Here is a 252,093-nt window from a genome sequence, read left to right as displayed (position 1 = left end):
AGCTACCAAAAAACAGCTGAGGCCTACCAAAAAACAGAGCTGAGGCGGCACAGCCTCAAGAGCTTCGCCATCCTGGTCAAAATCTCACCCCCACCCCCACCGTGCGTACACACACACACACACACACACACACACACACACACACACACACGACAGGAGGCGCTGCAGGGGACACAGGAAAGTCTGGCCGCCGTCTGTGCACCCCTAGAGGCCGCTGTGGCACCCACATGTCTGCACGCAAGCCACCTTTGAGGCACGACCCTGTGCTCCCCCAGGGGGCAGGGTCGCGGCGTTGCAGGGGGGCCGGCCTGAGAAGCCGAGGGAGGGCGGCTGCACGAGGCCACTCCCCCACCCGCCGTCTGGGGCCCCCGGAGAGCAGCATCGCCCCCCGCCAGGCCTGTCAGAGCGTCCCAGCGCACCATCCTCCTCACGGACACAGGTGAGCAGGGCGCCCGTGCCCCGGCCGCACCAGGTCTGGGAGTCTCCCCACGCCGGCCTTGGGGGACAGTCCCCCAAATGCCAAGCCTTCAGGCGAGCGGCTTCTCACGCATGTCGGCGCTGGGCTGGAAGCGGGGCCGCCTCACCCGGAGTCGGGATGGGTCTTGACAGGTCGCCTAGGCTACGCTGCTCACACCGAGCCCGAAGTGGAGTCCTGGTTTCAGGGACCCCTCTGCACTCTGAGTTTTGCACCTCACCCGGCCTCGTCCGGGAAAGCGCGACCTGATGAGGCCAACCTGACCCCGGGTCCCGACCCCTCAGCGCGCCGGCCTGGGTGAGCTGGGCAAACCCCCGTAACCTGGTCCCGGCGGCTCCGAGCACGCGGCCACCGGGACCTGCCAGAGGCTCCAATGCCACTTGAAAGGACCAAGAGGAGCCCGGACCCCCGGCTGGTCCCCTCGGCACGCGCCTCTGCGCCTCGCGGCTCCTCCCTGAGAGCGGGCTGTGGGGACCGGGGCTGTGGTCTCCCCACGCGTCGCGGGGACTGGGCGAGTGTGGCCCCGACCCGCCGGGAACCTGGGGTGGAAGCTTCGCTTGGCCGCTTGGTCCGGTCCGGGGTTCCCCTTCCTCACCGTTGGTAACGGTGAGGCAGCCTCAAACCCGCCTCTGCCTCCTGACCCATCCCTAAAGATGGCCGGGCACTGGCCAGGCGCGGTGGTTCACGCCTGTAATCCTAGCACTTTGGGAGGCTGAGGTGGGCAGATCACCAGCCTGACCAACATGGTAAAGCCCCATCTCTATTAAAAATACAAAAATTATCCAGGCATGGTGGTGCGAGCCTGTAGTCCCAGCTACTTGGGAGGCTGAGGCAGGAGAATCGCTTAAACCCGGGAGGCAGAGGTTGCTGTGAGCCGAGATCGCGCCGTTGCACTCCAGCCTGGGTAACAGAGCGAGCGAGACTCCGTCTCAAAAAAAAAAAAAAAAAAAAAAAAAAAAAGATGGCCGACACTCCTACGGGACCCCCAGAAGCCTAACTCTCCCTCCACGTGCGCCGCCGCCTCGCCCCTCCCCCAGTCCTCCAGGTCTTCTTCCTGTCGCCAACCGTCGGGGACCCCCAAAGCTCCGTCCTCCGCTTCCTGCTCTCCTCATCCCGTCCCCACCCCTCCTTCTGGGCCAGCGCCGCCAGTGACTATTCCCAGGGATACCTTAGAGCTTGAGGACGCCTCAGCCGCATCCCTATTTAGGTCCTTACCCCCACCCGACCTCCGGATGTCCAACTCCACCAAACCTCGAAACCACCATCTGCCCCCAAACTGCCGCTGCTCTAGGCTTTCGGAGGGGAGACGTGGCAACAGCCATTGGGATGCACTAAGCGGAGCACTTTCTGAGCCCTAGGACACCGGGGTGCATTCACTGAGTGAATGGGGATGTGCTACTAATAACTAACACTAATTGACCACCAGCTGTGTGCCCATCCTCTTCAAGCATGCAACTTCCTTGTTCCTTACCTTGTTATTGTCTCTTTCTCTCTGCCAGAATGTAATCCTCACAAGGGCAGGGTCTGGAGTCTGTTTTGTTTTTTGTTTACTGCCATAGCACAATGCCTGGCACGAAAGAATATTCTTTTTTTTTTTTGAGACGGAGTTTCGCTCTTGTTACCCAGGCTGGAGTGCAATGGCGCGATCTCGGCTCACCGCAACCTCCGCCTCCTGGGTTCAGGCAATTCTCCTGCCTCAGCCTCCTGAGTAGCTGGGATTACAGGCACGCGCCACCATGCCCAGCTTATTTTTTGTATTTTTAGTAGAGACGGGGTTTCACCATGTTGACCAGGATGGTCTCGATCTCTTGACCTCGTGATCCACCCTCCTCGGCCTCCCAAAGTGCTGGGATTACAGGCGTGAGCCACCGCGCCCGGCCCCGAAAGAAGATTCTTGAATTAATGAATGAAGGTTAAATTATAATTTAAGGGCCGGGCGCAGTGGGTCAGGCTTATAATCCCAGCACTTTGGGAGGCGGGTGGATCACTAGGTCAAGAGATCGAGACCATCCTGGTCAACATGGTGAAACCCCGTCTCTACTAAAAATACAAAAATTAGCTGGGCATGGTGGCACGCACCTGTGGTTCCAACTACTCGGGAGGCTAAGGCAGGAGAATTGCTTGAACCCAGGAGGCGGAGGTTGCGGTAAGCCGAGATTGCGCCATTGCACTCCAGCCTGGGTAACAAGAGAAAAACTCCATCTCAAAAAAAAAAAAAAAAAAGTATAATTTAAAAGCCTGGCATGAAATGAGCACCTTCTGCATGCTTATCACCCACTACTAACATATAGTTCACTTTTTTTTTCTTTCTTTTCTTTTTTTGAGACGGAGTTTCACTCTTGTCACCCAGGCTGGAGTGAAGTGGTGCGATCTCAGCTCACTGCAACCTCTGCCTCCTGGGTTCAAGCCTCTCCTGCCTCAGCCTCCTGAGTAGCTGGGATTACAGGCGCCCACCACCACATCCGGCCAATTTTTGTATTTTTAGTAGAGATGGGGTTTTGCCATGTTGGGCAGGCTGGTCTCGAACTCCTGACCTCAGGTGATCTGCCCACCTCGGCCTCCCAAAGTGTTGGGATTACAGGGATGAGCCACCGTGCCCGGCCCACTTTTTAATCTAGTTTGTTATCTCACACCCCAACCAGAATATAACCTTCATGGGGGCTACAGTTTGTTGTTTATTGCCCACCTCCGTGTCCTTGCCACATAGTAGGTTCCCAATAAATATATGTTGAATAATTAATAAATAAAGACTACATTCTAATGATAATGGCTAACAGACTGCATGATTTACATTTTTATTTGGTTTTTTGTATTATCTGCCTCTGCCTTTTAGAACATAAACCTTCTAGGGGTGGCAATGTTGAGTCCCTACTGTCTGGCAGGCACTGTGCTGGGCTGGGATTCAAAGGTGACCAAAACCGGCAAAATCCTGCCCTCCCTCTGCCATGGGGAGGAACTGTTAATGGGCATGGGGATTCTCTTTGAGGTGAGGAAAACGTTCTAAAATTTAGTTATGGTGATAGTTGCACAACTTAGTGAATGTGCTAAAACCCGTTAAATTGGACACTTTAGCTGGCTGAACTTGATGGGATGTAAATTACATCTCAATAAAGCTGTTTGAGAAATCCAGCCTTCACAATTGTCTGTTTGAGTGAGAAGCGAAGGAGAGACCGGGAGGTGGGGTGGGGTGGAGCGGAAGAGAAAACAGCATAAATCATGTATACATAGCATGCAAATTGGAAGGTGATCAGCACACAATAGGCACTCAATAAATGTCGAAATAATGACACCTCACTGTCTCCTTTCCCTCAGATGGTCTCCCCTAAGGTTTCCCATTGTCTTGCTTCTTCTCTTCCCACTTGCAGAAACTGCTGCCCACACCTCTACCCTGAGCTGCCTGCTGGGGGCATGGAGCTGCCAACAAAGTCTGGCACTTTCGACCTGGGCCTGGCCACATGGAGTCCTACCTTCCAGGGGGAAAACCACCGGGCTCAGGCACGCCGCAGGGATGTTCGCGGGCAGCTGCCTGAGTACAAGGCAGTGGTGGTGGGCGCGAGTGGCGTGGGCAAGAGTGCGCTGACCATCCAGCTGAACCACCAGTGCTTCGTGGAGGACCACGACCCCACCATCCAGGATTCCTACTGGAAGGAGTTGGCCCTGGACAGCGGGAACTGCATTCTGAACGTGCTGGATACAGCAGGGCAGACCATCCATAGGGCCCTGCGTGACCAGTGCCTGGCTGTCGGTGATGGTGTGCTGGGCGTCTTTGCTCTTGATGACCCCTCGTCTCTGATCCAGCTACAGCAGATATGGGCCGCCTGGGGCCCTCACCCTGCCCAGCCTCTTGTCCTCGTGGGCAACAAGTGTGACCTTGTGACCACCGCTGGAGATGCTCATGCTGCTGCCGCAGCCCTCGCGCACAGCTGGGGTGCCCACTTTGTGGAGACCTCAGCCAAAACACGGCAAGGTGTGGAGGAGGCCTTTTCCCTGCTGGTCCATGAGATCCAGAGAGTCAAGGAGGCCATGGCAAAAGAGGACAGGGCGAAGTCCTGTGTGGAGAAGGCCCGGCACCAGAAGGCCACCTGCCACTGTGGCTGCATTGTAGCCTGAAGGTCTTGGCCAAGAAATGTAGACCCTCCCCAGGCCAGGGTGATTGTTTGCTTGACTTGAGACCCCTGAAGCAACTAGCTTTGAGGGACACATTCCATATACTAGGGAAAGATGGACACTTCTCTTGTTGTCACTTGGTGAGGGGCTTTTTGGTAACACAGGAGTGCCTAGTGTTGCTTTTGTTATGTCAAGTTGAGAGATTTTGTGCAAAATTAAATAAATGGTGTTTCGGGTTTCAAAGCTGCCTCCGTTCCAAGTGTTATGTGGGTGGGAGTGAGACTGAGTAGAATGTTACTTGAGTTGAGAATTCTTTCATTCAAGAAATTCAGGGGGAGCCCACTGTGTGACAGGCTCCGCTTTGGATACAAAAGAGACACTTAAAAACCTGACCTTACAGATATGACATCATGCCAGACAGTGATAGAGGCTACATATTAAAGGCAGGGGAAGGAATAGGGTGACAGGTCAAGAAAAGCCTTCTTGAGAGTAGATAACATCTGGACAAAAACTTGGAGATATCCAGGGGCAGAGGGACTGGCCAGTGCAAAGCCCATGGCCATAAATCAGCTGCCACCATAGCAACCCTCAGTATCTCTAGGGCCTAGGGCAAGAGTACAGGTAGGCCTCTATACTATATAACTAAATATGTGAACATTTAGACATTACTAATCAAGTTTTACAAAGTAAATGAAATACACCCTATCCTCCCACTTTGGCAAATACACTGTTAGTGACCTGGATGCTCAGGCTCCAATTTCTCAGCCTTCTCAGAGTTCCCCACCAGAATGTGCCTGTCTGCCAGAGTGTGTCTGTATGGGGACCTCCCGACCCCCCAGTGCTCAGCCCCCTTCCTTTCTCTCCCCTGCATCAGGAGGTGCTCATGTGTGCCTGCGACATCTCAGTCAGCACCTCAAGCTCTACTCATGTGACACACAAAGTCACCCCTTGGCCCTCAGGAGGATGGACCCTTGGAAGATGATGGTGCACACCCTGAAAGTGGCCTCAAAGCCTGGGATCCCCATACCCAAGTGAGGTCTAAAAGGGGGACACAAGATCTGCGTGGGCACTGCCGTTGTCCATGTGGATGCCTTCCCCTCCACCCCTAGGAGAGGCAAAGACTGAGCAGGTGATGGTTCTAAAGTGCAGGACCCAGGGTAGGGGCTCCTCTCCCCTAGTCAAAGGGCCACCACCACCGCAGGCACCACCGGCCCCTAGAAACTGCCACTAACACAGACAAGCACAGAGCTGCTTCAGATCATGTTTATTGTGGGGCCAGGGGGTAGGGATCCTCGGGTGGGAGGGCTGGCTGGCCGGGGAAAGTTGCTCTGAACGTGCTGGCGGGGAGCAGTGCGCGTGGCGGGATGGCGGGGGCACTCCTGGGTCCCACGGTGGACGGGATCCGGGCTGTTCTCAAGGTGGCAAGAGGCGGCGTGCAGGCATCTGGGGCGCTGGGGTCTCTAGGCGTTTCACGCGCAGCAGCGCCCCCAGAACGCCCTCAGGGGGCACCTCGGAACCCACATCCTGGTCAGCAGCGCGGCGAAAGCGGCGCGGGGCTGCCACCCCGTCGGAGTCCGCGCTACCTGCAAGAATCCGTCCCAGCAAGTACCTGCAGGGCCGAGCGCAATGCAGTGAGGCTGTGTCCGCTGTGGGGCGTTCCCCGTCCCCTCCCCCGGGGCCAGGCATCCTTGCCCCTACTCCATGGAGCCAGGACCTCACTCCTAGGGCCCCAGGAATTAGGGGTTCGCACTCCACGAGGGATGCAGACGTCCCAGTTCCTCGCCCTCGTCCTCCTCGGACGCAGGCGCCCGATCCTTCCCCAACCCCTGCCGGGCACCTCAGCAGCTCAGGGTCCACGTCGGGTGTCTCGTCGCCGGCGTCCTCGGCATCCGGGCCCGCGGGGCCGTCGTCGTAGACCGGGGGACGGGATCGGAGCGCCGCGGCGGGGACGGGCGCCGGGACAAGCTGGGCTGCGAGGGCCGCAGGGTCAAGGCGGGCGCGGAGCAGGGCGCGGGCGAGCTGCGCTGCCGGCGCGTCGGGGTCGTCGTCCAGGCCCAGAGTCGGGTCAGAGTTGCGGGGGGCGCCCCAGACGCGCAGCATCTGCGCCAGCACGCGCGCCTGCTGATCCTCAGCCTCCTGCGCCTCGGCCCGCGCCCGCTCTTGCCGTTCGGCCTCCAGTAGATGAGCCAGCGCCCTCGCAAGCTCCTGCACCGCCCCCGCCGCCTCGCCTCGGGGCACTGACCGCCGGAAGCGGCGGGGAGCGCCAGTCTCAGCCAGGGGCGGCGACGCTGCGCTTAGGCCGCGGGGCTCCTGCTGGGAAAATGAGGTGGGGGAAAAGAGGTTGTCAGCGTCGGTTGAGCCAGGGACTCCCAGCCCGGGAATCTCCGTGGACCTCAAACATCCCAGATGCCTCCAAAAGCGGACACCCCTAAGGCCACTGGAAACCCCCAAATATCTCCAGACACACTTAAGACCACCAGAGATCCCCAGACACCCCCCCACCCTCACACCACAGCGCGCCAGTGATCCCTTGGTGAGGCTCATAATTCCTCCCTCCCCATCCTCACTCCTGGAGACCGGGTTTCTTCATAGAAGTGGTGATGGTAGATATGACAGTTACAGATTTTTCCATATTAATATTGTGGACAATAGGAACTATATGAATAAAGTTATTCATATATCATTTAGCATGTGTACGAGTTCATCTGTAGAATAAATTATCCAATGACAAATTTTCAGTTCAAGCAGTTTTGAAACCATTTCCACAAGTTTAAAGACCTAAAAGAGGGTACCAATAATCTGAGCAAGGAATAAAAGATAAAAATGACCATGTGTGCCCTAAGTGCATACAAAAAAAGAGAAAAAGAAAAAAAAATGACAATGAAAAGAAACATACAGGCCACATAGAAATCTGTTTAAAAGGAGTGATGCCTGCAACACAAATAGTCAATAAAAGAGTAGTACACAGAAGATACAGAGAATTCCTAAAAAGTAGTAAGAGAAAAACAAACTCATACAGAAATAGAAAAAATACATGATCACCTATTTCACAAAAATGATTACTAAACATATGAAAAATTGTGCCAGGTGTAGTGGTTCATGCCTGTCATCCCAGCACTTTGGGAGGCCAACGCAGGAAGATCACTTGAGGCCAAGAGTTTGAGACCAGCCTAGTCAACATAGCAAGACCTATCTCTACAAAAAACAAAACAAAACAAAACAAAACAAAAATTAGTTGGGCACACGCCTATAGTCCCAGCTACTTGGAAAGATGAGGTGGGAGGATCCCCGACTCCAGGAACTCAAGGTCACAGTGAACTCAGATCACACCACTGCACTACAGCCTGCATGACAGAGGAAGACCCTGTCTCTATGAAACAGAAAATTAAATTAAAAACCTCATTAGTAATCAGGGAAAAGCAAATTAAAATGCCAGTGAGATACTATGCATAATATAATCAAAAGATTGACCCAAGTCAAAAAGTATGATAATATAAAGTGTTGATATGAATGCAGAAAAATGGGAACTCTCATACTATGCTGGTGAGAATTAAACTGGCAAAGTAATTTTGAAGAGCGGCTTAACAACATCTAAAAAGATGCATACATCTTATGACCCACTCCTGGGATGTTATGCCCCAGAGTAGTTTTGGCACATATACTACTGGTCACAAGTTCATGAAAGATGATGGCAGCACTGTTCATAATAGCTTAAAGTGGGGGAGGAGAAAAGCCTGGAAACAACCCGATGTCCACTGACAAACAGAATGCATATATAAATCACAAATCATGACATCCTCATAGGATATGATATCATGCAGCAACAAAAATAAATGGATTATAGCCACATGCATAGACTTGGATGAATCTCAGGACCAAAGTAGAGCCAAAAAAAAAAAAAAAAAAAAAAGGCAAGTTCCAGAATTTCACTGCAGACTGCTTGAGACTACCAGACACTCTGAGGACTTCCTAGTGACCCCTAGTGACTGCAAGGAACCAGTCACCCAGTATGATTCCATTTTGATGTTCAAAAGCAGGAAAAACTAAACAATGGATTGTTTTGAGAGCTACACATATGTGATAAGCTACAAACAAAAGTAAGGGATTAATGGACAGAAGATACAGAATAAGGACTATGGGGGCATAGGGGCTGCCATGGGGAGGGGCACACAAGGGCTTCTAACTCTCAGTCAGGCTCTATTTATTCTGCTTAGTGATTGTACATGGGGGAGTTATTTTGTCATCATTTACACTGTACATTTATATTAAACATATTCTTACACAGATGTAAGGTAACTATTTTTGTAAATTTCCCATCTTTGATACAGACAATATTGAAGAACCAGAGGAGGATGCCTCTGCAAGTGCCCTTGCTTGGTGCCCCCCACTCCTCAGTCACCCTGGGGTATCACACTCACCAGCAGTCACAGCTTCACACACACTCATGAAGACTGACAGACCTGGAGATGTCACAAATGCAACCCAACACTGCCACAGCCACATGCAAGGACCTGCACACATTCACATCCGCAGCTGCTCCTGCAGTTACACTCACCAAGCCACCCAGGTGCAAGGACATGCACCATCCTTAAAGACACAATGCAGCAGAGAGACATCATGGCTCCTCTCCTCAAGATGACACAGCTCCACAAAGAAACAGGGAGAAATAGCCTCAGGGACATCCATATGAAATCCCAGGCACTTGGTCCAACAGAACCACTATGGGAATGTGGACCTGGAGATGCGAAGACCACTCCTTCTCAAGCGAAATCGAAATCACACACAGACACACACACACACACAAACACAAACACACAGAAAGAGAGAGAGAGACAGAGAGAGAGAGGGAAGGGGAGAGACACGCCCATAGGACATGCCACCATACATATAAGGATTCACAAATATACACACGGTGTCACTGAGAAAACAGTCGGCCCCACAAAAGAATCGCGCCAAGAAGTATCCCGGTACCACACACACTACGTACCCAGACACACCACGGCACCTTTGTAGGACACTTGGAAGCGCTCAAACCAAAGAACACACACTTTCAAGGACACGACACCTCCACACCGCTGTCCTCACATCACACGCAAACACACCGATGCGCGCGCGCCCTTTCTTAAAGTGCCCTAGTGCCGTGGACAGCGCCACAGGCACGGGGCGCGGAGAGGTGGGCAGGGCACGGCTACCGGCGGCGCCCGGGACAACACCACCCGCACAGGCAGAAACCGAGCCGGGTCTCAGGTACGCCGTCGTGGCCTGGGCGCGGACCAGCGGCCGGAGCCCAGGCCATCCTCGCCGATCTCTCCGCACGTCCTGGGAACCGGCTCGGGTGAGGGTGAGGTAGCTCAGCCCCAACCCAACCCTCTTCGGTGGCATCCTCCCCCAACCCCCACCCCGCGCCGGACTGGGGTCGCACCTTTACCGGCCGCGCGCAGAGCGCGGGGGGCGGCCGAAACAGGCCCAGCAGCAGCAGTACCAAAAGGCCGACGCCCCCGGCCCGCGGCCCCCGGAGCAGCGGCGACCCCGCCATGCTGCCCCAGCGAGCCGGGCTCCGGACGGGCGGACTGGCTGGCAAATGCGCAGTGCCGGGGCGAGCTGGCTAGGCAGTGGCGCTCTGCGGCTGCGCACGCCCGAAATCAGGCCCCCCCTGCCTCGCCAACCCCTACCCGACGCAGGCTCATCCTCCGGGAGCTGCCAGCCCCTCCGGCCCGCCGTCGCCATGGAGATGCCCAAAGGGCAAGGTGGAGAGCTGGCGGTTGCCATGGCAGTCGGAGGGCAGTTGCTGGGGCAACAGACCTCACTGTTACCTTAGCAGACAGGAAAAATTGACTCAGTGGCGTGGAATGGGGGTCTGGTCCTCATCTCTCTTCCTTGGGGAGGAGCTGGACTTTTGTTTGTTCATTAGATAAACCGGGCCCGGCCCTCGCCAGGGAGATGGGTTCAATCTAGGTGATGTGATCATGGATAGCTCAGTTCACATTCTAAGGCTCAGGCTCTCAGTGTAATAAAGGGGTTACTACTGACAGCCTCCCTCAAAGTGACCTTGGAGGTTTCAGAATGACATTCAGTAGGAGCTCAGTAAATGCTCTTTTCCATCCTCTCCTTGTTTCTTTGCTTTTTTTTTTTTTTTTACCTGACAGGGTCTAGCCGTGTCCCCTAGGCTGGAGGGCAGTGGCCGGAACTCCGCTCACTGCAACTTCCACCTCCCTGGTTCAAGCAATTCTCACAGCTCGGCCTGCTGAGTAGCTGAGACTACAGGTGCCCACCACCATGCACCTGTCTAATTTTTGTAGAGTTGGAGTTTCGCCATGTTGGCCAGGTTGGTCTCCAACTTCTGAGATCAAGTAATCGGCCCTCCTCGGCCTCCCAAAGTACTGGGATCACCGGCGGTGAGCCACCGCACACTGCCCAGTGCTTTTTTTTTTTTTTTTTTTTTTTGAGACAGAGTCTCACTCTGTTGCCCAGGCTGGAGTGCAGTGGTGCGATTTTGGCTCACTGCAACCTCAATTCTCCTTGCTTCAGCCTCCCAAGTAGCTGGGATTACAGGCGCCCACCACTGTGCCTGGCTAATTTTTGTACTTTTTTTGTTTGTTTGTTTTGAGACAAAGTCTCGCTCTGTCGCCAGGCGCCAGGCTGGAGTGCAGTGGCGCGATCTCTGCTCACTGCAACCTCCGCCTCCTGGGTTCAAGCAATTCTCCTGCCTCAGCCTTCCCGAGTAGCTGGGACTACAGACGCGTGCCACCACGCCCAGCTAATTTTTTATATTTTAGTAGAGACGGGGTTTCACCATGTTGGCCAGGATGGTCTTGATTTCTTGACCTCGTGATCCGCCCGCCTCGACCTCCCAAAGTGCTGGGATTACAGGCATGAGCCACCGCGCCCGGCCCAATTTTTGTACTTTTTAAAAGAGACGGAGTTTTGGCATGTTGGCCAGGCTGATCTTGAACTCCTGACCTCAGGCGATCCGTCTGCCTCCACTTTTCAAAGTGCTGGGATTACAGGGGTGAAACACCGCACCTGGCCCCAGCCCAATACTTTCACCTCTCCATGGCTCTCTGTGTTTCTCTCTCTGTCCTTAGCTGCCCACAGCTCTCTCTGAGTCTTCCTCTCCCCATGTGTCTCTCCTTGTCTATGATTTTCTCTCCCTTCATCTCTACAACTCCTGTCTTGTCTCTGTCTTTATTTTACCGTCTATATCTACTTCTTTTCCATAGATAGATAGATACATACATAGATACATATATACATAGACTTTGGCCATGTATCGTTCCAGGAATAAGTTCAAGCCACTAAAATGACACATCAAAGGAATCAAGATTTTGATAAAAATGTATGTATTTGAGAGGGAATGCTAACAATGGTTATCTCTGGGGAGGTAACTAATGGTTTGTTATTTTCTTCTTTACACTTTTCTCTGTTGTCTGAAAAAAAAAAAATGTTACAATAGGCCGGGCTCCGTGGTTCATGCCTGTTATCCCAGCACTTTGGGAGGCCGAGGCGGGTGGATACCTGAGGTCAGGAGTCTGAGACCAGCCTGGCCAACATGATGAAACCCTGTTTCTACTAAAAATGCAAAAATTAGCCAGGCGTAGTGGTGAACGCCTGTAATCCCAGCTACTCGGAAGGCTGAGGCAGGAGAATCACTTGAACCTGGGAGGCTGAAGTTGCAGTGAACCAAGATTGCACCACTGCACTCCAGCCTGAGTGAAAAGAGTGAGACTCCATCTCAAAAAAAAGTTACAATAAGTATGTATCACTGTTAAAATCAAATAAAAAAGAGTACAGATATATTATCCTTTTGGAATTAAAACAAAATATGAAAACATGCATAAATTTTAAATGGATGAAAAGAAAGATCCATTCGTGGTGCTGTGGATGTATCTGTCTAACCCATTGACTCTAACTGCCTTCATCTTGCTAGCTTTACAAACAACTTTACAATGAAAATCTTTGTATACATCCCTTTGTGGACCTGAAGATCATACGAACAGGAATGGTGTCATCAAAACACACTCAACATGGCCCCCATGATCCCTGCCACCTGGTGTTCACATCCTTGCATATCCCCGTCCTTGAGTTTGTGTATGACCAAGAGTGACTGACTGTATGCCATTACATGTACGTAATTATATTAAAAATAAGCTTGAGGCTAGGCACGGTGGCTCATGCCTGTAATTCCAGCACTTTGGCAGGCCGAGGTGGGCGGATCACATGAGGCCGGAAGTTCGAGACCAGCCTGGCCAACATCATGAAACCACACCTCTACTAAAAATACAAAAATTAGCCAGTTGTGGTAGCAGACACCTCTAATTCCAGCTACTCAGAAGACTGAGACATGAGAATTGCTTGAACCCAGGAGGCAGATGTTGTAGTGAGCCAAGATTTCGCCACTGCACTCCAGCCTGAGCTAGAGAGCAAGACCCTGTATCAAAAAACAAATAAATAGGGTCTGGCGCGGTGGCTCACACCTGTAATCCCAGCACTTTGGGAGGCCAAGGTGAGCGAATCACGAGGTCAGGAGTTTGAGACCAACCTGACCAACATAGCGAAACCCCATCTGTACTACAAATACAAAAATTAGCTGGGCATGGTGGTGCGTGCCTGTAATCCCAGCTACTCAGGAGGCTGATGCAGGAGAATTGCTTGAACTTGGGAGGCAGAGGTTGCAGTGAGACAGGATCGCACCACTATACTCCAGCCTGGGCCACAGAGCGAGACTCTGTCTCAATAAATAAATAAATAAATAAGGTTGAAACAACTATTGTGAGAAGGCTCTCACTACCTTGTTGGCTTATTCAAGCAAGTGGCCACATTGAGGAAACTTAAACTCTAGGAAATGAGGATGACTTCCAGTTGACATCCAAGAAGAAACTGGAGCCCTCAGTTTTATAACTGCAAGAAACAGAATACTGCCAAGAACTCTAGTGAGTTTAAAATTGGATCTTTCCCCAAGGAAGCCTCAAACGAGACAGCAGCCCTAGTGGACACCTTGATTTTCAACTTCTGAGACCATAAGCAGAAAATCCAGCTAACTAAGCCACACCCTGACATCTGACTCTCAGAAACCATGAGATAATTTTGCATGTATATCATTAAAAAGCTGGGAACTTCGTGGTAATATTCTTATACAGCAATAAAAAACTAGTCTAAATAGGATAAATAAGATCTCTATGGAGAAAAAGGTTAAAACTCCATTAAAAGGTATAAAAGAGACCGGGCGCGGTGGCTCACGCCTGTAATGCCAGCACTTTGGGAGGCCAAGGCAAGCAGATCACCTGAGGTCAGGAGTTCAAGACCCGCCTGGCCAACATGGTGAAATCCCATCTCTACTAAAAATACAAAAATTAGCCAGGTATGGTGGTGTGCACCTGTAATCCCAGCTATTCAGGAGGCTGAGACAGGAGAATTGCTTGAACCCAGGAGGCAGAGGTTGCAGTGAGCCGAGATTGAGCCACTGCACTCCAGCCCGGAAGACAGAGCAAGACTCCATCTCGAAAAAAAGATCATTTGAATAAATGAAGACACAATTCACGTTCTTGGATGAGGTGATTTCATTTTATAAAGATGGCAAGTTTCTCCAAACTAATGTATAATTTCTATGTAATTTCAATTAAAATCTCAGCTGAATATTTTAAAGAAAATCAATTAAAATTATTTTATTTTATTTTGTTTTTTCTTTAATCCTACTCCTTCTGTAATAAAATGTATTGTTTTATTTGTGTAGGGTTTTTTTTTTTTTTTCAGATGGAGTCTCGCTGTGTCACCCAGGCTGGAGTGCAGTGGCGTGATCTCAGCTCACTGCAAACTCCGCCTCTCGGTTTCAAGCAATTCCCTTGCCTCAGCCTCCCAAGTAGCTGGGATTACAGGCGTTCACCACCACGCCCAGCTAATTTTTGTATTTTTATTAGAGATGGGGTTTCTCCATGTTGGCCAGGCTGGTCTAAAACTCCTGACCTCATGTGATACACCCACCTCAGCCTCCAAAAGTGCTGGGATTACAGGCACGAGCCACCACACCTGGCCATATTTTTAAACGTATATAAGAATTCATGCAAAAATGTGTACACAAATGTTCAGAGCAGCATTATTTATAATAGCAAAAAGTGGAAACAACCCAAATGTTCATCAATAAATGAAGAGATAAGTAAAATGAGGTTTCTCCATATGGTTGAATATTATTCAGTCATAAAAAGGAACGAAGTGACGCCGGGCGCGGTGGCTCATGCCTGTAATCCCAGAACTTTGGGAGGCTGAGGTGGGCGGATTACTTGAGGCCAGAATTTCAAGACCAGTTGGCGAAACCTCATCTCTACTAAAGATATAAAGATTAGCTGGGCGTGGTTGTGCACACCTTTAATCCCAGCTACTTGGGAGGCTAAGGCAGGAGAATCGCTTGAACCTGGGAGGTGTGGATTGCAGTGAGCAGAGATGTGCCACTGCACTCCAGCCGGGGCTCTGTCTCAAAAAAAACACAAAAACCAACAATGGAATGAAGTGCTGATACATGTTACAACATGAATTAATTATGTGCAAGGAAGATGATGTATTGATGAGACTGCACATCACAATTTACAGCTTCTGCTTAATGGAAGACCCCATATGAAAGTAAATGATATTTGCTCTGTCTGAAATAACAAGAGGTTAAACAAACAGAATAGACAAGACTTTGAGAAATCAAAAGGAAAAAGACAGGAGCCAATTGATGAAAGATAAAACAGGGCAAATTGATGAAAGATAAAACAGGCGGGGCATGGTGTCTGTAATCCCAGCAGTCTGGGAGGCTGAGGAGGGCAGATCACTTGAGGTCAGAAGTTCAAGACCAGCCTGGAGAACATGGTGAATCTACGTCTCTACTAAAAATACAAAAATTAGCCGGGCATGGTGGTGCACACCTGTAATCCTAACTATTCAGGAGGCTGAGACAGGAGAATCACTTGAACCCAGGAGGCAGAGGTTGCAGTGAGCTGAGATCGTGCCACTGCACTCCAGCCTGGACAACAAGAGTGAAACTCCATCTCAAATAAAGAAAGAAAAACCACCTAAGTGAACTTTTTCCTCAGTCTTGCCTTTGTGTCCCTAGGAATTGCTTTTTGTTGTTGTTGTTTCTTCTGACCAGAATCAGGAGGATTTTTTGTTGTTTTGTTTTTTCGGTTTTTTTCCTAGCCCATAATCAGTGGTGATTGGCCTTTGGTCAAAATATGAAGACATGAAGTTACACAAGCACCCGCGTTCTGGAACCTTGCAATTCACATGTAATCTTCTCAGTCTGAGGCAGTGCCTCTTCCAGAACAGCACCTGCATCTAATGGCAACGCATATGTTCATCTTTCTAAATGACACAATTTCACCAGGGGAATTTGCGAATTGCAGCAACCACTTTGGGAAACTTTTGACAAACAAGATTGTTCATTTGAAATGTGCTTTAGAACAAAATGAGAAGAAATCCACATGAAGAGAGTGTTTGTCTTATCTGTCTCAAAGAGAGAAATCATTTTGTTTAACACAGGAGAGACCCTCCTTGTCATTTGTGTATTTGGCGATGCAGCAGTGCTGACTTTTTAATAGTATGACTTGATAACATTGCGAAAGGCTTGAATTATTGTTTAAACTAGCTGTGTTGGCCAGCACGGTGGCACACGCTGTAATCCCAGCACATTGGGAGGCCGAGGTTGGCGGATCACTTGAGCTCAGGAGGTTGAGGCTGCACTGAGCTGTAATAGCACCACCGCAGTCTAGCCTGGATTGCAGAGTGAGACCTTGTCTCAAAAATATCATAATAAGCTGGGCACTGTGGCTCACGCCTGTAATTGCAGGTCTTAGGGAGGCAGAGGCAGAAGGATAGCTTGAGCCCAGGAGTTTGAGAGCTGCCTGGGTGATATAGCAAGACCTCGTCCTCCACAAAAAGGAAAAAAACAACAAAAAAAATCATAATAAATACAATAAAATAGAGCAAATGTAATAACTCTTTTGTGCATGTTTATGTCAAAGTGGGTTTTCCTGCAACCAAAATTTCTCCTCTGTCTTTTCAGAGGGAACCTAACAAGCCTTTAATAATAATAATTCTTTTTGGCCAGGTGCGGTGGCTCAAGCCTATAATCCCAGCACTTTGGGAGGCCGAGGCGGGTGGATCATGAGGTCAAGAGATCGAGACCATCCTGGTCAACAAGGTGAAACCCCGTCTCTACTAAAAATACAAAAATTAGCTGGGCATGGTGGCACGCGCCTGTAGTCCCAGCTACTCGGGAGACTGAGGCGGAAGAATGGCTTGAACCCAGGAGGCGGAGGCTGCGGTGAGCCGAGATCGTGCCATTGCACTCCAGCCTGGGTAACAAGAGTGAAACTCCGTCTCAAAAAAATAGAAAATAAAATAATAATAATAATAGTTCTTTTTTTTTTTTTGAGGCGGAGTCTCCCTCTGTTGCCCAGGCTGGTGGGATTTCGGGTCACTGCAACCTCTGCCTCCCAGGTTCAAGAGATTCTCCAGCTTCAGCCTCCTGAGTAGCTCAGATTTCAGGCACCCATCCCAACGCCCAGCTAATTTTTATATTTTTAGTAGAGACAGGGTTTCACCATGTTGACCAGGCTGGTCTCAAACTCCTGACCTCAAGTGATCCACCCAGCTCAGCCTCCCAAAGTGCTGGGATTACAGACATGAGCCACCGTGCCCAGCCTAATAATGATAATTTTGTGTCCATTTGAAGCCAGCTCTTTCTCCCTCTTTTATTTCTAATTGTCTCCATCTCTTTTTTGCTCTCTTAGGAAACTTTAAATATTATCTGGTTAAAAAAGATAACACACACATTAGGCAGGGTGCACTGGCTCACGCCTGGAATCCTAGCACTTTAGGAGGCTGAGGCGGGAGGATCTTTTGAACCTGGGAGATCAAGGCTGCAGTAAGCTATGACTGCATCACTGCACTTCAGTCTGGGTGACAGAGCAAGATCTTGTCTCAAAAACAAACAAAAAACATTTCAGTCATATCTAGTCCAGAGAAACATCAACGACATCTAAGACAAAGAAAGAGGCCTGGTGCAGTGGCTCATACCTGTAATGCCAGCACTTTGGGAGGCTGAGGATTGCTTGAGCCCAGGAGTTCAAGACCAGCCTAGGCAACATGGCAAAACCCGGTCTGTACAAAAAAAATTAAAAATCAACTAGATGTGCTGGTGTGCACCTGTAGTACCAGCTACTCAGGACGTTGAGGTGGGAGGATCACTTGAGCCCCGGGAGGTGGAGGTTGCAGTGAGCCGAGATGGTGCCACTGCGCTCCAGTCTGGGTGATAGAATGACACTGTCTCAAAAAAAAAATTGTGAACCCTTGGAATTGTATTTATATGAAATCCTTCATTATGAGCATTATGAGATAAAAGAGGAAAGTCCTTAATACTAAGACAAAAGAAGACCTTTGACCCGAATTAATTTTTTTAATTAAAAAAACTTTGTGTGTGTGTGTGTGTTTGTGTGTTTTTCTAAAAACAACTTTTTTTTCGCTCTTGTTACCCAGACTGGAGTGCAATGGCGCGATCTCGGCTCACCGCAACCTCCGCCTCCTGGGTTCAGGCAATTCTCCTGCCTCAGCCTCCCGAGTAGCTGGGATTACAGGTACATGCCACCACGCCCAGCTAATTTTTTGTATTTTTACTAGAGACGGGGTTTCACCATGTTGACCGGGATGGTCTCGATCTCGTGACCTCGTGATCCACCCGCCTCGGCCTCCCAAAGTGCTGGGATTACAGGCATTATAGGCGTGAGCCACTGCACCCAGCCCAGAATTATGAAATTTTAGGATTGAAAAGATTACCCATATTCTTCATAATGGTCTCAGTTAGTCAAGGGGTGGATCCCTCAGGAGGACAGAGTCTTTGTGTAAAATTGAACAAAAAATTAGCTGGGCATGGTGGCGCGTGCCTGTAATCCCAGCTATTCAGGAGGCTGAGGCAGGATAATTGCCTGAACCCAGGAGGCGGAGGTTGCGGTGAGCCGAGATCGCGCCATTGCACTCCAGCCTGGGTAACAAGAGCGAAACTCCATCTCAAAAAAAAAAAAAAAAAAGAAAGAAATAATCCAGCCAGGCATGGTGGCTCACACCTGTAATTCCAGCACTTTGGGAGGCCGAGGTGAGTGGATCACCTGAAGTCAGGAGTTCAAGACCAGCCTGGTCAACATGCTGAAACCCTGTCTCTACTAAAAAGAATATAAAAATTAGCCAGGCGTGGTGGCAGGCGCCTGTAATCCCAGCTACTCAGGAGGTCGAGGCAGGAGAATCGCTTGAACCTGGGAAGCAGAGGTTGCAGTGAGCTGAGATCGTGGCATTGCACTTCAGCCTCGGCAACAAGAGTGAGACTCTGTCTCAAAAAAAAAAAAAAATCCTTGTGTGCCTAGACAAGCGATTCTCCTGCCTCAGTCCGCAGAGTAACTGAGAATACAGGTGTGCACCTCCATGCCCAGCTAATTTTTGTATTTTTAGTAGACAAGGGGTTTCAACCTGTTGGCCAGGATGGTCTTGATCTCCTGACCTCATGATCCACCCGCTTCAGCCTCCCAAAGTGCTGGGATTACAGGTGTGAGCCATCACACCCGACCAACATAGTTTTATCTTAATTTCTCAGAATGCTTATAAATTAACAAAATATGCAGACGCATTTGCATGCTATATATGTTATTTTTTATTTAAAATTGTAAAAAATATATGCAATGAGTGTTTGTGGGGGAAAAAAAGCTAAACAATTCTTGGTTTTCCTGTTGTTTAGCTTTCCTTTCTGCCTGGTGAAAAGAAAAATTGCTTACTTTGGTTTAAGGTACAATAAGCAGCTGGGCGAGGTGGCTCATGCTTGTAATCCCAGCACTTTAGAAGGCTGATGGGAGGGCAGATCACTTGAGCCTCAGGAGTTGGAGACCAGTCTGGGCAACATGGCAAGATCACATCTCTACTTATTTTTTATTTTTTTATTACTTTTTTTATTGAGGTGCTTTTGTGTAAAATATCCCATCTCTATTTAATTTTTTTTTAAAAGAGATAAAAATTTGTTGTATATTTATTTAATTTTTTTGAAACAGAGTCTTGCTCTGATGCCAGGCTGGAGTACAGTGGCAAAATCTTGACTCACTGCAACCTCTGCCTACTGGATTCCAGTGATTCTCCTGCCTCAGCCTCCCAAGTAGCTGGGATTACAGGGGCCTGCCACTACACCTGGCTAATTTTTATGATTTTTGAATTTTTAATAGAGACAGGGTTTCACCATGTTGGCCACCCTGGTCTCGAACTCCTGACCTCAAGTGATCGTCCTGCCTCGGCCTCTTAAAGTGTTAGGTTTACAGGCGTAAGCCATGGCTTCTGGCCTGTTGTATATTTAAAAGTAACTAAAAGAGTGGAATTGGAGTGTTCCTAACACAAATAAATGATAAATGATAAATGCTGAGGTGATGAATACCCCAGTCACCCTGATGTACTTATTTCCCATTGCACGCCTGTATCAAAATATCTCATGTACCCCATAAATATATATACCATGTACCCATAAAAATTAAAGATTAGAAACGTTTGAGATGCATGGTTGATTATCCTAGGTAAAAAGATTTACAGATAAATACAAATATGCTACATGAAAATGGATATGAGATTTGTTTATTTAAAAGTTATAGGGGTAGGAGCAAGGCAGCCTACAAAAATTAAAAAATAAAAATAAAAAGTTGTTACAGCATATTAGATGGTAATACTATAATACATACAAAATTCTATGTACCATACTAAGTTAATTGTATTTTGAAACTATGGAAGAATTTTAAATTTATTGCCTATGTGTACATTGATTTTGAGATGGAGTCTTGCTCTGTCACCCAGGCTGGAGTGCAGTGGTGTAATCTCGGCTCACTGCAACCTCCGCTTCTTGTGTTCAAGTTATTCTCATGCCTCAGCCTCCAGAGTAGCTGGGACTACAGGCACCCGCCACCACATCTGACTAATTTTTGTATTTTTTGTAGAGACAGGGTTTTTGTCATGTTGCCCAGGCTGGTCTGAAACTCCTGACCTCAAGTGATCTACCTCCTTCAGCCTCCCAAAATTCTGGGATTACAGGTGTGAGTCAGTGTGCCAGACCTGTATCTGTAGATTTATATTCCCATGTATAACTAACTACATACACTTATATTAATAAATTCTTTACTGGAAATTATATGAATAATGTGCAAAAGGTATAAAATTAGAAATTGTGTCCTTTTCCTATGATTAACTAAATATTGTTTTCCTAGTTTAGTAGAGGTTTCTTTTGTCACCAAAAATAATCTTTTCGACATATTCTTACATCTTTCTGGTTTTTTTTTTGAGACAGAGTTTCTCTCTGTTACCCAGGCTGGAGTGCAGTGGCACAATCTCAGCTCACTGCAACCTCTGCCTCCCGGATTCAAGTGATCCTCCTGCCTCAGCCTCCCGAGTATCTGGGGTTACAGTCATACCACCATGCCCAGCTAATTTTTGTTTTTTTAGTAGAGACGGGGTTTCACTGTATTGGCCAGGCTGGTCTCGAACTCCTGACCTCAAGCTATCTGCCCACCTCAGCTTCTCAAAGTGCTGGGATCATAGACATGAGACACCGAGTCCAACCACTTAAATGATTTTTTTAAAAGAGTCCTTCCTTACTTTTTTTTTTTTGAGACAGTTTCACTTTGTTGCCCAGGCTGGAGTGCAGTGGCTCGATCTTGGCTCACCACAACCTCCGCCTAATGGGTTCAAGCAAGTCTCCTGCCTCAGCCTCCCCAGTAGCTGGGATTACAGGCCTGAGCCACCACACCTGGCTAATTTTTGTATTTTTAGTGAAGATGGGGTTTCGTCATGTTGGCCAGGCTAGTCTCAAACTCCTGGGCTCAAGTGATCCACCGGCCTTAGCCTACCAAAGTGCTGAGATTATAGGCATGAGCCACCACGCCCAGTGAGTACTTATTTTTGAAAAAAGTTTCTAATAAATGTTGTTTACTGCTTTATTATTCTGCAGTAATTATAAATCTTTCTTGTGTTTATTTATGAAATATTTTGACTCTTCTAACAACTCTTTGTAATTTTGCTTTTCCCAAATTCAGAGTAAGATTGGTAAGATGTCTTTTCTATATAAATTATTTGGGGGCTTATTAAAATGATTATTAGGGCTGAGCATGGTGGCTCACACCTGTAATCTCACCACTCTGGGAGGCTAAGGTGGGAGTATTGTTTGGGCCCAGGAGGTCAAGGCTGCAGTGAGCCAGAATTATGCCACTGCACCCCAGCCTGGGAGACAGAGCAAGACTGTCTCTAAAACAAAATTAATTTAATTTAATTTAATGGTTATTAGGTAATCGAAAGATTCCTCCTTCGCCTTATAAAAGGAAGGGCAGCAGAAGTAATTAGGTTTATCTAGAATGCTTCACATTTTAATTAATTCAAAATTTTTATAAGTGCTGTTTGGCTTATTAAACTTAGATTTTTTTTTAAACTGACAAATCAAAAAGAGAACTTATCTTTCTAGGCTAATTCTACAAAAGTAAAATATGTTCTCATAAGTGTATTTTAATGTTTATAGACTTTTTGTGTTTAAAAGAAACATAATGAGGACACAAGCACAAATCCTGGTATAAGAACTGTCTACAAAAAGATGTGTTGGCTGGGAGCAGTGGCTCATGCCTGTAATCCCAGCACTTTGGGAGTCCCAGGCGGGCGGATCACAAGGTCAGGAGTTCAAGATCAGCCTGGTCAATATGGTTAAACCCCGTCTCTACTAAAAGTACAAAAAATTTAGCCGGGTGTGGTGACCGGCACCTGTGGTCCCAGCTACTCCGGAGGCCGAGGCAGGAGAATTGCTTGAACCAGGGAGGCAGAGGTTGCAGTGAGTGGAGATCATGCCACTGTACTCCAGCCTGGGTGACAGAGTGACTCAGTCTCAAAAAAAAAAAAAGTGTTTCCAGGATTCTAGATGCCAGCTTCCCTTTTTGTTGATGATATGTCTAAACAAGTATCAAGACTATTGCCTCAATAACCTGGGACTCCTCCGAGGCCGATTATTTACTTCAGTCTGATTAGATCCGCCAAGGTGTGGCCTATGAAACATGATTGCTTCCCCTTCACACTTCACTAGTCATTGCTGCAACACTCTGCTGTCCTGAATGACCTAGGTGATGAGAGTCCCATGTTGCTTACCTCTGCTAGGAAACTAGCCATACACTGTGCACACTTGCTAGAGACTCCTTCAGCTCTCCTCGATTTAATTGTGTTGTTGGCAATGCATACTCAAAAAAAAAAAAATACTAGTCAGGACTCGGTGGCTCATGTCTGTAATCCCAGCGTTTTGGAAAGCTGAAGCCAGAGGATCGCTTGAGGCCAGCAGTTTAAGATCAGCCTGGGCAACATGGTGAGACCCCATCTCTACAAAAAATAAAAGTAAAAACTAATATGAACTAAAGGAATTCCACTTTTTAAAAACGTTTATTATTACCATTATTATTATTATTAGTGAAATAAGGTCTGGCTATGCCACCCAGGCTGGAGTGCAGTGGTGATGATCTCCACTCACTGCAACTTCTGCCTCCAGGTTTTAAGCGATTCTCCTGCCTCAGCCTCCTGAGTATCTGAGGCCACAGGCGCGCGCCACTACACTCTACTAATTTTTGTATTTTTAGTGGAGATGGGGTTTTACCATGTTGCCCAGGCTAGTCTCAAATTCCTGAGCTCGAGCGATCCACCCGCTTTGGCCTCCCAAAGTGCTGGGATTACAGGCATCAGCCACCACACCCAACCCCTTTTGTTTCTTTTTTTTACTTTTTTATATCCTAGGAGTAGGGAGAATTTCACTTCCGAGTATACAGCCAAAAGAATTGAAAGCAGGAACATAAAGAGATATATATACACCTATGTTCAGAGTAGCATTATTCACAATGGCCAAAATGTAGAAGCAACTCATGTTCATTGATGGATGAGTGGATAAGCAAATGCAGTGTATACATACAATAAAAATTATTCAGTCTTAAAAAGGAAGGATATTGGCCGGGCGTGGTGGCTCATGCCTGTAATCCCGGCACTTTGGGAGGCCGAGGTGGGCAGATCACCTGAGGTCGGGAGTTCAAGACCAGCCTGACCAACATGGAGAAATCCCATCTCTAAAAAAAAAAAAAAAAAAAAAGGAAGGACATTTTGGAACGTGTCAATATGAACAAACCTTGAGGACATTATGCTAACTGAAATAAGCCAGTCACAAGACAAATGCTGTATGATACAACTTATACAAGGTACTTAGAGCAGTCAAATTCAGAGAGACAGAGAGTAGAATGGTGGTTTCTAGGGTTTCAGGGGGGGAATGGGGTTTATCATTTAATAGCTGTAGAGTTTCAGTTGTGGAAAATCAAAAGAGTTCTGGAGATGGACGTTGGTTGTACTTACACAATGCAAACATGCCGGGCACGGTGGCTCACGCCTGTAATCCCAGCATTTTGGGAGGCTGAGGCCAGCAGATCACTTGAGGTCAGGAGTTTGAGACCACCCTGGCCAACATGGCGAAATCCCATCTCCACTAAACATACAAAAAATAGCTTGGCATGGTGGCACATGCCTGTAGTCTTAGCTACTTGGGAGGCTGAGGCAGGAGAATCGCTTGATCTCGGGAGGTAGAGGTTACAGTGAGCCAAGATCACGCCACTGCACTCCAGCCTGAGCAACAGAGCAAGACTTCGTCTCAAAATATATAGATAGATAGATAGATAGATAGATAGTTATAAATATATAAATTAGTTCATATGCTAAATTAATTGCCCTTGTCTAGATTAGCCAGCTGACAAAATAGAAATTGCATATATTAATACTGATATAAAGATATATGATTTTGGGTCAGTCCACGACTTTGAAATGTTTTATGAACAAAAAGATTATCTGAGCACTACAGGAACCCTTATAAAAATGGACAATAAATTAAGAAAAATTTATTTTCCTTATTATTACTTGAGATAGTGAAAAAGTTCAGCAAAAATGCTTCATGAAATGAGCCAAGGCCAGGTGTGGTGGCTCACACCTGTAATCCCAGCACCAGCCCAGGCAGGCAGATCACCTGAGGTCAGGAGTTTGAGACCAGCCTGGTCAACATGGTGAAACCCCATTATCTACTTAAAAAAAACACAAAAATTGGCCTGGCGTGGTGGCTCACGCCTGTAATCTCAGCACTTTGGGAGGCCGAGGCGGGTGGATCACGAAGTCAAGAGATCGAGACCATCTTGGTCAACATGGTGAAACCCCGTCTCTACTAATAATACAAAAAATTAGCTGGGCATGGTGGCGCGTGCCTGTAATCCCAGCTACTCAGGAGGCTGAGGCAGGAGAATTGCCTGAACCCAGGAGGCGGAGGTTGCGGTGAGCTGAGATCGCGCCATTGCACTCCAGCCTGGGTAACAAGAGCGAAACTCCGTCCAAAAAAAAAATATATATATAAAAATTAGGCCAGGGCAGTGGCTCACACCTGTAATCCCAGCACTTTGGGAGGCCTAGGCAGGCAGATCATCTGAGGACAGAAGTTGGAGACCAGCCTGACCAATATGGTGAAACCCCGTCTCTACTAAAAATACAAAAATTAGCTGGGTGTGGTGGCACACACCTGTAGTCCCAGCTACGAGGGAGGTTGAGACAGGAGAATCGCTTGAACCCGGGAGGCAGAGGTTGCTGTGAGCCGAGATTGTGCCACTGCACTCCAGCCTAGACAACAGGGCCAAGCCCTGTCTCAAAAAAATAAATAAAAGGAAGAAAGAAAGAAAGAAAGAAAGAAATGAGCCATGATCAGAGAGCTAAATGGACCTTGATACTGAACCCACATTAATGGGGTCACTTTAAGGGTATTGCCAGGATGGTTCTTCCATGTCCTACTTCCAGTGACACAGTCCTGACAGTGACTATAAAGGTATGATATGGATAGAAACCAAAGATCTGAGGTCCTTTTGAGCACCTCGAAGTGGGCTATGAGTAAGTTCCGGTCCTTGGTTATTTTCAGAGTGAATTGAGCTGTTCTTGGCTGGAGAGCCATTGCTGTAATGGTAGTGGGGGGAATGTATTCTGACTTAGGGAATCCCAATTTATTTCTCCAGTAAAAGGGACACCAATTAAACTGGTACTGAGGACATCATGCTAAGTGAAATAAACCAGTCACAGAAAGACAAATACTACATGATTCTATGTATCTGAGGTGTCTAAAATAGTGAAATTCATAGACCCAAAGAGTGCCATGGGATCATTGCCAGGGGCCAGGAGGAAGGGGAAATGGGGAGGGTTTTTTTTCTTTTTTTGAGACAGTGTCTGGCTCTGTCACCCAGGCTGGAGTGCAGTGGCACGATATCGGCTGACAGCAACCTCCGCCTCCTGGGTTCAAGCAATTCTCCTTCCTCATCCTCCTGAGTAGCTGGGATTACAGGCACGCGCCACCACACCAGGCTACTTTTTGTATTTTTAGTAGAGACGGTATTTCACCATGTTGGCCAGGCTGGTCTCAAACTCACAACCTCAGGTGATCTGCCCAGCTTGGCCTCCCAAAGAGCTGGGATTACAAGGGTGAGCCACCGCACCTGGCCAAAACGGGGTTATTAATGGACAAGTATAAAGGTTAGTCAAGCAAGATGAATAAGCTCTGGAGTGTTGTTGTCCAACATTGCATCTAGAGTCAACAATACTGTATTGTACATCTAACATTTTGTTAAGAGGGTAGATCTCATATTGCATTCTACCATAATAAAATAAATTTTTTAATAAAATAATTGGTAGCGGGGGCGTGATGGCTCATGCCTATAATCCCAACACTCTGGGAGGCTGAGGTGGGCAGATCACCTGAGGTCTCGAGACCTGACTGACCAATATGGAGAAACCCTGTCTCTACTAAAGATACAAAATTAGCTGGGCATGGTGGCTCATGCCTGTAATCCCAGCTACTCGGGAGGCTGAGGCAGCAAGAATTGCTTGAACCCGGGAGTCAGAGGTTGTGGTGAGCCGAGATCGCGCCATTGCACTCCAGCCTGGACAACAAGAGCGAAACTCCGTCTCAAAAAAAAAAAATGCAGGATAACCCCCACAAAAAACTTATTAGCCAGAATTGTCATGAACAATCTCATAAGTATATGCTTTAGTAAACACTTCTTTCCTCGTTGTCAAGACAACATAAAGCAAATACTTTTGATGCACCTGTATAAACTCTGCAAACCAAGTAGAACAGTTTCTGATTAGGTTAAAAGAAAAAGTTGGCCAGGTGTAGTGACTCATGCCTGTAATCCTAGCACTTTGGGAGGCTGAGGCAGGAGGATTGCTTGAGCCTAGCAGTTCGAGACTAGCCTGGTCAACATAGCAAGACTGTCTCGAAAACAAAAAAGAAAAAGTTACTGGTTCTCTATAAGAGACCAACTGGGCTTTGGGACATGTTTCCCTGGTCTGGTTCGGCCATCTAGGACCCTGTCTTCAGAGCCTAGTTTGTTTGGTTGAGGTTTTTCTTGAGATAGGGTCTCACTCAGTCGGCCAAGCTGAAGTGCAGTGGTGCGATCACAGTTGACTGTAGCCTCGACCTCCCCAGCTCAAGCAATCCTCCAACCTCAGCTTCCTGAGTAGCTGGGACTACAGGTGCAGGCCATCACACCTGGCTAATTTTTTTGTATTTTTGTAGAGACAGAGATCTTGCCATGTTGCCTAGGCTGGTATCAAACTCCTGGGCTCAACTGATCCTCCCGCCTCAGCATCTGAAAGTGCTGGGATTACAGGCGTGATCCACAGGTCCCAGCCTTCAGGGTCTATTATAAAGACTAATCATCAGCTTGTTTCTGTGATTGCCTGTGTTGTATTTGGCCCATGTGTCCTGTCCAGAGTCTTTTTGTTTTGTTTTGTTTTGTTTGAGTTGGAGTCTTACTCTGTGGCCCAGGCTGGAGTGCAGTGACACGATCTCAGCTCACTGCAACCTCCACCTCCTGGGTTCAAGTGATTCTCCTGCCTCAGCCTCCTCAGTAGCTGGGACTACAGGCATGTGCCAACATGCCCAGCTAATTTTTTTGTATTTTTAGTAGAAACAGGGTTTCACTGTGTTAGCCAGGACGGTCTTCATCTCCCAACCTCGTCATCTGCCTCCCTCAGCCTCCCAGAACTGTAGAGCTATCAGCGAGCAACTGCAGCTTTGGCACCTGCAACCCCTGAGAGATTGCTGTGTGGGCTGAGCCCAGCGAGCTTGTGGGGCGAGGCTACCTGAAGCCTTGGTGGCCCAATCCCTACCCCAGTGTGCCCATGGAGTCAAAGATTATTGCAGAGATTTAAGACAATGTTGTTTGCCCTGCTTGGGAGGCTGAGGCAGGAGAATCGCCTGAACCTGGGAGACGGAGATTGCAGTGAGCCGAGATTGCCCCATTACACTCCAGCCTGGGCAACAGAGTGAGACTCTGTCTCAAAAAAACAAAACAAAACAAAAAAGACATTCATGCAATCTCAATGGACCCATAGTCTTAATTTGTTCCTAAATAATCTCTCTCAAGTTCGAAGTTCCACAGATCTCTAGGGCAGGGGTAAAAAGCCTCCAGTCTCTGCTAAAGCACAGCAAGAGCCACCTTTGCTCCAGTTACCAGCAAGTTCCTCATCTCCATCTGAGACCACATCAGCCTGGAATTTATTGCTCATATCACTATCAGCGTTTTGGTCAAAGCCATTCCACAAGTGTCTAGGAAGTTCCAAGCTTTCCCACATCTTCCTGGCTTCTTCAGAGCCGTCCAAACTGTTCCATCCTCTGCCTGTTACCCAGTTCCAAAGTTGTTTCCACATTTTTGGGTATCCTTATAGTAGCAACCCACTCCTGGTACCAATTTACTATATTAACCCATTTTCACGCTGCTGATAAAGACATACTAGAGACTGGGCAATTTACAAAAGAAAGAGATTTAATTAACTCACAGTTTCACGTAGCTGGGGAGGACTCACAATCATGGCAGAGGTGAAAGGCACGTCTCACATGGCAGCAGCCAAGGAAGGAGAGCTTGTGCAGGGCAACTCCCCTTTAAAAAACTATAAGATCTTGTGAGACTTATTCACTATCATGAAAACAGCATGGGAAACACCTGTCCTCATTATTCAATTAACTCCCACTGGGTCCCTCCCACAACATGTGGGTATTCAGGATGAGGTTTGAGTGGGGACACAGCCAAACTGTACCACCCGCGTTCTCTCTGTCTGTCTGTCTCTCTCTCTCTCACCCTCGCTTTGCCCCTCTGCCATGGGATGATGCAGCAAGTCTTGCCTAATTGCTGTTCTGTTGATCTTGGACTTTCCAGCCTCTGGAACCTTGAGTCAATGAATGTCTGTTCATTATGAATTACCCAGTCCGGCCAGGTGCAGTGGCTCATGCCTGTAATCCCAGAACTTTGGGAAGCTGAGATGCGTGGGTTACAAGGTCAGGAGTTTGAGACCAGCCTGGCTAACATGGTGAAACCCCGTCTCTACTAAAATATAAAAATTAGCCAGGTGTGGTGGCACATGCCTGTAATCTCAGCTACTCTGGAGGCTGAGGCAAGAAAATTGCTTGAACCCGGGGGGCGGAGGTTGTAGTGAACTGAGATCACGCCACTGCATTCCAGCCTGGCCGACAGAGCAAGACTCCATCTCAAAAAAAAAAAAATAACAAAAAATCACCCAGTCTGCGGTATTCTGTTATGGCAGCACAAAACAGACTAAGACAAACTGATCTTTGAGTAGAGTGTCAAGAATACATAATTGAAAAATTATATCTTCAACAAATGGTGTTGGAAAAACCAGATATCCACATGCAGAAGAATAAAATTCACCATACACAAAAAAATTCACCATACACAAAACTCAACTCAAAACAGCCAGGCGTGCTGGCTCATGCCTGTAATCCCAGCACTTTGTGAGGCCGAGGCGGGCACATTACCTGAGGTCAGGAGTTTGAGACCAGCATGGCCAACATGCTGAAACTCCATCTCTACTAAATTAGCTGGGCATGGTGGCACCGGCCCGTAGTCCCAGGTACTCGGGAGGCTGAAGCAGGAGGAGGATCACTTGAACCTGAGAGACAGAGGTTACAGTGAGCTGAGATTGTGCCACTGCACTCCAGCCTGGGTGACAGAGTGAGACTAAGTCTCAAAAAAATCAACTCAAAATGGATTAAAGACTTAAATGTAAAATCTGAAACTGTAAAACTCCTAGAAGAAAACACAGGAAGAAAGCTTCTTGGCATTGGTGTTGGCAGTGATTTATTGGTTATAGATACAAAAAGCACGGGCAACAAAAGCAAACATAGACAAGTGGGACTACGTCAAAGCAAAATCTTCTGCACAGCAAAGGAAAACAATCGATAGAGTGAAAAGTCAACATACAGAATGGAAAAAAGATTTGCAAACCATTTCTCTCTTAAGGGGTTGATATCCAAAGTATAGAAGAAACTCCAACAGCTCAATAGCAAATAACAACATGAAAAACAATTTTTTTCTGAGATGGAGTCTTGCTCTGTTACCTAGGCTGGAGTGCAGTGGCATGATCTTGGCTCACTGCAACCTCCGTCTCCCAGGTTCAAGCAATTCTCCTGCCTTAGCCTCCCAAGTGACTGGGATTACAGGCACCTGCCACCACACCCAGCTAATTTTTTGTATTTTTACTAGAGACCGGCTTTCGTCATGTTGGCCAAGCTGGTCTCAAACTCCTCACGTCAAGTGATCCACCTGCCTTGGCCTCCCAAAGTGCTGGGGTCACAGGTGTGAGCCACCACACCTGGCCAAAATACAAATAATTTCATTAAAAAGTAGACAAAGTACTTTTCCAAAGAAGACATACAAACGCCACCAGGGGCCGGGTATGGTGGCTCACATCTGTAATCCTATCACTTTGAGGGGCCAAGGTGGGAAGATTGGATGAGGCTAGGAGTTTGAGACCAGCCTGGGCAACATGGTGAAATCCCATCTCTATAAACACATACAAAAATTAGCCAGGCGTGGTGGTGCACACCTGTAGTCCCAGCTACTTGAAAGGCTCAGGCAGGAGGATCGCTCGATCCCAGGAAGTCGAGGTTGCAGTGAGCTGTGATGGAACCACTGCACTCCATCTCAAAACAAAACAAAACAAACATCATTTCCAGATCAGCTTGGGAACCAGCCCTACTATCTCTCAAAAGCCTCATTGTGTGAGTAATAAACTTTTCATACCTTTGGTGTATGTGTGGTATCATCAGGCTTGACATGTGAACCAAAGCTGCCATGTGTGTGTATTCATGGATCCATCCCACCTCTGCAGGGTGGTACAGAACTGACCTTGACAAAACGGGTACTGACAAAAAGAAATGCAGTCCTTGACGTCCAAGAACTGGCCTGGTTCATCACCTAACCATCGGTGTCTCCTGTTGATCATGAGCAATTCCACAAAATATCAACATCAGACGAAGCTGCTCTGCAGTCATGGTAGATCAAGACGAAAACAAGACCAGTCTGGAATCAAGTCTGAGACACAGACAAAAACATGGACGTTGTCGAAACCACAAAATGACCAATGATCCCTCCATCCTGGCTGATGTGAGCGGCTCCTGCTTCCTTACTAGTTACAGCTTTCGTCCACTTAATTCCTTTTGCCTTGTAGCTATAAATCAAGATATTACATCCTAGAATTACTCCTACTTTCTGACAGCAGCCAATCCAGATAAAAGTCCTGTTTCTTTAACCGTCTCTGAAATCACCTAACACAAACCCCAAGCCCCCCAAACCCTAACCCTGTAATACCTTTTCCTTTATTTTCTTCCCCCTGTCTCCACCCGCAGACAGAGTCTTGCTCTGTTGCCCAGAGCTGAAGTGCACTGGCACGATCTTGACTCACTGCAACCTCTGCCTCCAGGATTCAATCAATTCTCCCGCCTCAGCCTCCCAAGTAGCTGAGATTACAGGCTAACGCCGCCACACCCAGCTAATTTTTTTGTGTTTTTAGATGAGACAGGGTTTCATCATGTTGGCCAGGCTGGTCTCGAACTCCTGACCTCGTGATCCGCCCGCCTCAGCCTCCCAAAGTGCTGGGCTTACAGGTGTGAGCTACCCTGCCTGGCCGTCACTGGGGTTTAAATTTGTATATTTTATTGTTTTTTTTTTGTTTGTTCTCTTGGATTCTCATTCCTTTGTTTCTCTCACTTTGCCTTCCTTGGGGTACATGATCCTTTTTTAAAAATTCCATTTTGACTTATTAACATAATTTTTTCGCATATCACTGTTACGATTTGAATGTTCGTGTCCTGTCCAAAAATTCATGTCTAAACTTGATCCCCAATGCAGCAGTGTTGAGAGGTGGGGTCTTTTGGGAGGTGTTTAGGTCATGAGGACTCTGCCTTTATGAACAGATTAATACTGTTAGAAAAGGGCTTGATGGAGGGAATCGCTCCCTTTTTGCCCTTTCCCCTTTTTTGCCGTGTGAGGACACAGCGTTCCCCGACTCCAGAGGATGCAGCATTCAAGGCACCATCTTAGAAGCAGAGAGCAGGCTGAGGTGGGCAGATCATGAGGTCAGGAATTCAAGACCAGCCTGAAACATAGTGAAATCCGTCTCTACTAAAAATACAAAAATTAGGTGGGCATGGTGTCGCATACCTGTAGTCCCAACTACTCCAGAGGCCGAGGCAGGATAATCACTTGAACCCAGGAGGTGGAGGTTGCAGTGGGTTGAGATCGCACCACTGCACTCCAGTCTGGGCGACAGGAGGAGACTCCATCTCTAAAAGAAAAAAGCTTTCCTACCTGTAGACCCCTAGTTAAGAGGATTACATGGCAGGTGCGGTGGCTCACAGTTGTAATCCCAACACCTTGGGAGGTCGAGGTGGGTGGATCACTTGAGCCCAGGAGTTCGAGACCAGCCTGGGCAACATTGGGAGACCACATCTCTACAAAAAATTTAAAAATTAGCTGGGCGTGGTGTCACCAGCCTGTAGTCCCAGCTACTCCGGCGGCTGAGGTGGGAGGACTGCTTGAGCTGGGGAGGTCTAGACTGCAGTGAGCTGAGATCGAACCACTTCCCTCTAGCCTAGGCAACAGAGCAATACCCTGTTTCCAAAAAAAAAAAAAAAAGATTAAGAAACACTCCTGCATGTAGGCATAGAGTTTGAATTGTATACATAAGCTAACAAAACACCTGACTTTGAGGGGGTCTGGCGAGTTCCTCCCACCTTCTCCTTGTAGTCGGTTGCAGAAAAAACTCTCCTCTTTTCTAGTCTGTCTGCATCTTATTATTGGACCACAAGAATAAGCAGATCCATCTGGGAACAGAACCAGAAGTCTGGGTATTGGTGTTTATCAAATACTGGGATGAGCTGGGCGCAGTGGCTCATGCTTATAATCCCAGCACTTTGGGAGGTCAAGGTGGGTGGATCACTTGAAGTCAAGAGTTTGAGACCAGCCTGACCAAATGGTGAAACCCCGTCTCTACAAAAATTAGCCAGGTGTGGTGGCAGGCGCCTGTAATCCCAGCTACTTGGGAGGCTGAGGCAGGAGAATCGCCTGAACCCAGGAAGCAGAAGTTTCAGTGAGCCCAGATTACGCCACTGCAGTCCAGCCTGGGCCTCAGAGCCGAACTCTGTCTCAAAAAAAAAAAAAAAAAAAAAAAACAGATTTTTTTGTTTTTGCATCAATTGATCATATGATTTTTTTCTTTAACCTGTTGTGGTGGATGACATTGATGAGTATCAAAAACTGAACCAGCCTCTCATACCTGGAACAAATCCTACTTGGTCATGGGGTATAATTCCTTTAAAACATTGCTGGATTTGATTTCCTAATATTTTGTTTAGGATTTTTGTGCCTAAATTCACAAGAGATATCAGTTTGTAGTTTTCCTTTTGTATGTATGCTTTTTTCCCTGGTTTTGGTAGCAAGGTAACCCTGGTCTCATACAAGGAGATGGGAGGTGTTCCCTTTGCTTCTATTATCTGGAAGAGATTCTACAAAATTGGTATTAATTTCTCTTTAAGTGTTAGGTGGAATTCTCTAGTGAAAACATCTGGGCCTCAAGATTTCTTTTTTTGAGGGCTAAATAATAAAGTTAAATTTTTAATGGTTGTAGAACTATTCAGATCACCTATTTTATATTGCTTGAGTTTGGTCGTTTGTGGTTTTGGAGTAATTGGTCCATTTCTTCTAAGTTGTTGAATTTATGAGCATAGAGTTCTTCATAGAACTCTTAGTATCCTTTCAGTGACTGCAAAATCTGTAGTGACATCCCCTCTTTCATTCCTAATATTGGTGATTTGTACCTTCTCTCTTTTTATCTTTGCCAGTCTTGCTACAAGTTTTTCAATTGTATTGATCTTTTCAAAGATCCAAGTTTTTGTTTCATTGATTTTTTTCTCTGCTGGTTTTCTGTTTTCAATTGTATTGATTTCTGTTATTATCTTTATTATTTCCTGCCTCTGCTTCCTAGTTTGCTCTTCTTTTTCTAGTTTCTTGAAGTAAGAACACAGATTATTGATTTGAGACCCTTCCTCTTTTCTAATGTAAGTACCTAGTTCTATAAATTTCCCTCTCAACACTAAACTCATGCATTGCGCAATTTTGACAGGTGTATTTTCATTTTTTCCAGTTCTATGTATTTATAAAATTTCCTTTTGACTCCCTTTGTGACCTATGGGTTATTGAGAAGCATGTTTTTAAATAAGCGTTTAGAGATTTTCTTGTTGTCTTTCTGTTATGATTTCTAATTTGATTCCATATAATCAGAGGACATACTCTCTCTGATTTCAGTTTTTCTAAATTTGTTGAGGTTTGTTTTATGGCCCAAGTAATGTTCTATCTTGGTGAATGTTCCACAGGCACCCAAAAACAACGTGTATTCTGTTGTTGGGTCGAATGTTCTATAAATGGCATTTCGATACTGGTTTTTGGGTTTTTTTTTTAGACGGAGTCTTGCTCTGTCACCAGGCTGGAGTGCAGTGGTATGATCTTGGCTCACTGCAACCTCTACCTCCTGGTTTCAAGCTATTCTCCTGCCTCAGTCTCCCAAGTAGTTGAGACTACATGCATGTGCCACCACGCCCGGCTAATTTTTGTATTTTTAGTAAAGACAGGGTTTCGCCATGTTGGCCAGGCTGGTCTGGAACTCCTGACCTCAGGTGATCCACCTGCCTTGGCCTCTTAAAGTGCTGGGATTACAAGTGTGAGCCACCAACCCTAGCCTCGATACTATTGGTTGATAGCGTTGTTTAGTTCTTCTTTATCATTGCTTGAATTTCTCTCTAGTAATTCCACTTGTTGGTGGGGTGGGTGTTGATATCCTCAATTATAATTGTGAGTTTGCCCACTTCTCCTTTCAGCCTGTTCATTTTTTCTTCATGTAATTTGAAATGATCTTGTTTAGGGCATGCACATTTAGGATTGCTATATCTTTTTGGTGGATTTCTTTTTTTTTTTGAGATGAAGTCTCGCACTGTCTCCCAGGCTGGAGTGCAGTGGTGCAATCTCTGTTCACTGCAACCTCCACCTCCCAGGTTCAAGCGATTCTCCTACCTCAACCTCCCGAATAGCTGGGATTAGAGGCGCCTGCCATCACGCACAGCTAATTTTTTGTATTTTTAGTAGAGACAGGGTTTCACTATGTTGGCCAGGCTAGTCCTGAATTCCTGACCTTGTGATCTGCCTGCCTCACCCTCCCAAACTGCTGGGATTACAGATGTGAGCCACCGTGCCCAGCCGATTCTCCTGCCTGAGCCTCCTGAGTAGCTGGGATTACAGGGGCCTGCCACCACGCCTGGCTAATTTTTGTATTTTTAGAACAGACAGCGTTTCACCATGTTGGCTGGGCTGGTCTTAAACTCCTGACCTCAAGTAATCCTCCCTCCTTGGCCTCCCAAAGTGCTGGGATTACAGTCGTGAGCCACCACACCTGGCCCATTTTTAATTTTAAAAGAACATTCATACAGTTTTCCATAATGGTTGTACTAGTTTACATTCTCCCCAACAGTGTGTAAGGGTTCCCTGTTCTCCATATCCTCACCAACATTTGTTATCTTTCATCTTTTTAAAAATTGTATTTTATTTTTATTTTAGAGATAGGTGTCTCACTACGTTGCCCAGGCTGGCCTAAAACTCTTGGGCTCAAGTGATCCTCCAACTCAGCCTCCCTAGTAGCTGATACTAAAGGCATTCACTGCTGTGCCCAACTTTGTCTTTTTGTTTTATTTTCTTTATTTTATTTTATTTTTGAGACAGAGTCCTGCTCTGTCCCCCAGGCTGGAGCATAGTGGCGAGATCTTGGCTCACTGCAGCCTCCACCTCCTGGGTTCAAGCAATTCTCCTGCCTCAGTCTCCCAAGTAGCTGGGACTACAGGTGCATGCCACCATGCCTGGCTAATTTTTTGTATTTTTAGTTGAGATGGGATTTTGCCATGTTGGCCAGGCTGATCTCAAACTCCTGACCTCAAGTGATCTGCCTGCCTTGGCCTCCCAAAGGGCTGGGATTACAGGCGTTTGAGCCACCTTGCCCAGCCTCTTCGTCTTTTTGGTAATAGCCATTCTGACCGGTGTGAGGTGATATCTCATTGTGGGTTTTTGTTTTTTGTTTTTTTGGTTTTTTGAGACAGAGTTCCCCAGGCTGGAGTGTAATGGCACGATCTCGGCTCACTGCAACCTCTGCCTCCCGGGTTCAAGCGATTCTCCTGCCTCAGCCTCCTGAGTAGCTGCTCTACTAAAACCACAAAAAATTGCCGGGCGTGGTGGCACATGCCTGTAATCCCAGCTACTTGAAAAGCTGAGGCACGAGGTTCGCCTATATGCGGGAGGCGGAGTTTGCAGTGAGCCGAGATCTCACCACTGCACTCCAGCCTGGGTGACAGAATGAGACTCTGTCTCAAAAAAACAAAATTTACCTTGCCAAGGTTAAGGACGATGCCCCGGAGACACATCTGTGCCTGTGCCTTTCTCCAAACATGATTTTGAGGGCTTCAATATTTAAAGGGGAAAATCGGGCTGGAGGGGAAAGAGGGAGGGTGTGGTCATTCACAGGTTGCAAGAGGACAGGAGCAGGTAGGGGATTAATCAATTATGTATTCTGGCCCTGCGAGGCGGCTCATGTCTGTAATCCCAGCACTTTGGGAGACCGAGGCTGGCGGATCATTTGAAGTCAGGAGTTCGAGACCAGCCTGACCAACATGGTGAAACCCCGTCTCTACTAAAAATACAAAAATTAGCCGGGCATGGTGGCGGGTGTTGCTAATCCCAGCTACTCAGGAGGCTGAGGAACGAGAATCGCTTGAACCTGGGAGGCAGAGGTTGCAGTGAGCTGAGATCATGCCACTGCACTCCAGCCTGGGTGACAAAAGCAAAACTCCATGTCCATATATATATATGTAGGTATTATGAGTGTTTTGAGAAAACCAAAGTTTTAGCAGAAAAACACCTGGGAAAGCTTCACCAGGGAGTCTTCCTCCACCACAACAATGCTCCTGCCCACTCCTCTCATCAAACAAGGGCAATTGTCATCTCATTTTTCACACTTTTTGAAGTCCCCTTGTATTGTGGCTATTCATCCTTTGTCAACCATATGTGTTTGAAGCTATGTCTTTTTGGGTAGACATATGTGCATGCTGGTCTAGGCAGATGGGCTCCACAAAACCACTGAGCTCTTGTTATGCCTAGGAGGAGCAAGCATATATTTCCTATGGCTCTAGGGGATACAGATTTAACCGAGAGTTAGACCTGGAAATACCCAATAGTTAGTTTGAGGGATAAAGCACGAGCATCATACATGGGTCAACATCCAAGGACCTACATAGCACCTGGCACATCTCAGAAGATGCCTGTGTTGGCTGGGCACAGTGGCTCACACCTGCAATCCCAGCACTTTGGGAGGCCGAGGCAGGCAGATCATTTGAGCCCCAGAGTTCAAGACCAGCCTGGGCAACATGGCAAACCCCTATCTTTACAAAAAAATACAAAAATTAGCTGGATGTGGTGGCGCACGCCTGTATTCCCAGCTACTCAGGAAGCCGAGGCAGGAAAATCACTTGAGCCCAGGAGGTTGAGGCTGTAATGAACCAAGATGACACCTCTACACTTCAACCTGGGTGACAAAATGAGACTTTGCCTCAAAAAGAACGAAAGAAAGAAACAGTGTGAACTGAAAGGGGGCTAAGTTGGGGGCAGATCCTAATGGAATCCTTTGATTTTGTAGAAGGAAAACATAACATGCTCATCATTTCACTGAAATTTTTTAAAAATCCTCTTCGCCATTATCCTTTGTATTTTGAAATAAAAAGTTAGCTCCATAGGCCTAAATGTATTTTCTTTTTAATGTTCACCTAATTAAATTTCAGATCCAGACACCAGCCTTAATAATGATTGTCTTTATAATTAACTAAAAGAATGTCAGTTTCCTTTTGGCAGTTGGGGGGAGAGAGTCCAATCTCCATCATAAAGTTAGTTTACACCATCTGATTTGGTGATGTGTTTAATTGAGAAACTTTGACAAGAATGTCTGTCTTGAGCCCCTGTACAACTACAGAACCCTGTGAAATGCCCAGGATCATTGCCAACACCATCTTCATTAAGTCAAGGCCTGTCCATGGTAGGAAGAGCAAAAGGTTGGTTAACAAATACTAAAGTACAGCTATCGGCCAGGTGCAGCTGCTCCCGCCTATAATCCCAGCACTTTGGGAGAATCACTTGAGCCCAGGAATTCAAGAGCAGCCTGTGCAACATGGTGAGATCTTGTCTTTAATATAAACTAGGCTGGGCATGGTGGCTCACCCCTGTAATCCCAGAACTTTGGGAGGCTGAGACGGGCAGACCACCTGAGGTCAGGAGTTCAAGACCACCCTGGCCAACATGGCAGAACCTCCTCTCTACTAAAATCACAAAAATTAGCCAGGAGTGGTGGCAGGTGCCTGTAATCCCAGCTCTTCGGGAGACTGGGGCAGGGAAAATCTCTTGCACCCAGGAGGCAGAGGTAGCAGTAAGCCAAGATTGTGCCACTGCACTCCAGCCTGGGCGATAGAGTGAGACTCTGTTTCAAAAAAATAAAAATTAAAATAAAAAAATTACCCAGGCATTGTGGTGCATGCCTGTAGTACCAGCTACTTGGGAGGCTGAGGCGGGAGGATTGCTTGAACCCAGGAGGTTGAGGGTACAGTCAGCTATGATGGTGCCACTGCACTCCAGCCCAGGTGACAGAGTGAGATCCTGCCTTGAAAAGAAAAAAAATCACACTGTACCCCATAAATACTTACAATTATTATCTGTCTATTAAAAATAATAGGCTGTGGCCTGGTGCAGTGGCTCACACCTGTAATCTCAGCACTTTGGAAGGTCAAGGCGGGTGGATCACCTGAGGTCAGGAGTTCGAGACTAGTCTGGCCAACATGGTGAAACCCTATCTCTACTAAAAAAATACTAAAAATTAGCTAGGCATGGTGGTGTGTGCCTGTAATTCCAGCTACTCAGGAAACTAAGGCAGGAGAATTGCTTGACTCAGGAGGCAGAGGTTGCAGTGAGCTGAGATTGCACCACAGCACTCCAGCCCGAGCCGACAGAGTGAGACTCCATCTTGAAAAAAAAAATAATAGCCGGGCGTGGTGGCTCACGCCTGTAATCCCAGCACTTTGGGAGGCCGAGGCGGGTGGATCACGAGGTCATGAGATAGAGACCATCCTGGTCAACATGGTGAAACCCCGTCTCTACTAAAAAAATACAAAAAATTAGCTGGGCACGGTGGCGCGTGCCTGTAATCCCAGCTACTCAGGAGGCTGAGGCAGGAGAATTGCATGAACCCAGGAGGCGGAGGTTGCGGTGAGCCGAGATCGCGCCCTTGCACTCCAGCCTGGGTAACAAGAGTGAAACTCCGTCTCAAAAAAAAAAAAAAAAAAAATAATAATAATAATAATAATAGGCCGGGCGTGGTGGCTCATACCTGTAATCCCAGCACTTTGGGAGGCCAAGGCGGGTGGATCACTTGAGGTCATGAGTTCGAGACCAGCCTGGCCAACATAGTGAAACCCCGTCTCTACCAAAAATACAAAAATTAGTCGGGTGTGATGTGATGTGCCTGTAATCTCAGCTACGTGTGCAGCTGAGGCACAAGAATCACTTGTATCCAGGAGGCAGACGTTGCAGTGAGCAGAGATTGCACAACTGCATTCCGGCCTGGGTGACAGAGAGACAACCTGTCCAAAAAGATAAATGTTTGTCCTTGAAATTATTACTTTAGCAAAGAAGGCTTATAAAACCTTCAAATGACACCTGTAATTATAATTGAGAATATGTTGTCCCAGAAATTATGTTGTAAATTACATCTCTGAAACTCTAAGTGCTGTAAATAAGGATTTTGAACTATTGGCCTCAAGCGATCCTCCCGTCTTGGCCTCCGAAAGTGCTGGGATTACAGGCATGAGCCACCATGCTGGCCGTGGATTTCAGTCCCAACCTTGCCCCTCTGAGGCAGTGTAATCACAGGAAGTTGCTTTGCCTTTTTGTGTTTCAGTTTCCTCAAAAAGGCAGTTTTGTGTCACCTCAGACATGGTCCTAAATAGGCCCATTGGGATGGTTCCCATTTTTTAACATCAGAGCATTGATCTCTAAAGGTCTGTCCCTAGGTTAGGGTGGGGGGTGTCAGAGCTGCCCTGCCTGTCAGGCCCTGTTCTCCAGCTGCCACTAAGAGAACATTGGAAATAGGAACTCTGAGACCAGTAGCCCCAGACTCAAGGTGAAGTGCGTGCACCTCTCTTCTGTCTCCCTCTTGCTCTTCCTCCCTCTGTGTTGACTCCATCTCTTGCTCCTCTGTATCCATCTCACCATCTCGATCTTGTTCTCTCTGTTCCTGTTTTTCTTTTTTCCCTGTTATCTGTGTCTTTCTCAGTGTGTCTTTCTCCTTCTCACTTTTTTTTTTTTTTTTTTTGATGGAGTCTCGCTCTGGCTCTCAGCCTGGAGTGCAGTGGCGCAATCTCGGCTTACTGCAACCTCTACCTCCTGGGTTCAAGCAATTCTCCTGTCTCAGCCTCCCTAGTAGCTGGGACTACAGGTGCCCGCCACCATGCCCAGCTAATTTTTGTATTTTTAGTAGAGACGGGGTTTCACCTTGTTGGTCAGGCTGTCTGGAATTCCTGACCTCTGGTGATCCACCTGCCTCGGCCTCCCAAAATGTTGGGATTACTGGAGTGAGGCACTGCACCCAGCCTCTTGGTATCTTTCTCTGCATCTCTGTCTCTCCTTTGATCTCTCAGTAAACTCTGGCTTCTCTTTCTATCTATGTGTTTCTCCCTATTTTTCTTTCTGTCCCTCTGATTCCCCCATGTCTGTCTCTTTCTCCCTGATCTGTCAGGGTCTCTCCCTGAGGAAGTGAGTAAGGTGATCCAACACCTGTCAGGGCTGGATCCCCTTGCTCTTCCCTGATCCTGCCCACCTCCTTAACCCCCCTAGCCCACCAACTATTTCCCTTCTCCCCGTGCAGACAGATAGGTGGCAAACTCAAGGGCCACTGGGGTTACACTGTGAAAGCACCAGCCAGGGAGACCAAAGCAGAAAAATTGGGGAGGGGAGCTGAGAGATCAAGACAGATAGAAGGGCTAAGACTAAGGGCTAAGGGGCCGGGCGCGGTGGCTCACGCCTGTAATCCCAGTACTTTGGGAGGCCGAGGCGAGTGGATCACGAGGTCATGAGATCGAGACCATCCTGGTCAACATGGTGAAACCCCATCTCTACTAAAAATACAAAAAATTAGCTGGGCATGGTGGCGCGTGCCTGTAATCCCAGCTACTCAGGAGGATGAGGCAGGAGAATTGCCTGAACCCAGGAGGCGGAGGTTGCGGTGAGCCGAGATCGCGCCATTGTACTCCAGCCTGGGTAACAAGAGCGAAACTCTGTCTCAAAAAAAAAAAAAAAAAAAAGACTAAGGGCTAAGGCATGGAGGACGCGGGAAGAAACAGGAGGAGGAACCTGAAACAGAGCCACTGAAGTCCTTGCTGGAAGCAGATGGGATTAAATTAGAGATGAGACTGGGAGAGTGCCAGAGAGAGACACAAAGAGGATGCAGGTGAGGCATCTGTCGGCCTCCCTGAGGCCCCGCAGCTAGGGTGTAGGTCCAGAGGAGGCCTGGCCTGAAGCCAACTCACAGCTCTACTGGCTCCTTGCTTTGTCTCCCGCGTTTGCCTGCATCTGACGCGGTATTCCCCTCTACCTGCCTGCGTTTCTGACCCTCATGCAGCTTCTTCTATTTCTTAGTGTCTCTCCCCTCCTCTTTGTGTCTGTCTCATTGACCTCTTGCATGTCTCTGTCTGCCTCCATCTCTTTCCACCTGTCTCTACCTCCCTACATGCATGTCTGTTGCTATTTCTCTCTTAATCTTTCCATCTTCCGCCTTCCCTTGGTCTCTGTAGTCTCTTCTCGTGGAAACAACGAAGATCTCACGCTGCATTCCCTTCTTTTGGGTACAGAAGCCGCCGCCCCAGGACCTAGGTCGCTCAGAGGGCGGGGCCTCAGGGCTCGCCCCAGCCGCGCCCCAGCTCTCAAGCCCAGAACGACTCAGGGCGACCTAGCTCCAGCTCGACGCCGGTGAGACCGGGTGACTGCCGTTCACGCCTGGCCTCCACGGAGTCCCGCCTCCACCGGCACCGTCCCCAGCCGTCCTACGACTCTCACGCAAGGCCCCGAACCTCGCCGCGAGCTGTGCCGGGCCGAGGGCGCACAGAAGGACCGCTCCTATGCCCCGCGGGTGGGTCCGGTCGCCCCCGCCCTGGAGACAGCGCAACTGGCCCCACGCGCGGGAGAGGGGCGGGGCCTGGCAGTGGGAGGAGGTGGGGCCAGCGGCCGTCGAGGGCGGGAGTCTGCGGGTCTTGGGGAGCATGGAGGGGCACAGCCTTGGAGGGACCCTGGGGAAACCGCAGGGTCGGGGCCTCAGAGGAGCCGCGTGGATGTAGAAAGGAGGTGGAGCCCGCTGCGGCCTCAGGGGGCGGTGCTGAGCGATAGGACCAGGACCGAGCCGAGGGGCAGGGCCGGAGACCCCGGGCGCGTGGAGTCTCCAGTGGCCCCAGGACTCTCGGAAGGGAAAGGCCTCCAGGAGCTACTGGGGCGACGCTAGATTGACGCAGGTGGAGGCCTGCAGGGGGCAAGGCCGGCCCGAGGATCCAGAAGGGGCGGGACTAAAGGAGGTATTGGCCCTGAGACACAAGGAACACCCTGAGTCTGACAGGCGCTTCTGTCTCAAAGATGCATGCCTGGTGCTGCCGCCGCAGTGCTGCGGGGCTGCGCACTGCCCGGCACTGCGCACTGCCCGGCACTGAGTCGCTCAAACAGGTGTCTCAGCTGTCACCGCTGAAGACTCTGCATCCCCACGGACCAGTTTTGTAATGAAGAAAGGGTGTTTCCACCGCCTTGCAATGTCTTGCAAGAAAGGGACGGTTTTCACGTCTCTTGAGGTCATTCCCAACTAGAGCAGTTTGTGCAGAGGAAACCGGTGACTCCTCAGGAAGCTTCTGCGCCTCCCCGTGGCATCTGCGTCCCAGTGAAGGCAATGTTTGCCCTACCCATGTAGAGGTTTGTGCAGAAGTCACAGCTTTGGCGGGGGGAGCCCATGTCCACTCAGAAAAATGTCCTAGCTCCCTCATCCCAAAATGAAAACTCATTTCTGGTTATTTTGCGGTTACCCTTTAAAAACACTTGACCTGGCCGGGTGCGGTGGCTCACGCCTGTAATCCCAGCACTTTGGGAGGCCGAGGCGGGTGGATCACGAGGTCAAGAGATCAAGACCATCCTGGTCAACATGGTGAAACCCCATCTCTACTAAAAATACAAAAAATTAGCTGGGCATGGTGGCGCGTGCCTGTAATCCCAGCTACTCAGGAGGCTGAGGCAGGAGAATTGCCTGAACCCAGGAGGCGGAGGTTGCGGTGAGCTGAGATCGCGCCATTGCACTCCAGCCTGGGTAACAAGAGCGAAACTCCGTCTCAAAAAAAACAAAAACAAACAAACAAAAAAACACTTGACCTGGTCAAGGTGGTCTCCTGGCCCCCCTCTCACGCCTGTAATCCCAACACTTTGGGAGGCTGATGTAAGGTCTGTTTTCACCGAGGACGAAACGGAGAAACTGAGGCCAGCACGAAAATAATCCAATGCAAGGGAATTTATTCAGGCTCCCGGACGAGGTTCTGCGGTCCGGACAGGAAGGGCCGGAGAAGTCGCACGGACGCCTCTCAGGCACCGGGTTTTATAGGGAGTGGAGGCATCCGATTGGCTGTGGCCAAGGTGGGTGGGACAAAATGGAGGGGAGTGGGACCCGGATGGAAGGAGGCGTGTCTGAGCTCCCGGCGAGGGGAGGGGGCGTGTCCGAGCTCCAGGCGAGGGGAGGAGGCGTGTCCGAACTCTCCACGACGCGGCCAACCTTACAGCTGAGGCGGGCATATCACCTGAGGTCAGGAGTTCGAGACCAGCCTGGCCTACATGGTGACACCCTGTCTCTACTAAAAATACAAAAACTTAGCCGGGCTTGGTGGTGTACGCCTGTAATCCTAGCTACTTGGGATGCTGAGACAGGAGAATCACTTGAACCCAGGAGGTGGAAGTTGCAGTGAGCCCAGATCATGCCACTGCTACTCCATCCTGGGCAACAGAGGAACATCTCAAAACAACAACAACAAAACAAAGACCAGGCCACCTTGAGGGAGTTGGTCTCCTGGCCCCTCCTTCCATCCCAGATCCACCCTGAGGCCACACGGAGGGAGGGAAATCACCTTTACAAATGCTGTGCTGAGTGTCCAGAAAGAAAGGACTCCGGTGAGGCCACATTTCCCAGCCTCGGGGACGGGGGCTTGTGGAGCAGGGGTCAGGGGTACTGGGGTGTATGTATGGGGATGGGGTCAGGGGTGCAACATCCAGAACCACCCCCGCCCCCCCAGCAATCCTGGTGTTCACTCCCTTCTTTCCCAGGCTTGTTCCTCTGACAGCTAAGACCCATCACCTGGCCCCAGACAACTTTATTCATGTCCCTAATTCACATCTTCAATCTCCCTTCCTGCTCATTCATCCCATAGACATGTACTACAGCCCACTTGCTGTGGGTCTCCAAGTCTGGGGCTTCTGAGTCCCTTAAGCAAGCTCTGCTCCTTGTCCTATGGAGGGGCCCCATAGGCAGCTCAAGGAGTCCACACATAGGCATTTCAAAACGGGCTTTATTATTATTATTTTTTTTCAAAATGGGCTTTAAATACTTATCAGGGTGCCACACAAAGGAGCTAGGGTGAGAACTTGGTACATGTGAGTGTGGGGCTGGGGTGCCCTGAGAGAGAAAAAGGGGACCCATCTGTCAGGGCAGCTGGGGTGCCCCACCCCCACCCTGGGACTAGGGAGCAGAGTAGAAGCCCTCTCTGGAGGGTCCCAGGGCTAACTGGGAGCCAGCCCTCCCTTCGAGGTAGATCATCGGGGAGGGAACTGAGAAGCAGCTCCCATGGTGGCAGTGGCTTCCTCAGTGGTACTGCTGATAGCTGGGATAGCCTGGGGCTGGGGTGCCGTCCTTAGGGGGCAGCTGACTGGGGTCCTCCAGGAATGGGGGTGCTGGAGAGGGGAGAATCCGGTAAGGATGAGTGGAAGAGGCCAGGTGGAGCATTTCCCGCTCCCCTCACCACCATCTACCAGGTACTCACCATTTCGGAACTGCTGGGCCGTGTAGCGAGTGAGGAGGATGCCAACACCCTCAATGAGGGCCAACAGGATGCCCCCCATCATCGCTGAGCCCATCATGGCCAATGGACCACCTGGGGGAGTTGGCGGCAGAGAAACAGAGGTGAGGGCAGGCAGAACAGGGTGGAAGAGGCTGGGGTCAGGGCCAGGGCCGGGGGCACTCACTGCGGGCCGCCAGCACAGCCCCGGTCAATGCTCCACTGGTGATAGAGTTCCAGGGATCCTCCTTGCCCCGAAGCCGTACCAGGCCACAGTCGATGGTGGAGAACAGGCCCCCCCATACTGCAAAGCTACCTGTAGTGGGACCAAGGTCTAATTAGTTCCTGGGAAATCCCAAGAATTCACATCTCAGGGGGCTTCCAAGGCCTGAATGCCTTGGCCAAGAACAGGGAAAAAAAACCCAGACACAAAGGCAGATAGCAAATCCCCAGAGAGTATTTCCTATCTGTCCCCAGCCTGTGGTAGCTCCCACTTCAAGTCATCTATAATCACCATCAACATTCCCTTCACCTTTATGGGGAGCTGACAAATGTTTACAAGCAGATTTCTCTTCATATAGCCTTTAACAGAGCAACTTTGAGCTTCATAATCACCACACAAAGTTGGAATTCTGATTTGGGTTTCAGTGAGAAGAAAATAGGTTAGAAAAGCCAGTTAATATGACAGTTAAAATGTTTACTGAGGGCTTACTGTGTGCCAGGACCTGTTCGAGGTACTGTGTTATTTGACTTCTGCAATTTTAAATTAGTTAATGTTATTAAAGTGTTTAGCATAGCAACAAGCACTTAGTAGTATATGTAAATTACATAAACTACAAAACTACTGATAAGGTGGTTACTGTTATCACCACCCCCATGGGACAGGTGAGGTTCAGAGAGGTTAAGCCACTAGCCCAAGGTCACATGGCAGGGAAGAGTCAGGACCTAAATTTAAACTCCAGAACCCACTTTCTTCTCCTCCATATTCAATTGTTGGAAAACATCACACCCCTGGAAAGTCTCCGGCAGGGGCTAGAATCTGAACCCCCAACTTGCAGCCTAGACCTGAAGGATCAACCACTCCCATCTTTGCCAAGACATCTCCTATATCTATATCCCCAAGCCCCTCACCTCCAATCTGGGGGGCTCGGATCCTCACAGCGTTGGCACTACCTCTCAACCGGTGCCGAATTCCCTGGGGAAAGGAAGAAAGGGAGTCAGGACAGGGCTGAAGCCACTGGCAGATGGGTTTCCAGCTTTTAAGAGAGGGAAGAAGATGGGAGATCTGTTAGAGGTATCAGAGGTAGAGATGTGGAGAAGTGGCCAAGAACTAGGGGTGTGGAGGGTGCCCCAAAATGGATGTTCTCACAGCTGAGTTGACAAGTGCTAATTCATTCATATATTTGTTCATTCATTCATTCAGTAAATGATTAACAAGTACCAAGTACCGGCCGGGCACGGTGGCTCACGCCTGTAATCCCAGCACTTTGAGAGGCTGAGGCAGGCAGATCACGAGGTCAGGAGATAGAGACCATCCTGGCCAACATGGTGAAACCCCGTCTCTAAAAAAAAAACAACAACAACAACAAAAAAAAACAAGTACCTACTATATGTGCCAGGCACCATGCCATATACAGGGATACAGCCATGAACAAGGTAGATCTGCTCCCTGCCCTCTCAGAGCTCACATTAACAGTGGGAGACACAGATCCTGAGCAAGGGCAGGTAAACAAGGGAGCTTCAGACAGCAATCTGCACTTTAGCAGAAACACCATGAAGAAATATGATTGGGGCTGAGGAGTCAGGAAAGGCCTCTTGAAGGAGGGGGAATTCATGCTGAGACCTTGATGATGAGAAACTTGGCCAAAGATCCAGGGAGGAGAGTTCCAGGAATCTAGGGGAGGGATGGGGCTACATATGTAAATTGCAGAGACCTTGGCAAATAGATGGCATTAAAGCCACAGCATTTGCAATCTTCTGGGAAGGGAGGTGGTCAGAGAAAAAGAATTATGTTAAAAGAATTCTCTGAACTTTAAGGCTGTCTTCCCTCTGGCAATTAAATTCCTGTCATTTTCCTCTATCCAGGTTTCTGAGCCAGAATCTTCCTCTAGGCAAAATGTGTCTGGTCCTGGTGCAGTGGTTCATGCCTATAATCCCAGCACTCTGGGAGGCTGAGGCGGGTGGATCACTTGAGCTGAGGAGTTAGAGAGCATCCTAAGCAACATGTTGAAACCCCATCTCTACCAAAAAAAAAAAAATTTTAGCTGGGTGTGGTGGCACAGTCCAGTGGTCCCAGCTACGTGGGAGGATCACTTGAGCCTGGGAGGTGGAGGTTGTAGTGACTGTGATCACACCACTGCACTCCAGCCTGGGCAACAGGGCAAGATGCTGTCTCAAAAAAAAAAAAAAAAAAAAAAAAAAAAGGCTGGGTGTAGTGGCTCATGCCTATAATCCCAGCACTTTGGGAGGCCCACCAGGCAGGCAGATCACGAGGTCAGGAGTTCGAGATCAGCCTGATCAACATGGTAAAACCCTGTCTCTACTAAAAAACACAAAAATTAGGCGGACATGGTGGCAGGCTCCTGTAATCCCAGCTACTCAGGAGGCTGAGTCAGGAGGATTGCTTGAACCCAGGAGGCAGAGGCTGTAGTGAGCCAAGACTGTGCCACTGCACTCCAGCCCGGGCAACAGAACAAGACTTCATCTAAAAAAAAAACAAAAAAAAAAAAAACAACAAGGAAAAAACTTGGCTGGGTGCAGTGGCTCACACCTGTAATCCCAGCACTTGGGGAGGCAGAGGCAGGTGAATCACCTGAGGTCTGGAGTTCCGAGACCAGCCTGGACAACATAGTGAAACCCTGTCTCTACCAAACATACAAAAATTCGCCAGGTGTGGTAGCACATGCCTGTAGTCCCAGCTACTCAGGAGGCTTAAACAGGAGAATCACTTGAACCTGGGAGGCGGAGGTTGCAGTGAGCCAAGACTGTGCCTCTGCACTCTAGCCTAGGTGACACAGCATTTTTTTTTTTGCTCACCTTTAACTGTCTTGATCGAGTTATAGCGAGACTGTCTCAAAAAAAAAAATCTGTTTAGCTTTGCACACACATTTAAGATTTGATAATAACTCTTTGAACAACACAGCATTTCCACAGAGGAGCTTCAGTTGGATGGGGTGGAGGGTGAATGACAGAGGTGATGTTTGCAATCCCTACAAAATCCCAGATACAGGAGTCAGGCTTGGCACACAGTAGGTGAGTGGGCATCAGAATGAAAAAGTACACGTGACTGACAGCTCCGAGCAGTTTTCAGAGCAACATCCCTTGTGGGCAAGACAGCTGACCCCACACCAACGCAGGGAAGGCCTGGACTCACAACAGGGGCATTGCGGAAACCCTTGATGGCCTGGAAGACTCCACCACCGATGACACCCATAGTGAAGGCGCCTCCGCAATCATCCACAATTCGCCATGGGCTGCAAGCAGGAAGGGAAGGACGGGGTTAATGTGAGCCCTCCCCTAGGCCCTGTCACACGGATTCTTTTCTAACTGGGAGAAACCAAGTCACCAGAATGGGAAGTGCCTAAGTAGGAACAAACACTTCAGATAATAAGGAGCTAGTCCTGTCAGTTCCCCCTGCATTAAAGCGAGAAATATGTCAAAGGGGGAGAAATATTAGTCTTCGCCCTCTCTGCCAACCAAGTTCTGACAACTGCTTTACTGTGCTCAAAGGTTAAATGAATTGGCACACACACAGAGCTGACGTTTCAATAAGCGAAACAGGCGTGTTAACTAACCAAGACAGATCGTCAGCAAAGCAGGACCGCCTCACACCCCTTCTCCGACGGTGAGACCGTCCAATCAAGCCCCGCCCCTTTTCAATCTAGTACCACTGGGAAAAACCAAGAGCGAACGCGGGGAGGATCCACCGCCCCCTTCAATAGGCTCATCCGTGCCCCGCCCCCACTGACAAAGGCGACCTGGGAAAAACCACCCGCGGCAACTCTAGGGATTTCCGTTCAACCCCGTACCACCCCCAGCCGGGATGGATTCGACCAGGTGTTTTTTCGTTAACAAACAGGTACTAGGAGATTACGAAGTCAGGAAAACGTGGCGTGGTTCGGCCTCTGCCGCACCTTCTGCGGGGAGACGGTTGTGGCCCCTCATAATGGAGCCCGAGTGACAGGAACCAAGTTGGGGGAGTGGGAGATACGTTAAGAGTACCCCGAGTCTGGTACATGGTTCTGTGTGGCCGACGCCTCCCCCGCCCGACCCCCACGGCTGGCCTTGGCGTCGCAGCAACAGTCCCGATGCCAGTGCCCATCGCCGTACCAAGGCTCCCGAGCGTACTCCTCCATGGCGCTGCCGTCCGGCCGCGCAGTCAGGCCACACCCCCAGTGTTGACGCACACCGGCGTCCGAGCTTTCCGCTTATTACCGGACCGCGACTGGGTTGCTACGCAACACGTCACCCCAAGGACACACTCTCATTGGCCAATCGAGTTTGCGCCATTTGCTCACTGCCTCCTTAGCGTAGTCCAGTTACCTTCAAGCTCGGGGAGAGAAGACCTCATTCTGTGCTTTGGGAAGAGAGTCGTGTGGTCCCAGGTATCGTAGCGGCGACACGAGAGAGACGGCTGGCGTGACAGCCTTCCACTACCTGCACGACTGTATTGGTAACGTTGGGGTGGGTGCATTCTTTTGGAGCTGGAGGAAGTGCTGCCCTTTGCTCCCCCATCCTAGCGCTTTGGTTTCTCCCACCCGGCGATCTGTGAGGGGACGCTGGATGAGCCCATTTCTGGGGTGCGGGGTAGCCGCGCTTCTTAGGCGGTGGGCGGAACCCGGGCCTGGGAGAGGAACTGGGTCCTGGAGCACCCTGTTTCCGGACAGAGTTGGTAAGAGTTTTGGTGATATTGCCACCTATCTCTTACATTTTGTAGTGCGTATGTTCTGTCCACCCAACTACTGTTTCAGTTGAACAGATGGGAGTCAGATGTGTACATGTTGAGGGGAGGCCCTTGTTTACGGGATCCAGATATGAATCCTTATCTGAGCTGCTTGTCAGTTTGTCCTTCTGTTCTTAGGTCTGTCTGCTACCAGCTATGCCGCTGCCCGTTGCGCTGCAGACCCGCTTGGCCAAGAGAGGCATCCTCAAACATCTGGAGCCTGGTGAGACAGCTAAAAGCAGATGGTCCTACACGTTCCAGCCTCCACCGGCACTTTTGTTGTTGATACTGTTGCTTGATACCTAGCTTGGGCCAACTGAGCACCAAGCAATGGGGTGGCAGGCATTTTTCGTTGTTAACGATATGGATTCCTCACATCCATCCCTACCATATGTCAAGTGGAGGGGGTTGGGGGAATAGTCTTTTTTTTTTGAGACGGAGTCTCGCTCTGTGCCCAGGCTGGAGTGCAGTGGCATGATCTCTGCTCACTGCAACCTCTGCCTTCCAGGTTCAAGCGATTCTCCTGTCTTAGCCTCCAGAGTAGCTGGGACTATAGGCACGACCCACCACTCCTGGCGATTTTTTTTTTTTTTTTTTTTTTTTTTTTGGAGACGGAGTCTGGCTCTGTCGCTCAGGTTGGAGTGCAGTGGCGCGATCTAGGCTCACTGCAACCTCTGCCTCCCAGGTTTAAGTGATTCTCCTACCTCAGCTTCCGAAGTAGCTGGCATTATAGGCGTGTGCCACTACACCCAGCTGATTTTGTTTTTTTGAGACGGAGTCTCGCTCTGCGCCCAGGCTGGAATACAGTGGCACCATCTTGGCTCTCTGCAACCTCCCCTTCCGGGTTCAAGCGCGATTCTCCTGCCTTAGTCTCTCGAGTAGCTGGGACTACAGGCACACCACCATACCCGGCGATTTTCTTTTTTGAGGCGGAGGTTGCGGTGAGCCAAGATTGCGCCATTGCACTCCAGTCTGGGTAAGGAGCGAAACTCTGTCTTAAAAAAAAAAAAAAATCAGGGCTTATACTGGTACTCACTTCAGAATGGTGTTGTGAGGATTAAATGAATGAATTCATGTGCAGTACCCAGAACTGCACTGATACATAGTAAGCACTATGTAAATATTTGCTGACATTGTTGCTATTGATTCATTTGTATCAAGTCCCTCATCACAAAGATTACCTACGTCTTTTTTTTTCTTTTGAGACAGAGTTTCGCTGTTGTTACCCAGGCTGGAGTGCAATGGTACGATCTCGGCTCACTGCAACCTCCGCCTCCTGGGTTCAGGCAATTCTCCTGCCTCAGCCTGCTGAGTAGCTGGGATTACAGGCACGCGCCACCATGCCCAGCTTATTTTTTGTATTTTTAGTAGAGACGGGGTTTCACCATGTTGACCAGAATGGTCTCGATCTCTTGACCTCATGATCCACCCGCCTCGGCCTCCCAAAGTGCTGGGATTACAGGCGTGAGTTTTTTTTTTTTTTTTTTGAGACAGAGTCTTGCTCTGTCGCCCAGGCTGGAGTGCAGTGGCCCAATCTCGGCTCACTGCTACCTCTGCCTCCTGGGTTGAAGCAATTCTCCTGCCTCAGCCTCCTGAGTAGCTGGGACTATAGGCGTGCACCACTGTGCCTGGCTAGTTTTTGTATTTTTTAGTAGAGACAGGGTTTCACCATGTTGGCCAGGCTGGATTGATTTTCTTTTAAGCCTACTGAGTGACCCGTCCCTATGGTATGTATCTTATTTATTTATTTGAGACACGGTCTCACTCTTTTGCCCAGGCTGGAGTGCAGTGGCACGATAATAGCTCACTGCAAGCTCAAACTCCGGGGCTCAAATGATCCTTCTGCCTTAGCCTCCTAAGTAGTTTGGATTACATACATGTACCATTGTGCCCAGGTAATTTTTTTTGTAGAGACAGGGGTCTCGCTATGTTGACCAGGCTGGTCTCATGTTGAACTCCTGGCCTCAAGCGATCCTCCACCTTAGTCCAAAGTGCTGGGATCACAGGCATGAGCCACCATACCCAGCCTCTTATTAACAGTAGTGGTGATTATATAGCTGACATCTGTTTTGGTTCTGCTGTACGACAGCCACTGTGCTGTTGCTGGCATATGCATTTCATTATTTATTATATCCATAGCTGAAATCTGTTATAGGCCTACTGAGGGCCAGGCACTGAGCTAAGGGACACCTTTTTATTCTATGATATTGACTGACATCTGTTGCAGGCTTACTGTGTGTCAGGCCTCAGGAACTGAATGGATTCAGAGTAATGTTTGGATAAATCCATTGCCATCCAAACTCCTGATACCCAATATACGGGACTTACCCTGTAATCATGAAGCTTGCATGCTAAACAGATTGAACATATTGTCAGATTAATCCTTTACCATTCAAACCCATTTTATCTAAATAGATTTGGATAACACAGTTTCACATATCTGAACTCAGGAACTGAATAGAGAAGGGTAAATTTTGGCTGGGCGCGGTGGCTCACGCCTGTAATCCTAGCACTTTGGGAGGCCGAGGTGGGTGGATCACCTGAGGTCAGGAGTTCAAGACCAGCCTGGCCATCATGGTGAAACCCCATCTTAAAAATAAAATAAAATAAAATAAAATAAAAAGGAGAAAAAAAAGAGAGAAGGGTAAATTTTTTGATGAATCCCTATCAACTCTGAAACCAGATAGCTTTGGCCAACAATAGAACTCATCATCTGAACCCAGAAACAGAACAGAGTTAGGTAAACTTTTTTTTGTAACCCTCCTAATACAGAGAGTTGGATTTGGAATGTGAGGGATACTTCATATCCTTCCTGGCATACACACACACGTGTCTTTTACATGTGGCTTGTGTGAATGCGTGTGTGTGTCTCTAGGCTCTGTAGGATGAGGACTCCCCTGGTCCCTAACTGCTCTCCTCCTCCCCACCTTGATCTGCCAGAACCAGAGGAAGAGATCATTGCCGAGGACTATGACGATGATCCTGTGGACTACGAGGCCACCAGGTTGGAGGGCCTACCTCCAAGCTGGTACAAAGTGTTCGACCCTTCCTGGTGAGCCTGGATGAGGGGGAGCTGACTTCTGACTTCACCCTTCCTGTGCTGACCTTGATTGTGAAGTACAGGGGGACACAAGGGAGGGGCCCTGGGGTGGAGGGTGTTGGGTATCTGCAGGACCCAAGTTGCTGCATGCTGGGGCCTGGCTCCTCTGGGATTGGAAGACAGTCTTTTCAAGAGATGAGATTCTGGGGATCCTCCCTGTGGGGTCCTGACATGGGGCAAGTATAGTCAGAGACTGGGGAGACAAGAGTTGAGGATCTAAGGCGAGGACCTCTGTGCTGACACTCCTCTCCCCCTGCGGCCCCACAGTGGGCTCCCTTACTACTGGAATGCGGACACAGACCTCGTATCCTGGCTCTCCCCACATGACCCCAACTCTGTGGTCACTAAATCTGCCAAGAAGCTCAGAAACAGTAATGCAGGTGAGTTGGCAGGTACAAGGGGGCCTTGAGTGATCTTAGCAGTTTTCACTGAGAGGCCAAGTAGAATGATAATGGATCAGAGGGACAGGTGAGACCAGGTGGGCCCAGCCACAGGCAAGGGAGGTTGTTGAAGGCAGAGGCTGCTGGGTCCTGGGGTAGGAAGAGAAGGTCACTTCAAGACTCATATCCTCAGATGCTGAAGAGAAGTTGGACCGGAGCCATGACAAGTCGGACAGAGGCCACGACAAGTCAGACCGCGGCCATGAGAAACCAGACAGGGGCCATGACAAGTCAGACCGGGGCCACGACAAGTCTGACAGGGATCGAGAGCGTGGCTACGACAAGGTAGACAGAGAGAGAGAGCGAGACAGGGAACGGGATCGGGACCGCGGGTATGACAAGGCAGACCGAGAAGAGGGCAAAGAACGGCGCCACCATCGCCGGGAGGAGCTGGCTCCCTACCCCAAGAGCAAGAAGGGTAAGCTGGGCAGAATGGGGCTGGTGAAACCAGCAAGGCACAGGGCACACTGAGGAAGTCTTCTCTCAGAAAGGTGCGTGGACCTGGGGATTAGAGGAGGGTGCTGTGGTCCATGGCAGCCAGGGGCTCCATTTCTTCTTGGGGGGTGGGGCTCAGTGATCAGGGGCTCCTGGTGCCTCTATTGAAGATCCTGCCCTGCCACTTCCACAGCAGTAAGCCGAAAGGATGAAGAGTTAGACCCCATGGACCCTAGCTCATACTCAGATGCCCCCCGGTAAGTGACAGCCCCTCATGACTCAATATGTGGACACCATCCTCCTGCCTGATTCCTCTATTCCTCATTGGGACCAGGTAGGCTGTGTCCGCCACATCTCCCATCCCCATCCTCTGACTCTTTCATCGGCAGGGGCACATGGTCAACGGGACTCCCCAAGCGGAATGAGGCCAAGACCGGGGCTGACACAACAGCAGCCGGGCCTCTCTTCCAGCAGCGGCCGTATCCATCCCCAGGGGCTGTGCTCCGAGCCAATGCGGAGGCCTCCCGAACCAAGCAGCAGGATTGAAGCTTCAGCCTTCCCAGCCCTGGGTTAAAATAAAAGTTTTCTGGTGATGCTGCCCACCATGCCTGAGTGGTTCCTTCGAGGCTGCCCAACCCAAGTCGGCAAGATGTACAATGCATTTTATTTGCAAAAACTCAGCTAAGAGATAGATAGTGTGGGGCTGGCAGGGGCTGGAGTGGTGGGGACAGGGAGTCCGGTGTCTACCTCACCCTACCCCTAATACTGATCAGTTTGGTCCCAGCTGGGCCAGGGCAAGAAGAGAGAACGAGGCCAGGCCAACATCTTCAATCCCAGCGGCTAGGAACCCTTCACCTTGGTGAGCAACCTGTGGTGGGAATGGGAAGGAAAGAAAAACACAAAGCTGGGCTAGGCTGGCAGGTGGGTTTCCTGAGCAAGCAAGGGCGGCAGTGGTGAGGCTGGTAGTCCTGGGGGTTAGTAACGGTGCCCGCCTGGGTCAGAAAGCTACACGTGGACTAAATAAATACAACATCTTTATTTGGCATTGGGTATCCTGACGTTTGTTCATTACAGTTCCTTAAAAAACAAACCAAAAAAATCAGAACAAATTAATCAAAAATAAAGATCCAATGGCCCTATTTACATATAGCAAAGACAGCCCAGGCATCTTCCATGCACACACACACCCCGTGCCCCGATACAGTTAAGGGGTTAATAAGCTTTGGGGAGTGCAGGAGGCAGGTTCCACAGTTCATCAATCCCAAGACACCCTCATGAGGTAGGGGTGCCTCACACAGCCAGTGGGGTATCAAGAGTGTGATTGGCAGCTTTATTTTTCTTCTCTAGATGTCTCCATAAATAACCCTGCATCTGGCAACTGACAGTGTCTTAAATACAATGAGATTCAGCCACTTCAAGGACCTCCACTTTTCCCACGCCCTGGATCATTAATGATCTGATTACACCACAAATCCCAAGTCCACTGGAAAAAAAAATAGCCCCTACCGCCCGCCAGAAGGGCTGATGCAAAAATCTCAGCTCTTGTCCAGGACTCGCAAGAAGCCCATCCTTGAGGTGTCAGGGAAGCTGCCTCAAGGCCACACAAAAGACCGAACTGCTAACATGATCCAGAGCAGTGTGGTAAGGGAGGAGAGAAGGCCTCAAACTATGGGCAACCAAACCCCACAGGTAGGCATCAGTCATTCCTGAAGAGCTGTGGGAGTTTTGTCCAGTGTGTTTTCATGTTGGAGAGACTGCTGGGAGAGACTCTCCCAGACAAGACACCTCCAGCAGAGGGCACAGGGTGGGGGAGGGGGCAGACAAAAAAAAGGCCTTGAATGACAATAACCCCCAACCCTGCCTCCAAAGAGGTTAGAGCGGGCAGAGGAGGCAGCTCTAAAACCCCCTCCAGGGGAAGAGGATCAGCCTACCAGGAAGGGTTCATGTGACACCCAGCCCTAGTCTCACGCCCCTCCAGAAGTCTCAGTGACGTGGGAGAAAAGACCATCTCCCAAACCCAGAGGAGCCAGGCCCTGGAGGGCGGCGACTTGGGTCCTGCAGATGCCCAACACCCTCCACCCAGTCCCCCTCCCTTATGTCCCCCCATTGCTGCCAGCCCTCACTTCACCAGCACTGACTTTGGCAGAAAGGGCTCCGTGATGAGGTCTCCACGGTGGGAAGAAAGCTGTGGTGGCGGTGGCTGCCCGGGAGGCTGCTGGTGAATGCAGGGCCCGGAGGCAGAGGCAGAGGCAGAGGCTATGGCTTTGGCTGCACCTCGGGGAAGGCTGTAGAGGTAGACGGCACCAATGACGAGCCCAGCACCAAGGGCAAACAATGGGTCCACATGGAAGCCAAAGAGGCGAATGGAGGCAACAGTGGACAGCACAATGGACAGGGAGGTGGCAAAGCCCTTGAGGATGTTGTCAGCATACTTGACAACCACAGCCACCAGTAGCCCGCCGAAGGCCTGGTTGAGCACCACGCCCCAGACAGCAGGCGTGTACCCAAAAAAGAAACCGCGGCTGGCCACAGCAGTGCCCTCAGCCCACCAGAGCCCCACCAGGCCCAGGGCTGTACCAAAGAGACCCAGTTGCAGGTTGCGTAGCCACACAGAGCCTGAGCTGCCTTTGAGGATCTTCTCAAAGTAGACACCTGCGAAGCCGGAGGAGAGACAGGAGGCCACGACAGCTACCAGGCCTGCCCCAGGGTTCTGATCCAGTGGCCGTGGGCCTCCCCCACCGGCTTGCTGTGCCTGGACAATGGCGACGCCTGTGAAGAGGAGCAGCAGGGAGGCCCACTGCAGCCGGGAGAGGCTGCGGTTCAGCATAAGCACGGAGAACAGCGCTGTGGTCAGGATCTTCAGCTGGTACGTCACCTGTGAGTGGCACATGGAAGGCACTAAGGGCTGACCCCAGCCCCCAACAGGTGCGCGTTGGGGGCAGCACCCACTGTGGGCCCCCAGGCACAACAGAGGGACAGAGTGGCATGGATGACAATAAAAACAGCAAAAGTAGCCAGCCACTGGCCATTGGCTGAGCTGTAGCAAAACAGCCCTGAGGTCCCTCCCAGAAAGTGCACAAAAGGATGGCTGTGCCAGGAAGTCTACATCCCAATCCCATGTCCTGGCTGTGTGACCAGGGACAAAGCACTTGCCCTGTTTGAGCCCTGGCATCGTCTATAAAATATGGCTGAGGTGTAGAAGTAGGTAATCTCAGCTGGGCATGGTGGCTCACGCCTGTAATCCCAGCACTTTGGGAGGCTGAGGTGGGCGGATCACTAGAGGTCAGGAGTTCAAGACCAACCTGGCCAACATGGTGAAACCCCATCTCTTAAAAAAAAAAAAAAAAAAAAAGAGGGGCTGGGCGCAGTGGCTCACGCCTGTAATCCCAGCACTTTGGGAGGCCGAGGCGGGTGGCTCACGAGGTCAAGAGATCGAGACCATTCTGGTCAACATGGTGAAACCCCGTCTCTACTAAAAATACAAAAAATTAGCTGGGCATGGTGGCGCGTGCCTGTAACCCCAGCTACTCAGCAGGCTGAGGCAGGAGAATTGCCTGAACCCAGGAGGCGGAGGTTGCAGTGAGCCGAGATCGTACCATTGCACTCCAGCCTGGGTAACAACAGCGAAACTCTGTCTCAAAAGAAAAAAAAAGACGTAGGTAATCTTTGTGATGAGGGACTTGATACAAATGAATCAATAGCAACAATGTCAGCAAATATTTACATAGTGCTTACTATGTATCAGTGCAGTTCTGGGTACTGCACATGAATTCATTCATTTAATCCTCACAACACCATTCTGAAGTGAGTACCAGTATAAGCCCTGATTTTTTTTTTTTTAAAGACAGAGTTTCGCTCCTTACCCAGACTGGAGTGCAATGGCGCAATCTTGGCTCACCACAACCTCCACCTCCTGGGTTCAAGCAATTCTCCTCAGCCTCCCGAGTAGCTGGGACTACAGGCGTGCGCCACCATGCCCAGCTAATTTTTTTGTATTTTTAGTAGAGACGGGGTTTCACCATGTTGACCAGGATGGTCTCGATCTCTTGACCTCGTGATCCACCCGCCTCGGCCTCCCAAAGTGCTGGGATTATAGGCGTGAGCCACTGCACCCGGCCTGTTTTTGTTTTTAAGATGGAGTCTCACACTGTTGCCCGGGCTAGAGTGCAGTGGCACAATCTCAGCTCACTGCAACCTCCGCCTCCCAGGTTCACCCAATTCTCCTGCCTCAGCCTCCCGAGTAGCTGGGATTACAGGCGCAAACCACCACACCCAGCTAATTTTTTGTATTTTTAGTTGAGACGGGGTTTCACTATGTTGGCCAGACTAGTCTCAAACTCTTGACCTTGTGATCCACCCGCCTCGGCCTCCCAAAGTGCTGGGATTACAGGCATGAGCCACTATGCCTGGCCGTAAGCCCTGATTTAAAGATGAGAAAACTAAGGCATAGGGAGGTTAGGTGACAAGCCTCAAAATCACACAGCTGGAAAGTAGCAGAGCTAAGACTTGAACACAGGCAGCCTGGCCCTAGAACTCAGGCTCTTTAACCATTTCACAAAGCTGCCCACAAATAGCCTAAAGCTTATCTATTGCCCGCCAAGGGCTCTTCACAGATACTTCTTTTAAGTATCCTAGCATCTCAGTGAACAGGCATTACTATGTCCACCCCCAATTCTCACAGACAAGGAAAGGGAGGTTGAGGGCATTCTGAGGACATTCTGGAGGTAACACAGCCCCTGTCCTCTGCAGTACCCCCCACCACGCCATTCCCATACTCCAGTCCCCAACCCAGTTAGTTCCTCTGGGGCCATGCTGGGCTTGGGGCTCACCTGGAAAGTGGCAGCTGGTAGGTTAGAGATGGCAACATACTGGAGGTTATTCTGCAAGGTGTAGATGAGAGAGGGCACTGCGAGCTTGAGCGTGTCCACATACTGCACCAGGACAGCCTCGTGGAGGAAGAGAATCAGGTGCTTCACGTTACCTAGGTGGGAGGAGGAGAACCCTTTTTAGCACTGACAGCCATACATCAGGAACCCCTGAAGACTGGGACCAGGCCTGGCTCCCGTGACTCCCCTATCCACCCTGCTCTCCACTTCCTGGGGGCTGGAATGAAGTCTGTGATCTCTGTTTTCACTAGAGTGCAACCGTGTTTCCAGCAAGCCTTTCTGAGACACAGTTTAATAGCAGCAAAAGATTCAACCATCTGTGTCTGCTAATCACAGAGCATGTCACTCATCTCAGAGCCTACCTCCCTGGCAGAGAGCCACATTCAAGGCAAGTACTCAATACTCAATACGTGTGTACAATGAAATAACCATCATTAGGCCAGGCGTGGTGGCTCAGACCTGTAATCCCAGCACTTTGGAAGGCTGAGACAGGCAGCTCATGAGGTCAGGAGTTCAAGAACATCGTGGCCAACATAGTGAAACCCTGTCTACTAAAATACAAAAATTAGCTCGGTGTGGTGGCACGCGCCTGTAGTCCCAGCTACTTGGGAGGCTGAGGCAGGAGAATTGCTTGAACTTGGGAGGCGGAGGTTGCAGTGAGCCAATACCGCACCACTGCACTCCAGCCTGGGCAACAGAGTGAGACTCTGTCTCAAAAAAAAAAAAAAAAGAACCATTATTAACTCAGAGTTTATGAAGTAGAAGCCCTAGGAGCTGGGCTGGAGGGCTGTCTCCCACACAGAAGAGAAGTTTAGTCTAGACTTTTAGACTTCTCCTAGCTCCTCACTGGCCCATGTGCTGTCTGAGGACAGGGGCAATCTCCCCCTTGTCACATCTTTCTGTCAGCCCTAGACACACAGAGTTGCCTCTGCCACATGGATAAATGCAGGCCTGACCATTAAGCAGAAGTCTGCTTGGGACCTGCTCCAATGAAAACATGAGAATTGGGGTGGGCGCGGTGGCTCAAGCCTGTAATTCCAGCACTTTGGGGGGCCAAGGTGGGTGGATCACCTGAGGTCAGCAGTTCAAGACCAGCCTGGCCAACACGGTGAAACACCGTCTCTACTAAAAATACAAAAATTAGCTGGGCTTGGTGGTGGGCACCTGTAATCCCAGCTACTCGGGAGGCTTAGGCAGGAGAATCTCTTGACCCAGGAGGTGGAGGTTGCAGTGAGCTAAGATTACACCACTGCACTCCAGCTTGGGCAACAAGAGTGAAACTCTGTCTCAGAAAAAACAAAAAGAAAGAAAGAAAGAAAGGAAACGTGAGAATCATTTGCTATGTAACAAGGCCTTTGCAAAGCTTGCCCCACTTTTTGGCAGTTTATCTTTTAAGTCATAGCTGGGTGTCACTCCAGCAGGCAAAACTTCAACAGCCACTGAACAAGGTTGTCCCAGGAACTCCTAATGATGCTCATTCACCAAACCCTGTCCTTGCCCTTCATGCCACTAATCCCAGGAGTAATTACTGGTCTTCAAACTCTAATTCAGGGGAAAAAAATTTCAGGGGGTGAGAGAGGGAGAGGAGCTGAAATTGTGGCTGAGATGAAGGCCTGTGATTAAGACTGTTACTATCTGTTATTGCCATCTCCCATCAGCAATGAGGACAACCTGCTCCTCAGCATTGCTAACCCATCCAACCCCATGGCCTGAGGCAACTGTTCACATCTACACTGTCCACAGAGTCAATAAAGGTAAGAGCAAGTATCTTGTTAACCTGGAGTTAACAAGTGGGTGAGTGTTCTCTTCAATGTAAACAATGGGCAAAGGTGCATAATTCATCTCTATCCCTTTACTTATGCAAGACTTTTTTAGAGAAACAATTGGGCAACACTTCAAAGTACAAGGCCTTCAGGGAGATGTTGAAATTAGCAGATAAACCGAACTCCCAATTTACAAGAGATGTAGAAGACAGAAGAATATTTGTTAAATTTTTGAGAATATTTCCCTCAGGGAGGGAGTCAGTAAGATCCAGACTACCCAAAGCCTACAAGACAAATGACCTGTTTTCTCCAATAAATTAATTGCAAAGACAAAAAAAAAAAAAAAAAAAAAAAAACCCTAGAGTAACAGATTTAGAAGATACCAAACAGGCATCTGTTTGGTGGCTCACACCTGTAATCCCTGGATTTTGGGAGGCCGAGGCAGGTGGATCATGAGGTCAGGAGTTTGAGACCAGCCTAACCAACATAGTGAAACCTTGTCTCTACTAAAAATACAAAAATTAGCCAGGCATGGTGGTGCCCACCTGTAATCCCAGCTACTCAGGAGGCTGAGGCAGGAGAATCACTTGAACCTGGGAGATGAAGGCTGCAGTGAGCCGTCTCAAAAAAAAAAAAAAAAAAAGATACTAATTACAAAACATTGACTAAATACCAGTGAATTTTTAAAAAACTTTTATAACATTTAAGAAATCATTATAAATTTGAACACTGACTGGATTATTTGATTATTTGACTTTTATTTTTTTTTTTTTTAAGACGGAGTCTCACTCTCACCCAGGCTGGAGTGCAATGTCACGATTATTTGACTATTTTTTATTTAAATTTAAAAAAGGAGCCAGGTGCAGTGGCTCACGCCTGTAATCCCAATACTGTGGGAGGCCAAGGTGGGTGGATCACAAGGTCAAGATATCGAGACCATCCTGGCCAACATGGTGAAACCCCGTCTCTACCAAAAATACAAAAATTAGCTGGGCATGGTGGTGCACGCCTTTAGTCCCAGGCTACTCGGGAGGCTGAGGCATGAGAATCACTTGAACCTGGGAGGCAAAGGCTGCAGTGAGCCACTGTACTCCAGCCTGGTAACAGAGCAAGACTCTATCTAAAAAAAAAAAAAAAAACAAAAAAAAAACGGACGTGGTGGCTCACGCCTATAATCCCAGCATCTTGGGCAGCCAGATCACCTGAGGTCAGGAGTTCAAGACCAGCCTGGTTAACATGGCCAAACCCTGTCTCTACTAAAAATACAAAAATTAGCCAGGCATCATGGCAGGTGCCTGTAATCCCACCTACTCAGGAGGCTGAAGCAGGACAATCGCTTGAACCCAGGAGGTAGAGGTTGCTGTGAACAGAGATTGCACCCACTGCACTCCAGCCTGGGCGACAGAGTGAGACTGTGTCCAAAAAAAAAAAAAAAAGCCAAGTGCGGTGGCTCATGCCTGTAATCCCAGCACTTTGGGAGGCGGAGGCGGGTGGATCACCTGAGGTCAGGAGTTTGAGACCAGCCTGACCAACATGGTGAAACCCTGTGTCTAATAAAAAATTACAAAAATTTAGCCGGGTGTGGTGGTGAGTGCCTGTAATCCCGCTACTGGGGAGGCTGAGGCAGGAGAATTGCTTTAACCCGGGAGGGGGAGGTTGCAGTGAGCCGAAAACTGCTCGTACCACTGCACTCCAGCCTGGGTGACAGAGCAGGACTTGTTGTCAAAAAAAAAATCAGAAAAAGATGTAAGCCTGGGCAACATGGCAAAATCCTGTCTCTCCAAGAAGTACAAAAATTAGCGATGCCTGTGGTCCCAGCTAGTCAGAAGGATGAAGTGGGAAGATTGCTTGAACCCAGGAGGTCAAGGCTGCAGTGAGCCAAGATCACACCACTGCACTCCAGCCTGGGCAACAAAGTAAGACCCTGTCTCAAAAAACACACAAAACAAACAAACCGCATACATTTAGGGGGTACAACTGCAGTTTTGTTACATGGATATACTGCACACTGGTGAAGTCTGTGTTTTTAGTGTACCCATCACCCAAACAGTGTCCACTGTACCCAATAGAAAATTTCTCTCTCTTGACTTGCCTACCACCTTTTCATGTCTCCAAGGCCAATTATTCCACTATGTCCATGTCATTTTTTGAATTATTATTTTTTCAGGTGGAGTCTCACTCTGTCACCCAAGCTGGAGTGCACTGGCGTGCTCTGAGCTTACTGCAACCTCCACTGCCCGGGTTCAAGCAGTTCTCCTGCCTCAGCTTCCCAAGTAGCTGGGATTAACAGGCATGCATCACCTTGCCCAGCTAATTTTTGTATTTGTAGTAGAGACGGGGTTTTGCCATGTTGGTGAGGCTGGTCTTGAACTCCCGACCTCAAGTGATCCACCCACCTCCGCCTCCCAAAGTGCTGGAATTAAAGGTGTGAGCCACCATGCCCAGCTTTTTTTTTTTTTTTTTTTTTTTTGAGACAGGGTTTTGCTCTTGTTGCCCAGGCTGGAGTGCAATGGCACGATCTAGGCTCACGGGAACCTCTGTCTCCCAGGTTCAAGTGATTCTCCTGCCTCAGCCTCCCAAGTAGCTGGGATTACAGGCATGCGCCACCTAGTTCAGCTAATTTTGTATTTTTAGAAGAGACAGGGTTTCTCCATGTTGGTCAGGCTGTTCTTGAACTCCTGACCTCAGGTGATCCGCCCACCTCAGCCTCCCAAAGTGCTGGGATTACAGGCGTGAGCCACTACACTTGGCCCGTCCTATTTTTTAAATTAGTGTTAATTTTTTCATGTACGATTCCTAGGCATTGTATTTATTTTTATTTTATTTTTGAGATGGAGTCTCACTCTGTCACCCAGGCTGGAGTGCAGTGGTGTGATCTCCACTCACCACAACCTCCATTTCCTGGGTTTGAATGATTCTTGTGCCTCAGTCTCCTGAGTAGCGGGGATTACAGGTACCCACCACCACATACAGCTAATTTTTGTAATTTTAGGAGTTGGCCAGGCTGGTCTTAAACTCCTGACCTCAAATGATCCACCCACCTCAGCCTTCCAAAGTGCTGGGATTACAGGCGTGAGCCACCGTGCCAGGCCAGTACTGTATGTATGTATGTATTTATTTTTTTATTTCGAGACAGAGTTTCCCTCTTATTGCCCAGGCTGGAGTGCAATGGTGGGATCTTGGCTCACTGCAACCTCTACCTCCTGGGTTCAAGTGATTCTCCTGCCTCAGCCTCCTGAGTAGCTGGGATTACAGGTGCCCACCACCACACCCAGCTAATTTTTTAGTATTTTTAGTAGAGATGGGGTTTCATCATGTTGGCCAGGCTGGTCTTGAACTCCTGACCTCAGGTGATCCACCCACCTCGGCCTCCCAAGGTAGTGGGATTACAGGCATAAGCCACAGTGCCTGGCTATTTATTTTTTTGATACGGAGTTTCGCTCTTGTTGCCCAGGCTGGAGTGCAATGGCGAGATCTTGGCTCAATGCAACCTCCGCCTCCTGGGTTCAAGCGATTCTCCTGCCTCAGCCTCCCAGGTAGCTGGGATTACAGGCATGCACGACAACACCCAGCTCATTTTGTAATTTTAGTAGAGACGGGGTTTCATCATGTTGGCCAGGCTGGTCTCAAACTCCTGACCTCAGGTGATCTGCCGGCCTCAGCTTCCCAAAGTGCTGGGATTACAGGCATGAGCCACCGTGCCTGGCTATTTATTTTTTTGATGCGGAGTCTTGCTCTATCACCCAGGCTGGAGTGAAATGTCGAGATCTTGGCTCCCTGCAACCTCTGCCTCCTGAGTTCAAGTGATCCTCCTGCCTCAGCCTCCCGGGTAGCTGGGATTATGGGCATGCACGACAATGCCCACTCATTTTGTAATTTTAGTAGAGACAGGGTTTCACCATGTTGGTCAGTCTGGTCTTGAACTCTTGACCTCAGGTGATCTGCCCACCTGGGCCTCCCAAAGTGCTGGGATTATTATTTTAAAAAAACCAAAAAAAAAACGCACCAAAACATTTATTCAAGATAATATAGGGGAATTTACTTCCATACAATATTACTCCGTGTGGGATTAACTTCAAAATAGAACGGGATAAGGACGTAGGTAGACATATAGATTGGCAGTGAGTGGACAATCACTGATGTTGTTTAATGAGCAGCCAGGAGTTGCTAATTGCTGACTCTGGGGGATGGGTACATGGATATTTTACTATTTGATTATTCTCTCTAATTTTGCATGTATTTGGAATTCTCCATAATATGAAGCTAAAGATGACTAAATCACATGTGCCATCCCCCTGCTACTTTATAAGTATAGACAATCACTCCTACAGTCCACACAGGCCAGCTGCCCGCCTTTAGGGCTAGAAAAGTGTAAGATGCAGCTACGCATAGCTGGAGGGGTTCTCCAGGCAGGTTCAGATTTGGAGACAACTGAAGCAAACCCTCTGTGTGAACACACACACATACATGAGGAGTCCCACCCACCGACCCCAGTGCAGCCCCCTCCCTGGCTCGTACCCCTCTTCTGTGCGAAGAGCAGCAGCAGGCAGGTGAGACCTTTGAGCACTTCTGCCATGACCACAGCAGTGGTGGCAAAGAAGCGGTCCCCCGGCAACGTGCGGGCGTAGCGGATGCTGAGGATGAGGGAGGCATTCTGGACCACCAGCACGGCTAGGGATATGTACTTCAGGCGCCTGTGAGCTGTGGGGAACGGAAGGAGCAAGGGGTAACGGAGGGGTCAGAAGCCGCTGGGGCATAGCCACACCACCACCCACCCCCTCTCCTTTCTCACCCAGGACCCTCCTAGCCACCGCTACTTGCTCCCTTAGCCTGCGTGCCCTCACCCAATGAAAGTCTGATTCCTAACAGCTTACTGCCTCAGCCATGAGCAGGAAGAGCCAGAAGGGAGAAATGGGCCCCACCCCGTCCAGTCCATACCTGGAACCCTTACCAAGGTGTCAGGAAATGGCTGAGGCAAACCCTGGCCATGTGCCTCGGCTCCCTCCCAAGTGAGAAGCAACTCTTCCCCAGGCAGAATACTGACAACTACATTCTCCACGTTTATTGTTTATGTGTGCCTATCACTGGGTTAACAGATTTCTATGGATTACTTCAACAGACTCTCATATCCTTCTCATCTCTAAAATAACTGCAAGGATTCCCATTTTATGGATGAGCAAACAGGATTTATATGAAATGATGCTCCTATTTAACGAGGGACTGGCCCATGTAAAGAATAAATCAGTGCAGGGAATGACGCCACTGTATGAGGTATGTTCACCCTCTAAGGACCAGTCTTTCTCCCATCTAAGAAATTATTCGATTCCCTCACACACAGAATGGCCTATATCACATATGGAATGATCCTCCTCATACTCAGAATGGTCTCTCCAGCCTCTCCCTCCTGTGACAGCTGGTTCCTCCCGACCCGGAATAATCCACTGAATATAAGAATTGATTCCCCCATGCTCCCAGGGACTGAATCCTGTATCAGAAGTGGTTATCCCACTAAGAATGGTCTGGCTCCCTCAAACAGATGAGGAAATATTTCCCTGCACTCCAAAGGGACCGTCCTCCCACCACCGCACATCGACCCTCTAGCTAATGAACTTTTCCTTGCTCTACCCACACTCACAATTAGCTCTCTCTGCTGTAAGGAAGGACCCGGCACCCTCAGAATGTTCTTTCTCCACCATATAACGATGAGCCCTCCCACCCGAACGTACAATGATCTCTACCTCCATTAGGAAGGGAACCCCCAGAACGATCTTCTCTGCACATAATGAAGGACATCCCCATCCTCAAAATGGACCCTCTCTAGTCATATAAGGAAGGACTCGCCCCACCCTCAGAATAGTCTCTGTCCCTTTATAAGGAAGGAACCACCACTCTCAGAATACTCTCTCCCTTCAACGAAGAACTCCCACACCCGCAGAATGGTCTCTTCCACACGGAAGGACCCCACACATTCAGATTGTTTCAGTGGCCTTAGCCTCCCCAAAAAGAAATACCCTCCACACTGACAATGGTCTCTACTCTCCATATGCGGAGGGATCCCACAATCAACCTCACAATGTTCTCTTCCCCGCCCCCAACACACAAGGTACGCGCGCGCACACACACACACACACACACACACACACACACGTCGGACCACACGGGATGCTCCCTCTCACTTTAGTAAGAAACATTCCCGACTCCTAACAATCGCGACCTCCGCCTCCACGCGACTGCTCGGCCGCAGACTGTCTCACCGGCACTCGCGGTCCCCGGCTCCAATGCACCCGCGGAAACCGCCCCTGCCCCGGCCGCTGCGGTGGAACCACCAGCCCCAACCGCTGCCATGTTGGCATCTGCCCGGCCCGTCCCCTCGGCAACAGTAGGCTACTTCCGTGTTCGTCACTTCCGCTTCCGGGCCACCTGAGTGAAGGTGGGGTAAGAGCCGGGGTAGTCAGGGTGGTGGCTTTCCTCGTCCGCTCCTAAAAGCTCAATGTAAGAGTAGCCCCAGGACTTCCAAATTCTGTCGGATCGGGACGCAGGGTACACGGCCCGCTCGGCCTACCCACCGTCCCTACTCAGCTTCACCGGCCCATTCCTGTCACTAGACCCGCCTTGTCTTGGCGTTCGCGTCCGCTTCACTGGGCGCACTTTCCAGATCACCCGCAATCCCGTCTCCTAGTCTCATTGGCTCAGTCACACCTTTCATGTCGGCCTTTTATTGGCAGATTCTCTAGAAGGCACCGCCCCTTTCCGCATCAGAAACTCCCAGGTGCTTCCTGGTTGGACTGAAGTTCCGCTTTCCCGTTCCCTAGCGAGGTCCCTCTCTGGAGAGCACACGGGAATCTAGGGCCGAAGACACTTTGACCTGGCCGGGGCGGGTGAGGGCATACTGGCTGAAGCATCAGGTGAGAGTCAGGCATGTGAACTAGCAGATAATAGCAGAGCAGGTGAGGATAAACAAGTGAAAATGCAAAGCAAAGTTGACGCAGATAAGGGAAGACAAGTGAGACACCAGTGAGGATGGCAAAGGAGACAGGTGAAAGGCTCACAGGTTAGCTAGCATTTGGAGGCAGGGCAGGATACCGGGCCGGGGGCGATGGCTTACGTTTATAATCCCAGCACTTTGGGAGGCCGTCTGGCAGATCACCTGAGCTCAGGAGTTCCAGCCTATGGCGAAACCCCATCTCTACTAACAAAAATTAACCAGGCATAGTGGTGTGCACCTGTACCCAGCTACTTGGGAGGCTGAGGCAGGAGAATCGCTTGAGTCCCATCTCAAATTTTAAAAAATGAAAACAGAGCAAGAGGGGACAGCTGAGGTTAGAACAAGTGAAATCAAGAGGAACGGGGCAAGCCAGATAGTCAACTGTTAAGGAGAAATGGGAAGGATGAGTATGTAAGGGTTAAGATGGGGGAGAGGTTAAAGATAAGAGTAAAACCGGTGACTGCACCCTACACATCAGTAGACAAGAGCTACAAGATTATAGTCAACACCCAACTCCAGCCCTGCCCTCACTGGTACCCTGATAGGGCTTTTCTTCTCCAACAGGGAAAGGGCTTCTTCCCTCCCCAGGGGTGTCAGGGAAGGTAGTCGCCCAGGCTGGAGTGCTGTGGCGCTATACTGGCTCACTGCAGCCTTTGCCTCCTGAGTAGCTGGGACTACAGGGGTGCACCACCACGCTCGGCTAATTTTTGTATTTTTAGTAGAGAGGGGGTTTCACCACGTTGGCCAGGAGGGTCTCGATATTCTGACCTCATGATCCACCATACCCAGCTGGGGAGGTAGTTTTTTCTGCTACTGAGATGGCCATCTTGATTGGGGATGTGCCCTAAACACCTTCAATATGCACAGTATCTCCAACAGAGAGCCCTTCTGCATGTACTGGACACGGCATAAGATAATGGACAGGGGAAATCAAGTTTTTTGTGTGTGGTGCAGCTTCCAGAACCCTTAAAGCTCTTTAGGATGGCAAGACAAGGCTGTGGCTTCATGAGGACAAAGCAGACAGTCTGTCTCAGCGCACAGTAGATGCACCATAAAAGGCTTACCCCTAACAAATGGCCAGCCGCTTCTGATTCTATTACTTTTATTAAATAGTGGGTTTCCACACATGGCTTTTTAAATAATCCAGGCAGGGAGAGAAGAGAGGAGGGCACACTTGGAACTCCCCTCCCCACAATACGTGATTATTTACATTTTAGCAATTGGACAATCCCGGCTCAGGAGGTGGTTGCAAGAAATCTGCTAAAGTTGGAGGGGGCGCCCCAGGAGAACAAACAGCAAGCCTTATTTCCCCTAGCCCATCCCCCCAAAAACCATCCATCCCATCCTAGTGTCTGGTGGGGTCCGGTGGCGTCCATCTCCCATTCCTTCCCAAATTCGGAAGTAAGGTTCTTCTCACCAGAATAAGAGCACTTTGGATAACAGAGTAGGATCCCCTCACAAAAAAAAAAAAAAAAAAAAGCCTTGGAGTAACAACAGGGGATTACCTCCCCCAGAATAAGGAATCCTGGGCTGAGGCAGGTAAGCAGCTTGACCCAATATGGGACCCTAGGCCAGGGGAAAGGGTCCCTTTGCTAAAATAAAAGCTACTGGGGTATTAGAAGGAAAGCACCCTTGCCCAAGTAAGAGCATATGAAGGAAGTTTGTGTGATGGTAGGAGGAGGTGCCAATGTAGGGGTGACATGTCATCAGAATGAGTCCCAGGGCTCAGAATGGGAACAACTTCACCCGAACAAACATCGTTAGCAAAATTAGAAACAGGAAGTTCCCCCTCCAGAATCAGGGACCACAGGTTCTGGGAAGAAAGCTTCTTTGTAGGATTGGGAAGGGAACTGGGCAGACTTGGCTTATGTCTTCTAACCCCTGATCCTCAATCCCTTACCTTAGTAATACTGGACTTTAATGACCTGTAATGACCTGTAAAACCAAGTCAACAAATGTCCGTCTATCCCTGTGACATGGCCATGGGATGGCTCTTCCCACCATTGGGGGCCAGGCCAGGCTTAGGGTAGCAAGGACCAGGCCAAAGGGGTGGGCCCTCCTTTTGGGGGGTTGAGGGGTGCATCCTCGGCTGGTGTTTGCATCCAGGGGTCCAGCAGGATCTCCTCCAGTGAGGGTCGGGAAGAAGGTTTGGGGTCCAGGCACCGGCGGATTAGGGCACAGCAGTCTGTGGGCCAAGAAGCACAGGGAAGATTAGCAGTCAGTAGCAGGTTCCGGTCCCTGAGAGGGATGGTCTTCTGGGCCGGGATTAGTGAGGCCTCACCTGGGGAGACATGGGCAGGGAAGTGAAGCTCAGCTTCCAGAATTTCCTGGTCCCTCTCGAAGGGAATGTCCCCACACACCATGTCATAGAGGAGGATACCAAGTGACCAGACAGTGGCTGGGAGTGCATGGTACTGGTGTCGAGAGATCCACTCTGGGGGGCTGTACACCCTTGTCCCTGCACACAAGCCAGGGGTTAGACCACTCTCTCTCATGATGCCCTTCTCCAATCCCAAATTCCCCAGGACAGATGGCCTCATTACCACAATTAAGAGCACTCAATACAAAAGCAGAGTCCCCTCACTACATAAAGAGCAGCTAAAATAGCAGAGTCCCCTCAACAGAATAAAAGCACTGAAAAGTAACAGGATCCCCTTACCAGAGAAAAGAATACTCAGGATAGTAAAAGGATCCCTTCACCAGAATAAGAGTCCAGAACAAAGTTAGGGCACCATTAGAAGATGGACTTTATCAGAGGGCAAGGCTGAGAATCCCCAGTATTAGAAATTGATCATCTATCTTATATAGATGCAGTATGGGTCAAGGATTACAGGACACCCCACCACTGGAGGCCAAAAGTCACAAGGCCATCAAGTAAAAACAATCCCTCCAGTGAGATTTAGAGAAGCCTTACCATCAAAGTCAGTGTAGGGTTCATCATGAAGCAGGGCACCAGAACCAAAATCAATGAGTTTGGCACAGCCACGGCGTAGGTCTATCAGGATGTTCTCATCCTTGATGTCACGATGGACAACTCCACGGGCATGGCAGTGCTGGATGGCTGCCACTACTTGGCCAAAGAAGCAGCGGCTTGGGCCTTCACCCAGCGGGCCCTTCTCTGTGATATAGTCAAAGAGATCCTGGGCGGGCAAAGGCCGCTCGAGGACCAGCATGAAGCCCTCTTGTGTCTCAAACCAGTCAAGCAGGCGGATCACGCCAGGGTGCCCACCACCTGCACCCACTTTCCATAGCAGTGCCACTTCGAGTGGGCATGTGACTGAGTCTGACTGGGGGCACAGGTGGGGTGGGAAGCAGGGAGAGAAAAAAGACAGATGTCAGGTCAACAGCTCTGAGGCTGACTTTTTTCCTAAGGTCAAATCATGGCCTCTTGTTCTCCTGACAGTGTGTCCTTGAGCAATTCACTTCCCTTCGTGGGCTTCAGTTTCCCTAAAGACACAAACTCACACAGGGATTGGGAGGGTGAATCCAGCAAAGAGCCTGCACACATCTTGCATGTAGTAGATCAACACATTTGAATAAATGAAAATAGCCGGGCGCGGTGGCTCACGCCTGTAATCCTAGCACTTCGGGAGGCCGAGGCGGGCGGATCACGAGGTCAAGAGATCGAGACCATCCTGGCCAACATGGTGAAACCCCGTCTCTACTAAAAATACAAAAGTTAGCTGGGCGTGGTGGCACGCGCCTATGGTCCCAGCTACTCGGGAGGCTGAGGCAGAAGAATCACTTAAACCCAGGAGGCGGAGGTTGCAGTGAGCCGAGATTGCGCCACTGCACTCCAGCCTGGCGACAGAGCAAGACTCTGTCTCAAAAAAAAGTATTTCAGCCAGGCACAGTGGTTCATGCCTATAATCCCAGCACTTTGGGAGGCTGATGCAGATGGATCGCTTGAGCCCACCAGTTGAAGACCAATCAACCTGGGCAAAAGGGCAAGACCCCGTCTCTACACAAACACAAAAATTTGCCAGGCTTGGTGGCATGCACCTGTCCCAGCTACTTGGGAGACTGAGGTAGGAGGATCACTTGAGCCCAGAAAGCAAAGGTTGCAGTAAGCCAAGATCGCACCACTACACTCCAGTCTGGGTAACAGAGAAAGACTGTCTCAAAACAAACCAAAACAACAACAAACTGGTTATTAAACGAAAGGCCTTTAGCAGAAGCAGCACCATTATGTAGTGTTTTATGTTTTGTTCCCTGACATATCCCAGATTAGAATAGTACCTTACACAGTAGGTGCTCAATAAATGTTTGTTAAACAGATGAAAGAACTTGATAGCATAGACTCTGACAAGCAGTTAGCACTAAATAAACACTGTTAATGGTTTGTTTTGTTCACAGACAGACGTATCTGAAGCACTATAACAGTGCCTGCTAACAAAATAGGGCTGAATAAATATAAACAGGTAAAAACAATTAGTAAAAAAGGACCTAGCACAAAGTGAGCTCTCAAAAACTATTATGTAATAATTTGCTAAGTGTCTAGAATTATGTCTGTCATATAGTAGGTGGTCAATATACCTTTGTTAAACAGCTGAGTGATTAATTGGAAAGGACTTAGAGCACAAAAGGACTTAGTGTTGTTTTGTCAGCATCACCAAGCACCTAGAACCAGTCAATAAAAAGCATAAATGCAGCAGGGTGCGGTGGCTCACACCTGTAATCCCACCACTTCGGGAGGCCGAGGCAGGCAGATCACCTGGGGTCAGCAGTTCGAGACCAGCCTGGCCAGCATAGTGAAACCCTGTCTCTATTAAAAATACAAACATTAGCCGGGCGTGGTTGTGCGCTCCTACATCAAGGACCAACTACTCGGGAGGCTGAGGGAGGAGAATTGCTTGAACCCGGGAGACAGGTTGCAGTGAGCTGAGATCGCACCACTCTGTCTCAAAAAGAAAAAAAAGAAGGTATAAATGCTACTGGCCACAAAATCCGCTCCCCAAGCCCTAAGCAGGCACACTTCGAGCAGCAACCTTCTGGGCTGAGGTAGAGCCCTCTCCTGGCCAGGCTGCTGACTTGCACAGCAGCAGACTTTCTCACAGAGATGCAAAAAAAATTCTGATATTGCGCAGGCGCGGTTTCCCCTAGAGTCCGCCAGGGGGCGCTCCCAACTCTACAACTCGCCCAGACCCGCCCTGATGTCCGTTAGCGCTACAATGGCCGGAGAGAAGCAGCCACCATCACCATGGCAACCAGTGACCTCTGCCCCTCGTTCCCCACCAGCATGCTCTGCGGGCAGTCCTCCAGTAGTGTTTGGAGGGAGGATGGAAAAGGATTGTTGAAGGGGAGACTCCAGGGCTCTAGGGGAATTGGGGTGAATCAGAATTGTATATCACCCCAAGGGAGTAAACATGGGCTGGTAGGAGTGTTCTTACTGTTACAGGGCCCAGGGAGTCATACATCCGCTGGAAAAGCAAGGGGGTCAATTCATCATCTGTGATGGATAGGTCAGGAAGGGCTCCAAAAGTACTCACCAAGGGGGACCAGGCCAGCACACGATTCCGGGGAATCACTTTGATGGCCACCTGGATAAGAGGGCCGTGATAAGGAGGCCAGCAGGTGATCCCCAGACCCTTCCCCGTCTAGACCTTCTGCCCACCTCCAGTGCTCCTCCATCCACCAGCACTCTAATCTTTCTGGTCCCCAACCACACCACCCCATACAACCCATACCAGGGCGTCTCCCCTGCCCTCCAAGTCCCCGGAACCGAGTTCATCTCTCCCACCCTCCTCAGCCCTGGGCTCTCCGTTCTCAGACATCAGTACTCATCACTCCAAGTCCTGAGCTCTAGATTTCCTGATACCCTAGGCCCACAATCTTCCTATTTAGCTCTACGATACCCCAACTCTGTACCAGAGTCCTGGTCCGCATGACTCCACACTGGACATCTACCTCCAAAAATCCCATAAATCTCACATCTAGGTCCCCGCTTTCCCACACATACACAGCCTGGACCCTGGAGGTCGAGGACTTCCAGAAATCCTTGCCTTGAAGCCCTCTACCCTCCACACACAACCCCCTAGACCGACACACACACACACCCACCCCTGGTCCTCTATACACACTGCAGGCTCACTCCTCGGACACACACACACACATACACACACTCGGTCCTCTACACACTCTGCAGGCTTACTCCGTCAACCAGTATTCCATGCCCAGGACCCGCGACCCCGACACACGCACCTGACCCTCCCAAGACCCTCGTGACGGATACCTGGAGTCGATCTGTGACACGGTGTCCTGCGAAGACGGTGCCAAAGCCCCCCTTACCCAGGAGGGGGCCGAGTCGGTACTCGGCCTCGAACGCTTCCCGATCCTTGCCTCCTACGCAGGCGGAGGCAAGGAAGTCAGGGTGGCGGCGTGCTGAGCCCAGCCACGACTCCCTCCCCACCGCCCTGCAACCCATCATTCCAGCCCACCCCGTCTGGTTGCAGTAGGGGAGGATGCGTTCACCTGGCGGCGGCGTAGGGGTCACGGGGGGCGCGGGAGGCCCCTGCAGAGGCTTGGTCAACATGGAGGATGCACCGCGCAGATTGAGCCCGCTGAACCCGCTAAGCCCGCAGGGCGTGGACGCCCGGGGCAGCGCAGCTGGGGAGCCAGGGCTGGGGGGCGCCAGGGTGGAAGACGGAGAAACTGGTGGCCCGGAAGCGCCCGCAGACGGCGCAGCGTTAAGATTCGCCGCGCGCGCCAGCCCCAAAGCTACTGAGCCGGGGCACGCGCCTCCCGGGAGAGTCACCCTGGGCGACAGCCCCGCCCACCTGGCTTTGATCAATCCAGACGCGGCACCTGCTGTACCACAGCCAATCGGAGCCAGTTCTTATTTGCATACCACCCTCTTCGTTTCAAATGCCCCCTTATGCAAATACACGCTCGGTTCTTCCGAGGAGGCGGCGCCTGCATGTAAATGGAGGGCTCGAGGTGGGGCTCACACCAAGAGGAAACCGGTTCTGGGAATCCTTTTGCAGCAACCATGCTTGTTTTGGTTGTTGCGCGGGGTTGTTGTTGGTAGTGGTGGTGGTGTGTGTGTGTATTTACACTTAAAAAATAACTGCGCAGTATCCTTTCCTGGGAAGTTGGTTTGCCGCCGCTGCCTCGAAATTAGCACAGAGATAGCGCCAGCCGGGCTTCTAAGAATTCGAGCCTGTGGCTATCCAGTACCCCGTCTCGAAAGGTGCTTGTCATCCTTCACCGAAGTCCTCCAGGAGACTGGTGGCCTTCACTGGAAAGCTGAAACCAGGGCCCTAGAAAAATCTGGTAGCCAGGGAGGGGTAACCCCTGCCATCACCGCCACTGGTGTGCATTGGTCAAAGGCAACATTTCCCATGGCTTAAGGCTGCTGCCTGTGGACTGTTTATTGAAGTTTTAAACCCAGAGCCCTGAGCCCAGTCAGCAGGTCTAGAATCTAGAACAGCAGGGGGTGGTTCTTGGGGGATGGGGGTGAGCCCAGGGTGGTGGCGGCATTGGGCTGCACTTGGAGTTGAGAGAGGCAAGGACTGAGAGACATGATAGAGGCTGCTAGAGAAGTGGCAACTCTAGTACACAAATTTATGAAAAACAGCCAGAGAAGGCGCCACATCTCAGGAAGAAAAATGCATTCCTAAGACACATGAACGCCATGATATACACAAACACATACTGTCACATTCACGGAAACGACCTAGATACACATGCAGCCATGCACTATGATACAGAGACTGACATACACTTTCAGGCAGGCACACTGTTAGAAAAATAGTTACGTCCCAGAATGACACCCAGAGACAGTTATAGAAAGGCACTCATGCAGACCTACATTGGCCATGTGATGACACAGAAATGTCCCCTCACACTGACAGAACTTGTCACAAACACACTGGCACCATCAGACATGCACTGTCACAGCAAGACTTGTACTGTCCCAGAAATGAGACACAGAGTCTGTCACAGGAAGATACACAGATGCTCCCGAGACACACATGCACTGCTCTGAAGGCAGACATGTACTGATGTGACAGCCACATTTTGTGGCAGTGTCACAAAAACAGGCATGGATAGACCTGTTCAGACACAGACACACATACACCATCACACGTGCAGCTTATCAATGGAACAAACTGTCCAGAAATAGCTATCCAGAATCCGTTGCAGGAACACAAACGGACATCTACCCCATCAGACAGAAACAACAGATGCACTGTCACAGACAGACCCACGCAGGCATGCACGCATCTTGGATTTAGACACAAACTCTGAGAGTCCCACACTCAGTCACCATCTGACACACCTGGAAACAAGCCCTCATCACACACACAACTGGAGAAACTCTGAACTGCACATGAAGACTTGGATTCGCCAGTCACACACACAGACAACACCAAAAAAGCATACATGTACACTCCTTTGTTCACCCAACATTATTAGGGGTTTACTATAAGCCTGCCAAGCCTTGGTGGGGATGTTAATATTAGAGATGCACAAATAAGTCAGGCATCAATCCTGTGCCATGAAGTTTATCTGTAGTAGTTACTGGGGAAATTTTTAGATAGAAGTGAGAAATGTCCTGCCAGGCGTGGTGGCTCATGCCTGTAATCCCAGCACTTTGGGAGGCTGAGGTGGGTGAAACACTTGAGATCAGGAGTTCGAGACTAGCCTGGCCAACATGGTGAAACCCCATCTCTACTAAAAATACAAAAAAAATAGCTTGAACCTGGGAGGCGGAAGTTGCAGTGAGCTGAGATCCACACCACTGAACTCCAGCCTGGCAACAGACACTCAAAAAAAAAAAAAAAAGGAATGTGAATGGGCTTCTCAGCAGGTGACCCACTACCTGTCTTGAAAGACAAACGTTGGTGGCTCAGGACAGGGGAGGGCAAATTGCAGGCAAAGGCCAAGAAAACTGGACAAAGCGGCAAGAGATTGGCAGGGGCCAAATGGTACAGAAACTTCTACAAAAATAACACATTTGAGCCCTCCGAATGTGCCAGGCACTGTGCCCAGTAGTACATTACTTTCTTTGACCATGCCTATTTCCTCTCGATGATCACAAGCAGACAGTATGAGGGAGTAGTTATCACTTTTTTTTTTTTTTTTTTTGAGACAGAGTCTCTGTCACCCAGACTGGAGTGCAATGGTGCAATCTCGGCTCACTGCAACCTCCACCCCACAAGTTCAAGTGATTCTCAGGCCTCAGCCTCCCATGTGGCTGGGATTACATGTGGGCACAACCACACCTTGCTAATTTTTGTATTTTTAGTAGAGATGGGTTCCTCCATGTTGGCCAGGCTAGTCTCAAAACTCTTGATCTCAGGTGATTCACCCACCTCAGCCTCCCAAAGTGCTGGGATTATAGGCGTGAGTCATTGTGCCTGGCCTAATATACAGATGAGACACTTGAAACTCAGAGAAACTATGAAATGACCAAGGCCACACAGCTAGAAAATGCCAGGGAAGGTTTCAAAGCAACTCTACAACAAATAGATGCTTGGCCATTGGGTTCCAGAGATACTCTGCAGCCAGCCACTGCAGAACCAGTGGCTCAACTGCAGAACCAGACATACATCCTGCCAGAGGGTCTCCATAAAAGATGCTTGAGAAAACCTAGAGGCCAGCCAGCCCTCTCTACCTTCGATCTACCCCTAGGGAGAGCAGGGAAAGAGGTGTCAGAGGACTAGGGGACAGGAACAAAGAAGGATTTAGCCATCCTTCACCTTCTAGAACCCACTGGGGGAGGCCCCTCTGGTTACTTCCACTAAACTCATGTTGCCACAAATGATCAGTTGTGCTTTTCCAGGGCTTTTCTTCATCAGATCATGGGAAGGAAAGAGCAACATTCATGGCGAGAGGCAGGCAGAAGAAGCTGGAATTCAGGCAGGAAGTTCAAGCTCACAGTCCTCTGCTACCATCACACCCCAGGAAATAGGATAGGCAGGGGTGGGGTCAGCAGGCAATGATGCAGCTTTTCCAGTGGTAATAGGAGGTTTAATAAGCAGCAAATCAAATACAAACTCCAGGCCCCCAGACAGACCCTGCTGGAGAGGATTCACACCTCTGAGGTCAAGCCAAGGTCCGTGCCATTCCCTCCTCTGCCCAGAAGCCCGCCCAGCCCCTGCCCCACACAGAACAGAGCCGCTCAGGGAAACTGACATTTGGTTTTATTGTGCCAAGGACATTACAGATGGCGGATCTTGTCAACACCTGCAGGGCACGGGTGCCCCATCTGTCAAGGCTGCTCCCACACTCGCTACACTCAAATCCCGGGTGGCAGCCATGATCCCCAAAGATGCCCCCCACCCCAAGATTCCAAAGAGGCTAGTGGTGGTGGAAGCAAAAGGAATGCAGCAAGGTCAGGGTTTCATTGTCCAAGCTGGCCTGACATCTGCTGCCCTGCCCAGTGCACACCCTTGGCCTTGGGCCTGCCTCCATGCAGCTGGAGGCTAGAAGACAGCAACCCACATCTTTTCGCCCCCTCCATGCCCCATGACCTGCCTGGCCAGAAAGATGCCACCTTCACAGACCCAGTGCTGTCATCTATATCATTTTTGATTAGTTGATTTCGTAAGATAAAAGTACATTTTCATAAAGAAAAAAATTCAAGATTGAAGGCTCAGACATTCTTGGGGTACTGGAAAGGGAAATTTCCCACTTCTTCCTCCCACCTCCCTGGCATCAGTGTGGGGGGGGGGCAGCAACTTTTTCTCATCTTGGAAGGAATGAGGGGTAGGGAGACTTTCCTGTCTGAATGTCTCTCTCCTCTGGGGCTGCCTGGCTGCCAGTTGGTCTGTCTCTGTGTACCTCTCGTCTATCTTCGGCACCCTTGCCCGAGTCCCCTGTGGAATGCAGGGATGGTGCTATGCAGGGTGGGGGGCAACAGGGCACGTCAGCTGGCAGAGAGACAGGTGATAGTGGCGGCAGCAATGAGAGGGAGCGCAGGAGTGGGCTAGCCAGAGGGAAGTGAGGAGGAGGGAAAAGAGGGGAGAGCAGGAAGAACAGAAGGAGGCAAGAGGGAAGAAGCCAAAGAAGGTTGAGGCGGCACCAGAGGGCAGGAGTGCTGGGGTTGAGAGATGGTGTCCAATCCCTAGGTCTCCATCAACTCTTGTCTGGGGGCGGGTCTCTGTGCACTTTGTTTTTCTTCATACTGTCTAGGTATTCCTGTTGGGACACTGCCAGCACCGATGCTAGGATGTCATCATCATCCCAGTCATTCAGACCTGCTGGGCGAGAGGAAGAGAAAAAGGATGATGGAGTGCTCTCAGCCTGCCTTCTCCTCACCCTGTGCCGGTATCTAGGGCTCTGGAGAAATCCCATAGGGCCCTTCTCACTCCTTTCTTAAAACAGAAGGATCCGCTAGGCCTGTGAAACCCCACTTAGATCCCAGGCCCCTTCTGGGGAAAATTCCTTGGGCCTGAAAAATCCCCTCCAGCACCTCTCTCTTCTTTTCTCAGGGAGATGGCCAGAGGCTCCAGAAACCCCCTCTCAGGACTTGCCACTTCCTCTAGTCTCTCCCAGCTCCTAGTAGCCTCCATCCCCCCACACAAAGGAGGCTTACCAAAGGCAGAGGGGGACATCTGCTGAATGAGGGCCCGGCACTCCAAAGCAGGGTAAAGGGACACAAGGGGGGAAGTTGCCCGGTCGGCCCCTGCCGAGAACTGACTGCTTGTACCTGAAGCAGACGGACAGTCAAAGGTAGGGACCCAGGACCCAGGCAGTGCCTCCTAACCCCCAGCACATTCCCTGTGAGCAAGTCACTGACCTGGCGCACAGGGTGAAGGAGGTTTGGCAAGAGCTAAGACAGTGCCTGGGGAAGGGGGCTTGATGCCCAGCTCAGCATGCAGCTCAGGATGCTCAGGTGATGAGGCTGAACTCCGCTGCCGTGGGGACCTGCTAGTCCACTCCTCCAGGCCACTAGAGGCTGCTGCTGTGGCCGAACTGCATGTGGCACTGGCTTTCCGGGGCTGCAGTGGGGAAGGAAAATGCCGTAAGGATGACCAACAGCCATTACCCTCCTGTGACCCATCCCTGAATGCTGGCTCCCGTTCCAGGACCTTGGCTATGATATAGCTTCTACATAGGTCATCATCATCCCCACTCACACGGTGGACCACAAGGCTCCTCACAGGACAGATGTGGAGCTCCTTACCCTCTCTCTCACATCCCTACAGCCAATCTGACAGGAAACCCTGTTACCTCTATCTTCAAAATAGATCCAAATCCAACCCCTTCTCACCGTCTCCACTGCCAGCACCGGCACCAGTCACCTGGCCTACTGCAGCAGCCTCCTCCCTGCTGGCCCCTGCTTCTGCCCTCACCCGCCAGACTCCACTGGATGACTAGCAGGCAAGGCGATCTTGTTAAATCCCCAACCACATCCTGTCATTCCTCTGCTCACAATCCTCCCATGGCTTCTGCCTCACTAAGAGTAAAAGCCAAAGTCCTGGCCACAGCCCACAAGTCCCTACCCAATTGGACTCACCACCTCTCTGACTTCATCTACTACTACATTCTGTTCGGGCACACTGGCCTCCCTCTAGGCTGTGCCTGAGTCACACCAGGTGTGTGGACCTGCTGCCCTCCCCGGCATGTGCGTGTAGCTAACTCTCACCTTCTGCAAGGCTCAAATCTCACCTGCTCTGAGGCCTACCCTGATGGCACTATTTAATACTGTGAACTCACATCCCTGATCAGCCCCTTTATCCCGGCTCTACAGTTTCCATCCATAGCACTTCCCAACTAATTTATTCATTATGTTTATTGTTTATTTTGTGTCAAGCTGCAAACATGTGAGCATCACAAGGACAGGGATCTTGGCCTGCTGGGCTCACCTATGTATCCCCATACACTGAAAACAATGCCTAGCACAGACTGGCAATAAGTATTTGTGGAATAAGACTCAGCTCTTGCCAGCCAACATCTACAATCACTCCAAACTCCTTGATTTTACAAATCCTCAGATGCTTGTCTGCCCTGCCCCTCCCTAAAAATTCAACCTTCCTCTGTGTGACTAACTGGAGCCCCCACCTCCACTGATCTCCCAGCCAGGGTCAAGGACCCCACTAATGAGTTGTCTCCCTCAGCAGATGAGATCGTTGAGGGCAGAGCAGTCCAGATCTAATGTTACATCCTCAGTAGAAACCTGGCACACACGGGCAGTCAACAAAAGCTTGTGTCTCTGAAGCTATCCATCATTCTCTTGTGTCACCAGCAGCAGTGGCTGCCCTCCTCTCACTTCTTAAGTGCCTGTTCTGCACAAGTATTTAAAGTTCCAAGGTATAATGCCAAAACTAAGACACAAGATGAGTTACAGGTGCTGGATGCTTCCTTCCCTCCCAGATGTCAAAACTGCTTAATTTTTTCCTGCTCACTTGAGGGCAAAGCATGAGAATTAATGGGTTCCTGGCCAAGCCTGTGACAGAGTCCATGACCCACCTGGCTGGGGCCGCGGACCTGGCGAGCCTGTTTCTCCTGATCCCGCAACCACTGCAGGTAGGATTCCCGAGCCACCTGCTCCTCGATGGCCTCATTTGTGGCCTCCCAGTCTGTGGCCCGTTTCTTGTCTTCTAGCATCTGCTGTTCAATCCATGACTCCTCCGATGTTTTTATGGCATTCTTCATCAGAGACTGCTCTGCAAACTGCAAGGAGGGAGAGGAGCAAGGATGTGCAGTAACACTCTGAACCTGCCCAAGGGCCAGAAGAGGCTCAGTGGGGTAGGTCCACAGGCCCAGAAAAAAAGAAGACAGGAGAGCAGATGTTCCCACAGAGCAACCCTCTGCAGACTGCCTCTTGATCTGGGACTGGGGGAAAGCAGGCTTCGGGTGTGAGACCTGTCATTCCAACCTCCTTTGCTTGGAAAACCTGACTCCAACCCCCAACCACCTCAACTGAGGCACTGAGACTGAGGCAGTCAGGCGCCCTCCAGCCTGGGTCTTAATTTTTTTTTCTTTTGAGATGGATTCTCACTCTGTTGCCCAGGCTAGAGTACAGTGGTGCGATCTCAGCTCCCTGCAACTTCTGTCTCCCAGGTTCAAGTGATTCTCCTGCCTCAGCATCTTGAGTAGCTAAGATTACAGGCAGGCACCACCACCCTTGGCTAATTTTTTTTGTATTTTTAGTAGAGATGGGGTTTCACCATGTTAAGCCAAGCTGGTCTTGAACTCCTGGCCTCAGGTGATCCACCCACTTCAGCCTCCCAAAGTGCTGGGATTACAGGCGTGAGCCACTGCGCCTGGCCTGGGCCTTAATTTAAAGAAGCCCCATCCAGAGATGACTGTGTCACAATGCTGAGGCCTTCCTCACACATGAGCAGATGAGACAAATAGAAAAATCAGCTATGTGTGCACAGGGTAGAGGGAGTATTCAAGCATGTGACGGGTTGGGAGAAGCAGTGGGTGTGTGAGGGGATAAGAGGGCAGTATCAACATGGTGTGGGGTACTGTAAGTTACATGACACTACATGAGAGTACTGTTTTTCAGGCTGTGAGATCCAATAGTATTTTTTTTAAAAAGAGAAAGTATCAGAGTATATCCCAGGGAATAAGTGCAAATATTATTTCATGAAGCTTTAGTTAACATTTTTTTTCATTTTTTTAAATTTTTCTATCATCCAGCCCAAAATGTCATAGTTAACATTATTTTAATGCACATATATACGCTACACACAAATGCATATATGCTAAGTAATCATGTAAAATGTACTCTTTTCTTTTTCCTGCAGACCTTGCATTCAGATAAAATGTAATTTTTTACTGTGGATAACAGTAAAAAAATACATAAAACTATGTTAGAACAAGCCAATTAAAAAATAGTCAAAAAATCTAAACACACTCTGGCAGTGTTAAACACATTCCAAGTGTTTTTTCTACTTGCTCCATCAACAACAATCAACACAGGAGACTTCTGTAACCAAAGGTGTGGGCTGGGGGAGGGTGTTTTCCCACACAGCAAGCAGCGGACACCTGGTGTCCTCCAATGCAATTCAATACCTAGAGACAGCCTAAGATCCCACAGGTTGAGGGCTCAGTCCCACAAGACTCCCCCTACTCCCCTTTGGACACCAGTCAAAAGTCTGGGCCTCCACAATTTCTGACTGACCGGCTATAAATTGGGATTCCAACAGTATTTTTTGGGGGGGTTCAATTAACTTGCTAGAGCAGCTCACAAAACCCAGGAAACACGTTTGCCAGTTTACATAGAGGAAATTACAAAGGATACAGATGAAAAGATGCACAGGGTGAGGTATGGGGGAAGGGATATGGAGCTTCCATGCCCTCCCTGGGGTGCCACCCTCTAGAAACTTCCACGTTTTCAGCTAGCCAGAAGCTCCCAGAACCCAATCCTTTCAGGATTTCATGGAAGCTTCATTATGTAGGCATTATTGATTAAGCCATTGGACATTGGTGATCAACCTAATCTTCAGCCCTCCCCCCTCCCCAAAGGCTGGGGGATGGGCTTAAAGTCTCAAACCCCTAATCCTGCCTTGGTCTCTCTGGTCACCAGCCCCCATCGGGAAACTACCTACGGGCTGCCAGCCATCAGTCAACTCATTAGCATACAAAAAGGCATCGCTTTGGAGTTTCTAAGGATTTTAGGAATTGTATGCCAGGAAGTCACAAACACAATTCACCAAAGAAGATATACAGATGGCAAATAAGCATATGAAAAGATGCTCAACAGCATTTGCCATTAGGCAATTGCAAATTAAAATAATGAGATACCACTACATACCTAAGGGAATGGCTAAAATCCAACACAATGACAGTATTAATTGCTGGTAATAATGCTGAGCAACAGGAATTTCCAAATCATTACTGTGGGCATGCAAATAATACAGCCACTTTGGAAGACAGTTTCGAAGTTCCTCACAAATCAAAACATAATCTTACAACACAATCCAGCAATCTTGCTCTCAGGTATGCATACAACTGGTCTAAAAACTTATGTCCATGAAAAAACCTGCAAGCACGTTACAGAAGCTTTACTCATAATCATCAAAAACTGGAAGCAACCAAGAATGTCTTTTCTTTTTTTTTTTTGAGATGGAGTCTTACTCTTGTTGCCCAGGCTGGAGAGTGCAATGGCGTGATCTCGGCTCACTGCAACCTCCACCTCCTGGGTTCAAGTGATTCTCCTCCCTCAGCCTCCCAAGTAGGCCGAGGCGAGTGGATCACCTGAGGTCAGGAGTTCAAGACCAGCCTGACCAACATGGTGAAACCCCATCTCTACTAAAAATACAGAAATTAGCTGGGTGTGTTGGTGCATGCCTGTAATTCTCAGCTATTTGGAAGGTGAAGCAGGAGAATTGCTTGAACCAGGGAGGCGGAGGTTGCGGTGAGCCGCGATCTCGCCATTGCACTCCAGCCTGGGCAACAAAAGCGAAACTCCATCTCAAAAAAAAAAAAAGACCATATTGGTATGAATAAATGACTAGAAAAATTCATAAATTAAGGATGAGTTAAGGACAAGAGACAGAGCTCCCTTGAAGAGGAATTTCAAATAATCTTTGTAAATACTTACCCTCAAGGGGATGGGGCATAACCATTTCTTAGGTGTGGGCTGCACAGAGTGACTTCCTTCCAGACAGTACAGTATGGAAAAGGTGGAAAAGAGTAACCTTAAGTGGAGAAACCTAACAAACACTACTTCTGCCAGGTGATCAAGGATAACACCAATGGGCATAACTGACACTGATAGTATACACCCTTGAAATGATGTAATGAGAATGGCACTTAATCTCTGTGCTCTTCCCCTCTAAAACCCACAACCCTAGTTTAATCATGAGAAAAAGTCCAAAAGAGACGTTTCCTACAAAATATTTGATCAGTACTCCTTAAAACTGTCAAGGTCACTAAAACAAAACTGAGAAACTGTCACAGATAAGGAGGCCTAAGGAGGCATGCATACTTCAGTTAATAATAATGTATTAATATTTGGTTTGCATGTTGTAACAAATGTACCATAATCATCTGAGGTGTTAATAACAGCAGAACTGTGTTTGGGAGGAGGAGGATATGTGTGAATTCTGTACTATCTCCTCAATTGTTCTGTAAATCTAAAACTGCTCGAAACAATTAAGTCTATTAAATATAAAAACTTAAAACATTTTTTTTTCTGAGACAGAGTCTTGCTCTGTCGCCCAGGTTGGAGTGCAGGGGTACAATCTCAGCTTACTGCAACCTCCGCCTCCTAGGTTCAAGTGATTTTCCTGCCTAAGCCTCCCAAGTAGCTGGGATTACAAGCGTGTACTACCATGCCCGGCTACTTTTTTTGTATTTTTAGTAGAGACAGGGCTTTACCATGTTGGCCAGGCTGGTCTCAAACTCCTGCCCTTAGGTGATCCTCCCACCTTGGCCTCCCAAAGTGTTGAGATTACAGGCGTGAGCCACCATGCCCAGCCAAAACATTCACATTTTGGAAGAAAGAAAAAGAGGAAGCTGGGTGCAGTGGCTCATACCTGTAATTCCAGAACTTTGGGAGGCCAAGGCAGGAGGATCACTTGAGCCCAAGAGTTCAAGGCCAGCCTCGCCATTATAGTGAGACCTTGTCTCTACAAAAAATTTTTTAAAAAACACTGGCTGGGCATGGTGGCGAGCGCCTGTAGTCTCCCAGCTACTCGGGAGGCTGAAGTGAGAGGCTTGCTTAAACCTGGGAAGCATAGCCTAGCTACAGTGAGTCTAGATTGCCCCACTACACTCCAGCCTGGTTGACAGAGTAAGACCTTGTCTCCCCACCCACCCACCAAAAAAGAAAATGAGCCTTTAAACCAGGACAAATCACAGATGAATTTTAAATACATAGTGTTAAGTGAAAAAAGCCAGTCTGAAAAAGCTACATACTGTACATTTCCAATTATATGACATTCCAGAAAAGGCAAAACTAGACTCAGTAAACAGATTGAAAACAAAAACAAGAAAATTCTGAGAAAGTGTCACAGCCAAGAGGAGATAAAGGATAAACAACTACTAAACATAAAATGGCATCCTGGATGGGATCCTGGAACAGATAAATCATTAGGAAAAAATTAAGGTAATCTGAGTCAAGTATGGTCTTTAGTTAATAATATGTCGATATTGGTTCATCAACTATGACAAATGTACTATGCTAATACATTAATCATAGTGGGGCATGTCGGAATTCTGGAATATGTTTGCAATAATTTTTTTTTTTTTTTTGAGACAGAGTCTCGTTCTGTTGCCCAGTCTGGAGTGCAGTGGTGCAATCTCGGCTCACTGCAACCTCCACCTCCCAGGTTCAAGCGATTCTCCTGCCTCAGCCTCCCCAGTAGCTGGGATTACAGGCACCTGCTGCCATGCCCAGCCAATTTTTGTGTTTTTAGTAGAGACAGGGTTTCACCATGTTAGTCAGGCTGGTCTTGAACTTCTGACCTCAGGTGATCTGCCTGCCTCACCCTCACAAAGTGCTGGGATTACAGACGTGAGCCACCGTACCTGGCCTCTTTGCAATCTAAAGCTGCTCTAAAATTAAGTTTATTTAAAAACAAAACGAAAAAGAATCCTATGCTGGAGGGTGTGTTGGTGTTAGGGTATGTGTTTCCGAAAATGAAGCAGGAGTACTTTGTGTTTGTAGAAGTGAAACCTGAATAGAAGATATCAAAATCCCCAGCAGATGACTATGAGAGAGAGAGAGAGAGAGAGAGAAATGAATGAGAATCTATCAGTGTGTGCTGGGAAAATGCACTGCCACCTTCTGAACACCTAGTAGGTCCCAGGCCCAGTGGGAGGCGCTTTCTGTATCAGCCAAGCTGCCAGCCTGGAATACCTGTAGAATCTGCCTAGGTCACACAGCGAGTCAGTGGTGGGGCCAGGCTTGTACCCCTTGTCTCTGTGACCACAGCTATCTGTAACCACCATGATCCCAGGAGGAAGATCCATGCCAAGATGCCCCGACCAAGCCCTGGCTCACTGCTCCCAAATAGGACTCCATATCCTAAATGCCAGCCCTCGACAGGAACAAAAGATAGGTAAGCCAGCTCAGACAGGTAAACCAAGACCAAAGAATAAGCCCTGAGAGATCTCCTTGAGTAACTCCTTACTTTTTTATAAGGGTGAGACCTCAGGGAGATGCAGAGAGGAGACAGATTATTTTTGTGAGTTGGGGCAAAAGAGACTCCAAGAGAGGTTTCTGACCTCTATATCCAGCAGCCATTCTAGGCACAGGGACCCACTCACCCCTGGTTTGAATGATGGCAGGCCCAGCCCCACACCAATGGTGGCCTTGTTAGGATTCACCACTGAATTATAGTGGATATTCCGATGGTAGCTGACACGGATGGGTTCATCCTCATTTTGATGTATCCCATGGAATGTGTTGATGGGGTCTGCAGAGAAAGAGAAGGAGGGAGCATCCACAGCAGGCCAGGTAGGGCAGGCTCGAACGAGGTGCCATCAGTCCCTCACCTACCCACTGCAGAAGTACCTGTGCTGTACTGGTACACCTCCACAGGACGGTTGTACATCTCTGCCATGGCCTGCATCTCAATGTGGTTGCCATGGCAATTGTTTTTCCGCTTCCGGTTAATGTAGGTGGTAAAGTCCTCTGTGACATAGTTGGAGAAGTAGTCGGCATTCTTCATCTGCAGAATAGATTGGAAGGTCAAGGTCGGTGTGGAGAAGAAATCCTCCCACCCTGCCCTTGCCCCAAGGCCTCCCTAAGTTCTCACCAAATAGTCCATGCAATGCTTTCGTACAACCTCATGCATGTCCTGGTCTCCATACACCTGGTCAGCTGTGGGGACAGAAGAAAGCAGCACCTTGGGGTCAGAGATGCCAGAGAAGAGTTCTGAATCACAGAACATCCTTTGGGGAGGAGGAGCCGGGGAACCAGGGAAACTCCCTTTTCTACCCCAAGGCCTGGAGAGTTCTTGCCCTTGTAGGCTAGAACGGGGTCACAGATAAATAAGGCAGGCAGGGCCAGACTTGAAGAACAAGAGAGTGCAGGTGAGAGGAACACAGCCACAGGCCGTTTGGGCAGATGACTTTGTCTAGGGTACACGTGGCCACTCAGAGAAGTCAAGAACATTCTAAGTTCCATAGGTTGGCATCAAACGCTATTGATTCCCACAGCCCCCCTTCACTTTTCACATGAGGAAACTGAGGTTCAGGAGGAGTTTGTAGTTTGTCCAAGGTCACAAAGACTCAGTTTGTGAGAGAGTCAACTCTGGAATTCAGTTTTCCTGACTCCCACGAGTCAGCACGGCCTTTATAGGTTGAAAAAAAAAGGAACAAAGACAAAAAAAGGAAAGGAAAAAACAAAATGGGCTCTAAGCCCAGTTCTGCCAGATACTAGAGAGCTGAGTTGACTAGAGGCAAGTAACCCAAGTGTTCTGAGCCTCATATGCCTCATCTGTAAAATGGGAACAAGAGGGTTAACAGGCTGGGTGCAGTGGCTCACACCTTAATCCCAGCACTTTGGGAGGCCGAGACAGGCAGATCACTTGAGGTCAGGAGTCTGAGACCAGCCTGGCCAACATGGTGAAATCCCGTCTCTACTAAAAATACAAAAATTAGCCGAGCGTGGTGGTAGGCGCCTGTAATCCCAACTACTTGGGAGGCTGAGGCAGGAGAATCGCTTGAACCCAGGATGCAGAGGTTGCAGTGAGCTGAGACCGTGTCACTGCACTCCAGCCTGGGCGACAGAGTGAGTGAGACTCTGTCTCACAAAAAAAAAAAGAGAGGGATAACAACATGGTAGGCCTTTTGTGAGGATTAAATGAGATAATGGGTATAAAATGACTACCACTGGGCTTGGGACAGAGTAGCCACACAGTAAATCAGAATTCCTTCCTCCATAGGGAGGCCTGAATATGGGATACTGTGAAGGTGACAGAGGTGAGTAAAATCCTGCCCCTACCTTCGGGGAGCAAACAGTCTAGTAAAAGAGATAAGACACACATGCAACTAACTTTAGCTTAACTCAGGATGGGCAGCCTGTGGCCCGAATAGTCCAGGCGTCGTGAGATTTGGTCAAACTAAGGCGAGAAGGAAACACACTCCCTCTGCTTCGCTTGAGGATCTTCACACATGACGTTCCTTCTCTTCAGGACGCTCCTTCCATCCTCGTCAGCTGCCTACTTCTCAAACACCAATGTGTTCTTTATTTATCTATTTATTTGAGACAAGGTCTCGCTCTGTTGCCCAGGCTGGAGTGCAGTGGCAGGATCATAGTTCACTGCAGCCTCGACCGCCTGGGCTCAAGCGATCCTCTCACCTCAGACTCCCAAAGTGCCTGGATTATAGGTGTGAGCCACCGTGCCTGGCCCAATATGTTCTTTAATACAGTTTCCCACTACCCAGGACACCTCTATCACCAGATTTATCAAAGGTGTGCATAGACTTCTGCCCAACCACACTGGGCTCCCACTGAAGGCAAAGGGCAGTTCACACCAAAGTCCACCCCCAGCTCAGGGCCCGATACAGTAAAGGAAATCAGGAAAAGTTTATTGAGCAAATGGATAGGCTGGGTAAGCCCGGGAGCTCTTCTCCCTGTGAAATTAAAGTGGGCTTGAAGATCATGCAAGTCTGATTTCCACTGGTTTAGGGAATTTCCCTTTGTTTCCCCAGAGGACCACTGCTCTGATGGGATCTCCCTTAGGGCGCTGGGCTAGGATCAGGTCAGATGGGAACATTCCTGAGTTCTTCCCTGTCAGCCTACCTTTGTGAAGAACTGTCAGAAGAAGGCCTTTCCTGCCTTCCCCTTCCTACTCTGGAGGGCTCTGTGAGAAAGGCTGTTCTGAGATAGAAAATAGGGCCCACAATTGTCTCCAGTCCTCTGGGAGGCAAAGAGACCTGAAGGGTGAGGGGGTGTGGAGGTTGTGAAGGCGGGAAGGGGTAGCCCCTTCACCAATGTAAACAAGGATGTGGGTTCTGTGGCCACACTCTTCCCCGCCCCCTCAGCGGCATTTCCAGCAAGTCACATGTCCTGTGCACAGGCTGGGGGCCCCCTGCTGCTGCCTTTCTTAGAAGCCAGAACCACAGAGCCCGCACAGTGAGCTGCTTGAGGAGCTATTTCTGTAGGCTGAGCTTGGGGTGCTGGGAGGCAGTGCTGTCAGAAGCTGCAGTAAACAGGAACAAAGATGAGAATGAAGGGGTTAAATAGGGGTTGGCTAGCCAGGCTCAGAGAGATAGGCTGAGGTGTTGGAGAAAACCTATCTCCATGGAAAGGTCAACTGTCATTTCCAGGCCTGGGAGTTCTATCTTCAAGAGCTAGATGCCAGATGCAGGAAAATGGGGGAAAGAGAGGACACCGTGGAACAGGGAAGGGAGCTGGGGGAAAAACCCGAGGGTCCCATTTCTCTGCCACTGACCCCTTTGCCTGGCAGAAAGGCTCTGCTGCCTTCTAGCTGTGTGGCAATGGATAAGGCCTTTAACCTCTCTGAGCTGAAATGTCCTCAGGCATAAGGTGGAGACGGTAACTCCCCTTCCATTTGCTGGGTGTTGTCAAAACTACACAGGAGGTCTGCCAAGCACCTAAGGCACAGTAGGTGGTCAAGAAACAGGAGCACCATTTGTCATGAGGACAACGATTCCTTCATATTGCTAGTTGCCCACAAGTCAGCCAGAATGTTGCCAGAACCACTTATAAAGCCCTTCTCCTCATTTCTGTTGCAATTCCTCAGCCAGAGGAAAGCCCCAAATGCAGAGCTTAGGCTGCATGTCCTCTCCTGGCTCTCTATCTTTACTGAAACCAAAGGTCCACAAGTCTACCTCTGAGCCCTTAGTTCAAAACTTCAGCAGTCAAATTAGTATCAAATTAACAATACAGGCTTCATAAAACAGGGTCTTAAAGTATGGACAAGTTATGACACTTCTCTACTTATCTGTAAAATATAAAATATAAAATTCTCTCCTCAATCCTATGATGCCACTGTTAGGTGATATGGTATAACATGTATTTAATCACAGCTTTTGAGGGGGGAAAACGCACCACACTGATTATAAGGTATACCCTAAGTTTGGAATCATTAATGTAGAAGAAAATATGCATCTCCAAACCAAGGAAAACAGCAATAGTACCCCCCACAACAAGGAGAATAGAAGGTTTTCTCCAACAATATAAGGCAGGAAAAGCATCTAAGCACAGAGCTAAACACATAGGAAGTACTCAACAAGGATTCCTTTTTGGCCAGGTGTGGTGGCTCATGCCTGTAATCCCAGCACTTTGGGAGGCCAAGGCAGGTGGATAACCTGAGGTCAGGAGTTCGAGACCAGACTAGCCAACATGGTGAAATCCCATCTCTACTAAAAATACAAAAACTTAGCCAGGCATGGTGGCAGACACCTATAATCCCAGCTATTTGGGAGGCTGAGGCAGGAGAATCACTTGAACCTAGGAGGTGGAGGTTGCAGTGAGCCAAGATCGTGCCACTGCACTCCAGCCTGGGCTACAAGAGTGAAACTCTGTCTCAAAAAAAAAAAAAAAAGAGAATTCGTTTCTCTGACTTTCCTAGCTCCACCTCTGTCCTCCAGAAAGCCCTCCTCTTCCCAGAAGGCTGGCACACAGGGCTGGGGCCAGGCTAGACTTCCCTTTGGAGGGGTCTGAGGTTGGGGGGATGACCTGCAGAGGAAGGGGAATTCAGAGAACTTGTTTTGATAGAAACTGAAACTCCTCCTCTTGCTGACGCTGCACTTGCGGGCAATCTGCACCTGTTCTCCCCTCCCAGAGGCCAGCTGGAAGGGGGTCACCCACCATTCTACCTCTGTTCCCATCTCCAAAAGGGCTCAGAAATCCTCAGTACAATACTACAATTGGTTCCACCAAAGACTTTTCACACTCAAACTCATTCTACTCTTACCAAAACACACTGACTTTACACAGGGGACACAGAAATGTGGCAAAGCTGACCTGGAATCACACATCTACGGGGGTGAAGGTGAGGCCACGCTCTCAAAGGTAGCTGTTGGTCCCAGGTGATATTACCACCCTCACCCCAGTCTAGCTACCATCTTAGTCACCTTACTCCCTGGGGCAGGACCTGATCTTGTGTGCCTCAGTTTCCATACCAGTACAAGCAGGAATCAGCTAGAACCCAGGAAAGGCATGGGAATGGGCAGAGATTACAGATATCAGGGGCTGTAACTCTCCCTAGGGCCACAGAGGCCAACCTTACCCTCCCCATATACACCCCACTTCTTTCCTTTTTCTGGACACATAGACGATGTAGAAATGCACATGTGTATACACACCCAGCAGAGCCTGCCAAAGATGCTCCCTGAAGCTAAATGCTCACCCAACAAATCCCACAACCACAGAGAACTATCACATTCAATGAGCAGATGCCCTTGCCACCAACCAGGAAACAATGAAGATGTAAGGCTCTACAAACTGAGGAATCCCCTATCCCACCAACCTCTTTCCTAGCCTCTCGCAGGGTAGGTGAAGGGCAGGGGAAATAACCCTAGGAGCTCTAACAGACTAGCCTCAACCTCTCTCCTCTGCTGTCTGGGAGAAGTCCTTATGTAACCAATGTAATGTAACCAGTATGTACCCAGATTTATGTGAAGAAGCAAGACACGGGAGCCTGAATTATCTTCCTACAGGGTCCTACCATTTGCTTTAGAGACAGCTGAGAACTGCCTACTCCCCAAATAGCTGCTTATCTGCCAGAAGAGACATAGCAAGTTCTACTAAGGGCAAAAAAGGAACCTTGGTATCTACAGGGAACCTAAAAACAAACCACACAAGCGTGTACACACAGCCGCAGAGGGAGACAGGGACCTGGTCTGCTCCACACTACCCTCCTAGTCCAGTGGGAACCCTGGTCCCATTGAGAACAAATTTCCTGAGGATATGAGCCAGGACAAAGGTCTCACCTGCTTATCAAGCAGCTGTGGTGTGACCTGGTCTCTGGCCCCAACTACCACAACTGGCATACCCTCAGTGGGAGAGACAGGAGAACTCATCCCCCTGGATAGCCTGGTCCCTGAGATGTGTGCTCCTCTGCTTAAGGATTCTCACTGCAAGGATGAAAAAAACTGAAGGATACAGGGGAGAGTGAGGCTGAAAGAAACTGGTGTACAGGAAATGGCCCATGGGGATCTTCTTCCTTCTGTGGCCTGGTTCAACCTCAAATACCAATGTTCTGACACTGGTTGTATGACCTAGATAGGGTAGGGTCTTGGCTTTCTTGAGGCCTCAGTTTCCCCATTTATAAAAGTCAAAATTGATCTCAGATCCATCCCTCCTAGTGCTGATGGTCCATGTTCCAAGACCAAAAGGCCCAGAGGAGTGGGCCTAGCTAATGTTTCTGGGCCTCATCCTGGTAACATGCACAGACCTTGCTGCTCCCCCATGGCCCATGTAGAAACAACCATGTGGCCTCCACTTTGCCCACAGAAGCTAGCACCAGGACCCTGTCAGGGTTAGAGGTTTTTGCTGAGTCAAAGCCACATGGAGGGAGGGAGCAAAGGAGAGATGCAGAGTCACGTTTCCAAGAGGTTATCTGAGCACAGCAGGGACAGGGTGGGCCACTGAGGCTACCTCTGAGGCTCAGGTTCCTATGCTCATGAATCCCCAATAAGAGGAGGTGGGAGAGAACTGAGTGCAGCCAATGCATATTGGTTCACTCAGGGGAACCAATGGCAGACAGGCAGCTACCTGGGGAGTAGGCAGTTCTCAGATGTCTCTAAAGCAAATGGTAGGACCCTACAGGAAGATAATCCAGGGTACGGGCCGGGTGTGGTAGCTCATGCCTGTAATCCCAGCACTTTGGGAGGCCAAGGCAGGTGGATCATGAGGTCAGGAGTTTGAGACCAATCTAGCCAATATGATAAAACCCCATCTCTACTCTCTACTAAAAATACAAAAAAATTAGCCAGGCATGGTGGCACACACCTGTAATCCCAGCTACTCAGGAGGCTGAGGCAGAACTGCTTGAACCTGGCAGGCAGCGGCTGCAGTGAGCTGAGATCGTGCCACTGCACTCCAGCCTAGGTGACAGAGCAAGACTTTATCTCAAAAAAAAAAAAAAAAAAAAAAAGGAAGATAATCCAGGGGAACAGAAGGCAGAAAGTCACCTGCCTCAAGACTCCCAACAATAGAGGGCCACATACTCCTACTTGGAGGAGGTAAGGCCCAGAGAAGTCAAGGAACATAGCCAAGGTCATCTGCCAGTTGACAACCAAGCTAAGAAGCTAAGGATCCTAGGATCATAAAACGAATGTGTCCTGGCCAGGCACGGTGGCTCATGCCTGTAATCCCAGCACTTGGGGAAGCCAAGGTGGGTAGGTCATGAGGGTCAGGAGTTCGAGACCAGCCTAACCAACATGGTGAAACCCCTATCTCTACTAAAATACAAAAATTAGCCCGGTATGGTGGCACAAGACTGCAATCCCAACTACTCAGGAAACTAAGGCAGGAGAATCACTTGAACCTGGGAGGCAGAGGCTGCAGTGCGCCGAGATTGTACCACTGCACCCCAGCCTGGGCAACAAGAGTGAAACTCCATCTCAAAAAAAAAACAAACAACAACGACAAAAAAAAAATGTGTCCTTTGGACACCTCTGGGTTCCCAGGCCAGCTCTGGCTAATGGCTCTGAGCATGTCATTTCCCTTTCTATGCTTCAATCTTTTCACCTGTCTCATGGGATAATGATCCAAGTTTTGCAAGTGAGCCTGAAGCACCTAGCTGAATGCCTAGCACACAGCAGGGGTCAAGAAAACAGTGCCCTCTACATTTGCAACACCCACCCCCAACTTCAACTCTACTACACGTTCCTTCCACTATTCAACACAGGGCAGGAAGTCAGCCTGTAGGGCTTCACACTACAGCCTAAGCTGACTGCCATCTGTCCCTATCCAGGCTAGGCTGGAAACGGGGGGGGTGGGGAGGGGGGTGGGGGGTGGGCAGCAAAAAGCCTGGGGACAAAGTCCCCTTCCCAGGCACATGTACTATGCACTCTGTACCAGGGAAACCTCCAGATAAGGTCTAGAGACCAGGGGCCATGTACTTCTGGGGAGAGGCCACAGACTTCTGAGGTTTTACAGAGAAAAGCCAAAGGCAGTCCAGTCAGGGGAAATGTGTAGTCATAGTGCCGATAAGGAAAGGCCTTCAACCTGCCATGGTCAGCTCTTCCTTTAAGTGGAGGCCCCTTACTGAAGGCCCCAGTGGGAGGAAGGGTCGGGGGTATTTGGGGAGAACAGCTAGATACACACACACAGCTCTTGATATGAGTTACTACACAAGCCAGGTCCTCACTAGCCAGCCCCAAGGCCTACCCTCAATGACTGCCCAAGACTCAGATGCCTGCTGCATTCTCTGATCCTAACTCCACCAGCAGCCCTGCTTACCCCACATCCAGCCTGAGGTCTCGACACAGGGCCTAGCACCTAACAGGCCCCCATCTATTCTTTCTTTGTCTTCCTTTTGTCCAAGATGCCCCCAAACCCAGCTCTTCCTCTGGGAAACATCCCAGGGAGAACAGAGACTTGAGCCAGAGGTGTAGGAGGGGTGAGTTTTTTCCCAGTCCAACAGATCCCATTGCCTGGGCCTCTTCTGCTTGGCAGAATAGAGAGGAGATCACTCACTCCACCCTTTCAACAAACACATGTGACTCTGAGGCACCACTGAAAATGGCATCTAGGTTTTACAAATGCTACTGTTCCTTGAGGGTCTGCTATATGTGTCAGGCACTAAAGGGATTTACCAAAGCAACTTCATTAAATCGTTACAGCATGAGGGTCTTTTAGCCCCATTTTATAGATGAGGAAACAGGCTGAGAAAGAACGGCTGCTTGCCTAAGGTCATACTGAGAATCAGTGGCGCAGCCAGGGATGGAGCCTGAAACAGTCCAGCCCACCAGTAGACATGGGGGTACTCACAGACGGAGAGAACAGCAGACCAAGAAGGAACTCAAAGAGGCACTGAGAATCAACACCATTTCACAGACGGGAAAACCAAGGCCAAGTGTCACAGCAGTTATGAGTCAGGACCAGAACTAGAAGGTAGGTCTTCTGACTCCCAGCTCAAAGCTCCTATCAGACGGTACTTTTCCTTGGTAGATATCAGAGCATCAAAGGGAGGATCAGGTCACACTCCCAGCTTCCCCTTCACCCTAGCACAGGACCTCACAACTACCTATTGGGTCACAGATTCAGAGCCAAAATGGCCTCAAAGATACAGCTCAGACTGGATAACAATGGTATTAAGGCATTATTAATTCTGTTAGGTGCAGTAACGGCATTTTGATTATGTTAAAAAGAAGAAAGTCTGTATCTGTCAGAGAAACATACAGAAATATTTATGAATGAAATGATCCAATGTCAGGGTTTTGCTTTAAAATACTCGTTTCAGGGGAGTGAGAAAGAGTGGGTGGGATAGTGATGAAACAAGGCTGGCCATGTGTTGACTATTTTGAAGCTGGATGATGGGTACATGAGGGTTCATCCTTCTTCTTTCATATAAGTTGAAAAAAAATTATATAAGAAATTTGTAAAGATCTAGTTTCATAGCCCCCATATACACAGATTGAGGAACAGAGACTCACAACACACCAGAGATGGGATCTGGGTATAAACCTAGGGGTCCTACAGCCCAGGGTGACAGCAGTGTGCTATGGTTAAGAGCATGGGCCTTAGACTAATCTAACCCAGATACTGAATCCCAACTCTACTACTTATTTTACTCCAGAAAAGTCACCCCGCCATCTCTGAGCCACTTTTCTCTTCTGACAAATGGAAGCAACAATAGTCCCTACACTCACCTAGCTTAGTGGGGAATCAAAGAGGTTTCCTGTAGCACCTGACAGACCAATGTGTCCCAAAGGATGTTATTTTCTTTATCACTATTCTTGCTATTATTAGTATTAATCCTCCACCACTACAATGTCTCAAGACCCACAGCCAGAGGTCACATATCAACTTGAGGGTAGAGTCTAGAGTCCCTAAAAGATTAGCTAACTGCCTCAACCCTGTCTCAGGGGCTATTCCTGATAACTGGGACACTGCTTAGGGGCAGCCCTAGGCCCTTAAGGACTAAGGCAGAGACTCACCTACAGCCCGGAAGAGACAGGCGCCATCCTCCTTCATCTGCTTGATGATGAAGCCCTTCTTGTCCCGTAGGGCCTTTTCAAACCAGTGCTCCTGCTGGAGGGAAGAGGTGGGAGTCAGCAACAGGGAAGACCTGTACTCCCTCCCCAGGGCCCCAACCTTAAGCTCCTGAGAGGCCTAGACAGAGAGGATGCTGGGCAAAGTAAAGTTCTCAGCCCTGTTTGACCACTCCATGAATGTGAAGTAGGAGACTCTTTTAGGCAATCAGTTGCTGGGTGAACCTCAGACTTGCTTCCAAAAGGGTCCCAAGTAACCTGAGAACAGTGGCCCCATCTGCCTTCTGACCTCTGCTGATCCTGAAGGGCCTGGCCCAGGGAGCCACATTCCACCAGACAGCCAGAGACTCAGACCCAGCAAGTGTCTGAGTGGAGAATGTGGCTCTACCTCAAGGAGTTTCATCTAGGAAAGATGTTGAAGAGGAAGTGACTGGCAAGAGCCTAGATCCTGAATCTGACAAAGAGTTAGAGGATTCCAAGATATACTGTATAAGTCACAAGTCTGCAAACAATGCTCTCATCTGTAACTAAACACATTTAACAGATATATATACACACACATTTATACACATATATACTTATGTATGTATACGAACACATGTACACAAAATTGGGAAGACTAGACAGCAAAATATTATCCCTAAGTGCTGGTGTTATCAGCAATTTTATTTCACTTTCCCTTTTTTTTTGAGACAGTCTCACTCTGTCACCCAGGCTGGAGTGCAGTGGCGTGATCTTGGCTCACTGCAACCTCCACCTCCCAGGTTCAAGTGATTCTCCTGCCTCAGCCTCCCGAGTAGCTAGGACTACAGGTGCGTGCCACCATGCCCAGCTAATTTTTTGTATTTTTAGTAGAGATGGGGTTTCACCATGTTAGCCAAGATGGTCTTGATCTACTGACCTCATGATCTGCCCGCCACGGCCTCCCAAAATCCTGGGATTACAGGCACAAGCCACTGCACCTGGCCCATTTCCCTTTTTATAAAGGTATACTAAACCCAAAAAGCTTTGAAAATCAAAAGTTTTTATCTAACTCATTTGGCATCATAACCTGACCAGAACTGACAAGAATCTATCCCACTTGGGGTGAATATTCAAATATTTCAATGCAGAAAATATTCAGGGGTTTGATTATGAGGTACTGCCTCAGACCCTGCTGGAGGTGTTATATAATACAAAGTATATACACCAGGTGAGTGTTACAGATTCTGAATTTTTCCTAAATTTCAAAGCACATCTGGTACCGCAAAGGTTCAAGTTAAATGAACCTGTATAAATACATATTTTTGAATTTAAAAAAAATGACATTACCTCTTAAAACATAATTTTCATTTCAAAACAAAAACAAACCAGAAGCAGCAGACCAACCTTTCCTGGGTCCCTCACGCCCTCTGCTGGCTACCAGAAGCAGCCAGCCTGACCCAGCAACAGGGCTGCAAACTACAGGATCCCAAGCCTGCTCCCTGGGGACACGGCCCTACCCAGGGATTTATATGATCCAGGATAACAGAAATCAGACATAGGGGCCCACCTATCCATAAGGCTATTTTTCCCCAGCTCAGGCAAGAGGTGGAACCCATCCCCTAGGAAAGCCTGAGGAGAGGCATCTCTGGCAAAGTTGTAAGCACAAGGTTCGGAAGCAAAGAGCTTTGGGTTCCAACCCCAGCTTCCTCACATTGCTGCCCGATATCAGTCTCAGTTTCCTATGGAATGGGGTATATGTTGATCTACTGGACAGAGCTGTCAACAGGTTCAGAGGAGTTTCAGGACCTAAAGATTATTTTTAAATAACGTACCATACACTGGGAAAGGTTGTTGCCAATCACAGAAGGGGACGAGATCAGCACAGAGATTATGTACAACTGAGAAGCCCTCAGAAAGTCCTTCTGAGTAGCTGGACAGGAGGGCATGAAGAGGTGACAAGGGAATACCCAGTCAGCCCCATCATCAGGGCCCATACCCCAGGAAGATGTGGCTAGATTTCTAAAGATGACAAAGGCACCTGGAAGCCCTTAATGAGCTTCTATGGGCAGCACAAAGACTCCTGTTTGTACACAACATTCCAGTGGTCCAGGTGCCCCTCCTTGCCCCCAAGCCTGTGGATTAACACACTCCAGCCAGTTATCCCTAAGTCCATCCTGGCCCCACAGGGTTAGCCATCTCCCAGAGTCATGGGCCTGTCCCAGCCAGGGGTCTCCAGCAGGGATGCTGCAACCATAACTATAGTCTCAAACCTGATAGAAGAAAAGGTTCTTAAAAAAGAAGGGAACACAACAACTTCCTGCCTGTGGAGAAAAGGGAAAAAAGAGAGGAGAAAAGGAGATCAAACAGGAGAGGGGCTCCTATTATCCAGCCAAGAAAGACTTACCAGGTAGCTACTAAAATCGATCCTGGGCTGGGCAGTGAGGACAGTGAAATGAATCAGATTTAGTCTCTACTCTTGATAAGTTCACAAACTACTTAGCAGAGAGGTTGGGAAACTGGTAACCACCACAAGGTATGAATAGGGCTGTGAGAAAGGTGAATACCAGGTGTTGTGAAACAAAAAGAGGGGCCCGGTGCGGTGGCTCACGCCTGTAATCCCAGCACTTTGGGAGGTTGAGGCAGGTGGATCACTTGAGGTCAGGAGTTCAAGACCAGCCTGGCCAACATGGTGAAATACTGTTTCTACTAAAAAAATACAATAAAAAATTAGCTGGGTATGGTGGTGAACACCTGTAATCCCAGCTACTGAGGAGGCTGAGACAGAAGAATCGCTTGAACCTGGGAGGCTGAGGTTGCAATGAGCCAGGATCATGCCACTGCACTCTAGTCTGGGTGGGTGACAGAGTGAGACTGTCTCAAAAAAAGAAAAGAAAAGAAACAGAGACCTGACCCAGCCATTTAGGCGAGCACCTGAGAGGAGGTGCCACCTGAGCAAAGCATTAAAACACCAAGACCTCCAAAAATGCTTGTTAACTGGATGAGAAATGAAGTCACTTCTGCCACAAAGCACCAGGGATGCCCGGAGCCCAGCAATGAATTCAGTAGAGCTAAAGTTCTGGGTAGTACTAGGCAGGTAAGCAGGGAGGGCCAGGAAGATGAACTCATATTAGCTGAATACCTACCCCATGCCAGATGCAGAGTGACCTCATTTAATTGTCCTGACCACAGCCCAGGTGGCAGGAAACATTACCCACACTTTACAAAGGCAGAAAGGAGGCTGGGCATGATGGCTCATGCCTATAATCCCAGCACTTTGGGAGGCCAAGGTGGGTGGATCATCTGAGGTCAGGAGTTTGAGACCAGCCTGGCCAACATGGCGAAACCCCATCTCTACTAAAAATACAAAAAATCAGCTGGGCGTGGTGACGTGTGCCTATAATCCCAGTTCCTCGGGAGGCTGAGGCAAGAGAATCACTTGAACCTGGGAGGCGGAGGTTGCAGTGAGCTGAGATTGTGCCATTGCACTCCAGCCAGGCTAGGCAAAAGAGCAAGACTCCGTCTCAAAACAAACAAACAAACAAAACAAAAAACAAAGGCAGAAAGAGAAAGGAACTGGAGTTTGGGTACCAGCAAAGCCTAGTGTAGAGACAACCAGGGAAGGCTCCCACGAGCCACAGCACGGAGGACATACCTTGCAGTCCATTCATGAAATATCCTTGTTTGTCTCTAAAAATGAAAGAGACCTGAGTAGGCCCCTTGCACAGCAGGGTTTGGGTCCTGGGCCAGTCAAATTGGCATCCAGGCCTGGATCTAGAGGCTGGACTGCTAGCCACCCACTGGCTTTGGCATCAGCAGCCTGAAGAGTTTGGGCTCTGGCCTTTCTCTTTCTCCCTTTGGGGGTAAAACATTGCTTAGGAAGGGCTGGTAGGAGTTGGGGGTAGGGGATAGCTCAGCCATAGATAAGTTTAAGCTCCAACAGTGCCCTTGCCTGAGGAGGTCAAGTCCAGGCTGTGAACCTTGCAAACCCATTGCAGAGCCTGTGGGAAAGTCCCTCCCTATCTCTGAGCCTCCACAAAAAGGCTGAGTAAAGCTCTCTAACACCAGAGGATCCCAGGAGGTGAGGCAAGATTCTGTCACCTAGTGGTCTAAAGGCCCAAGAGAAGTTGGAGCAGGCTGTGGAACACAACTGACTTGGGTTCCAATCTAGCTCCACCAATTATTAGCCATGTGATGAACTGCTTTGAGCCACAGTTTTCCAATCTGTGAATGGGGACACCAAGCCTCCCAATAATAGGGATGCTGGGCAGACTCAAATATTAAGGGCTTCCCCTGTAATATTTGAAGGGAAGAGACCATGTAATGAGTTCCCTTCCCTTCCTTGGAAGGGAAAAAAGCCTCTGTAGTAGGCTGATTAATAGCCACGCAAAGATATCAAACCCTAACACTCCTGGAACATGTAAATGCTACCTTATAATGACAAACGTAGGGCTGGGTGTGGTGGTTCATGCCTGTAATCCCAGCACTTTGGGAGGCCAAGGCAGGCAGATTGCTTTGAGCTTAGGAGTTCAAGATCAGCCTGGGCAACATGGCGAAATCTCATCTCTAAAAAAATTCGGCCGGGCGCGGTGGCTCAAGCCTGTAATCCCAGCACTTTGGGAGGTCGAAGCGGGTGGATCATGAGGTCAAGAGATCAAGACCATCCTGGTCAACATGGTGAAACCCCGTCTCTAGTAAAAATACAAAAAATTAGCTGGGCATAGTGGTGCGTGCCTGTAATCCCAGCTACTCAGGAGGCTGAGGCAGGAGAATTGCCTGAACCCAGGAGGCGGAGGTTGCGGTGAGCCGAGATCGTGCCATTGCACTCCAGCCTGGGTAACAAGAGTGAAACTCCATCTCAAAAAAAAAAAAAAAAAAAAAAAAAATTTCAGGCCAGGCGCAGGGGCTCACGCCTACAATCCCAGCACTTTGGGAGGCTGAGGCAGGTGGATCATTTGTGGTCACGAGTTCGAGACCAGCCTGGCCAATATGGTGAAACCCCGTCTGTATTAATAATACAAAAATTAGCCAGGCGTGGTAGTAGACGCCTGTAATTCCAGATACTCAGGAGGCTGAGGCAGGAGAATTGCTGAAACCTGGGAGGTCGAGGTTGCAGTGAGCCAAGATCACACCATGGCACTCCAGCCGGGGTGACGGAGCAAGACCTCGTCTCAAAAACAAACAAAAATAAAAAATTAGCCGGGCATGGTGGCTTGCACCTGTGGTCCCAGCTACTTGGGAGGCTGAGGCTGGAGGATCACTTGAGTCCAGGAAGTGGAGGTTGCAGTGAGCCAAGACTGCGCCATTGCACTCCAGCCTGGGTGACAGAGTAAGACCCTGTCAGAAGAGGGGAAGGAAGGGGAAGAAGGGGAAGAAGGGGAAGGAGAGGTGTTTGCAGATGTAATTAACTTACATCTGGAGATGGGGGGTTATCTTGGAGTATGAGGTAGGACCTAAATGCAATTACAAGTGTCCTTATAAAAGAGAGACAGAGGGAAATTTAATAAGAACAGAAGAGGAAACCACACATACAGAGAAGGTGATGGTGAAGATGGAGGCAGAGATTGGAATGATGCAGCCATAACATAAACCAAGGAATGCTGGCAGCCATGAGAGGCTAGAAAAGGTCTGAATTCTCCTTGAGAGCTTCCAGGAGTATGGTCCTGCCAACATTTTGATTTGGATATAGTGAAACTAATTTTGGACTCCAGAACTGTGAGAGAATAAAATTCTGTTTTATTTTTTGTTTGTCTGTTTTTGAGATGGAGTCTCGCTCTGTTGCCCAGGCTGGAGTACAGTGGCAGGATCTTGGCTCACTGCAAACTCCGCTCCCGGGTTCAAGCAATTCTCTGCCTCAGCCTCCCAAGTAGCTGGGATTACAGGCGCTGTCACCACGCCTGGCTAATTTTTGTATTTTTAGTAGAAATGGGGGTTTCACCATCTTGGCCAGGCTGGTCTTGTACACCTGACTTCATGATCCACCTGCCTTGGCCTCCCAAAGTGCTGGAATTACAGGGGTGGGCCACCGTCCCCAGCCAACTTCTGTTGTTTTAAACCGCCTGGTCTGTGGTAATACCACAACAGCCACAGGAAACTAACACACCCCCATTGGTAGCACTCCTTGGTGTCTGAGCCCTAGGGCCTCACGGCTGTGAGACAACATGGCATGGATCCCACTCTTCAGGGTCCACCTACCTAGCATCCTCCAGGGTGAGAGGTTAGAATTAAGGCAGCAGGGCCCTGGAATCTCCCCTCTCAGCCTGGGAAACTACTGACTCTGCCTATGGATGGATGGGCTGCCACTGAAGTGGGGAGGGGACAAAAGATGGCAGCAGCAGTGGCAGCTCATGGACAGATGTCTTCCCAGAGCCCATGGCCAAGAGGTATTTAGTATTCTGGGATTCACAGTTCTGTCTCAGCAGCCCTGGTGCCAAGACCACCCCCTCCAGCAAAGCACCCAGGAACACTAGCCTGGCTCCATGGACAAAACACAGGCAACCCATCCAAAGAGAAACATAGACACACTGCGCTCTAAGGACCAACACAACCCCTCCAGGGCAGAAAGGAAGAAGAGCAAGGCCACTTTGGCTAGGCCACTGAGGGGAGGGGGATTAAAAACCCCCAAGATTGGCGGGGCATGGTGGCTCACACCTGTAATCCCAGCACTTGGGGAGGTCAAGGAGGGTGGATCACCTGAGGTCAGGAGTTCAAGACCAGCTTTGTTAACATGGTGAAACCCCATCTCTACTAAATATACAAAAATTAGCCGGGCATGATGTCAGAGGCCTGTAATCCCAGCTACTCGGGAGGCTCAGGCAGGAGAATCGCTTGAACCCGGGAGGCAGAGGTTGTAGTGAGCCGAGATCAAGCTGCTGCACTCCAGCCTGGGTGGCAAACCGAGACTCCGTCTCAAAAAAAAAAAAAAAAAAGCAAAACAAAAAACAAAAAACCAAGATCCTGCTATCCTGCTATTCAGCAGTAGAAAGGAATGAAGTACTGATACATGCTACAACGTGGATAAGCCTAGAACATGCTAACTGAAAAAAAACAAGTAACAAATAACTACATATTATTCCATTTACATGAAACATCCAGAATAGACAAATCAAACAAGCCATAAAGTAAATTAGTGGTTGCCAGAGGCAGGAAGGGGATAAGAAAATTGGAGGATGATAGCTAAGGAGTGCAGGATTTCTCTTTAAGGTGATGAAAATGTTCTAAAATTGACTGTAGTGATGGATGCACAGATTTGTGAATATACTAAAAGGCACTGAATTGTACACTTTAAATAGGCAAATGGTATGGTACATGAATTACATCTCATTAAAGTTGTTAAAAGAAATATATCCAAGGGCTCAGCACCAGCCAAGGAGGATGCTGAACACTGCTTGAAATGTTCTAGCACAACCCCCAAAGGTCAAGAGGTCCCATTTAAAACTTGCATGAAGGGTGACGGGAGTGGCAGCAGGGAATTAAAGAAAAGACTACAACTTACTTCAGAGCAGTGAGTCTAACCTCCCTCATCACCACTACCCATTTCATGGAGGGAGAAACCAAGACCCAGAAAAGGGAACTGCCTGAAGACCACAAAAAAACTTACTGCAGAAACAGGACTCATATCCACGTTGCCTGGGCAGCGACCCTTTCCTGCTTCCCTACCAGCTAGCTACCCAATTCCAGGTGGGGTAAGAAGAGCCCAAGAAATCAGCAGGTTCCTAGATGCCAAATGAAGGGCTTTTGCTACCAAAGATAGGTTACTAGGAGTGGACAAAGTATTCTAGGAAGAACCAAGATGACCCTGGGGCAAACTGCCCATTCTGGCCAAGACGAAGAACCCGTCAAGGTCCAAGGTGAGCAAGGTCACATACTCACACCTGGACATGAATGAACTTTTGCAAAAAAGGCAGCTGAGGGGGGAAGTAGTTTGCCTAAAGCTATAAAGCAGGTAAGGAGGAGACACTGAGGTCTGGAAGGTGATGAAAGAATTGAGGGATGATGGCTCAAAGCTTGCCTTGCTCCGAAGCCCAAACTCCACACACAACTCAGCCTCTCTACACCACTATCCAACAGGCCTCCGGACAGGAAATCCCAACGAGCTTGTTCACTACAACACGGCTGCCCACAAAAAATGGCTGTTCTTCAACCCTGAGCCTCATACAAAACAGGCTGCTTGTCCTGCCCACCAAGGTTGGATGGCTAAGAGGGAACAGAGGAGCCAGGAAGAGAGGGGAGAAACCCAGTTCCTCCTCAAAAGACATCCATCATTCTGTATCACCTCCAGGTCCAGAAAGCTTTGGACTGAGTTCCCTAAAATCCCAAAGCTAAACAACACCTCACCAGCATCTTGCCTGACCAGTAAGGAAACTGAGGCCCAGAGAGCATAGGTAGAACCTACCCTGGTTCACCCAGCAAAGCCCTGAAAGACCCAGAGTTGGAACCCAGGCAACAACTATGGTACCACGCCCAGCTTCTTCCACCACCTCAGTTCATATGCCCCTTCTCAAAGAGCTCTCTGTGGGGTCTCCAAACTCAGGATGCTTACAGGCCGACCTTTTCACAGAGCAGACTCTCAGCAAGGCAGCCATGCCTGGTAACCCTTGACATCACCACCCACCCAGCACCTGGACCCCAGGGTACCAAAAAAAAACTCTTAAAGGGAGTAGAGATACATTCAGAGAATCAGGACAATGAGGAAGCCCAAGTAGTCAGAACCAGGACCAGAATTGCCATCCAGACTCCCTCTCAACAACTCCCTCTCTTCCCAAGGGACGCAACTCACCTCCAGGCTACAAACAGCCCTAGTGACAGTTTAGGACCAATACTGCAGTGGTAGGAGGAATGTTCCCTCTTCTCATCCCCAAAACCTCTCCAGTTGGACCAGGTGAGGAAGGGAGAAGAGGATCATCTTTGTCCCAAGAAGTGCAGGGACAGAAAGCCTCTTCTCTGTCATTGGGAAGGGCAGGTTTCATGAGCCCATAGAATGTGATTTTTTTTTTTTTTTGTTTTGAGACGGAGTCTCACTCTGTCACCCAGGCTGGAGTGCAGTGGCATGATCTTGGTTCACTGCAACCTCCGCCTCCCAGGTTCAAGCGACTGTCCTGCCTCAGCCTCCCAAGTAGCTGGAACTACAGGCGCGTGCCACCACACCCAGCAAATTTTTGTATTTTTAGTAGAGACAGGGTTTCACTATGATGGCCAGGCTAGTTTTGAACTTCTGACCTCAGATTATCCGCTTGCCTCTCAAAGTGCTGGGATTACAGGCGTGAGTCACCACGCCCGACCCTTTATTTTTTTGTTTTTTTAAATAAAGATGAAGTCTCGCTATGTTGCCCAAGCAGGTCTTGAACTCCAAGGCCCAAGTGATCCTCTTGCTTCAGCCTCTCAAGTAACTGGGACTACAGGCACACAGCACTATGCCCAGCTTACTCCTATGTTCTTGTGAAGACAAGTATAAGGGAGGGACTGCAAGGGGCGTAAGGAGGTGTTTCTGAGTTACAATGGCAGCACAAGATGTTCTTTCTCTTTGTACTTAGAACCAGGGATGTATCTCTAGGGAGGGGGAGTAAGGAGGTGTTTTTGAGTTATCATGCCAGCACAGGATGTTCTTCCTCTGTCCCTGGGACCAGTGATGTATCGCTCCTTGCTTCTGTGGGAGGAGAGAAACTACCTGACCAGAGAGAGAATAAATAACTGGTCGTGACCCTTGAGTACATATGGCTTATCGTGCCAGAATGATGGGAGAAAGGGAACAAGAACAAGGAGCTCAAGACAAGGCTTGGGGCCCCTGTGAATTACAGAAAGATTTACCTGAGCCAAAGGGAAAAGGAATGTGGGAGGAGAGTTTCTCCAGAGTGATAATGTCCCAAACCCCTTTCCTGTCTCTGGGAAGAAAAAAGCTTGTCAAAAGCAGTTCAGAACTTATTACATGACCTAGATGTGAGAAGCAAGCATAGCTGGGTCAGGGAGAGACTTGGAATCACTCCTGGTTTCAGAGGGGAGGCTCCACACTCCATGTCCTGAGGACCTGACAATCTTCTCACAGAAAGTAGGAGGACCCTCTTGGCCCTGGCCACAAGGGGTTTCAGAAGGGGGTTCAGAATATGGGGTTCATATGATCCTGAAGAGCATCCAGGTCCATCTGTCCAATGGGAGAGGATGACCTCACATTCCTCTCCCTGGACAGAAAGGATTGCCTAGTGTGGTAGGAGGAGAGCCTCATGCCCAAGTGGGAGCCAGGCCTCAGTCCCTAAGGCAAAGGATCTCTTGTCCCAGAGCAAAAGCTCGGCCCCAGACTCTTTTCCTCAGAATCCTACCCTATTCATATCCCCAAGGGGAGTTGGAATTTGAGGCCCAAGTCCCCGAGGCAGGAAATCTTATGTCCCTAAATGACCCCTATGACTGGGGTGTATGTATGTTGTCTGAGGTGAGGTGACAGTACCCTCAGGGCAGTTTTAGAAATCAGCTCCTAAGGTGGGGAACAGGCCTTCACACACCTGAGGTAGGATTCAAACCCTTGGGGGTAGACTCAGGACCCTGTTCCACAGGGATCCTTTATCCATGCCCCAAGGAAAGGGTCTCAGGGGTCAGGTCTGGGGGAGTAATCCTGTTTCTCAGGGGTACATCTCAAGTTTCTTGAGAAGGAAGCTCAGACTTTACCTCTAGACACAGAAGTCACCAGGGTATGTATGAATCTCCTGACCCTGAAGGAAAGCTCAAGTGTCCTTGGTAGAGTGGCTCTCAGGCCCTTAAAGGTAGGCAGAGATCCATAGGGAGGCACCAGACACCATCTCTGGGATCCCATGTTGCCCATGTCCCCTGAGGAGTAGTCTCAGGCTCAAGTTCTCAAGACATGGGTCGTATGTCTCTGACAAGAAGCTTAGGCCCAAGGGGGAAGGGCCTCAAACCACTGTTACAGAGAGGAAGATGGGATATTGTATCCCCAAGGTGTTTCAGTCCCTTATAAATGGGGTAAAAGGGTCACATATCCTTGTGGAGTGGGGAGTCTAAGACCCCCAAAACCACTCAGATACCAGTCTCAAGAAGGGTCTCCTAAAGACTTCACCTTTGCAGCAGGACACCAGGCCCCTGAAGAGGCCTCAGACTCGGTCCCTAAAAACCTCAGTCCATAAGAAGGTAGATCTTAGGCCCCAGGATCCAACACTCTGAGTCTCATTCTCCTGAAGAAGCTTCAGGCCCTCAGTGGGAGGCGGGGGCGTTGAGGGCCCGTCTCTTCTTATAGGAAGCTTAATATTCTGAAGAGAGGTTCAGGTCCTTGTCTCCAAAGAGGTAGGTTGCAGACCACTGATAGAAAATGCAAACCTTTGTCACTCAGAAAGGGGATGAGTCTCATGTACTCAAGTAAAGCTGCTGGTCCTTGGATGTTGGTTTTGGCCCCTGTCTCCAAGGGCAAGGGAATCATATCTTCCTGCAAAAAGTCTTATATCCCTGGAAAAAGCTTAGAAGATCCCTCTCCTTAAAGAGGGCGTTATATGTTTATCAGGACCTTGATTCTAGAGGAGGGACTCTCAGGCCCCTGAAGACAGAGTTAGGACCCTTGAGGTCTCAGGTCTGGCTATCCAGTGGTCCTGTGTTCTATTACCCAGCAAAGCAGAGAGGGTTGTCCTATATGCAGAGTGTCTCAGACTCTTGAAGGGGCTTAGGCTCCTTGGGGATGTTCATACCCCATCTCTGAGGTCTCCACTTTATTTGATTTCCCTGGAGGGCTAATCTCAAACTTCTATCCCAGAGAAAAAGAGCTCTTAAGCCACTGAACACAGACCTAGGTCTCTTGGGAAAACTGAGATTCCTGTTCAAGAGGGGCGCGATCCTACCTGTGTCTCTTGGAGAATTCCCACCTATTGGCCCTACAAGATGAGGTCCCAGGAACTGGAATGACGACTACAGACACTAAAAGAGGCCTCGGATCCCACCTTTAAGTCTGCCACTTCATCGTAGGCCTCTAGCCCCAAATCCCTAGAGGGGAGGAAAGGTGTCTCACACACCCCTACTACGAAAGAAGACTGTCAGACCCAGTGAAAAGGCCTAGATCCCTTGGGGCGATCTCAAACAGCCTTCGAGTACCTCCACAGTGTGGGGGTCCTATCTACCGTAGCCGCCCACCCATCACCCCACAGCTCTTACCTGCTCGACAGTGGCAGGGTCCATAGCCTCGATGCGTGCTGCAGCAGCCTCATACTCGTCCTCACTGTTGTAGCCTGCGCCGACCTCCTCACGCTCGGGACTACCCCCGCCAACCGCGCCAACCCCGGGAGCTTGACGTCGCCGCTTGCTGTGCCCAGGCCCGGAGCAGCAGCCGCCCACGCCTACGGCACCACCCACACCCACCACCACGCCCGCGGCACCCACACCCGCCGCCGCTGCGCCCAGCGCGTCACCGGGCCCGCCGCCGGGCCCACCTGGGCCCCCGCAAGGAGGTGGAGAAGCCTGTTGTGGCCGGGGGCCCGCCACTGCACCAGGCGGCACGGCCAGCGCCCAGCGGTGAAGAGCGCCCGGTGGTCCTGGTAGCGGGCCTTGAGGCGGTGGCGAAGCTCGAGGACGGGCCCCCACCACGCCGGAGTCACGGTCGCGATCGCCGCCGCCCACGCCCGTGCCGCCGCCGCCCACGCCCACACCCCCGCCGCGCCGCGGCGCCGGGGGCAGCGGCCCGGGCGGCGGCGGCTCGTTGGCAGGGTCGGCGTCGGGAGGCGGCGGCTTCTTTTTGGGGAGTATAGTCATGGCTGCACCGCCGAGTACCCCCCTAGCAAACCCGGCGCAGAGCACGCCGGGAGAGAACCCGGATGAGGGGGGCTAGTATAGTGCGCGAAGCACGACGGGAACGGCGAGACCCGGATAAAGAGATCGCAGCACCGGTCCGAGAAGCGGCGGCGGCGGCGACGGCGACGGCGCCGGCGCGCGGGTCACGCCGGGAGGAGAACCCGGATGTGAAGTCCAAGATGAAGGCAGTGCAGCGAGTTTGTCGTAGCCTTCTCTCTAAGTCCAACAAGTTTATTGCTACGCTTGTTCCTGCCTTCTGCTTCAAAGGAAACAGAACCAAAACAAGCACCTCTTCACTCCGCCCCCTCGCAGGTTCTCGCACTACCGGGTGGGGCCCCGGGGCGCTGCGCACGCGCGCCAGGGCACAGCCCCGCCCCTCGCTCGGAAGTACGTGGGCAAAATCGTCGCCGCCGCCACAACAATTGCTAACACCAACCAATTGAGCAGCTGCGTGGATCCTCGACGACGCCCACGGGCCAATCAGAGGCGAGTGCTTGCCCTCTGGTGCCCTCCGTCTCAAATTTCAAAGTCGACACCCTCGTTCCCAGGCTTTCTCCCTGTCGGTCCCGTCTTGCTCTTTACTTTTCTCCCCGAAGCTCTGACTCGCAGGCGTCGTTACTGTGGACGGACAGCGTGGCCTGTTCCACGTACGAAAGGAAAACGCCTCCTCTCCAGGCTTCCAATTTGAACGCTGTCAGCAGGACTGACAGGAAAACATCAACAGTCCAGAGCAATGCATTCCTCTCCAGCGTCACTTCCGATCCCACCCACCTGCAAATACCCTTCCGGGGGAGGTGGACACCGCTTCACCCCGGCAACAGCTTAAGTTCTGCGGTGATTGGTTAAGAGACGCCGTCACTCCCGTCATACCGACCAACCTTGGAACCGACAGGCACCGTGGGGACAGTGGTTGTTTGGGAAACAGACACGCCTTCTCTGGCGACACAGCACTCTCGCCCTCGCGGTGACCTCCCCGCCCCTATGGCTAGTGCGCAGGCGCGGCCCAGCCTTTTTATTTTTTTTCTAATTGAGACGAGGGTCTCACTCTGTCGCCCAGGCTGGAATGCAGTGGAGCGATCATAGCTCACTGTAGACTCCAACTCCCAGGTTCAAGCGATTCTCCCGCCTCAGCCTCCCGAATAGCAGGGACCACAGGCGCACACCACCACCCCCGGCTAATTTTTTTTTTTCACTTTTTTTGTAGGGACAAAGTCTCGCTATGTTGCCAGGCTGATCTAGAGCTCCTGGGCTCAAAGGATCCTCCCGCCTCAGCTTCCCAGAGTGCTGGGATTACAGGCATGAGTCACCGTGCCTGGCCAAGCCTAGCCTTTTTCTAAAACTAAGTTTGCCTGAGTCAGTCGAGGTTTATGAACCACCTCTGTCACCAGTCAGCGTCTCGCAATGGGGTTGGCAAAATCCCTGCTATTGAGTGGCTGGAGAACTACACACTAATCCTAGCTCTGCCCTTCCTGTCTGAGTGATCTTTGGCAAGTCATTTGGCACCCACTCCGTCCTCAATTTTTGTTGTTGTTGTTTACCTTTTTTTTTTTTTTTTTTTTTTGAGATGGAGTCTTCCTCTGTCACCAGGCTGGAGTGCAGTGGTGCAATCTCAGCCCACTTCAACCTCCGCCTCCCGGGTTCAAGGGATACCCCTGCCCCAGCCTACTGAGTAGCTTGGACTACAGGTGCACACCACCACGCCCGACTAATTTTTTGTATTTTAGTAGAGACGGAGTTTCACCATGTTGGCCAGGATGGTCTCGATCTCCTGACCTCGTGATTCGTCCGCCTCTGCCTCCGTAAGTGCTGGGATTACAGTCATGAGCCACCACGCCCGGCCTGTTGTTTACTTTTTTAATGGAACGCTTCACGAATTCGTGTGTCATCCTTTCACATGGTGCCATGCTAATCTTCTCTGTATCGTTCTAATTTTAGTCTATGTGCTGGGAAGGGAGCACCCATCCTCAATTTCCACTCTATAATAAATTGGCAATGATAATTCCAATCTGAGGATGAGAGATTAATGCTTGTAAAGGGCCTGGTGCTGTGCCCACCACATAGGAAGTGTTCAATAAAGTAGTCTGCATGGTGGTGCAGTGGAAGGACCCCAGGCTTTGGAGCCAGAAAGACCTCAGTTCCAGGCACAGATGGACCATCACCAACTAAGACCTTGAGGAACTCATTGTGTTGCTTTGGGATTACCCATGTTTAAAACGGGAATGATAATGCCTGCCCATACTATCTCAGGGAATGGTTATGGGGTTCAGATGAGCTGATGAACCAAGAAGGTATTTAGAGTTTACTTCCAATCTTAGGAGACAAGCCATACAACAGGTTGACTGAAAGAGACCATGGGAAAGCTGTTTTGAATAGGGCTTTGATTCCCTTCAGATACTAACCCTAGTTGAAGTTCTTCCCTGAAAGGCATTAAGTAATAATTGGGCTCTAGTAGCGTTTTCTGCTCATGAGACTTTATGGGAGGAGGGGACTTTCATGTTTACCGGGCCTGTTGCTGTTGTGTTCAGGGCTCTGTGCCAAATACCTATGCACATTATCATATTGAATCTTCTCATGATCATCTCACTCCAGCCCCATATATTCCACTCACTACACATCTATAACTGAACTCATGATAGTAATCATGGCTACCTTTCACCAAGTACTTACTATGTACCTAGCACTGAGTGCTAACAGCTTTGATGTTCCCTTTACCAGGGAATAGTACTCCCATCCCAGCCACTGCTCAAGCCATAACCTGGGGGTCAACCTTGACTGCTCCCTCTTCCTCAACTCCCACATGCCTGTCAATCCCGAGTCCTGCCAATTCTACCTCCCAAATCTCTAGATTCTCCAATTCTACTGCCACTACTCTGGTCCAAGCCACTGTCACCTACCACCTGGACTACTATGAAAGCGTCCTCCCTACTTTTCTTCCTTCCAGGACTGTTTATATCCACTCTTCACAGACAGAATGATCCTTCTGAAACAAACTTCATTATGACTTTTCTGTTTAAAAGCCTTTAGAGGTCCCCACTATCCTTAGGATGAAGTTCAAAATTCGTGTCATAGCTTCCAGATCCTTTTGTTATCTGGCCTACCTCTCCATCCTTCCTCTCGTCACAGCCTCGCACTCTCCTCCCTAGCTGGACTGAACTACTTTCAGTTCCCCGAAGGCCTAAGCTCACTCTCTAACCTCCAGGTCATTGCACATGCTGTTCCCTTTGCCTAGAACATTGCATCCTTTCATTTGCTGCCTGGCTAACTCCAACTCATTCCTTGTGTGTTGGCCAGGTTAGGTTCTCCTGCCATCTGCATGCTTCTATAACACATGGATCTTAGTTCTGCCACACCATGTTGTAATGACTTAATTGTCTGCCTTCCATGCTCAACTCTGCATCAGAGACAATGTCTACTTTGCCCATCTTTGTATCCCTAGGGCTGGCACATGATGGAAGTTAACAAATATTTGGTGACTAAATAAATTATCCCTGTTTCACAGATTAGCAACCTGAGGCAACAGAAAGTAAATGATTCTCTCACCCAAGGATTGGAACCCAGGTCAACCTGAATCCATGATCTGTCTGCTCAGTGCTCTACAGAACTCAGCCACACACTAGCCTGGTATAGCCAGTAGCCCAGAAGAGAGAATGTAGGGAGTGCCCACAAGGAAGGGAAATTTACCAAACCAAGAGATGCTTTTATTAGGGTTAAATTCAGAGTTGTTTGCTGTCAGGAAGCCTGGGTTTAAGTCTCCTCTAACCAACTTATGTGCTTCTCTGGGTCTCAGTTTCCCCATCTGCAAATGAGGAGACTGGAGCAGATGATATCCAAGGACACTGACTGTAGATGGACTCTTCAAACCATGTTCTTTCATTACTCCTGGATCCCCATCTTCCAGAATATATCACCAACCATCCATCTCCCATACCTTGACCCGTACCAGCCCTTCTCCTAGCTAAAAGGGATCAAAATCAGAGTGTTTTCAACCCCTTCAGCCCAACCCAGCCCCCAAACCCACAGAGCCAGGAGATACTCAGTCCTCATCTCTCCTCTCAGGTTTTATTGACTGATGGAAACTACATCTTTGTCAGCCGCCAGCTCCATGGGGACAGTGCTGGGGACAGGGAACCTGAGATGATGCCAGATTTCAGCCTGAGAGCAGAGTTCTGGAAGGTGACTTGAGGGAGAAGAAAGAAGTATGTGAAAAGGAATTGTAAGGGAGGAGGAGGAGATCAAGAAGTTCCTCCTGTCTCCTATAACTCCCAAGTTCAGGAACATCCCAGGCCTTAGCCCCTGATGCTTCCGGACTCTTGCCCAAGAACATGGAATCAGCCCATGATCTCCAAACACCGCCCAGCTCTTGCTGGCTGCCAGGCTCTTATCTCAGCCAGTCCAGACTCCAGCCCAACCCAGGAAGGAAGCAAACCAGAGGAGAAGAGAGGAGGAAGAGTAGTTAGAGGTGGCCCCCTGATTAGGGCAGATGTAAATGCTGCAGCAAACTGGTCAGAGGCTTTGCATAATGACACGGCAGCAGCTGCTATTGCTAGAGTTTGCTGTGGGCCCAGCAGAGGATAGGGTTGTGGGGTCCCATTTCCAGCAGCCAGGGAAGGGGATGGTGAAGTTTGTGCTATCTGAGTGTGTGTTGGGAGAGGCAGCCTGACCCCTCAGGCAAGGCCTGGGGATGGCAGGTCACTGCAGAGGCCACAGCCTATGAAGCCTGTGTTTGCATTCCAAGCTTTGGAATCGGGGAATTGTTGGGCTAGATGGAGAGTGAGGACCTCGCTTAGAGGCCAGATCAGAGGTGAGGGTTCTCTTCTCTGAACCTCCAAAGCTCCATACCCCACCTGGAGGGAGAAGGAAATCTCAACTCTCCTTCTTAGGCCAGAGCTCAGATGTTGGATCAAAGCTTTACCTTCATCTGAGAGCCCGAGGGGAGGAGCATGCAGGAGTCCAGCTGGGAGAGAGGGGCCATTCCCAGTGTGCTAGGGCAAGGAGGCCAGGGGCCTGTGGAAGCCCAGTGCTTCAGCTCCCACCAGGAAAAATGTCTGGGATGGGGGGAAGTTTCCCATTCCCTGGCTACTTCCCCACCATGTGGACCATTTCACAAAACTCCATTGCATAGTTCTCAGTGGGGGGCAGAAGGGGTCCCCAAGCCTGCCCCTCTCTGCCTCCCAAAAATATGGCTTTGGAAAGGAGTCCCCAGAAATGAAGAGGGCCCTCTGAATGGGCAGGCCTACCCCTCACAGGGATGAGATCTTGACAGTTTCGGGGAAGAGGCAAGGGGTACCCAGGCTGGAGTTCCTGAGGGTGCTGCTGGCCCTGCCGCCACCACCACGGGAGGAAGGTTGGCTCTCATCTGGGGTGTTGGCAGGAGGGGTAGGGATACTGATAATGGCAGCCACGAAGTCCCGGCTGTCACAGTTCAGGTCAAGGCTGTCATGGGGCTTGGCATTGAGGCTTGAGCGGCTGTGGACAAGAGTGGAGAAGATGGAAGTCTCTTAAAAAGTTATCTTAGGCCGGGCATGATGGCTTATGCCTGTAATCCCAGCATTTTGGGAGGCCAAGGCGGGTGAATCACCTGAGATCAGGAGTTCAAGACCAGCCTGACCATCCTGACCAACATGGCAAAATCCCGTATCTACTAAAACAAAAAATTAGCCAGGCATGGTGGCACATGCCTGTAATCCTAGCTACTTGGGAGACTAAGGTGAGAGAATCGCTTGAACCCAGGAGGTGGAAGCTGCAGTGAGCTGAGATCACACCATTGCACTCCAGTCTGGGTGACAGTGAGACTCCATCTCAAAACAAAACAAAAAACATAGATGAAGAATGAGTTCCAGACAAGATAAACCCAAGCTCCCAGCATGGAGGGGTTTGGGTTCGAGCATAACTTGCTAGGCCTGGAATCATGAAATCTCAAAACCGCTGGTGCATGCTCTGAGCTTCCCCAGGTATGGCTAGCAGGTAGGAGGGCTGCTTACCTCTGAGGGGCAGGGCTCCTGTGCAGCCCTGCCAGCATGTCCAGCTCCTGCATGCTGCCACGGCTGACTGAGGCAGTGGAGTTGGCAAGGCGGATGGCACGGCGCTTGGCCCTGCGAGGGCAGCAAGAAGACAGCAGGCTGCCGGGCCCCGTTGGCTGGGAAGACACAGAGGTGCTGCGGCTGGTGCGGCCACCCAGCGAGACAGCTCCCAGGGCTTCACTGAAGGTAAGCTCGTCTGTGAACTCATGGCACTGTGGGCAGAAGGGAGGCAGAGTCGCGGGGTATCCCATGGGAGCTGATCTCACCCTCAAGCCTTTGCTCAGGCTGTTTTCTCCTTTCTGGAAATTGCTCTCTCTTCCCTTCCCTTGCCCATCCTTCAAGGCTTGGCTTTCCTGTAGCCTCTTCCAGGAAGCTCTGTGTGATTTCCACAATTTGTAGTGAGCCTCCCATGCAAGGGAGAGAGCTGGCATGGCCACGGAGGGACCCCCTATATTCTGCTATACCACCTCACATTAGGCCTTACCGTTGTCTTCTCCAGACAGTGCAGCAAGTGGTGATGTTGCTGTTCGAAGGCAGAATGGTTCCTGACACACAGAGCCTGTTCCTCGCCACTGCCGCTGTCCTGGAGTGGATGGAGCAGAGCTATAAGGGCAGCACCTTCCTCCTGCTGTCATGGCTCACCCTGACCCCAGTCCAGACCCCAACCCACCTCAAGGCCCCCATTCTGCTTGTACTGCAGGAAGGCATTAGTGGTACCACTCTTTGCCAATCGGATCCTTGCCAAGCGCACCTTCTGCAGAGAGAGGAGATAAAGGTTCAGGGGGTAAGCCCCAAAGTGGACTGGCTTGGGGTGTGGACAGTAGGAGGTGCTCAGATGGGAAATGTGGTTACCTGCTGTGCTCGGCGCTTGTCAGCCCGCTGGTTCTGGTGGTAGATGCGGCTAAAGTTGGACACAATGACTGGCACAGGCAGGGCAATGACCAAGACGCCACTGAGTGAGCAGATGGACCCGAAAATCTTGCCAGCAATGGTGCTGGGCACCATGTCTCCATAGCTGGAGCGAGGGGAGGTAGGTCAAGGTCAGGAAAAGTGCCCACCTACCTCTCAGTCCCCCACTCCATCCCATCTAACCCAGACTAGCTCTGTGACCCTGGTCAGGCACTCAAACCTTCTGAGTGCCTTGGTTTCTTGCTCTGTAAAATGTCGGGGAGCCAAATGAGAAATGGGCCTGGCACTCAGCCCCTATCATCTGCTGCCCCTGTCCAAGCTATATACCAAGCACCTGAGTCAGCTGGAAATCTATGAAAACCAAGCAGAGGGGAGCATGAAGAATTCACAGGCAGTGAACACAACCTCCTGGTGAGAGAGTCCCAGCACCACAGGCAAGCTGAAGGGCTTCAAGTCCTGGGATGAGTGTTCTGTTGGTTTTGGCTGCTTCTGTCTTACCTGGTCTAGGTAGGACCCCTTCTCATTCCCCTATAGGGGAATCCTTGATAACTGTCCACATATGACAAAACAGGGAGGAGCCTTGAAACCCCCCTGCCTTTCTCCATGCCACCCACCTCCCATAGAGATAGAGCAGAGTCAGCCTTACTAACTTGTTCACAGAGAGCTCCCCTGAAGATCAGGGAGGTTCTGTAACTGACTCGCCAAAGATCACACTGCATACTTTTGTTCTGATCGCAGAACCAATCAGAACTCCTCCACAGAAACACAGCCTCTGCAGTCTTCAGCCTCTAAGCCCTTTCTCAAGCTGTGCCCTAGGATGGCTGTTCCTTATTTCTGTATTTTGACTCATTTTAAGCATGCAGGACTCTGCTCAAAAGTCTCTCCAACTTGGCCATTGCTCGCTCTGTGATGTGTCATTTCAGACCGTGTCCTCAACTATGAGACATGGGCAGCCATCCACCCTCACAGAGTTGTTGTGAGGACCTGAATAGAGTAAAAGCCATCAAAATACTCAGTTCCAGCCCACTGTAAGCACTCAGTATTTGTCTGTCGGTCTGATCCTGGGCCTCCAACCAGAATTAATGTCTACTCTTTAGAAATCCCAAATCAATTTTTTTTTGTATTTCTATGAAGGCACTGAGCAAACCCAATTCATTCAGTCATTCCTTCAGTGAATACTGAGCACCAACTGTATACTCAATCCCAGTGATGGAAACTTAGAGAAGGATCACAGCATCTGCCCTAGACAATATCTTTAGAAAGCTCATGAGTTCGATGATTCCATTCGATAGTTTTATCCCAACTGTTTCTTCTGCAGGGATCGACAAAAAAAAAATGCTGAAAACATCTTGTTCTGGGAAACATCCAGGAATCACAAAGGCACAGAAGTAGTGCCCCACACAGCAGACAATTCTAGAAGGTTGGGAGACATGGGTCCCCAAAACAGAAAAAGAGGTGCTAGAAAGCCAACACCTATGTATCCTGCACCAGAAACATTCAGAGAACTTTCACGACTGTGATGCCATTGAATCCTCTCTAGATGATGAAGGGATCAGCATTTCCCATTTTATAGAGGGGAAAACTGAGGCCGTGAGAAAACGACATCAACAGAAAGACAGCAGCTAAGATAATCCTTGAACCCAAGTCTCCTGACCTAGAAAATTAAGGCATTGTCAGAGCTGGGAGGGATCTGAAGAATAAGTCAAGCTCCCTCAGTTTATACAGATGAGCAAACTGAAGCCCAAAAGGAGAAAGAGGCCAGGCACTGTGGCTCACCCCTGTAATCCCAGCACTTTGAGAGGCTAAGGTGAGTGGATCACCTGAGGTCAGGAGTTGGAGACCAGCCTGGCCAACATGGTGAAACCCCATCTCTACCAAAAATACAAAAATTTGCTGGACGTGGTGGCATGTACCTGTAATCCAAGCTACTTGGGAGTCTGAGGCAGGAGAATCACTTGAACCTGGGAGGCACAGGTTGCAGTGAGCTGAGATCGCGCCACTGCGCTCTGGCCTGGGTGATAAGAGTAAAACTCTGTCTCAAAAAAAAGAAAGAAAGAAAGAAAGAAAGAGATAATTCCTTTAAACTTCCTAATTTTGCAGAAAGGGTGAGTGTAATTGATTGGGCAGCCCCCAACACAGAGTCCGCACTCACCCAAGTGTGGTCATGGTGACAATGGTATACCAGAAGGCCGCAGGGATGCTTGTAAAGTTGGTCTTGTTTGTGCCCTTCTCGGCATAAAACATGACAGTGGCAAAGATGATGATGGCCATGGTTAGGGAAAAGAGGAGAAAGCCCAGCTCAGAGGCACAGCTCTTAAGTGTATAGCCCAGAATCCTCAAGCCCTGTGAGTGCCTGGAGAACTTGAAGATGCGGAACACTCGGAACACACGCAGGGTGACAAAGGCGCCTGAGACATCATCGTTCTTGGGCACCAAAAGTCCAATGTAGTAGGGCAGGATGGCCACCACGTCGATGAGGCTCATGACACTCCGCAGGAAGCGGCAACGGCTGGGGGCGGCAAACAGCCGCAGGAGGTATTCACCTGTGAATATGAGTACACAGGCTGTGTCCATGCAGAAAAAGGCCTGTGGGAAGCGTTCGCCACAGGGCTGCTCCCTTGAGGACCTGCGTGCAGAGCCGCGGCATGGGATGGTCTCCACCACATTGGCGATGACCGACACAGCGATGAAGAAGCCAGTCACATAGTAGAAAACGAGGGCCGCAGTGCTCGTGTGTGGATTCTCAAAGGCTCGCCACAGTCGCTGCCGCAGGGAGCTGCCCGCTGGCAGGGCTGGGCCATCCCCGGTCTGCTCAGCCTCCTCGTCCTCTGCCAGGCGCTCAGCGTTCTCCTTCTTTCGGTCCCGATACTCTTCAAGGCAGCAGTCACCGACTAACTCGGGGACCAGGCCATAGAAGGCCAGCTCTTCATCGAAGGCCTGGATGCACTCCTGTCGTGGGCAGTGGAGCCGTCCTGTTCGGTAAAAGTTCAGCACGTGGCGGAACATGTCCGGGTCGCGATCAAAGAAGTACTCGCCAGAGTCAGCATCATAGAAGAATTCCTTCTCTGAGCTGCCCAGCAAGGTATCTGGGTAGCGGTCCAGCGTATTCTTCCAGGTCTCAAAGCGCCGTCCACTCACATTCACCACCAGAACCTCATCTCCTCGAGATGCCTTCACCCCCGGGGCCGGGGGCAGGGGCTGCTGGGCCAGGGGCAGCCAGCCCACCGCCGCCGCCCGAGCAAAAGGCAGCCATGTGGCCAGGCCTGCCGCCATCATGCCACTCCCCAAGCCCAGTGAGACTTAGCGGGGGTGGCGTTTAGGAGAATGTGGCTGTCTCCAGGATGGTGGGGGATTGGAGATGCTTTGAGCCACCTGAATAAGGAAACTGGGGGTGTCTAGAGAGGCCAAGAGGAACCAGGAGGAAGAACTAGAGAGATGAGCAGGAGCTTGGGGGACATTTACAGGGCCTAGGAAGGGCCTGGGCAATATCTTGAGGGACTGAGAAGGGACTTGGGGATGTGGAGAAGAGCAGAAAAAGGCTGTGGGGATGGGGCCAAGAAGGAGCTGAGGGAGGTTTAGAGACACTTGAGATGATTCTAAAGGAGTCAGCCTGTGCCTAAGAGGTGTCTGGGGGCATCCAGAGGGGCCAAGACACACGTGGGGAGTTGTGTACACTCTCAAGAGTCTCAGGGAAGGCAGAAGGGCCAGGAACTCCTTTGTAGGACTGGAGAGGAGACTGGGGCATCCAGAGGGATAGAAATGGGACCTGATGTGCTTGAAAGAGGCTGAGAGTGTCTGGAAGTGGGGGTTCTAGAGGGGCTGAGACAGGTGAGGAGGGCTGTCCACACCCTCAAGACTTCTAGGGGAAGCATAAGACAGTTGGAGCCCCCTCATGGATCTGGAAAGGGAGCTGGTGCATCTCGAGGGGTGGGTGTGGAGCCAGGAGGTTGTAAAGAGGCTGAAAGGTGTCTTGGGAGTGCCTAGAGCTGCCAAGAATAGCCCGGGGGGGTGTCTGTACTCTACAGGAGTTCTGGGGAAGAAAGGAGAGGCGAGGACCTCCTAGTAGGGCTTGAGAGGGGAAGGCATTATCTAAAGGGTTAGACGGAGGCTGGGTTATTTTTTGAGAGGCCGAGAGTTATCTGGGGGAGGTGGGTATCTAGAGGGGCCAAGAAAGCCTGGTCGACACTCTCAGGAGTTCTACAGGGAGGAAAAAGGGGCCTGGGGAATTCCAAGGGACTAGGAATCAAATGTTAGGAAGTTGGGCACAGTCCCAGAGCACCCAGGGGATCTATAAAGACTAAATAAGAGGAAGCGGGTTACCCCAAAATGGGATTAAGAGGGGGGTGGGATGTTGTAAGGGAGTTGGGTGTGTCTCCAGGGAGGGGGTGCTCCTGGGCTTTGCAGGAAGCTGGCAGGGGAGGCTGGGAGAAGGCTGGGTCCCACTGTTGGGGGCAGGTCTGGGGAAACCACACCCCAAGGGGCTGGCGGTGCGTGCCGGGCAGTGGCAGTAGCAGCAGCGGCAGCAGAAGGAAGAGAAGCAACCACAGCCAGGCGTAGGAGAGAAGGTGGCATAGGCAGGGGGAGGGCTCGGGGTCCCCGGAAGGAGGCCTGGGAAGGACAAGGTCCAGCAGGACCCCTGGGGACTATCCCAGGATGGGCTAGGGTGTGGGGGCTGGACCAGGAAAGGATGAGGACAGCGCTAGTGGTGGTCCCCCTCCCCCGCCTCTCGGGCCGTCCTCACCTGTGTCCCTGCTGCAGCAGCAGCAACAGCGGTGGGGCTGGGGGTACCAAACACCCGAGCTCCTGGCACCCTCTGCAGAGCTGCCTGAGTTCTCCTCCTCCTCTGGCTGTCTCTCCCCGCCCCTCCAAGCTTGCCGGGAGATGAAGAGAGAGGCAGGGAGGGGCCTCGTGGCTCCCCGAGCCCCCTCCCCTAGGACAGCCAGAGAGGGACCCTGGGGAGACTCCGCCTCCTACAAAGCTGGTTGGGCCTCAGTCGCGTCATCTGGAAAATGGGGGTGGCAGGGAACTTTGCCAATTCTCCCCACCTCCTTCCTGGACTCCCCTTTCTTCCTGCCCAGTTCCTACCCGCTCTGCCCCCAGGGGCCCCCACCCCCACTCGCCTGAATCAGCAGCACTTAGCAGATACGATCGATGGGGAGGCGTCTGTTAATGGCCCCAGAGCGGAGTGCCACAGGGAATGATGCAGCGCTGTCCCGTCCCTGCCCCCCAGACTGTGGAAGGGCAGGAGAACCGGGGGTAATTGCTGGGGAGTTTCTCTAGATGGCCAAGTCTCCAAAGCTGCCCCTTGAGGGACGCAGCATAGGTTAGAGCCCCTGCTCTAAGATTTCGGCTGTGGGACTGGAGCACACAACTTCCTGTTTTTAGATATGAAATGAAGGTAAAGGGAATGTAGAGGGGGACAATCCAGGTCCCACGCCGCTACCAAGTCATCTCCCAGGCAGGCCCCACTCCGAGGGGGGTCTCCCTTATCTATCCACATCCAGTGGCCTCAAATCACACCTCCTCCGCTAGAGGGCTCTGCTTCTGGATGGCAGGAGCACTGATTATGGAGTGCCTCTGGCTGGCTATCAGTGGGTTCAAACTCCAGCTTTGCCACTGACTTGCTGCATCCTTGAGCAAGTGACTTGCATTGTTTCTTCAGTTGTAAGATGGAGAGTGTTATCCTAACTTGATAGCATCATTTGGAGCATTACACTATGTGAAAGGTGATGGCACAGGACACAGCACCAGGGATGCTTAACCTTAAAGGAGTGTGATGATGGGGGCATCGTATCACAGGGCCAGGCCTAGCCTTTCATCCAATTTGCGCACCCATGTAATCTTCCATTTGCCCACTTGGCACACTCCTGATTTGTCCATCTCTACATCCATCCCTCCACCCACCCATCCACCCGTTCTCCCACCCAACCAATTACTCTATTCATCCCTCCACCCACCCATCTGTCCACTTAATCCACCCACCCACTCATTCATCCATTTGTAAGTTCACCCCATCCACCTAACTATTCACCAACCTATCTGTATGTATCCATCTTCCACCCATCTCTGTCCACCCAGAACACACGCAGGGTGACATCCTCCACCCATCTCTGTTCATACATAGCTCCACTCATCATTTCTTCTCCCACTCTTTACCTTTCCCATTCATTAGCTCATCTACCCATCCATCCATTCCCCTATCCATTGGTCCATTTACTCCCAACCTGTCCATAAACCCATCCATTCACCTATCTACCTAATTCATCCACCATCCATTTGTCCACAGACCTATTATCTACCTGTGCATTTACATCTCCACTATCCATCCTTTATCCACCTACCAACCTATCTACCCATTTATTCATCCAACCACCCATACATACATACATACATACGTCTATCATTTATTTTTCAACCTATCCATCATCAGTCCATGCAACCGTCCACTTATTCATCCATCAGTCCATCTAATCACTTATCCATCCTCCCATCTGTCTACTCATCTACACCCACAATCCCATACATGTCTACCCATGTACATATCTGCAGGTATTTCAGCTCCACTCAGTTTGAGGGGTTGGTCAGCAGTAAATGGAGACAGGCTGGATGAGGGTAGGGAAGAGAGTAACGTTGCAGCCAGAGACCTCCCTCTCTATTCCAATGGTGTGAACCTCCCCGCCCCCAGCACATCCCTCCTTGTTGAAAAGAACAAGACCAGACAGTCAGTGGGTGGGCCTGTCTGGCCAGATGGTATTTTGGCTGCACAGCCTTTACATACACACACACACGTGTTGCTAAACGCTGAACATGGACCACACACCCACCCAACATCCCCAATCCCAAATGCAGAGTAGCCAGGCTCCAGACATAAATTAAAAAATAAAATAAAATAAAAAAAGAGTTGGTCTCTGGGAAGGAGAGCTCATGCAGAGATGAAGGCAGAAGCCCTTGGGAGCCAGGACCAAGGAGGAGGAGATCCCTGCCCCTTCCCTCAGGATCCCCACTTCCCAGTGGCTTCTGCCCTAAGACAGGATCATTAATACTAACCGTCAGGCCTCTAGCCCCTTTAATGTCCAGTCTCCTAACCTATTTGATTTTGGCTCCAGCCCTCATTTTCCCACCACAGCCCAAGGGAACAGCATCCTAGCGGGTAGGAAGGGGTGGGGGTGGGTACAGCCTGCAGGTCTTTAGCTGGTCTCTCCTGGCTCTAGGTCTGGGTCAGGAGACCCCACGCACTCCTTGCTGAGCCGCACAATTTCCTGGGAGAGAACTTCCATGTCCTAAGAAACAAATGAACCATCAGGGGCCAGGGAATGGGACAGGCTGCTCCCTTGCCAAACCTAGGGTATCATCTGTGATTTCCTTCACACCCCTTCATTAATCAATGTTCAGCTGTGTCTGGCCTGGGATGGGAAGGTACTTGGAGAATCTCACAGCGCCACCAGCAGTCGGCTGGGCTCAAAAGTCATGAAGATGGGTGGGGAGCTACAGATATGGGAGTGTGGCGCCTCCTGCGGCATGGTGCTGTTGCAGGATACACCACCACTCTGGCCACCTGCTCTTCTACTAAGTGTGCACTTACTTCTCAAAGGCAGGAGCTGGATCTGATTCCTTTCTGACTCTCAGAGATGGGGGAAGTCTTTGGGTGGCAGGTTGGGCAAAAAGATGGGTATGTGGACCCATGGGGGATCTATGGTAGGCAAATAGGTGAACAAATGAATTGTCCAGAGGACAGATGGAGATCAACAGGTAGGCAGGGAGGTCACTGGGTGGGTGAAAGGTAACATAAGGGGCAACTGATGAGTAGATAAGAGAATGATCTGTCAGGAAATGGGTGGCAGGACATGAGGTAGACAATGAGATGAATTAGTAGTAGGTTGGGTAGATGGACAGATGGGCAAATGGTTGGGTGAATGTAGATAAATGGATGAGCGGGTACATGGAAGGAACAAATGGGTAAGTTGATGAGAGGGTGGAAGATGAGAGCATGATGGGGTAGTTGAGTGGGTAGGAGGATAGCTGGGAGGACGGGCTGGGTGGGTGGGTGATGACCCAGGGGCTGTGTGGCTGGGTAGGCAGGCGGCTGGGTGAACAGATGGGTAGGCTGGCAGGCCACACTCGCCTTGTGCAAGTGCATATTCTTGGTGAGCTGTTCCTCCAGCATGTTCTGCAGCTTCTTGTTCATCTCCCGAAGGTTCTCGTCGCCTGGCTTCACTAGGTCTCTCAGGACGCTGCCCAGCCCGCTGCGGTCTGTGTGGCCTGCTGCCACAGACACATCTGCAAGGGCCCAGGCTGAAAACCAACCCCTCGGCAGAGCCAGAGGAGAGCCAGGCAGAGCCAGAGGAGAAAAGAGCGAGACGAATACCAGGGGAGAAGGGAGCAGGAAAAGCCACGCCATGTAGGACAGAGGCTTTGACATAGGAAACCTAGCTCTGTCACTCACTAGCTCTGCGGCCCTGAGAGATGAGGATAACTCATGGACTGGAAAGATGCACATGACTGCATGTGAAGCACAGAGCACACAGAAAGCCCTCGGCACATGTTGGTTGGTATGATTCTGATTAATAAAGAAAAATCTGTGAAGGAGAAGGTTTGAAAGAAAGAAGCACAAGCAATGAAGATACAGAGAAGGAAAATGTGTGGAGATAGAACAATATAGACAGCAAGACAAGATGAAGGAGGTGGGTGAAAAAGAAACAGGAAGACAGAAGGGAGAGAGAGGGGAGAGGAAGATGAGGCATAGAGAGAGGAAAGGAGAAAGCAGACAGAGAGACACACTGGAGAATGAGAGTGGAGAGATGACAGAGACAGAAGAGGGAGGAGGTGAGAGCAAGAGACAGCGCTTTCCTGTTCTCCCCTCCATAGGTCATGGTCTTGTCAGTAGCTTCTCTGAGTTCCAAGAGGAGAGGAGAGAAGCCGAGGCACAGAAGGGAGAGGGAATGCCAGGTGAAGGCTGGACCAGGGCTAAGGGCGGGGAGGGGGCACTGACCGATCCGGCTGTCCATGACGTAGGTCTCAATGATGGCACTCTTCCGGCAGAGGTCCTCTGCCATGGAGGCACTGCTCACCTCCAGGTGCTTCACCTGCAGGATGGCCCAGCCCACTTGAGACCTCTCTACTGTACATGTTCACACATGAGGCGGCCCTGGCCATATCCCACACCCCCGAGGGCACTCCAAGTGAGGATAGGCAGGCGGGCAGGCAGGCAGGCGGGCAGGCAGGCAGGCAGGCAGGCAGGCGGGCAGGCGGGCAGGCGGGCAGGCGGGCAGGCAGGCAGGCAGCACCTTCTCTTCCAGCATCCATTTCTCCTGCTGTGTCTCTGCCAGCCGCTGAAAGAGCTCAGCCACTTCCTCATCTGACAGCTCTGCTGGTCGAGGGGGCTGGGCCTGAGGGCTGCTGGATAAGGACTGCAGGAAAGAGAAGGGGAGAGGCCAGCCCCAGGCTTAGCACCACTCACCCCAGACAAGTGTCAGGTACTGGGGAGGAGAACCAGGCCAGAGGTAGGTGAGAGAACATAGACCCTGAAACTGGGACTGTAGGTCCATCTTGGTACCCTCAGACTGTTTTTCCCTCTGCCTAAACGGGTAGAGAGTAACAACATCAGAGCCTTATGGAGAGGATTAAAGGAAGATCCCAAAGCACATGAGATCTAACTTCCAGCTGACAGGTAAACTGGAAGAGAGAGGGACATGCTAAATCATACTATCAGGAAGCCAGCAGAAAAACCCAAAAGGTAGCATACTTCCTGTGCGGCAACTGGGCTGGCCTCTTCAACAAGTTGGTCTCAGGAAAAAAGGGATCACACTAAAGAGATTTAAGGGCCATAAAACAACCAGATGTAACATGTGCTCTGAATCTGAATGCTAGTTTTCATAAAACCAGCAAGAAAGGACATTCTGGGGCAAACTAGAGAAATCTGATTAAGGTCAAAGTATTAGATGACATGAATTATTTTTGTTTTTCGGAGACAGAGTTTTGTTCTTGTTGCCCAGACCACACAGTGCAGTGGTGCAATCTTGGCTCACTGCAACCTCCACTTCCCAGGTTCAAGTGATTCTCCTGCCTCAGCCTCCCGAGTAGCTGCAATTACAGGCGTGTGCCACTACGTCCAGCGAATTTTTGTATTTTTAGTACAGTCGGTGTTTCACCATGTTAGCTAGGCTAGTCTTGAACTCCTGACCTCAAGTGATCTGCCCACCTCCACCTCCCAAAGTGCTGGGATTACAGGCGTAAGCCACCATACCCAGCTGATGACTTGAAAATTTATCAAATTGGGAAGGTAGAGACAACAGTTGAATAAAAACAGGTTAATCTCATCTAGGTTTTAAAAAGAGAGAGAATTCTGGAAGAGTATAAACTAAGAATTTATTTATTTATTATTTATTTATTTTTTGAGACGAAGTCTCGCTGTCACCCAGGCTAGAGTGCAGTGGCACGATTTCAGCTCACTGCAACCCCTGCCTCCCAGGTTCAAGTGATTCTTCTGGCTCAGCCTCCAGAGTAGCTGGGACTACATGTGTGTGCCACCGCGCCCGGCTAATTTTTTTTTTTGTATTTTTAGTAGAGACGGAGTTTTTTCATGTTAGCCAGGATGGTCTCGATCTCCTGACCTTGTGATCCACCCACCTCGGCCTCCCAAAGTGCTGGGATTACAGGCGTGAGTCACGGCACCCAGCAAGAATTTATTTTATTTATTTATTTATTTAGAGATGGAGTCTCACTCTGTCGCCCAAGCTGGAGTGCAGTGGTGTGATCTTGGCTCATTGCAACCTCCACCTCCCGGGTTCAAGCGATTCCCTTGACTCAGCCTCCCGAGTAGCTGGGATTACAGGCACCTGACACCATGCCCGGCTAATTTTTGCATTTTAGTAGAGACAAGGTTTCCCCATGTTGGCCAGGCTGTTCTCAAACTCATGACCTAAAGTGATCTGCCTGCCTCAGCCTCCCAAAGTGCTGGGATTACAGGTGTGAGCCTGGTCCTGAACTAAGAATTTACAATGGTGACTTCTGGATGGTGAAATTTTTTTTTTTTACAGTAAGGTTTTTTTGGTTTTTGTTTTTATTATTTATTTATTTATTTATTAAGACGGGGTTTCACCATGTTGGTCAGGCTGGTCTTGAACTCCCGACCTCAGGTGATCCGCCTGCCTTGGCCTCCAAAGTGCTTGGATTACAGGCGTGAGCCACCACGCCCAGCAGTTTTTGTTTTTTTTTAGAGTTGGGTTTTCACCATGTTTCTCAGGCTGGTCTTGAACTCCTGAGCTCAAGTGATCCGCCCACCTTGACCTCCCAAAGTGCTAAGATTATAGGCATGAGCCACCACACCCAGTCAGACATTTAAGGTTTTAAAAAATCTTTGCTGGCTGGGCGCAGTGGTGTGTGCCTGTAGTCCCAGCTACTTGAGAGGCTGAGGTGGGAGGATTGCTTGAGCCCAGATGTTCTGGGCTGTAGTGCACTATGCCAATCGGGTGTCCGCACTAAGTTCGGCATCAATATGGTGACCTCCCGGGAGCGGGGGAACATCAGGTTGCCTAAGGAGGGGTGAACCGGCCCAGGTTGGAAACAGAGCATGTCAAAACTCCCATGCTGATCAGTAGTGGGATCGCGCCTGTGAATAGCCACTGCACTCCAGCCTGTGCCAACATAGCGAGACCCCGTCTCTTAAAAAAAAAAAATCTTTGCTCATTTGTGTGTGTGTTTGTGTGTGTGTTTTTTAAGATGGAGTTTCACTCTGTCGCCCAGGCTGGAGTGCAGTGGTGTGATCCTGGCTTACTTCAACCTCCACCTCCCGGGTTCAAGTGATTCTCCTGTCTCAGCCTCCTGACTAGCTCAGATTACAGGCCCCCACCACACCTGGCTAATTATTTTTGTATTTTTAGTAGAGATGGGGTTTTACCATGTTGGTCAGACTGGTCCCAAACTCCTGACCTCATGATACACCCGCCTCGGCCTCCCTAAGTGCTGGGATTACAGGTGTGAGCCACCATACCCGGCATCGTTTGTGGTTTTTAAAAAATGTACTACAGTGAAGGGGAAATTAGCCCACAGATGATGAAACAGAGAGTCAGTGAGAGAGAGAGAGAGAGAGAGAGAGAGAGAGAAAATGATTGGCTTATCCCCCATATAACAATCTGAATCCAAGTTGGTGGGCTTGGGGAGAAGCTGACAAGAAAATATGTGTGCTGCACCCCAAAGTAGGAGATGGTTTTAGGTAAGGAGAAAAGGAGAGGGGTTCTCAGATTTTTAGGTTGAGAGAAGCTGGGGCTGTAGGTTCTTCCTTGCTCCTTACCCTGGCTGGAACAGCCGTGCTCTCCTTTTCTCGCAAGATCTCCCGGTAGCTGAAGGAGGAGATGCTACTGCTGTCCCCAGTCTGAGTCCGGCTTGGTGAGTTCATCTCTGAGAGAACCAGCTCCTCAAGGCCTGGGTGGTGGAGGGAAGAGAAACTTGAGCCCCAATCCCCCTGAGTCCCAGGGTAGCAACCAGCAGGAAGAAGCAGAAATAGATTTGACAGAGATGGAAAGAGAGACACCTAGGCATGGGGAAAGGCAGAAGCGGATGGCAGGACAGGGAGAGACAGAGACAGAAAAAAGAGCTGAGGCCAGGCGCAGGGTAATCCCAGCACCTATAATCCCAGCACTTTGGGAGGCCAAGACGGGTTGATCACTGGAGGTCAGGAGTTCGAGAACAGCCTGGCCAACATGGTAAAAACCCGTCTCTACTAAACACAAAAATTAGCTGGGTGCAGTGGCGCACACCTGTAATCCCAGCTACTTGGGAGGCTGAGGCAGGAGAATCACTTGAACCCGGGAGGCAGAGGTTGCAGTGAGCTGAGATGACACCATTGCACTGTCTCAAAAAAAAAAAAGAAAAGAAAGAAAAGAAAAAAGGGCTGCCTTTTTGGAGAAACACATACAAAAGGAGAGAGAGAAAATGGAAGAGGCTGGAGAAACACAGCAATGTGGGTACACATGGGCCTCAAGTGGCAAACAGACACACTCGGACACAGGGTTCAGAGAAAGGAAGACAGCTAGAGAAGGCACAGGGCACAGCCACTTGCAGAGAGAAAATTCCAGAGATGGAAAGCCAGAGCAAATGACAGAAACTAACAGAGAGAGAGATCCTGGAGAAAGAAACGAGCCAGAGCAGAGACAGTGACAGAGAGACAAAAGATGCAGGCAGGCTCTCGTAACCATGCACCTAAATCTCGTAACCATGCACCTAATCTAATGGACACGGTGAATGTATGGTATACAATTGTAACCTTTCCCAAGATTTTTACATTCATCTGTAATAAAACAGAAACAGAACTCCTCCTTTATAAAGAAAGGTTACTTCAGGAGACAGTGCCTCAGAGAAAAATTGATTTGGTGAGAGATACATCTGTTTTGCCACGTCACTTAAAGCACAGGCACAGAGCTTGTGCGGCTGCTCATGTAGCTGCTTCTGGGTGTCAGGGAGGGGGATGACAACACGTCCTCAAGGATCTCCAGCAAGGGTGGGGTGGCTGAGTTGGGGATCCATAGGTATACCGAGTGGGGGAACAAGGGACCAAGTTTTCTCTGAGTCTGTGATCTCAGAGATGCACCAGAGCCATCACTGCATTTTACTTACTTAAATGTATTTATAGGCCATCCCTGTCTGAAAAAAGGCTGAAGCAACTCAAGTTGTGTGTGTGTGTGTCTTCTGCTTGAAGTGGCGGAAATAACAGATTGGATTAGCTGTATAATGAAAACACCACAGTGTTGCTGACTGTCTTAAGTCTGTCTCCCTAGCTCAACTGGGGGCTTCTGGAGGGCAGGGACTCAGGGAGTTTGATATCAGGGACCCTGGACTTGAGTGTGGAGATTTATAGAATGAGAGATTATATACAACAGACTTAGAAACACCAAGTGAGGTGTGGGAGTGTATATAGTACATACAGTGAGGAGACAGAGATATAAACAGACAAACAGAAGAAAGAAAGAAAAATGAGACAGAGATAGAACAGTAAGAAGAGATAAAGGAACAGAGAAAAGAAAGCAGGGAGGAGAAAAGGAGAAAACTAGAGAAAGAAAGTAAGGAGATAAAGGCAAATATAGAGGAAAGAGAAAGAACAAAATGAGAAAGAGGCAGAGACAGAAACAGAGAAGATATAGCAAAAAAGAGACAGAAAGAAATAAACAGAGAATGCAGAGAAAGAATCAGAGGAGAGACAAAGAAAAGGTAAAAGACAGAGGCAGGAAAGCACAGCCGAGGAAGGTGCAGGACTGACCTGCACCCTGCAGGCCCAGGCCCTGCCTCCCCCATGCCTCAGCCTCCTCTTCCTGTCCTGGTCCCTCACCTGAGCGGCTCTTGCTGTTAGTGAGGATGTCCTGCAGCCGCTCCTGCAGCTTGTCTGCCCGTTTCCGCTCCAGATGCAGCTGTCGCTTGAGGTCCTTGAGCTTTGGGGTAGGGGGTAAGATTAGGACTGAGGCCCAGTGGGCCTATAGGAGGAGGCTACTGGTAGGAGGGAGCCGTGCTTGGGCACCCCTCTGTCTTACCGCAGCACTGCCCTTCTTCTCCAGGATCCTCTGCCCATCCACTGTGTCCTTCACCTCCTGTGGGAGAAAGCAAGCATGGCTGGTGGGTGCTGGAAGGGTTCTCTGCAGCATGCTCCCTCCCTGCCCTGCTGCACACTGAGGATCAGGGGTGTGTCTGGGGCTGTGCAGGGTTTGCTGACCTGCTTCAGGCTGCTAATGGTCTTCAGGTGGCAGTCCCGCTCCTCCTGGGCCTGCTGGAGCTGATCCCGCACATCCTGTAGTTCCTCCTCCTTGCCCTGCAAAGCAGAAAGCAGCTCAGGCCTCGACTAGAGAAGCCTCTGTCCTCCCAAGGGGCCCGTCACTGTCTGGAGAGAGGAACACCATCATGCGAGAGGCACCTTCAGCTCGGCAGTGTGCTGCTCCCGACACTGCTTGAGGGCTTCCTCTTGTTCCTGCTGCTGCTGCTGCAGGGATTCCTACAAGACAAGTCCCAGGTCTCGCCACAGCCCCCCAGAAGACATCATCCCCAGTTAGGGGTATGAGGGACTGCAGTGGGGGTCCAGAGGTATGCAGAAATGACCCTTCCTGCAGGGAACCCCACATGCCCTTAGGCAGTACGTAGAAGTTCACATCTAGGTCTGCACCATTCACATGGTTGACCTAGATTTCCATTACCATTTTCTCTTATTTAACAAAACATAACACAGCACTTACTACGTGCCAAGAATGTTCAAAGGGTTTTACATATATTAACTCATTTTCTATAATTCTCCCACAATACCTAGATGGTAGATATTATTGTTATCTCCTTTCTACCATTGATGAAAACAGGCCACAGAGAGGTAAGATAACTTGTCCAAGGTCACACAGCTAGGAAACAGCCCAGCCAGGATTTACACCTAGACAAATAACTGGCTCCCGCCTGTGCTTTTCACTGCTACATGACAATGCCTTTCAATGTATTATAAGATTTCCAGAAAATGGACCGGGCGAGGTAGCTCACGCCTGTAATCCCAGCACTTTGGGAGGCCAAGACGGACGGATCACAAGGTCAGATCAAGACCATCCTGGCTAACACGGTAAAACCCCGTCTCTACTAAAAATACACAAAATTAGCTGGGCATGGTGACACGTGCCTGTAGTCCCAGCTACTCAGGAGGCTGAGGCAGGAGAATCACTTGAACCCGGGAGGCAGAGGTTGCAGTGAGCCGAGACGGCACCACTGCACTCCAGCCTGGATGACAGAGTGAGACTCTGTCTCAAAAAAAAAAAAAAAAAAGATTTCCAGAAAACGGCAACAAAGGTTCTTTTTCTGAGACAGAGTCTTACTCTGTCGCCCAGGCTGGAGTGCAGTGGCACGATCTCAGCTCATGTAACCTCTGCCTCCTGGGTTCAAGTGATTCTTCTGCTTCAGCCTCCTGAGTAGCTGGGATTACAGGTGCCAGCCATCACACCTGGCTAATTTTTGTATTTTTAGTAGAGATGGGGTTTCATCATGTTGGCCAGGCTGGTCTCCAACTCCTGACTTCAAGTGATCTGCCCACCTCGGCCTCCCAAAGTGCTGGGATTATGGGCGTGAGCCACCGCACCCAGCAGATTCTTGTTCAAATAACATCAGTGTATTGCATTAATTTCCTGACAGAAGTACAGTTTCAGGAGAAAGAAGTGCCTTTCCAGATTTGCACAAAGGCCGGGCAGCCCTGAACATGTGACAGTCTGTCCTATCTGATGGCCATCCCCTGATCCAGTCCAGAGGGCTGCTATTGAGCCAGAGGACTATGAGGATATCCCTAAGCTCAGAACATCTCAGAAAGTTCCAGGGCCTGACTACTCCTGCTTCTATGGTTTGACATGACGGCTCCAGTCATGGTGAGGACCAGGCATCACCAACTCACCTCGGCTTCCTTCAAGCGCCGTTCAAACCAGCCCTTGGCTCCATCCATGGAGTGTACCTGAGCTTGAAGTTCTTCCACTGTCTGCTGGAGAGTCTCTAGCTCCCGTGTCCGGGCCTGGGATGGGACAGACTGTCATGGGCCAGGCAGGCGGAGGAGTAGGCACCTCATACACGCCACACACTGGCCTATCAGCAAAGCTGTGGTTTCAGAGGAGGAAGGGCATTGTCATCTACCCACCCACCTTCTCCTCCCGGATCTGCCCACGGAGTTCCTCCTCCTGACGCTTCTTGTCTTCATGCAGCTCTCGGAGCTCACGTTCATAGCGGGCACGCACCCCCAGTACCTCCTTCTCATGCCGTAGACGGACTGCTCCCAGCTCTTCCTTGTGCTGGGACTTCTCTTGCAGCGTCTCCATTGCCAGCTCATCCAGCATGGCCTTCCGCTTCTCAGCACTCTGGGGGCCAGGAGGATGGCAGTCAACTTCCTTCCATAACACCAAAAAAAGGCCTCCCATCCTCTTCCCATGCCCAAGGAACTAGCCAAACTCCACTCCCTCCCATCCCCATTGAACTAGCTAAGGTACTCACCCACCCTTATGGAACTGGTCACTTCTTTCTTTCCCCTCCCACTCTCATGGATTTGGCCAAGAAACTGGTCAACCACAAACCAGTCAATTTTCCTTTCCCTCTTATCCCCACATATTTTGGCTATATCACCTCCCCCCATCCTCCCATGGCTCATCGACTGAGCCAATTCCTACCCCTCATCCTCCCCACTAAACCTTCATGTTACCCTACCTTCCGAGCCTCCTGTAGTTCCTGGGTCAACTGCTCCTTCGCCTGCCCTATTTCTTGAAGTTGTTCCAGCAGCCGACTATTGGCCCGTAATGACTCCTAATGCAGACACGAAGGGGATGAGTTTGATAAAGAGCACCCGGCAGGTGCTAGTCACACAGGACCATCTAATAGACCATCTCCCTTCTCCCTGGTAAAGTTGGTATTGTGATCTAAATTTCTGGATAGGAAATATAGCAGAGACTGCTACTTGCTCCCCAGTATTCATTTTCCCTTACTTCCTTAGCAATAAAATTTATAGTTGGGCATACAGTTGTCTAGCAGATATTTCCCCTCCTCCCTCACAGTTAGGTGTGGCCATGTGATTTATTCCTGTATACGGTGAGTGTAATTTAGGTTATGCTCTTAAAGGAAAGGGGCACGCTCTTCCCTGCCTCCTTTCCTCCTTCCTTCCCAATAGAATGCAAACATGATGGCTGGGGAGCTTCAGCAACCGTCTTAGATGCCAAGATAAAAGTCTTATGTTGAAGGTAGAGGAACAGCAATGGAGAAAGGACCTGGGTCACTGATAATTGGAAAGCCATCACTCCATCCCTGAACAACCTACCTGGACTTTTAACAAGAGAGAACTAAATTTCTATCTTATTTAATCCACTATTATTTTTGTTTCTATTATGGAATCAGAATGGATATCCTTTGGGAGGCTGAGGCAGGTGGATCACCTGAGGTCAGGAGTTCGAGATCAGCCTGACCAACAATGGTGAAACTCCATCTCTACTAAAAATACAAAATTAGCAGGGCATGGTGGCAGGCGCCTGTAATCCCAGCTACTTGGGAGGCTGAGCCAGGAAAATCACTCGAACCCGGGAGGTGGAGATTACAGTGAACTGAGATCACGCCACTGCACTCCAGCCTGGGCGACAGAGCAAGACTATGTCTTAAAAAAAAAAGAATGGATATCCTAACTAACTGAAGAGGCTCAGTTTCAGAGAAGTGAAATGACTTGTCCCAGGACACATAGGTACTAATAAGTTAAGGAGCCAGACTGTAACCTACATCCTCCTAATTCTAGCCTTCCTATTCCACCTTATTGAGGACTTCACTGGGCCATTACTTAGGGAGCTAGGAGGAGACAGGCCAGAGCCAAAGGTGTTACCTGGAGCTGGGAGTTGAGGTCATCTTTCTGTCCCATAAGGTCCTCGTACTCAGCCTGCCGCTGCTGCAACTCACCTGCCAGCCCAGTGGTCTGTTCCCGGAGCACATTCAGTTCTTGGGTCTTTGCTGTTTGGATCTGGAGAAAGCAGTGGTGATGAGAAGTAGAGTGAAAGGGACCCCAGGGGCCAGGCACAGGGTATGAGCCTCCCAGATCCAGGGAAACAGGGAGGGAGGTGGGAAGAGAACCAGGAAGAGAGAGGAAATTTCAAACAGAAAAACAATGAAGAGAATGGATAAATGTGGTATTCCATCCAATGGAATATCACACAACAATAAGAGAACAGACCTGTGCTGCACATGGATAAACTTACATAATGCTGCCAGAAAGAAGTCAGAGACAAAGAGCAGCTGATTCCATTTATATGAAGTTAAAGAACAAGCAAAATGAATCTTTGTTGCTAGAGATCAGAATAATAGTTACTTCTGGGGAAGCACTGACTGTGAAGGGGTAAAGGGGACTTTCTGGGGTACTAAAAGTGCTTTATTCCTTGATCCGGGTGTTGGCTATGGCAGCAGTGGGGAGAGAAAGAGAGAGAGTAAAGAGAGACAGCGACAGAGGGAGGGAGAGAGAGAGAGAAAGGAAGAGAGGAATCACTGGGTGTACACTTACGATTAATGCACGTCATGCACTTTACTAGAGAGAAGCTAGAATGCAAGAAAGGCAGATAGGCTGGGCACCGTGGCTCACGCCTGTAATCCTAGCACTTTGGGAGGCCAAGGTGGGAAGATAGCTTGGGTCTAGAAGTTTGAGCCAGTCTGAGCAACATAGTGAGACCCTGCCTCTACAAAATAATTTTTTTTTTTTCTTTTTGAGACAGAGTTTTGCTCTGTCGCCCAGGCTGGAATGCAGTGTGCCATCTCGGCTCACTGCAGCCTCCGCCTCCCAGGTTCAAGCGATTCTCCTACCTCAGCCTCCCAAGTAGCTTAGATTACAGGCACCACCACACTCAGCTAATTTTTGTATTTTTTTTGAGATGGACTCTCGCTCTGTCACCCAGGCTGGAGTGCAGTGGCTCAATCTCGGCTTACTGCAACCTCCACCTCCCAGGTTTAAGCAATTCTCCTGCCTCAGCCTCCCGAATAGCTGGGATTACAGGCATGCGCTACCATGCCTGGCTAATTTTTTTGTATTTTTAGTAGAGATGGGGTTTTACCATTTTGGCCAGGTTGGTCTCGAATTCCTGACCTTGTGATCTGCCCGCCTTGGCCTCCCAAAGTGCTAGGATTACATGCGTGAGCCACCGCGCCTGGCCTAACTTTTTCGCCATGTTGGCCAGGCTGGTCTCGAACTCCTGACCTCAGATGATCTGCCCATCTCCACCTCCCAAAGTGCTGGGATTATAGGCATGAACCACCATGCTTGGCCAATAAAATTTTTTAAAGTTAAAACAAAAAAGTAGGGATGGATGGCCAGAGAGAAAAGGGCTAGACGCCAACAAAAAGGAGCAACAGAAACAAAGACAGGAGAACAGCATGGGGCCAGACCACCCTACCCTCCTGTGGACCAGAAGCAGATGGAAATGGGGGAACCAGAGAGGGATCCAAAAGGGCCCCCAGGCATCCTTTACCTGCTCCAGGGCAGCCAGGCTAGTCCTCAAGGCATTGTTCTCGGCCAAAAGCCCTTCCACTTGTTCCTGTGCATCTGCACTCTGGATGGATACCTGGTCCCACGCCCAAAGCAGGTGAGAGCGGGTCCAAAACAGGGGGACAGGACCTACCCACGGCTAAGAAAGGACACACACACACACACACACACACACACACACACACACACACACGAAGGTTTGGGGGAAGCAGCACCCCTGGGACCTTGCCTGTCTATGTAGTACCCACTCAGGCTGCCCCATCCTGAACCCCATCTCCCTGAGCCCACCCAGTACAGCATACCTGATCTTGTAGGGCCCGCAAAGCTGCCGCATGTTCCAGGCGCTCCCCCTGCCGCTGATCTCTCAGCTCTGCCAAGCTCTGTGGAGACCAGGGGAGCCCATTTTACACGTCAGCCTCCCCTAGTGTACAAATAACCATACAGACTCCCTCTTTGACCACCCAACAGCATGTTCCCAGCACCTGTGGGTCTCAGACTACCCAGCCGGCAGGGATCTCAAGTTCACCCAGACTCCAGGTCACTACCCTCAGGGCCTCGGACAGAGTCAATCCCTCTATCCCAGCCTCCAAGATCTCAGACACACCTAGGCTCCTGGCCCTAGCTCCTGCACGGTTCAAACTCACTCAGCTCCCATCCATAAGAGATCTCATACTCACCCAGATTCAAGCTTGGGAGCCCCAGGATTCTGACACAGTCAGCCCCATGGATCTCAGATGTAGTCAGCACACAAGGATGACAGCTTCATCCAGTCTCCCAATCTCAACCACCAGGGGTTTCAGACACACTCATCTCCCACATCCCTACCTCCCAAGTGAGATCCACCCAAACTCACAGTCCCAGATCCTAGAGGTCTCAAACTCACAACCTCCTAGTTTCCAGGTCCTGGTGAACTCTCAGACTGACCCTTTCACCTGTCACTCTGCTCCCTAGTCTCTTGGGATCTTCAGACCCAGCTAACCACCAGTTCCTGGGGGTGGGGGTGGGTCTCAGCTTTATCCAGACTCCTGTCTCAGATCCCATGTTCCCAAATTCTAGGGACTTCAGAACCACAAGCCACCATATCCTCCATTCCAAGGAACCTCAGACTCACCTTTTCTAGAAGGAAATCCAGAGGCTTTAGTCATCCAGTCCCCAGTCCTCAGGAGCCTCAGACCCACCTAGACTTTTGCTCCAGCGCCTGGAGGTCTCAGACTGACCAGCTTTTTGTTCACAGCCCCCAAGAATCATAGGGCCACCTAGCCCATATGATCCCACTTCCTAGGTGGTCTTAGGCCCAAACCAGTGCCCAGATCCTGAGGGTCTCAAATGCACTCAGCCTTCAGCCCCAACTGTCTCACCCTTGAAAGTCATATATCTACCCAGCCATGTCCTCACCCCTTGGGAGTCCCAAATTTACTGACATTCCAGCCCCTAAAGGTCTCAAAGTCACCCAGCGCCTAGAGAGTTCTGACTTACCACAATGCCTGGTCCTAGGCCCCAGTGACCACAGATTTATCCAGACTGTGGTCTCAAACCTCCAGGAGTTTCAGATTTATACAAACTTATAGCACACAGCCCCCTGTCCTTAGCCCCCAGAGATCTTACATTCATGAATACTCCTATAACGATTCCTAGGTCTCTCCAGTTCCCATTTTCATAGCTCCTAGCCAGGGGGCCTAGCACCGATTTCTGACACAGGAAATCTCAGACTCCTCAACCAGCCTTCATGGACCTCAGACCTCTCCAGACTCCCAGTCCTGGCCCCTACCCCAGGGATCTCAGAACTCAGCCCCCATCACCTGATTGGCAGCTTCAAGTTCCTGCTGTAGCTTCTGAGTTCGAGCCAACTGAGCTTTGAGATCAGCTTCCTTCCGTTGTTGTAATTCCTCAATCTTGTTCCTAGGGATGATGGGGAGGGGGTGCGTTGGGCATGGCTTGAGGCCCAGTCTCCTAGCTCTGCCCCTGTAGTCTTCACTGGCCACTGTCCCCATTGTCCACCAATGCCCGCAAATCTGGCAGTTACCTGCTGTCATTAAATAGCGTCTCTTTTTCTGTCTGCAGACGGCAAAAACTAGGCACAGAAAGACAGATATAGATGGGTCGGTTCCATAAGTCAATTCCTCCCTTGGCCCTCAATACCCCTGGGAAAAAGAAATTTACCTTTCTTGTTTCTTTTTCAGTTTCTCCGAGAGCTGGGGAGAGGAGTACAGACAAGAGATAACACTGAGAACAATATAAAGACAAATATAAACTTAATAAATACAGACACTTCTTATTAAGTCCTTTTTGGAAACCAGGATTTACTTATGTTATCTTGTGGAATTCTCAAAGTAGCCATGAGAAGTGAGTAGTACCAGTTTTACAAATGAGGAAACTGAGTCTCAGAAAGATTAAGTAATTTGGTTGCCTAGCTGGTCAGCAACAACAATTATTATCTCCAGCCAGATCCTTCAGGCTCCAAAGCCTAGCATTTATGCTCCCAAAATAGTGGCCAATGGCCATGTTATAGAATGGCTAGGCTGGGAGGCCTGGAAAGTGGGATCATGACTGGCTGCCTCATCACTGGGTCTCCAGGTCCTAAGATAAGAGCCAGGAGTCTGTAAATGCTTGCATGAATGAATGAGTGAGTGAATGGGCAAAGTTGAGGGGAGATGGATGGGATGAAACCTGTCATGCACAAGATATAGTGGGACCACATTAGCCCATTCCATATTGAAAGTAACTTTGAGACATAGGTGTGAGTCTCTCCATTTCACAAATGATGAAACTGAGGCTTTGATGGGGTGCAATGCCCCTTCTGCCCTGTCAGATTGAGAGTGGAATGGGAGAGTCCAGCAGATTGGGAGTAGAATGGGAAAGAGCCAAGCAGCCCCACCTTAGCAAGTTCTTCCTGCAGCCTGGATGTTTCGGCTTGCTTTGAGCTCTGTAGGGAAGGATGAGGAATGGGAGGGTTGTTGTCAGCAAGGACAGGGGAGAGGTCTTCCCCTGCCCTTCTGCTTCCCTTACCCCATCAGCCCACAAGATGGCGATGTCACAGACATCTCTGTGGGACCATAGGCAGAGGTAGAACATCCACCCTGCCTCTGGCATCCCAGCTCCAACAGACCCAGATTCACCTCTAAGCCTTGTAGCTGCTCCCAGAGCAATCTCTTCTCCTCTTTCTCCATTTCCCATTTCAGCTCCACCTCTGCCAGTGGCATGGGGGCCGGGATGGTGGGGGCAGGGCCCCCTGGGGAGTCCCCCTGGCCCTCACTGACAGCTGAGGACTTCCCAGCTTCTTTCCCATAACGTTCCTGCAGGGCTGGTAAGTAGAATAGGAATACATGATGGATGAGGTGGTCTCTGAAGTTCCTTGCCATACCTCGAATAGAGGGAGAACTGGCATTCAACCCCTCAGGTGGCAGAGACCCTGTGCCAAGTGACCACATGCCTAAAAGACGAAGGTTCAGCCCTAGCTACACCTCTTATAATTTTTTTTTTTTTTGACAGAGACTTGCTCTGTCACCCAGGCTGGAGTGCAGTAGAGTGATCACGGTTCACTGTAGCCTTGACCTCCTGGGCTCAAGTGATTCTCCCACCTCACCCTCCCAAGTAGCTGGGACCACAGGTATGTGCCACCACGCTGGGCTAATTTTTTTATTGTTTTGTAGAGACAAGGTCTCGCTACATTGCTGAGGCTGGTCTTGAACTCCTGAGCTCAAGCAATCCTCCCACCTCAGTCTCCCCCAAAAAATCTTTTTCCCTAGACAGTCTTGCTCTATTGCCCAGGCTGGTGTGCAGTGGTGCAATCACAGCTCACTGCAGCCTCCAAGTCCTGGGCTCATGCGATCCTCCCATCTCAGCCTCCCAAGTAGCTGGGACTACAAGTGCACACCACCATGCCCAGCTGATTTTTAAATTTTACTATTTATTTATTTATTTATGAGACAGAGTCTCCCTCTGTCACCTAGGCTGCAGTACAGTGGTGCAAACTCTGCTCACTGCAACCTCTGCCTCCTGGGTTCAAGCAAGTCTCCTGCCTCAGCTTCCCAAGTAGCTGGAATCACAGGCATGTGCCACCACACCTGGCTAATTATTCTATTTTTAATAGAAACAGGGTTTCACCATGTTGGCTGGGCTGGTCTTGAACTCCTGACCTCAGGTGATCTGCCTACCTCAGCCTCTCAAATGCTAGGATTACAGGTATGAGCCACCACGCCTGGCCTAATTTTTAAAGTTTTATTATTTTTTTGAGACGGAGTTTTACTCTTGTTGCCCAGACGAGTGCAATGGCGTGATCTCGGCTCACTGCAACCTCTGCCTCCCAGGTTTAAGCGATTCTCCTGCCTCAGCCTCTAGAGTAGTTGGGATTACAGGCATGCGCCACCATGCCCGGGTACTTTTGTATTTTTAGTAGATACAGGGTTTCTCCATGTTGGTTAGGCTGGTCTCAAACAACCAACCTCAGGTGATCCAACCGCCTCAGCCTCCCAAAGTGCTGGGATTACAGGTGTGAGCCACTGGGCCCGGTCAATTTTTTTAATTTTTAGTACAGGTAAGGTCCTGCTATATTGCCTAGACTGGTCTTGAACTCCTAGCCTCGAGATCCTTCTGCCTCGGCCTCATAGAGTGCTGGGATTACAGGTATGAGCCACTGTGCCCAGCCTCTTACAAATCTTTTAAGCCCTACCAACCACTAAGATCCTGTTTACTATTAAATTAGCCCAAGCTAGATTCACAAACCCCATTCTCAATCCTTCAAGCCCCACCCATAATCTTTTAAGACCATGTCCACCATGTGCCACCCTCGACTTACAGCTGAATCCCTCTTAGAGCCTCCCAATTCCCACCCACATTCTATTAAGTCTCCCTCCTGGTCATGGAACCAGCTCCTACCACCAACGAAGTCCCAGCTGCTCTCAAAAGGTCCACACACCACATGCTCCCACACTCTATCAAGCTTTCTTACAGCTTTCATCCCAAACCCCACTTACAATCTGGCTCAGAATTTTCCCAACACTCCATTCACTTTCTCCACTTAGCAAATATCTCCTTTTTGACATTCAAGCTGCTAATCTGTAACATTTGCTAGGTAGTAGACACTGAACTAATGCAGAATGATACCACCTTTTATCTCTACTACAATCTTCTGGGTGACAAGACATCACTACGTGCACTGTGTAGATGACAAGACTTTGGCTCAGAGAGGCAAAATGGCTTGTTCAAAGCCACAAAGTGCATGGGCCAACCCTAACTCTGAAGCTCTTCTCCCTACCCTGAGAGGATGACAGCCTTCCTTGCCCTACTCAAGCCCCAGGGTCTCCACATCGCCAGGAGGGCCTCTATGTACCTGCCACATTCTTTTGCAAGGCTGTGTTTTCAGCCTGTAGCCTCAGCAGCTCCCCGTCCACGATGGGCCCAGCTTGGGCAACCCCTGCTCCTGCAGCCCCCTCCTTCAGTTGCTGGTTCTCTCGCTCCAGCTGTTCCATCTGGCTACAGAGCTGAACAGAGGAAGAAAAGGGGCAAAAAAGCAGAGAATCAGAACAGTATTTGCTGAAACCTACATAGCATTTGTCCATGCACTTTACAATTCACTTAATTCCCATCATGACCCTATGATGTAGGTGCCCTCTCACTTTACAAATAAGGACATTGGGGCACAGAGATGTTAAACAATTTCAAATTCACGCATCTTTTTTTGTTTTTTTTTTTTTTTGAGACGGAGTTTCGCTCGTTACCCAGGCTGGAGTGCAATGGCGCGATCTCGGCTCAACGCAACCTCCGCCTCCTGGGTTCAGGCAATTCTCCTGCCTCAGCCTCCTGAGTAGCTGGGATTACAGGCACGCACCACCATGCCCAGCTAATTTTTTGCATTAGTAGAGACGGGGTTTCACCATGTTGACCAGGGTGGTCTCGATCTCTTGACCTCGTGATCCACGCGCCTCGGCCTCCCAAAGTGCTGGGATTACAGGCTTGAGCCACCGCGCCCGGCCCTTTTTTTGTTTTTGAGACAGAGTCTTGCTCTGTCACCCAGGCTGGAGTGCAGTGGTGCCATCTTGGCTCCCTGCAACCTTTGCCTCCTGGGTTCAAGAGATTCTCCTGCCTCAGCCTCCCTAGTAGCTGGGACTACAGACCCTTGCCACCACACCTGGCTAATTTTTTGTATTTTTTTAGTAGATACGGGGTTTCACCATGTTAGCCAGGACAGTTTCAATCTCCTGACCTCATAATCTGCCCGCCTCAGCCTCCCAAAGTCTTGGGATTACAGGCGTGAGCCACCACGCCTAGTCCATACCCCTTTTAAGTGGCAGAGTCAGAGGATACCAAGAACATACCAAGCATAAGGACACCAAGAACAATTTTCCCCTTCCTACTTCCAACCTCAGAGATGCAATCCAAGACCTCAGGCTCCTCTGGAAGTTGTCAGTGCTACAGACAGCCTTACTGCCACCCCTCTTCTGTGGAGGGCTCTGTGTCCTAGATCCTAGGCCTAGAGACAGCTCCCTCTCATCCTAGGCACCACAAAGAACTTGCAGGGCATTTCCAGGGCCAACAACTGATGACAGCTCCTGCACTGCCAGCCATTAGCCTTGGAGAGGCATACAATGCCAATAAAACTAAGCCAGCCCCCTGCCCAACTCCTGCTAAAGTATACTTCTCAAAGCAGTCCTGAAAAAAATCCCTTGTCCCCCTTTCAGATGAGAATATCGAGGCCTACAGAGAATGTTTATTTTATTGTCTGCAATATTTTCTTTTTTTGAGATGGAGTCTCGCTCTGTCACCCAGGCCGGAGTACAGTGGTGTAATTTCAGCTCACTGCAACCTCCGCCTCCCGGGTTCAAGCAACTCTCCTGCCTCAGCCTCCTGAGTAGCTGGGACTAGAGGCATGTGCCAACATGTCTGGCTAATTTTTGTATTCTTAGTAGAGACGAGATTTCACCATGTTGGCCAAGCTGGTCTCAAACTCCTGACCTCAGATGATCCACCTGCCTTGGCCTCCCAAAGTGCTGGAATTATAGGCATGAGCCACTACATCCAGCCTGCGTGCAATATTTTCTACCCAGAACACCAATTCTTTTATCCAGTTATTCACATAACTGGGTTCTTTGCATCCTTCAGTGCTCTGCTCAGATGTTGCCTTTAAAGTAGTATCTCTCAACACAGAAAATTCCAATACTCTCTGTCACAGCACTCTGTTCATTTCTTTCTTACCTAGTACTAATCACAATTTTCTTTTGTAACATAGGGTTATAAGCACAGATTCTGAAACCAAACTGCTTGAATGTGAATCTCTACTCTGTCATTTACTAGCTGTGTGACAAATTACTTAATCTCCATGGAACTCAGTTTTCCTCATCTGTCAAATAGGGACACTAATAATATCTCATAGGCTTGTTTCAAAGATTAAATGAGTGAATCATGTAGAGTACTTCAAACAGGACTCGGCACACAGAACACCATATAAATGTCAGCTATCACTACTAGTATTATTTGTTTACTGTTATCTTTCTCCCCATCCCACCTCCAGAATGTAAGCTATCCAAGAGTGGAGATCATTCTGTGCTGCTTACAACTGGATTTCCAGAAAATAGAGCATGTGCTGGGTACTCAGTAACTATTTGTTGAAGGAACAATTGAGCTGAAATGTCGTGGTGAATAAGGGGTAGTGGCAGGTTTAACATAGGTCTCTCTGCAAGCACTTCCAGTTCCTGGGAGGAGTGAGAGGAGGAAGGGGAGTATGTAGGAAGTCCCTACAACTGCTCCAGTGCCAGCCCAGGACAGGTGCAGGGAAACAAGCTGGATTTATGGAAGAATGTCTGCCCCTGCCTCACTCTGCAAGAATCATGATACCATGGAGGCTGGAGGCAGGAAGCAATGAGGAGTCAGTTGGTGAGACCAGCAGTTATGTGAATACCAGGGGCTCTGAACTAGGGGCAGGACAGGGGGCACTGGAATGTATTATGTAAAGGAGTGATGTCATAAGATCTGCTGGTCAGAATAGCCTCTGTGGTGTGAACTAAGTAGAAGAAACTAGAAGTGAAGAGACCAGGGAGGCAGCTGTAGAAACAGCAGACAAGAGGTGGTAGAGGCTAAGGCAGAGGAGGGCCACAGGTTGGATATAAAACTTTTAAAAAGTATGCCAGGCGCGGTGGCTTACACCTGTAATCCCAGCACTTTGGGAGGCTGAGGCAGGCAGATCACCTGAGGTCAGGAGTTTGAGACCAGCCTGGCCAACATGGTGAAACCCTGTCTCTACTAAAATTATAAAAATTAGCTGGGCATGGTGGTATGTGCCTGTAATCCCAGCTACTCGGGAGGCTGAGGCAGGAGAATCACTTGAACCTGGGAGGCAGAGGTAGAGGTTGCAGTGAGCTGAGATCAGGCCATTGTACTCCAGCCTGGGTAACAGAGTGAGACTCTGTCTCATTTAAAAAAAAAAAAAAAAAGCATGGATAGGTGCAAAATATAAATCCTCTTTCGCAACCCAGAACTCATTGTTCAGTATGAGTTTTGATATATAAGAAGGGATATTGTTAAAAAAAAAAAAAAGCATGGACTGTGCCACACACCCAGTGATCCACCCAAAAACAAGGACTGCAGCCTAAATTTCAAATACCAGAGACTGAAATTTTCAGCCTTGCTAAGGGAACACCTTGATGTTTGAACCTATGTGTTTTGTACAGGGGATTCTCTGAACTAGTTTGTTGTGGTTATAAAACAATTAGCAAAATAGCCTACATTTGTGTTTACTTTCTATTCCATACTTCTGTACCACGTTGTTTTCTCTCAAAATCCATTCCTTTAAAAAATAAATGTTGCAGAAAAAAAAACTTTTAAAAAGTCAAATATTTTAGAGGGAAGATGAGTTAATAGAAGGATAATATTATAGCTAATGCTTCCATAGCTGATACTATATGCAAGGCTCTGTTCTAAGTGATTTACATACATTTATTCATTTAATCCTCACAAAATCCCTATAAAGAGGCAGGTACTGTTATTATCATGACTTCTATTTGACATTTGGGAACCAAGAACCAGGCAAGTTAAGTGTCTTGCTCAAGATTACAGTTAGTAAAACATAGAGCCAAGATTTTAATCTAGGCCTTCTGGTTCCAGAGTCCTGCTGGTAACCACTACTTGCTCAAATGTCTCTCCTGGTATTGTACCTGCTTAAAGGTTATTTTCAGGTTTTGCGTTTTTTTTTTTGAGACAGAGTCTTGCTCCATCGCCAGGCTGGAGTGTAGTGGCATGATCTCGGCTCACTGCAACCTCTGCCTCCTGGGTTCAAGCGATTCTCCTGCCTCAGCCTCCTGAGTAGTTGGGACTATAGGTGTGCGCCACCATGCCCAGCTAATTTTTGTATTTTTAATAGAGATAGGGTTTCACCATGTTGGCCAGGATGGTCTTGATCTCTTGACCTTGTGATCTGCCCGCCTCAGCCTCCCAGACTGCTGGGATTAATACAGGCATGAGCCACTACGCCCAGCCTCGGTTTTGTATTTTTAAGGTCATAGGCACTATATTCTCAGATGGAGCCTTAGAAATACCATGTTTGCTGCCATGAGACTTTTTTCCTTAAAACATACTAAAAACATAGACAATTTTTTTTTTAGATGAAGTCTCACTCTGTTCCCCAAGCTGGAGTGCAGTGGTGCTATCTCGGCTCACTGCAACCTCCACCTCCCAGGTTCATGCGATTCTCCTGCTTTAGCCTTCCGAGTAGCTGGGATTACAGGCACATGCCACCATGCCTGGAGAATTTTTATTTTTTTATTTTTTAGTAGAGATGGGGTTTCACTATGTTAGCCAGGCTGGTCTTGAACTCCTGACCTTGTGATTCGCCCGCCTCAGCCTCCCAAAGTACTGGGATTACAGGCATGAGCCACCACGCCTGGCCAACATAAACAATTAACTGTTTACAGAAGATAGATGAGGGAACAAAAGACAATGCCTACAACTGCCCAGTAGATTTAGAAACAGTCAGGACACTAAAATCAGTGGAGAGACATAATTAGTAGATCCAGGATGAATTATCTGGAAGAGGTAGAACCTCAGGCTTATGTCAGATGAAGAAAAGGAAGAGAAAAGGGAAGAAGCTCAAACACTTTTCCATTCTATATTAAGCATAAGAACTTTACCTAACCGCCCGCCCCCCCCCCCCGCCCGCCCCAATACCTTGGAGCTCCATAGCATCAACCCCACGTTATACACATGGAGACTTGAAGCTCAAATAAAAGGAGTGACTTAGCCAGGAACCAGCTGACCTCAGGGCTCAGAGCCTTCTAATCCCAGCACAGTGAGTGGCTCCATCTGTCAAATTACTGCCCCCCAGCAGCAATCCAGGACCTGTTTCAGCACCACGGACAGTGCTCCAGGGCCAGACCCTGTCCAATCACTCTGCTGATGTTAGGTTTCAGCCCAGATGGACCCTACCCCTCATTTCCCCTTTGACTATCCCAGACACCAGCACCTTGCTGAACTCGGCCATTAGCGTGCTGTTCTGCAAACGGAAGTCCTCCTCCTGGCTGTGCAGCTTTGCCTGCAGCATCTCATTTTCACTCAGCAGTACCTCAACTTCCTGCAGTGGCAGACAAGGGCCAGGACTCCAGCAAGGGCAGGAAGGATGGGGAGGTAGGGAAAAGAAACAGAGAGGGAGAAAATGACATGGGTGGGGGAGGACACAGCGTACAGAGAATGAGGTGAGATAGGAGAGAGAGAGACACAGGGAGGGATAAAATGAGAGACAGGGATGGAGAGAAAAAGACATGGGAAGGTAGAGAAAAGGGAGTACGGGGAGGAAGAGAGCAGAGGAAAAGACGAGAAGATAATGATAGGGGAGCGAGGAGGTAGAGATGGGGAAACGGGGGGAGAGAGAGAAAAGGGGAGAGGGATTGGGAGGGAGAGAGTGAAAAAGATAGAGAGAGGAACAAACAGAAATTAACAGGGAAAGAACAGAACAGGGAGAAGAGAAGGAGGGGTCAGGGAAATAAATGAGTTAGGAAGAGAGAGGAATGGTGGGGGAGAAACAAAGAGTCAGAGAGAGAAAGCAGAAAAAAGAGAAATCACAGAGACAGATGGGGGAGAGACAAAGAGAAGATTGGGAAGAGAAACGGGTCAGAGAGAGGAACAAGAAGACAGAGACAGAGACAGAAAGAGATGCAGAGAAAAGGATAGAGAGAGAAAGAGAGAAGGAAAGAGACACAGAGTTAGAGACAAATACAGGGAAACAAGGACAGATACAGCAACACATGGCAGTGAGGTAGTAGCAGACATAAGGGCACACAGAGAAAGAAAGGCCAGTACAAGAAAAGCTCAGCATACACAGATAGCCCACCAAGACACAGTCTTCCAGTCACACTCACCCACCAGGGATCCCCTTACCTGAGCTTTCTTGCTCTTGCTCAGTGCCTAAAGTGGGGGTGGGTGGGAAGAGAGCTAAAGTGAACAGAGACGGACCACTTTACTAGGGTATGGAGACAATCGTGCCAAGCGTTTTGGGAGGACAATGATGATAGAGGTTGCAGGATGGGAGCATCTTCAACCACAGAGCGTGTGTGACAATTTGGAGCCCAAAGGAATGATGGGATGAGTGCGCAAGTGAGTGAATGAATGCAAGTCCTGCCCTGGGGACCCAGCACACAGAAATCATCCTTTCTTGGAAGCTCTTGAGGCTGGTAGGGGGATGGCGGAGATGGTATTTAACCATTTGCGGGCTGGATCTCCAGGCTCAGAAACTGTGGCTTCATTGCTACATCTGTCCATACTTGTCTCTGTGGGTCTCTCCCACACAGTGTGGAAACTGTCACTCCCCTGCTAGGCAGCCAAGAGCATTGCCAGCTTAGGGGAATCAGCATCCTACCAAAGAGAAGCACAGCTTCCTGACTGCCAGATTTTCTGCATTCTGTATTCGTTCATTTAACAAATATTTATTGAGCACATATTATGTATTAATATTGTGCGAGGTATGGGGACAGAGCAGTGACAAAGGAGAACCTTGAATGTCTTGAGGGGCCACAATAGGTTATATTCTATCTCATCTCTCATCTTTAGAGGATCTGAGAGGTGAGTTTGCTGTCACTTTCCCAACTAGACCAGGACAGGGATGGGAAGTAGGAGCACAAGCCAGGAGTGTGAGTGGAGGACAGGAGGCAGATTCGAGGCAGATTTACTGATAGATTTGAATATTTAATTAAAAGTCAGTGAATGAGAATGAGTAACTGAAATTAGAAATGAATTAAAAGTAAATTAAAATTAATAAATTAAGCAGGATTAGATGAAATTAGCAAACTAAAGAGAATTCCATGAGAATTCTTTAAATGACTACATGAAAACAGCATGCAACATTAGATCTGGTTCACTGCAGCTGCTCACTGGAGGGATGAGTCAGATAGGTAGAGGCAAGGGTGGATGGGTAGGTGGATGAGTGGGTGGAGGGAGGTACCTTCTGAGCTTTGCTGAACTCCTTATCCAAGTAGGCGACCTTCTGTCGAAGACTGGCAAGTTCTGGTGTTGGGAAAGCAGGGCATCTCAGCCTCAGCCAGTGGCAAGGAACTGAAAGGGCTTCCTGCCAGGTCTCTGAGGGAAAACCTCAGACTCCATGCCCCAAAGCCACCCCCATCTAATAAGGCCCTCTTGGCTCACCAACACCATTCTTGCGTAGTTCATCTGAAAGCTGGTAGTTGTTTGTCCGGAGTTCCAGGAGCTGAGCCTTTGTGGGAAGCAGGAAGGGAAAAGACTTGGTCAGGAAAGCACCCCTACCCTCACCATGAGGGAACCAAGCTCCTAAGCCCCACAGACCTTATGCCCTCCATATGTCTCTTTAGCTACTCCTTAAGACCTGTATGTCCTGCACGCAAAGTGAGCTTCCAGGCCCTCAGACCCTGGCCCACCTTTTCCAGCTCCACTTATAACCCCAGCCAGGCTCCCACCTCCATCTCACACTACAATCCACACTGCACTCAGGCGATCCTAGAGCACTGCCCCAGTTAGGTTCTTGCTTGTGTGAGTTCCCTGGCTCTCCATGCCCACAGGATAAAGTTCCTGGCTGACCTCTCCACATACTGAACACACACTATCAGGGGGATTGTCCACCTTCCTGGCTAGACTTGGAAGTCCCTGAAGGCAGTGGATAGAGGCCTGTCTTCCTCCCTCTTTCCCAAGGGAAGAGGGTCTAGTATTCTCCTGTCCAACTTTCATTGACTCCGGGGACTTTCCAGGGTCCCTCCCCGGCCTCCAAGTCTCTCAAAATACATCCAGGCCCCCTTCAAGAATTAAGGGAGAGCTGGGTGCAGTGGCTCACGCCTGTAATCCCAGCACTTTGGGAGGCCAAGGTGGGTGGATCACGAGGTCAGGAGTTCAAGACCAGACTAGCCAATATGGTGAAACCCTATCTCTACTAAAAACATAAAAAATTAGCCAGGTGTGGTAGCACGCACCTGGAGTTACAGCTACTTGGGAGGCTGAGGCAGGAGAATCGCCTGAACCCAGGAGGCAGAGGTTGCAGTGAGCTGAGATTGCACCACTGCACTCCAGCCTGGGTAACAGAGTGAGACTCCATTTCAAAAAAAAAAAAAAAAAAAGAATTAAGGGAAAGTGCTGGGCACAGTGGCTCACACCTGTAATCTCAGCACTTTCGGAGGCCGAAGTGGGCAGACCACTTGAGGTCAGGAGTTCAAGACCATCCTGGCCAACATGGTGAAACCCTGTCTCTACTAAAAAATACAAATAAATTGGCCGGGCATGGTGATACGCGCCTGTAATCCCAGCTACTTGGGAGGCTGAGATAGTAGAATTGCTTGAATCTGGGAGGTGGAAGTTGCATTGAGCTGAGATTGTGCCACTGCACTCCAGCCTGGGTGACAAAGCGAGACTCCGTCTCAAAAAAAAAAAAAAAAATTAAGGGAAAGTGAAGTGTGGGCCATTCCAAACAGCATCCTCCTCCCTATCACCCCTGTAGGGCCCTGAGGCTGGTTCCTTCCCAGTAAGGAACTCACCATTCCTTCCCCTACCAGGATTTTTCCCTCCCTGCCACAGTACCAGCCTCCACTCCCTATCCTCTGGTAGTCTGCTCAAGGTCAGAGGGGTTGGCCTTCATAGAATCTTTTCTGCTCCTGTCCTCCCGAGGACCCAGTGATCTGTCTCTCCAAGTCCTGGTCCAATTGGAATATCCTTTGTATCCCTTGAGACTCCTTTCCCAACAAAGCCTAGTAGTTCTCCCTAATACATGGCCCAGTGCGATCAATGTTCCTCATTCAAGGGTACCCCTACTCCCCTCAAGAGCTCCCCAGTCATGATCCAACAGGAATGGCCCTACACCCTTCAGAGTACACCTCTACAAGGCCTTGGGTGGGCCAGTTGGATGACTCTTAGAATGACTTAGAATCCCCTTCAGATGACAGTGGTCTTCCCTATTCATGGGCCAATCAACTCACCCTTCCATTCTCAGTGTCCCTCACACAGGGACAGCCGGTTTCCCTCATTCAAGGACCAATGGGATTACCTGTCCTCCCTCAGAGTTCCTCCCCTCCCCACGCAGGACCCTGTTCAGAGTTCCCCAGTGAGGAACCCTCTTGACAAGGGCTCATTCATAGTGCAATGCTATGGCCTTTCATTGCATCTCAGAGTCACCTCAAAAGAATCAAGTGGAGGTACCTCCCCAAAGCCCAGTGATCTCCCCTCCTTGTAGTGCAAGGTATCACTCTTTTACCTCCTCTAGTCCTTCCCCCAATTAATGGGATTAATGGTATTACCCATTCATGGACTTCTTCACCCCAGGCCTAATGGGATCACCCTTAATCATCCAATGGTGCCGCCCCCTCTTAGGATGCACTACCAACCACCAATGGCATAGGATCTCCACCTCCCAGGAGCAATGACAACAACTGCCACCTCCCACCCACTAATGGTTCTGCCCTCTCAAGGGCTCCCCCCACCATGACGCAAACGACCCAACACCCGCTTCCTTCCTCTCCAGACAAAATGGTTTCGCCTTCTAAGGATCTCTTTCCTTCAAAGCCCATTATCATCACACGCCGACGGTGTCCCCTGCACGAGCCCAAAAGTCTCGTCCCCTCCAGGTCTGAATAAGGTACCGCCTACTCAAGGGCGCTCTCTCCCGCCCACAATGCTAACAGAGTCCAACCTTCAAAGCCCCAGAATATCTCGGAATCCAATAGTCTCACCACTCCGAGCCTCAGTTTACCTTCTCCAGACCCACCCCCTAAACCCAGAGTCCATCCCAACCAACCCCTTCTCAGAGCTGGTGGCGCGACCTCTCTCTACCCCGCCCCCGGTCGCCTAGCCGGGTGGTCTTTCCCACTGCGAGCGGCACCTGCATCCGCTGAAACTCCTCCTCAGACAGAGCTTGCGCCATGTTCCTCCCCCCACCCCCCCCCGCCAGCTTTCTGCGCAGACGCAGCTCGTGCCTCCTGTCAGTATTAAGGTCGGACCAAACCACTGGCTAGGAATGGAGGGGGTAGAACGTAATTCCGAAGGACAGCGTTTTGGAGACGCAGAGAAAAGAACGAAACCGACGGGTCAGGTGAATTGTAATATAACGTTATACCACAATGTAGGTCATCTAATTTGCTTTTGGACTCTTCTAGGCCACCCATTTTGGTACGACATTATGACATCCCCGTCTCATGAGTGGACTCGTCGCTAGGGAAGTCTTTGCCGACAGAAAATAACCCTTCCGCGTTACTCCTTTAATGAGAATGGGTAACTTAATAATCATAGAAATGAAAGCGGAAGCTTAGCTCTGGTGTTGTTCCCGCCCTCCTCCGGGCGACCCCAAAGGGGAATCCCACCTCTTGTAAAGGCTTTGGGTTTTTTTTTTTTTTTAAGATTCGACACTGATTTTGTTATCATGACGCTGTACGTCACATTAGGTAAAGGACTTAGCCACCAATAAATTAAAAATAGCGGAGTGGAAAGAATGACAGTGAATCAAACGAAAAAGCTTCATTAAAACAAAACAAAAACCAGGGTGGTGAAACATCAGGATCATTCAATTAAGTATTAGAATCCACTATAATCCTCACCGATCTGAGATAAGAAATGGTATCTCAGTGTAGCTAGCCAAGGCCGGGCGCGGTGGCTCACGTCTGTAATCCAAGCCCTTTAGAGTCCGAGACAGGCGGATCACTTTGAGATCTAGGAGTTCGAGATCAGCCTGGCCAACAAGGCGAAACCCTATCTCCACTAAAAATACAAAAATTAACTGGGCGTGGTGGCGGGCGCCTGTAATCCCAGCTACTCCGAAGGCTGAGACAGAATTGCTTGAACCTGCCAGGCGGAGGTTGCAGTGAAGTGAGATCGCGCCACTACACTCCAGCCAGGGGGTAGAGCGAGACTCTGTCTACACACACACGCACACAAAGAAACAGCCAGGACTCCTTTTTTCCTTTCTTGATTTAATTAACTTTATTAAAAAATAACACTATCAATCTGTCTATATGTATAAATGCACAAATTTTAAGGGTACAATTTAGTGAGCTTTGACTAACGTATACAACCTCGTAACCACCATCACAAGCAAGATAGGGAGCATTGGTTCCTTTGTACCCTATCCCAAACCCCACCCACTACCCCAGGTAACCAGTGATTGGCTTCCTCTTACCTGGATTATATTTGTCTTGCAGTTTCATGCAAATAGAATGAGAGAGGATGTATTCTTTTCTGTCTGGCTTTTTTTCACTCAGCATAATGCTTTTGAGATTCATCCAAGTTGTTTTGTGTGTAAGTATTTTTTTTTAATTTTTATCGATGAGTAAAATTCCATAGTATGAGCCAAGCAGGCTCAGTGGCTCACGCCTATAATCCCAGCACTTTAGGAGGCCGAGACTGGTGGATCACCTGAGGTCAGGAGTTCAAGACCAGCCTGGCCAGCATAGTGAAGCCACATCTCTACTAAAAATAAAAAAATTATTCAGGAGTGGTGGTACACGCCTGTAATCCCAGCTACTCAGGAGTCTGAGGCAGAAGAATCGCTTGAACTCCGACAGTGGAGGTTGCAGTGAGCCGAGATCTCCCCACTGCACTCCAGTCTGAGTGACAGAGGGAAAACTCTGTTTCAAAAACAAACCAAAACAAAACAAATTCAACGTATGAATAGACCACAATTTGTTTATCCATTCTCTTTTCTTTTTCTTTTTTTTTTTTTTTCTTTTTTTTGAGACGGAGTTTCACTCTTGCTGCCTAGGCTGGAGTGCAATAGCGCAATTTTGGCTCACTGCAACCTCCGCCTCCCACGTTCAAGCGATTCTTCTGCGTCTGCCTCCCGAGTAGCTGGGATTACAGATATGCATCACCACGCCTGGCTATTTTTGTATTTTTAGAAGAGACAGGGTTTCTCCATGTTGGTCAGGTTGGTCACAAACTCCTGATCTCAGGTGATTTGCCCGCCTCAGCTTCCCAAAGTGCTGGGATTATAGGCGTGAGCCACCGCGCCTGGCCTGTATTTTCTTTTGTATATATTGTTGGATTTTATTTACTAAAATGAGCTGGGCAAGGTGGCTTACACCTGTAATCCCAGCACTTTGGGAGGCCGAGGTGGACAGATCATGAGGTCAAGAGATCGAGACCATTCTAGCCAACAAGGTGAAACCCCGTCTCTACTAAAAATACAGAAATAAGCTGGGTGTGTTGGCACGAGCCTGTAGTCCTAGCTACTCGGGAGGCTGAGGCAGGAGAATGGCTTGAACCTGGGAGGCAGAGGTTGTAGTGAGCCAAGATCAAGCCACTGCACTCCAGCCTGGCCATAGAGTGAGACTCCTTCTCAGAAAAAAAAAAAAAAAAGCAACAACAAAACTCTTTTTTCTGTTTTTTTCTTCTTTTTTGCATGTCCTCGAATTAACTGCTTGCGACAACAAAATTTACTAAAATGTTAAGAACTTTTGCACCTGTGTTCATGAAGGATAGTTACATATAGTTTTCTTTTTTAAATGACTTTCTCTGGTTTTGTATCAGAGTAATTGCTAGTTTTATAAAAGAAGTTGGAAAGTATCCCCTCCTCTTTTCTGGAAGAGTTTGTGCAGAATTGATATTATTTATTTCATATATATATATATATATATATATATGGTAGAATTCCCCAAGAAAGCTATCTGGGCCTGGAATTTCCTTCATGGGAATATGTTTTACTACAAATTCAATTTATTTAATATATATATAGGGCTATTCAAGTTATCTATTTCTTCCTGAATGGGCATTGGTATTTGTGTTTTGCAAGGAATTTGTTGTGAGAATTATTGGCACAAATTTGTTTATATTATTATCCTTTATCCTTTATTAAAATTGTAGTAAAATTTGCATGACATAAAATTTATCATTTTTGCGATCTGTAAATGTACAACTCAGGAGCATTAAGTACATTCACAATGTTGTATAACAAGCACCACTGTCTATTTCCAGAACTTTTTCATCATCCCAGGCAGAAACTGTACCCATTAAGCAATAACTCCCCATTCTCCCTGACCCCCAAGACCCTGGTAATCTCTATTCCACTTTCTGTCTCTAGTAATTTGCCTATTCTAAATACCACATATAAGTGGAATCATTCAATATTTGTCCTGTGTCTGGCATATTTCACTTAGTGTATTTTCAGGGTTCATCCTGAGTTGGCCCTCTCCATCTCCAGGCAGTAAACTGGGCAACCATCATGCTTACCTTTGTTGTTTCCCATCTCTCAGGGATCACTGTCCTTCATTGTCTGATGTCCAATATCTTTTTTTTTTTTTTTTTTGAGACAGGGTCTCATTCTCATCCAGGCTGGAGTGCAGTGGTGCAATCATGGATCACTGCAGTCTTGACCTCCTGGGCTCAAGCAATCCTCCCATCTCAGCCTTCCAGATAGCTGAGGCTTCCAAATTATCCACCACACATGGCTAACCTGATGTCTACTATCTTGAGATATGTTGTTCCATTTTATTCGTCTGGATTTTTATTTGTTTGAGGCGGGAGGTTAAATTCTATCCCCATTGTTCCTTCTTGGTTGAAAGTTAGGCGGGGCATGGTGGCTCACACCTGTAATCCCAGCACTTTGGGAGGCCAAGGTGGGCAGATCACGAGGTCAGGAGTTCGAGACCAGCCTCGCCGACATGGTGAAACCCCGTCTCTACTAAAAATACAACAACAAAAAAAATTAGCCGGGCGTGGTGGCGCACACCTGTAATCCCAGCTACTCTGGAGGCTGAGGCTGGAGAATAGTTTGAAGCCAGGAGGCAGAGATTGTGGTGAGCGGAGATTGCGCCATTGCACTCCAGCCTGAGTTGACAGAGCAAGACTCAGTTTCAAGAAAAAAAGAAAAAAGAAAGAAAATAAAGTAGAAATCTCCAGAATGCTTTGTTTAGTAGTTCCATCAACTGCTGGGCACAGGATGTTAAAATCTCCAGTCATGATTGTAGACTTGTCTATTTCTCCCTATGTTTCTGTTGGGGTTTGTGTCATGTATTGTGAAATCCTGTTATTAGATGTCTTACACATTTATGATGTTATGCCTTCCTGATGAATTCATCTTTTTATTGTTATGACACGTCCCTTTATGTTTGGTAACATCACCATTTTTAAAGTCTATTTTGTCTGAGTATAGCCATTCCAGCTTTTTGTTTTTTGAGATAGTATCTTGCTTTGTTGCTCCACTGCCCAGGCTGGAGTGCAGTGGCACAAACATGGCTCACTAAAACTTCAATCTCCTGGATTCAGGTGATCCTCCCGCCTCAGCCTCCCGAGTGCTGGGACTGCATGTGCACGTGTCATATGTCATACTTTGTCTAAAGTATTTTTGAGATGGAGTCTTGCCCTGTCGCCCAGGCTGGAGTGAAATGGTGTGATCTCGGCTCATTGCAACCTCTGCCTCTGGATTCAAGCAATTCTTCTGCCTCAGCCTCCCAAGTAGCTAGGATTACAGGCGTCCACCACCACGCCCAGCTAATTTTTTGTATCTTTAGTACAGATGGGGTTTCACCATGTTGGCCAGGCTGGTCTCAAACTCCTGACCTCATGATCTACCAGCCTCAGGCTCCCAAAGTGCTAAGATTACAGGCGTGAACCACCGCGCCAAGCTCTAAACAGTTTTTAAGTATAAATTTGAAATATTTATTTTTCATTAATACAGTATTTAATTACAGTAAATAGAAGAGTAGATCCATATGGATTTTGACATGTAACAAGAAAATAGGTGTGTATAACAATTTACACAATCAAAAATTTAAAAATCAATAATTACAGGCCAGGTGCAGTGTCTCACACCAGTAATCCCAGCACTTTGGGAGGCAGAGGTGAGTGGATCGCTTGAAGTCAGGAGTTTCAGACCAGGCTGGCCAACATGGAGAAACCCCGTCTCTGCTAAAAATACAAAAACTAGGCCAGGCAAGGTGGCTCATGCCTGTAATCCCAGCACTTTGGGAGACTGAGACGGGTGGATCATCTGGGGTCAGGAGTTCGAGACTAACCTGACCAACATGGTGAAACCCAAAATCAATAATTATAAACAGTAGACAATTATGTGCCAGGTTTCCAGACAAATTTGGGGAAAGATAAGTAGTACAAAATCGGGGTTTTTTTTGAGATGAAGTTTTGATCTAGTCACCCAGGCTTGAGTGCAATGGCTGGATCTCTGCTCACTGAAACCTCCGGCTCCTAGGTTCAAGCAATTCTCCTGCCTCAGCCTCCCGAGTAGCTGGGATTACAGGCATGTGCCACCAAGCCCGGCTAATTTTGTATTTTCAGTAGAGACAGGGTTTCTCCATATTGGTCAGGTTAGTCTCCTGACTTCCTGACCCCAGGTGTCCGCCCTCCTCGGCCTCGCAAAGTGCTGATTACAGGTGTGAGCCACGGCTCCTGGCCACAAAATAGTTCTTTTAATAAAAAGAACATAGGCTTGGCCGGGCGCGGTGGCTCAAGCCTGTAATCCCAGCACTTTGGGAGGCCGAGGCGGGTGGATCACGAGGTCAAGAGATCGAGACCATCCTGGTCAACATGGTGAAACCCTGTCTCTACTAATACAAAAAATTAGCTGGGCATGGTGGCACGTGCCTGTAATCCCAGCTACTCAGGAGGCTGAGGCAGGAGAATTGCCTGAACCCAGGAGGCAGAGGTTGTGGTGAGCCGAGATCGCGCCATTGCACTCCAGTCTGGGTAACAAGAGCGAAACTCTGTCTCAAAAAAAAAAAAAAAAAAAAAGAACATAGGCTGGGCGTGGTGGCTCACGCCTGTAATCCAAGCACTTTGGAGGCCAAGGTGGGTGGATCACCTGAGGTCGGGAGTTCAAGAGCAGCCTGACCAACATGGTGAAACCATCTTAATTTTTTTTTTTAATTAAAAAATAAAAAGAAAAGGAAAGTAATAACGATGAACTATTTATCAGATATTTTTGTTGTTTGTTTGTTTAGAGACAGAGTTTCACTCTGTCACCCAGGCTGGAGTGGAGTGGTACAATCTCGGCTCACCACAACCTCCGCCTCCTGGGTTCGAGTGATTTTCCTGCCTCAGCTTCCCCAGTAGCTGGGACTAACGGCATGTGCCACGATGCCCGGATAATTTTTGTATTTTTGGTAGAGACAGGGTTTCACTGTGTTGGCCAGGCTGGTCCTGAACTCCCGACCTCAGGTGATCTGTCCACCTCGGCCTCCCAAAGTGCTGGGATTACAGGCATAAACTGCTGTGCCCAGCCCATGTTTTTTTAGATCACATAAACACGTATTTGAAATAAAATAAAATGGCTTGGCTGGTGGCTCATGCCTGTAATCCCAGCACTTTGGGAGACCGAGGCAGGCAGATCACCTTAGGTCGGGAGTTTGAGACCAGCCTGACCAACATGGAGAAACCACGTCTCTACTAAAAATACAAAATTAGCCGAGCATGGTGGCCCATGCCTGTAATCCCAGCTACTCTGGAGGCTGAGGCAGGAGAGTCACTTGAACCCAGGAGGCGGAGGTTTCGGTGAGCGAAGATCATGCCATTGCACTCCAGCCTGGGCAACAAGATTGAAACCGCCTCAGGAAAAAAAAAAAATAAAGAAAGAAAGAAAATGAAACTTTCCCTTTTATCCTGCAATACTGTAGGCTGCAGCTATAAACAACTAGTTTGTCAACTTCCCTCAGTTTGGAATGACAACCATCAGAAGAAATTACAATTGATTTTTTCCACATCACTGAGCTTTCCATTCCCCTCCACTTTCTTTCTTTCTTTCTTTTTTTTTTGAGACACAGTATCGCTCTGTCACCAGGCTGGAGGACAGTGATGCGATTTCGCCTCACTGTAACCTCTGCCTCCCGGGTTCAAGCAATTCTCCTGCCTCAGCCTCCTGAGTAGCTGGGACTATAGGCATGCGCCACCTTGCTTGGCTACTCCCCTCCACTTTATTTCTTTTTCTTTTTTTTTTTTTTAAGTGAAAGCAAATTTATTAGGAAAGTAAAGGAATAAAAGAATGGCTACTCCATAGACAGAGCAGCCCCTAGGGCTGCTGGTTGCTCATTTTTATGGTTATTTCTTGATGATATGCTAAATAATGGGTGGATTAGTCATGCCTCCACTCGTTAGACCAGATAGGGCAACTTCCTGACGTTGCCATGGCATTTGTAAATTGTCAAGGTGCTGGTGGGAGTGTAGCAGTGTGGACTACCAGAGGTTACTCTCGTGGCCATCTTGGTTTTGGCGGGTTTTAGCCAGCTTCCTTACTGCAACCTGTTTCATCAGCAAGGTTTTTATGACCTGTATCTTGTGCTGGATTCTGTCTCATCCTGTGACTTAGAATGCCTTAACTGTCTGGGAATGCAGCCCAGTAGGTCTCAGCCTCATTTTACCCAGCCCCTATTCAAGATGGAGTTGCTCTGGTTTACATGCTTCTGACATTTTCTCCCTCCCTTTTTTTTTTTCAAATTTTATGTATTTATTTATTTTGAGACAGAGTCTCGCTCTGTCGTACAGGCTGGAGTGCAGTGGCAAGATCTCTGCTCACTGCAACCTCCACTTCCTGGGTTAAAACGATTCTCCTGCCTCAGCCTCCTGAACAGGTAAGATTACAGGTGCACGCCACCATGCCTGGCTAGTTTTTGTATTTTTAGTAGAGACAAGGTTTCACTATGTTGGCTAGACTGGTCTCAAACTCCTGACCTCAGGTGATCCACCTGCCTCAGCCTCCCAAAGTGCTGGGATTACAGGTCTGAGTCACGGTGCCTGGCCTCCCCCTACCTTTTAAAAGAGAACCCTTGGCTGGGCGTGGTGGCTCACGCCTATAATCCCAGCACTTTTGGGGGCCAAGGCAGGCAGATCAACTGAGATCAGTTCAAGACCAGCCTGGCCAAAATGGCAAAATGCCCTCTCTACTAAAAATACAAAAATTATGCAGGTGTGGTAGTAGGCTCCTATAATCCCAGCTACTCGGGAGGCTGAGGCACGAGAATCGCTTGAACCCACGAGGCAGAGGTTGCAGTGAGCCGAGATCATGCCACTATATTCCAGCCAGGCCAACAGATCAAGACTCCATCTCAAAAATAAATAAAATAAAATAAAAGAGAACGCTTAATCCTAAGGATTACAAAGGGATGACGATCCATCTTCTGTAACTTCTGCAGGCTGAACAGGGGCAATGATATCCCTGCCTAAATATCAGGGCCTCTCCTATCTGGGATAGAGAGGAGCTCAGTCAGACAGCCCCAGTATGACAAAAACCATTCATAACTCTTGAGTTCTGACAAAACGTGATATCTGCTTATCCGCATTCTTATACAGGAGTACACCAGCAATGTATTCCACAAGAGTAAAGCAAAATTATCCCAAGTGAAATAAACAGGAAGGCTTTCCATGAACTGGGCAACTGTTGGAACCAAGCTGATATGGAGTCGCTAGCTGATTGCAATGTGCCCAGAATTAGAATACTGAACCAGATTTTTACATTACCCAACGCTCTTGTTTCTTCTGAGCAGCAGTCAGAGATCACTGGTTAGTTCACAGCAATAAGCAGGGTTAGCCCAAAGTTGTCCAATTAGTGCTACAGTCTATTTCCTTTGGGTCCTTTGGGTCACGGAAGTATCCTCCCTCTGTTCACCAGAAATATGTTACAGGACCCCACCACTTACTCAAAAGCAGCCTTTGGGTCAGGGGTTTCCTCATTATAGTCCCTTCTGTGGTCACTGGAAAGATGTTACAAGAAAGGGGTTGGGATCCAGACCCCAAGAGAGGGTTCCTGGATCTCACGCAAGAAGGAATTCAGGGTTCAGGCACCATGGCTCACACTTGTAATCCCAACATTTTGGGTGGCCAAGGCAGGTGGATTGCCTGAGGTCAGGAGTTCAAGACCAGCCTGGCCAATGTGGTGAAAACCCATCTCTACTAAAAATAAAAAAAAATTAGCCAGGCGTGGTTGCACACGCCTGTAATCCCAGCTACTTGGGAGGCTGAGGCAGGAGAATTGCTTGAGCCTGGGGGATGGAGCTTGCAGTGAGCTAAGGTCATGCCACTGCACTCCAGCCTGGCCCTGGTGGACAGAGTGAGACTTTTCTCAAAAAAAAAAAAAAAAAAAAAATCAGGCCAGGTGAGGTGGCTCATGCCTGTAATCCCAGCACTTTGGGAGGCCGAGGTGGGCAGATCACGAGATCAAGAGATCGAGACTATCCTGGCCAACATGGTGAAACCCCGTCTCTACTAAAATACAACAATTAGCTGGGTGTGGTGGCACACGCCTGTAGTCCCAGTTACTCGGGAGGGTGAGGCAGGAGAATTGCTTGAACCTGGGAGGCAGAGGTTGCAGTGAGCCGAGATTATGCCACTGCACTTTAGCCTGGCGCCTGGTGACAGAGTGAGACTCTGTCTCAAAAAACAAACAAACAAACAAAAAAAAAACCTTTGCCTTTCGGCTGGATGTGGTGGCTCATGCCTGTAATCTCAGCACTTTGGGAGGCTGACGTGTGCGGATCACTTGAGCCCAGAAGTTTGAGACCAGCCTGGGCAACATAGCAAGAACTCATCTGTCTATATATAAAGAAAAATTCAGGCTGGGCGCGGTGGCTCACGCCTGTAATCCCAGCACTTTGGGAGGCCGAGGCGGGTGGATCACGAGGTCAAGAGATCGAGACCATCCTGGTCAACATGGTGAAACCCCGTCTCTACTAAAAATACAAAAAATTAGCTGGGCATGGTGGCATGTGCCTGTAATCCCAGCTCCTCAGGAGGCTGAGGCAGGAGAATTGCCTGAACCCAGGAGGCAGAGGTTGTGGTGAGCCGAGATCGCGCCATTGCACTCCAACCTGGGTAACAAGAGCAAAACTCCGTCTCAAAAAAAAAAGAAAAGAAAAGAAAAGAAAAACTCGAGGGCTGTCTCTGCCATTCCACCCACCTCGCCTTTCAAACCTAAACTCGAGCCTGCTGCTTACCGACCTAACATTGCTCTCGACATGGCTCTCAGCGATGCTGACGTGCAAAAGCAGATTAAGCATACGATGGCTTTCATTGAACAAGAAGCCAACGAGAAAGCAGAAGAAATAGATGCAAAGGCAGAGGAAGAGTTCAACATAGAGAAAGGTCGGCTTGTGCAAACCCAAAGACTAAAGATTATGAGAAGAAAGAGAAACAGATTGAGCAGCAAAAGAAAATTCAGATGTCCAATTTGAGGAATCAAGCAAGGCTCAAAGTCCTCAGAGCAAGAGATGACCTTATCACAGACCTACTAAATGAAGCGAAACAGAGGCTGAGCAAGGTGGTAAAAGATACAACCAGGTACCAAGTGCTGCTGGATGGACTGGTTCTCCAGGGTTTGTACCAGTTGCTGGAGCCCTGAATGATCATTCGATGCAGGAAACAAGATTTCCCTCTGGTAAAGGCTACAGTGCAAAAGGCAATCCCAATGTACAAAATTGCCACCAAAAATGATGTTGATGTCCAAATTCACCAGGAGTCCTACCTGCCTGAGGACATAGCTGGTGGAGTTGAGATCTATAATGGGGATCGTAAAATAAAGGTTTCCAACACCCTGGAAAGCCGGCTGGACCTCATAGCCCAGCAGATGATGCCAGAAGTCCAAGGAGCCTTGTTTGGTGCAAATGCCAACAGGAAGTTTTTGGACTAAGCCTCTGGGAGGTGGAGATCATCCCCGGCTCTCCTGCTGTGACATGGGAGTTTCTGATAGTTGAAGAAACACGATGTCTCTGTAGCTTCCTCTTTACTGCCCCAATGTTGCTCTGTATTTATCAGTGATGCCCCTCTGTCACTAATGCCTTGCCTAATTGTTCACAATGGCAGAAAGCTTCATGTAATATGAAAAAAAATAAAAATAAAAATTCTTGCCTGTTGGGCCGGGCGCGGTGGCTCACGCCTGTAATCCCAGCACTTTGGGAGGCCGAGGCGGGTGGATCACGAGGTCAAGAGATCGAGACCATCCTGGTCAACATGGTGAAACCCCGTCTCTACTAAAAATACAAAAAATTAGCTGGGCATGGTGGCACATGCCTGTAACCCCAGCTACTCAGGAGGCTGAGGCAGGAGAATTGCCTGAACCCAGGAGGCAGAGGTTGTGGTGAGCCGAGATCGCGCCATTGCACTCCAGCCTGGGTAACAAGAGCGAAACTCCGTCTCAAAAAAAAAAAAAAAAAAAAAGAAAACTGTGGCTCACGCCTGTAATCCCAGCACTTTGGGAGGCCGAGGTGGGTGGATCACGAGGTCAAGAGATCGAGACCATCCTGGTCAACATGGTGAAACCCCGTCTCTACTAAAAATACAAAAAATTGGCTGGGCATGGTGGCGTGTGCCTGTAATCCCAGCTACTCAGGAGGCTGAGGCAGGAGAATTGCCTGAACCCAGGAGGTGGAGGTTGCGGTGAGCCGAGATCGCGCCATTGCACTCCAGCCTGGGTAACAAGAGCGAAACTCCGTCTCCAAAAAAAAAAAAAAAAAAAAAAAAAAAAATTCTTGCTTGTTAATTGCATCTTTTAAGCCATTTAAATTTTATGGAATTATTGATATAGTCAGATTAAGCTCTATCATACTCTTACATGTTTTTTATTTGTTATTTCTGGTTTTTGAACCTATTTCTCCCTTCCCCACCTTCTTTTCAGTTAACAAAATATATTTTAATATTCAACTTTTATTCTTTTATTGTCTTTTCAGCTGTACCTGTTGTTATTATTTATTATTCTTTAGAGATTGCCCTGGTGATTATAAAATGCATTCTTTATTTATTATGGTCAATTTAAAGTTGATATCATGTCATTTCACGAAGTAAAGAAACCTTGTAGGCCCGGGTTCGACTCCCGGTGTGGGAACTTTTTTTTTTTTTTTTTTAAAGAAACCTTGTAACAGTATGTTTTCATTCACCAAACTCTGTCCTTTTTTGTTTGTTTGTTTTGAGATGGAGTTTTGCTCTCGTTGCCCAGGCTGGAGTGCAATGGTGTGATCTTGATTCACTGAAACCTCTGCCTCTTGGGTTCAAGCAATTCTCCTGCCTCAGCCTCCCAAGTAGCTGGGACTACAGGCGTGCGCCACCATGCCCAGCTTATTTTTGTATTTTTAGTAGAGCTGGGGTTTAGCCATGTTGGCCAGGCTGATCTCGAACTCTTGACCTCAAGTGATCTGCCCTCCTCAGCCTCCCAAAGTGTTGGGATTATAGGTGTGAGCCACCATTCTTGGCCTATACTCTTTTCATTATAAGTGAGTCCCGAGGAGAGGGGTTGAAGAGGGAGACCCAGGCATCTCAGATCAGCTACCCCTTTTCATTCCTAAGACTGTAAACCGAAGCCCTTTTCATATGTAATTCCTAAAACTGTAAACCGAAACCCTTTTCATATGTAATTCCTTTTTTTTTTTTTTTTTTTTCTTTGAGAGGGAGGTCTTGCTCTGTCACCAGGCTGGAGTGCAGTGGTGCAATCTTGGCTCACTGCAACCTCCGCCTCCTGGGTTCAAGCGATTCTTCCACCTCAGCCTCCCGAGTAGCTGGCACGTGCCACCACACCCGGCTAATTTTAGAGACGGTGTTTCAGCATGGCCAGAATGGTCTCGATCTCTTGACCTCATGATCCGCCCACCTCGGCCTCCCAAAGTGCTGGGATTACAGGCATGAGCCATCACGCCCGGCCTTCATATGTAATTCCTAAGACTGTAAACCAAAACCCTTTTCATATGTAATTCCTGAGACTGTAAACTGAGACCCTTTTCATATGTTAAGCTATAAACCTAAGATTCTTCCACGTGTAACATCTAAAGTATAAGCCTATATAAAGACGGAAACTTCCTTTTGTTAGGGGAGCTTGGCTGTTAGGCAACTATGCTACCTTGCTCCCAGCCGAATAAACTCCTTCCTCCTGTAAAAAAAATAAAAATAAAAATAAAAATAAATGAGTCCCTAAGTCCAGCTCACATTTAAAAGCAGGAGGGGAATTAAGCTCCACCTTCCGAAGGGATGAGAATAAGATATCTAATACATATTTTGGATGTGATACTTTTTAAAAATAATATATTTTACCGGGCATGGTGGCTCATGCCTGTAATCCCAGCACTTTGAGAGGCTGAGGCAGGCAGATCACCTGAGGTCAGGAGTTCGAGACCAGCCTGACCAATATGGCGAAACCCTGTCTTAAAATATATATATATATATATACACACACACACACACACACATATATATATGATTATAAATTGTTCTATTATAAAGACACATGCACATGTATGTTCATTCTGGCACTGTTTACAATAGCAAAGACCTGGAACCAACCCAAATGCCCATCCATGATAGACTGGACAAGGAAAATGTGGCACATATACACCATGGAATATTATGCAGCCATAAAAAACAATGAGTTTGTGTCCTTGTAGGGACATGGACAAATCTGGAAACCATCATTCTCAGCAAACTGACACAAGAACAGAAAATCAAACACCATATGTTCTCACTCATAGACGGGTATTGAATAATGAGAACACATAGACACGGGGCGGGGGAGCATCATACACTGGGGTCTGTTGGGGGTGAATAGGGGAGGGACAGCCTGGGGTAGGGAGGTTAGGGAGGGATAACATGGGGAGAAATGCCAGATACAGGTGACAGGGCGATGAAGGCAGCAAACCACATTGCCATGTATGTGCCTATGCAATAATCCTGCATGTTCTGCACATTCTGTACCCCAGAACGTAAAGTGCAATAAAAAATATATATTAAAAAATCAGATACAGTTATTTATTTTTATTTTTATTTTATGTTTTTGTGAGACAGAGTTTCGCTCTTGTTGCCCAGGCTGGAGTGCAGTGGCGCGATCTCGGCTCACTGCAACCTCTGCCTCCTGGGTTCAGGCAATTCTCCTGCCTCAGCCTCCTGAGTAGCTGGGATTACAGGCATGCGCCACCATGCCCAGCTAATTTTCTGTATTTTTAGTAGAGACAGGGTTTCACCATGTTGACCGGGATGGTCTCGATCTCCTGACCTCGTGATCCACCCGCCTCAGCCTCCCAAAGTGCTGGGATTACAGGCATGAGCCACCTTGCCTGGCCTATAATAATATTTTAAAAAATTTTTTAATTTTAATTTTAATTTTTTTTTGAGACGGGGTTTCACCATGTCGGTCAGACTGGTCTCAAACTCCTGACCTCAGGTAATCTACCCGCCTCAGCCTCCCAAAGTGCTGGGATTACAGGCGTGAGCCACCACACCAGGCCCAATAATATTTTTTGAGACAGGGTTTCACTATGTTGCTTAGGGTGATCTTGAACTCCAGAGTTCAAGCAATCCTCCCACCTCAGCCATTCCTTTTTTTTTTTAATTTATTTTTTATTTTTTTAAAAGACGGGGTTTCACCATGTTGATCAGGCTGGTCTTGAACTCCCGACCTCAGGTGATCCGCCTGCCTTGGCCTCCAAAGTGCTTGGATTACAGGCATGAGCCACCGCGCCCGGCCTCCTTTTTTTTTTTTTGATGTAATTTTGCTCTTGTTGCTCAGGCTGGAGTGCAATGGCTCGATCGCCTCAGGCTCCTGAGTAGCTTGGATTACAGGCATGTGACACCACACCCAGCTAAATTGTATTTTTAGTAGAGACCGGGTTTCACCATGTTGGTGAGGCTGGTCTCTAACTCCTGACCTCAGGTGATCCGCCCACCTCGGCCTTCCAAAGTGCTGGGATTATAGGCAAGCCACCGCACCCAGCTGCATTCATGTATTTATTAGAGACAGAGTCTCACTGTGTCATTCAGGCTAGAGTGCAGGGGCTATTCATAGGCGTGATCATGGTGCGTTACAGCCTCAAACTACTGGACTCAAGTCATCCTCCCGCCTCAGCCTCCCAAGTAGCTGGGACTTTAGGCACACATCACCTCACCTGGCTCTCAGCATTTAGTTATTCAATCATATCACTTATATAAATAAATATGGAATCATGGATGTTCATTGTTTGGACTGTAATATCCTTTTTTTCTTGCTCAAGTTGTTCCCGCTTTGGCCACTGGGAGGAGCTCTTTCCTTCTTTCTTTCTTTCTTTCTTTTCTTTTTTTTTTTTTTTTTTTTTTTGAGACGGAGTTTCACTCTTGTTATCCAGGCTGGAGAGCAATGGCGCGATCTCGGCTCACCGCAACCTCCGCCTCCTGGGTTCAGGCAATTCTCCTGCCTCAGCCTCCTGAGTAGCTGGGATTACAGGCACGCGCCACTATGCCCAGCTAATTTTTTGTATTTTTAGTAGAGACGGGGTTTCACCATGTTGACCAGGATGGTCTCGATCTCTTGACCTCGTGATCCACCCGCCTCGGCCTCCCAAAGTGCTGGGATTACAGGCTTGAGCCACCGCGCCCGGCCTCTTTTTTTTTTTTTTTTTTTTTTTTTTTTTTGAGAGCGTCTCACTCTGTCGCCAGGCTGGAGTGCAGCGAGATCTCGGCTTACTGCAACCCATGCCTCCCAGGTTCAAGCAATTCTCTTGCCTCAGCCCCGCCCCCGAGCACCTGGGACTACTGACATGCATCACCATGCCTAGTTAAATTTTGTATTTTTAGTAGAGACGGTGTTTCACCATGTTGGCCAGGATGGTCTTGATCTCTTGACCTCATGATCTGCCCCTCGGCCTCCCAAAGTGCTGGCATTACAGGCATGAGCCACCGCACCTGGCTGGGAGCTCTTTCAGGTTGGCTCTGTATTTTATGACATGCTGCCATCTCTCTTTTTTTTTTCGAAACAGAGTTTTGCTCTTGTTGCCCAGGCTGGAGTGCAATGGTGCGATCTTGGCTCATTGCAACCTCGGCCTCCCTGATTCAAGCAATTCTTCTGCCTCAGCCTCTTAAGTAGCTGGGATTACAGGTGCCAACCACCACACCTGGTTAATTTTTTTTTTTTTTGAGACGGAGTCTTGCTCTGTTGCCCAGGCTGGAGTGCAATGGTGCAGTCTCGGCTCACTGCAAACTCCACCTCCAGCGTTCAAGTGATTCTCCTGGCTCAGCCTCCTGAGTAGCTGAGATTACAGGCACCCACAACCATGCCCGGCTAATTTTTGTATTTTTAGTAGAGATAGGGTTTCACCATGTTGGGCAGGCTGGTGTCAAACACCTGACCTCGTGATCCACCTGCCTTGGCCTCCCAAAGTGTTGGGATTACAGGAGTGAGCCACTATGCTCGGCCCTAATTTTTTGTATTTTTAGTAGAGACGGGGTTTCGCCATTTTGGTCAGGCTGATCTCAAACTCCTGACCCCAGGTGATCCACCTGCCTCGGCCTCCCAAAGTGCTGGGATTACAGGCATGAGCCACTGTGACCGCCATCATTGTTTTTAGGCACTTCCTTACTTTCTGTCACTACAGGATGCTCCAGGCTCATCTTGTATTTCTCTCTGCCACAGCCTGAAAATCAGCCATTTTCCCAGGAGCCCTGGTTCCTTTCATTGGAGAATGACATTTAGAAAGATTTGGCTGCTAGATGTGCTCATTGTTTCTAGAATAGCACGATTTATAGGACTTCTCAGTGGAGAGACTGAGAAACTGTCAGCAAAAACCAAGAAGACAGGACCACTTAGTGCAACATAGCATCTGTGGTTGGTACCTTCTGAGATGCCCCCAACCAATGCTCCCTGCCTGCTATGTTCTTGGTCTTCTCTAATCCCCTCCCCTTCAGTAACTTGTTTCCAGGCGACAGAATGCCTCAACCTTGAGGGGATATCACTTCCATAATTAGATTACAAGAGATGTAACCTCTATTTTGCTAGCCAACTCTTTCTCTCAGTGGCTTGGATGAAGCAAACTACAATGCTGTGAGCCACCACATGGGAAGGCACACATGGTGTGGATGGTGGGCACCTCTGGCTGACAGCCAACAAGGAACTGGGGCCCTCTGTCCAACAGGCTGCAGAGAACCGAATGCTGCTAACAACTATGGGAGCACATATAGATCCTTCCCCGGTCGCACATTCAGAGAAGTCCTCAATCCTGACCAATTCCTTCCTTGATTGTGCCTTAGTGAGAAACACTGAAGCTGAGGACCCAGCTGAACCCAGCCTGGATCCCTAACTCACAAAACCCAAGAGTTAATTTATGTGTGCTGTTGGAGCAGCTAAGACTGTGGTCATTTGTTTCACAGGAATAACTAGTATGGCATCCTTACTTGGATCCTAGAACAGAAAAGACATTAGCAGAAAAGCCAGTGAAATCCAAATAAAGTCTGAAGTTGAGTTAATAGTACTCTACCAATGTTATTTTCTTAGCACTGATAAATGTGCCATGGTTATGTAGGATGTTAATGTTAGGGGGAGGTGGGTGACAGGTATGGAAGCTCACTAATGGTGATGCAACTCTTCTGTAAATCTAAAATTACTTCAGAAAAACCTTTAAAAAACTTCTGGGAGGCCAGGCACAGTGGCTCACGCCTGTAATCCCAGCACTTTGGGAGGCCAAGGTAGGTGGATCATTTGAGGTCAGGAGTTCAAGACCATCCTGGCCAACATGGTGAAACCCCATCTCTACTAAAAATACAAAACTTAGTTGGGTGGCAGTGGCATGTGCCTGTAATCCCAGCTACTTGGGAGGCTGAGACAGGATAATTACCTGAATCCGGGAGGTGGAGGTTGCAGTGAGCCAGGATAGCACCACTGCACTCCAGCCTGGGCGACAGAGCGAGACTCTGTCTCAAAAAAAAAAAAAAAAAAAAAAAAAAAGAGATAGCAAGTATGGTGGTCACAGTCTGGGGGAGTCACGGTGACCAATCCTGGGTCTAGCCCTCAGAGGTCTGGTTGGGGAAATGCAGGGACCAGGCCTGATGCTTGTTCTGGTTGAGAAATTGTGGGAAAAATCCTTTTTCCCAACCTTCAAAAAGATACTTGTGCTTAAATTCTCCCAAAATCTCAACATCTATTCTAAACTTCAGTTGGCTGCCTGTTCCTCTGCCTTTCAGATATTTGTCTTTGTCCTCTCCACCATCTTGAATACCTTTGTTGTCTGCCAGGAAATATCCTCATAGACATCCTTATCAGTTTCAAAAGTGGATTTGCAAGAAAATCTTCTTTCCCCCTCTGCCCTCAGCAGCATTTTTCAATCCAGAGCCCTCACTCGTTTACAGGCTTGCATATCTTCAGAAAAGTTCAATTGTATTCATCAGGTTCTTCAAAGACCAAATGGGAGTAAGAAGCAGCATTTTCTGACTAACATCCCTTTAGAGAAATAAATTAGATAAAACACTTCTGTCAGTTAAAATGGTGTCTGGTGATTGGTCTTTAAAAGGACTAATGTCTTTTGTTTGCATATTGTCTTCCTCCATGCCCTCTTCCTTTCTAAATTATTTCACCCATCCTTCTGGAATCTGTTTCTCCCAAGGCCTTTTATCCCTCTTGGCCTGCATGAACCATGCTCACTGCACAGTGAAAATCAAGGATAGGAGATGCTTTGCCAAAGTTAAAAGCGCATCAAACACGCCTAGCTTTTATTATTTTAATCACAAATCTATAGACCCCTCAGTATATCCTCCCTGGGGCTTTGCCCCAGCAATCCAAAGCTGACAACCTTGGGTGTAGGTATGAGGGGTGGGAATTGGGGGGAAGTGTCTCTTGATAATTCTGAAATGGGGTGATTCCTCCAAATGAAGAACTGGGTGGGGGACAGAGGTTGAGGTGACCTAGATTCGCAGTATGGGAAACAATAAAAAAATCGGATAAACAAATGAAGAGGTGCAATATGCTTTTACAACCCTCCTCCAAGCCTCTGCCTTGCTGGGGGAAGGCTTCCAGTTTTTCCTGGGCTGGGGAGCTCCCAGGATTGCCCCTTCCTTCATCCTGTTGTTCTACATGTTGAAAGGGAATACTGGGGTACTGGTTCTGGTAACCTGGACTCAGTCCCTCACTCATCCCCATCACCTTCCCAAACTGCCCCTCAAGTAAGAAGGCAGAACTCTGCCCAAGGGTGGGGGCCTAACTCTCACTCCAGATCTAGGTCTGGAAAATTCATCCATGAAATTTCATCATCTGTCCCCTTCCCCAAGAGCAAGGTTGGCTCAGAGCCCTCCTAAGTTAGGTCAGATTGGTCCCAGGTTAAGGCGGGGGAGCTTAAGTGCCACTCCTCCCTGCAGTGTGGAATGCTTAGATGGGATGTTGCTGAGGGACAAGGGTGGGGCTGTGATCTCCACGAGCATGAGCGGTGGCCTGGTCCTACTGATAATTCCACACCTGAAGTGCCTGTGCTGGGCTGTTCCTATAGGGAAGGGGTGGGGCCTGGCTCCTCCATTCCTCGAAGGCCAGGAGAGTTCCCAGGGGAAGGGGCCGGGTCTCATCCTCGCTTCTGTTCCTTGCCTGGGCAGGGCAGGGCAGGGTTCATGGGGAAGGGGCAGAACTTAAACCCCCAGGGCTGGGACCTCCATTACTCGACTCCTCTTCTGTGCCAGGATGGACTAGTCTGGCGGTTCCAAGACAAAGGATGGAGCTTCATCCTGACATATCCCTTTCCCAGGAGACCTGGCTAGGACAGTCCCTAGGGGACAGGGGCGAGACCTCATTTTGTCTCCTTCCCTCACCTGGGCAAGGATGAGTCCCACAGGGGCAGGGGTGAGGCTGTGATCCCCAGGGAGGTGGGGGGCAGGCCCTGATCTCATGTCCTTCTCCAGCCTTCTCCTTCAGAAATACCTGCACTGGGCAGGTCCTTTGGGGAAGGTACAGGGTCTCATCTGACTCCTCCTCCTTGCCTGATTACAGGGGTGGGGCCTGATCACATCTCCTCTTCCCCCAGAATACCTGGGCAGGGCAGTCTCATGGGAGGGTGGGGGAAAAGGCGGGGCCTTATCCTGACTCATCCTCCTTTCCTGGGTGGGGAAGTCCCAGGGAAGGGGTGAGGCCTGATCAGGACTCCTCCTCCATGCTGAAGCTGCTGCGGCGGCTGCTGGCCTTGGAGACAGCAGGGGACACTGAAGAGAGCAGGGGATCGGAGGCAGCCCGCAGTGGGGACAGGGCACCCCCCGACAGTCCTCCCACCACCCCCTCCTCCTCCTCCATCAGAATGTCCTCCAGCCCCAGGTGGAAGGGGTCTCCCAGGTCCCCCAGGTGGTCGCTGGGAAAGTGCAGGTCCAGAAGGGCATCCGAGGGCGGTGCGGGGGGCTGCTGATGGGAAGCATTCTGGGCAGGTCCCCCCGCTACATGGAACGTTGCCGCGCCTGGCCTGCCCTCCTCCTCAATGTCCAGCTGCTCTGGCTTGAGGCTGTCAGAGGCCGAAGTCGTGGCCAGGGAGAGCAGCCCTGGGGTGGGAGGTACTGGCAGGCCATGGATCTGGGCCTGCAGTTCTAGCTCCTGTGAAAAACAGGGGTTGGGTGCAGGATAAGTAGGGTTCAGAGTTCCTCAGAGACAGAGGAGTGTAAAGGTTGAAAAGGGCAGGTTCCCCAGGTTGGAATTCAGCTTCTGCTACTCACTAGTTGCAAAACTTTAGTTAACATCTCTGAAGCTTCAGAGTTGCAAACTGTAAAGTGGGTATATAATAATGGCTCCTATTTCATAGAGTTGTGAGGACTGAAGAAGTTAATGGATATAAAGCTCTTGTCACAGTACATAGCACAGGATAAATGCTATGTACATTAGCAATATTATTATCCTTGTTAATATTATGATTACCTATCATTATCATCATCGTGTGAGTTGGGAAGCCTGGGGATCCCCCAAGAGTGCCAGGAAGGGAAACCCTGGCCTGCTCTCTCTGCCTCCACCTGCAGGAAGCTGTCCCCTGCTTCCCCTACCACCATCTCCTCTTTTCAGACCTGAATTCGGAGCTGCAGGCTGCGGTTGGCCTGCTCCAGGGATCGCTGCCGGCTCTCCAAGTCTTTGGAGCGCTGTTGCTCCTTCTGCAGCTTGCGGATATAATCCACAGAGGCCTTCAGGATGGTGCCCTTGTTCCAGCGCATCTCCCTGTGGGACCCAAGCAGGAGGCAAATGGGAGATGCCACATGAGGGGTTTCTCAGGAGCAGAGGTGGGAATTGCACCAGGTAGGAGCCCCCCACCACATGCCTAGAACATGAGGCCGGGGTCCATCAAAGGTATGGAGTGCCCAGAGGAAAACTTCCTGCCTGGAATCTTCCAACGGTGCCCCATCACACTCCAAATCCTGGAAGCCATCTCTGACCTGACCCCTTAGGATTCCTGTCTTCCCTATGTCCCTCCGATTGATCTCACTACAGCTACGTTGGCCTCTCAGTGCTCCTAGAATATGGAAAACCATTCCCAACTCAGGGCCTCAATCCCAGCTGCGCCCTCTGCCTTGAATACTCTTCCCTGCAGACACCCATGTGGCTCCCTGCCTTGCCTCCTTAGGCTCTTTATTAAACGTTTCCTTGTCAGTTGGGGCCTGCCCTGTCCTTACCTTCCTTACCCCAAACAGTAACCCCCCCAACATCCTCCCATTTTCCTTCCAGTCTTTATTCTTCTCATAACACTCATCATAATGAATCTCATGGATGTTTACTTATTTACTATTTGTCTGCCCCCACTAAAACATCAGTTTCATGAGGTCTGTTTTGTTCCATCTGGTATCTTTAGGGCCTAATACGGTACCTGGCACAAACCAGAGGCTCAATAAATAAATTTTTTTTTTTTTGAGACGGAGGCTTGCTCTGTCACCAGGCTGGAGTGCAGTGGCGCAATCTTAGCTCATTGCAACCTATGCCTCCCGGGTTCAAGCGATTCTTCCGCCTCAGCCTCCCGAGTAGCTGGGATTACAGGTGCCCACCACCACGCCCAGCCAATTTTAGTTTTAGTAGAGATGGGGTTTCACCATGCTGGCCAGGCTACTCTGAAACTCCTGACCTCAGGTGAGCCACCTGCCTCGGCCTCCCAAAGTGCTGGTATTACAGGCTTGAGCTACTGTGCCTGACCAATAAATAAATCTTGAATAAATAAGGGAAGTAATATTGCACCACTGCACTCCAGCCTGGGTGACAGAGCAAGACTCCATCTCAAAAAAAAAAAAAAAAAAAAAAGGAAGTACTAAGTAAACAGAAAAGTAGGGGGGACCAGACGGGGTACACAGACCATAACATTATGTGCCTAAAATTTTAGGTGCTGACACAGTGAGTGTCTGCAACTCTGCTGAGGCTGAGAAAGAACCAGACAGAGGAGAAATGCCTGGGCCAAGACTGCCTGGTGAGCCCACCAAGGCACAACTTTAGTAGCATGGGACACCTGCCCCACCTCCCGCTGGCCTGAGGGTCCCAGCCCAGACTCACGGGTCACTGGACTTAGGGATGAGAGTGCCCAGTTCCTTGATCCTGTCGTTAATGTTGAATCGCCTGCGACGCTCAACTTTGGAGCGGGAGGAGAGGAAGAAAGAGTGGGAAAAGAGTTGTCAGTTAGCCAAGAAGGGAAGAGACAGAAAGTAGGAGTCAGGAGGCTGTTGCAAGGAAGGGGTTCCCCATGGCGGGCCGGGACGCAGGGCAAGGCAGGGCTGCACAGCACCGGGGCAATGCACATGCTCTCTGGCTTACTTAGGTTGTGATTGTCTTTCTTCTGCCGTTCCTTCAAAAGGGCCTTTGCCTCAGTCTCTGGAAAAGAGTGGAGTGGTCAGGGCCTCTGGGCATGGGAAGGAAAGAAACACATGCAGATGCTCAAGTAGGGTTTGGTAGCCGAAACCAGGGGAAATGCCGTTTTTTTTTTCTCTTTTTTTAAAGATGGGGTTTCACCATATTGGTCAGGCTGGTCTCGAACTCCTGACCTCAGGTGATCCGCCCACCTCAGCCTCCCAAAATGTTGGGATTACAGGCGTGAGCCACCACGCCCAGCCGGAAATGCCTTTTTTAAAAAGCGCCTCTCTTTTTACTATTTTAAGCTGTGATGATAGGCTGGTTGTTAAATCCAAGATGAGAGGAAGTGAGAGGAAGTGAGGTGAAAACAAGATCACAGGCCATATGGGGAAAGGGGATAAACAGCCCCATTTCTTTATGTCCAAACCATTACCCCCAGAATCAGACCCATCTCTAGGCCTGGTAGGCACAGGGCTCACCTGGGTAAAGCGTAGGGCCTTGGGACCAAGACCCTATCACCTACCAGAGATCTCCCGTTTGATGTTAGGCAGCTCAGCTGGGCAGGAGTTGCTGACAGTGATGGCTGGCGTGGCCACGCCTTGACTACTGTACACATCAATCAGATTCCCTGACACAGGCAGCTGGGGGCAGAGAGGGCAGAGAACCACCAGTTGGGAACAAACCCCAGACTTGGCTCCTACTCAGAACTAGGTTCCTAAGCCTCCACATATCCCAAAGACGGGGCACCCTCTAATGCAAGGACTGGCTGACTCAGCACCGGAACCCTTGCTTCTCCTTCAAGGCAATTTCACATGGTGAGCAAATAGGTAGGACAGAGCAAACAGGACATACCTTGTTTCGCTGGGAGACTGGAGCCTGCCTGGCCTGCTTATCACTTCCTCCAGTCCCTCATATCCCTCAGTGACCTCTAAAGCCCCTTTCCCAAAGCCCAGGAGCTAGCTCTGAGAAGAAATGCTGGAAAACCACCCTTCTCAGGTCTTTGTCAGCCCTGATGCGACATTCCAGTCCGTTAGCTCCTCCCAGCACAACATTCCAATCCAGCATTCTTGGAACACTCCAACCCAATCTTCTCCGACCTTGGTAAATTGTCATGACAACATTCTATCCAAAATCTGGCCTTCTGGAGAATTCCAACATAATCTTCAGTCTTTCACTCTGATCAAGTTGTACCATCTTCCACATCAGGGTCTCCTGCTGCTATGGACCAAGCTCCTGACTCCGGTATCTTCCTGCATCCTGTTCTCTTAGGAGATTCTTATCCAACTATTCAATTAGCACTGCTTTATGTCAGCCCAGTTTTTTTTTTTCTTCTCTCCTTCACACTTTCCTGCATATACTCTAGGGCAGCACGCTAATCTGAAGTATACCCAGGTCCAGGCGCGGTGCTCAGGCTTGTAATCCCAGCACTTTGGGAGGCTGGGGTGGGCAGATCATTTGAGGTCAGGAGTTCGTGACCAGCCTGGCCAACATGGTGAAACTCTGTCTCTACTAAAAATACAAAAAAAAACCCAAAAAATCAAAAATCAGCTGGGCATGGTGGCCCACATCTATAGTCCCAGCTACTTGGGAGGCTGAGACAGGAGAGTTGTTTGAACCCAGGAAGTGGAGGTTGCAATAAGCCAAGATCATGCCACTGCACTCCAGCCTGGGTGACAGAGCGAGACTCCATCTCAAAATAAAAACAAAAACAAAAACAAAAAACGAAATAAAGTATACCCAAATCTCATCTCTTCATGAGTTTTAATCTCTTGAACCCACTTCCAATCTGCTGGATATAAGGTCCTAATTAGCTGTGTCCAAATCAATAAAAAGTTCTGATAAATTAGTACTATTTTTATACATGCTTCCATCCTCTTGATAAGTTGTTAAAAAGCAAAACTATAGCCACTTGGTATGTTCTAAAGCAAGTTATGAGACCAAGTATGGTGGCTCATGCCTGTAATCCCAGCACTTTGGTAGGCCAAGGTGGGTGGATCACTTGAGCTCAGGAGTTCGAGACCAGCCTGGGTAACATAGTGAGACCCTGTCTCTACCGAAAATACAAAAAATTAGCTGGTGGTGGCGCATGCCTGTGGTCCCAGCTACTTGGGAGGTTAAGGTGGGAGGATCACTTGAGCCTGTAAGGTGGAGGCTACAGTGACCCAAGATTGCACCACTGTACTCCAGCCTGGGTGACAGAACAAGAACCTGTCTCAAAAATAAACAAATAGGCCAGGTGCGGTGTCTCAAGCCTGTAATCCCAGCACTTTGGGAGGCTGTGGTGGGTGGATCACCTGAGGTCAGGAGTTCGAGACCAGCCTGACCAACATAGTGAAACCCCATCTCTACTAAAATATAAAAATTAGCTGGGCGTGCTGGTGGGCACCTGTAATCTCGGCTACTTGGTAGGCTGAGGCAGGAGAATCACTTGAACCCAGGTAGCAGAGGTTGCAATGAGTCAAGATCACGCCACTGCACTCCAGCGTGGGCAACAAGAGCGAAACTCTGTCTCAAAAATAAATAAATAAATAAATAAATAAATAAATAAAACAAGTTAGGCCAGGTACAGTGGCTCAGGCTTGTAATCCCAGGACTTTGGGAGGCTGAAGCATGTGGATCATGAGGTCAGGAGATCGAGACCATCCTAGCTAACATGGTGAAACCCCGTCTCTACTAAAAATACAAAAATTAGCTGGGCGTCGTGGCATGCGCCTATAGTCCCAGCTACTCAGGAGGCTGAGGCAGGAGAATCGCTTGAACCTGAGAGGCAGAGGGTGCAATAAGCCGAGATCATGCCATTGCACATTGCAGCCTGGGTGACAGAGAAAGATTTAATCTCAAAAATAAATAAATACATAAAGCAAGTTATGAGACTCTTGGAGTGTTTCAGAACCAGAATGTTACAATGGTACATCCCTTGCTCTAGAAAGTTTTATCTACTCACTAGAAGGACTCTGCCTACTGGCACAGTTGACTTGATATATTCCAATCACTACAAGATCCAACTACTTGTTATAACCCACAGCAAGTCTGAAGACTTTTGATATGCTTCAAGGCCGGGCGCAGTGGCTCACACCTGTAATCCCAGCACTTTGGGAGGTTGAAGCCAGGTGGATCACTTGAAGTCAGGAGTTCAAGACCAGACTGGCCCACAGGGTGAAACCCGCTCTCTACTAAAAATACAAAAATTAGCCAAGCACGGTGGCACACACCTGTAATCCCAGCTACTCAAGAGGCTGAGGCACGAAAATCACTTGAACCCAGGAGGCAGAGGTTGCAGTGAGCCAAGATTGCACTGCTGCACTCTAGCCTGTGTGACAGAGCACTCTAGCCTGTGTAACAGAGCAAGACTGGGTCTCAAAAAATAAATAAGTAAATAAACTGGCCGGGCGCAGTGGCTGACGCCTGTAATCCCAACACTTTGAGGGGTGGCGGATCACCTGAGGTCGGAAGTTCAAGACCAGCCTGGCCAATATGGAGAAATCCTGTCTCTACTAAAAATACAAAATGTGGCTGGGCGCGGTGGCTCACGCCTGTAATCCCAGCACTTTGGGAGGCCGAGGCGAGTAGATCACAGGGTCAAGAGATCGAGACCATCCTGGCCAACATGGTGAAACCCCATCTCTACTAAAAATATGAAAATTAGCCAGATGTGGTAGAACACGCCTGCAATCCCAGCTACTTGGGAGGCTGAGGCAGCAGAATCGCTTGAACCCAGGAGGCAGAGTTTGCAGGGAGCTGAGAACGCACCATTGCACTCCAGCCTGGGCGACAAGAGTGAAACTCCATCTCAAAAATAACTAAACAAACAAACACACAAACAAACAAACAAATTAGCCAGGTGTGGTAGTGCACGCCTGTAATCCCAGTTACTCTGAAGCCTGAGGCAGGAGAATTGCTTGAACCCGAGAGGCTGAGGTTGAGGTGAGCTGAGATCGCACCATTACACTTCAGCCTGGGCAACAAGAAGGAAACTCCATCTCAAAAAAAAAAGTAAAAATAAAGTAAAACCAAATGCCCTAATCACTAATCACTACATGATCTGGTGTATATGTCCCAATGACCTGAATCCCTTGGTACATTCAAGTTGCTTTAAGATTCTCATCTCAGCTGGGCGTGGTGGCTCATGGATGCAATCCCAGCACTTTGGGAGGCCAAGGCAGGTGGATCACCTGAGGTTAGGAGTTTGAGACCAGACTACCCAAAATGGCAAAACCCTGTCTCTACTAATAATACAAAAAATTAGCTGGGCATAGTGGTGGGCGCCTGTAATCCCAGTTACTCAGGAGGCTGAGGCAGGAGAATCACCTGAACCCAGGAGGCGGAGGTTGCAGTGAGCTGAGATCACGCCACTGCACTCCAGCCTGGGTGACAAGAGCGAAACTCCATCTCAAAAAAAAAAAAAATCTCATGTCTTGGTACTTCTCACAGCAAAGCCCCACCTGTATCTCTCACAGTCTACACAGGCCACCTCTCAACGCAGTCCAATAAGGTCCAAGGGCATTGACGTATCCTGTTTTCATCATAAGACCTCCCTCTCTATCTTAGCACAATCCAGACAAGGATCTCACATGCACACAGCCAGCCTGGGTAGGGTCTTGGTGATACAGAAATGCCCTAATTTTCAGACCAACCTCACATCTCAGGGCCTCACCGTGCTGGGGAGCTGCAGTCCTGTGGTGCCTCCAGGCAGATAGCTGAGCATTTCATCATTGTAACTGGACTCCAGGCTGATGATCTCATCAATGACATCATCAATCTGGGGGAAGAAGTAAATATTGTACAGGGTTAGAAGAATTTGGGAGGGGAGTGTGGGAGGAGGTTTGGCTGTAGCCTCTTACCTCCTTCTCTGAGCTGGACCCGATGGTGAGCAGCGCCATGGGGCTGTTGGGCGCGCTGCCTGTGGGGCCGGTAGTGTGGGTAGCCTCAGGAGCAGGCAGTGGCTGGGCACTTGCAGGCCCTGGTGGTGGGGTGAGGGCCTGGGAAGCCAGCTTGGGCCCGAGTGTGGTGGACAGGTACTGTTTCACCTGCTGCCGGCGCGCCTGCTGCAGGTGGTAGCGCGTCGGGTTCTCTAGGTGGGTTTGTACCTGTGAAAGAAGGTAGACAAGGAAAGGGAGGGGACAAGGCAGAACAGGACTCAAAGGGGTGACTCTGAGCCCCAGCCTGACCCTTCTAACTCATCAGTGCCTAGACTTAGGCAGACAGCTGGGCCCAGAATCTGAGAACACTCCAAAAACATTGGCAAGTCTCCCACCAGACCCAAACTCTGTTTCTCAGAAATCCTTTACAGCTGCCAAGATCCACCCATGACTGACAGGATTCCTCACAGTTTCTGGAAAACCCTGTCACGGTCCCCAAGATTCCCTAGTCTCTGACACCACCTAATAGACCTGGGAACCATACAATGCTTCCCAAGACCCCCTAATGGCCAAAGAAGTAATGTATCACACACACATGAAGCTCTTCCTACAAAGCCAGAGCCCACTTGGGGCACTCATGACCCTCCATGGTCCACCAAGACATCCTCATGGCCCCCAAGAACCCCTCGCAATTTTACAAGATCACCTCAGAAACTCAAAACACACACGAGACACGAGCACAGATCATTTAAACAGTATCAGGGGGCCGGGCGAGGTGGCTCATGCCTGTAATCCCAGCACGTTGGGAGGCCGAGGCGGGCGGATCACCTGAGGTCAGGAGTTCGAATGGAGCCTGACCAACATGTAGAAACCCGTCTCTACTAAAAATACAAAAAATTAGCTGGGCACGATGGCGTGCGCCTGTAATCCCAGCTACTTGGGAGGCTGAGGGAGGAGAATTGCTTGAACCCAGGAGGTGGAGGTTGCAGTGAGCCAAGATCATGCCATTGTACTCCAGCCTGGGCAACAAGAGCAAAACTCCATCTGAAAAACAAAAAACAGAAACAAAAACAAAAACAAAAACAAAAAAACAGTACCAGGGACCTTTCTTAGAGCCCCTAAGACCTTGCCCCCAAATCACCAGCACATTGAGGCCATCCCTAGCTCCTAGGACCACTCCTCAGTCACCAGGAGCCCCCTCCCAGGGCCTCTGGATCTCACCTTACCTTGAGCACCTCCCTGGGCACCTGAGCAGGGGGCGGACGGCTCAATGTGTGGCCCCCAGCAGAGACGCCAACCACAGAGATGGCAGGAGAGGCAGGTGCAGGACTGGGGAAGGGAGCCGCGGCGGCCTGTTCCCGACGCTCACGCCTTTCTTGCTCCTGTGCCTGGGCCCGCATTAGCTGCTGCCGCAGCAAGACCCTCGATGAAGAAGATGACGACATGGCAGGGGTCCTGGAGCCCCCTGCAGAAGACGATGCAGAGAGTGTAGCTGGGGTGGCTGGCGTGGCCTGCAGTGATATTGGGAGGCTGTGGAATGGGAAATATGGGGCCATATTTTAGGTAAGCTACAAGTCTCGTCCCAAGCCTAAAGGGTCATAGTGTGATGGAACAGACACAGGAACCGGGCCTGTTCTCTGCCTTCTGAGACCACAATGTAGAAGTAGAGACACAGGAACCAAGCTTGGTGGTGGCTCTCAGAGGTAACAATCTGATGGGGGACACACTGGAGGTCACTCTGGTGGGGGAGTTTTAGCCTTTAGTCCTAATGGTGAAACCTAGATTTGAGTCTATTCATATACTACGTGGAGATGCCATTGTTCAGCTCTGCGAGAGGGGGTTTGTCCTATTTAAAGGAGCAGAAGAAGCAGAATTGAGGCTGTGGCAGCAGAACGTGGATACACAGGGCTCCTAAGCCCAATGTGAGGCTGGAGAAGCTCTCTGAGCTCCTGGGGGTCGGCGCCAAGCGATAGGAGAAGCCCCAGGTTCCTCTTCCTCCCCTGCTTGGGCCTTTGGTTCCAGGAGCTAGTCAGTTTTGAAAATCTCAGAGATTTCACAATCCTCTCTTCCTGCCCCTCTTCCACGTCCCCTCCCCTCTCTCAGAGCCCGGGCCGATGACTCAGCACATTTAGACTTCCAAGCTTGGGGAAAGAGACCAGCAGGGGCTCCTCAAAGGCTGAGGGTGGGTGAGTGGGTAGTGTGGGAAGGGGCTGAGTTGGGGCTACAGGTATGGCCCCGCCCACCCAGGGGCGTGAGTTTAAGCAGGCCACGCCCTATCTCTGGGCACTCCAAGCCAGCTGGAACACCTGAGGCTGAAACCCTTGCGTATAAATGGGTATGCAGGTGGGTTGTGGGGAGGCGGGGGAGGTCTTGACAGAGATACTGGAATCCTAGCTTGGCAACCTACTTTCCTCTGTGATCATGCTCTTTCTGGCCCCTAATTTTACTATCTGGAAAATGCAGGCTAGTGAAAGACTGGATTGGGCTGGTACTGAGGGCCTCTGCCCATCAAGAGGGGAGAGGAGTGCTGAGGAATTGGGAGGGGACTCAGATAGACAAGTCATACATACCTTGAGCGAAGGGGTAAGGGTTGGCTTTTGAGCTCGTAGAAGCTGTCAGGATCAAGGATGTTTTCTAATTCTATGTCAGCAACAATCCCGGATTCCGGAAGCAAAGAGTTCAGGCTGAGGGGGAGGTGGGGTGGTGGTCAGTGATTGAATGAAGGATCTTATTCCCCTGCCCTCCCCTGAGACAGAGAAAGAGAGAGAGACAGACAGACAGACAGAGACGGGGAGAAAGAACAGAAGAACACAAGCTCCTCATATTTGGCCACCTTGCTGGGTACCACACCACCATGAATTCCCACCTCCTTCCCCTTCATTCCCCTTTCCCCTCCCCACTGTGTTACTCATAGTCCCTTAAGAGTCAGAATAATAAGAACGCCTGCATCCCAACCCCAACGGTGCAAGAACCTGGGTTTGAGGGAAACCAAATTTAGGAGTAACAATTCACTTTATGGAAGAATTCCTGACTTTCTATTCAGAGTTCTCCCAGCCCCTATACTCCCTACTATTTTTTTTTTCTCTGTCACCAGGCTGGAGTGCAGTGGTGCCATCTCGGCTCACTGCAACCACCACCTCCTGGGTTCAAGCCATTCTTGTGCCTTAGCTTCCCGAGTAGCTGGGATTACAGGTACGCGTCACCACACCCAGCTAATTTTTGTATTTTTAGTAGAGACAGGGGTTTCACCTTGTTGGCCAGGATGGTCTCGATCTCCTGACCTCATGATCTGCCTGCCTTGGCCTCCCTGGGATTACAGGCGTGAACCACTGCACCTGGCCAACCCCCTACTATTTTCTTTACGGCTGAATGTGAGCCCAGGTATATGTGTAAATGTAAATGCACACACACACACACACACAGACACAGCAAGTGGGGGCATCCCTCAGCATAAGAGTCCCTTGTAACACAAACTGAATGCATCACAAAGAGAACTGGGAATAATTCACTTGATGTAAAGATCTACCATTTCACAAATGAGTTTCTCCCAGCCCCAGCTAGAGTTCACAGGATGCCAACACATGCCCAAATATAAAATAGAAATATCAAAGGCTCCCCTCGCTCCAACAGATTGGATTTACAGGAGGGAGAATTTAGGTGGTTGATCCACTTTATACAAGCATTCTTTTCTTAGCTGGAGGAGCCTGCCCAGCCTTCTCCTGTTTTTTTGGATAGATCAAAACACACACACACCCCCAACACCAACACCCACTGTCACACAAAATAAGCCAAATACACCCCTCCCTTTTAACTATGTCCACTACTGCGATGATCTAGGTTGTTACAGAGGAATTAGAAGATGGTGAATCAATATACAGAAAGGCTGTGCTCAGCCCTAGAGAGTAAGGGACACTTAACACACATGTGGTAGATGAATATGCATCCTTCAATTTAGGCAAAGATTTAGAATCCTGAGAGATTGCTGGTGACTTCACTTGACAAGAATCCTCTCCCCTCCCCAAGGATCTCTCTTCCTTCCTCTCCTTACCCTCAGATGGAGCCCTAAAACCACCCAGGAAGTTGGGAAGAGGAAGCTCGGGGAAGCCACTGAGCTCAGCACAATCCCAGGCACAAAGGAGGCAAAGACCCCCCCCTCCCCCCCAGCCCCCGCCCAGCCCCCGCCAAGCTCACACACCCATTGCATAGAAGTTGGACGAGATGGGCGCGCTGGGATGAGCAGGGAGGGCTGGGGCTCCAAAGCCCGCTGATGGAAGTGAGGATGAGAAGAGGCCAGAGGGGACCCACCCAGGCAGGGATGGTGCAATCTGTACTCATTCCAGCTCTATGGACAGATTCAAGATTACCCCCAGGAGGTCGGAGATAGAAAAAAAACATAAAATAAAAAGAAGAGGGGTGTGGGACTAGGAATTGGGAAGGGCTAAGAGGCTAGAGCAAGTAGCAGCATGAACAAGAGCCTCCTCTGGGTTCCCAAACAAGGTCTGAGGCCTTGTCTGAGCTAAGAGGTAACATCATCACCCTCTGTCTGCCTGGCTGTCTCCCATTCAGGCCCTTATCAGGTGTGGGAAGAGGGCTTTTCCACTATCCCTGGGATCTGCCCCAGCTGGGTGGGCGGGCAGGGGAGAAAAGATTATTCTGGTCAAGTCTTGCTGAATGCTGCTTCTCTTGTTCATTCACATGCACTCACAAGGCTGGTCCCAGACAGCATATCTGAGATACCTGCAAATCCCTCCAGATTTATGTTATCACCAAACACAGCAACCAGCCACTGAGAGGCACCAAGCGCCCAAGACAGCACTTCTGTCCCTCAGGACCCCTTCTCCCACACTGGGGGAAAAAGATTCCAGGATTCCCTTAAAATCAGTGCCTCACCTGACAGTGTCCCCTCAAATTCATTCCCTTCATGTCTGACTGAAAACCCCGGAATTCAGCCTCTAATCAGAGTCCTAGTCCGCCAAGTTCAGTTTCTGGATACTCCAGAATCGGCTCCTCTAGATGCAGTCAAGGGTTCCCCAAACCTGACCCAGGCCCCGTTTAATGCACTCCCACGACTCCTTTAAGCCACAGTCCAAGCAGGCCACTGCCAGATTCCTTAGGTGCCCCCACAAGACTGGCGCCCCGACGTCCTCCAAGCCTAGGCCGAGGGCCTCCAATCCCAGTCCAGGGCCCCCGCTGCCCCCCAGATCAGGTCCCCGGGAGCCCCAGTCGGCACTCCCGGCCCCTGCCGGCCCCGCACCTGAGCAGCTGAGCCGAGTCGGCCGGCCTGCGCTCCTCCAACAGCACGAACACGGCTCGAGGGCCCTCCGCGCTGGCCTCTACGCCATCCCGAGCTGGCTCGGCCGCATGAGACATGACGCCCGGCCCCGGGCGAGCCCTGCCAGGCCGGTCGGGCCTCGGCCCGGTCCCCCTAACAAAATAAGAGTCCCCCTCCCCCCAGCTCTCCACCACCTCCTCCTCCGCTAAGCCACGGAGCTAGCACTGCGCGGGCGGGCGGCGTCGGGGAGATGGGATGGGCTGTGAGTCATCCCCCGCCCAGAAAGGACCGACGCCCCCCCAACCTAACCCCGGACGACCGCCCTCCTCCCCCTCGTCCTCTTCCTCCTCCTCCCTCCTCCCAGGGATGGGGAAACTCCACAGGAAGTGACCGCACTGGGGATGGACGGCCCGTCTGGCCACGACCCATTAGTGAGGCAGCCAATCGCTGAACAGCGATTCGACGGCCCGCCCTAAGCGACGCCTCCAACGCGGAGGAAAAACGCGATTCGGCCCGCCCTCATTCCGAAAAGAAGCACCCAGTCCACGCCCTCAAGGGCAGCGACAAATAGGCGAGGGGTAATTTGGTTGAGCCACGCCTCCATGTTTGCGTCACTTTTGGAGCCACGCCCTCTCTTCTCAAATGATCCCTCTGCAAGATAATATATTAAGCCGCTCCTTGAGTCCTCTGCGCCTGCGCCTCGATAGCCAGTCGGCGCGCTGAGGGGCTCCTGGCCAAGCTTTTAGCTGCGGAACCGCGCCCTCTCTCGGCCAATATTCGTAATATCTGCGCCCTAGACCGCGCTGCAACCTCGATCTAACTGTGCTCTCTCAGCCAAAGCCATAACTATGAGGCAGAGGCAGCTACATTCCCTGAAGGTCCGGGCCAGAAACCCTATCCTTTCGGTATCCGCAGTCCAGCCGCCCAGCTGGTCTTCCGGGAGTACTCCACCTGTTCCATGCCATCGAGAGCGGTTGGTGTACTATGTTCGTTGCGCTGCGCAATATGTCCTTAATAAATTCTTGACGGGTGATGAATCTGGTCCCTTCGGTGAATGACTACTTCTGGAATCACAAAGATCCAGATTTGAATAGGGAAGGGGACCTCTCCTCTCCCAGCCTCAACTTTCCTGGCCTATTAAATGGAGATCAAAATACCTGTCTGGCAGGGTTGTTCTGAGGATTAAAGATAATGTATGAAAAGTGCTAGCAGGTTGTTTGGCATACAAGAAGCTTTCCAAAATTAGTTGATTAGCTCCTTGGTTCATTTATTCAACATTTACTAAGCGCTCCTGTATGCCAGACGCATGCAAGCCGGCTCGCACACGGCGGAGGGTCTCACCCATACCTTCAGGTGCACATAGCTCACTCAGACCCGCAGCCTTCCCTTCCTCTTTCCCGACATCCCAAGACCCCGCCCTTTGTTGCGCCTATAGGAATTTCGCTGGGCTCCCATTTACCTCGGACCTTCTGTATTGGCATCCTTATTTCACGAGACTGTCAGCTGCTTTCGTAAACTCGCATATTCATATTCACACAAACCATCTGGTACCAGGGTTGGGGAGGGGACCTCTACATAATAAAGATGACTTCTGGCCGGGCACGGTGGCTCATGCCTGTAATCCCAGCACTTTCGGAGGCCGAGGTGGGTGGATCACTTGAGGTCAGGAGTTCGAGACCAGACTGGCCAACGTGGTGAAACTCCATCTCTACTAAAAATAAAAAAATTAGCGGCCGGGCGCGGTGGCTTATGCCTGTAATCCCAGCACTTTGGGAGGCCAAGGCGAGTGGATCACAAGGTCAAGAGATCGAGACAATCCTGGCCAACATGGTTAAACCCCGTCTCTACTACAAAATACAAAAAAAAAAAAAAATAGCTGGGTGTGGTGGTGTGCGCCTGTAGTCCCAGCTACTTGGGAGGCTGAGGCAGGAGAATTGCTTGAACTCAGGAGGCGGAGATTGCAGTGAGCCGAGATTGTGCCACGGCACTCCAGCTTGGCACCTGGTGACAGAGCAAGACTCTGTCTCAAAAAAAAAAAAAAATTTGCCGGGCGTGGTGGTGGGTGCCTGTAATCCCTACTACTTGGGAGGCTGAGGCATGAGAATCCCTTGAACTCGGGAGGCGGAGTTGCAGTGAGCCGAGACGACGTCACTGCACTCCACCCTGGGTGACAGAGTGATAGTCTGTCTCTAAAGCAAAAGAAACTAATACATTACCAATTACACCAATCAAAATTCTAAAATGGAACTTGTAGATCCAATGTTAAAATTCTTATGATGCCTTAAACATATAAAAATGGGCCAGGCACAGTGGCTCACACTTGTAATCCCAGCACTTTGGGAGGTCAAGGTAGGTGAATCTCTTGAGCCCAGGAGTTTGATACCAGCTTGGCCAACATAGCAAAAACCTGTCTATACAAAAATACAAAAAGTAGCTGGGCATAGTGGCATGCAACTGTAGTCCCAGCTATTTGGGAGGCTGAGGCAGGAGAATGGCTTGAACCCAGGAGGCAGAGGTTGCAGTGAGCCAAGATGGCACCACTGCACTCCAGCCCAGGCGACAGAGCAAGACTGTCTCAAAAACAAAAATAATGGTCAGGCACAGTGGCTTGTGCCTGTAATGCCAGCACTTTGAGAGGCCAAGGAGGGTGAATCACCTGAGGTCAGGAGTTCAAGACCAGCCTTGCCAACATGACAAAACTCTGTCTCTACTAAAAATACAAAAAAATTTGCTGAGAGTGGTAGCATCTGCCTGTAATCCCAGCTACTAGGGAAGCTGAGGCACAAGAATAATTTGAACCCAGAGGCGGAGGTTGCACTGAGCCAAGATCCTGCCACTGCACTCTAGCCTTGGAAGACAGTGAGACTGTGTCTCAAAAAAAAAAAACAAAAACAAAAAGAAAGGGCCAGGCGCAGTGGCTCACGCCTGTAATCCCAGCACTTTGGGAGGCCGAGGTAGGCGGATCACGAAGTCAGGAGATCAAGACCATCACGACCAACATGGTGAAACCCCATCTCTAATAACAATACAAAAAAAATTAGCTGGGCATGGTGTCATGCACCTGTAGTCCCAGCTACTCGGGAGACTGAGGCAGGAGAATCGCTTGAACCTGAGAGGCGGAGGTTGCAGTGAACTGAGATCGCACCACTGCACTCCAGCCTGGGGGACAGAGGGACACTCCAACTCAAAAAAAAAAAAAGTAAGAATGGTGAATTTTACAAAAGAAGAAAGAGGAGGGTCTGGGGGCCGTGGCTCCCACCTGTAATCCTAACACTTTGGGTGGCCTAAGTGGGAGAATTACTTGAACCCAGGAATTTGAGACCAGGCTGGGCAACATGGGGAGACTCCTGTCTCTACAAATATATATTTTTAAAAATTAGGCCTGGCGCAGTGGCTGACACCTGTAATCCTAGCACTTTGGGAGGCCAAGGCAGGCGGATCACGAGGTCAAGAGATTGAGACCATCCTGGCCACCATGGTGAAACTCCCGTCTCTACTCAAAATACAAAAATTAGCTGGTTGTGGTGGCACGTTCCTGTAACCCGAGCTACCAGGGAGGCTGAGGCAGGAGAATCGCTTGAACCGGGAAGTGGAGATTGCAGTGAGCCAAGATCTCACCACTGCACTTCAGCCTGGCGACAGAGTGAGACTCTGTCTGAAAAAAAAAAAATTAGTGGGGCATGGCAGGGCGCACCTGTGGTCCCAGCAACTTGGGAAGCTGAGGCAGGAGGATGGCTTGAGCATGGAAAGTTTGAAGTTGCAGTGAGTGGTGTTTGCACCCCTACCCTCCAGCCTGGGGGACAGAATGAGACTCTGTATCCATCAATCAATAAATGAAAATACATACTGTCTGATGAAAGATGCTACAAAGTTAAAAGACTTACAACAGACTGGCAACAAATATTTACAGCATTAGACCCACAATGATCCTGTCACACATCCCAATCCTACAAGCACCAGCTTCACACATGCATCTCAAATGTCTCCATGATAAGTAATATCCCATGACACCCTGCATGATATACCCATCTTTCTGGGTTTCTCTCTCTCTCTCTCTCTCTTTTTTTTTCTGAGACGGAGTCTCGCTCTGTCGCCCAGGCTGGAGTGCAGTGGTACTATCTCGGCTCACTGCAACCTCTGCCTGCTGGGTTCAAGGGATTCTCCTGCCTCAGCCTCCTGAGTAGCTTGGATTTCAGGTGCCTGCACCTGTGCCCAGATAATTTTTTTGTATTTTTAGTAGAGACAGGGTTTCACCATGTTGGCCAGGATGGTCTCGATCTCCTGACCTCATGATCTGCCTGCCTTGACCTCCCAAAGTGATGGGATTACAGGCTTGAGCACCACACCTGCCCTCTCTTTTTTTTTTTTTTTTTTTTTGAGACAGAGTTTCACTCTTGTTACCCAGGCTGGAGTGCAATGGCGCAATCTCCGCTCACCGCAACCTCTGCCTCCTGGGTTCAGGCAATTCTCCTGCCTCAGCCTCCCGAGTAGCTGGGACTACAGGCGTGCGCCACCATGCCCAGCTAATTTTTTGTATTTTTAGTAGAGACGGGGTTTCACCATGTTGACCAGGATGGTCTTGATATCCTGACCTCATGATCCACCCGTCTCAGCCTCCCAAAGTGTTGGGATTACAGGCGTGAGCCACCGCGCCCAGCCCCTCTTTTTTTTTTTGATACGGAGTCCCGCTCTGTCACCCAGGCTGGAGTGCAATGGCACAATCTTGGCTCACTGCAACCTCCATCTCCCAGGTTAAAGCAATTCTCCTGCCTCAGCCTCCTGAGTAGCTGGGACTACAGGTACACACCAACATGCAATAGTTTCTTTCTCTTAATATCTCATTCTCGACTTTCTCAATACTTGTACCCTTGCCATATAGTTGGAGTTCCTTTTTCTTTCTCTCTCTCTCTCTCTATTTTTTTTTTTCTGGAGACAGGTTTTCGCTCTGTCATCCAGGCTGGAGTGCAGTGGTGCGATCTCAGCTCACTGCAACCTTAGCTGGCGTTTCATTGCAAGACAACTTCAAGGTGGTGTGAAGGGGACATGTGGAGGGAATGGGAGGGCAGCTGGATGGTGAGGTTGGGGGGTATTTAGGGATAGATTTGAGTGGTGAGCCAGGGTGGGTCGGGGGTGAGTTTGGGGTCTACAATAGGACAGTTTGCAGGCAATCGAAGGATCACTTGAAGGTCTTTGGGAAGAATGAGGATCAAGAAGACCGTTTAAGAGTGATAGCCAGGCGCGGTGGCTCACGCCTGTAATTCCAGCACTTTGGGAAGCCAAGGTGGGCAGATCACGAGGTCAGGAGTTCAAGACTGGCCAACATGGTGAAACCTCCTTTCTACTAAAAATACAAAAAATTAGCTGGGCGTGGTGGTGGGTGCCTGTAATCCCAGCTACTTGGGAGGCTGATGCAGGAGAGTCACTTGAACCTGGGAGGTGGTGGTTGCAGTGAGCTGAGACTGTACCATTGCACTCCAGCCTGAGCGACAGAGTGAGACTCTGTCTCAAAAAAAAAGAAAAGAAGAGTGCAGGTGGTAGGTATTGAGAGGGTGGATTGGGGATATGGTTGATGTGTAGAAGATGGTTTGGGGTAGAGTTAGAGGGAATATAGGAAGATGGGTTTTTAGAGATAGAGTTCGGCAGCCGAGCGCAGTGGCTCGCACCTGTAATCCCACAATTTGGGAGGCCGAGGCAAGCGGATCACGAGGTCAGTAGATCGAGACCATCCTGGCCAACATGGTGAAACCCTGTCTCTACTAAAATACAAAAAATTAGCTGGGCGTGGTGGCAGGTGCCTGTAGTCCCAGCTACTTGGGGGGCTGAGGCAGAAGAATTGCTTGAACCTGGGAGGTGGAGGTTGCAGTGAGCCTAGATTGCGCCACTGCGCTCCAGCCTGGTGACAGAGCAAGACTCCATCTCAAAAAAAAAAGAAAGAGAGATAGAGTTGGGCCTTCTGTAAGATGGTTTAAGGAACAGACTGTTAACTGTCATAACATGGTGTGGTAGAGCTGGGTGCGGTGGCTCATGCCTGTCATCCAAGCACTTTGAGAGGCCAAGGCGGGCGGATCACGAGGTCAGGAGTTCAAGACCAGACTGGCCAACATGGTGAAACCCCGTCTCTACTAAAAAATACAAAATTTGCTGGGCATGGTGGCTCGTGCCTGTAATCCCAGCTACTTGGGAGACTGAGATAGGAGAATTGCTTGAACTGGGACCTGGGAGGTGGAGGTTGCAGTGAGCCAAGATCACACCAGTCTTGCTCTGTCACCCAGGCTGGAGTACAGTAGCGTGACCTTGGCTCACTGCAACTTCATCTCCCCGTTTCAAGTGATTCTCTTGTGTCACCCTACCAAGTAGCTGGGATTACAGGCACGCTGCACCATGCCCCGCTAATTTTTGTATTTTTAGTAGCATAGAGTTTCACCGTGTTGGCCAGGCTAGTCTTGAACTCCTGACCTCAAGCAATCCGTCCATCTCTACCTCCTAAAGTGCTGAGATTACAGGCATGAGCCACCTCGCTTACCCTCCCACCCACATTTTTTTTTTTTAAGAGACGGGGTCTCGCTATGTTGCCCAGGCTGGAGTGCAGTGGCTATTCACAGGCGTGATCCCACTACTGATCAGCATGGGAGTTTTGACCTGCTTCATTTCCGACCTGGGCCAGTTCAACCCTCCTTAGGCAACCTGGTGGTACTCCTTAGGCAACCTGGTGGTCCCCTGCTCCCCCGGCATATTGATGCTGAATTTTGTGCCGACACCTGATCGGCATAGCGCACTACAGCCCAGAACTCCTGGGCTCAAGCGATTCTCCCACCTCAGCCTCCCAAGTAGCTGGTACTACAGGCACACACCACCACACTCAGCTAATTTTTATATATTTTTTTGAGACAGAGTTTTGTTCTTGTTGCCCAGGCTGGAGTGCAATGGCGCGATGTCGGCTCACCACAACCTCTGCCTCCCGGGTTCAAGTGATTCTCCTGCCTCAGCCTCCCGAGTAGCTGGGATCACAGGCATGTGCCACCACACCTGGCTAGTTTTGTATTTTTAGTAGAGATGGGGTTTCCCCATGTTGCTCAGGCTGGTCTCGAACTCCCAACCCCAGATGATACGCTTGCCTTGGCCTCCCAGAGTGCTGGGATTACAGGTGTGAGCCACCGCGCCCAGTCTAATTTTTGTATTTTTTGTAGAAATGGCATTTTACCATGTTGGCCAGGATGGTCTCGATCTCTTGACCTCATGATCTGCCTGCCTGGGCCTCCCAAAGTGCTAGGATTACAGGCGTGAGCCAGCTTGCCCGGCCTAAAGACAATTTTTCCATGGAGTGTTGTGGGGGTGGTTTTGGAATGAGACTGTTCCACCACAGATGATCAGGCATTAGTTAGGTTCTCATAAGGGGAATCTTGTAAGCATGTAACCTGGATCCCTTGCATGCGCAGTTCACAATAGGGTTTGCTCTCCTATGAGGATCTAATGCCACTGCTGCTGTGACAGAAGGTGGAGCTCAGGTGGTAATGCTTGCTTGCTTGCCGGTCACCTCCTGTTGTGTGGCCCAGTTCCTAACAGACCACTGACTGGTACTTGTTTGTGGCCCAGGGGCTGGGGACCCCTGCCTTACAGCCTCCAGAGGGAGTACAGCTCTGCTGACACCTTAATTTTGTCCCAGTGCAACTGATTTTAGACTTCTGGCTCTTAGAACTGTGAAAGAATACATTTCTGTTTTAGAGAGGTAGCTCTTTCTTTTTATTTATTTATTTATTTTGAGATGGAGTCTTGCTCTATCACCCAGGCTGGAGTACAGTGGCATGATCTTGGCTCACTGCAACCTCCATCTCCCAGGTTCAAGTGATTCTCCCACCTCAGCCTCCCTAGTAGCTGAGACTACACAATGTCCAGCTAATTTGTATTTTTTTTTTTTTAAGTAGAGACAGGATCTTGCTATGTTGCCCAGGCTGGTCTCAAACTCCTGCCTGCCTGGAGCCTCTGAAAGTGCTGGGATTACAGGTGTGAGCTACCGCAAATTTCTGTTTTTGTTTTCATTGCTTGAACCTCCACCTCCCAGGTTCAAGCAATTCTTCTATAACCAAGTTTGCAGCCATTGGTTATAGCAGCCACATGAAAGAACTACAGATGGCTTTGGGGAAGAGTTGGGGGTCACTCGAAGGACTTAGGGCTATGTTGGGGGTTATCAAGGGCAGTTTGAGAGCATAATTAGAGGCTGTTAGAAAGCACTTGGGTGCAGTTGGAGCTATGAAAGGGAAAATTGAGGTGGGCTTTGGAGAGTCATTGGAGGGTGAATGGGAGGGCTGGGAGACTGGGAAGGTAAATGCGGAATGTTTACAGGTAGCATTGGGTGCTATTAGAGAGCAGTTTAGGCTGTAGTTGGGAGTTCTTGGAGGGTGGTTTGGGTGATGTGGTTGGGAAAAATCAAAAGATGTTTTGTGGGTGTAGTTGCTTGTAATTTAAGACAAAGTTGGGGCCAGGCGCAGTGGCTCACGCCTGTAATCCCAGCACTTTGGGAGGCCAAGGTGAGAGAATTACCTGAGGTTGGCAGCTTGAAACCAGCCTGACCAACATGGAGAAACCCCCCATCTCTACTAAAAATACAAAATTAGCTGGGTGTGGTGGTATGTGCCTGTAATCCCAGCTATTCAGGAGGCTGAGGCAGGAGAATCACTTGAACCTGGGAGGTGGAGGTTTCAGTGAGCTGAGATGGTGCCATTACACTCCACCTGGGTAACAAAAGCGAAACTCTGTCTCAAAACAAAAGAAAAAAAGAAAGAAAAAGACAAGGTTGGGCATGGCAGTCAGTGAAGAGGGGTTTGGGGTTACAGTCTGGGTCTGCAGTTCTGGGACCAAGGAAGGTCGTTAGCATGGTTGGGGCTGTTGGAAGGGGAATTTTAGGGGTGGGGTTTGTAATTGTTGTAGAGTAGAGTTAGGTTTGGGTATTATTGAAAAGGCACTTTGGGGATATTCTTGGGAGTTGATAAAGGGCAGTTTGAGGATGCACAGCGAACTCTGTTGGAAGGTGGTGTAGGGGTAAAGGTGAGGTTCAGGAGGGTAGTTTAGTGATGATATTTGGGGATTATAGAGTGGTCTGTGGTACAGTTGCTGGGTATGGTCCAGGGTGCAGTTTGGGGGTCAGTTTTGAAGTCTGCATGTTAGAGGGGTGTTTTGAGTTGTGATTGAGGAGCTATTGGTGGGTAATTTGGAGAGAAGTTAAAGATCATTGGATAGACTACTGTTCAGCAATAAAAGGAACAAACCACTGTTACATGCTACCACATGGATGAACCTCAAAAACATCAAGCTAAGTGAAAGAAGCCAGACACAAAAAATCCACATATTGCATTTTAATGAAATGTCCAAGGAAAGCAAATTTATAGAGACAGAAAGTAGATTAGTGATTGCCTATGGTTGGGAATGAGAATGGGGATTAACTGCATTCAGTCATGAGGGATTTTTTTGAGGTAATTGGAAATGCTCTAAAACTGGGCTATAGCAATTGTTACACACTTTGGCAAATTTATTTATTTATTTATTTAATTTAATTTATTTATTTATTTATTTATTTATTTATTTAAGATGGAGTCTCACTCTGTCGCCCAGGCTGGAGTGCAGTGGCACAATCTTGGCTCACTGCAACCTCCACCTCCCAGGTTCAAGCGATTCTCCTGCCTCAGCCTCCCTAGTAGCTGGGATTACAGGTGCTCACCAACACACCCGGCTAATTTTTGTATTTTGAGTAGAGACGGGGTTTCACCATGTTGGCCAGGCTGGTCCCGAACCCCTGACCTCAGGTGATCGGCCCACCTCAGCCTCCCAAAGTGCTGGGATTATAGGCGTGAGCCACCATGCCCTACCTCACTTTGGTAAATTTACTAAAATTGTTGAATTGTACACTTAATTGTGGATGACTTTTATGGTTCATGGTACCATAATTTTTGGTACATAATTTTATGGTACATAATTATTATCATTATTAATAATTATTATCATTATTATTTTTTGAGATGGAGTCTTGCTGTGTTGCCCGGGCTGGAGTGCAGTGGCACTATCTTGGCTCACTGCAACCTCCACATCCTGAGTTCAAGCAATTCTCCTGCCTCAGCCTCCTGAGTAGCTGGGATTACAGGTGTGTGCCATCATGCTCGGCTCATTTTTTGTATTTTTAGTAGAGATGGAGTTTCAGCATGTTGGCCAGGTTGGTCTTGAACACCTGGCCTCAAGTGATCCACTCACCTCAGCCTCCCAAAGTGCTGGGATTACAAATGTGAGCCACTGTCCCCAGCCTGGTACATAAATGATACCCCAATTAAGTTGTTTTAAGAAAAAAATCAGAGAGTGCTTTGTAATTTAGGTCATTTAAGTATGATTTGGGGTGCACATAAGTCTTTAGAGGGCTTGGGGGACACATTTGGGGCCACTGGAGTATGATTTGGGGCCCAATCGGGTAACTACAGCAGGATGGTTGGTGGCTATTTGGAGGTACAGTTGAGGAGTGTTGGAGAGTGGTTTGAGGTGCAGTTTGGGTAGGTGGAGTGTGGTTTAGAGGTGTAGAGGGTGCTGGAGGGTAGCTTGAAATGCAGTTGAAAGACCACAGAAAGTGTAGTTGGGTTATACGGCACAGTGATAGGGCTGTTGGAAGGTAGTTTAGTGGGGATACAAGGGGAGGTCAATGAAAGGTGGGTGTGTGGGAGGGGCCCATGGAACAGGGTTCGGAGGTAGTGTGGGTGACTGTTGGAATTACTTTGCGGTGCAGGTGAGGCCCACATTAAGGGTAGTTAGGAATGTTTGGGCTGAAGTTGGGGGCTCTTAGAGAGCCATTTTGGGTAAAAGGAGTATGGTTCGGAGGGCACATGGAGAGGGGTTTGGGGTCAAGGGAGGGTGTTACGGGTGCACATTGGAAGTAGGTAGCAGGTGATTTGGAGATGCTGTTTGGAGGATAATGGTTTCAGGGCTGATTGCGGATGGTTTGGGGGAACAACTTGGGGGTAGGTAGTGTAAGGTAGTTTACTGCTACAGCTTGGGTGTCCTTAGAGGGTGGACTGGAGATACCGCTTGGAATCAACACGCAGTAGTTTGGGGATATAATTTGGAGGATGATGGAGGGTGGTTTGGAATGCATTTGAGGGACAACAGGGAGAGTAGCTGGGGGAGTTTACAGATGTGGGGATAGCTTACAGAGAGCAGTTTGGGGTATTGTTTGAGGGTCCCTGGGGGATGACTTGGGGTGAGGGGCGCCAGTAGGCTCCCTGAGGGGGCGTGGCCTCGGCGGGGGAGGGCTCCGCCGCCCTCGAGAAAGCGTGTGCGCACGCGCTCCCAGCTTGTTCGCTCCTGGCGCTCCCAGGGCAAGAAAAATCGAAGACCCGAGCCGGCGCCTGCGCACTTAGTATCCGCCGCTGCTGTGGTCTCGCGCCCCGCCCCCCGGTCCCCCCACCCACTAGGCTCGGCTGAGCGGCGGAGGTGGCCGTGCCGCTGGAAGCGGACAGACCCGAGTTAGAGGTGGGGGCGGGGGTCCACCGCCCGCGGCCGGGCCGGCGCTCCCCTCCCACCCTCCCTGCGACCCCCGTCTGGCCCCCACGGCTAACGGTCGCGCAGCCGAACGCGGCCCACGGGCAGGGGGCGGAAGGGGAGCAGGCGCGCTCCCGGGGACGAGAAGGGCGCAGCGAGGGAGGGGCGCGCCCACTACCCTGGCCGGCCGACACCGACCCCGCCTACCACGGCGCGGGGACCCTCGGTGAGTAACCAGCCCCGCCTGCGGAGTAAGGGAGGGGACAGGGTGGGGTGAGGGCCCGGAAACGCCGACGGGGCGTACCTGCGCGCGCACTCGGGACATCTGACCCCATGGCCTCAGTCCTGACCCCTTCCGACCTGACTACATCTTTTTTAAACCTCAGCCTCTGCTGGCCTTGGCCTCAGGATCTTCAGTCCGAGCGCTGACCTAATCATATTCTGGCCTGGTGAGATCTTCAACCCCTGTTTTGTCACCCTAAATCCAGTCCTGAACCCAAACACCATCCAGTTCTGTCCTGGGGACTTTGACCTGACCCCGATCCTTGCCTGACCCTGTCCCTTGCCTGACCCTGTCTCATCTCTGAAGCATCTTGCCCTATCCTGATGCCCAACGCTCACCCCAGTTTCTGTCCTGACGCATGACCTGTCTGTTCTCTAAACTCTTATCCAGTCTCCGAACCTCTTCCAGTCATGTCCTGTCCCCCTAATCCCAATGTGGTCTAGTTCTGTCCAGAACTAGACTTCTTTCCTTTCTCTGACTTATGTCCTTTCTCGGCACCCTATATGATATCCTCTCCTATATGCTCCCGATCTGCATCCTGGCTCACCACCTTTAAATACCCTCCCCTGTCTCCTGCCTTGTCCCTGCCCCTGACTCTAGTCCTGTTTTTCCCTCTTTTCTTGACCCATCACCATCCTCATTCCTATCCTCATCCTGTCCTGGTCTTTTCCTGTTCCTGACCTCCATCCTGAACCTGCCCTTTTCCCTGTCTCCTCCTTTGACCACTGGCTTAGCCTGTCCTAGTCAGGTCTTCTGACTGCTGTTCTATGTTAACCCTGCCCCCTGCCCCGCTGTTTTGTCTCATTCTTGTACTTTTTCTCTGACCCTTGTCTTGAACCTCACCTCATCCCATCCCCTGGCCAGCGTCCTGGCTCATTCCCCATCCTGCCCCTTGACTTCCATCCTGCGATAACTCTGGTTCTGTCTTGTCCTCTACGCCCGTTCCTGTTCTGTCCCTTTCCATCCCAGCCCCAGGCTGTTCTCCCACTTACCATGCCCTTCCACCCTGTGCAGATCTTCTTCCTTTCTAATATCCTCTTGCCATCCCTTCTGAGCCCAGGACAGGGGTCCCATTATATCATGCCCCGAACTTGAAAGTTCTGCTGTTCTCAGGACCTCTGAAGTACATCCCAAATGCTTCTCTTAGTAAGAGTAAGCAGCCCTATGCGCCCTGTGTGGCTGATGGGATTTTTGTGTGTGATCTCCCCTACCCTCACCCTAATGAGCGCACATAGAGCTTACGTTTCTCCTCCTGCCCCAGGAGGGCATGCAACTGTTCCTACGCCCCTGTTCTCTGCAAGCTTGAAAGAATATCCTAAATTATTCAGTGATTCTCTGGGAGTCTGAGAGGTCTGGGTCATGTTTCCAGCCTTGCTATGTTGGGGACTGCCTCATGTTGGGGGGAAGGGTTGAGAAAATATGAAGGGATGGGGGACCCAGGGGTATGTATGAATCTTCTAGGCCATGTTACCTCTGTTCCTTGATCTTGATTCTGGGTGCATGATCCCTGGTTTCCCGGCCTGAAAAAGAAAAGGTCTATTCTAGGCTAAGGCTTCAGGACTTGGTATAGAGGAGGGATGGGGTCAAGGATTCATCCTCCTTCTCTCAGCAGTAAGCAATAAAAATCTTGGTGCTGAGTCCACCCCACCTCTGTGGGGCTTGTCTGTGAGGAAGAAGGCCAGGCAGTCACTAGATGTAAGAGTCAGGCCTGTCCAGTAGTAACCAGGCCTGTCCAGTAGTAACAGTGACAACAACAATAATGCAGGGTTCCCTCATTGTCCGAATCTCCTTGATTCTGAGTATGATGGGAAGAACTTGAATGGCTAGAGGGCAATGTGTTACTCAATTAGGTTTTGTTCCTGCATTTCTCATAGAGAGTAGTGAGTTTGAATAACAAGATGCCAGACCTATCTTATTTATCCTGAACATCTGTCCAAACCTGTTGATAATGACACAAGCATTTCTCACTGTCCCAATCTATTTGGTACCTGAATTCTGAGAGGGAGAGTTCCCAAAGTTCAGACAGTGAAACCTACCGAGTTATCTGAAGGTATTTTCTTTCACATCTTACATAGTGAGTAGAGAAAATCAAGATAATGAGGAATAATGACTCTAACTCAAAAATATATCCAAATCTATGAATTTTCCTGAGCTCCAGGGACAAGAGTTGGGATAGTGAGGGCACCCTGTTATGTAAATGTATTTGGTTCCTGCATTTTGCCTGGAGAGTAAGGAAAGTTCAAGAATGAGGAATACCAATCGTATCTCTAAAATGTTTCCAAATCCATTCAGTTCTTGCATTTGGATGGTGAGAGTTCAGACAATTTCTCTGAATGTATTTGGTTCCTGCATTTTTGATGTTGAGAAAGGAGAGGTTGGATCATGAGGGAAAACAGCTCTGTTTCAAATATGTCTCATTTGGTGAGCAGAGAGGGTTCCGTGTCTGGATAGCAAGTAGAATTTGGAAGCTGAGGGATACCAGTTCTGTCTCAAAAATGCATCTGAATATACTTAGTCTCTGATTTTGGATAGCAAGAGTTCAGACAAGTTATCTGAGGAAAAACAACATTTCAAATTTATCAAGTGAGACTGGAAGGACACCAGCTCTGTCTGGAAAAAATCTATCTGAATGTATCTACTTGATTTCTGACTTTGTATGGGGAAGAATGCTTGTAACTGTGACAGCCAACATATACAGAGCTCTTACCAGGCACTGTCCTGCACAAGCTTTAAATGTATTAACTGATTTAATGCTTGCAATAGCCCCGTGAGGTACATACTGTTATCATTGTCCCCAATTGACAGAGAGGCACAGAGAGGTTAAGTGTCTTGTTCAAGCAGTCAGACAGACAATAAGTGGCAGAGCTGGGTTGAATGCCAGACTCACCATTTACTAGTGATGGCAGGGTCACGTGAGCCCCAGGACCCAGCTAGGGTGGGACTTAAATGTTGGGTCATCTTCGAGGCTGTTAAAAGTCATGGACCAGGGCAATGATGTGCGCTGGTGACTGCCCCATTTGTCTGCCTGGCCCAGGAAGTCCGGTTACTTGCTCTCCCCCAGTTACCCCTGCAACAGCCCACCTCTGAGTGAGTGTATTAATTGTTGTTAGTAACAGTCATTAATGACATGGTGTGTTTTCCTGCACTTTGAAATGCCTTTCAAAGTTACTTGGCCTCCATTGTCTCTGTAACCACCTTTTACCCATCTTACAGATGAGGAGACCTAAGCTTTAATACTCAATCCACATTGCCAGCCAGATTCTCATCCCTCTTGGCTCTGATTTTTTTTTTTTTTTTTTTTTGAGATGGAGTCTTGCTCTGTCGCCCAGGCTGGAGTGCAGTGGTGCAATCTTGGCTCATGCAACCTCTGCCTCCCGGGTTCAAGCGATTCTCCTGCCTCAGCCTCCCAAGTAGCTGGGATTACAGGCATGCACCACCATGCCCAGCTAATTTTGTATTTTTAGTAATTTTGTATTTTTAGTAGAGGTTTCTTCATGTTGGTCAGGCTGGTCTCGAAATCCCGACCTCAGGTGATCTGCCCGCCTTGGCCTCCCAAAGTGCTGGCATTACAGGTGTAAGCCACCACACCCAGGTGGCTCTGATTTTATTATTGTCCTTCCCAACATCCTTGGTGGCCCACAAGAGGTGGGAGAGGCTGTGGCCAAGAGGACACTCCCCACTAACACCCAGTGCCCACCTTACGGCTGCCTACCTCTACCAGCCCCAGACAGTGAAGAGAGAAGGGCAATGAAAGGGGCCTTTTCGTTCCATGCTGGAAATCTCACACCCAGGAAGAAAGGTGGGCAGGGATGGCGGGAGGCCTTAATAGTGTGAGCCTAGGGCACTGCTGATTCAGAGCGAGCTCCTCTGTAGCCTCGGCCCACCTGCAGCTTTCCTCATTCCACGTCATGGTGTGGGCTGTTGCAGGGGGCTGGGTGGGGCTTGGGCCCTGGGCCCTGAAGTCACAGAGCAGATGGTCCTGAATGGAGCACAGGATGTGTGCTGTGTGCTGGGACAGGCCCGGAGCCCAGGTGGTGGTGGTGGAGCTGGGGGACAGTACATCGTAGGGACTCAAGGCTCTCATTTCCTTCTCTGGCATGAAGCCTGACTCTCCGAAGGGGAGAGACCCAGCATGGATTGAAGAAGCATGAGCCCCCTTTCCTACTTCTCCCCGATTGCAGGAGTAGCCTCTGTCTGCCTCCCAACCAGGACCCAGCCCCCAGAAATTCTGATTCCACCTGCTCTTCTGCCACTGTGATCTGAATCAGGCCTCTTCACCTTTCTAAGCCTCAGCTTCTACATCTATAAAATGGCTGTGAGTTTGGGTGAGGTCTTCCTAAAAAAAAAAAAGAAAAATAATAAAAATAAAAATAAAATAAAATAAAATGGCTGTGAGGAGGCTGGGTCTGTGCCATCCTCCTACATTCGTAGGGACCAAGAGGGGTCAAAACCCATGAGTGTTTTGTAGGGCGTAAGTTGTGCTTGATTTATTGAAATTATTTCTTCTGGAGACATAGAAGGTGGTGGAATCTTGAGACCTGGCCTCTCCTTAGACAGGTCGACTTCCTCTGTCCCCAACTTGGGAAACTATTCCCCAGTGAGGGTGGAAATTGCCCCAAGACCTTCTACCACTGCCTTGCCCTGGCAGGAAAGGGTAGGGGCCTCAGAATGTGATGCTTACTGCCAAGAGACAGAAACCCAGTATCCACCCAAAGCCTCCCAGGTACTTTACAGCTCCCCACACCCCTATGGCCCAGATCCAAGGTGTCCCTTGAGTGGGCAGGGTCTAATTCTCTGGGAATTTGGGCAGTAGGAGAGGCAGCTGCTACTCCCACCACTCTCAGCCCTTCCCAGTTTTCTGCTAAGTGTATGGGGTGAGGAGGCACATGCCTCCATGCCTGGCCAATGTTTTAATAATTTTTTTCATAGAGATGGGGGGCGTCTCACTATGTTGCACAGGCTAGCCTTGAACTCTTAGCTTCAAGTGATCCTCCCATCTCGGCCTCTCAAAGTGCTAAGATTACAGGCATGAGCCACCCTGCCTAGCCCAGGGTGTTTTCTTAGACATGCTGGGCACCCTGAGTGGACCTGGCCCTGAGACTACCCCCAGGGGTAGCTCTAGTCCTGGTGACAGACAGGCAAGGGTTAAAAGGTGTGGGACGGCCCAGTTCCTGGCCAGGTAGGCTGGGCCATTACCTAGTGGGAGGCGGCCAAGGCATCTGCCACTGCTGCTCACTGCCACTACCAGCCGGAGCCAGGGCCTGGTCGAGACAACTATTTTTGAGGTATCTGAGGCTACCCTACAGCGCTCTCTGGCATTGGTGAGCACCTGGGAGTAGTGGGCCCAGGGCGTGAGGGGGACGAGGGCATTGGGGAGCTGGGGCAGGGTGTATTGAAGTTCCCTTCGTAAGAGAGCCAGGTCTGTGGGAGAGGCACACCAACAATGCGGGGCAGGGCAGGAGGGGGGCAGCGAGAACAGAGGGCCTGAGGAGAGGGGCAAAGCCCAAAAAACTCCAATTTCCTTTCCTGGCACCGAGCCGATTCCCTGCCGGAAATGGACGAGGAGGGATCAGGGAAAAGAGAAGTATGAGTCCCCCTTCTCCACCTCATCCCTACTTCCTTTCTTCCCTGCCAGGAGTAGCCTCTGCCCTCCCTCAGCAGCTCCCCCCAAGAAAGACCTGACTGAGTTACTGAGAAACCATTACTCAGGCACCTGTCTGCCTATGCCCGATTTGTTCACTACAGTGGAGGAAGGGGGGGGCTCCCAGACATTGAGAGTTTGTATTTGCTCTGATAGTGACAGGATGTGGAAATGCGCCCCCCCAAGTGCTGGGGTGCCACCCAGGTGAGGTATCTTGGTTGTAAACAGTCATTACAGCCAGGAATTTCTTTCTCGGCTGTGGTGTCAGAATGGCAGACCTGAAAAACCTGCCAGGCCCGCCTCTGGGTGTGGGGGTGCCCTCTGCCGCTCTCCCGCTGCAGCTCGACCCTGGGACAGGATAGGGGCCATGGGGTCACTGGTGGGGGGAGACCTGGGGTTGGAGTGGGGGTGTGCTTTCTCTCCATCTGGGTGGGGACAAGGCAGCCCCAGGCCCCGTGGCAAGTGTGCAGAGGGCAGGTGAGTGGAGGCAGAGGCTTGGGAACTGGGTGTGGGGGTGTGGGGCGTTGACCCTGTGTGTAGCCTGCCAAGTGACCCCATGACTCATGCTCTAGCTATGTCCCCCGAGGTCTGGCTGACAGGGAGGAGTTGGGGTTCCTGTGTGGACCCTGTCTTGACTTCGAGGATGTTCTGAGCTCCTAGAGAAGAAAGGATAGGCTGGGCGCGGTATCTCATGCCTGTAATGCCAGTACTTTGGGAGGCCGAGGCAGTTGGATCACCTGAGGTCAGGGCTTTGAGACCAGCCTGGCCAACATGGTGAAACCCTGTCTCTACTAAAAATGCAAAAATTAGCCAGGCGTGGTGGTACACCCTTGTAATCCCAGCTACTCTGGAGGCTGAAGTGGGAGAATTGCTTCAACCTGGGAAGTGGAGGCTGCAGTGAACTGAGATTGTGCCACTGCACTCCAGCCTGAGGGACAGAGCCAGACTCTGTCTCCAAAATAAAATAAAATAAAGTAAAGGATTGAAGCAGCCCAGCATGGGATTGGGACCAATGCTGGCAAAGGGGACCATGGATGGAGTTGAGTTCCTATGGGGGTGGAGGAAGGTTCCAGGGAGCCCTATGAGAGTTCCTCAGGCCTAAAAGGGGCCTGGGAAAGTTGAAGCCCCAGTGAGCTAGGGTGTGGAGAAACTCCTGCCATGCTGGGAAATGTCAGACCTTGGATGAGTGGGGATGTGAATGCCTCTGCTGGGGCCTGGGTTTGTCAAAAGGCTTTTTAGGGACTGATTCCCACCCCTGCTGTTGAAGGCAGGGCACCACTGCTTCAAGAGAGGGGTACAGGCCCTATGGGGCAGGTAGGAGGACTGCAGAGAAAACTGATACCTTATAGGCAGCTTGGCCTCACCCCACGATATACAGATGGGGAAGGGGCTTGAACCCAAGCCTCCTTGGTTAGCTGGGTCTTCCTCACACCAGGCTAACAGTGTCATGACAAGCTGCCGATTTCAAGGTAGGTGATGATGGGAACTCTGTGGCCCCATAAAACCCAGTCACCTGCCATTGAGGTTAGGCCAGGTGGTGGGAGGTGATGTCACTCGGCTGCCCAGCTGGGGACTGAGCAGGATGTGGAAGGGAGGGAGCAAACTCCAAAGGAGGGGACAAGGGCAGGGCTGGTGGCCAGCCAAGGCAGGCTCCATGGTCAGCAGAGGCATTGGGGGCAGAGAAGGAGGCAGGAGGCAGGTGGTTTATTTTCAGCTGTGGACTTTACTTCTTACAAATTCCAGCAGGGGGACTTCCCTAGCTAGGCTCAGGACAGGCTGGCGTGGAGAGAGGGGCTGGAGGGACCCTGAGTCAAGTGAACACAGTGAACACTCTCCTTGCTGCACTAGAGCTGCAGAATGGAGTTGGGACAAGCACAGACCCACAGATCTGGGCTTGAACCCTGGCTCCACTGCCTCCTCATTCGTTTACTCCGTCTTTTATTCATTCACCTGGCACCCATTCATTGAGCACTTGCGTGTACAGCCGTGTTCAGGGTGCTGGTGATGCTGATGAAAATGGGACAGATAATGTTTTCTGTCCTCGTGGATGTTCCAGGAGGCATAATCTCTTGTCGGACAACCGTTTGTGAGAGGATATAACACAGGGGCCCCCTGTGGAAGTGATATTTAAGCTCTAGAATGATAAGTGACGCGAAGGGGCTGGGGTGGTGACAGGTTGAAGACAGCATTTCAGGCAGCAGCCACAGCCTGGGCAAAGACCCTGAGGCCTGAGGGACCAGGGAGCTTATGAGGAAGTTGGTGGAGTTGGAGCGGTTCTCGTGAGCAAGAGTGTAGGTCTAGGGGGTGGGCCTGGGTTATGTCTGTGGCCATGGGCCAGTTATTTCACCTCTGTGCCTTCCTCTCCTCATATGTAAAATGGGAGTATGAATCTTCCCAGGTGGCTGTGAAGATTCAATGTAGCATTGTAAGTAACTGTTGCAGGCAACCAGGTGCTGACTGTGTGCCTGTTGTTCTTATAGTTGGTTGAATCTGTCCCATTAATTCTCCCTCCCCAGGCAAGACTCCTGGCTGTGACCCATGGGCCTCTGAGGAGGCGTTGTAAGTCCGCCCAGCTCCCCACTTGCTGTGCTCCCACTCAATGCGAAGGGAACCAAGGTACCAGGGCCAAGTGGGTCCAGACATCCACACGGATTCTGAAAGGGCAGGTCAAGCAGGCACGTGGGGCCCAGGTTACCCCTTATTCCCTGCTGTGGCATGGGAAGTTGGGAAGGGCTGGGGGTTGGGGTATCATGGGACGTGCTTCGTTAACGCCTCCTGTGTGTCACTGCCAGACTTTGTCCAGCCATCAGCCACGGCCTCTCAACAGCACCAAGATGGAAGTCAAAGGTCAGCTGATCAGCTCTCCTACCTTCAATGCCCCAGGTCGGTGGCTGCTTCCCCTCCTGCTGCCTCCTCCCCTGCTCTGAATCACCACCTGCTTGCTTGGGAAGAGTTGGTCCCTGGCCCCACAGCTGCTCCAGGATGCCCTGGCTGTCCCACTGATCTTTGCTCCCTCTGTGTCCAGCTGCCCTGTTTGGAGAGGCTGCCCCCCAGGTGAAGTCAGAGCGTCTGCGGGGGCTGCTTGACCGGCAGCGGACCCTGCAGGAGGCCCTGAGCCTGAAACTTCAGGAGCTCCGCAAAGTGTGTCTCCAGGAGGCGGTAAGGGCCTGGCCCTAGGGGTGTCAGGCAGGGAGGTGGTGGGGGAGGTGAGGAGCTGGGGTCCCTAGATAGACAGACTTGGGTGGCAATTGTTCAACCACTTGTCCTGGCTGTGTCACCCACTTTTCCCTGTCACCCACTTTCTCCTCAAAGCTCAGCTTAGCTGTGTTAGAATGAATGAAATATGGTAATACAGGCACACAATCCCCTGTCGACAATTTCAAATCCAACAAACCTCAGAAAACAGGTTCTGTTCAAAATTTGGCAGCACAGTTGGACCTGAACTGGCACAGGGTGATGTGTAGTTTCAGTTTCCCCCTCTTACTGTGAATGCCCACAGTGTGCCAGAAATAATACTATAGCTCAGACCACGCAGCCCCAGCCCCCGAAGGGAGTTATATAATACTTAGGATCTCGACGGTGTCACCTTTATAAAAATGAAACAATTTTGGATCCCAAAGCAGGTCTCCCTGCCTCTCATGCCCACCACCACAGGGGTTTGGGCCATTGAGGTTTGGGCACGCCTGCCTGGTGGACATAATGGGAGGAGGAAGGGAAGTATCGTGTGTGGGTGCTGAGCAGGGCCAGGCTCCTGGTAGGACTTCTGTAGCTTCTGGGATCATTAATGTGTTACCCCATCCTTCCAACTAACCCTTGGTAGTCTCTGACTTCTGTCCCCCACCAGGAGCTGACTGGCCAGCTGCCTCCTGAGTGCCCGTTGGAGCCTGGTGAACGGCCCCAGTTGGTCCGCCGGCGGCCTCCCACAGCCCGCGCATACCCTCCACCACACCCCAACCCAGCACACCACTCCTTATGCCCTGCTGAGGTGAGCAGATGGGTGTGGAGAGCAAGAGGGTAGGGAGAGGGGACAGGTACAGAGGAGTAGCCAGGAGGAAGGTATGGGTAGAGGGCTTGTGGCCAGGTGAGGGAGAGGCTAAGATGAGAAGGAAAAGGGCTTCTGGAGGTAGGTTCCTGCGATGAGGGAGGATGCTGGTCCCTAACTGTCAGGACAGGCCTCCCATGCTCAGGAAGATGAACAGACCCAGCCCTTCACCAAGAGAGGCCTTGCCCTGCCCTGCTCTGCTCCCTCCCCGGGGTAAATAAGCTCCACCTGCAGGTGAATAGGCCTGAATAGGCCGCTGGAAGTGCAGAACAGCCTCTAGTGGGTTTGGCCCCACCAGGTCCCTGTGCCTGGCCATTTCCAACATTTGGGTGGGCCCGACAGGAGCTGGCTCTTGAGGCCCTGGAGCGCGAGGTGTCAGTGCAGCAGCAGATTGCAGCAGCTGCCCGCCGCCTGGCCCTGGCCCCTGATCTGAGCACCGAGCAGCGCCGGCGCCGGCGCCAGGTCCAGGCAGACGCACTGCGGAGGCTGCACGAGTTGGAGGAGCAACTCGGGGACGTCCGGGCCCGCCTTGGCCTCCCAGTGCTCCCACCACCCCAGCCACTGCCGCTGTCTACGGGGCCAGTGATCACTGCCCAGGGAGTCTGCCTGGGCATGCGCCTCACTCAGCTCAGCCAAGGTGAGCATCCCCTGGTGAGGGTGAGAGAGTGGACACTGTTGAATGGACGTGGTAGGGCTGGGATGGGTGAGTGGCCGGGAGGTAGGCACAACTCAAGTAGCCCAACCTGTGTGAAGAATTGTGACAAACTGGCTCATTGGAAAGGGCAAACTTGGGGAGACTGATGAATATCTGCCGGGACAGTCAGGAACCAAACCAGTGTGGTCTTGGGCTCTGGTAAAAGCAGATTCTTGGGAAGGCAACAGGGTGAGGAGGAAACTGGCCAGAAGGTGGGCCAAGTGGAGGTGCTCACCCAGTGGTGTAAGGGGGTAGCACCTAGGCCTGGGAGTGAGAGGCCCGCTTCTCCCCCTCTAACCTGTAGAGGACGTAGTTCTGCACTCGGAGAGCAGCTCCCTCTCAGAGTCTGGGGCCAGCCATGACAACGGTGAGGACTCCTATCCCCCAAACCTGCCCCCGACCCCTGCATCCCCTCAGCCTATCCCCTTTTTTCCTTCCGACCACATCCTGCATGATCAGCCCATCCTTTGATGCCCAGCCCCTCCCGTGCTTCTTCAGCTTCTCTTAGCCATGCCCCATCTTCCTGTGGGTCCCCCATCTTTTTAGCCTGACCCCACCCCGGCCCTGCAGCCCCAGAACCTACTTGTCAGCCTTAGCTCCTCCTCACCCTGCTTAACCTGTCCCAGCACTTTGCCCCTCCCCATGGCCTTGCCCCGCAGCCTGTCCTGCCCCTACTGGGCCCCCCTCATTGAATTCTACACCAGTTGCTCTCTTCCACCCAGAGGAGCCCCATGGCTGCTTCTCTCTGGCCGAGCGCCCCTCACCACCCAAGGCTTGGGACCAGCTGCGGGCAGTATCTGGGGGGAGCCCTGAGCGGCGAACCCCATGGAAACCACCCCCATCAGATCTTTACGGGGATCTGAAGAGCCGGCGGAACTCTGTGGCCAGCCCCACCAGGTGAGAATGAGCTCCTCTTCCCTTCCGCAGGAGCTGGGAATGGGATAGCAAGCCTGGGCTGGCGGAGGGTCTGCTGGTGGGTACAGTCTCTAACCTGGGATCCCACCTGGGCCTGCCCATCTCTGTCTAGCCCCACACGCTCGCTGCCCAGGAGTGCCTCCAGTTTTGAGGGCCGAAGTGTGCCTGCCACCCCTGTCCTCACCCGGGGCGCTGGCCCCCAGCTCTGCAAGTAAGGGGAATCTGAGGGTGGGCTGGAGGATCAGAGGGGAGGGAACCATTAGTTCTCATTGGAGGCTTGAGGACAGCATTATCAAAAGGTGTGGGATGGCTGGGCACCGTGGCTCACACCTGTAATCCCAGCACTTTGGGAAGTGGAGGCGGGCTGATCACTTGAGGTCAGGGGTTCAAGACCAGCCTGACCAACATGGTGAAACCCCCGTCTCTACTAAAAATACAAAAATTAGCCAGGCATGGTGAGGCATGCCTGTAATCCCAGCTACTTGGGAGACTGAGGCAGGATAATTGATTTAACCCGGGAGGCGGAGGTTGCAGTGAGCCGAGACTGAGATTGCGCCATTGCACTCCAGCCTGGGCAATAAGAGCGAAACTCCATCTCAAAACAAACAAACAAACGAACAAACAAAAAGGTGTGGGACATGGGAGGCTGGGCGCTAAAGGTGAACAGGCATCATCTCGGTGGAGAATGGGGTGGGGATTTGGGGCAGAAGCACCAAAGTTTGAGTACAGGCTTTTCTGTGCATTTTGGACAAGCTATTCCCTTTCTCTGGATCATTGTCTCCTTATTTGTGAAATGGGAATAATAATATCTGCCTTTGAAAGACATGGACATAAGTTCTTGTTAACATATTCCGAGGCTGGGCGCGGTGGCTCACACCTGTAATCCCAGCACTTTGGGAGGCCGAGGTGGATGGATCACGAGGTCAAGAGATTGAGACCATTCTGGTCAACATGGTGAAACTCCGTCTCTACTAAAAATACAAAAAAAAAAATTAGCTGGGCACGGTGGCGTGCGCCGGTAATCCCAGCTACTCAGGAGGCTGAGGCAGGAGAATTGCCTGAACCCAGGAGGCGGAGGTTGCGGTGAGCCGAGATCACGCCATTGCACTCCAGCCTGGGTAACAAGAGCGAAACTCTGTCTCAAAAAAAAAAAAAAAAAAAAAAACATATTCCGAGTGCCTGCCACCTGCTAGGAATTTACGTTTTACCTGATATCAACTCATTTAATCATCATGAGATCCCTATGAAGTGGGTACTATTGTTATTCCCATTTTATAGATGAGGCCAGTGAGGCACAGAAAGGTTAAGTAACTTGTTAGTAAACTGAAGTCCTGGAGTTTGAACCCAGGCAAGTTTGACTCTAGAGTCCATGCTTTTAACCACTTTCCTCTTCTTCTTAAATAGAGTGCCTACTTTCCCCAGGCTCTGAACAAAACCAAGTCCCCATCCTTGTGGGGCTTGCATTCTGTGAATGGTGGCTGCTGGGATAGTAGCTTTGGGTGGTTCAACAGACAGTTGGATATAGAATTCAGGCAGAGTTTTACATGTGGGCCCTAAGGCCTGGGACTCAATCCTGGAGGCCATGTGAGCCATGAGAAGGGCCTTAGCAGCAGGAGGGGTCAGCTGAATTAGGAAAAGCCCCCTGCCTGGCCCCTCCTCTGTTAGCTATGAGTCCCTACACATATTTATACCTCCCTTAGAACTAACAGTGCCAGGCCTCCCCCATGCATTTCTACTCCCAACCCCCTAGCCTGAGACAGAACCTTAGCTGCCCTTTACATGTCACTACCTGCCACCTTTATACACACGGCTTCCAACCCTGGGCCCATTTGGAGATGTGAAAGTGAAGGCTCAGCCGGGCGTGGTGGCTCATGCCTGTAATCTTAGCACTTTGGGAGGCTGAGGTGGGTGGATCACAAGGTCAGGAGTTTGAGACTAGCCTGACCAACATGGTAAAACCCCATCTCTACTAAAATAAATACAAAAATTGGCCAGGCGTGGTGGTGCACACCTGTAGTCCCAGCTACTCGGGAGGCTGAGGCAGATGAATCACTTGAACCCGGGAGGTGGAGGTTGCAGTGAGCTGAGATCGTTCCACTGCACTCCAGCCTGGGCGACAGAGTGAGACTCTGTCTCAGGAAAGAAAGAAAAAAAAGTGAAGGCTCAGAAAGGGGTGGGGTAGGGAGGGCACTGCAGGCCTGCCTGATTTTTCTGAACCTATTCCCATGACCCTCGTCTCTTGCTCCAGACCTGAAGGCCTTCATTCTCGCCAGTGGTCCGGCAGCCAGGACTCCCAGATGGGCTTCCCCCGGGCAGACCCTGCCTCTGATCGCGCCTCCCTCTTCGTAGCTCGCACCCGCCGCAGCAACAGCTCTGAGGCCCTGCTGGTGGACCGGGCAGCTGGTGGGGGAGCCGGCTCCCCGCCTGCCCCTCTGGCTCCCTCTGCCTCTGGCCCCCCAGTCTGCAAGAGCAGTGAGGTGTTGTATGAGCGCCCCCAACCAACCCCTGCCTTCTCCTCCCGCACAGCTGGCCCCCCAGACCCTCCCCGGGCCGCCCGGCCTAGCTCAGCTGCCCCTGCCTCCCGAGGTGCCCCCCGGCTCCCACCTGTGTGTGGGGACTTCCTCTTGGACTATTCCCTGGACCGCGGCCTGCCCCGCAGTGGCGGTGGAGCAGGCTGGGGGGAGCTGTTGCCTGCAGCTGAGGTCCCAGGACCCCTCTCCCGCCGGGACGGGCTCCTCACCATGCTCCCCGGCCCACCACCTGTGTATGCAGCTGACAGCAACAGCCCCCTCCTCCGCACCAAGGACCCCCACACCCGTGCCACGCGCACCAAGCCCTGTGGCCTGCCCCCAGAGGCTGCCGAGGGCCCTGAGGTGCATCCAAACCCTCTGCTGTGGATGCCCCCACCCACCCGTATCCCCTCAGCTGGTGAACGCAGTGGCCACAAGAACCTGGCCCTGGAGGGGCTGCGGGACTGGTACATCCGGAACTCGGGACTGGCTGCGGGGCCCCAGCGCCGGCCTGTGCTCCCCTCTGCGGGCCCGTCACACCCAACCTTTCTCCATGCCCGCTGCTATGAGGTGGGCCAGGCGCTGTACGGGGCCCCCAGCCAGGCTCCACTCCCACACTCGAGGAGTTTCACAGCGCCCCCTGTCTCTGGCAGGTATGGGGGGTGCTTTTACTGATGGGTAGGGGTCTTTTAAGGCAGATGGCGAATATATCCAGGCCAGGGAATGGCTAGTCGTGATTGCTAATGAATTGGACCATGAGGAAACTAGCTGCCACGATGGCATAGGGTCACTCTACTGCACATTATCTGCGTTAGTCCATGGGGTCCTGGTGGAGGGGATCTTGGGCGCTGGTGGCAGCAGTTCTTTATCAAGTTATAGGCTGAAGATGAGCCTTGATGCAGGGTGCTGGGAGGAAGGGACATCTCATGCCCCTTGCCGTTCTCTTCCTTTTCTCTCCTTGTCCCGGAGCCTGAAAGTGCTGTCCTATGCCTGCCTCCACCTCTTTAATGAGCCTCTTCCTTTCTCTTTCTTTGTCTTGTCTGTCTTTTCCTCTCTTCTTGTCTTCTCCGCCCTGTCCTCCGGATTCCTGCTACCCTTCTAAAGATACTACGCGGACTTCCTGTATCCCCCGGAGCTGAGCGCTCGTTTAAGTGACCTGACGCTAGAGGGGGAGCAGTCCTCCAGTTCTGACACCCAGACCCCAGGGACGCTGGTCTGACCCCTTCTGATATGCCCCTTGTTGGCCTGGGCATGATTCCAGTCTGGGGAGCACACAGCTGACCTCGCTGGGCCCTGGGGTGTGGTTGCTCTCAGTCCTGAGCAGAGTGTGCCAACCTTATCTTCCAAGGCCTCTGGCTTCCTGTGGGCCCAGGAAGGTGTCTGACACCCTGCTTCTCTCACACTGTGCTGGGGACTGGGGGCCTTCAGCCAGCTTAAAAGAGAGGGGATGATGTCATGGGGACCCCAAGCCCCTTCCTCCATTTCTGTTTACAGTTGTAACTTAGGTATTCACTGTCTTCCTCCAACACTAGGCGTTTTATAAAAGGGAAACTGTGATCTCATTTGGTTGGGTTCATTCCTGTTCCCATGCCCAACTGGGTTCCATTCAGGAACCCCCTCCATAAAATGGACCATATTGGGTCTCAGGGCCATTTAGGGCAGCCAGGAGACTGGTGTGAACAGAAGTCCCTGCCACCCATCGCCAGGGTGTTTGTCGGGGTAGTGAGCTCTCTGCCCACACTTGGAAGGACTGCAGTCTGGGTGGGATGCCTGAAGAAGCCCAGTTCCATCTGTGCCCACAGCCTCTATCCTGACCACCCCTAGTCAGGAGACCCCACAGGAGGGGCAAAGGGCTACGTGTGTGCTGTGTCCTGGGATGCTGTGGGGTTGAACCTGGCATCTACCAGACCTGGAATCCAGTAGATGCCAGTAAAATCCTCAGGTGAGGTCTGGCCACAGGCCACGGGCCACTCACACCTTCCTTGGCTTTCCTTCCATCCACCACTTTTTGTTTTTTTGTGGGGTGGAGTCTTGCTCTGTCACCCAGACTGGAGTTTAGTGGCGCGGTCTTGGCTCACTGCAACCTCCGCCTCCTGGGTTCAAGCAATTCTTCTGCCTCAGCCGCCTGAGTAGCTGGGATTATAGGCACATGCCACCACGCCTGGCTGATTTTTGTATTCTTAGTAGAGATGGGGTTTCACAATGTTGGCCAGGCTGGTCTCAAACCCTTGACCTCGTGATCTGCCCACCTCAGCCTCCCAAAGTGCTGGGATTACAGGTGTGAGCCACTGTGCCCGGCCCCCATCTACCACTCTTTAAGCAAACCCACACAAGTTGTGTTTTCTATGATACCTGTCTGTGACTTTCTGGAGCTGGGGGTTCCCCTACCCCCTTTTCCTGGTGTTAAACTTTTCTTTTTGTACCAGTGGATCTGGGCCCAAGACATTACCCACACTGGAAGGGGATTTCTATAATAAATGTGTAAACTGAACCCATGTGTTGCTGCTCTGTCTGCCTTGCCTTGAGGGCCCACGCCTTTAGTCAAGACCAGATAATATATTTTTACAGGAAAAAACATACCTTGGGAATAGCCTGTGATAGTGTCATCTGTTTTGACTTTACTTGCTTTGTGATGTGGGACAACTTTGCCCGTCTGCACTCAGATTTCTAGCCAACCTCAAACAATAACTCTTGGTAATATAATATAAATGATGATAACAAAAATTATCTGTTCTTAACCTCCCTATACTTTTAAAATTTTTCTCTTTCTTTTCTTTCTTCTTGCTTTTCTTTCCTTCTTTCTTTCTCTCTCTCTCCCCCTCCCTCCCTTCCTTCCTTCCTTTTCTCTCTCTTTCTTTCTTGAGTCTAGCTCTGTTGCCAGGCTGGAGTGCGGTGGCAAAATGTCAGCTCACTGCAACCTTTGACTCCCTGGGTCAAGCAAATTCACCTGCCTCAGCCTCCCAAGTAGCTGGGACAACCATCACGTGCCACCACACTCGGCTAATTTTTGTATTTTTAGTAGATGGGGCTTCACCATGTTGGCGAGGATGGTGTCGATCTCTTGACCTTGTGATCCACCCACCTTGGCCTCCCAAAGTGCTGGGATTACAGGCGTGAGCCACTGTGCCCAGCCTAATTTTTATTTTTTTGAGACAATGTCTCATTCTGTTGCCCAGGCTGAAATGTAGTGGTGGTGATAACGGCTTACTGCAGCCTTGACCTCCCAGACTCAAAGAATCTTCCCACCTCAGCCTCCTGAATAGTTGGAACTACAGTTGTGCACCACTATACCCGCTAATTAAAAAGAAAATTGTAAGCCAGGCATGGTGGCTCACGCCTGTAATCCCAGCACTTTGGGAGGCTGAGGCGGGCAGATCACGAGTTCAGGAGATCAAGATCATCCTGCCTAATATGGTGAAACCCTGTCTCTACTAAAAATACAAAAAATTAGACAGGCATGGTGGCACGCACCTGTAGTCCCAGCTACTCAGGAGGCCGAGGATGCAGTGAGTTGAGACTGCCACTGCACTCCTGCACTCCAGCCTGGGTGACAGAGCAAGACTCCGTCTCAAAATAATAATGTAGAGATGAGGTCTCATTATATTGCCTAGGTTAGTCTTGGACTCCTGGGCTTGAGCAGTCTTCCTGCCTCAGCCTCCCAAAGTGCTGGGATTACAGGCATTAGTTACCGTGCCCAGCTTTTTGAGACAGATTCTTGCTGTTGCCCAGGTTGGAGTGCAATGGCACAATCACAGCTTACTGCAGCCTCTACCTCTTGGGCTCTAGCCATCCTCCTGCCACACCCTCCCAAGTAGCTGGAACTACAGAAGCACACCACCATGTCCAGCTAAGTTTTAATTTTTCTTTAGAGATAGATAGAGCCTTGCTATATTGCCCAAGCTGGTCTCAAACTCCTAGCCTCAAGTGATCCTCCCATCTCAGCCTCCCAAAGTGTTGGAATTACAGGCATGAGCCACCGCACCTGCCCTCCCCTGTGCGTTAATGCTGATCCAGAGGTAACAGGTTCAAGGAAGGGCCTCGGAGATCACCTCTTCAGCCCACATATTCAGGAAGAGTCTAGCAGAATTGAAAAGTAGAAGGCCACTTCTGTCCTTTGAAATGTGCAAGTTTACCCAGGAGGCTCCAATTGGCTTGAGAATGCAACAGCCTTTATTGCAGCAACACTAACATATATGCCCCATTCCCTGCCGAGGCCTGTCCCCACCCCACCCCTTGGTTGTAAATGGTGTGGAACATTGGGTTGAGGGGAAAAATCCCTAAGCAGAGCTGGAGGGAGGCAAGTGGGACTGGTGAGGGTCGGGATCACCTCGGACTGGGGTCCAACAGTCAGGATACCTGACTCCACACAGGGGCCTGGAACACTTGGGTTTTGAGTTCAAAATTTGGCAATGTCTTGACCTGGGTTGGAAGGTAGGATGGGGTCTGGAAAAGCTTTGGTCCAGGGTTCAAGATTTGAGAGTGCCTTGCCTTAGGCCCCAGTTTGGGGTTGAGCATGGAGAAGGGTGGATGGGAATGTCTCTAGGTTCACAATTTGAAATTGACCATGGATGCTCTGGCCTCAAGCCCGTTTTGGGGCTGGATGTAGGTGGCTCTGGGTCCCAGGTTCAGGGCTGGGGAAGATTCTTGTCCTTAGGTAACGGGGGCTAGGTGGGAGGGATATCCTACTTTGGGGCCGGCATGGGGGTAGGGAAGTCACATATGTCCTGTTTGGTTTGGGCAGGGGGCTCTAGGCTCCTGTTTTATGTTCTGGGAAAGGGCTCTGGGTCCCAATTACGGGCTGGGGGTGGGGTGGTATTCTCCAGGTCCTGGGTACAGATCACAGGGGCCTAGGATCCAGCCTCCTGCTCTTGTCCCAGCGCCTCTAGTAGCAGGCCCATTGGCGTCCGCTTGAGACCAATGCTCTCGATCTTGTTCTCAATCTTGTTCTTAAGGTTGCGCAGGCGCAACGAGGCGTGCACCAGGATCACTGTGGGCGGCACCAATAGGAGGGGTCAGTGGAATAGACCTCAGCCTGCAGCCAACTGGGGCCCACCGAAGGGAATTGGCGCGCAGGCAGGCCAATGGAGTGGTGAGCGGCCAGGATGCCTCAGATCCTGAAAGCGTGGCTGACTAATTGGCTTGGCAACGTAGGCACGGCCAGGGAGGGATCCCGGTAACGGGGACGTGGCCAGTGGAAGGCATTTAACACCGGGAGTGAGATCGGAAAGGCGGTAGTAAAAGGGGCGTTCCCAGAAGGGGGAATGATGTCCGGAAAGGCGCTTTTAACGGGGGCGTGGCCAGGCCCTCCGGGTTTCCCAGCCCCCTCTAAACCCAGGGACCCGGGCAGGGCTGGCCTGGTGCCTTAAGCATGCTCTGGCCGCTTTGTCAGCTATCTCGGGGTAGTGGAGACTCACGAAGCACCGGCCCGGCGATGCTGAGCAGGAAGGTGCAAGCGCCGCCCACGACCCAGAGAACCAGGAGGCCAACGGCAAGCACTGCGGCCAGGCAGGCGGCGGGGTGGCTGCGGCGGCAGCGGCGCACAGCTGCGCGAGTCTCAGCTGCCCACACCAGCACGCCGAGGGCCACCGCCACTACCAGCGCGCTCAGGAGCGTGTGCAGCGGACGCATGTACCTGCGGATACAAGGGAACTAAGCTAGCCGGCCTGGCAGAGGGAAGGCCGCCCGGTTTCCCGGACCAATATCCACCCTGGGCCCCAAGAGCCAGTCTCCCGTCTCCGGACACTCCAGCCCGGCACATCCTTCCACCAGCCCTGTCTCCAGCAGGCCCATCCGCCAGGGCTCCCGACTCACAGATCCCTGTGGACCCCTCCTTTCCTCCTTGTCAATTCCACTGTCCTGTCTTCCTCAGGTCCCCACTTCAGGCCCTCCCATCCCGCTAGATGCTCCCCCCACCCCTGGGCTCCCAACACTTCCCTGGACTTTACTGTTGTTGACTCTACCCCCATAGGGCCCCTCACCAGCCTGCCCTTTGACCCCAGCCCCTGCAGATCCTTCTTCCACCCCTTCTGTCTCCACACACTCCCCTCTCCCCAGGCCTAGGGTCCTTATAGGATCCCCCTCCAGGCTTCCTCCCCTCCCAGTGCCCCCTCCAGGCTGCTGTTTCCCTATAGATTCCTCCCTCCATCATTGCTAGAACCTCTCCCAGGTCGTCAGCCCCATTCTGAACTTCCAGCCCTGCTCAGGTCCCTCCTCCAGATTCTCCGTTCCTCTCTGATCTCAGGCTTTCCAACCATGGATCCTCCTCCTGGGCCCAAGTTCCCCAACAGGTACCTGCCCCTGGCACCTTCCAATCATAGCCAGGCTCCCCTGCAAGACCGAATCCTCAATAAGTACATCTTCCACACCCTCCAACTTTACCGTCCATTTCCCTGTCTCTGCCCTAAGTACTCCAGGGTCGGCCTCAATCTGGCCCCATCATTCACATTACAACACCCCGACACACGCCCCTAAAGTACTCTCATATCCCCCTTTCAGGCCCTCCTTTTCTTCAGGTTCACCTACCAGCCCACTTTCCCCTTCAGTCCCACACTTTTCTCCATCCTCCCCAGGTCTTCCCTTCAGACCCTCATCCCCGGCAGGCCCTCCTTATCAGCCAGGCTCCATCTCTCTGAGGCCCTCCTTATAACCACGCTCCACCTCCTTCAAGGCCTCCCTTCCAAGCCCCTCAGGCCGTCCATCTCTACTGAATTCGCCCTTCCCGGCCTTGCATCCCCTCAGGTTCCCCGTCCTGGTCCTCAAAGATCCGTGGGTCTACCCCCCACGCCTTGCAGACGTCCCCAGCAAACCGGCGCCTCCTTCCCTCCCTCACCCGGCGAGAACGAGGCCGATGCCGAAGCAGAGAAGGTAGTTGGTTTGGTAGTAGAGGAGGTTGTTGATGACGCGGTGGCACCATCGCTGCGGGTCGCATGGATCCGGAGCCGCCAGGCGTGCCGACCCCAGAACAAAGTCGTCCAGAGCGCGTAGCGGTGGCAGCCGCACCTCAGACATCCTGCCGGTTAATGTGGCTGGACCAGCCAGGAGGGGGCCGGACTACAACAACCGTTACGCCCCTCGCCGCCGCGGGGCACACCGGGAAATGAAGTCTGGGTTGGGCAGCTACTTTCTTAACCTGGGTGGATTGCGCAGGGGTGGCGATCCATGTGACCGGAAAAGCAACTAACACGCCGCTCCGGAAAGCAGCAAAGGCTGCCGGGAAATCAAGCCTCGGCCAAGGGGCGAGACGTTCCCAACCTTTAAAACTGCTATCCACCCCCGCGCGAGGCGCCGCAGGGGCTGCTCCGGGCGGTGCCAGCGGCTCAAGCACAAAGTAACCAGACAGATAAGAAAGGAGGGACTGTCACGAGGATCGGAGTTGGATTCCACCTCCTTCCTGTCAGCGTCCAAGACGGTCACATTTCTCCTGGAAACTCCATGCCCCGCCCCTAAGGTCAAGTCATAAATGCCATTAAGGGCCTTTTATTCGTATTCATCACATCAGAGATCATCTCTTCCTGGGAAGCTTATAAAAAAATCCCCAGGTTGGATTAGGCCACTCCCTCTGGGTCCCTGGCAATTTCTTCCAGGTTAGGGATCCCAAGGGGTCTCTGCCTTCCTGGGTCCCTGGCTTGGCCCTTGGGGCACACAGTCATCAAGAAGTGCTGGGGGAAGTGAGCTCTTTATTTAGACATAGCTCTGCTGAGTGGAAAGTGGGCACTGGCCCCATTAATGCTTGCTGGCTGGTAGCGTCCAAGCGTGCCCCACTGCCAAGGCTCAGCTCTGCAGTCTGCCACTGTAGGTCCCTGGCACAGCCCCCAGGGTCCTTAAAAGTCATCATCATCACAGATGTCAAGGTACACGTCGAAAGCCTCTCTGTTGCAGTTTCCATCAGGAGTGAAGACATATTTGTGGAAGGTCCCATCTACGCAGATGGCTGGGGAAGGGGGTGGTAAAAGGTCAGAGGCTGCCACAGCCACAGGCTCCAATCCTCTCAGGCATCTCAGGACCTAGGATCTGCCTCCAAGCCTTTGCCTAGTGCTGTCCCCCTTACTGAAAATGAATCTGAGCCTCACATGGCCCTAAAATTCTTTCAGGTCCAACCTGCAGACCTTTGCCCCATGCAGTACCCCCAACCAAGGGGCTATTCCCACTCACCAATGACAGAGTTGACGTTCTTGGAAGTATTGCGACCGAAGGCGCAGATGCAGGCTGACTCAGCAGGCACGGTGAAGCTCGCCAGGCTCCACTGAGAGTCCACGTACTGCCCAATCATAGGCCCCACCTTGCCCACACGAGCCAGCCTGCAGGCAGCACTGGCTAAGCCAAGGTACGGTAAACGGGCAGGGAGACAGAGACACAGTAGGGTGGGGAGGGGGTACTCACGCGGAGCGGCGGTTGAGGCGGGTATCCTTGAGAGCAAAGATATGGACGGTGCCCTTATCACTGGAAGCGCAGAGAAAGGAGGAGTCGTGGCTGAAGTTAATGCTAGAAGACAGATCAGCAGTGATGCCCACATCTCATGTGGTGTTGTGGGTTCACCAGCCCACCATGCATACCCTGTGCTCACCAGTAGAGGGTAGCAGGGTCAGTGCCTCGGCGGAGCTCCACCAGTTTCTCCTTGGATTGTGTGTCAAAGAGGCGAATAAGAGTACCCTTCTGGGAGGCTGAGGCCACTACCGTGCCTGGCTGGTTCAGAGACACGCAGGCTATGTCACTCTGATGTGCATTGATGGTAAAGGGAGCAGATGAGGTGCCAGGCTTCGTGCTCGACAGGTCCTGGAGTAGGAGGGAGTCTGGGGTTGAGGTGGTATGGAGGGAAGGGGCTGATTCCACAAGGAAAGCCAGTCCACCCACCTACCCACCCTTGTCAACTGGATGGCTCACCACAAGTTGCAGACTCCCGCACTTGTGTCCCGGGAAGACTAACAGTTGCTTCTCCAGGCTGGGGCAGAGGTCACAGAGCCCTAGGGTGTGAAGATGAAGAAGGGTGGGCGGCTGGAGAGGAGGCAGCATCTCAGAATGGACAGAGCTGGATGAAGACCAGACTTCAACCCTCCATGATAAGCTGAACCCAAAGAATCCTCAGGGGGCTCAGCTCAGCTGCACACCTCGCCAGCTAGGCAGATTCCCTTCCTTGCTCTGCAGCTGTGGAATCTAGTAAGCTGTTATGACAGCCCCAGGAGGCTCACGGATCCCTGACGCACCCACCCACGTCCTCACAAATTGTTTCTGCTCTGCCACTGGGGCACCCAGGGGTGGAGCAGGGCCGGAGGTGGGGAGAAATGGCTGGGAGCTGGAAAGATGGAGAGGCTGTGAGTGTGAGCATCTCCCTGCCTCTTTCCCCGTTTCTCTGTGTGTGTGTGCCCCTTCCTTTCTTTCCTCATCTCTGCCCCTCTGCCCCATCCACTGTTTCATGCCCTTATACCTGTGTATCTGAGCCCTCTCACCCTTGGGGTTGTCCCGGGTATCAAACTCAAACAGCTTTCGGGGATTGTCGGGGAAGGAGTACACATAGATGCGGTTCCTCAGCACGATCACGATCCTGTGGGTATCACACAACACAGGATGGCTGTGAGGGGATGGCGGGATGCCCAGGGAGGACTAACCCTCTCACCTGCTGTGGGGACCTCCTACCTCCCACCCCGGTCCTCCTCAGGCTCACTTGTCATGGCGCATGCGCACAGAAAGCACTGGCTTGGTGAAGGTGAACTCCAGCACCAGCTTCTCCTTGGAGTCCTTGCCCTCCCGGGCATCGTCCCAGATCAGCACTGCTGGGCAGGTGGGTGGGTTGTCGGGGCCAAGGTTTAGGGTAAGGGCAGCCCTGGTGACACGGGATCCACCCCTGCTTCCCAGGGACCTCAACCTACTTGCTTAGCCTTTTAGTAAACACCCAGTAAGATACTCGCACAGCACGAGCACTTGTGGACATGATCCCTGAGAGAAGCATTCTAGACTGTTACATTCATCTACAGATGAGGAAACTGAGGTTCAAAGTGGTTGAGTGTCTGGCCAAGGACCTCACAGCCCATCAGCAGCCAAACAGGGACTCACACTCAGGCCTATAACTTCCCCTTGGTAACTATTTCTGCCTCCAGGGTCCTAGTCCACGCACCCTGGAGATTTCCATGAGGAATCTTAGGGCTCCATGACTCACCTAGGGCAACTCCTGCCCTGTCCAGGTGGTATCAGCAAGAAAAACCCTTAAAGCAAGGTATCACATGAGGCTCAAGCCAAGGGGGTATTGGGAAGATGGCTCCAAGATTTGATAACCTATTGCTTGTGTGACCTTGGATGAGTCACTTAACTGCACTGGGCCTCAGTTTCCTCATTGGTAAAAAGGGGGATAATGATCCTTCTTATCCAACATAGATTTACTGTGAGGATTAAATGAGTTAATATATGTAAGTGCTTAGGGCAGTTCCATGCTCACAGTAAGAGCTCTAGGGCATGGCACACAGGAGGCACTCAATCAGGGTTCTTAAAATGAAAACAAAGCACCAAGCTTCTCAAGCTATAAGATCCATGACTTCCAAGCTGTAGGCCTCCTCACTGTGTGACTCTGAAGTACTCTGATGTCTTCATCTGCCAGTGCCTTGGGGTGCCTGTGGGAGGCCAGGAATCCAAGAAATCTGGGCCAAAGGGCAGGATGAGGGCACTTACCTGAGATCTCTGAGAACTTGGGGCTACTACCACCGCCCACCAAGGCCAGAAGGTTGGAGCGGTGCAGCATCTCCACCAAGCCCATGCTGCCCACCTGCTCGTGGTCTGGACAGGGACCAGGGTGTCAGTGGAGGTGGGAGCCAGTGCCCAGCCCAGCTCTTCTGCCCATTGCTCCTCCCCTGCCAACAGCTCACCCAGATGCCCCTTCTCCATCAAGGGCTCCACATTGTAGATGCGCACACCTGTCTCCATGGCGCAGCAAAAACAGCCTGGGGGATGGAAGGAATCCGGACTGCCTTAAAGAATGCCCAGGTAGGAAGCTGGGGACCCATGGCCCACTTCTGACCCCTCTTTCCCTTGCTCCCTCCCACAAGGGTACAGGCCCAAGCCTCTCTCACTTTGGTCTTGGTTGAAACGCAGGCTGGTCACTCCTCGAAGTGGCTGTTGAGTCATGGTCCAGGATTGTTCCCCTGGACACAAATGGGATAAAGATGAGAAGAGTCCTGGAGTCTCTCCTCCAAGTTCTGCCCCAACTGATTTCCTCCTCCTCCCACTCTGCTAACTATTGACTGGAGGGACTGCAAAAAAGTTAAAAAAAAAAAAAAAAGGCTGGGCGTGGTAGCTCCCGCCTATAATTCCAGCACTTTGGGAGGGTGAGGCAGGTGGATCACCTGAGGTCAGGAGTTTGAGACCCACCTGGCCAACGTGGTGAAACCCTGTCTCTACTAAAAATACAAAAATTAGCTGGGTGTGGTGGTGCACGCCTGTAATCCCAGCTACTTGGGAGGCTGAGGCTGGAGAATAGCTTGAACCCAGAAGGGGGAGGTTACAGTGAGCTGAGATAGAGCCATCACTCATTGCCTGGGTGACAGAGTGAGACTCCCTCTTGGGGAAAAAAAAAAAAAACAGTGAGAGTCCCAGGATCTCTGCTCTAAGCTCCCAAGATCCCAGACAGCGTGGCCAGGAACCCTCCCTCTTTCAGATTTGGCCAGCTCCAAGACTACACTGACGTGGACCCCACACCTACTCCTTACATGCTGGCCCTCACTGACTTGTCAGGAAGTAATGTGATAGGGGGTTCCCCCGTGGTATCTCCTCCCCACCCCCAGCCAATCTTGACCCCAATGCCAGACATGGCCTGGAACCACTCCAAACCCATTTCTCATCTTCAGTGAACCTGACCTAGCACCGGACCCTACCTATCAATAAATAGACGAAAGTGGGCTAGGACATCCACTTCTTGTACCTCCCTGACTTGGCCCTGAGACTTCTATGCTTGGTTTGCCATCCCCAGGAACTCCTCTCATACCTTTCTAGCTCTACCCCAACCTGTTTCACCACCCCAGAGTCCTCTCACACCTTTCCCCCTTACTGGCTTCCCCAAACCCCTTCAGGATCCCATGCCTACTTGGGATGACCCCTTCTCATGCCTTGGTAACTACCATCAGGGCCAGCCTAGACATTCCCCTAGGTCTGCTTATGCCCTGGGGACTTTACCGTAGGATTCCCCTAGCACTCTAAATTTTCCACCCTGGGACATCTTCCTTGTGTTCTCCTGTCCTTGACTCCAACATAACCTGGCCTGGACCCAACCCCAGGAACCTCACCAATCCCCCTAAGATTCCCCTTCTAGAAAATAGACCCCTATCCAAGACCCTGCTCCAGGGCACCCTTACCCTTTCAAGACCCTTGCCCAAAACAAAGCACCCAAAACTCCTGCCTAGGAGAACCTCAAACTCTAAGATGCCTGTCCAGTCCCCAACTTCCCTTCAAACCCTCAACTCCCAAGACCTCTGCCCAGACACACTCCCTCCCCATCCTCCTATAGCCCAAATCTCCTCCCTTTCTTTTGGTTACACACTCCACTGGAATGCCTCATGCACATTCTTTGGTCAGCTCTGCCTTGGAGCTATTCTCTGGACAGCTCCACCTTTCAAGACCCCTTTTTTGCACCTCCATTCCAAACCCCCGAGCCACCCCAAACCCTGTCCGGGATGCCTCACCCCTCTCCCAAGACCTGCAGCATGCTCGTCCCAAAGCCAGCACCCACTTAAGACCTCTGCCTTAGACCTCTACTTGGAAGACTCCCAGCCTCCCCCAGACCTCAACCAACCCTGGGATCGTGCTCCAGCTTCCTGCCGTCTTCACCGTCCTGACCTCCGTGTGTCCCTGACCCGGGCCCCAGCTGTCGGTGCCGCCCGCGGCCCGGTTTTCTGACCTCCCGGGCCTTGGCGCCCGACTCGGGTGTTTACATCAGGGCCCCACTTCCGGGGGAGGGAGCCTGCTGCAGGAAATGACTCACCCCAGCTGGAAAAAGGTTGCCACCGCCTTCTTTGCCCAGATCCTGGGTCTTCGGAGCATCGCCGGTGATAGTGGGGTCCTCCCGGGAGGGCGCGGGGAGCGGCGGAAGGTCGGCTGGGGGACCGGAGGTGAAGGGGGCTCCCCAAGGCCGAGACTGTCTGAGGGAACCGGGAAGGGTGGGGAGAGCGAGCGTGCCTTGCGCCACGCTGAGCGAAACCAGCCGAACCCTCAGCGCCGCGGTCACTCGCGATAGGGGAGTAAACCTCCCCGGCGAACAGGACGCGGACCTCTGTGGTGGCCGAGAGTAGCCGCCCCCGTTCCCAACACAGAGTCCTTCCAGGCTTCCAGAGGGGCTATGCTACGGGCTCCAGGCGGGGGCGGACCTGGAGACCTTGAAAGTGGAGAAACCTCCTTGGCTCTGGGAAGCCAAAAAACGGATTTCGTTTTCTTTCTCCCCACCCTGCCCCCAACCCAGCCAGCTCTGGGGTTTTTTTGTTTGTTTGTTTTGTTCTGTTTTTTTCTGAGACAGAGCCTTGCCCTCTCGCCCAGGCTGGAGTGCAATGGCGTGGTCTCCGCTCACTGCAACCTCCGTCTCCTGGGTTCAAGCAATTCTCCTGCCTCAGCCTCCCGAGTAGCTGGGATTGCAGGCGCCCGCTACCACGCCCAACTAATTTTTGTGTTTTTAGTAGAGGGATTTCACCATGTTGGTCAAACTGGTCTCGAACTCCTGGCCTCTGTTTTTATTTTTACAAAATACAAAATAGCATTTGATGGTAAAAGGTATGAATGCTTTGGGTTTAAAAAAAAAAAAAAGAGGTCCTACTATGATAAAGAGTTAAGAAAAAAAAAAAAAGGCTGGGCGCAGTGGCTCACGCCTGTAATCCCAGCACTTTGGGAGGCTGAGGCGGGTGGATCACTTGAGGTAAGGAGTTCGAAACCAGCCTGTCCAACATGGCAAAACCCTGTCTTTAATTAAAAAAAAAAAAAAAGAAAGCCCCAAATTATGTGCATACTGGAAGGATTTTTTTTTTTTTTTTTTTAAGACGGGGTTTCACCATGTTGGTCAGGCTGGTTTTGAACTCCTGACCTCAGGTGATCTGCCCGCCTTGGCCTCCACAGTGCTTGGATTACAGGCATGAGCCACCACGCCCGGCTGGAAGGATTTTTTTTGTTTGTTTGTTTGGAGCCATGACTCGGATTGGAAGGTTTTTTTAATTAAACTTTAAGAAATAATACACAGGATTGCTTGAGGCCAGGAGTTTGAGACCAGCCTGAGCAAGACCCTGTCTCTACAAGAAAAAAAAAAAAAAGATGTCATGCACTCTCAGTCAAGGTGGAATAACAGGGCCCAAATTTGTCCTCTCACATGAAACAACCAACTTTGTCCCCCACAAAAAAAAACAAAATACATGAAACAATGATTTTTTTTTTTTTTGAGATGGATTCTCACTCTGTCACCCAGGCTGGAGTGCAATGGAACGATCCCGGCTCGATGCAACCTCTGCCCCCCAGGTTCAAGGCGATTCTCCTGCCTCAGCCTACCGAGTAGCTGTGATTACAGTCGGCCGCCACCATGCCTAGCTAGCTAATATTTTTAGTAGAGATGGGGTTTCACTTTGTTGGCCAGACTGGTCTCAAACTCCTGACCTCAGGCAATCCACCCGCCTCCTGAAGTGCTGGGATTACAGGCATGAGCCGCCATACCTGGCCGTGGGTAGAGCAGCCCAGAGGGCTGGTGGTTGTGATTTTTATGGTTATTTCTTTTTCTCTCTTTTTTTGAGATGGAGTGTTGCTTGTTGCTCAGGCTGCAGTGCAGTGACACGATCTTGTCTCACTCCAACCTCCACCTCCCAGGTTCAAGCAATTATCTTGCCTCAGCCTTCCAAGTAGCTGGAATTACAGGCTTCCGCCACCATGTCCGGCTAATTTTTGTATTTTTAGTAGAGATGGGGTTTCACCATGTTACCCAGGCTGGTCTCGAACTCCTGACCCCAAGAGATCTGCCCGCCTTGGCCTCCTGTAAGTGCTGGGATTATAAGCGTGAGCCACCTTACCTGGCCATATTTCTTGATGATATGCTAAACAAGGGGTGGATTATTCATGCCTCCTTTTTTTAGACTATATACAGTAACTTCCTGATGTTGCCATGGCATTTGTGAACTGTCTGTCATGGTGCTGGTAGGAGTGTCTTTTAGCATGCTAATGCATTACAATAGCGTATAATGAGCCATGAGGATGACCAGAGGTCACTTTCATCCATCACCATCTTGGTTTTGATGGGTTTTGGCTGGCTTCTCTGCTACAACCTGTTTTATCAGCAAAGTCTTTTTTTTTTTTTTTTTTTTGAAACGGAGTTTCGCTGTTGTTACCCAGGCTGGAGTGCAATGGTGCGATCTCGGCTCACCGCAACCTCCGCCTCCTGGGTTCAGGCAATTCTCCTGCCTCAGCCTCCCGAGTAGCTGGGATTACAGGCACACGCCACCATGCCCAGCTAATTTTTTGTATTTTTAGTAGAGACGGGATTTCACCATGTTGACCAGGATGGTCTCGATCTCTTGACCTCGTGATCCACCCGCCTTGGCCTCCCAAAGTGCTGGGATTACAGGCGTGAGCCACTGCACCCGGCCCAGCAAAGTCTTTATGAACTGTATCTTGTGGATGAGATAGGAGGTCTCATCCTCCTATCTCATCCTGTGATTTGGAATGCCTAACCTTCTGGGAATACAGTCCAGTAGGTCTCAGCCTTATCTTACCCAGCCTTTACTCAAGATAGATTTGCTCTGGTTCAAATGCCTCTGACACCTTGGAACAATTGGCCTTTGTGGTGTTAGTCACTAAACACATCTTTCTCTAATGCATCCCAGAGAATGGATTAAGTTTGTAGATTGAGGAAGTAAGTTTTACTCTGATGTTTTAAAAAGCAGAATCCTGATTTCCGTGTGCCTTCATTTCATAACTAAAGAATGTTTTAGCTCACTGTTGTAAAGTGAAATAATAACTCTTCATTGAACATTCATTCATTCATGTATAGAAAAAGCATTTATTGAGTGCCTGCAACATACCAGGCACATCATACTAGAAGATGCTGGGAACAGAACGGGAAGCAGAACAATATTCTTGTCCTTGATAGAAAAAGATGAATACACACACACACACACACACACACACACACACACACACACACCATAGAGTGGAAAAGAAATAGGAGGAAAGAAGAAAGAAGGGCTGGGGTAGAGATTACTATATTGGGGTGGTCAGAGAAGCTTCTTGAATAAGGTGACATTTGAGCAGAGAAGGAAGTGAGGGAGTGAGCCTTGTGGATATGAGAGGAAGGAGCATTCCTAGCAGAAGGAACAGCAGGCTGGAGGACAGAGGTGGGAGGATCTCTTTAGCTCAGGAGTTCAAGACCAGCCTGAGCAACATAGCAAGACCAGTTCTATATATAAAAAAAAAAAAAGAAAGAAAAACAAATTAGCCAAGGGTGGTGGTGCACACCTATAGTCCTATCTACTCGAGAGGCTGAGGCTGGGGGATCGCTTGAGCCCTGGAGGTTGAGGCTGCAGTGAGCTATTATTTTGCCACTGCCCACTCCAGCCTGGGTGACAGGGCAAAACCCTGTCTAAAAAAAAAAATTTAAAAATAAAATTTAAAAAGGCCAGGAACTGTGTCTCTCACCTGTAATCCCAGCACTTTGGAGGCCAAAGCAGGAGGATCACTTGAGGTCAGGAGTTCAAGACCAGCCTGGCCAAACCCAGTCTCTACCAAAAATACAAAAAAATTAGCTGGGCATGGTGTCACACACCTGTAGTCCCAGCTACTCGGGAGGCTGAGGCAGGAGAATCACTTGAACCTGGGGGGTGCAGGTTGCAGTGAGCTGAGATCACGCTGCTGCAATCCAGCCTGGGTGACAGAGTGAGACTCCATCTCAAAATAAATAGATAAATAAAAATAATATAAGCTATTGATGGTCTATACATTGTTCTTTGTATCACAAATTTCAGGAATTTTGAAGATAATGGGTGAGGCAGCTAGTCAGTAACGTATCTTTTTTTGTTCTGAGACAGAGTCTCTGTTGCCCAGGCTGGAGTGCAGTGGCCCTATCTCGGCTCACTACAACCTCCACCTAACCAGGTTCAAGCAATTCTCTTGCCTCAGCCTCCTGAGCAGCTGGGACTACAGGGTCGAGCCACCATGCTCAGCTAATTTTGTATTTTTATTTATTTATTTATTTTTCTTTCTTTCTTTCTTTTTTTTAAAGACAGGGTTTCACCATGTTGGTCAGGCTGGTCTTGAGCTCCCGCGACCTCAGGTGATCCGCCCGCCTTGGCCTCCAAAGTGCTTGGATTACAGGCGTGAGCCACCACACCTGGCCCAATTTTTTATTTTTAGTAAAGGGCGGGGTTTCTTTCATCATGTTGGCCAGGCAGGTCTCGAACTCCTGACCTCAAGTGATCCGCCCACCTCTTCCAACCAAAATGCTGGGATTACAGGTGTGAGCCACTGCACCCAGCTCCTATGTAACACCATCTCTTTAAACAATTGCCCTGGGTGTGGGTGGGTGGGTAAAGGATGCCACTGAGCTGAGATGCTCCTTTCTCTCTGGGACTGAGAAATTTTGCATACTTTACATAGCTCAGACTGCTCTTGGGCTATTTTTCTTTTTTCTTTTCCTTCCCCCCGCCCAGGTGGAGTCTCACTCTGTCACTCAGGCTATAGTACAGTGGTGCAATCTCTGTTCACTGCAGCCTCCATCTCCTAGGTTCAAGCGATTCTCCTGCCTCAGCCTCCCAAGTAGCAGGGATTACAGGTGTGCAACACCATGCCCAGCTAGTTTTTGTATTTTTAGTAGAGATGGGGTTTCACCGTTTTGGCCAGGCTGGTCTCGAACTCTTGACCTCAAATGATCTGGCCCCCTCAGCCTCCCAAAATGCTAGGATTACAGGCATGAGCCACTGTGCCCCACCTCCTTTTTTTCTTTTTTAGAGACAGGGTCTTTATCTTCCTGTCTCTGCCTCCCAAAGTGCTGGGATTATAGGCATAAACCATGGTGCCCAGCCTAGTTTTATTTTCTCAGTGCAAATTTAGGAGCCATCAGTATACTGATTTTGTTTAAAAGATAAAGAAGGGGCCAGGTGGGATGGCTCACACCTGTAATCCCAGCAGTTTTTGAGGCTGTGGTGGGCGGATCACCTGAGGTCAGCAGTTCGAGACCAGCCTGGTCAACATAGTAAAATCCCATCTCTACTAAAAGCACAAAAATTAACTGGGCATGGTGTTACACCCCTGTAATCTCAGTGACTCAGGAGGCTGATGCAAGAGAATCACTTGAACCTGGGAGGCGAAGGTGGCAGTGAGCTGAGATCACACCACTGGACTCTGGCCTGGGCAACAGAGTGAGACTCAGTCTCAAAAAAAAAAGAAAGACAAAGAACAGCCCGTCACAGTGCCTCTTGCCTGTAATCCCAACACTTCAGGAGGCCGAGACAGGTGGATCACTTGAGGTTAGGAGTTAGAGACCAGCCTGGCTAACATCGTGAAACCCTGTGTCTACTGAAAATACAAAAATTAGCTGGGCATGGTGGCACATGCCTATAATCTCAGCTACTTGGGAGGCTGAGGCAGGAAAATTGCTTGAACCCGGGAGGCAGAGGTTGCAGTAAATCGAGATTGCACCATTGCACTCCAGCTTGGATGACAGAGCGAGACTCTGTGTCAAATAAAGAAATAAAAATGAAAAAATAAAAGAGATCACCTAGCAAGTGAATGTAAATAAAGAAGAGGTTAGAGGACTAAGCCTTGGGACATTGCTAAGATACAGGGCTCTGGGGAACCAGGAGGAACTAGCAAGACTGAGTAGGAGAAGCCAGCAAGGCAGGAGCAGAACCAAGGGAGGATTTCAGAAAGTCAAAGGAAAAATCCTTTCAAGGACAGGTGTGGTGGCTCATGCCTGTAATCCCAGCACTTTGGGAGGCAAAGGTGGAAAGATTGCTTGAGCGATTGCTGAGATGGCTTTAGCCAGGTGTGGTGGTGCATGCCTGTAGTCCCAGCTACTTCAGAGGTTGAGGTAGGATGATGGCTTGAGCCTAGGAGGTGGAGGCTTCAGTGAGCCATGATTGTGCCACTGCACTCCAGCGTGGGCAACAGAGCAAGACCCAGTCTCAAAATTTTAAAAAAACACAAAAAATCAGTGGCAGTTGTTTAACATCATAGCTGCTTGAGATGGTGATAAGAGCTGGAGTAAACAAGCAGCTGACCAAAAAGCTTGAAAGGAAACGTTGGGGAATAAGATGTCCATGAAAACTTCTGACACACTGCTGGAAATCTGGAAGGTGATATGCACGTGCATGCACAGGGCTGTGAGCATGCCCAAGAAAGAACCAAGAAAAGGCGGGGCACGGTGGCTCACACCTGTAATTCCAACACTTTGGGAGGCTGAGGCAGGCGGATTGCCTGAGGTCAGGAGTTCGAGACCAGCCTGGCCAACATGGTGAAATCCTGTCTCTACTAAAAATACAAAAAAATTAGCTGGGTGTGGTGGCGGGCACCTGTAATACCAGCTACTTGGGAGGCTGAGGCAGGAGAATCGCTTTAACCTGGGAATCGGAGGTTGCAGTGAGCCGTGATCATGCCACTGCACTCCAGCCTGGAAGACAGTGCAAGACTCCATCTCAACAACAACAACAACAACAACAACAACAAGAACCAAGAAGGCATTAAGCTCTTACTTGTAGCGGACCCTCAGGCTTTGGGCAAGTAAAAAGTGAAGGCTAAGGTACAGTTGTGAACTACCTGAGGGAGTGTTGAAGGCAAGCTCCACCATATACAGACACACATTAGGCAAATGCTGGAAGAAATAATGGTTCAAGGCATTTAAGGAAACCTTTGCCTAACCATTAACTGGTCAGTAAGCTAATGAAGCAGGACCTTCAGTGGCCACACACAACAAAGAATACAGACTTTATAGAATTAGTTCAGAAAAGTCGCTAAACAGGTCAGGCATAGTAGCCCTTGCCTGTAGTCCCAGCACTTTGGGAGGCTGATGTGGGAGGATGGCTTGAGCCCATGAGTTTAAGCTGCAGTAAGCTATGATCATGTCACTGCACTCCAGCCTGGACAACAAGGGGGAGACCCTTCTCAAAAACAAACAAAAAGAAGTCACTAAACAGCAATGATGATAAAAACAAACAGCATGGTGCTGACCAAGAAGCATAAAAAAAAAAAATAAAAATAAATTTAAAAAAATAAAAAAAAAACCAGCAGCCACAAGAAACCCTGGGAAGGAGAGAATCTGAATTTCAGAGTTGCCACGTTCTTTAAAATGTCCAGATTTTTAAAATGCGAAGAAACTAAAAAGTAGGCCAGGTGTAGTGGCTCACGTTTGTAATCCCAGCACTTTGGGAGGCCAAGGCAGGCGGGTCACTTGAGGTCAGGAGTTCGAGACCAGCCTGGGCAACATGGTGAAACCTCGTCTCTACTAAAAATACAAAAATTAGCTGGGCATGGTCGCAAGTCCCTGTAATCCCAGCTACTTGGCAGGTGAGACGGGGGAATCACTTGAACCTGGGAGGCGGAGGCCGCAGTGAGCCGAGATCATGCCACTGCACTCCAGCCTAGGCAAAAGAGGGAGGCTTCTTCTCAAAAAATAAACTAGAAAGTTCGGCCTATATACAGGGAAAAAAAAAACAATAAACAAAAACTTCCACTGAGGAAGCTCAGATGTTGGAATTACTAGAAAATTTTTTTTTTTTTTTTAAATATGGGGTTTCACCATGATGGCCAGGCTGGTCTTGAACTCCTGATCTCAGGTGATCCACCCACCTCAGCCTCCCAAAGTGCTAGGATTACAGGCGTGAGCCACCGCGCCCGGCCTTTTTTTTTTTTTCTTTTTTTACTTTGCTGGCATAACAAAATAGAAACTTTTTTTTTTTTGAGACAGAGTTTCGCTCTTGTTGCCCCGGCTGGAGTGCAGTGGTGCAATCAGCTCACTGCAACCTCTGCCTCCCAGATTCAAGCGAATCTCCTACCTCAGCCTCCTGAGTAGCTGGGACTACAGGCTCTGGCCACCACGCCTGGCTAATTTTTTATATTTTTAGTAGAGACGGGGTTTCACCACATTGGCCAGGTTGGTCTCTAACTCCCAACCTTGTGATCTGCCTGCCTTGGCCTCCCAAAGTGCTGGGATTACAGGCACAAGCCACTGCGTCCGGCAACGAAATTTTTGTTTTGGAGAGAATCTCACTCTGCTGTCCAGGCTAGAGTGCAGTGATGCAATCTCAGCTCACTGCAACCTCAGCCTCCTGGATTCAAGCAATTCTCATGCTTCAGCCTCCCAAGTAGCTGGAATTACAGGTGTGTGCCACCACGCCCCACTAATTTTTGTATTTTTTGTACACATGGAGTTTCGCTATGTTGGCCAGGCAATATAGTGAGACCCCATCTCTACAAAAAATTCGCTGGGAATGGTGGTGTGCACCTATAATCCCACCTACTCAGGAGGCTATGGCAGGAGGATTGCTTAAGGCTAGGAGGTGGAGGTTGCAATGAGCTAAGATCAGGCCACTGCATTCCAGCCTTGGCGACAGCAAGACCTTGTCTGGAAAAAAAAAAAAAGGAATGAAAGAAGTACTGTACTCATACATGGATGAACCTTGAAAATATTATGCTATGCCAGGCGCGGTGACTCACGCCTGTAATCCTAGCACTTTGGGAGGCCGAAGCGGGTGGATCATGAGGCCAGGAGATGAGACCATCCTGGCTAACACGGTGAAACCCCATCTCTACTAAAAATACAAAAAATTAGCTAGGCATGGTGGTGAGTGCCTGTAGTCCCAAGTACTCGGGAGGCTGAGGCAGGAGAATTGCTTGAATCTGGGAGGCGGAGGCTGCAGTGAGACAAGATCGCACCACTGCACTCCTGCGTAGGTGACAAAGCGAGACTCCGTCTCAAAAAAGAAAAAAAGAAAATATTGTGCTATATGAAATAAGCGAGACACAATAGGCCACATTTATTTTTTGAGATGGAATCTTGGTAGTGTGTGCCCGTAATTCCAGCTACTGGGGATAATTTTTGTATTTTTAGTAGAGATGAGGTTTCATCATGTTGGCCAGGCTGGTCTCATGAGGTGTCTTTAGCTAGCACGGAATCCACAATATCCAGCTCATTCATTTTTGTATTACCTCCCAGGCTCGGCATGGAGCCTGGGCCTCTATAAGAAGGAAGTGTGTTGAGATGTCAACCACCACCTTTGAAAGTCTGTCCTGCAGCCCCTGACTCAACGACAGATGAATGAATGCACTCTCACACCTGGTTCAGTGATACAAGTGGACTAGAGATGGCCATTGGCTGCTTTCAGAGGACAAAATGCAACCAATGGACCAAGACCCTCTGTCCATCCACACATTTATTCTGTCAAGGTTTTACAACAGAGTTTCTAAGTTAACACACTTGTGGATAATTAACACGGTTATGAGAATGGTTTTGGCCAGGCGGGGTGGCTCACGCCTATAATCCCAGCACTTATTATGAGGTCAAGAGATCGAGACCATCTTGGTCAACATGGTGAAACCCCCATCTCTACTAAAAATACAAAAGTTAGCCGGGTTTGGTGGTTCGCGCCTGTGATCCCAAGCTACTCAGCAGGCTGAGGCAGAAGAATCGCTTGAACCCGGGAGGCAGAGGTTGCGGTGAGCCGAGATCGCACCACTGCACTCCAGCCTGGGCTACAGAGCAAGACTCCATCTCAAAAACAAAACAAAACAAAACAAAACAAAACAAAACAACACCCAGCACAAAATTAACATGAGTAAACAGAGTGGAGACAAAGGGATGTGGGGTAAGGCCTTTGATTGTCTCTATTTCTTTCCTATGCGAATGTTAATGAGGAGGCTGCCTTCAGCATGCCTCGATAAAACCTTTTGGCCTTCGAAAAGGTTTGAGATTTCAATCTATAATTTTTCATAATAATCAATATCTTGCCAGCCACCCTGAGTGAATATCAACATTTCCCCCCTTGTTTTCAACAATATCAGGCTTTGTTGTCTGCCGGCCACTGATTTGTTCAGCTATGGGTCTGTCAGGCGAGGCAGTCATTGCTTTTACTCTGGCTTTGCATCCTACAATTAATAAATAACATAAGACAATTAGGAGTACAATTACCAACAGTCTTTTCCAGGCAAAGATCAACTCCCAGGAATGGGGTCTAACCAGGAAAGATGATCTTGTACACCTTTTCATCATTTTTGGCCAGATTATCTATAAAAGCAGCTGTTTGTACTGCCTCAGTAATAGATGCCACTGCAATGCTAGCTGGAGCCAGGATGAATATGGCTGATACTGTAAAAGCTAGAAGTGTAACTATGAATCTTTTGTATTTGACCTGTAATGTTACTTGGCATTTCAGTTTACTGTATGCCATTACTGAGGAACTTCACTCGGAGTAAGTTAATTTCTTTTAGTTAAGCAGTTGCATTGTTAGAAGCTGTGAAGTGGAAGTGGTTGTTAGTTTAAGTTACCAGGGCAGAAACATGTGGATTAGAAGATGAGCTTGAGCCTTGTGCGGTGGCTCAGGCCTGTAATCCCAGTACTTTGGGAGGCCGAGGCAGGTGGATCATGAGGTCAAGAAATCGAGACCATCCTGGCCAACATGGTGAAACCCCGTCTCTACTAAAAATACAAAAATTAGCTGGACATGGTGGCGAGTGCCTGTAGTCCCAGCTACTCGGGAGGCTGAGGCAGGAGAATTGCTTGAACCCAGGGGCAGAGGTTGCAGTGAGCCAAGATCGCAACACTGTACTCCAGCCTGGAGCCTGGCAACGGAGTGAGACTCTGTATCAAAAAAAAAAAAAGATGAGCTTGCAGGCAGAGTAAAAGAATAAAAAATAAACAAATCCTAAGTAGGATTCGCTTAGCCTCCTGTGTTTCCCTCTTCAGCATTCTCCAGGTGACATCTGGGGCTTGTGTGTGATCTGAGGAAGCTGCATCGTCCTGCAGGGTCTCTCTCAGACTAGGCTGAGTTTTTTCTCCTTTCCATCCCTTGATGAGGACACAGTCTTTTAGCTGGTGCTGATGTACTGGAAATTCTAGTGATTGTGTCTGTGCTAAGAGAATTCTAATAATCTTTGCAAAAGAACAGGTTAGTGCTTTAAGAAAAACCTTTGGCAGTTTACAGAAAAACTGGATGATATCTTTTTAACTTTCAACCGATATGTTTACACACAGAATTTCTTTCACAATTAGTGTTTTAAAACTTGCTTGAACTTTTTTTTTAAACTTGCTTAAACTTTCAAAACAAAATTTATACAATCTGCTTGCATAAGTTCCCTTCTATAACATATTCCACAACTTTCACTGACAAACTTGGACATGCTTTAACCTTCTTTTGTTTTATAACCTTCCTTACTAAGGGTACATTCTTATATCTATAACTTTTTAAATATTTATTTCCTTACTTCTTTATCTCTCTCTAATCTCTGTCTCTCCTAGTCTTTCTTTCTCTCATTGCCTTCCTTACCTCTTTCTCTCTCTCTCTTACTAATTCTTTCTTTCTATTTATCTCTCTAATCTTTCTGTTTCTGTCTGTCTTGGTTAAGCAGTGACATTACTACTTGTAAGTCTGTTTGTCCATTGCCATAAGCTAATGGACTAGGCAGTGAGCTGTGGGCTCCAGATTAGGCTTAATTAAAGCTGCTTCAAGATTTTGTAATAGAGAAACTGAGTAAGCCAAGTTACTATATTTATGGGCTGAGCAGAAAAGTTTTTAATGCCAGAATTAGGGCTCCAATCTCAGATCTCTGACTCCTAGTAAACTTAGATTACATGATTGAATTATGTGGTCCCTGTAAGGTCTTTTAGGATGATGGCACCATGGATGCTGTGGTGACCCCCATGACCTGCATGTACACCTCTGGAGGACCTTCTGGAATTAGAAAACCCGAAGCAGCTGGAAGATCATGAAAAACAGAAAAACAGAATAGCGACCAACCTCTGTGACACCTAACTAACCTGACACATTCTTCTATTGTTTTTTTTCTTTTTTTTTTTTGAGACGGAGTTTCGCTCTTGTTACCCAGGCTGGAGTGCAATGGCGCGATCTCGTCTCACCGCAACCTCCGCCTCCTGGGTTTAAGCAATTCTCCTGCCTCAGCCTCCCGAGTAGCTGGGATTACAGGCACGCACCACCATGCCCAGCTAATTTTTTGTATTTTTAGTAGAGACGGGGTTTCACTTTGTTGACCAGGATGGTCTCAATCTCTTGACCTCGTGATCCACCCACTGGGCCTCCCAAAGTGCTGGGATTATAGGCGTGAGCCACCGCGCCCTGCCTTCTTCTATTGTTTCTTATTCTGGCCTCAACTGACAAGGCCATTGGATTTTGTAACCGACCGTGGTTGACCTTGTGACTCCAGGCCCTCTGATTCCCTCCCACCTGGCAAACCTATGACCCCCTACCAGCTTGCAAAAAACCGCCCTAAACTGTAACGTCTGTAACTTTCCACTGCTTACTCCAAACCTATAAAACCAACTTCTATCCCACTGCCCTGCACTGACTCTCTTTTCAGACTTAGCCCGCCTGCACCCGGGTGAATAAACAGCCATGTTGCTCACACAAAGCCTGTTTGGGGAGGGTCTCTTCATTCAGAGCATGCTTTGTAACAGTCTCTACCAGACTGCACCTCTTCCTTGTTCACTTGACCTGTCAGCAAACAGGGTTAAAGCATTAGGTATGGGGAAGTGCAACACTGCTTCAAATTGCTCTTTCCTTAAAGGAATTTTGATGATATTAGGATGATAACTTAGCAACTGACTGCATTATTAAAATGGAAAACTGAAATTGGTAACATGAAGTTTTAAGAGGAAATTTGAGCCGGGCGCGGTGGCTCACGCCTGCAATCCCAGCACTTTGGGAGGCCGAGGCGGGTGGATCACGAGGTCAAGAGATCGAGACCATCCTGGTCAACATGGTGAAATCCCGTCTCTACTAAAAATACAAAAAATTAGGTGGGCATGCTGGCGCGTGCCTGTAATCCCAGCTACTCAGGAGGCTGAGGCAGGAGAATTGCCTGAACCCAGGAGGCGGAGGTTGCGGTGAGCCGAGATCGCGCCATTGCACTCCAGCCTGGGTAACAAGAGTGAAACTCCGTATCAAAAAAAAAAAAAAAAGAGGAAATTTGAAAATATTTCTAGTAGCAGAGACTTAAATAATATACTTTAAATATGTGCTTAAAGCCACAGGCAAGAGTAGCTTAAATCTTGCAGTTGAGTTTCCAGGCTGACCAAGTTTATGGACTTTAAACTGGCAAACAGTTCTGAAAACAGTTCCTTACTAACTGAGCAAAGACTATATCTAATCAGTCTTTCACACGTTTTTACCACACTACATACAAATTTATTTTACTTTCTGAGAAATGGACACAACATTTTTACTTCTTAATTCAACAAATATTATGTAATTTGGATTAAGGTTTCCCTTTAAAGGATAATGTGGGGTTGTACATGCTTAGCTTTTAATTTCCTTTTAACTAAGTTGTGGGCCTTCTTTTATATCTGATTGAAATTTATCACTTAAATTTACAAAATTAAGGGTAAATAAGGCTTGTGCTAGTAGTGTTGTTTTTTAAGATAGAAAACAGGTTTTGCAACTTACTAATTCATTAGAAATTTTTTTCTACTGAGCAGCAAAGCTATATGGCTGGCTTTTTTTTTAAATCTCTTTTTTCTTTCTTTTTTTTTTTTTTAATCAATACTTTTGGCTCATGACACAATGGCTGGCTTTTAATTGCTCCTTACGAATTCATGGGCTAGCTGTAATTTCTCTCCCTTCAGAGGTTATTGTTTTACTTAGACTGGATTCTTAAAAAGCCACGTTAAGATTAGAGTTGGAATAACAACAGTGGCTAGTATTAGAAAAAGGTTTTACACATACTTAAATTTAACTTAAATCTTAGCAGAGAATTACAATTTGGGATGTTGCTTGTATAGAAGAACACACGAAATTTCACTGTGGGACACCTTCGGAGAGCAGCGCGCAGGTCTTTGGATGGCAGCAGTGCTGGCCCTGCCCAGGGGCCGCTCTCTGCTTTCCTCTTGTGCTGCTGGCTCCCCACCACCGGCCTGGGGCACAGCTGCTGGTCTTAGGCGGAGCTTTCCTGCCAGAGCCTTTTTACTTTCTTATTTCTTCCTTTTGCTCAGCCGAGCTGCTCTGGCCTGCAATGCCTTTTTTCTTATCTTTTTTTATAAACATACACCTGATTGCCTTGCTGAGTATTACTGGGCAGGATAGGAGTTCTTTCTGTAATGCTTCTTCCTTAAAACAAATTCCTAGAGTTGTAGCATTTCCTCTGTCTTTTTCCTATTTATTAGATGCCTTTGTGCATGATTTCTCCCCATTTGTTCCCAAAGCTTTATGTCCACCGTGCTCTTTGCCTGGAACCATGGGCCTTGGGAAACAGCAGCTTGAATTATGTTCTGTACTTTTATCTGTTGAGCTGATTATTGCAGTCCCATGATGAATCCCTTGCCTGAAATAATGCTTCCCCGAGCTTGGCAATCCCCAGTGGGTACCAATGACTTACTGACTTCTTGACCTGACCGCGTGGTCCTCTTTACTCTCTGGTCTCGGGAGGTCCGCCCTTCCTTCCTCACAGCAATGATCACGTCGGTTTGCTCCAGGTTCAAGTGCCTGCCGTGATGGGTATCATGTCGGGGTCACCACCTGAGACATCAACCACCACCTGCAGAAGTCTGTCCTGCAGCCCCTGACTCAACGACGAATGAGTGAATGCACTCTCACACCTGCTTCAGTGATCCAAGTGGACTAGAGATGGCCATTGGCTGCTTTCAGAGGGCGAAATGCAACCAATGGACCAAGACCCTCTGTCCATCCACATAGTTATTCTGTCAAGATTTTACAACAGAGTTTCTAAGTTAACACACTTGTGGATAATTAACAGGGTTAAGAAAATAGTTATACGACTGATAAAAGCTTTAGGTAAATATTATTAACAGGTAATTCCCCTTTGATCTTCCAGAGAGGGCCATCCAGCACAAAATTAACAGAGTAAACACAGTGGAGAAAAATGGGTGTGGGATAAGGCCTTTAACAGTCTCTATCTCTTTCCTATGCGAATGTTAATGAGGAGGCTGCCTTCAGCATGCCTGGATAAAACCTTTTGGCCTTCCAAAACGTTTGAGATTACAATCTATAAGTTTTCCTAATAGTTGATATCTTGCCAGCCACTCTGAGTGAATATCAACAATGTGTGTTAAGAGAGACAGGAGGGGTCAGGTGCAGTGGCTCAGGCCTGTAATCCTAGCACTTTGGGAGGCCAAGGCAGGCAGATCACTTGAGGCCAGGGGTTCAAGACCAGCCTAAAATTGCAAAAATTAGCCAACCGTGGTGGCGTACGCCTGTTATCCCAGTGACTCAGGAGGCTGAGGCATGAGAATTGCTTGAACCCAGGAATTTCACGTTTCAGTGACCTGAGATCACCCCACTGCACTCCAGCCTGTGTGAAAAGAATAAGACTGTCTCAAAAAAAAATTTTTTTTTGTAGAGACAGGGTTTCCCCAGTTTGCCCAAGCTGTAAATGTACTTTAAAAGACACAATACTGTAGAGATGTCATTAGAGTTAGGTGGATTATTAACTTAATTGACCCTAAATTCACTATTTTGCAGGTAAGCAACCAATAATGGCCTGGTGATAGATATATCCACCTGCTCCCTGGATGGAGATTCTGTGAAGGCAGCAGCTTGTCCATGTTGTTTACTGCAGGGCTGAACACTGATCTTGGGATACAGTTGGCACTCAAAATTAAATGTTGAATGAGAAAATTTTGATTAGGAGGACCTAATGCATTTGAAATCATTCATAGGGCTGGGCATGGTGGCTCAAGCCTGTAATCTCAACACTTTGGGAGGCTGAGGCTGAAGGATTGCTTAAACCCAGGAGTTCGAGACCAGCTGGGCAACCTGATGAGACCCCCAATCTCTACAAAATTCTTTAAAAAAATAGCCGGGCATGTTGGCTCAAACCTGTAATTGTAGCACTTTGGGAGGCCGAGGCAGATGGATCACCTGAGGCCAAGAGTTTGAGACCAACCTGGACAACATGGCAAAACCAAGCCCAGCTAATTTTTTGTATTTTTTTTTTCCTTTTTCTTTCTTTCTTTCTTTTTTTTTTTAAAGACGGGATTTCACCATGTTGGTCAGGCTGGTCTTGAACTCCCGACCTCAGGTGATCCGCCCTCCTTGACCTCCAAAGTGCTTGGATTGCAGGCGTGAGCCACCACGCCCGGCCAATTTTTTGTATTTTTAGTAGAGACAGGGTTTCACCATGTTGGTCAGGCTGGTCTCTAACTCCTGACCTCAGGTGATCCACCTACCTCGGCCTCCCAAAATGCTGGGATTACAGGCACGAACTATCATGGTGGCCTAATTTTTGTATGTTTAATAGAGACAAGGTTTCACCATGTTGATCAGGCTGATCTCAAACTCCTGATCTCAGGTGATCTGCCTGCCATCTCAGCCTCCCAAAGTGCTGGGATTACAGGCATGAGCCACTGCGCCCATCCTATTCATTTTTTGAGATGAGATTTTACTCTGTTGCCCAGGCTGTAGTGCAGTGGTGCAATCATGGCTCACTGGAGCCTCAAATCCCCAGGCTTAAGTGATCCTCCCACATCAGCCTCCTGAGTAGCTGGGACCACAGGCTTGCACCACCAAACTGGGCTAATATATTTTGTAATTTTTGTAGACATGGTCTCATGTTTTCCAGACTGGTCTCGAACTCCTGGCCACAAGTAATAGTAATTTCTCTTTTAAAAAGATAATACTGCCGGGCACAGAGGCTCACGCCTGTAATCCCAGCACTTTGGAAGGCTGAGGTGAGCAGATCACTTGAGGTCAGGAGTTTGAGACCAGCCTGGCCAGCATTGCAAAACCTGGTCTCTACTAAAAATACAAAAATTAGCCAGGAGTGGTGGCGAGTACCTGTAAATCCTATCTACTTGGGAGGCTAAGGTGGGAGAATTGCTTGAACCTGGGAGGCGGAGATGCAGTGAGCCAAGATCATGCCACTACACTCTAGCCTGGGCAACAGAATGATAATTTGTCTCAAAAAAAAAAAAAAAAGGTAATACAGGCTCGGCACAGCAGCTCATTCCAGTACTTTGGGAGTCTGAGGCAGAAGGATTGCCTGAGCACAGAAATTTGATATCAACAGGGCAACATTATGAGACCTCATCTCTACAAAATGTAAAAAATTAGCCAGGTTTTGTGTGACACACCTGTACTCCAAGCTACTTGGGAAGCTGAGGTGGGAGGATGGCTTAAGCACAGGATGTCCAGACTGCAGTGAGCCATGACTTCACGATTGTACTCCAGCCTGGGTGACAAAGTAATATTTTGGGCACCCAGTTAAAAGATCAGTAGTACCCCTTCCCTTCAGCATGTGACTCACGCCAGGGTAATGAACTTTGACTTTGTATCTGCAGGAGTAGGACAGGCACAGGGGGTGTCTGATTGTCCTTGCACCATAAATCTCAGACTGAGGCCTCCTGTGGTCTCTGGATACAGTGTATCAAAGTTAGATTAATTGTACTCCTTCTCACAAGCAGGTCCAAGGTTTGCAGCAGCGAAAAAGCCCTAAGTGCCAGGGCCCTTAGCGAAGCATGTTGGGTCCCCACTGCTCCATCTACATCCCTATAAATTCTGCATTTATACATATTGGTATATACTTTTATAATGCTCATAATATATATTTCTTCTTTTTCTTTTTGTTTTTTTTTCTGAGACGGAATCTCACTCTGTTGCCCAGGCTGAAGTGCAGTGGCCCGATCTTGGCTCACTGCAATCTCCACCTCCCTGGTTCAAGCGAGTCTCCTGCCCCAGCCTCCCGAGTAGCTGGGACTACAGGCACTCACCGTCACGCCTGGCTTTTTGTTTGTTTGTTTGTTTTTTTAGTAGAGACTGGGTTTCAACATATTGGCCAGGCTGGTCTCGAACTCCTGACCTTGTGATCTGCCCACCTCTGCCTCCCAAAGTGCTGGAATTACAGGCATGAGCCACGGCGCCCAGCCTGTAATATATACTTCTATTTCAACTTACATATATATAAAATGTAAACATTTCAACCTGTAAAGAGGTAAGTGATCACCTCACCTATGCTGTGAATTAAATAAGACGCGTCAACACAGCCATCCTGCCTCATCCGACCAGACCTTAATGCTCCAAAACCATCAGTTTGCGCCTGGAAAACTGGGGAAAGTGTTTATTCCCTTACGCTTCTCCAAAGGCCCTGGCACTTAGGGCTTTTTCACTTCTGCGAACGTTGGACCCGTGAGGAGTACAATTAATGTAACTTTGATACACCGTATCCAGAGACCACAGGGGGCTCACTCTGCAATTTATGGTGCGAGGAGGACCAGACATCCCTGTGTTCGTCCTACTCCCGCAGATACAAAGTCAAAGCCACACTTTCCGGACTGAGAAACTGGACAGTAAAGGAACGCAGGAACCACGGTGCGCAGGCAGAGAACCCCGCTGGGTTTGCTACGAAGGTTGCGGTTGGAAGCGCACACCGCACCAGGCGCCACGGCCCGGTGTGTGACCTCACTAACTTCCACCAGCGCGCACCCTGTCCTGCCCCTTCACGGGCGAACAACCCCACACGAGGCAGCGGTGTGGCAACCAGCACCCGGAACCGCCAAAACGCGGCTTTCCGGGAGCCCGGGAACCGGACTGGCACCCAGTTCGCATGCCCCAGTGCGGCGACTAATGGGAGCCCGGCGCGCAGGGCCGGAGGCCAACGTGGTGGGCGGGAGAGAGGCCGAGGGCGGCCAGGGTCGGGGGTGGGGCGCCGGGAGGACGGGACGGGCACGAGCAGGTCGGGCCCCGCACGGGGAAGGGGCTCCTTCCTCCCCCCACACAAAAAGGTGTGTCCGAGTTGGCCGCCCCTGCCCAGTGGTACGGCTCCAGGTGGACGTTTCCGTGCGCGCGTCCCTGCCCCGCGCGTGGCGGGCCATTCCCGGCTGAGGGCTGCGGGCTTCGAGGGTCGGACACGCTGGGGAGTGGACACCCCTAGAGTCACACGGACAGGGCTTTGGCCACCCACGGGGCACACACATTGGGAAATGGGCACTCCTGGGCTCACACAGACGGAGGTGCAGGAAGGTAGGTCGCGCCCGCCCGGGGTGAGTTGGTGGTGGCTGAGGGTGAGGGCAAGGTGGGAACTGGGAGGAGACTTCTGGATCCCTGGTTAGGCCAGGGTTTTCCTGTGCTGGTTCGAGGGAGTAGGGCGGGGCCTCTGGTTGGCGGGGAGGGCTCCAGGAGCCTGTCCTAGCTCTGCAGGGGTCTAGCTGAGCGCCACAAAAAGGATCTCTGAGATGGGCTTTGCAGCAGGGGAAAGGAAAGGGAGGTCGGTCGCCTATTCTGAGTTCTTGACCATCCACCCAGTGGTAGTGGAACTTGGATGTCTGAGGGAAGAGGGTGGGGAAACGCTTGAGGGAACGGGGGGAATCAAGGTATCAGGGATGATAGTTCATTGATCCAAGTTACTCAGTAATGGATACTTTTAACATGTGCCAACCTCTCCTGATCACTTTAGACAAATCATTTCACTGCATCTTCACAACAACCTTAACTACCGTTATTATCGCCTTCGTGTTCTGAATGAGAGACCTGAGGCCCTGTAGGGGTTACCAGAAGACACACAGCTGAGAAGTGTCAGGGCCAGGGTCAGGCTGTGCAGCTCTGGACTTTGTGTTCTGACCACTGCGTCATTGACTCTACAGATGTCTCTGCTTTCTGTGCTCACCCTGTCCTCATTCCACCCCTGCAGGACTGAGGGCCCCTGAAGCATCCATTTGCCCACAGCATCAGTGAGCTGTGTAGAACTCTCTGTGCGAGGGAGCTGGCCCTTGTGCACCCTGAGTTGTTTTTCTTCCCCGGTTCCCCAGGCAGAGGCAGTGAACAAAAGACAGGGAAGCCTTGTTGGAAGAGGGCGGTAAATCACAGCATAGAGTCCAGACTGTGCAATTATTTACTTACTGCGTGCAGGGTCTTGTGCTAGGCGGTGGAGATACCATAGGGAACCAGACAGACAAGGGTCCTGTTCCTGTTCCTGCCCTTGTGTTGTGTTTTGGGAATTTCTCCACGAGGGTGCTTTGGCATTGAATGGGCAGAGGTCTGGTGCTGGAGCAGCCCCACACCACCAAGACTTGAAATGTACATGAATGTGAATGCCATTTCAGGATGGTAAAAGGAAGCCTCCCTAAATGTTTCTTATTAAAAGGGAGCATTGGGTCTGAGGGTTGGGAAATGAAATTCCTTAGGTCAGGCCTGTCCCAGGAAGCACCTGAGTCAGGGGTATGGAGGCCCATGAGGATAGTAGGGTGAGGGGAGGAGGAGGATATAACAACATAAATTTTGCCATCTTGGCCTCAGTTTGGTTTTAAAGGACAGCAGCTGGACCCTTCTTATGTGTAGGACTTAATTAGTGAGGCCAGGGTATAGAAGACACCCTTGTGTCTTATTACCTACTCAGGGCCTGAGGTGTGGCAATCAGGATCTTGTAGGGAATACCTTCCTGACAAGAAGCAAAATACACAAGATATAAGCAGGAAGCCAGGTGCAGTGGCTCACACATGGAATGCAAGCACTTAGGGAGGCCGAGTTGGGAGGATCCCTTGCACTCAGGAGTTTGAGACCCACCTAAGCAACATAGTGAGACCCTGTCTGTATAAAATTTTTTTAAAAAAATTAGACGGGCATGGTGGTGTGTGCCTGTAGTTCCAGCTACCTGAGGTGCTGAGGAGGGAGGATTGCTTGAGCCTGGGAGTTCAAGACTGCAGTGCGCTGTGATCATGCCACTGTACTCCAGCGTGAATGATATAGCAAAACCCTGTCTCAAAAAAAAGAAAAAACAGACATAAACAGGAGGTGATTCATCTGGTGCCCCTGGAGGTTGGAGACGAAGGTGATGGGGTCTATCCCAGTTCTTGGGGGTTCCTGGTGTTTGCTGTATTACTGTAGAGCTTCTGCTTCCAGCTGTGTGGACAAGCAAACAGAAAACCTGGATTAAAGTTCCTGTTTTTGTCTTGAAGTCTATTTGAAGGCCCAGGAGAGCAAATTATCTTTGAGGTATTACCTCACCAAGTACTGGCATCCAGTGCAGAACAGCAAGAGTTGATGGAGACATATAAAAAACAAACTAACTTGGCTGGGCATGGTGGCTCACACCTGTAATCCCAGTACTTTGAGAGGCTGAGACGGGCAGATCACAAGGTCAGGAGTTCGAGACCAGCCTGGCCAACGTGGTGAAACCCTGTCTCTACTAAAAATACAAAAATTAGCTGGGCGTGGTGGTGGGCGCCTGTAATCCCAGCTACTCAGGAGGATGAGGCAGGAGAATCACTTAAACCTGGAGGCAGAGGCTGCAGTGAACCAAGATCTCACCACTGCACTGGAGTGGGCAGTGGGCAACAGAGCAACAGTCTATCTCAAAATAACAAAACAAACAAAAACTCACAAAAAGAAACTAGCTCTGGCTGGACGTGGTGGCTCATGCCTGCCTAGCACTTTGGGAGGTGGGTGGATCATTTGAAACCAGGAGTTTGAGACCAGCCTGGCCAACATGGTGAAACCTTGTCTCTACTAAAAATACAAAAAATTAGGCCGGGCACGGTGGCTCAAGCCTGTAATCCCAGCACTTTGGGAGGCCGAGGCGGGTGGATCACTAGGTCAAGAGATCGAGACCATCCTGGTCAACATGGTGAAACCCCGTCTCTACTAATACAAAAAATTAGCTGGGCATGGTGGCGCGTGCCTGTAATCCCAGCTACTCAGGAGGCTGAGGCAGAATTGCCTGAACCCGGGAGGCAGAGGTTGCGGGGAGCCGAGATTGCACCATTGCACTCCAGCCTGGGTAACGAGCGAAACTCCATCTCAAAAAAAAAAATACAAAAAATTAGCCAAGCATGGTGGTGTGTGCCTGTGTTCCCAGCTACTGGGGAGGCTGAGGTGGGAGGATCACTTGTGCCTGGGAGGTGGAAGTTGCAGTGAGCCGAGATCATGCCACTGCACTCCAACTTGGGTGACAGAGTGAGACTGCGTCATATTAAAAAGAAAAGACAAATATGAATACAACTACAAAAATTACTTGGGTGTAGTGGCAAAGGGCCTGTAATCCCAGCTGTTCGGGAAGCTGAGGCAACAGAACTGCTTGAACCCGGGATTCGGGCTCATGCCTGTAATCCCAGCACTTTGGGAGGTCCAGGCAGGTGGATTACTTGAGATAAGGGGTTCGAGACCAGCCTGGCTAACGTGGTGAAACCCTGTCTCTACTAAGAATACAAAAATTAGCTGGGCGTGGTGGCCCACACCTGCAATCTCAGCTACTTGGGTGGCTAAGGCACAAGAATCACTTGAAACCCGGGAGGCAGAAGTTGCAATGAGCCGAGATTGCACCACTGCACTCCAGCCTGGGCAACAGAATGAGACTCTGTCTCAAAAAAATAAAAATTGGCCAGGCACGGTGGCTCACGCCTATAAACCCAGCACTTTGGGAGGCCGAAGCGGGTGGATCACGAGGTCAAGAGATGGAGACCATCCCGGTCAACATGGTGAAACCCCATCTCTACTAAAAACACAAAAATTAGCTGGGCATGGTGGCGCATGCCTGTAGTCCCAGCTACTTGGGAGGCTGAGGCAGGAGAATTGCTTGAACCCAGGAGGCGGAAGTTGCGGTGAGCCAAGATCGCACCATTGCACTCCAGCCTGGGTAACAAGAGTGAAACTCCATCTCAAAAAATAATAATAATAAAATAAAAATTAAAATTAAAAAATAAAGTACCTCCAAGTTACTGATACCAATCAAGAGAGTAATAAAAAGTATGAATGGGTTGGGCACAGTGGCTCACACCTGTAATCCCAGCACTTTGGGAGGCCAAGGTGGGCAGATCACCTGAGGTCAGGAATTCGAGAACAGCTGGGCTAACATGGTGAAACCCTGTCTCTACTAAAAATACAAAAAATTAGCCAGGTATGGTGGCAGGTACCTGTAATCCCAGCTACTCTGGAGGCTGAGGCAGGAGAATCGCTTGAACCCAGGAGGTGGAGGTTGTGGTGAGCCAATGAGCCAAGATTGCGCCACTGCACTCCAGCTTGGGTGACAAGAGTGAAACTCCATCTTAAAAAAACCCATATATATATATATATATATATATATATATGAGATATGAAACGTGATATTAAAATGATTAGTAAATTACTATAGTCCATAATGGGAAAACTCATTCCAGCCTGGCACAGTGGCTCACACCTGTAATCCCAACACTTTGGGAGGCTGAGGTGTGCAGATCCCTTGAACTCAGAGGTTCAAGACCAGCCTGGGCAACAAAGCAAAATTCCACTTCTACAAAAAATATAAAAATTAGCCAGGCATGGTGGAACGTGCCTGTGGTCTCAGCTACTCAGGAGGCTGAGGTGGGAGGAAGAGGATGGCTTGAGCCTGGAAGGCAGAGGCTGTAGTGAGCTGAGGTTGCACGCACTGCACTCCAGCTTGGGCAATAGAGCCAGACCTTGCTTAAAAAAATAAAAAATAAAAAAAATTGGCCAGGCACGGTGGCTTACACCTATAATCTCAGCACTTTGGGAGGCTGAGGCAGGAAGATAGCCTGAGGTCAGGAGTTCGAAACCAGCCTCGCCAACGTGGTGAAACCCTGTCTCTACTAAAAAATGCAAAAATTAGCTGGGCATCGTGGCAGACGCCTGTAATCCCAACTACTCGGGAGGCTGAGGTAGAAGAATTGTTTGAACCCAGGAGACGAAGGTTATAGTGAGCCGAGATCACGTCACTGCACTCCAGCCTGGGCAACAGAGCATGACTCCGTCTCAAAAAAAAAAAAAAATCATTCGCATACCTTGAAAAGGAAATATGCAACTTTTAAATGTTAGTTTAGAAAATAATCAGCAAATGTAGCAGATGTTTAGTGTCCCCTGAATTAGTGTTCAAGGGGATAGATCTGGAGGTAGAGAGAAGTAGAAAGATGGAGAACATTCTGAAGCCACTTCAAGTAAAAAAAAGAAAAAAAAAGAAGAAAAAAAAAAGAAAGATGGAGAACAGGCCAGGCACAGTGGCTCATGCCTGTAATCTCAGGGCTTTGGGAGGTTGAAGCAGCAGGACTGCTTTAGCCCAGGAGTTCAAGACCAGCATGGGCAAGATGGCAAAGCCCAATCGTTACAGAAAATAAAAAATTTTAAAAATTAGCCCGCCATAGGGGCAGTGGCCTGTAATCCCAGCTACTCAGGAGGCTGAGGTGGGAGGATCCCTTGAGCTCAGGAGTTGGAGGTAGCAGTGAGCCATGATTGCGCCACTGTACTGCAACCTGAATGATGGTGAGACCTTATCTCTAAAAAGAAAAAGCAGAAGAATTTTATCTTGGCCCCCATGTGGCACCTCACAGCTTGGGAACGACAATTTCTCACATTTCCTCAGCTCCCCCACTCACAAGCTGTGTGACCTCGGGTAAGGGACCCAAGCTCCTCTGGGCCTCAGCTTCCCCGTCAGTACAATGGGGATAACAATAGTCCTTACTTTGTGGGGTCATCTGTGAATGTGAAATGAGTTAATAAATGGAAGGCACTTAGAAAAACCTCTGAAACCACTGAATCGAATTGGATATCATTATTGATCCCTCATTCAATCCCTCAATACCCATTTAGTGCCATCTGTCCAGATGCTGGAGATACTCCTGGCACACCGTGACTGCTCAGTGAGCAGTGTCACAATGAACACTTGCAATGGCCTTGAAGGCCACATCAAGGCTTGCCCTGATCAGCAGGTTGGAAGTGCTCTAGGCCTGAAGCTTAGCTGTGAGTGGGGACATGGGAGGGAGGTTGGAACTGCCACTGCAGAAGGGACTCTCAGCCTAGGTTCAGGAGAGAGGCTTTGAACCTGCACGTGTGGGGAGCCATGGAAGTTTCCAGCAAGGACTGCAGGTCCCATCTGGAGATGTGCCGTTCCTCCTTCAGGTACCTAGGAATGTCAGTCACACCCCAGACCTGCTCAGCTCCCCAAAACTGCTGTTCTTGTATCTGAGAGCTTCAAGTCTCCAAATGGCCTACCTCATACATAGGGAAACTGAGGCCTGGGGAGGCCTGGGGACTGAGCTAGCATTCACTTGGAGAAATAGTCTGGCATCACCTGGAGAAGTTAGAGACATGCAAACCCTATAACCCTCAGATTCCCCTCTGAGAGTCTGCATGCCTATGTGGACCAGGAGATGTGTGTGGGAGCGAGCACCGCAGCATTGCTCCCAACAACAAAAACCAGAAACAGCCCAAAGGCCTGTTACAACAGAATATGGACGTACAGACTGCACATGCACACCACAGAATACTGCATGACAGCAGGAATAAATGAACAGCTACACCTACAGGCAAACAGGAATCATAGCAACAGCTGGGAGCAAAGGCATGAAGCGGAGGGATGAGAACGTACACTCAGGCCTGGCCTGCCTGGCTTACAATCCTGGCTCTCTGCTTGACAGCTAGAACTATTGTGCAAATCATTTAGCCACTCCTGTGCCTCAGTTCCCTCATCTCTAAAATGGGCATGGTAACTGTGTATCCTACAGGCCATTATGAGGAGTTAAATGATTTAAAGGATTGTGAGCTGGGCGTAGTGGGTCACACCTATAATTCCAGCATTTTGGGAGGCTGAGGTGGGTGGATCACCTGAGGTCAGGAGTTCGAGACCAGCCTGGCCAAAATGGGGAAACCCCCGTCTCTACTAAAAGCACACAAAAAAAATTCGCTGAGTGTGGTAGCAGGGGCCTGTAATCCCAGCTACATGGGAGGTTAAGGCAGGAGAATCACTTGAATCTGGGAGGCAGAGATGAGCTGAGATTGTGCCACTGCACTCCAGTCTGGGCAACAGAGTGAAACTTGGCCTCTAAATAAATAAATAAATGTGAATGTAAAGGGGACAAAACAGTGCCTGACACATACATCAACTGCTACATGAGTGTAAAGATAAAACTAGCCAGGTGCAGTGAGTCATGTCTGTAATCCCAGCACTTTGGGAGGCTGAAGTGGGTGGATCACCTGAAGTCAGGAGTTCAAGACCAGCCTGGCCAATATGGAGAAACCTCTTCTCTACTAAAAAATTGAAAAATTATCCAGGCATGGTGGTGGGCACCTGTAATCCCAGCTACTTGGGAGGCTGAGGCAGGAAAATTGCTTGAGCCCAGAAGGCAGAGGTTGCAGTGAGCTGAGATCGTGCCACTGCACTCCAGCCTGGGTGACAGAGCAAGACTCCATCTCAATTTTTAAGAAAATGGCCAGGTGTGGTGGCTCATGCCTGTAATCCCAGCACTTTGGGAGGCTGAGGGCGGGCGGATCACCAGGTCAAGAGATCGAGATCATCCTGGCCAACATGGTGAAACCCCGTCTCTACTAAAAATACAAGGCCAGGTGCGGTGGCTCATGCCTGTAATCACAGCACTTTGGGAGGCTGAGGCAAACAGATCATGAGGTCAGGAGCTCTAAAGCAGTCGGTCCAATATGGTAAAACTCCATTTCTAATAAAAAATACCAAAATTAGCCAGGCGTGGTGGTGCACACCTGTAGTCCCAGCTACTTGGGAGGCTGAGGCAGGAGAATCACTTGAACCTGGTAGGCAGAGGTTGCAGTGAGCTGAGATTGTGCCACTGCCCCCAAGCCTGGGCACAGAATAAGACTCCGTCTCAAAAAAAAGAAAAATAGAATCCCAGCACTTTGAGAGGCCAAGGCAGGAGGATCGCTTGAGGCCAAGAGTTCAAGACCAGCCTGGGCAACATAGCAAGACCCTGTCTCAACTAAAAATTAAAAAAATTAGCCAGGTGTGGTGGGGCATACCTGTAGTCCTAACTGCTCAAGAGGCAGAGGGGCGAGGAATACCTGAGCCTGGGAGTTTGAGGTGGCAGTGACCTATAATTGGAGCACTGCACTCCAGCCTGGGCAATAGAACAAGACCCTGTCTCAAAAAAAAAAAAAAAAAAGAAATCTAGAATGTTCAGTGGGGAGAAAGCAAGTTTCCAAAGATTACATACTGTTATGGTTTGATGACTTCTCCCTCTCAAACCCAGCACTTTGGGAGGCTGGTCTCGAATTCCTGACCTCGTGATCTACCTGCTTCGGCCGCTCAAAGTGTTGGGATTACAGGTGTGAGCCACCATGCCCAGCCATGATTTCAACATATGAGCTTGACGGGGGGCCACATTCAGTCCATTGCAGATATAGTGCTTCTCCCCTTTAGCTTCTGGTGTCTCGTGATCTTCAGGCATTGATAACTCTTCCAGAGGCAAGGTAAAACACCAGGGGTGTGTGGAAGTCAAGTGCCGAGGATCCCAAAGGCCTGGAAAGGAAGCTGCCTCCCAAATTTGAGACAAGTACTCCACTGATAGTGATGAAAGGGCACACCCTACAGGAAGAAGCTTTGCTGCTACGAGAGGTGGATCATACCTGTAATCCTCGCATTTGGGAGGCTGAGGCAGGATGATCGCTTGAACCCAGGAGTTTGAGACCAGCCTGAGCAACACTGTGAGAACTTGTCTCTACAAAAAAAAAAATTCTTTTGTTTAAGATGGAGTCTCTGTTGCCAGGCTGGAGTGCAGTGGCACAATCTTGGCTCACTGCAACCTCTGCCTCCCGGGTTCAAGCGATTCTCCTGCCTCAGCCTCCTAAGTAACTGGGACTACAGGCATGTGCCACCACGCCCGGCTAATTTTTTGTATTTTTAGTAGAAATGGGGTTTCACCATGTTAGTCAGGCTGGTCTCAAACTCCTGACCTCAGGTGATCTGCCTGCCTCTGCCTCCCGAAGTGCTGGGATTACAGGCATGAGCCACCGCACCTGGCCTTGTATTTTTAGTAGAGACGGGGTTTCACCATGTTGGCCAGGATGGTCTCGATCTCTTGACCTGGTGATCCGCCCGCCCTCAGCCTCCCAAAGTGCTGGGATTACAGGCATGAGCCACCACACCTGGCCATTTTCTTAAAAATTGAGATGGAGTCTTGCTCTGTCACCCAGGCTGGAGTGCAGTGGCACGATCTCAGCTCACTGCAACCTCTGCCTTCTGGGCTCAAGCAATTTTCCTGCCTCAGCCTCCCAAGTAGCTGGGATTACAGGTGCGCGTCACCACGGCTGGCTAATTTTTCTATTTTTAGTAGACATGGGGTTTCACCATTGTCCAGGCTGGTCTCAAACTCCTGACCTCAGGTAGTCTGCCCACCTCGGCCTCCCAAAGTGCTGGGATTACAGGTGTGAGCCAGTGCTCCTGACCTCTAACAATTTTTTAAAAATTAGCTGGGTGTGGTGGCACACACCTGTAATCTCAGCTACTCAGGAGGCGGGAAGATTGCTTGAGCCCAGGGGATCAAGGCTGCAGTAAGCCATGATCAGGCCCCTGCACAATCAGCCTGGGAGACAGAGTGAGACCCTGTCTCAAAAAAAAAAAAAAAGGAAGCATTGCTGGGCAGGAAAATGATGTGTTCCCAACAGTGGAAATCAGCTAGATTGACCAAAGCACTGAGGACAAATGTATTTAGTTAGCGTAGTTGTGTGTGCACATGGTGGGGCGTGTACGGCAAGCAGGGAGTTATCAACTGGCAGTCTTTGGCAGTGGCTACAAGGAGGCTTCTCATGATTTCCACTTCAGTCACAACAAAAGCCACAGTAGTTCCAGTGGACTGACCTTATGCACTACAGGATCTCCCAGACCTGACCTCCTTCCTTCGCCCTCTCTTACTCCCCTGCAGCCACACCGGCCTCCTGGCCGTTCCTCACACACACCAGCAACAGCACTACCACAGGGCCTTTGCACTTCGTTTCCCCTGCCTAGACCACTTTCTCCAGATAGCTGCATGACCATCCCTTACTTCCTTTAATACCTTTGCTTAATGTCACCTCCCTAAGGCTTTCTGTGACCATCCTATTAATACTGCCCCTTTCCCCCACGGTTCTTACCTTCTTGTAACATCCTCCATAACTTACTTCTGCTTATTACTCA

General features: G+C 49.8%; 13 protein-coding genes, 1 non-coding gene and 2 pseudogenes across 41 annotated transcripts; 5 read left to right on the top strand and 11 right to left on the bottom strand.

The window, feature by feature from the left end:
• The first annotated feature begins 2,975 nt into the window (after positions 1-2,975).
• Positions 2,976-4,819, top strand: ERAS (ES cell expressed Ras). Its single transcript, XM_012471653.3, has one exon. The coding sequence runs from the start codon at positions 3,788-3,790 to the stop codon at positions 4,583-4,585; it is 798 nt and encodes a 265-aa protein (XP_012327076.1). The 5' UTR covers positions 2,976-3,787; the 3' UTR covers positions 4,586-4,819.
• Positions 4,820-5,830: 1,011 nt separating this feature from the next.
• PCSK1N (proprotein convertase subtilisin/kexin type 1 inhibitor) lies at positions 5,831-10,193 on the bottom strand. The gene is made up of 3 exons (XM_012471652.2): positions 10,005-10,193; positions 6,420-6,892; positions 5,831-6,191 (listed from the first exon to the last, which is right to left on the bottom strand). Exons 1-3 carry the CDS (start codon positions 10,116-10,118, stop codon positions 5,996-5,998), a joined length of 783 nt encoding a protein of 260 aa, XP_012327075.1. The 5' UTR covers positions 10,119-10,193; the 3' UTR covers positions 5,831-5,995.
• A 34,509-nt stretch (positions 10,194-44,702) lies between these two features.
• Positions 44,703-49,858, bottom strand: TIMM17B (translocase of inner mitochondrial membrane 17B). Of its 3 annotated transcripts, XM_012471651.2 has the most exons (7): positions 49,536-49,621; positions 48,580-48,679; positions 46,814-46,963; positions 46,338-46,401; positions 45,394-45,522; positions 45,192-45,302; positions 44,703-45,102 (listed from the first exon to the last, which is right to left on the bottom strand). In XM_012471651.2, exons 1-7 carry the CDS (start codon positions 49,559-49,561, stop codon positions 45,014-45,016), a joined length of 669 nt encoding a protein of 222 aa, XP_012327074.1. In that variant the 5' UTR covers positions 49,562-49,621; the 3' UTR covers positions 44,703-45,013. The 3 variants fall into 3 exon arrangements, with proteins under 3 accessions (XP_012327074.1, XP_064220431.1, XP_012327072.1); XM_064364361.1 differs by lacking the exons at positions 46,814-46,963; positions 49,536-49,621 and adding an exon at positions 49,749-49,858; XM_012471649.2 differs by lacking the exon at positions 46,814-46,963 and having other exon boundaries at positions 49,536-49,620.
• PQBP1 (polyglutamine binding protein 1) lies at positions 49,717-54,728 on the top strand. 4 transcript variants are annotated; one of them, XM_012471647.3, is made up of 7 exons: positions 49,717-49,810; positions 50,287-50,371; positions 53,089-53,200; positions 53,516-53,628; positions 53,822-54,106; positions 54,317-54,380; positions 54,513-54,728. In XM_012471647.3, exons 2-7 carry the CDS (start codon positions 50,305-50,307, stop codon positions 54,667-54,669), a joined length of 798 nt encoding a protein of 265 aa, XP_012327070.1. In that variant the 5' UTR covers positions 49,717-49,810; positions 50,287-50,304; the 3' UTR covers positions 54,670-54,728. The 4 variants fall into 4 exon arrangements, with proteins under 4 accessions (XP_012327070.1, XP_012327067.1, XP_012327068.1 ...); XM_012471644.2 differs by having other exon boundaries at positions 49,729-49,878; XM_012471645.3 differs by having other exon boundaries at positions 49,729-49,889.
• Positions 54,729-54,773: 45 nt separating this feature from the next.
• Positions 54,774-68,761, bottom strand: SLC35A2 (solute carrier family 35 member A2). Of its 3 annotated transcripts, none has more exons than XM_012471641.3 (5): positions 67,027-68,761; positions 65,291-65,473; positions 58,953-59,104; positions 56,262-56,998; positions 54,774-54,991 (listed from the first exon to the last, which is right to left on the bottom strand). In XM_012471641.3, exons 1-5 carry the CDS (start codon positions 67,115-67,117, stop codon positions 54,964-54,966), a joined length of 1,191 nt encoding a protein of 396 aa, XP_012327064.1. In that variant the 5' UTR covers positions 67,118-68,761; the 3' UTR covers positions 54,774-54,963. The 3 variants fall into 3 exon arrangements, with proteins under 3 accessions (XP_012327064.1, XP_012327065.1, XP_012327066.1); XM_012471642.2 differs by lacking the exon at positions 67,027-68,761 and adding an exon at positions 66,949-66,968; XM_012471643.3 differs by lacking the exon at positions 54,774-54,991 and adding an exon at positions 65,711-65,794 and having other exon boundaries at positions 55,141-56,998.
• An 81-nt stretch (positions 68,762-68,842) lies between these two features.
• On the bottom strand, positions 68,843-74,479 carry PIM2 (Pim-2 proto-oncogene, serine/threonine kinase). Of its 2 annotated transcripts, XM_012471640.3 has the most exons (6): positions 74,229-74,479; positions 73,990-74,099; positions 73,247-73,297; positions 70,672-71,044; positions 70,039-70,215; positions 68,843-69,942 (listed from the first exon to the last, which is right to left on the bottom strand). In XM_012471640.3, exons 1-6 carry the CDS (start codon positions 74,287-74,289, stop codon positions 69,779-69,781), a joined length of 936 nt encoding a protein of 311 aa, XP_012327063.1. In that variant the 5' UTR covers positions 74,290-74,479; the 3' UTR covers positions 68,843-69,778. The 2 variants fall into 2 exon arrangements, with proteins under 2 accessions (XP_012327063.1, XP_012327062.1); XM_012471639.2 differs by lacking the exon at positions 74,229-74,479 and having other exon boundaries at positions 73,990-74,215.
• Positions 74,480-77,888: 3,409 nt separating this feature from the next.
• Positions 77,889-109,640, bottom strand: OTUD5 (OTU deubiquitinase 5). 2 transcript variants are annotated; one of them, XM_064364360.1, is made up of 9 exons: positions 108,906-109,640; positions 96,750-96,843; positions 87,425-87,489; positions 87,181-87,337; positions 86,934-87,082; positions 81,177-81,380; positions 79,504-79,705; positions 79,300-79,413; positions 77,889-78,964 (listed from the first exon to the last, which is right to left on the bottom strand). In XM_064364360.1, the coding sequence occupies exons 1-9, from the start codon at positions 109,497-109,499 to the stop codon at positions 78,840-78,842; spliced, it is 1,704 nt and encodes a 567-aa protein (XP_064220430.1). In that variant the 5' UTR covers positions 109,500-109,640; the 3' UTR covers positions 77,889-78,839. The 2 variants fall into 2 exon arrangements, with proteins under 2 accessions (XP_064220430.1, XP_012326987.2); XM_012471564.3 differs by having other exon boundaries at positions 77,889-78,961.
• Positions 109,641-111,389: 1,749 nt separating this feature from the next.
• LOC135269969 (U6 spliceosomal RNA) lies at positions 111,390-111,496 on the bottom strand. The gene has a single exon (XR_010338202.1). It is a non-coding gene; the product is annotated as a U6 spliceosomal RNA (small nuclear RNA).
• A 1,724-nt stretch (positions 111,497-113,220) lies between these two features.
• KCND1 (potassium voltage-gated channel subfamily D member 1) lies at positions 113,221-121,569 on the bottom strand. 3 transcript variants are annotated; one of them, XM_012471636.3, is made up of 7 exons: positions 118,620-121,569; positions 116,411-116,573; positions 116,229-116,312; positions 116,043-116,141; positions 115,520-115,770; positions 114,776-115,004; positions 113,221-113,715 (listed from the first exon to the last, which is right to left on the bottom strand). In XM_012471636.3, exons 1-6 carry the CDS (start codon positions 119,741-119,743, stop codon positions 114,779-114,781), a joined length of 1,947 nt encoding a protein of 648 aa, XP_012327059.1. In that variant the 5' UTR covers positions 119,744-121,569; the 3' UTR covers positions 113,221-113,715; positions 114,776-114,778. The 3 variants fall into 3 exon arrangements, with proteins under 3 accessions (XP_012327059.1, XP_012327058.1, XP_064220429.1); XM_012471635.3 differs by having other exon boundaries at positions 113,221-115,004; positions 118,620-121,337; positions 121,442-121,569; XM_064364359.1 differs by having other exon boundaries at positions 113,221-115,004.
• A 1,620-nt stretch (positions 121,570-123,189) lies between these two features.
• GRIPAP1 (GRIP1 associated protein 1) lies at positions 123,190-151,843 on the bottom strand. Of its 7 annotated transcripts, none has more exons than XM_012471631.3 (27): positions 151,765-151,830; positions 149,076-149,142; positions 148,876-148,937; positions 147,816-147,842; positions 146,905-147,012; positions 141,784-141,934; positions 139,571-139,755; positions 139,330-139,377; positions 138,615-138,646; positions 138,478-138,525; positions 138,254-138,353; positions 136,757-136,834; positions 136,438-136,530; positions 134,811-134,945; positions 133,658-133,753; positions 133,102-133,314; positions 132,861-132,974; positions 131,364-131,441; positions 131,166-131,261; positions 130,987-131,043; positions 130,788-130,887; positions 128,757-128,887; positions 125,752-125,874; positions 125,457-125,550; positions 124,590-124,744; positions 124,050-124,157; positions 123,671-123,747 (listed from the first exon to the last, which is right to left on the bottom strand). In XM_012471631.3, the coding sequence occupies exons 1-26, from the start codon at positions 151,804-151,806 to the stop codon at positions 124,053-124,055; spliced, it is 2,538 nt and encodes an 845-aa protein (XP_012327054.1). In that variant the 5' UTR covers positions 151,807-151,830; the 3' UTR covers positions 123,671-123,747; positions 124,050-124,052. The 7 variants fall into 7 exon arrangements, with proteins under 7 accessions (XP_012327055.1, XP_012327057.1, XP_012327054.1 ...); XM_012471633.3 differs by having other exon boundaries at positions 124,590-124,726; XM_012471632.2 differs by lacking the exon at positions 124,050-124,157 and having other exon boundaries at positions 123,190-123,747; positions 151,765-151,843.
• On the top strand, positions 144,880-144,966 carry LOC135269996 (small nucleolar RNA SNORA40; annotated as a pseudogene).
• A 9,984-nt stretch (positions 151,844-161,827) lies between the features above and the next one.
• LOC135269944 (V-type proton ATPase subunit E 1-like) lies at positions 161,828-162,627 on the top strand (annotated as a pseudogene).
• A 7,632-nt stretch (positions 162,628-170,259) lies between these two features.
• Positions 170,260-184,722, bottom strand: TFE3 (transcription factor binding to IGHM enhancer 3). 2 transcript variants are annotated; one of them, XM_012471625.2, is made up of 10 exons: positions 184,477-184,722; positions 181,793-181,906; positions 180,449-180,752; positions 179,205-179,450; positions 179,018-179,122; positions 174,887-175,004; positions 174,328-174,384; positions 174,070-174,145; positions 172,608-172,755; positions 170,260-172,146 (listed from the first exon to the last, which is right to left on the bottom strand). In XM_012471625.2, exons 1-10 carry the CDS (start codon positions 184,590-184,592, stop codon positions 171,703-171,705), a joined length of 1,728 nt encoding a protein of 575 aa, XP_012327048.1. In that variant the 5' UTR covers positions 184,593-184,722; the 3' UTR covers positions 170,260-171,702. The 2 variants fall into 2 exon arrangements, with proteins under 2 accessions (XP_012327048.1, XP_012327049.1); XM_012471626.2 differs by having other exon boundaries at positions 180,449-180,687.
• Positions 184,723-196,337: 11,615 nt separating this feature from the next.
• CCDC120 (coiled-coil domain containing 120) lies at positions 196,338-211,635 on the top strand. Of its 4 annotated transcripts, none has more exons than XM_064364356.1 (10): positions 196,338-196,454; positions 204,446-204,545; positions 204,722-204,812; positions 204,955-205,088; positions 205,774-205,914; positions 206,314-206,608; positions 206,970-207,032; positions 207,388-207,562; positions 207,693-207,791; positions 209,829-211,284. In XM_064364356.1, exons 3-10 carry the CDS (start codon positions 204,764-204,766, stop codon positions 210,763-210,765), a joined length of 1,893 nt encoding a protein of 630 aa, XP_064220426.1. In that variant the 5' UTR covers positions 196,338-196,454; positions 204,446-204,545; positions 204,722-204,763; the 3' UTR covers positions 210,766-211,284. The 4 variants fall into 4 exon arrangements, with proteins under 4 accessions (XP_064220426.1, XP_012327042.1, XP_012327047.1 ...); XM_012471619.3 differs by lacking the exon at positions 196,338-196,454 and adding an exon at positions 201,487-201,609 and having other exon boundaries at positions 204,446-204,604; XM_012471624.3 differs by lacking the exon at positions 196,338-196,454 and having other exon boundaries at positions 202,448-204,591; positions 209,829-210,743; positions 211,195-211,635.
• A 2,587-nt stretch (positions 211,636-214,222) lies between these two features.
• On the bottom strand, positions 214,223-217,457 carry PRAF2 (PRA1 domain family member 2). Its single transcript, XM_012471617.2, has 3 exons — positions 216,920-217,457; positions 215,505-215,722; positions 214,223-215,077 (listed from the first exon to the last, which is right to left on the bottom strand). Exons 1-3 carry the CDS (start codon positions 217,096-217,098, stop codon positions 214,938-214,940), a joined length of 537 nt encoding a protein of 178 aa, XP_012327040.1. The 5' UTR covers positions 217,099-217,457; the 3' UTR covers positions 214,223-214,937.
• Positions 217,458-217,550: 93 nt separating this feature from the next.
• Positions 217,551-223,154, bottom strand: WDR45 (WD repeat domain 45). 7 transcript variants are annotated; one of them, XM_012471613.2, is made up of 11 exons: positions 222,860-222,997; positions 221,145-221,216; positions 220,941-221,015; positions 220,747-220,851; positions 219,749-219,854; positions 219,534-219,628; positions 218,971-219,050; positions 218,654-218,862; positions 218,470-218,571; positions 218,242-218,387; positions 217,551-218,020 (listed from the first exon to the last, which is right to left on the bottom strand). In XM_012471613.2, exons 2-11 carry the CDS (start codon positions 221,197-221,199, stop codon positions 217,911-217,913), a joined length of 1,083 nt encoding a protein of 360 aa, XP_012327036.1. In that variant the 5' UTR covers positions 221,200-221,216; positions 222,860-222,997; the 3' UTR covers positions 217,551-217,910. The 7 variants fall into 7 exon arrangements, with proteins under 7 accessions (XP_012327036.1, XP_012327035.1, XP_012327034.1 ...); XM_012471612.3 differs by lacking the exon at positions 222,860-222,997 and adding an exon at positions 223,049-223,154 and having other exon boundaries at positions 217,750-218,020; positions 219,749-219,857; XM_012471611.3 differs by having other exon boundaries at positions 217,750-218,020; positions 219,749-219,857.
• Positions 223,155-252,093: the final 28,939 nt, after the last annotated feature.

Source organism: Aotus nancymaae, unplaced genomic scaffold, assembly GCF_030222135.1.
Source record: "Aotus nancymaae isolate 86718 unplaced genomic scaffold, 86718_ANA_hifiasm-v0.15.2.pri h1tg000058l, whole genome shotgun sequence".
In the NCBI taxonomy this organism is placed as follows: Eukaryota; Metazoa; Chordata; class Mammalia; order Primates; family Aotidae; genus Aotus; species Aotus nancymaae.
Note: the sequence above shows the minus strand (reverse complement) of the source record. Positions and strands in the feature narration are given on the sequence as shown.

Excerpts from the sequence above, each read along its gene's own strand:
- ERAS (XM_012471653.3), top strand. The coding sequence starts at position 3,788 with ATGGTCTCCCCTAAGGTTTCCCATTGTCTTGCTTCTTCTCTTCCCACT.
- PCSK1N (XM_012471652.2), bottom strand. The coding sequence starts at position 10,118 with ATGGCGGGGTCGCCGCTGCTCCGGGGGCCGCGGGCCGGGGGCGTCGGC. Across the intron at positions 6,893-10,004 it reads TCTGCGCGCGGCCGGTAAAG|GAGCCCCGCGGCCTAAGCGC; the intron begins GTGCGACCCCAG and ends TTTTCCCAGCAG. Across the intron at positions 6,192-6,419 it reads GTGGACCCTGAGCTGCTGAG|GTACTTGCTGGGACGGATTC; the intron begins GTGCCCGGCAGG and ends TCGGCCCTGCAG.
- TIMM17B (XM_012471651.2), bottom strand. The coding sequence starts at position 49,561 with ATGGAGGAGTACGCTCGGGAGCCTTG. Across the intron at positions 46,964-48,579 it reads GTTTCCGCAATGCCCCTGTT|TGCAGATTGCTGTCTGAAGC; the intron begins GTGAGTCCAGGC and ends TTTCTGCTAAAG. Across the intron at positions 45,523-46,337 it reads CCGAGCCCCCCAGATTGGAG|GTAGCTTTGCAGTATGGGGG; the intron begins GTGAGGGGCTTG and ends GTCCCACTACAG.
- PQBP1 (XM_012471647.3), top strand. The coding sequence starts at position 50,305 with ATGCCGCTGCCCGTTGCGCTGCAGACCCGCTTGGCCAAGAGAGGCATC. Across the intron at positions 50,372-53,088 it reads CCTCAAACATCTGGAGCCTG|AACCAGAGGAAGAGATCATT; the intron begins GTGAGACAGCTA and ends TTGATCTGCCAG. Across the intron at positions 53,201-53,515 it reads AAAGTGTTCGACCCTTCCTG|TGGGCTCCCTTACTACTGGA; the intron begins GTGAGCCTGGAT and ends GCGGCCCCACAG.
- SLC35A2 (XM_012471643.3), bottom strand. The coding sequence starts at position 67,117 with ATGGCAGCGGTTGGGGCTGGTGGTTCCACCGCAGCGGCCGGGGCAGGG. Across the intron at positions 65,795-67,026 it reads GCCGGGGACCGCGAGTGCCG|AGTTGCTTCTCACTTGGGAG; the intron begins GTGAGACAGTCT and ends TGCCTGGGGAAG. Across the intron at positions 59,105-65,290 it reads GCTCTTCGCACAGAAGAGGG|GTAACGTGAAGCACCTGATT; the intron begins GTACGAGCCAGG and ends CCTCCCACCTAG.
- PIM2 (XM_012471639.2), bottom strand. The coding sequence starts at position 74,184 with ATGATGGGTTGCAGGGCGGTGGGGAGGGAGTCGTGGCTGGGCTCAGCA. Across the intron at positions 73,298-73,989 it reads GTGTCACAGATCGACTCCAG|GTGGCCATCAAAGTGATTCC; the intron begins GTATCCGTCACG and ends CCTCTTATCCAG. Across the intron at positions 70,216-70,671 it reads ACCCTACACTGACTTTGATG|GGACAAGGGTGTACAGCCCC; the intron begins GTAAGGCTTCTC and ends GCTTGTGTGCAG.
- OTUD5 (XM_064364360.1), bottom strand. The coding sequence starts at position 109,499 with ATGACTATACTCCCCAAAAAGAAGCCGCCGCCTCCCGACGCCGACCCT. Across the intron at positions 96,844-108,905 it reads ACCCTGCCACTGTCGAGCAG|CAGGAGCACTGGTTTGAAAA; the intron begins GTAAGAGCTGTG and ends TCTTCCCTCCAG. Across the intron at positions 78,965-79,299 it reads GATGTCCCCCTCTGCCTTTG|CAGGTCTGAATGACTGGGAT; the intron begins GTAAGCCTCCTT and ends CCTCTCGCCCAG.
- KCND1 (XM_064364359.1), bottom strand. The coding sequence starts at position 119,743 with ATGATGGCGGCAGGCCTGGCCACATGGCTGCCTTTTGCTCGGGCGGCG. Across the intron at positions 116,574-118,619 it reads GTCACCATGACCACACTTGG|CTATGGAGACATGGTGCCCA; the intron begins GTGAGTGCGGAC and ends CCCTCGCTCCAG. Across the intron at positions 115,005-115,519 it reads AGGAGCCCTGCCCCTCAGAG|CCGCTCAAGCCTCAATGCCA; the intron begins GTAAGCAGCCCT and ends TCTTGTCCACAG.
- GRIPAP1 (XM_012471627.2), bottom strand. The coding sequence starts at position 151,806 with ATGGCGCAAGCTCTGTCTGAGGAGGAGTTTCAGCGGATGCAG. Across the intron at positions 138,647-139,329 it reads TGCAGGAAGAACTTGCTAAG|CTCTCGGAGAAACTGAAAAA; the intron begins GTGGGGCTGCTT and ends TCCTCTCCCCAG. Across the intron at positions 138,354-138,477 it reads ACGCTATTTAATGACAGCAG|GAACAAGATTGAGGAATTAC; the intron begins GTAACTGCCAGA and ends CATCATCCCTAG.
- TFE3 (XM_012471625.2), bottom strand. The coding sequence starts at position 184,592 with ATGTCTCATGCGGCCGAGCCAGCTCGGGATGGCGTAGAGGCCAGCGCG. Across the intron at positions 181,907-184,476 it reads GACTCGGCTCAGCTGCTCAG|CCTGAACTCTTTGCTTCCGG; the intron begins GTGCGGGGCCGG and ends CCTCCCCCTCAG. Across the intron at positions 179,123-179,204 it reads GGTCCAGCTCAGAGAAGGAG|ATTGATGATGTCATTGATGA; the intron begins GTAAGAGGCTAC and ends TTCTTCCCCCAG.
- CCDC120 (XM_012471624.3), top strand. The coding sequence starts at position 204,529 with ATGCGAAGGGAACCAAGGTACCAGGGCCAAGTGGGTCCAGACATCCAC. Across the intron at positions 205,089-205,773 it reads AAGTGTGTCTCCAGGAGGCG|GAGCTGACTGGCCAGCTGCC; the intron begins GTAAGGGCCTGG and ends GTCCCCCACCAG. Across the intron at positions 207,563-207,692 it reads TCTGTGGCCAGCCCCACCAG|CCCCACACGCTCGCTGCCCA; the intron begins GTGAGAATGAGC and ends ATCTCTGTCTAG.
- PRAF2 (XM_012471617.2), bottom strand. The coding sequence starts at position 217,098 with ATGTCTGAGGTGCGGCTGCCACCGCTACGCGCTCTGGACGACTTTGTT. Across the intron at positions 215,723-216,919 it reads ATCGGCCTCGTTCTCGCCGG|GTACATGCGTCCGCTGCACA; the intron begins GTGAGGGAGGGA and ends TTGTATCCGCAG. Across the intron at positions 215,078-215,504 it reads CATCGCCGGGCCGGTGCTTC|TGATCCTGGTGCACGCCTCG; the intron begins GTGAGTCTCCAC and ends TGCCGCCCACAG.
- WDR45 (XM_012471612.3), bottom strand. The coding sequence starts at position 221,199 with ATGACTCAACAGCCACTTCGAGGAGTGACCAGCCTGCGTTTCAACCAA. Across the intron at positions 219,858-220,746 it reads CAAGTTCTCAGAGATCTCAG|CAGTGCTGATCTGGGACGAT; the intron begins GTAAGTGCCCTC and ends CCACCTGCCCAG. Across the intron at positions 218,388-218,469 it reads CGCCTCAACCGCCGCTCCGC|GCTGGCTCGTGTGGGCAAGG; the intron begins GTGAGTACCCCC and ends TGCTGCCTGCAG.